The following is a 288,358-nucleotide window of genomic DNA, read 5'->3' as shown; positions in this document are numbered from 1 at the left end:
CGCTTACTCCTTGGAAGGAAAGTTATGACCAACCTAGATAGCATTTTCAAAAACAGAGACATTACTTTGCCAACAAAGGTCCGTCTAGTCAAGGCTATAGTTTTTCCTGTGGTCATGTATGGATGTGAGAGTTGGACTGTGAAGAAAGCTGAGCGCTGAAGAACTGATGCTTTTGAACTGTGGTGTTGGAGAAGACTCTTGAGAGTCCCTTGGACTGCAAGGAGATCCAACCAGTCCATTCTGAAGGAGATCAGCCCTGGGATTTCTTTGGAAGGAATGATGCTAAAGCTGAAACTCCAGTACTTTGGCCACCTCATGCGAAGAGTTGACTCATTGGAAAAGACTCTGATGCTGGGAGGCATTGGGGGCAAGAGGAGAAGGGGATGACAGAGGATGAGATGGCTGGATGGCATCACTGACTCGATGGACATGAGTCTGAGTGAACTCCGGGTGTTGGTGATGGACAGGGAGGCCTGGCATGCTGCGATTCATGGGGTCGCAAAGAGTCGGACACGACTGAGCGACTGATCTGATCTGATCTGATCTGATGGATCAAACTTCACTTTACTTCTCTTTTCTTTTCATTTTAAACTACTGGAAAATAAGTAACAAAAATCCGATCATGATTTAACTTATTGATATGAAATGCTAGGAGAAAAAAATAATGTCTTTATTATAGATAACTATAAATTATATAATTGAATAAATGAAACTATTCCACTGCACATCATTTTAAAATAAGAACTCTAGAAATTAATATCAGAAAGAACATTAAAATTCCTATGGAAACAAATCTACATAATCTACTTTGTTGAATGACAGAAATTTTAAAAGATAAAGTCTACAAATTAATCTCTTTTAAAGTATGGGAGTCTTTAACAACTAATATTTATTTGTATTGGAATGCTTGCTATTTTTTGACTGAAAAACTATTTATATGCAGGTAACAGGAAGAAAAAGAAACACTATGAGACATGGGAAATATACCAAACTCTTAATCAGACCTTTTTGGATACACCCAGAATTGACTGTGTGTTTGTAGTGATATAGCTAAAAAAGTACTCTGAATATTGTCAAGGAGAAACAAATGGAACATTATAACAATCAATAGGCTATGATTATCCCTGAAAATATAGAATTTTCCTCTTTAGTAAAACTCAGACCTCTCAGTCACTCTTGCTGTTCCATTAGAGTGTTTCTCAGTTACCAATTTAGCATTATAAAACTCAGAATGAGACTGATTGTAACAATATTCAAATTCCCAGAAATGGTATAAATTCATGTCTGTAATTATAGCAAAATTTCTAAAGCTATTGATACACATTGAGAGCTTATATTCTTTCACAGATACTATAACATATTCTGAGCAAATAAGTTCATCTGTTTCCATTTCTGTAATGTTCATCATCTAGTCCAGGAAGAGCCTCTTTGATTGCCATGATTTTAGTGGAAGTTTCTGTGTTAAAGGATTATCCAGATTAATCCTTTTTTTTTTTTTTCCCATTCCTGTTCCTCAGAACAGGATGAACTAAAGATGCTATTTTAGCCTTTCCAGGCCATTACATATGGTCAAAGGGTTTATTCTCCTCCCTAATCTCCTAGTCTTATCCTATTTGAAGATCTAATCTACTCCCCAAGGTTTTTCCCAGCTTCTTCTCATAAATTCTATCACCACAACATAACCAGTTGTCTGTAATGAGATATTCTTTTATTTAGGGCAGCAAGAATGAAAGGGTTGGGGAAAGGGGAGTTAGAAAAGGAACATCTATACTTGTCTGTACATGACTTTATTAACGAGTTGATTCCACATTTTGGATATTTTGTCAACAGACTATGACTCATAGCCTCAGCATTATTTCAAAACATGCCTGGTTTCCCAAGGAGCATATCCCTGCCAAATTAATTTACAAAAAACAAGTTCCAACCTACTTACTTCTTCAACATAATCCTAATATAATTCCCAATTACAGCTTTATTTATTCATAACTTTTTCTAATAAGTACAAGCTACCTTTGCATAGTTTAGCTAACTGCCACATTTTTTTTTTTTTTTTTTTTTTGAGGATTAAAATACATTAGACAGAGCCTGGCAATCAATTTTCCCTTACATACCTGGAAAAACACATACAAACTCATACACCTATGCCACTAGATTTTTTACTCCATGATATTTGTGCTCACGTGAGACTGAGTATCAAGAAGTTGTGGTTTTAGTCTGGGTCTGTGCACTAATTGTGTGACTGTGGACAAACACAGACCAGATTACTATGAAACCAATGGATGTCAAGCTTCCACACCCAACACGTGTATAGGCTTCTTTCACGTGACTACCAGAGACCTCAGCAATGTGGTCACATGATTGTATGTCTTTGTAAAATTTGCAGAAGTAGGTATTTTAACCATAAATGGTTAAGATTCCTTTCTTCACCATAAATGGTTAAGATTTCTTTCCACTCTAAATTTCCTTCTGTGAGACATTGCCACCTTCCACAACCAGGTGGCATTCTGATTGTCTTTGACAGCTTTTATTTTTGACTGCACAGAGTCTTGCTATGTGCAGGATTTCTCAAGCTTCAGTGGGCAGGCTTCTCATTGCAGTGACTTTCCTTGTTGCGGAGCACAAGGTCTAGGGCAGAGGGGCTCAGCACTGGTGGGCTTATGGGCTTAGTTGCCCCGTGGCCTGTGAATTTTCCCAGACCAGGGATTGAACCCATGTTCCCTGAATTGGCAGGTAGATTCTTAACCAATGGACCACCAAGGAAGTCCTGGATTTTTAAGAATGGAAAAAAACACTTTAGGCAAAAAAAAAAAAAAGGATTTCAATTGATTTATATTTTTAACTGCTTTGCAAAACAATTGCTTATTGTAAGAAAGGAGTGAAGCACAGTTCATTTCAGTTCAGTCGCTCAGTCATGTCTGACTCTTTGCGACCCCATGAACCGCAGCATGCCAGCCCTCCCTGTCAATCACCAACTCCCGGAGTCCACCGAAACCCACGTCCATTGAGTCGGTGATGCCATCCAGCCATCCTATCCTCTGTTCTCCCCTTCTCCTCCTGCCCTCAATCTTTCCCAGCATCAGAGTCTTTTCCAAAGAGTCAGCTCTTAGCATCTGATGGCCAAAGTATTGGAGTTTCAGTTTCAACATCAGTCCTTCCAATGAACACCCACGACTGATCTCCTTTAAGATGGACTGGTTGGATCTCCTTGCAGCCCAAGGGACTCTCAGGAGTCTTCTCCAACATCACAGTTCAAAAGCATCAATTCTTCGGCTCTCAGCTTTCTTTATAGTCCAACTCTCACATCTATACATGACCACTGGAAAAACCAGAGCCTTGACCAGATGGACCTTTGTTGACAAAGTAATGTCTCTGCTTTTCAATATGCTGTCTAGGTTGGTCATAACTTTGTTTCCAAGGAGTAAGCATCTTTTAATATCATGGCTGCAATCACCATCTGCAGTGATTTTGAAGCCCAGAAAAATAAAGTCAGCCACTGTTTCCAGTGTTTCCCCATCTATTTGCCATGAAGTGATGGGACCAGGTACCATGATCTTAGTTTTCTGAATTTTGAGCTTTAAGCCAACTTTTTCACTCTCCTCTTTCACTTTCATCAAGAGGCTCTTTAGTTCTTCTTCACTTTCTGCCATAAGGGTGGTGTCATCTGCATATCTGAGGTTATTGATACTTCTCCCAGCAATCTTGATTCCAGTTTGTGCTTCGTCCAGCCCAGTGTTTCTCATGATGCACTCTGCATATAAGTTAAATAAGCAGGGGGACAATATACAGCCTTGACGTACTCCTTTTCCTATTTGGAACCAGTCTGTTGTTCCATGTCCAGTTCTAACTGTTGCTTCCTGACCTGTGTACAGGTTTAGTGCTTAGTGGGACTGAAAGAAAGAGATTTCATGGAGAGATCTGTTAAGTTCTAGCTTAAGCAGCTCAGTAGATTGTGGTACCATTTACTAATAAAGTAGAAATAAGAATCAGAGAAAGAGTACGGATTAAGAGACTGATTTTTATAGATTCCCACAAAACCTCCCAACAAAAATGCCAAGTAGACAGTGAATACATGAGTCTGGAAATAAAAACAGAGCCTGGGTTGGAGAAACGCAGTGAGAAAGCCATTGGAGATACTGTTGGAAAAACTTGGTTTCAGATTCCAACAAATACATTTACCAGTGATGTAACTTTAGATTAGTATCTTAATATTGCTCTGTTTTCATTCCACCTTTTAATAAGTGGGACTAGTAGTTGATATTAATAATTAATTTTCTGGAAAATAGCATATAGAAAAATGCATCCAGTAAATGGTGCCTTAGTATGAATGACTGCATCTTGTGTTTAATGACTTCCTTAGAATTCTAATAAGTGTAAGTGGTAAAAGAGCATAGCAAAATTAGCCATCTAAAAGAGAGAAAAGGTGCCAAATCCCCAGATGCAGAGTTTTATAAATGGGAACCTTAAGACTAACTCATTTTGTGTGTCCAGTCACTCAGTTGTGTCTTTAAGGGTCACTCTTGGCGACCCTTTGGATTGTAGCCTGCTGGGCTCCTCTGTCCATGGGATTTTTCAGACAAGAATGCCAGAGTGGGTTGCCATTTCCTTCTCCAGGGGATCTTCCCAACCCATCTGAATCAGCAACTGGTGTTGCTGCCTGTCCTGCCAGGAAAGACCTGTCTGAGTTCATTTCAATATGAATCAAACTTGAGGGTATAATTTGGGCATTGTTTCCTAATGGAACTAGACTGAGCTTGTAAGGCAGTTGAGGAGAGTGTGTGGTTTGATTTTCATTTATTCACAGCAATTTCATGTTATAGCTTCCTGGAGCCAAAGTAAACACTGAAGAGGGAATTTCCAGTTTTCTACTTATTAGCAAAGGCTGTCTGGGGTTAATTGTAGAACAATTGTGTCAGCCACTTCAAATCCTTTGCCAAAATTGAAAAAAGAGAGAAGAGTAGATGAAAGGTAAATTTTAAGAATCAGTGGTGTTCGGTAAGAATCTGGAGAAAGGATGGAGACAGGGATTGAGCAATAGGCCAATGTATATTAAACTATGAACAAGGCTTTTCTATTTTAGAAAGTTTAATTCCAATCAAGATTTAACAACTTTTGCTTCTTTTTCTTTTCTTAAAGTTTCTCCACATTTTCAAACTTCCCTTTAATAAAAACATACATCCTTTTCAATGGCACATTTGGAAAAGTATACAAAATAAAACCTGGGGACTTTATTTTTATAAGCTACATATCAGAGACCTCCTTTCTTTTCTTAGCTCTGTCATCTTTTTCTTGGTTATAGCTACCTTTCTGAATAATGAGCAGGTGGGACTGGTATGTAAGGAAATTCCCAGCTCTGATATTTTGTGATTTGATTCATCTCTTATGTTAATAAAGCAGGAAGCACCTGGTAACAGCATATGCCTTCACCATCAATTGTTTGATCTCTTTGCTTCAAAATGAGGTGAGAAGGGAAGAGTGAGGAAGGAAAAATAGACTGCACATGGTAGGGCATCTTAATCTTTTCACTGCAGTGTCTTTTTTTTTTTTTTCAGCTGTGGGTGTATTCATGGATGTATTTTGCATATTTTCAGTCTGATAATTTTGGGGAGGGGAAATTTGAGTGATTTTAATGTATCTGAAGATTAAGAAACAGAGAAAATTTGTTTTATTATTTAACATAGTTTCCTAGTGGGAGGGTGGAGGCAACCCTCAATCTACAACTCAAAGATATATTAAAAAACCAGTAAAAATTTAGTTTCAAAGATTAAATGTTATCACCATAGTGATAGTGTAAATAAAATTTATATCAGTTTTTGTACAATTTATTCTCAGTGTTTTTAGACAACAGTGTACAAGAAGGGTTTGTTAAAAATTCAGGAGTATTTGAATGAAGTATATGAAAATATGACATAATTTACTCTTTATTATTCATTAAACAGTTCTTTGTTTCCATTTTGTTTTCTTTTTTTCTCTTTTCTTAATTATTGAAGAGGAAAGTAATCAATTCTATAATAATTTGGAGCAGGGAACATTTAAAGAAGAAGCATCTCTCTGTTGTCACCTCATCATTTAATTTCTGACTGAGGGATCTGGACAAGTCTATATATATACACATACATATACATCTGTATATATATATATATATATACACACACACACATCTAGAGACAGAAAGGTGGCCCAAAAGTGATACATGAAAGTTCTGGAGAAAAAGTTTTCTTACTTCTTTAGAGGATACTGCAATTTTCCATAAACTTTACAGTGGAAAGAATGAGGAAGTAAGATATCAGACTCATAGAATTTTGATGCAGGTGATTCTAAGATTTTGTTAAAGTGGAAAAACATTGATTGATTTTTACCTTGATCTTCACCTCAGCAAAAATCAATGTTTGTTTATTATAATCTCTGTAAGCTCCATTCATCTCCAGTTAATAATATTTTTTATGTTAACGTTATTTTGAGTTCTGAAAAGAAGCTAACAAATTATCATTTAAGGTTATATGCATATTATAATTAACTCAGCTAAGTGTTATTTCAAACATTTAGTACAATGTGAAATCATTACTAATCCAAATAAGTTATAAGCTTCTTTATAAGAAACCCATGTTCTGTCCTTTTGCCCTTCTTCCTCTTAGTACTGTTTCTCTCCTTTGTCTGAATATATTTCCAATGTGGCATCAAGTTCTGGATCTATAAAATAGAGGTCATGTTTTTCCCAAAAGAGAACTGTGAAACTGTGACTAACCACAAAAATCACTTGTAGCCTTTTTAACACCATGATTTTGTCAACTCACTGATTTTAGTGATTTTAGTTCTCTTTCATATGATCAGGAAATTCAGGAAGATTCTACATACAAATGCAATAACATTGTTTTAGAAAATGGCCCAGTATAATATAAAAGGTAATAAAGGCAAGATCTTGACCAGTAGGCTCTCTAAAATTGTGGTCACAGGTTTATGGTAGCCCATCAGCCTGATATCCATATTCATCTTAGCTTCTGACCTGAATGTATAATAAGAAGAGGAACAAGAAGAAGAGAAAACTCATTAGGCATTTTAAAAATTATTTTTTATCGGAGTATAGTTGATTTACAGTGTCACGTTAGTTTCTGCTGTACAGCAAAGTGAATCAGTTATTCTTATATGTATATCTACTCTTCTGGATTCTATTCCCATATAGGTCATTACAGAGCATATTTTAAAATGTATGCTGCTTGTGTGTTTTAAAGGGTTAGAGGGTTAAGGGGGAGTGATAGTAGGTATCAAATCCTTACAAGGCAGGCATTTCTAGTCTAAGGTCAGGCTGAAACTCATCAAACGGTACCAAATGATTGTTCACTGCTCATGGGACAGAGAAGTAGATGGGCCAATGCTAACATGAACCAAATCACAGACAAGGTGACTTATTTGGAGGAGAAATATCAGAAATTTGAAGGTAAAGAAGCTCAACAGTAAGCAAGGTGGGGTCTGAAAGGAAAATTATTGTCACATGATCAAGAACATGAATGATGTATGTTAAGATCTGTCCCCAAGTATAGTTTCTCTTTAAAATGAGGACAGCAATTTGGTATTCTTCATTGACTTAAAATTTCTAACTGCTGTCATTATTCAGTCACTAAATCGTGCCCAGTTCTTTGTGACCCCATGGACTGCCACACACCAGGCTTCCCTGTCCTTCACTATTTCCCAGGGTTTGTCCAAAGTCATGTCCATTGAATCAGTGGTGCTATCTAACCATCTCATCCTTTGCTGCCCTTGTCTCAATGTTTTGCTTTATCCTGAGCTATCATGCTTAGCACTTTTTCTCCTGTCATCGTGTTTCTAAGTAGCCTGCACAATGGTGGCAAAAAAGGCCCATTTCCTTAAACACAGGTTGACTTGTCCCTTTTTCAGCTCTAAGATTTTTCTTTCTCTTATCAATTGTCAATTCTTGATGGATCCATTTGACTGCAAAATTGTTGCCTATATCTGCTTTCACAACATTCTACATTTTCCCTTTATTTCTCAAAATGTTACCTCACTGCAATGGGCAAGTAACACTTTTTAGAATGTGTTTCAACTTCTACGCTGGATTTTTAATTTCCCTATTCTATTCCAAATGCACTCTTTAGTCTTATCATGACTTCTATCATATATAAGTTGCTTACTTCTCATGTACAATCTCACATGCAGCATCAAACTAACCATATTACTCCATTTATGGAACCTATCATCAATGGTCAATCTAGAATGCCCTTTTGTTTTATTTAATTTATAACTTTCTTCATCCTTTTCCTATTTTCAGTCTCCTTCCTCTCCCCTATGGCCAGCTAAATTAAATGTGATACATACCTTCATATGTGTGTGTATCCTTGTGTTGGAGGAGTATGTAATTTCCTCAGCTCTGTGTTGTTATGACAAAAATTTGAAGTGACAGACCAGCGTTACAGCCCTCAGGCGGGTCAGCATTGCAGCCCTCAGACAGACCAGTGTCATAGCTCTTGGATGGATCAGTGTTACAGCTCCGTGTTACAGCTCAGTTTTATTTAGAAAATAAAGGAAAATACATCCTTGAGGCATGAGGGCATGATGACCCAAAAAATGCAGAGAAGAGAGACAGAGACCTCTGGCCCTTTGGCTCCTCTTTTTATATGTTTTTTTCTCCTCCCCCTGGGCCTGCCGTATGTGAATTGGGCTAGCCAGGTATGCTATTTGTTCTACCTGAGGTCCTCACTCTGGTCCTCGGACCTTCCTTTGCTCTATTTTCATGGGCTTTTCCCTTCCTTGTCTTTTAGCCACCGCCATTCTGGACTCCTTTTTCCTATTCTAACTACCTTACATCCCCGCCTCAAGAGATGGGAGGCCCAATTATTTGGGAATAGGGGCATCGAGATCTCTCTGGCTACTTCCTGCTGAACTGGGACAGTGAGGGGCATTGGGCCTCCCCCTCTTGCTAGTCTCAGGCCTCAGAGTCCTTATAGTGGTGTCCATCTAAGGGTGAGTGATATTTTCTGTGGTCAGCTGTAGTTTTGTATATCCTTGTTGAATTGGCACTGCATGTTGTAGCTTGTTGACCTGGGCAGAGACAGAATGGGTTAAACAATTGATAACACATGGAGCAACCATAAGCAGCATCAATATCGTATAACAAGGACTAGTAGGGGCATTAGCCAACTCCAAATTTCCATTACCAGGATGGCTATAGTCCCTCCTTGTTTGGGGATCAGAAGATCTATCTCGTGTCTGTTTCAGAGTACAACCCCTGCCAAGCTGTGTTGGCTCTCTAGAGCTGTCCTGAGAAAGGGAAAGGCTACCCACTCTGTTATTGCAAGTAGCGGGGGTGGGGTTTGGAGGTTCCCACAGCATAATCTAAGCTCTCCTGATTGCTACCACCATTGTAGAAGCCCCTTTGTAGACACATGTGAGAAAATTTGGGGGCTATGTATCCAGAGATAGGAATATTGGGACATAGGGTGTATGCAGTTTAAATCCAAGTATTGCTGGAGTGCTCTAGAGTAAGATTAAGCTCATCTGGTTTCTCCACATCCCCACTAATAATTATCACTATTCAACTTTCTACTTTCTGCCAATCAGATGGTTGTAAAGTGGTAAATTATTTTACTTTAATTTGCATTTCTCTGATTACAAATAAGCTTGAGCATCTCTTCATATACTTGATAGCTATTTGTGTTTAACTGTTTATCATCTGTTCATATCATTTTTTCCATATTAGCTTCTTCTCACAGAATGTATATTTAATATGGTATAGTATATTTACTCATGCAATGCATATAGCTTATTTTAATATATATTCTCTTTTCCTAAAAAGAGAAAGGTCTATTTCCAGAAGCTTTTCTTTGCAAGGTCTCTCATAATTATTTCTTGTCAAATTCAAAGGACTTTCCTCACACACACTCATACCGGGTAGCACTGTAAAATCTGGGTTTGCTGACCCCCCAGTATTGCTTAGAATGTTTTTTTTCAAGTCCTTTGTGCATTCTGCATTCTTTATTCTGTTCTTATTATGAATTCTCTGGTCTTTTCATGACTCTGTTCAAAGTTCTCTGTTCAATCTATCCCTTTCCTACAAGAACTCATGGATCCAACTATTTCCTACATACCCATAATAATGAATCAATCAAATCTTCCACCTTATGTCTTGCTGTTAAGCCTGCAAATCTAACTACATAGACAATATCTCCATCTGATTATCTTATCATCACCCCAAACTTAGCCTGTTAAGATGGCAATAAAAATGTCACCAAGAAAAATATGTCACCTTCATATATAAGCTATTTATTTTGGCTGTGAATCATCACAGCTGTCAAGATGGAAACCTTGAAGTTACCTTTGATATTTAATTCTCTTTTATCTGCTAGGCTAGGTGACTTATTTGGATTTTCTCTATTCCAAATGTGTTTTGGTTTTTCCCCCTTTTCTCTGTTATCCTGGTCCCTTATCTATTGCTGCCTCCCTACCTGGAGGTTTACCACTTCAGACCCAGAGCAGTTGAAAACCCACTGACTAGTCTCTGTGATTAGGCTTTTATCATATAGATTTTATTTTATCATATAGATGCCACATTTTTTTAATTATATTTTTGTTCCTTTATATTTTTTCAAACATTGTTTTACTTTTTTCTAATAGCATACATAATAAGCAGTGATATCTCTGCTCTTAGAATAAATCATATAGAATTATGTGGCATAAAAGACAGCATTCTACTTTCACATTTACTTACTCAAATTAGCTTATCTTTTTTCCCCAAAGATAACTACTGTTAAATATTTGATGTTTCCAAATACTTATAAGGTTCTTTTACCCATTTGTAGGTGCTGGTGACTCAGATAGAAAAAGAGTTTGTTTGCAATGCGGGAGACCTGGGTTTGATCCCTGGGTTGGGAAGATCCCCTGGAGAAAAGAATGGCAACTCACTCCAGTATTCTTGCCTGGAGAATCCCATGAACAGAGGAGCCTGGTGGGTAACAGTCCATGGGGTCTCAAAGAGTTGGACACGACTGAGCAACCAACTTTGTTTTTATGCATACATATAGGGCTTCCCTGGTGGCTCAGTGGTAATGAATCCACCTATTAATGCAGAAGTCGCAAGTTCAATCCCTGGGTCAGGAAGATCACCTAGACAAGGAAATGGCAACCCACTCCAGTATTCTTCCTGGGAAATCCCACGGACAGGGGAAACTGGCAGGCTACAGTCCACAGGATCACAAAACAGTTAGACTTAGCGAATAAACAACAATGCATACATATAGATCATTCCCTTTTTTATTACTTATGAGTGGGCTGATACTTTTTCTTTGTATATAAATGCTTAATCTTCTATGTCAACAGATACGATTGAAACTCGGTTAGTTTCTGTCTAGAGTGGATGGTGAGTGGAGGAGAGGGTGCCTGGTGGCCAGAGACCTGTAAGACACTTTTACAATAATCCACTTGAAAAGTCATGTTTGCTCTTGGCAAATGTGAACTAAAATAGAAGAACTAAACATCTGTAAGGATGATTTAGGAAACAGAATTACCAGGACTTGGCCGTCATGTATTTGTGAGACGTGTGGTAGATGATGGATACTGCTTTTAGGTTTCCAGTGTGACAGCCCAGAGTGTAAGTGGCAGCAGTAACTGAGACATGGAATCCAGGAAGCATTCCATTCCACCCTGACAGTGGAAGGGATATTGATTTGGGGAATGTGAACAACAAGTGATTTGATTTCTTTAGACTTTACCTTGTGAGGAATGATAAGTTCAGAATTCAGGATCTCCCTAAAATTCTGGGAATTTGATAACAGGAGAAACTTTGCACTCAAGATTGGCATACTTTTTTATTACTCACCATAGAGGCCCTGGTGTGCTGCGATTTATGGGGCCACAAAGAGTCAGACATGACTGAGCGACTGAACTGAACTGAACTGAACTGAATACACTAGTGAAATTCTGGTATTCATTGTATTATGGCAATATTATACTAGTGTCCTATAATTTTACTGTTTATAGAAACTCAGATAGGCTATACCCGATAACTTTGTACTGAGTGTACATCTTTGGTTGTAGAGTAGATTTGGAGTTTGTTTCGTTTATATACAATTCTTAGATATTTTAGGGCCTTCCAGGTACAAAATCTGTGGGCTATACCGATGATGCCAAGTGGAACCACAAACGACGAGTAGCTTGCATTCCAGGAAGTGTGAGCAAGACTGTCCATGTGCTAATGCTTTCCCTGAAGAGGATCATCATAGTGCTGGTTAACTTCTTGTTTAAGACCAGAAGTTGAAGAGAACAATAATCCTAGGCAGTAGCTGGGATAAAGCATCCATCTCCTAGTCCTTTAATATTCATAAGAAGAAAACACAAGTGGCTTCTCTCTACCTCTATAATGACTTCTTTTTTTCTTGTTCTGACCTTTGTCATATCATAGAAGAAGCCTGTCCCCCACCCCCTCCCCCCAAACAGGACTCCAGAAATAATTTTGACATAACAGATGAATTCTCTGAAATGAGAATCACTATTAGAAGGTCCTGAGCCCACTGATATAAAATCTGTTCTCCAGAATGAGCTTCATTAATTAGTAGAACTATACTTTTATGTCACTTAATTTACACTTTCACTTGCCTAGAACTTGGCCCTACTTATTACTAAACACCTCAAACCCAACCACAACTACTTACCTATTCAAGTCTACCATTACAGCATGAACACAGCCACGGACAATATAATCAATTAATCATGGCTATGTTCCCAAAACTCCTCTTTTTATGAAAACTAATCTTTGAATTTCATATAATTTTATATCACTAGATACATATTTTTCTTTTTAAAAGCTATTTTAGAAGAAATAAAAATGTTTTGCTTGAGAGGGCCAGTTTAGGCCTATAAAGGATAGTTTGAGGAATTCACTTATAATGTCCAATATAATACTTTTCTTATTATCTTTCTCAAGAATTCTTAAAAGCTTCATTCTGACTCTTTATTTAAGCCCTTAATTTTATTAGTTTCTAAGTACTCTTTTGGAGAAGGCAATGGCACCCCACTCCAGTACTCTTGCCTGGAAAATCCCATGGACTGAGGAGTCTGGTAGGCTGCAGTCCATGGGGTCACTAAGAGTCAGACACAACTGAGCGACTTCACTTTCCCGTTTCACTTTCATGCATTGGAGAAGGAAATGGCAACCCACTCCAGTGTTCTTGCCTGGAGAATCCCAGGGATGGGGCAGCCTGGTGGGCTGCCATCTATGGGGTCACACAGAGTTGGACACGACTGAAGCGACTTAGCAGCAAAGTACTCTTTAACTTCTCTTTCCAAACCTACTCAATAACTAAAGGCATATTTTCCCATTATAGTTTCTAGCAGCTGATTGTTAATAAATATTTGATTTTAGAAAACCAATAATTAAATTAAAAAATAAGATTGGCTCCCACTTTAGAAACTTGTTTCTTCAGAGTGTTTCCTTACTTTTCTTTCTCTTAATTTAAATATTACCTGTTCCAAAACTTCTTTATCAACTACTTTTATCCCATAAAGTTCCTAATTTATGCTGAGAAATATATTTTGGAGGAATAGAAATTGAGAAAGTTTTCCAGTTTCTATATGATATTGTGGTTTTGATAGAGGAGAGAGGAGGAATAAATGCAAAATGAGTTCCAAAAGTAGCCTTGACATTTAGGAATTTATTCTTTTTCAGGTCTTATCTTGTCCTGTTTGTTTATTCAGGAAGATAGCTGCAAAGGCAGTGGTTTAACACTTTTCTGTGGACAGAGCAGGAAAAGCATGGGAGATACCATTTATCTGGACTATTGACTAAGCATATATTTCTACCACAGAAATTCAACCCAGTTTAGATTTTGGCCAGCCAGTTCAGAGGAGGCCAGGGGATACTATAGTTAAAAAGAAAACAGACTTTAGAAGAGAAAAGGGAGACATGCCTGTTAATTCATTCTTCCTGATAGCCTCTGGCAAACTAGTCCTTCACTTAAGCTCTCTTTTGTCTGTGAAAGACAAAGTATGTTCTGTATGGTAATGGTTTTCTATAGTTGTTAAAAGGAAAAATGCATTGTAGTGAAAGGGGGAAATTTTAACAGAATGCTTATTTTTCTCTGCATCCCTCTTGGGCAACTAGGAAGCTTAGTGATATTTTTAATACTGTAGATGAATCATGACTGCAGTCATACTTGTCATCTCAAAGATGAAAATATTGTTCTGAGGAGAAGATTACTTTGTGAAAATATTTTTGATGGCTTTGTTTTTTGTAAAGTAAGAAATTTTGTTTTACATCTCTAGATAATTATTGCACAATTACCCTCCAAAATTGTACATCTTTTTTCCATCACCTGTATACCAAAATAACACAAAACTTTCTTTAAGGAGCATTTAAAAACACCACTATCATTTTTGCTCATCTCAGCTTGCTCTCCCTCACTCCTCCACCTCAATTTTAAGTTGAACTGCTATGTTCAATATTGTATCATTTCCATCACCATTTTTATTTCAGCTATAAGTTGAATGTTTCTTTTTTCAATTTTATGGTCTTTAATTTTTTTTCTTAAATTTAGGAAAATTAACACTAATCCTTTGGTGAAACATATATTAGTCTCATATATTGCACAAACATACAAACATATATTGTACCTTTATTTCCTTACATGTATCTGGTGTAATTAATTACCTGAAATGTTTAAGGTAGTTTACAAACATATATTTGGTAAATGTAATTACCATATATAGTAAATGCCTCTATATAGTGTATACACATTTACTGTTTATAGTAAATATCTCAGATAATTATGCATGCTTATAGATGTATATGTATAATCTGTCTTTTTTTACAAATATTGGCATAATTATTTTCAATAGACCAATAATTTATTTAATATCAAGCCAAATTTTGTTTTATTCCTTATATTTGCTTTCGGAATTCAATTCTTGCTCTGATCCTTGTTCAATGCCTTTCAGTCAATGTTGACTTTTATTTTTCAGCAACATTATCCAAATAAAAAACATATATATAGTTAGATACATACATACATTTGAAAAGTACTTTCTAAATAAATTAACTTTAGTATAGTAAGGCTTCTTCTTTTTTAATATCTAAAAACAAACAAACAAACAATATTACAAACCTGAAGTAGAAAATGGTTACATGAAATTTCTTCGTAGTAAAATTCATCACATATCCTAGTCTCTGTATGTAATAACTCTGTTTCGATACTGGTGCATGGATGCATTTTCTTTTGTCAACAACACCTATAAACACAGCTGTGTGCTGCTTCTCTGGGCCAAGATACCCTTGATTTAGTCAAGGAACCAAAATAATGTAAAAGGACAGATGCTCCATAAGGAAATAAGCTGGTGCACATTTATTGGCAAAAATAGAGTATTTAATGAAAAAATTTTTTTCAAACAAATACCTTAGGCTCACTTAACAGTTGTACTAGAGTCTTTATATTGCTTATGAGGCTAGTGTACAGCAGTTTACTTAAGACATAAAAACAGTGATACCAGTTTAATTCAAAACATGTATCCTACTTTTTTAGATGGAGGTATATTTGTAGAGGAACTACATCTACTCCCACGATAGTACCTTGTTTACTATGCAGAAGGAAAAAAATAATAAGACTAGAAAAAATTTAACTACACTACTATGAATAACTTCCTGATGTAAACATAAGCCTGCCTAAATGTCTGTGTTTGGAAATTAGAGGTATATGATGTTCATGCAATTATCTTGTGTATCTAATAGTTTTTAAACAGTCATATTTAAGTAATTTCTTCATGTGCTTTTATACTTTCATATACATATATATTTTCATCATGAAATCAGAATTTATTTTTTTCTAAATTCTTGACTTCATGGAGGCAAAAGATAATAGTCTAGAGATTCAGAAACATTGGCAAAAAAGAACTATAAATAAAACACAGTATTTGATTTAAAACAAACTCATTTAAATAATTTTTTCAATTTTTTTTCTGAACTTCTAGCTGCTTTTTTCCTTAAGTCATCCCTTCAGTTGGCTTCCAGCTTTATTCTTTTTATTTGCTACATTAGTGAAAATAAGGGTAACACTTGAAAATGACTGGGAAGCAAATCATATTTTTCTCACAAGTTTTAAATGACAGGATAAATTCTTGTGATGGTTTTATATTATACTTAATGAAAAATACTTCCATGCAGGGATGAACAGTTAGTTACTAAAGGTCAAGCGAAAAGATGGAGGAACAGTGTGGAAGAATGAGTTAGTAGCATAGATAAGGGCCAATAATTGTGCAAAATCTAAGGGTTGAGACAGATCACATCACTGAATGTCTGAAAAGCAGTTAAGTATTAAGAAATATGCACCTAAGAAAGAATCCAAACTACATATACACTGAGAAAATTCAGTGAGAAAGACTGAAGTCTTTGTTCTCTTGGAACTAACACTCAAGAGTAGAGTCAGATCAAATATGAGGAAATAAATGAAAGAGATCATTTTAATGAAAGGAATAGATTAGAAACCCATTTATGTGATAGCACCATTAATATGGTGCTATATTAATATGGGGCTATATTACAAATCTTCAGGAAGGATCTATGTGAGGAATTGACATTTCAGTAGAGTGGAATAATGTTAAGAAGGAAGATGGAAAATCATTCCCTGCAGAGGGACCAGCAGGTACAGAGGCCCTGGGAATACTTGGTGTCTCAGATGAACCAAGGGGAGTGGCAGTGGAGGGGGAGAGGGGAGATAAATGTGTGGATAGAAAATAGTAAGCAGAGAAAGAGATGGGACTGAAAGGTAAGATAATTTTATGAAGGACTAGAAAAGTCAGTGGAAGCAACAAACTGCAGATAATTCTTAAAGAGATGAGAATACCAGACCACCTCACCTGCCCCCTGAGAAATCTGTATGCAGGTCAGGAAGCAACAGTTAGAACCAGACATAGAAAAACAGTCTGGTTCCAAATAGGGAAAGGAGTACGTCAAGGCTATATGTCATCACCCTTCTTATTAAACTTATATGTAGAGTACATCATGCGAAATGCCAGGCTGAATGAAGCACAAGCTGGAATTAAGATTGCCAGGAGAAATATCAATAACCTCAGATATGCAGATGACACCACCCTTATGGAAGAAAGCTAAGAGGAACTGAAGAGCCTCTTGATGAAAGTGAAAGAGGAAATTGAAAAAAACTGGCTTAAAACTGAATGTTCAAAAACTGAAGATCATGGCATCTGGTCCCATCACTACATGGAAAATAGAGAGGGAAACAATGGAAACAGTGACAGACTTTATTTTCTTGGGGTCCAAAATCACTGCAGATGGTGACTGCAGCAATGAAATTAAAAGACACTTGCTCCTTAGAAGAAAAGCTATGGCAAACCTTAACAGCATATTAAAAAGCAGAAACATTACTTTTCAAATATCCATCTAGTCAAAGCTATGATTTTTCCATTAGTCATGTATGAATGTGAGAGTTGTAACATAAAGAAAGCTGAGCTCCATAGAATTGATATTTTTAAACTGTGGTGTTGGAGAAGACTCTTGAGAGTCCCTTGGTCTACCAGGAGATCAAATCAGTCAATCCTAAAGGAAATCAATCCTGAATATTCATTGGAAGGACTGATGCTGAGGCTGAAGCTCCAATACTTTGGCCACCTGATGGGAAGAACTGACTCCTTGGAAAAGACCTTGATGCTGGGAAAGATTGAAAGCATGAAGAGAAGTGGATGGCATCACCAACTCAATGGACATGAGTTTGAGCAAGCTCCAGGAGTTGGTGATGGACAGGGAAGCCTCAGGTGCTGCAGTCCACGAGGTAGCAAAAGTCAGACACGACTGAGCTACTGAACTGAACTGAATTGAGAAAGTCAGAGTAGTGCATTTAGACATGACACTAATGTAATAGAAGCCAATGAAGAGAAAAATTAGGTTCAGTTACAAGACTACCACAAAGGACCAGAGGGGGAAAAAAAGTGATGGTGGCCTGGTTTAGGATAGTAGTGGTAGAAAGGAGAAGAGGTTTATGATGCATAGTCAGTTGATGGGTCTTGCTGACGAATGCATGTACAGAATGAGTAAAAGCAAGGGCTCAAGTAAACTCAACTTCTGCTCAGATCACTCTCTGGATAGTAGTACTGTTTACCAAGCTGGGAAAGTTAAGGAAGAGCAGACTTGGTTGGGAAAGAAAATAAAATTTGGTTTATCAACCAAAAGTTTCAAATAGTAGTTAGAAATACACATAAAGAAATTAAGTAGTTAGTAGAATATATCAGTCTGAAGATGGTGGGAAGGATCTGGGTTAGAGGGAGGTGATATTTGAGGGGACCAGAGAAAGAATAAAGATTTTCATAGAATGCAAGATTAAGCATAAAAAGGAAGAAGGGTATATTTTTCAGGGATTGAAATTGTAATCCTATTGAAATTTGTAGTCTTGAATTTTAAAGTTAGATCAGTCAGCAAAGTTTTCCCCACCCCCTGATATTAAGTGTTTAGGTAGAGACATGGAGTAGGCAGATAGATGTAATAGCCTAATACAGATTGTACTTAATAGAAACATTCAATAAAAGAAGAAATAACCAAAGTAAACTTTTCCAATCAGAAAGAGGAAGAAAGGGAGACACACTACAGACGATAGCAGCAGCAATTCTGGTATCCTGACTATGAGACATAATGAGGGACCCTATCCTCTGTGCGGAGAATGTCTCGAGTGGACTCTGAGTCCGCTCCTGGTCATTCTCCCTTTGTCCAGGGACTCTACAGTGCTTTGCTTTGCCGACAAGACACTGCCTTTTCCATTATCCTCCTTGCTTTAACTGAACTAAATACTGATGCGTGTACTCATCCTGGCCCTGAGCTCTTTATCAGCCCACTCGCTTCTGGTAGTTGGATGGGGCCCCACAGGTTATTCTAATTGGTGAACAATCACAGTCACTTTTTGTACAGGCTGCTGGTTCTTTTGTCAAGACAACTTTCAAAAACTTTCTAATATTCTTATCTAGTTGATTCCAGTGACCTAAGTGTATCAGAGTCCACGCTTACAGCTCCATGTTCTTTTTCTCTACAGCAATTTTTTTTTCTAACTATCATTCATGATTTTTCTTTGCTTTCTTAATTCAAGTCTATGCCCAAACCTTACCTGCTTCCTGAGAAATCGGAATGCAGGTCAAGAAGCAATGATTAGAACTGGACATGGAACAAACTGATTCAAAATTGGAAAAGGAGTATAGGAAGGCTATATATTATCACCCTGCTTATTTAATTTATATGCAGAGTGCACCATGCAAAATGCAGCGCTGGATGAAGGATAAGCTAGAATCAAGATTGTATGGAGAAATATCAACACTCTCAGATACGCAGATTATACTACTCTAATGGCAGAAAGTGAAGAGGAACTAAAGAGCCTCACCATGAGAGTGAAAGACGAAAGTAAAAGAGCTGACTTAAAACTCAGCATTCAAAAAACTAAGATCATAGCATCTGGTCCCATCACTTCATGGCAAATAGATGGGGAAAAAGCAGAAGCAGTGACAGATTTTGGTTTTTTGGACCTAAAATCACTGCTGATGGTGACTGCAGCAATGAAATTAAAAGACACTTGCTCCTTGGAAGAAAATTTATGATCAACCTAGTTCAGTTCAGTTCAGTTCAGCAGCTCAGTCGTGTCCGACTTTTTGCGACCCCATGAATCACAGCATGCCAGGCCTCCCTATCCATCACCAACTCCTGGAGTTCACCCAAACTCATGTCCATTGAGTCCATCCAGCCATGTCATCCTCTGTCATCCCCTTCTCCTCCTGCCCCCAATCCCTCCCAGCATCAGAGTCTTTTCCAATGAGTCAATTCTTCACATGAGGTGGCCAAAGTATTAGAGTTTCAGCTTTAACATCGGTCCTTCCAAAGAACACCCAGGACTGATCTCCTTTAGAATGGACTGATTGGGTCTCCTTGCAGTCCAAGGGACAGCAAATTAAAAAGCAGAGGCATTACTTTGCTAACAAAAGTCCATTTAATCAAAGCTGTGGTTTTTCTGGTAGTCATGTACAAATGACCTTTATGAATGATGTTATATATTTTAGATTTTTGTTACATTGGAACCATACCTTGAAGTGAAAAATTCAGTATTTTTAATAATAAATTGCTCCAGAGTCTCAGGGATATTGATATTTAGCTCACAAACCCAGGTCAGTTTTCCTTTAATCTAAGCAGAGTTAGGTACTATCTCTGCATGGACTTCTGTGGTTGGTGTGGCAAAAAGGAGAATGGGGCAGGGGGTAGATTTGCTACTTGACTCAGAGTGTCTTCCTGGATCAAGATGAATCACTTTTGCTAATATTTAATTAGCCAAAGAAGATCACACGGTTTCACATAACTTCAAAATGGTCAGGAGAGTGCAATTCTACCACACCTAGTAGGAGAAGAATATTAGAATAATTTTTAAAAGTAGTAGCAATTATCACATAGGGCATTAAAATGTGTTAATTGAAAGAATGAGAAGATGTTGCAAGGAAGTAAATAAGAATAACAAAACAAAAGACATGGACACATTTTTTTTCCCCCAGCAATAACAAGAAATAGCATGTTATCTAAGGCTTTGGTTAACAGAAGAGCCACAAGACAAGAAGAAAATTATTTACTTTGGGGATAATAAATGATAATCTGCTCATGACCTGCTCAAGACAGAACTGTGAATTCAGAAGCAGGTATCTATCAGTGGTCAAGTAGACCAACTTATGATTAACTGAAAGCCTCTAACTGAGAGTGAAAACGCCATCTCAGATAGCATTCTTCCGTGTATCCTCTGATCACAGAAGTATTTGGTTGTAAAAGAAACCATTACATGATTCACCTTCATTTCTCCTTCAAAGAGCACATTTTCCTTGTATAGGCAGAAGCCAAGACAAGTAATGCAATGAAAAGTTCTCTGGACTGGAAACGTGAGATCTCTGCCAACTTTCAACTATATGAGCATTGATGTACTACAAAGGGGTGTCTTTCAAACTTGAGTTGCTTCCAGTCTTTCTTGTGCTTTAGTTGTTTTACAAACTGTTAACTTCTCAATCCTTATAGCAATCTGGCTTCTACCTCCATTACTTGATCAAAAACATCCACTATAAGTTCTTCTGTTCACATTGCCTCTTTCTTATATCATACTCGTCACATCTCACCTAGATTATTGCCTACTGATCAATCTCGTTATTGCTGCCTTTCCCACCCCACCCCCGGCCACCCCCACCACCATAAATTGACTCTCCGCCTGGCTTGAAGAGTAATCTAAAATGTAGTAGCCACTCATTCATTGTTTAATTAAAATTGAGGTTCTTAAATGATCTTCTTTACAAATTTGGGTGGAGAGGGGAGGGAAGGTTGAGGAAGGAAACAAATCTAGTCTTTGTTTGGTAAAGTCACACTATTTCCTCAAAAGATAAGAACTTTTCTGGTATATTCCTTTTCTTTCCCTTCAGGATGAAGTTCAGAGTGTTTTCATACACATAATATCCAATGTTGTTCTTCCAGGTTCCATGCCCCAGCAAAATTATTTTCTCCATCCCTGTCAATGAGGCTCACCAGAAGCAGTTTGCTTTCAACTGGCAAGGCCAGAAATCCACCTTTGTTGTCGTACCTCATGGATATATGAGGTATGTCATGATGTAGTTCATAAGGATCTTGATTGACTTTCCCTTCTACAAGATATCACACTAGCTTATTACATTGATAGTATTATGCTTCCTGAGAAGAAATAGTGTTTAGCCAGACGGCTAATTTTCCCTTACCTCTACTGGAAGCACAGGGGGAATTTGCTCCAGTATCTATTGTAAGGGCATTGTAGAGCTCCTGGAAGTAAAATTCTTCAAATCATGTGACTGAGTCCTTCTGGAATTTCCAGCTCTTAGACATCCCCACACTGAGCCGTCAACATCTGTCAATTACAGTTCAGGTTTTACTACTGTGGTTCAGTTCAGTTCAGTTCAGTTGCTCAGTCGTGTCTGACTCTTTGCGACCCCATGAATCACAGCATGCTAGGCCTCCCTGTCCACCACCAACTCCCAGAGTTCACTCAGACTCACATCCATCGAGTCAGTGATGCCATCCAGCCATCTCATCCTCTGTCGTCCGCTTCTCCTCCTGCCCCCAATCCCTCCCAGCATTAGGGTCTTTTCCAATGAGTCAACTCTTCACATGAGGCGGCCAAAGTACTGTGGTGTGAGTTCCTAAAAAACTGGCTTGTGAGTGTTTACTTTGGTAAGTTCTAATTCTCTTTATCTTCCCTTCTCTTCAACTTTTGACCTCACTTTTGGAAGGAAATGGGGATCCATTAAAGTGGCTCAGACAGTAAAGAATCTGCCTGCAATGTGAAAGACCTGGGTTCAATCCTTGGGTCAGGAAGATACCCTGAAGAAGGGAACAGCAACCCACTCCAGTATTTTTGCCTGGAGAATTCCACTGACAGAGAAGCCTGGTGGGCTACAGTCCATGGAGTTGCAAAGAGTCAGAATGACTGAGCAACTGCACTTTTTTGAAGGAAACAGGAAGAACTATTGAACTTTTTCAGTTGTTTTTAGCTTTACATTTGTTAAGAAGATGTGAAACTTCTAAGCTCTTTACATGCTGGACCAGAAACTGAAAGGTGTACGTTTTTCTTAAAGAAATGCATATATACTTAAGATGTCGAGAATCAGACTTGCTTGCTTTTTAATGATACAGTTAGCTACACAGTTATTTTTTTAATGTCATTATAATTAAAAAAAACTATATTGTGTATTTCCTATCCGGTAGCTCCATGAAAGACAGTAATGTTAAAGCTCACATTGCTTTAGAGTTTCATGCTGTAATTTAACCTTATATATGCTTTAGGCTATTTCTTAAAGAAATGAGAAGCTTAATTTGATGTATATACATTTAAGTATTAGCATGGATGTTCATATTGAAGCTAAAGACTTTTTTCCTCTCAATGATTCTCATAATAACTATTACCCTGAATAGGCAATCAGAAATTTTTTGGCAGACCTCAATTTCCTTTAAAATATTTCACTTTGACATGAAATATTAGAGCATAGGAGATTAAAATCATGAGCCTAATACAAAAGATCCTCAGTCCTGACTTCAGATTTGCAAAAGTATTAAGATTGAAAAGGAAGAAAATACTTAGAACAAAACTTCTTGCTCAATTTCACTTTCATCGTACGAGGCAAACTTGTCTTTGATTTTGGTTCACCTATTTCTCATTCAAATATACAGCAGTATTCTAATCCATAATAGAAAAAAAGACAAAGTATTTTCAATAGCAGAATCATAATCTCTTCCATTTAATTATTATATAATGACTAAAATAGATAAGATTTCATAACCAGTTTGCCTCTTATTTAGGAATAGTATCATAATTCTATCCACCTCAAAATTAAAATATGTATTCTCAATAGACAGTTAAATTGAAAAATGTAGTAGTAGAAACTCAGTGAGTATGACAAAGTTTGGTGTTCAAAGTTGCACAGTTTTGATGGAAGGTTGGCCTCTTACATAGAATCAACATGCCAGAGAGAGATATATCCATTTGTATGCTTATCACAGAAAATTAATTAACAATGTAATATCAGATCTTGATCAAACACCTTTGTATAGTTTTATAGAGCTGAGATTGTCATTAATATGATATAATTAAAAGTTTGTCTATAGACAAAGCTAATATTTAGTTTGAAATGACTTGGCAAAAATGTATTACTTTTCTTAAAAAAAGAGAAAAGAATACATTTACATTTCTGTATAGAATGTGAGTCTGAAGACAGAACACTGTCTTCACCTCCTTCTTAAAAATTGTATTACAAGGCACACAAAAGCAGTACTGTTGAAAATAAGACCCCTCATTCTGAACTGCCAAGACTTGGATGTTTGTTAGCTAGTTCTGAAAGCTTAAGTGAAAGAAAACTCAATTTGTGAATTGAATTTTCTCTAATTTAACTTCTGTTAAACCATATTCTGCTTAGAAAATTTCTTTAGCTTAAATTATAGAGTTTCAAATAACCTTGGCAAACATCATAAATCAGTTAACATCTAATAATTTATCTTTATTTTATTTTTTTGAGGATTTTTTAAAAATATAAATTTATTTATTTTAATTGAAGGCTAATTACTTTACAATATTGTACTGGTTTTGCCATACATTGACATGGATCCACCACTGCTGTACATGTGTTCCCCATCCTGAACCCCCCTCCAACCTCCTTCTCCATCCCATCCCTCTGGGTCATCCCAGTGCACCAGCCCCGAGCACCCTGTCTCATGCATCGAACCTGGACGGGTGATCATTTTCACATCTGATAATATACATGTTCCAATGCCATTCTCCCACCCTCGCCCTCTCCCAGAGTCCAAAAGGCTATTCTATACATCTGTGTTTCTTTTGCTGTCTCGTATACAGGGTTATCGTTACCACCTTTCTAAATTCCATATATATGCATTAGTATACCGTATTGGTTTTTTCTTTCTGGCTTACTTCACTCTGTATAATAGGCTCCAGCTTCATCCACCTCATTAGAACTGATTCAAATGTATTCTTTTTAATGGCTGAGTAATATTCCATTTTATATATGTACCACAGCTTTCTTATCCATTCATCTGCTGATGGACATCTAAGTTGCTTCCATGTCTTGGCTATTACAAGCAGTGCTGCGATGAACACTGAGGTACATGTGTCTCTTTCAATTCTGGTTTCCTCGGTGTGTATGCCCAGCAGTGGGACCGCTGGGTCATAAGGCAGTTTTATTTCCAGTTTTTTAAGGAATCTCCACACTGTTCTCCATAGTGGCTGTACTAGTTTGCATTCCCACCAACAGTGTAAGAGGGTTCCCTTTTCTCCACACCCTCTCCAGCATTTATTGCTTGTAGACTTTTGGATCACAGCCATGCTGACTAGAGTGAAATGGTACTTCATTGTAGTTTTGATTTGCACTTCTCTGATAATGAGTGATGTTGAGCATCTTTTCATGTGTTTGTTAGCCATCTGTATGTCTTCTTTGGAGAAATGTCTGTTTAGTTCTCTGGCCCATTTTTTGACTGGGTCATTTATTTTTCTGGAATTGAGCTGCAGGACTTGTTTGTATATTTTTGAGATTAATTCTTTGTCAGTTGCTTCGTTTGCTACTATTTTCTCCCATTCTGAAGGCTGTCTTTTCACCTCGCTTATAGTTTCCTTTGTTGTGCAGAAGCTTTTAAGTTTAATTAGGTCCCATTTGTTTATTTTTGCTTTTATTTCCAAAATTCTGGGAGGTGGGTCATAGAGGATCCTGCCGTGATGTATGTCAGAGAGTGTTTTGCCTGTGTTTTTCTCTAGGAGTTTTATAGTTTCTGGTCTTACATTGAGATCTTTAATCCATTTTGAGTTTAATTTTGTGTATGGTGTTAGAAAGTGTTCTAGTTTCATTCTTTTACACGTGGTTGTCTTTAAAGAAAGAAACAACTCTAGGAAACTTGAATGTATTCATTTTCTTGAGAGGGACAAATATGTATTTGTAGCCTCATGTCTTTAATTATAAAAAAAATCATGATTTTATAAGCTAAGAACTGTGGTAAAGATTTTTACTATTTAATATAATATAACCCTCACAAGATGGCATTTTCAGTTTTTAGTTTTTGACAGGGCATTTAGGCAATAAGTATCAAGAAAACTCAAGGAAAAACTAGAATTTGTAATATCTATTTAAAAAATCATTTTTTTCTTTTTTTATAAAGTTGAGATAATTTGGAAAATGTTGCAATGATATTTTTACAGTTAATCCAGAAGCACTAGTATTGAGTAAAAATATGCTCCTGGAGGAACTTGTTGTTTTACTTAGACTTTAATTCATACTGCAGCCATAAGAATAATCTATTTGCCAAGATTAAAGAATTATTCCTAGATATATGTACCCTGAAACAAATATTTAAGAGCAGTGATTTGTTACATTGTTTGCTCAAATAAAAATTTGACATTCTGAAAATCAGGGTCCACTAGAGAGCCCAAGTTAGATTAGAAATGGTAACAAAAAGTTTTCCTTAATTAATGTTTCCACAAATTGTCAAAATCAGACTTTAGAAAGCTTCCATGCATAAAAGGACAAATTTGGTCATTTCTGTAACCAAGGCAATGAAAATATTCCATTCTAAATGTGTGTTTCAGAGCTTGAACCCCCAAAGATCTTTAATTCTCTCTTAAATTTTTGTCTCAAGGCTGTTCAACTAGAGTTTAAAATAAAATATTAAATTTTGCTTTTGGTTATAGAAATCTGTGGAATAATAGAAAAGATATGAGAAGGTATGGATGATGATAATGATAGAGGAGAAGGAGAAGTGGTCTAGGGTTGTAGAAGAAGGAAAGTATTATAGCAGTGAGAGAAAAATGAGAAGAGATACTATGAGCTGGAAAACAATTTTGAGAATTGCCTATAGACTTCTTGTTAAATATATTATTATCAAGTGCCCCTTTGCAATCTAGATTTAATTCATTAAAGAAAAGGGTTTCATGCTTAGTCACTCAAGTCATGTCTGACTCTTTGCAACCCTTTGTACTGTAGCCTGATGGGCTGTTCTGTCCATGGTATTTTTCAGGCAAAAATACTAAAATGTGTTGCCGTTTCATACTCCAGGAGATCTTCCCAACCTAAGGATGTAACCTGTGTCTCCTGCATTGCAGGTGGATTCTTTACCTGCTGAGCCAAAAGAAAAGGGTTATGAGCAGTTTAAGCTTATCTTCCTCAACTGGCATTTGTCCAGCTGCTACAGAAGTTCTAACTGAAGATAAACAATAGTACTTAACTGGGAGTTCTGTTAGAAGACCATCCATTTAATCACTTATTATTCACTCTGAAAATACATATTGAACTACTCTAAATGCTAAGCACTGTTCTAGATGATGTTGATAAAGTGGAAATAGGATAGATAAGGAACTCTGCCTTATAAATAGGGTGAGATGAACAGTAAACAAATAAACCAATACATGAACTAGTGACAGATCAGATAAATATAAAAAAAAAAATCCAAAGGTTGCTATAATATAGAGTAATTCTAGAGTGAACTAGTCTACAAATGTTGATCCAGAAAAACTTTTCTGAGCAGCTAATTTGAGGTATTTGAGATGAAACACCAATAAGATGAGGAGGATCTCATCATGTAAAGTACTAAAAAGAGAAAAAAAAAAAGAAAAGAGAGAAAAATAAATTCAAAGAAAAGTGTCCTATATCCTTGAGGAACAGAACAACAACAAAAAACCTCCATGGCTGAAGTCTGGCCAATAAGAAGGACAATGATACACAAGATTAGGTGAGAAAGTAAGCAGATCAGAAAACTCAGATCAGAGGTTGTTGATATTATTCTGCCTTCAATGAATTTTTCAATGGCAGAATGATATGATCTCCATATTGAAAAGGTCACTTTGCTATCTCTAAGGAGAATGGATGCTAAGTAGACGAATGTGTTGGTAATGAGATCAAATAGAAGAGAATTACAGAAAACCAAGAAGAGATGACCAATCTAGACAGCGTACTAAAAAGCAGAACCATCACTTTGCTGACAAAGGTCCATATAGTTAAAGCTATGGTTTTTCCAGTAGTCATGTACAGATGTGAGTGTTGGGCCATAAAGAAGGCTGAGCACTGAAGAATTGATGGTTTTGAACGGTGGTATTGGAGAAGACCCTTGAGAGTCCTTTGAACAGCAGAGATTGAGGACAGGAGGAGGAGGGAGTGACAGAGAATGAGATGGTGGATGGCATCACTGACTCAATCGACATGAGTTTGTGCAAACTCATGGGGTCACAAAGAGTCAGTCACGACTTAGTGACTGAACAACACCACCACCAAAAAAGTGATAACATTGGCTTGGAGTGAGAAGGCAGCTGTGGAGAGGAAATGATATAGACATAGAAACACATCAAATATGAGTAAGACTTCATGACATATTGAGAAAGGTGAGAAGAAATAATCAAGGATGAATAACTGCTTTGAATAACAATGCAAATTCTGATATGGGAAAGATTGGGATAGGAAAATTTTCTTATTTTGAATTGTGTGGAGAAGGAACATTAAGGTTTTCCATTTAAAACACTTTAACATTTTTATTGCTAGTTGTCTTGAATTTTCATTCTCCCTCTTTTTTCCTAAATTAATAGAATCTCAATTTTTAGCTACGCATGTGCCCATATGAAACAAAAGCTACATTTCCCAAACTCTCTGATAAATGTGACTATGTGACTTGCAATGTAGTTATAAGTTTTGAGAGTTCAAGTTTGGGAACTATGTTAAATAGAAGGAATGTGCTCTTCTGATTCCTTTACTTCTCTCCTTCTAATTTAGATATGGGTGGGTTCAGTTCAGTTCAGTTCAGTCACTCAGTCGTGTCCAACTCTGCGCCCCGTGAGCACCCCATGAATCACAGCACGCCAGGCCTCTCTGTCCATCACCAATTCCCGGAGTTCTCTCCGACTCACGTCCATCGAGTCAGAGAAACCATCCAGCCATCTCATCCTCTGTCGTCCCTTTCTCCTCCTGCCCCCAGTCCCTCCCAGCATGAGAGTCTTTTCCAATGAGTCAGCTCTTCACATGAGGTGGCCAAAGGACTGGAGTTTCAGCTTTAGCATCATTCCTTCCAAAGAAATCGCAGGGCTGATCTCCTTCAGAATGGACTGGTTGGATCTCCTTGCAGTCCAAGGGACTCTCAAGAGTCTTCTCCAACACCACAGTTCAAAAGCATCAAGTATTCAGCGCTCAGCTTTCTTCACAGTCCAACTCTCACATCCATACATGACCACAGGAAAAACCATAGCCTTGACTAGACGGACCTTTGTTGGCAAAGTAATGTCTCTGTTTTTGAAAATGCTATCTAGGTTGGTCATAACCTTCCTTCCAAGGAGTAAGTATCTTTTAATTTCATGGCTGCTGTCACTATCTGCAGTGAATTTGGAGCCCCCCAAAAATAAAGTCTGAAACTGTTTCCACTGTTTCCCCATTTATTTCCCATGAAGTGATGGGACCAGAGGCCATGATCTTCATTTTCTGAATGTTGAGTTTTAAGCCAACTTTTTCACTCTCCTCTTTCACCTTCATCAAGAGGCTTTTGAGTTCCTCTTCACTTTCTGCAATAAGGGTGGTGACATCTGCATATCTGAGGTTATTGATATTTCTCCCAGAAATCTTGATTCCAGCTTGTGCTTCTTCCAGCCCAGCATTTCTCATGATGTACTCTGCATATAAGTTAAATAAGCAGGGTGACAATATACAGCCTTGATGGACTCCTTTTCCTATTTGGAACCAGTCTGATGTTCCATGTCCATTTCTAACTGTTGCTTCCTGACCTGCATACAAATTTCTCAAGAGGCAGATCAGGTGGTATGATATTTCCATCTCTTTCAGAATTTTCCACAGTTTATTGTGATCCACACAGTCAAAGGCTTTGGCATAGTCAATAAAGCAGAAATAGATGTTTTTCTGGAACTCTCTTGCTTTTTCCATGATCCAGCAGATGTTGACAATTTGATATCTGGTTCCTTTGGCTTTTCTAAAACCAGCTTGAACATCTGGAATTTCATGATTCATGTATTGCTGAAGCCTGGCTTGGAGAATTTTGAGCATTACTTTACTAGCGTGTGAGATGAGTGCAATTGTGTGGTAGTTTGAGCATTTTTTGGCATTGCCTTTCTTTGGGATTGGAATGAAAACTGACCTTTGCCAGTCCTGTGGCCACTGCTGAGTTTTCCAAATTTGCTGGCATATTGAGTGCAGCACTTTCACAGCATCATCCTTCAGGATTTGAAATCCATCATGGGTGGGTTAAAGACAGCCAAATACATTGACATTTCTTCTACCAAGGCCTATTTATTCTTTCCTTGTATCTGTGCTACATTTCTAATAAATTCCTAAGTAATGCTGATTATTTGGTGTTTAGACAACATTTTTTGGTAGCAAAGATGCAGTAATGGTCATCATTATTACCATCAGTGACTTCAGTTCATTTCAGTCACCCAGTCATGTCTGACTCTTTGTGTCCCCATGAACGGCAGCACTCCAGGTTTCCCTGTCCATCATCAATTCCCAGAGTACACTCAAACTCATGTCCATCAAGTAGATGATGGCATCCAAATATCTCATCCTCTGTCGTCCCCTTCTCCTCCTGCCTTCAATTTTTCCCAGCATCTGTGGCTTTTCCAATGAGTCAGTTCTTCCCATCGGGTGGCCAAATTATTGGAGTATCAGTTTCAGCATCAGTCCTTCCAATGAATATTCAGGACTGATTTCCTTTAGGATGAACTGGTTGGATCTCCTCCTTGTAGTCCAAGGGACTCTCAAGAGTCTTCTCCAACACTACAGTCCCAAAGCATCAATTCTTCAGTGCTCAGCTTTCTTTACAGTCCAACTCTCACATCCATATATGACTATTGGAAAAACCATAGCCTTGATTAGACCGACCTTTGTTGGCAAAGTAATATCTTTGCTTTCTAATATACTGTTTACGTTGGTCTTAGCTTTTCTTCCAAGGAGCAAGTGTCTTTTAATTTTATGGCTGTACTCAACATCTGCAGTGATTTTGGAGCCCCCCAAAATAGTCTGCCACTGTTTCCATTGTTTCCCCATCTATTTACCATAAAGTGATGGGACCAGATGCCATGATCTTAGTTTTCTGAATGTTGAGTTTTAAGCCAACTTTTTCAATCTCTTCTTTCAATTTCATCAAGAGGCTCTTTAGTTCTTCGCTTTCTGCTATAAGTGTAGTGTCATCTGCATATCTGAGGTTATTGACATTCTCCCAGCAATCTTGATTCCAGCTTGTGCTTGTGCTTCATCCAGCTTGTACTTCATCCAGCCCAGCATTTTGCATGATGTGCTCTGCATATAAGTTATACAAGCATGGTGACAATATACAGCCTTGATGTACTCCTTTCCTGATTTGGAACCCGTCTATTGTTCCATGTCCAGTTCTAACTGTTGCTTCTTGACCTGAATACAGATTTCTCAGGAGGCAGGTCAGGTGGCCTTGTATTTCCATCACTTGAAGAATTTTCCACAGTTTGTTGTGATCCACATAGTCAAAGGCTTTTGCATAGTCAATAAAGCAAAAATACATATTTTTGTGGAACTCTCTTGCCTTTTTGATGATCCAATGGATGTTGGCAATTTTATCTCTTGTTCCTCTGACTTTTCTAAATCCAGCTTGAATATCTGGAAGTTCACAGTTGACGTATTGCTGAGGCCTGGCTTGGAGAATTTTGAACATTACTTTGCTACTGTGTGAGATGAGTGCAATTGTGTGGAATTTTGAGCATTCTTTGGCATTGCCTTTCGTTTGGAATGGAATGAAAACTCAACTTTTGTAGTCCTGTGGCCACTGCTAAGTTTTCAAATTTCTGGCATACTAAGTGCAACACTTTTACAGCATCATCTTTTAGGATTTGAAATACATCAACTGGAATTCCACCACCTCCACTATATTTGGTCATAGTGATGCTTACTAAGGCCCACTTGACTTCACGTTCGAGGATGTCTGGCTCTAGGTGAGTGATCACAACATCGTGTTTATCTGGATCATGAAGATCTATTTTGTACAGTTCTTCTGTGTATTTCTGCCACGTCTTCTTAATATCTTCTGCTCCTGTTGGGTCCATATCATTTGTGTCCTTTATTGTGCCCATCTTTGTATAAAATATTCCCTTGGTATCTCAAATTTTCTTGGAAAGATCTTTAGTTAACCCTTCTACTAATAGCTTTCCACTATTTCTTTGCATTGACCCCTGAGGAAGGCTTTCGTATCTCTCCTTGCTATTTTTTGGAATTCTGCATTCAAATGGGTATATCTTTCTTTTTCTCCTTTGTCTTTAGTGTCTCTTTCCTTCTCAGCTATTTCTAAGGCCTCCTCAGACAACCATTTTTCCTTTTTGCATTTCTTTTTCTTGGGGATGGTCTTGATACCTGCCTCCTGTACAATGTCATGAACCTCCATCCATAGTTCTTCAGGCACTCTGTCTATCAGATCTAATCCCTTGAATCTATTTGTCATTTCCACTCTATAATGTAAGGGATTTGATTTAGCACATGCTTGAATGGTCTAGTGGTTTTCCCTACTTTCTTCAATTTAAGTCTGAATTTATCAGTAAGAAGTTCATAATCTGAGCCACAGTCAGCTCCTGGTCCTATTTTTGCTGACTGTATAGAGCTTCTACATCTTTGGCTGCAAAGAATATAATCAGTCTCATTTTGGTATTGACCATCTGGTGATATCCAGGTGTAGAGTTGTCTCTTGCCTTGTTGGAGGAGAGTGTTTGCTATGATGAGTGCATTCTCTTGGCAAAACTCTGTTAGCCTTTGCCCTGCTTCATTTTGTACTCCAAGGCCAAATTTGCCTGTTACTCCAGGTATCTCTTGATTTTCTACTTTTGCATTCCAGTCTCCTATAATGAAAAGGACATCTGATTTGGGGGTATTAGGTCTAGAAGGTCTTGTAGGTCTTCATAGAACCATTCAACTTCAGCTTCTTCAGCGTTATTGGTTGGGGTATAGACTTGGAATACGGTGATATTGAATGGTTTGCCTTGGAAATGAACAGAGATCATCCTGTTGTTTTTGAGATTGCATCCAAGTACTGCATTTTGGACTCTTCTGTTGACTATGAGGGCTGCTCCATTTCTTCTAAGGGATTCTTGACCACAGTAGTAGATATAATGGTCATCTGAGTTAAATTTGCCCATTCCAGTCCCTTTCAGTTCACTGATTTCTAAAATGTCAATGTTCACTCTTGCCATCTCTTGTTTGACCACTTCCAATTTACCTTGATTCATGGACTTAACATTCCAGGTTCCTATGCAATATTTTTCTTTACAGCATCGGACTTGACTTCTATCACCAGTCACATCCACAACTGTGCTCTGTTTTTGCTTTGGCTCCATCTCTTCATTCTTTCTGGAGTTATTTCTCTACCATTCTCCAGTAGCATATTGGGCACCTACTGACCTAGGGAGTTCATCTTTCAGTGTCCTATCTTTTTGTCTTTTCATACTGTTCATGGGGTTATCAAAGTAAGAACACTGAAGTGGTTTGCCATTCCCTTCTCCAGTGGACCACATTTTGTCAGAACTCTCCACCATGACCCCTCAGTCTTGGGTGGCCCTACACAGCACGGCTCATAGTTTCATTGAGTTAGACAAGGCTGTGGTCCTTGTGATCAGTTGGCTTTCATTCTCTCTGCCCTCTGAGACATAAGGATAAGCGGCTTATGGAACCATCCTGATGGGAGAGAATGACCTTGTGGGAAACTGGGTCTTGTCCTGATGGGTGGGGCCATGCTCAATAAATCTTTAATCCAATTTTCTGTTGATGGGTGAGGTTGTGTTCCCTCCCTTTTGTTTGAACTGAGAGCAAACTATGGTGGAGGTAATGAAGATAATGACAACCTCCTTCAAAATGTCCTGTACATGCACTGCTACACTCAGTGCCCCCAACCCTGCAGCAGGCCACTGCCGACCCATGCTTCTGCTGGAGACTCCTGGACACTCAAAGGCAAATCTGGGTCAGTCTCTTGTGGGGTCATTGCTCCTTTCTCCTGGGTCCTGTTACACCCAAGGTTTTGTTTTTTTTTCCCCACTCTCCGAGTGCCTGTTTCCCCAGTCTTATGTAAGTTCCGGCAACTCTATGGTGCAGTTAATGGCAACTTCCTCCAAGAAGGCATATGCTACACCTAGTCTGCTGCACCCAGAGCCCCTGGGTCAGGCCACTGCTGAGCCATACCTCAGCAGAAGACACTCAACTGAAGGTCTGGCTTGGTCTCTGTGGAGTTTCCTTGTGTGCACAAGGTTTATAATGAGCTCAGAGGGTAAAGCATCTGACTGCAATGCAGGAGACTGGGATTTGATCCCTGGGTTGGAAAGATACCCCTGGAGAAAGAAATGGCAACCCACTGTGGTACCCTTGCCTGGAAAATCCCATGGATGGAGAAGCCTGTAGTCTACAGTCCATAGTAGGCTACAGTCTATGGGGTTTTAAAGAGTTGGACAGGACTGAGCCACTTCACTTTCACTTTCGCTTTCCAAGTGTCTCTGACTGGTATGGGGTTTGATCCTAAATGTGATTTTGCACCTCATAGCATCTTGCTGGGGCTTCTCCTTTACCCTTGGAGGTGGGGTATCATTTTTTGGTCAGATCCAACAGTCTCCTGTTGATGGTTGTTCAGTAGCAAGTTGTAATTTTGGAGGTCTCGCAGGAGAAAATAAGCATGCATCCTTCTACTCTGCTATCTTGTGTTAGAAAGGAAAATTTGATTGGAAAGCTGGGGAAGAATTAATACTGAAATGGATTACAGAATGAATGAAAGACAAGTGTCTAAGAACTATAAAACCCTTTGAGAAGTTCTACAATAATGAATGAGAGTGAAATGCCAAGAAAGAGATAAAGGATAATGGAGGTAATTAAGACATGGAATAAGGTGGGAAATGTTTATATTATGAGGCAAATAATTCAAAGAAGAAAACCATATTGACAAAATAGAAAATGTAGAATGATATGGAAGAAACAGCATCTTAAAAGTAAGTAAAGACTAGCTTTTGAGAGAAGGGACAGTTCTTCCACAGAGAATAGGAGACAAAAATGAAAAGATGGATTTTTAGTTTCGTAGTGAGAAGTTGAGAGAGGCATATAGTTCAGTGTGGACTGGCACAGGCTGTATGTGAGGGAATGATAAGTTACCTTACTATCCTCAGCATGAGAGTGCAATGTTTGTCCTCTGTGGATTCATTCTCCTTTTTGTATACTCTTCTGTATTATTACTTTCACATTCCATGTAGCTGATGTTGTTATCCCTAAAAAAGATCACTTTTCCCCCTAAGGATATATTGTAAAAAAAAAAAAATTTAAAGCAGAGAGCATAAAAAGAAATATACATGTGTGTAAAGAAAGCATGCATATATCTGCTTTTTGAAGAAAAAATATAAAAAAGGCAAGCCAGAAAACAATGAACTTATTACAGACAAGGTATGAGTGAAAGGAGAAAAGAGAAAAAAGAGAGTTGCCCTCTTCTGAGAATACCTTTTTCATAGGAATATGCTTAGAAGCATGTTAATGTTTTACATATTCAAAATTCAAAATAAGTCAGGAACAGTGAGAATTTGGGGGGAAAAAAATCAAAGCTGAAACAAATGAACTCAGCTGTGTTTGAATAGTGTATTAAAGGGATAAAAACAAACCAAAAGTAAATAAAATAAAATATTTAATCGAAGTGACTTTATAACACAAGGTCTCCAGCATTGCAGGCAGATATTTACCATCTGAGCCACGAGGGAAGCCCCTGTTTGTGACTGTATACCACCAGTTGAAGAGCAGGATACTGGGATTTGGGGTTAAAGGCAAAGAGGTCCTGAACTCTTTTAGTAGAACTTCTTTCTGTAGTAGTATGGATGAAACAATGCTCAGACTATTACAGAGGATGTGTAGCTCTGAGCAAGTGAATAAGAGTAGTGACATTGCCAGAAGCCAGGGTCTTTAAACTCTAGTTGAAGGAAAATATAAATATGGTTGGAGGGTAAGGAGGGATGGAAGAATTATGTTGAGATAAACTACAGCTGGAAGTGTCAGTATGGATTTATATTGTAAATACTACTTCTGTCTGTTGCAAAGGCCAGTAAGTAAAGAAACTCCAGTGTCAATGAACATGTGTAGAGCCCACATGTGTCTATAACTCTCCCCATGAAATATCAAACCAGAATCTTCAGATAATTTACCAACTCACAGTATAAAACAGGGTGAGATGAGTCCAGAATAAATTATTTATGACAGAAAGTAAAAAAGTGCAAAAAAAAAAATCCATCACCAGTTTGAAGGTGATCCCACTAACCAAGCCTAGAACAAGATAATTAAGCAGGGAAAGTAATGAATTATAAACCATTGGAGAAAAGTAGAAACACATGTACCCATACTGATAATCAACAAGTAAACAAGGAAACAGAAGGAAGGGCTTCTCTTTAAAAATAGAATGCTAATCAATAAAGGTTAGAAAGGACAGGAGTTAGAAAATCAATATTTTGCATTCATCATAAAGAATATTTTTTCCAGTTAAGTACGGAGGCGGATTTTTTGATGTGCAGCAGAATTTTCATGGTCTTAGGGGTCTCTCTGCAGATTGATTTTAAGATACAAAGGGATATATAGTAATTCTACAGTGGAGGAACAAGACAGTTTTTGATATGTTCTAAATTGCATCACCATTAAGGGATATACAGACATATGTTGAACTTCCTAACTTGACACTTCAAATAGTGCACAGTGTGTTTTACATAGAATTGAGAGCCAGGATACATATAAAAATGTAAGACTAAATGTCAGACTTTATTTTTTGGGGCTCCAAAATCACTGCAGATGGTGACTGCAGCCATGAAATTAAAAGACGCTTACTCCTTGGAAGGAAAGTTATGGCCAACCTAGATAGCATATTCAAAAGCAGAGATATTACTTTGCCAACAAAGGTCTGTCTAGTCAAGGCTATGGTTTTTCCTGTGGTCATGTATGGATGTGAGAGTTGGACTGTGAAGAAAGCTGAGCACCGAAGAATTGATGCTTTTGAACTGTGGTGTTGGAGAAGACTCTTGAGAGTCCCTTGGACTGCAAGGAGATCCAACCAGTCCATCCTAAAGGAGACCAGTCATGGGTGTTCATTGGAAGGACTGAGCTGAGGCTGAAACTCTAGTACTTTGGCCAACTCATGTGAAGAGTTGACTCACTGGAAAAGACCCTGATGCTGGGAGGGATTGGGGGCAGGAGGAGAAGGGGATGACAGAAGATGAGATGGCTGGATGACATCACCGACTCGATGGACGTGAGTTTGAGTGAACTCCGGGAGTTGGTGATGGACAGGGAGGCCTGGTGTGCTGCAATTCATGGGGTCGCAACAAGTTGGACATGACTGAGTGACCGAACTAAACTGAACTGAAATGTGAAGAAAGTTCTAACAAACATAATAAGGTACATAACTAAAAAGAAAAGAGAGGATCTGTTGTCTTCCAAAATGTTACTGTCATGATGACAACAGTTGAGTTCCTAGACTAAAGGAAACTACATGCTATATGTAATTTTGAACTAGATCTTAGACTGGAGGCATAAAATTGTCATAAAGAATGCCATTGACAAAACTGGAATATGTATAGCAGAAAACATAGAGAGTGAATCAATGTTAAATCCTTTAAAAATTTAAACTATATAGTGGTTATCAACGAATATTATTTTTCTTTGGAAATCTACCATGAAGCATGTAAGAGTCAAGGGTAAAAAAATATGTGTAGATACACAGACCTCATGTACTCAAAATATAGCACACTTACATAAAAGAACAAGAAATTTAACTGATGTTTATTTGGATAAAACATAAGACAGAAAATAGAAATAATGCCAATTACCTATAAGTAAGGAAAATATTTTTGAAGATGTTCAGTTCAGTTCAGTTCAGTCACTCAGTCGTGTCTGACTCTTTGCGACCCCATGAATTGCAGCACTCCGGGCCTCCCTGTCCATCACCAACTCCCGGAGTTCACTCAAACTCACGTCCATCGAGTCGGTGATGCCATCCAGCCATCTCATCCTCTGTCATCCCCTTCTCCTCCTGCCCCGAATCCTTCCCAGCATCAGAGTCTTTTCCAGTGAGTCAGCTCTCCACATCAGGTGGCCAGAGTACTGGAGTTTCGGCTTTAGCATCAGTCCTTCCAAAGAACACCCAGGACTGATTTCCTTTAGAATGGACTGACTGGATCTCCTTGCAGTCCAAGGGACTCTCAAGAGTCTTCTCCAACACCACAGTTCAAAAGCATCAATTCTTCGGCGCTCAGCTTTCTTCACAGTCCAACTCTCACATCCATACATGACCACTGGAAAAACCATAGCCTTGACTAGACAGACCTTTGTTGGCAAAGTATGTCTCTGCTTTTGAATATGCTATCTAGGTTGGTCATAACTTTCCTTCCAAGGAGTAAGCGTCTTTTAATTTCATGGCTGCAGTCACCATCTGCAGTGAATTTGGAGCCCCCCAAAAATAAAGTCTGACACTGTTTCCACTGTTTCCACATCTATTTCCCATGAAGTGGTGGGACTGGATGCCATGATCTTCATTTTCTGAATGTTGTGTTTTAAGCCAACGTTTTCACTCTCCTCTTTCACCTTCATCAAGAGGCTTTTGAGTTCCTCTTCACTTTCTGCCATAAGGGTGGTGACATCTGCATATCTGAGGTTATTGATATTTCTCCCAGCAATCTTGATTCCAGCTTGTGTTTCTTCCAGCCCAGCGTTTCTCATGATGTACTCTGCATAGAAGTTAAATAAACAGGGTGACAATATATAGCCTTGACGTACTCCTTCTCCTATTTGAAATCAATCTGTTATTCCATGTCCAGTTCTAACTGTTGCTTCCTGACCTGCATATAGGTTTCTGAAGAGGCAGGTCAGGTGGTCTGGTATTCCCATCTCTTTCAGAATTTTCCACAGTTTATTGTGATCCACACAGTCAAAGGCTTTGGCATAGTCAATAAAGCAGAAATAGATGTTTTTTTTGGAACTCTCTTGCTTTTTCGATGATCCATCAGATGTTACTAAAATATAATAATTCCACATTCAATTCAGTTCAGTTGCTCAGTCATGTCCAACTTTTTGCAACCCCATGAATCACAGCACTCCAGGCCTCCCTGTCCATCACCAACTCCCGGAGTTCACTCAGACTCACGTCCATCGAGTCAGTGATGCCATCCAGCCATCTCATCCTCTGTCATCCCCTTCTCCTCTTGCCCCCAATTCCACATTAAGGAAGTATGTATTGATATTATTATGATATTTTCCAAGTACATCTGCCTAGGTTAGTTATTTTAAAATATATATAATATATATTTTAACTCTTCAAAAGCTGTCATTCTGAGTCTCCACTACCCTTGACCCTAATATCTCAAATTTACCAGTGAAAGCAGATTTTATCCTGATTTCACAAAGCACAAAATATTATGAACTTCAAGATACAGAAAGTCTGTGATCACACTTGTGTTAATGATAACATAACATTAAAAGAGTTATAGAATTCTTATTGGATACTATATTTAGCTTATGGTAGCTGAAGATTGATATCCATTAGGAAGGGGGAATTATGAGGAAATAAATATGGTATGACATTTTCCTTCTACTGTCAAATTTTATCCAAACAATGCAGTGATGTTTAAATGGTCCTTATATTGAAGAGTTTTCTTTCTTCGTCCCACCTCCCTCCCCCAACCCTAAAATGAAATCTGTTAGATTATCTCCTTTCAAATGTGAATGAATAGACTTTTAGTATTTTTAAGAATTTAAAACAAACAAAAGTCAAACTACTTTATTATAATTATGTTATTTTTATAAATTAAAACAAATTACTGACATTTCACTTTTTTTGAAATTATATGTATTCTGTGAATTCCTTAGTTGACCACTGATATTGGCTGGAGAAACAGTGTTTCTTTAATTAAAGTTCTCAGATGAACTTTTCTTGCATTTAGCTATGGTCTTGTTGCTTTAGTCCTTTGTCTTAAAATGAGATATGTTCAACAATTGGAGAGATTCTGCATATTTTAAATAATGATGTTCTGCTTGCAGTTCACACTAGATGTTCATGTAGACTTTGGAGACCTCAACATTTAAAAGGAGGGAAAATGCCAACTATAATTCTATGCACCATCTCAATCTGTTAACTTGAAAAATTTGGGGTTAGCTAGGTGGGAAAAGGTTAATCTCAGAGATCTGGCTTGCAAAAGCTGTGCAAACATAGGTGAATAATTTGGGGTAGTGGAGAAAAAAATAAGTGTAAACAAATATCTATTGCAAAAGAAGTTAAAGTAAATTACTAGGAGTATCATGGGCATAAGTATTTAACAAAATAAATTGAAATATGTCCTGAAAACCTGTCCCAAAGTAGAACATAATAGAATGATACTGATAATATCATGATCTCTATTGATATGTATATGGAATGTGTGAGAACTAACATTTATTAAGCATCTATTATGTGACAGAGCAGTAACAAGAATTTAAATATTGTTTATTTCTCACAACCAAACTATAAGCTATTTTTTCTTCATGTTAACATAAAGAAATCTTATTTTAGGGGTTGAATTAATTTGTGAGCTCACATACCTCAGAACTGGCAAAACCAACAAGTACATTGTGCTCAATTACTCTAGAGTTTTATGTAAACAAGATTTGTCTTTCTTGATGAACCATCATGTTTTCTATGAGAGTTGTGGAGCTCACTCTTAATGCACTTTAAGCTTTGGAGTGTCAGGAAAACTGGGCACAGTTTTATGCATGGTTGTGTCTCTCCAAGCTCAAATAGAACAGTCTGGCTCAGTGTTTGCAAAATTGCAATTTGAACTCATCTCAATCTGGCTTCAAATGTCATGAGGGTTAAGTTGATAAATGTTTCATACTGGAACAGGGGTCAGTGAAGACTCCTTGCTTTCCTTAAGAACAGGTGGCTTGTCTGAGATCCTCTGTCTATAGGAGCTTGAGATATGAGGAAATGTGTTATCACTTGTTCACTGGAGTCCAGGGTGGGTCATCTGGAAGGAGGAAGCTTTTTAGTAGCTGAAATAAACATATGGTTGTTTCAGTCCATGAATTATTCATCTGAAGGGGCTTCCCAGGTGGTGATAGTGGTGAAGAACCTGTTTGCCAATGCAAGAGACATAAGAGACAGGGTTTGATCCCCAGGTCAGGAAGATCCCCTGGAGGAGGGCATGGTAAACCAGTCCAGTATTCTTGCCTGGAGAATCTCATGGACAGAGGAGCCTGGCAGGCTATAGTCCATGGGGTCACAAAGAGTCAGACATGACTGAAACAACTTAGCATAAGCATACAGTGAGGGAGAATTCAGGTACAAATATAGAGACAGAGCTGAGATCACTGAAAGTGAAAGACTGGGAGATGAGTGTAGAAATACAAACTTGTACAACTACTTGAGCTGAGTAGTAAAGAGTTGTAACAAAACATACTGGGGAGGGAAGCCAACACTTGGCTTGTAGTATAATTTTTGCTGTATCATTACTATTGATACTACTTGCTGTGAGTTGAATTAAATGTGGCCTTATTTGGAAATAGAGTCTTTGTAGATATAATCAAGTTAAGATGAGATAATTGTGAATCATAGTGGGCTGAGCGGTGGGTGCGGGGAGATAGGGAAGATTTTAGCATAGTGATAAACAAAATTCTGAATTCAGATGCTGTTTGTAAAATTCTGTAATCAACTTTTAAAACATTAAGTTTTGCTTATTTCTAGAGAGATACTATCCTCATGGTAGCAGATCTGGAAACCAGAGGAATATTTGGACACATACATAGGAAGAATGCCATGTGAAGAAGGAGACAGATATTTGAGTGATATGTTTACAAACTAAGGAATGACAACCACCAGAGCCTGAGAAGAGGCAGGGAAGGCTCCACCTTAGAGTCTTCAATGTATGCATGATTCTACAGAGACAACTTGATTTCATATCTCTAGACTCCAGAACTGAGAGCAGATGCATCTGTTTTCTTAAGTTACCCAACTTGTGAGACTGTTACAGAAGCTCCAGGAAACTAGTACATACTCCCATTGTCTTGGTTCTCTTACTACAACCTGAGACACTAAAATAGCTTTTCTAATGCTGAATGCCTTTTCATACTGTTCATACTGTTCATGGGGTTCTCAAGGCAAGAATACTGAAGAGGTTTGCCATTCCCTTCTCCAGTGGACCACATTCTGTCAAATCTCTCCACCATGACCCGCCCGTCTTGGGTTGCCCCATGGGCATGGCTTAGTTTCATTGAGTTAGACAAGGCTGTGGTCCTAGTGTGATTAGATTGACTAGTTTTCTGTGAGTATGGTTTCAGTGTGTTTGCCCTCTGATGCCCTCTTGCAACACCTACAGTCTTACTTGGGTTCCTCTTACCTTGGGCATGGGGTATCTCTTCACGGCTGCTCCAGCAAAGTGCAGCCATTGCTCCTTACCTTGGATGATGGGTATCTCCTCACCGCCACCCTTCCTGACCTTCAATGTGGGATAGCTCCTCTAGGCCCTCCTGTGCCTGCGCAGCCACAGCTCCTTGGACGTGGGGTGAAAAGGCAAAATGATAGGATACTGAAAGAGAAACTCCCCAGGTCAGTAGGTCCCCAATATGCTACTGGAGATCAGTGGAGAAATAACTCCAGAAAGAATGAAGGGATGGAGCCAAAGCAAAAACAGTACCCAGATGTGGATGTGACTGGTGATAGAAGCAAGGTCTGATGCTGTAAAGAGCAATATTGCATAGGAACCTGGAATGTCAGGTCCATGAATCAAGGCAAATGGAAGTGGTCAAACAAGAGATGGCAAGAGTGAATGTCGACATTCTAGGAATCAGCGAACTGAAATGGACTGGAATGGGTGAATTTAACTCAGATGACCATTATATCTACTACTGTGAGTAGGAATCCCTCAGAAGAAATGGAGTGGCCATCATGGTCAACAAAAGAGTCCGAAATGCAGTACTTGGATGCAATCTCAAAAACAACAGAATGACCTCTGTTTGTTTCCAAGGCAAACCATTCAATATCACAGTAATCCAAGTCTATGCCCCAACCAGTAACGCTGAAGAAGCTGAAGTTGAACAGTTCTATGAAGACCTACAAGACCTTTTAGAACTAACACCCAAAAAAGATGTCCTTTTCATTATAGGGGACTGGAATGCAAAAGTAGGAAGTCAAGAAACACCTGGAGTAACAGGCAAATTTGGCCTTGGAATACGGAATGAAGCAGGGCAAAGACTAATAGAGTTTTGCCAAGAAAATGCACTGGTCATAACAAACACCCACTTCCAACAACACAAGAGAAGACTCTGCACATGGACATCACCAGATGGTCAACATCGAAATCAGATTGATTATATTCTTTGCAGCCAAAGATGGAGAAGCTCTATACAGTCAACAAAAACAAGACCAGGAGCTGACTGTGGCTCAGACCATGACTCCTTATTGCCAAATTCACACTTAAATTGAAGAAAGTAGGGAAAGCCACTAGACCATTCAGGTATGACCTAAATCAAATCCCTTATGATTATACAGTGGAAGTGAGAAATAGATTTAAGGGCCTAGATCTGATAGACAGAGTGCCTGATGAACTATGGAATGAGATTCGTGGCATTGTACAGGAGACAGGGATCAAGACCATCCCCATGGAAAAGAAATGCAAAAAAGCAAAATGGCTGTCTGGGGAGGCCTTACAAATAGCTGTGAAAAGAAAAGAAGCAAAAAGCAAAGGAGAAAAGGAAAGATATAAACATCTGAATGCAGAGTTCCAAAGAATAGCAAGAAGAGATAAAAGAGCCTTCCTCAGTGATCAATGCAAAGAAATAGAGGAAAACAACAGAATGGGAAAGACTAGGGATCACTTCAAGAAAATCAGAGATACCAAAGGAATATTTCATGCAAAGATGAGCTTGATAAAGGACAGAAATGGTATGGACCTAACAGAAGCAGAAGATGTTAAGAAGACATGGCAAGAATACACAGAAGAATTGTACAAAAAAGATCTTCACGACCCAGATAATCACAATGGTGTGATCACTGACCTAGAGTCAGACATCCTGGAATGTGAAGTCAAGTGGGCCTTAGAAAGCATCATTATGAACAAAGCTAGTGGAGGTGATGGAATTCCAGTTGAGCTATTCCAAATCCTGAAAGATGATGCTGTGAAAGTGCTACACTCAATATGCCAGCAAATTTGGAAAACTCAGCAGTGGCCACAGGACTGGAAAAGGTCAGTTTTCATTCCAATCCCAAAGAAAGGCAATGCCAAAGAATGCTCAAACTACCACACAATTGCACTCATCTCACACGCTAGTAAAGTAATGCTCAAAATTCTCCAAGCCAGGCTTCAGCAATATGTGAACCATGAACTTCCTGATGTTCAAGCTGGTTTTAGAAAAGGCAGAGGAACCAGAGATCAAATTGCAAACATCCACTGGATCATAGAAAAAGCAAGAGAGTTCCAGAAAAACATCTATTTCTGCTTTATTGACTATGCCAAAGCCTTTGACTGTGTGGATCACAATAAACTGTGGAAAATTCTGAAAGAGATGGGAATACCAGACCACCTGATCTGCCTCTTGAGAAATTTGTATGCAAGTCAGGAAGCAACAGTTAGAACTGGACATGGAACAACAACAACAACAAATTTCCTTTCCAAATAGGAAAAGGAGTTCGTCAAGGCTGTATATTGTCACCCTGTTTATTTAACTTATATGCAGAGTACATCATGAGAAACGCTGGACTGGAAGAAGCACAAGCTGGAACAAGATTGCCGGGAGAAATATCAATAACCTCAGATATGCAGATAACACCACCCTTATGGCAGAAAGTGAAGAGGAACTCAAAAGCCTGTTGATGAAAGTGAAAGAGGAGAGTGAAAACGTTGGCTTAAAACACAACATTCAGAAAATGAAGATCATGGCATCCGGTCCCACCACTTCATGGGAAATAGATGGGGAAACAGTGGAAATAGTGTCAGACTTTATTTTTTGGGGCTCCAAAATCACGGCAGATGGTGACTGCAGCCATGAAATTAAAAGACGCTTACTCCTTGGAAGGAAAGTTATGACCAACCTAGACAGCATTTTCAAAAACAGAGACATTACTTTGCCAACAAAGGTTCGTCTAGTCAAGGCTATGGTTTTTCCAATGGTCATGTATGGATGTGAGAGTTGGACTGTGAAGAAGGCTGAGAGCTGAATAATTGATGCTTTTGAACTGTGGTGTTGGAGAAGACTCTTGAGAGTCCCTTGGACTGCAAGGAGATCCAACCAGTCCATTCTGAAGGAGATCAACCCTGGGATTTCTTTGGAAGGAATGATGCTAAAGCTGAAACTCCAGTACTTTGGCCACCTCATGTGAAGAGTTGACTCATTGGAAAAGACTCTGATGCTGGGAGGGATTGGGGGCAGGAGGAGAAGGCGACGACAGAGGATGAGATGGCTGGATGGCATCACTGACTCGATGGACATGAGTCTGAAAGAACTCCGGGAGTTGGTGATGGACAGGGAGGCCTGGCGTGCTGCGATTCATGGGGTCGCAAAGAGGTGGACACGACTGAGCGACTGATCTGATCTGAATGCTGAAGGCACTGTGTTGAAAACCAGAAGTGATTCAACATTTCTTTGGGATACTACTGAACCTGCTGCTGCTAAGTTGTTTCAGTCGTGTCCGACTCTTCGCGACCCCATGGACTGCAGCCCACCAGGCTCTTCCTTCCATGGGATTTTCCAGGCAAGAGTGCCGGAATGGGGTGCCATTGCCTTCTCTGACTACTGATCCTACTTCATCTAAAAAAGGATTAAAGGCAAGACATGAAATGCAATAAGCAGATTGAAGAATGGGACAAAAGAATGAAGGAGAACAAGAACAAAACTATCAAATGAAGACAGAACTATGACTGAGCCACATATTTCCTTTTTAACAAACTGGGTTAAAATTCAAACATGGTACATATACAATTTAGAGAATCCATACAACAAAACCAATTATCAAGTAGAAATATCTCTGGAACTTAGACTACACAGAAGTTTCTCTTCAGATCCTATATGATAAAGAATAAAAATCATTGGCCACACTCTATAATAAATTCAGTATTGTATTTCATAGGGTTATTTTTATAGTTGTCCTTCATTTAATTTGAGAGTTTTACTCAAATCTCAATACAGTAAAAGTAATTAATGCCATGGGTTCATGTGCCTCAACTCAGAAGCCTAGTAGATAAAGTTGACCACCCTTTCAGTAGCCTGCTTAAAGATTACCATTTCCATGTTTATTGTGGGGGCCTCCCTGGTGGCTTAAATGGTAAAATATCTGCCTGCAATGCAGGAGACCCATGTTTGATCCCTGGGTTGGGAAGATCCCCTGGAGAAGGAAATGGCAAGCTACCCCAGTATTCTTGCCTGGAGAATTCCATGGACAGAGAATTCCTGGCAGGCTACAGTCCCTTCAATCTACATATATATTTTCCTGTTTTGGTTCTCTATTCCTTTTCTTTGATACTTAATAGGGTCTAAGCACCTATGCAATTCAAACTAGGGCTCTGTAACAACCTAGAGAGGTAGGATGGGGAGGGAGATGGGAAGGAGGATCAAGAGGGAGGGGACATATGTATACCTATGGCTGATTCATGTTGATATTTGGCAGAAACCAAGGCAATTCTGTAAAGCAATTATCCTTAATTAATAAATAAATTTAATATTAAAGGTAAGTATGACAGCTTGAAAGCTAAAAAAAATAAATAAATTCAAGGAACTTGCTTTATCCCTACTTACATGCCCCAAAAGCTTGGTAGTGCCTTGCACAGAATTAAACACCAAATTCCCATGTAAGAAAATCTCAGGCCACACCAAAATAGATATAGTGTGTGAAATCACTTACTCCCACAACTGATCTTTGCTCTAAAACCTAAAATTCTCACTCTCAGAACCTTGAATAGGCATTTTTTCAAAGACGTATAGATGGCCAACATGTATGTGAAAGGATGCTCAACATTATTAATTATCAGTTTAGTTCAGTTCAGTCTCTCAGTCGTGTCAGATTCTTTGCAACCCCATGAATCGCAGCACGCCAGGCCTCCCTGTCCATCACCAACTCCCGGAGTTCACTCAGACTCACGTCCATTGAGTCAGTGATGCCATCCAGCCATCTCATCCTCTGTCATCCCCTTCTCCTCCTGCCCCCAATCCCTCCCAGCATCAGAGTCTTTTCCAATGAGTCAACTCTTCCCATGAGGTGGCCAAAGTACTGGAGTTTCAGCTTTAGCATCATTCCTTCCAAAGAAATCCCAGGGCTGATCTCCTTCAGAATGGACTGGTTGGATCTCCTTGCAGTCCAAGGGACTCTCAAGAGTCTTCTCCAACACCACAGTTCAAAAGCATCAATTCTTCGGTGCTCAGCCTTCTTCACAGTCCAACTCTCACATCCATACATGACCACTGCAAAAACCATAGCCTTGACTAGACGGACCTTTGTTGGCAAAGTAATGTCTCTGTTTTTGAAAATGCTATCTAGGTTGGTCATAACTTTTCTTCCAAGGAGTAAGCGTCTTTTAATTTCATGGCTGCAGTCACCATCTGCAGTGATTTTGGAGCCCAAAAAGATAAAGTCTGACACTGTTTCCACTGTTTCCCCATCTATTTCCCATGAAGTGGTGGGACCGGATGCCATGATCTTCGTTTTCTGAATGTTGAGCTTTAAGCCAACTGTTTCACTCTCCTCTTTCACTTTCATCAAGAGGCTTTTGAGTTCCTCTTCACTTTCTGCCATAAGGGTGGTGTTATCTGCATATCTGAGGTTATTGATATTTCTCCCGGCAATCTTGATTCCAGCTTATGCTTCTTCCAGTCCAGCGTTTCTCATGATGTACTCTGCATAGAAGTTAAATAAGCAGGGTGATGCAAATCAAAGCCAACGTGAGATAATATTTCACACATGTTAGAGGGGTTACCATCAAAAAGACAAAAAATTACAAGTGTTGACAAGGATGTGGAAAAAAGGAAACCCTAGAACACGGTTGGTTGGAATGTAAATTGGTACAGCCACTCTGAAAAACTGGCAGTTCCTCAAAAAGTTAAAATAGAATTACCATATGATCCACCAATTCCTCTCCTTATCATTTATTTGAAGAAAACAAAAACACTAGTTCAAAAAGATACATCACTCAATGCCCACAGTAGCATTATTTACAATAGGCAAGATATGGAAGCAACCTAAGTGCTCATCAGCAAGTTAATGGATAAAGAAGATGTAGTATATATGTGTGTTCATATCTCTATATATATATGTATGTATGCACAAAATGGAATATTACTAAGTCATAAAAAGAAGAAAATGTTGCTATTTGCAACAACATGGATGGACCTGGATGTCATTATACTTAATGAAATTGAGTGAGAGAAAGTCAAATACTGTTATGTTTTCACCTATATGGGGAATCTAAAAACCAAAATGAATGAACAAGTAAAGCAGAAACATACTCACGGACATGGAGAATAAGTAGTGATTACCACAGGGAGAGGGGCAGTGCTGGGGGCAAAAGAGATGAAGAGGATAAAGAGCTACAAACTACCAACTATAAAATAAGTAACTATGTAACATATAGCACACAGAATATAGTCAATATTTTACATTCACTTTGTATGATGGGCAATCTATAAAAATATTGAACCACTATGTTGCACTCCTCAAAGTAATATAATGTTCTAAGTCAACTATACTTCAATAATTTTTCAAAAGTTCCCTCTCTGATGAGACCGCAGTGTTTCATTTACTCTCAAGATGGTTTACTTTTATCCTATAACCATCACTTAGAGGGTAAATTCACTACACAAAATATTTTTCTCAAGAACTGCTGACAAGATATGTTATTGACTTTTGTGCCTTATCTATCCCCATTTGCTTTTACTTTCTGAAATCCTCATGCTGAACTTGATAATGAGAAATAGCTTTCTCTCATGGAATTACACCCTGTTGCCTGGACGCAAAGCTTGTAATCTTAATCTTAAACAGGAACCCTACTGATGAAACATTTTATTTGACTCAAATTTATTATGGTCTCTACCACCAAGACTCTTGCATTGTTCTAAAAGAAATAGACCAGAAGACAACATGAAGATAATCAAGTATCACAATGAGCAGGATTTGATTCACTGGATTGGAATTCATGTCCAGCCATTGTTCCAAGGAGTTAGGAAGCCTATGGTTTTGAATTAATGTAGCAATACATTAATTAATGTATTAATGGCTTCCCAATATACGCTCTTTCTTTTCTGCTTTTGTCCCTTGCTGTCTACCTGCTTCCTATAAGCTCAGCCCATTCATGGCTAGTTTGGGTTTCCAGTGGCTGTTCAGCTTAGGATCTACTGCTGGAACTTTTGCTGTACTAAATAAATGGATGTGTAAGAAGATAAGTGATTGTATATAACTTGGAAGAGAAAAGTTACTCGTACTGTAATACTCATTTGGAGCACTAAAATAATGACGCAAATATGGTGGGCGTGGAACAAGAATCCCGGAACTAAAGTCCCATATTAGCCAATAAAACAAAGATGAAGCAGAAAGACCTAACAATGGCCAAAAATGATGATTTTTAAATTCTGCTCTGATTTTTAAGTCACTGATGATGATTATTGATATAAATATGTTTAGGAATCTATGATATAACATAAAACTTTGAAAACTAGAATTTTATGTTTTAGTCCTGACTCATTTTATCATTTTACTTGTGAAATTTTCAGCAAATCTGTATGAAGCTTAATTTACGCATCTGAAAAATAGGAAATAATTGCCTATTAGTATCTTTATGAAATACAGAAACAGAAAAATAAGATAAGTGTGAAAGTGCTGCAAACAGCATAAAATGTTTAATAGATATTCTTCATATTTCAGCAAGAATTTTACAGAAATGTAATACTAGGGAAAGTTGGATAAAGACAAAGTTTTCTCTGAAAAAGTAAATAATATATCTGTGATTCTATATTATATAATGACAATCTAGGCCATAATAAGATAACAGAATCTCTGTCTCTGTAGCATCTTTGTGAAACATGTTAGTAGAAGGGTTTTCATATTCTGTGTTGAATATCATTATTCTACTAAATAATGTCTAACTAAATAACTATCTCGGAGAAGGCAATGGCACCCCACTCCGGTACTCTTGCCTGGAAAATCCCATGGACGGAGGAACCTGGTAGGCTGCAGTCCATGTGGTCACTAAGAGTCGGACATGACTGAGCGACTTCCCTTTCACTTTTCACTTTCATGCATCGGAGAAGGAAATGGCAACCCACTCCAGTGTTCTTGCCTGGAGAATCCCAGGGATGGGGGACCCTGGTGAGCTGCCATCTATGGGGTCGCACAGAGTCGGACACGACTGAAGCGACTTAGCAGCAGCAGCAGCAAATGACTATCTAACTAACTAAATGTCTAAAAGAGTTGTGGCTTTCATAGGACCATTTTTATTATGTATAAATATGTAAATTTGGAAAGAAGAAAAAAACACTTTATTTTGGGGGGTAGAATAGATGGTTTTGTTACATTTGTAAGTGGAATAGCAATCATCAAATATCACCTAAAAATTGTTCTCACTGGAAAGAATGCCAGCATGTTAAGCTAATGATGGATAATACTATTTATGTAAAAATTTGCTTTTGGCACCATTCTGAAATGAAAACTTTTCATTTTAATCCCTCAATTAGCATGAATAATACTTCACTTTTAATTAATCATCATCATAACTCATCATCAAATTATCAAATTGAGCTCTCCTTGTGAAAGACACTACACAAAATAAAATAATGAAGATGAGCCCTGCCACTTTTCTATTCTATGAAACAATTGTAGAGGAGGTATCTACCTGCAGACTTTTACTATTCATTTGTATTTACTTCTAAAAAGAAGGGTCTTTCTTACCTTTCATTTTGAAAATGCTATAATGCAGGAGAGATTTCAGAGATGGCAAGCCAGGGAGCAACATCCAAATTAACTGTCTAAAACTGGGAGCCATCTCCCTATCCCCACAGATGTGGGTGTGAAAGTTGTTGCTGTTTAATCTCTAAATTGTGTCCCATTCTTTTGCTACTGCATGAGCTATAGCCTGCCAGTCTCCTCTGCCCATGGGGTTTCCCAGGCAAAAATAGTGGAGTGGGTTGCCATTTCCTTCTCCAGGGAATCTTCACAACCTAGGGATTAGACCCATGTCTCCTGCATTAACAGGTGGATTCTTTACTATTGAGCCAGAAAGGAAGCCCATATCTCCCTTTAAATATAGGAAACATTCTATTCAGGCAAAATTAGCAGTAAACATCTATGGCAAAAAAGAATCTGCAATCATTTTTCCAAGTTCTTGCCTTCTTCTTCATTTATCTTTCCCTCACTGCCTCCACTGGAAATGATATTTAAGGATACCATTTAACAATATAACAGATTAAATACAGAGGAATAGCAAGTATCATTTCTCTCCAAAGAAGGAATCATCTTTACTAATTGCAGAGTCAAGGAATACGCTGACTGTCCTCTACATGCTTCCATTCCAAACAATTCCCTGTGATGCTTTGTTTTTGAGGAAACCACCCCCCACCACTGGGGCTTCCCCAGTGGCTCAGCGGGTGAAGAAGCCACCTGCAACGCAGGAGACACAGGAGATGCAGATTTGATCCGTGGGTTGAGAAGATTTTCTGGAAAAGAAACTAGTTCCTTTTTCTCGCCTGAAATATTCTTGCACTTCAGTATTCTTGCCTGAAAAATTCCATGGACAGAGGAGCCTGGTGGGCTACAGTTCAAAGGTTCACAAAGGGTCGGGCACCACTGAATGACTAAGCAAGCATACACCCCCCACCATTAAGACTGTCACAGAATAAAGACCCTTAAGCAGCTATATAAGCATGAGTATTTCTGAAGTATGTGTGGCTGGTGTGTTAAAACAATAAAGTATAAAATAGAGCTCTTTACAGATAGGCCACTCTGCATGAAAACATAAATATATATATATATATATATATATATATATATATATATGTAGAATGAAATGGCAACCCATTCCAGTATTCTTGCCTAGAGAATCCTGTGGACAGAGAAGCCTGGTGGGATGCTGTCCATAGGATCGCACAGAGTCAGACATGACTGAAGCGACTTAGCATGCATGCATGCATGCATTGGAGAAGGAAATGGCAACCCACTCCAGTGTTCTTGCCTGGAGAACCCCAGGGACGGAGGAGCCTGGAGGGCTGCCGTCTGTGGGGTCGCACAGAGTTGGACATGACTGAAGCAACTTAGCAGCAGCAGCATATGTATGTATATAATTACATGTAATTTTGAAATAATATGAAGCTTCTGGAAGAGACATGTTATTAAAAGGTTTTCAGAGTTTTTTTTCTTTCTTCAGCAAATTAATTTTATAGGAAATAGAAGTCATTGTGAAATATATATCTCAAGATATATTTTCTCCAGCCTTCACATTTATCTATTTAGCTAAATATCATTTCCATATCTATATATATATGCATACATACACATAAATTTATAAATATATATCTTACTCAAAAATTATTCTGCACCTGTAACTCTATTTCTGTTTTGCAGATAATTTCATTTGTACCCTTTTTTTAGATTCCATTTGTAAGCGATATCATAAGCTATTTATCTTTCTCTGTCTGACTTATGTACAAAACATACATAGAGTTACAGATGTAGAAAACAAAGTCATGGTTACCAGGGAGCAAGGGAGGGATAAATTGGGAGATTGGGGTTGAGATATAGATATATCTATATCTATATCTATATCTATATCTATATATATATATATATACACTACTATATATAAAATAGAAAATTAATAAGGACCTGCAATATAACACAAGGAACTCCATTCAATACTCTTCAGTGGCCTTTATGGGAAAAGAATCTAAAAAAAAAGGGACTATACATATATGAATAACTGATTTACTTTGCAGTGTACTTGAAAATAATACAACATTGTAAACCAATCTTATGCCAATGATTTTTTAGAAAATTATTCTGAAAAGAGCATTTCCTAAGTATTTTTTTCATCTTAAACTACATACGAACCTAGATTTTTAAGGGAAATCAGAGTTTAGATATACCAATTATAAGTGGCTTTAGCATTGTGCTGTATTAGAAAGTATGAATAAAATATCACTAAATCATCATATCAATCCACACTCTATTCAGAGGTTTCTGTGATGGTGTTCACTTTTTTGTTATTTATTTTTTTATGGAAGTAGGAAAGAGGTAGTTATCTCTTTGGAGCTACAATCAAAGATATTTTCAAATTCATAATATGTCCTACATATCTGTATTTCTTTCCACATACACTTGGTTCATCACAACATTTCCTATTTCATTTTTTCCTATCCATATTAGTCAAGATTCTTCAGGGAAGCATAATCAGCAGAATGTGTATATACATACATACAGGTAGAGGTGGAGAAAGGTTTATTTATGCCCGCACCTGACTGAATGAGGCTACGATGTTAGGGGGAGTAATATATGCGTAACTCAACATCCACTGGTGTAAATGTTAACTTAATCCAAAAATATCTTCACAGAAATATCCAGAAGTATATTTTACTAAATATCTGGGGACCATGATCCAGCTCAGATGACTCATAAGATCATCCATCATACCAGCTACTGAAAATAGTTGCCTTACTATTGACATCTGTGTGTCTCTAGAAAGTGTTTAAAAACAACACACTAGTGAATGTTTCTCTGTGATAAAACCAAGTGGAACAAGGGAGAAAAATAGGCCTTGAGAGTAATTTAAATCCTAGTTTTGCTGTTCTATAGGTGATTTACCTCAATTAAATTAGTTACTTGAGTCATGCTTTTTCATCTGTAAAATGAGGATAGATCTTTCCACTAATTCACATTTCATTGATTTGCACCTATTTGAGAAATAGAGATTGAATCACTAGTTTTCTGCTATATTTAGGGCTTGAAAAAGCATTTAACCCAAGTTGTTTTCTGCTTGTTAATTTCTAAAAAATTTACATCTGTATGGTACCTAATGTTTTCAGTTATATTGGATCGAGCAAATTTTGTAGGGAAAATATCTGAAATCTTCCATAGCTGTATCCCATTCCCTTTTATTTTCTCACTATTTGTTTTAAATATATGAGAATATAAAAGATAAAAACTAAACAGCAATTACCTGTAATAGTCTTAAAAGTACAAATTTAAAACTTTAATAGATATTATAAATGATCTTTCTCCATAAGTTAAACTTAAACAGCGACTGACTGACGTCTGTCACAGAAACAAATTCATTTACATGGAAGTAAAGGGAAAACAGAATTTCTTGAGTTTTGCTCAATTCCAGTTTGACCGTTTGGTGTCTCCTTGTTTCTAATCTCTTTCTGAGGGCAACCACTTGCCCTTAAGGAAGCTTAAAGAGAAGATTCAATTATAGTTCTTTGATTAGGAGTGGTCTTTGAACTTTAAGGCAGAGTGTAGGTTGTTTTGCTATTTAATTTTCCCCCATCTTAAATCTCTTCCCTGGTTCAAACTATAAAGAGTCTGCCTGCAGTGCAGGAGATGGGGGTTTGATCCCTGGATGGGGAAGATCCCCTGGAGAAGTAAATGGCAACCTACTCCAGTATTCTTGCTTGGAGAATCCCATGGACATATGAGTCTGGCAGGCTACAGTTCACAGGGTCACAAAGAGTCAGACACGACTGAGCTATGGAAACCAGCCAGTCTTAAATCTCACATTGTGGCTACTCTTTCGGTAAGAACTTAGTGATAGGCATACCGGGTATTAGAGAGAGAGAGAGAAGTTGCTCAGTCGTGTCCAGCTCTTTGCGACTGCATGGACTGTAGCCTACCAGGCTCCTCCGTCCATGGGATTTTCTAGACAAGAGTACTGGAGTGGGTTGCCGTTTCCTTCTCCAGAGAATCTTCCTGACCCAGGAATCGAACCCAGGTATCCCGCATTGCGGGCAGACGCTTTACTGTCTGAGCCACCAGGGAAGTGGGTATTAAAGACAATAAAATAAGACATTTTGAGTGTAATAATTACAGTTTCATCATTGTCATTATTTTAAGGAAATTATAATGAGGAAAACAAAAGTGCATTTTTCATTTGTTACTGAACACAATTAATTTTCAAAGAAGTTTTTGTTCACGCTAATTCTCTATGTGCTATAAAGAAGGAACAGATGTATACTAAAAAAAAAAAAAATTGCCCAGTATTTGTTTTGCAAAGTGAAGAATGTAACTATAATTAGGAATGGCAATCTTTAAAATTTTCAACTGATATGTAATATATTCACAAATTATCAAAAATAAAAAGCAAACTTTCACATGTTATGTATGTTTATACAGCCCAAGGACAAAAAATAAAGATCCAAGGATTGCTCATGTGTGCACATTAAATGTTTAGACAAATATACACATGCACATGATATCATATTACATATATGTCAAATATATATCATATTCCTCTCCACTGAGCAGCAATTTATTTTTCTCTCTTGGTCAAACTTCATCACTCTTAGTTTTCTGAATCAGAAAACTTTACAGGCAGAAAATCATCAACAGTTTTACTCCAGAGTGTGTGCAAATGTTTTCATACAGCTCTGTTATTAACAATAATGACCTCAGCACAATGCATTTCCAGGGGAATTAATGACTGGGGTTAATGGCCCAAAGCAAAGCCATCCAGTCATGAATCCCTAAGAAATACCCTGTGCTTTGATCATTATTGCTTCATTACAACATAAAAATAATCAGCAGCAATTACAGTGGCAACTATGGGAACAGTTCAGCCTTGAAAATTAACTGTTTCTGGTGTAACAGTGCTGAAGATGTCATGGCTTCCAGCGAATTAAGTATAAGCAATCCTGTAACAAAAAGGAATTGATACAAATGACACTGAAATGTAATGTGATCCTGAGTGGCCAATATTCCCATTGAAATTAGAGATATGCATGGCTAACCAAAGGAAGTGAAATGAGCCTATGCAAATAAAATACCAAGCAAGTGAACCTAAACTAAATTTTTTTGAAAAAGCTATTTATCGCATGCTCAGAAAAAATTTTTAAAATGGATAGTGTACTTGTGCCCATATTTTGATGAATTCCAGGAAAATAGTAACAGAGCAGATAAGATAATCTGAAAAAAATCTTGAAATGCTTGCAAAAAAGCAAAAGTAAAATGTTTTTTGTTTTCTTTTATTATTTAAGATCTAGTTCTTTTTATTTTATTTTTATTGAAGTATAATTAGTTTACAATGTGTTAGTTTCAGGTATACAGCAAAGTGATTCAGTTATACACACACACACATATGTATGTATGTTCTTTTTCAGATTCTTTTCCCTTATAGGTTATTACAGGTTATTACAAAATACTGAATATAGTTCTCTATGCTATATAATAGGCATTTGTTGGTTATCACATAGTGGTATGTATATGTTAATCCTAAACTCCTAATTTATAACTCCCCATTTCCTTGGTGACTCATAAGGCAAAGAATCTGCCTGCAATGCAGGAGACCTGGGTTCAATCACGGGTCGAAAGATCCCCTGGAGAAGGGAGTGACAACCCACTCCAGTACTCTTGCCTGTAAAATTCTATGGACAGAGGAGCATGGCAGGCTACAGCTCATGAGGCTGTAAAGAGTCGGACACGACTGAGCAGCTAACACGTACTTACCTCCCCCTTTGGTAATCATAAGTTTGTTTTCTATGTCTGTGGATCTAAATAATAAATTTTAATGTTTTAAACTTTCATATCAATTTTCAGTTATTCTGCATTTTCACGTAATGTAAACCTTTTCCAAAGCAGTGCATATGTTGTTGAATTAAAGGATGCTTGGGTAAAGTATAAATTGAACATAATATTAGTCACTCACTTGTGTCTGACTCTTTGTGACCCCACGGACTGTAACCATCAGTCCCCTCTGTCCATGGAATTTTCCAGGCAAGAATATTGGAGTGGGTTGCCATTTCCTTCTCCAGGGGATCTTCCTGACCCAGGGATTGAACCCAGGTCTTCCGCATTACAGGCAGACTCTTTACCAACTGAGCCACCAGGGAAGCCATAAATTGAACATATGTATTTAATAAAAATCAAAACGAGAATATATTTCCCTGTATTATAGCTTCTGCCCCAAAGACTATTCGAATGATTGCTCACTAACAATGTCTTCAACCAGAAGTTCAATAGCCTTTTCATGTATTCCTTTCCTCCACTCTGTTCAAGGTGAACATTTGTCATGGTTATACTTGCTTTATTATTATTTCTGTAATCTCTCTCTCTTTCCTTGACTTCTATGACAAATTCTTGTTCTTTCTGTCTAATCACTTACACATTGAATCTTTAACTATCTTCTTTGGATTCCATTTCTCTTCCCATTCTCTGTATACAGGTATCCATTAAGACTGGTTTTTGACATAATTTCCTTCCCTATAAGTATCCTAATACTTCTAGAATATCATTGGCTCCCATAAGTTTAATGGTTTTCCTTCATATATGGATACCAAGTCTATTTCTCCATTTCAATCCTCTCCCAAATTAGTATTTCCTAAATCTGTACAAGACATGAGGCCCTGTACATGTTTTTGGCAATGTTTAAATCTACCTCATCACTTTCCTCATTGGCTTCTTTATTAATCCTCCCCTTGCTCAAAACCTCTACCTTTTGACATCAGCATTTATCATCACTGATTGAGTTCTATTTAACTCCATATCCAAGTTTTCTAGTCTTGATCTCCATATCGCTCTGAGGCTCATTTGTTGCTCTTAATTCCATAGCCATATGCATAGTTAATCTTTAATCTGAATTATTTCAGTAGACGTTCACTTCAGTTCAGTCACTCAGTCGTGTCCGACTCTTTGCGACCCCATGAATCGCAGCACACCAGGCGTCCCTGTCCATCAGCAACTCCTGGAGTTCACTCAAACTCATGTCCATCGAGTCAGTGATGCCATCCACCCACCTCATCCTCTGTTGTCCCCTTGTCCTCCTGGGCCCAATCCCTCCAAGCATCAGAGTCTTTTCCAATGAGTCAACTCTTCCCATGAGGTGGCCAAAGTATTGGACTTCCAGCTTTAGCATCAGTCCTTCCAAAGAGCACCCAGGGCTGATCTCCTTTAGAATGGACTGACTGGATCTCCTTGCAGTCCTAGGGACTCTCAAGAGTCTTCTCCAATACCACAGTTCAAAACATCAATTCTTTGGCACTCAGCTTTCTTAACAGTCCAATTCTCACATCCATACATGACTACTGATAAAACCATAGTCTTGACTAGATGGACCTTTGTTGGCAAAGTAATGTCTCTGCTTTTGAATATGCTATCTAGGTTGGTCATAACTTTCATTCCAAGGAGTAAGTGTCTTTTAATTTCATGGCTGCAATCACCATCTGCAGTGATTTGGAGCCCCCCAAAAATAAAGTCTGACACTGTTTCCACTGTTTCCCCATTTTTTCCCATGAAGAGATGGGACCAGATGCCATGATCTTAGTTTTCTGAATGTTGAGCTTTAAGCCAACTTTTTCACTCTCTCCTTTCACTTTCATCAAGAGACTTTTTAGTTCCTCTTCACTTTCTGCCATAAGGGTGGTGTCATCTGCATATCTGAGGTTCTTGATATTTCTCCTGGCAATCTTGATTCCAGCTTGTGATTCTTCCAGCCCAGCGTTTCTCATGATGTACTCTGCATATAAGTTAAATAAGCAGGGTGACAATATACAGCCTTGATGTACTCCTTTTCCTATTTGGACCCAATCTGTTGTTCCATGTCCTGTCTAACTGTTGCTTCCTGACCTGCATACAAATTTCTCAAGAGGCAGGTCAGGTGGTCTGGTATTCCCATCTCTTTCAGAATTTTCCACAGTTTATTGTGATCCACACAGTCAAAGGCTTTGGCATAGTCAATAAAGCAGAAATAGATGTTTTTCTGGAACTCTCTTGCTTTTTCCATGATCCAGCAGATGTTGGCAATTTGATCTCTGGTTCCTCTGCCTTTTCTAAAACCAGCTTGAACATCAGGAAGTTCATGGTTCACATATTGCTGAAGCCCGGCTTGGAGAATTTTGAGCATTACTTTACTAGTGTGTGAGATGAGTGCAACTGTGCAGTAGTTTGAGCATTCTTTGGCATTGCCTTTCTTTGGGATTGGAATGAAAACTGACCTTTTCCAGTCCTGTGGCCACTGCTGAGTTTTCCAGATTGCTGGCATATTGAGTGCAGCACTTTCACAGCATCATCTTTCAGGATTTGGAATAGCTCAACTGGAATTTCATCACTTCCACTAGCTTTGTTCATAGTGATGCTTTCTAAGGCCCACTTGACTTCACATTCCAGGATGTCTGACTCTAGGTCAGTGATCACACCACTGTGATTATCTGGGTCATGAAGATCGTTTTTGTACAGTTCTTCTGTGTATTCTTGCCACCTCTTCTTAATATCTTCTGCTTCTGTTAGGTCCATATCATTTCTGTCCTTTATCGAGCCCATCTTTGCATGAAATGTTTCCTTGGTATCTCTAATTTTCTTGAAGAGATCTCTAGTCTTTCCCATTCTGTTGTTTTCCTCTATTTCTTTGCATTGATCGCTGAGGAAGGCTTTCTTATCTCTCCTTGCTATTCTTTGGAACTCTGCATTCAGATGCTTATATCTTTCCTTTTCTGCTTTGCTTTTCGCTTCTCTTCTTTTCACAGCTATTTGTAAGGCCTCCCCAGACAGCCATTTTGCCTTTTTTTTTTTTTTATTCTTACATTTTATTTATTTATTTATTTATTTAATTTTATTTTTAAACTTTACATAATTGTATTAGTTTTGCCAAATATCAAAATGAATCCGCCACAGGTATACATGTGTTCCCCATCCGGAACCCTCCTCCCTCCTCCCTCCCCATACCATCCCTCTGGGCCGTCCTAGTGCACCAGCCCCAAGCATCCAGCATTGTGCTTTTTGCATTTCTTTTCCATGGGGATGGTCTTGATCCCTGTCTCCTGTACAATGTCATGAACCTCCGCCCATAGTTCATCAGTCACTCTATCTATCAGATCTAGGCCCTTAAATCTATTTCTCACTTCCACTGTATAATCATAAGGGATTTGATTTAGGTCATACCTGAATGGTCTAGTGGTTTTCCCTACTTTCTTCAGTTTAAGTCTGAATTTGGTAATAAGGAATTCATGATCTGAGCCACAGTCAGCTCCTGGTCTTGTTTTTGTTGACTGTATAGAGCTTCTCCATCTTTGGCTGCAAAGAATATAATCAATCTGATTTCAGTGTTGACCATCTGGTGATGTCCATGTGTAGAGGCTTCTCTTGTGTTGTTGGAAGAGGGTGTTTGCTATGACTAGTGCATTTTCTTGGCAAAACTCTATTAGTCTTTGCCCTGCTTCATTCCGTATTCCAAGGCCAAATTTGCCTGTTACTCCAGGTGTTTCTTGACTTCCTACTTTTGCATTCCAGTCCCCTATAATGAAAAGGACATCTTTTTTGGGTGTTAGTTCTAAAAGGTCTTGTAGGCCTTCATAGAACCATTTCCCAAGAAGAAATAATCTGAAGGTTCCTGCTGCTGCTGCTGCTGCTGCTAAGTCACTTCAGTCATGTCCAACTCTGTATGACCCCATAGACTGAAGTTTCCTATAATGATCAAATACTTGGATTAATATAAATTTTCTAATAACAGATAATTCCAGATACAGATAATTTCACTGGTGACATCTATCAAACATTCAAGGAAGAAAGAAATCAAATTCTGTGAAATCCTTTTAGAAAATAGAAAAAGAGTAAAGCTTCTCAAGTTATTTTATGAAGCCATAGCAGTAGTAGTAGTAGTGAAATCACTCAGTTGTGTCAGACTTTTTGCGACCCCATGGACTATAGAGTCCATGGATTTCTCTAGCCCAGAATACTGGAGTGGGCAGCCTGTCCCTTTTCCAGGGGATCTTCCCAACTCAGGGATAAAACTTAGGTCTCCCGCATTGTAGGCAGATTCTTTACCAGCTGAGTCACAAGCGAAGTGCTTATGAAGCCATAATTAACTTGATATCAAAACTAAAGAATTAGAAGAAACATATTACAGACCAATAACTTTCATTGTAAGAGATAACAAAATCTTCAAAATTATGATGAAAGCAATTCCACAAATGTATAACACATCACAAGCAAGCAAAAGCTTATTCTGTAAATGCAAGGTTGCTCTGTAAATGCAAGGTTGCCATATTGAATATCAACTCATGTACATCATCATATTGGTAGATTAAATAAGAAAAAAACAATTATTTTTCTAAATGCATAAAAATCATTAACAAAATTCCATATTCTGATGATAAAACTCTCAGCCAAGTAGGAATAGAAAGAACTTCCTCAACCTGATACAGCACTTCTAGAGAAGACCTGCAGAGTATCATACTTATAATTTATTTATCTCACCAATACAGGGAACAAGACAAGGGCATTTGCTCTCACATTTCCTAATCAACATCTTCCCAAAAGTCACAGATAATGCAATAAAACAATGTAAAGAAATAAAGGCATCCTGATTGGAAAATAATAATGAAAACATTCTCTAGTCAGAGACAATACATATGTATAGTCATAACAATTCTACAAAATATTCTAAAGTTGAGTGAATTTAATCCCATTCAGAGTTGCAGTATGCAAGATCAATATATTGTTGAAAATCAATTTTATTTCTCTATACTAGCAGTGAACAATTGAAATTCAAAATGCAAAAGAAAAAAATGCAATCTACAATCAGTTCAGTTCAGTTCAGTTGCTCAGTCATGTCTGACTCTTTACGACCCAATTGACTGCAGCACTCCAGGCTTCTCTCCCTGTCCATCACCAACACCCAGACCTTGCTTAAACTCATGTCCATTGAGTCGGTGATTTCATCCAACCACCATCCTCTGTTGTCCCCTTCTCCTCCACCCTTCAATCTTTGCCAGCATCAGGGTATTTCCCAGTGAGACAGTTCTTCCCATCAGGTGGCCAAATTATTGGAGTTTCAGCTTCAACATCAATCCTACCAATGAATATTCAGGACTGATTTCCTTTAGGAAGGAGTGGTTGGCTCTCCTTGCAGTCCAAGGGACTCTCAAGAGTCCTCCAACACCACAGTTCAAAGTATTAATTCTTCAGGGCTCAGCTTTCTTTATAGTCCAATTCTCACATCCATACATGACTACTGGAAAAACCATAGCTTTGACTAGATGGACCTTTGTTGGCAAAGTAATGTCTCTGCTTTTGAATATGCTGTCTAGGTTGGTCATAACTTTTCTTCCAAGGTGCAAGTGTCTTTCAATTTCATGGCTGCAATCACCATGTGCAGTGATTTTGGAGTCCAAGAAAATAGTCTCTCACTGTATCCAATGTTTCCTTATCTATTTGCCATGAAATGATGGGACTAGATGCTATGATCTTTGTTTTTTGAATGTTGTGTTTTAAGCCAACTTTTTCACTCTCCTCTTGACTTTCATCAAGAAGCTCTTTAGTTCTTCTTCACTTTCTGCCATAAGTGTGGTGTCATCTGTGTATCTGTGGTTATTGATATTTCTCCCGGCTATCTTGATTCCAGTTTATGCTTCATCCAGCCCAGCATTTTGCATGATGTACTCTGCATATAAGTTAAATAAGCAGGGTGACAACATACAGCCTTGAGGTATTCCTTTCCTGATTTGGAACAAGTCTGTTGCTCCATGTCCAGTTCTAACTGTTGCTTCTTGACCTGCACATAGATTTCTCAGGAGGCAGATCAGGTTGTATGGTATTCCCATCTCTTTCAGAATTTTCCACAGTTTATTGTGATCCACTAGTCAAAGGCTTTGGCATTGTCAAAAAATCAGAAGTAGACATTTTTTGGAACTCTCTTGCTGTTTTCATGATCCAGCGGATGTTGGCAATTTGGTCTCTGATTCCTCTGCCTTTTCTACACCCAGCTTGAACATCTGGGAGTTCACAGTTCACATGCTATTGAAGCCTGGCTAGAAGAATTTTGAGCATTACTTTGCTAGCATGTGAGATGAGTGCAATTGTGTGGTAGTTTGAACATTCTTTGGCATTGCCTTTCTTTGGATTGGAATAAACCACTTTTCCAGTTCTGTGACCATTGCTGAGTTTTCCAAATTTGCTGGCATATTAAGTGCAGCACCTTCACAGCATCATCTTTTAAGATTTGAAATAGCTAAACTGGAATTCCGTCACCTCCACCAGCTTTGTTCGTAGTGATGCTTCCTAAACCCACTTGACTTTACATGCCAGAATTTCTGGCTCTAGGTGAGTAATCACACCATCATGATTATCTGGGTTGTAAAGATCTTTTTTGTATAGTTCTTCTGCGTATTCTTGCTACCTCTTCTTAATATCTTTTGCTTCTGTTAGGTACATATCATTTCTATCCTTTACTGTGCCCATATGCAGGTCAGGAAGCAACAGTTAGAACTGGACATGGAACAACAGACTGGTTCCAAATAGGAAAAGGAGTATGTCAAGGCTGTATATTGTCACCCTGTTTATTTAACTTATATGCAGAGTACATCATGAGAAATGCTGGGCTGGAAGAAGCACAAGCTGGAATCAAGATTGCCAGGAGAAATATCAGTAACCTCAGACATGCAGATGACACCACCCTTATGGCAGAAAGTGAAGAGGAACTAAAAAGCCTCTTGATGAAAGTGAAAGAAGAGAGTGAAAAAGTTGGCTTAAAGCTCAACATTCAGAAAACTAGGATCATGGCATCTGGTCCCATCACTTCATGGGAAATAGATTGGGAAACAGTGGAAACAGTTTCAGGCTTTATTTTGGGGGGCTCCAAAATCACTGAAGATGATGATTGCAGCCATAAAATTAAAAGACGCTTACTCCTTGGAAGGAAAGTTATAACCAACTTAGGCAGCTTATTAAAAAGCAGAGACATTACTTTGCCGACAAAAGTCCATCTAGTCAAGGCTATGGTTTTTCCAGTAGTCATGTGTGGATGTGAAAGTTGGACTATAAAGAAAGCTGAGCGCTGAAAAATTGATGCTTTTGAACTGTGGTGTTGGAGAAGACTCTTGAGAGTCCCTTGGACTGCAAGGAGATCCAACCAGTCCATCCTAAGGGAAATCAGTCCTGGGTTTTCATTGGAAGGACTGATGCTGAAGCTGAAACTCCAGTTCTTTGGCCACCTGATGTGAAGAGCTGACTCATTTGAAAAGACTCCGATGCTTGGAAAGATTGAGGGCAGGAGGAGAAGGGTACAACAGAGGATGAGATGGTTGGATGGCATCACCCACTCAATGGACATGGGTTTGGTGAATATCCGGGAGTTGTTGATGGACAGGGAAGCCTGGCGTGCTGCAGTTCATGGGGTTGCAAAGAGTCAGACATGACTGAGGGACTGAACTGAACTGAACTGAACAATAAAAAAAAGTGTGAGACTGAGAAACAGAAACATTTTAACAGAATAGAACAGAAAGTCAATATATAAACCCACTCAAATATAGTAAATAGGCTTTTGATAAAGTTGCAAAGGTAATTGAAGGGAAAAAGTATTTTTATCAAATGATACTGGAACAGAGGACAAATTTGCAAACATGCAAATTTGCAAAAATCCAAGCAAATCAAAATATGTACATCTCATGCCTTATGCAAAAATTGCTTCAAGATACATTGTAGACCTAATATTAAAAGTTAAAACTAGAAAACTCCCTGAACATCTGTAAAAACATATTTGGAGCGTTTGGTTAGGAAAGGAGTTCTTAAACATGATCCCCAAAAGGCATAATTCTTAAACCAAAAAGAGGGATTATCAACATTTGCTCTGTGAAAGACACTATTAGAGAATGAGAACACAACCATAGACTGTGAAAAATTTTTGCAGATGATTTATCTGAGAGTAATTATATCCAGAATATATAACACAACAGCACAACAGTAGGGAAATAAAAACTCAATTTAAAAATGGGCAAAAGATGTGAAGAGATATTTTACCATGGAAGGTAAGTAGCTTGCAAATAATGTGAAAAGCTGCTTAACATGATATTTAGAGAAATTGAAATTGTCAACATTGCCATACCTATTTGAATACCTTTTTTAAAAAATAAAGTGAAAATCAATTGTTTTTTAAATAATAGCAGATGCTGGCATGTCATAGAGCAAATGAAACTGCCATATATAACTGGCAGTAAAGCAAAACTGGTACAGCCACTTTAGAAAAGACAATCGACCCTTTATTATAAAATTAGACATATGACTGATCATTCCCATTCTTACAAAGAAATGAAAACCTGCACGTAAATATTTATAGCAGCTTTATTTGTGATAAAAATTTAGAAGCCACCCTAAACTCTCTTAACTAGGAATGGATAAACAAACTCTGGTATATTCATGCAATGGAAAGCTATTCAATAAAAATGAATGAACTATTGATATACTTCACTACATGTTTAAACCTCAGCTGCATTTTACAAAGTAAAAGAACTCATATCCAACTGGGGATTATACAAATTATTGTATAATTCTACTTATATGGCATTATGGAAAACATACAACTCTAGGAAGAAAACAGGTGCTTGCCAAAGCCTGGGACTGGAGAGGATGTTTGACTGAAAAAGGATAGCATGAGAGAATTTGGGAGCTCTTGGAACATTCTGTATCTTGATTCTGATGGTGAACACACAGATATATGTATTTCTCAAAACTCACAGAATCAAAAAGAGTAGCTTTTGTACCAGGTAAGTTTAAAAGTAAAACTTACAGTCAGTAGTGCTTTGGAACATACATGACCAAATATTCCGTCCATCTGTCCTAAGTCACTTCACTCTTGCCCAACTCTTTGTGACCCCATGGACCATAGCCCACCAGTTTCCTCTATCCATGGAATTCTCCAAGCAGGAGTACTAGAGTGGGTTGCCTTTTCCTTCTCCAGGGGATATTCCCAACCCAGGGATCAAACCTTCGTCTCACATCACTTGCATTATCAGACAGGTTCTTTACTACTAGTGCCAATACTGGTGAGCATTAAATTTAATTGAGTGCCAAGGAGATGATGAATGATTCCAAGTATGAAACATAGATGACTTCTGCTGATCAGTATTGGGAAGTATTCCAACCTAAGGTTTTGACATAGATCTAAATCTTTAAGGATCATCCAGGCCAGGATATCATATATTCAAGTTGGCTTTGAAAAATTTTTTGGAACTTCTAAAAGGTAAAAACAAAAGTTCTAGGAAAGTTTTATGATGCTGTAATGTTTGTTTCTACAAGGCCTTAGACCTTTGTGAAGATTAATAAGATTTTTAAATATAAAATATTGTAATAAATGTAAAGTTAGCTTATCCTCAATTCTTCCTTCATTTATAAACAGGTTATCAGTATGTTATTTTTTTATTGCTCCTGTAGCAAATTACCACAAACAGTGGCTTAAAATAATCCACATTTATTATCTTAAACTATTGGAGATCAATAGTCTGAAATGGGTTCTTCTTGGGTGGAGACCAAAATATTATCAGGGCTGTGCTCCCTCTAGAGGCTCTATGAGAGAATGTGTGCCCTTGAATTTACTAGCTTCCAGAGTCCACCTGCATTCTTTGGCTGGTGGTCTGTTCCTTCATCTTCAAAGTCAGCATAGCATCTTCAAGTCACTCTCTGACTCTGACCTTCTGCTTCCATTATTGCATCTCCTTTCAATTCTGACCATTCTCCCTCCTTCTTACAAGAACACTTGTGAACACAACAGGGGCCACAGGACTTGAAAAGGTCAGTTTTCATTCCAATCCCAAAGAAAGACAATGCCAAAGAGTGCTCGAACTACCGCACAATTGCACTCATCTCACACACTAGTAAAGTAATGCTCAAAATTCTCCAAGCCAGGCTTCAACAGAACATGAGCCATGAACTTCCACATGTTCAAACTGGATTTAGAAAAGGCAGAGGAACCAGAGTTCAAATTGCCAACATCCACTAGATCATCGAAAAAGCAAGAGAGTTCCAGAAAAACATCTACTTCTGCTTTATTGACTATGCCAAAGCCTTTGACTGTGTGGATCACAACAAACTGCGGAAAATTCTTAAAGAGATGGGAATACTAGACCACTTGATCTGTGTCCTAAGAAATCTGTGTGCAGGTCAGGAAGCAACAGTTAGAACTGGACATGGAGCAACAGATTGGTTCCAAATCAGGAAAGGAGTACATCAAGGCTGTGTATTGTCACCCTGTTTATTTAACTTATATGCAAAGTACATCATGAGAAATGCTGGACTTGATGAAGCACAAGCTGGAATCAAGATTGCCGGGAGAAATATCAATAACCTCAGATATGCAGATGACACCACCCTTGTGGAAGAAAGCAAAAGACTAAAGAGCCCCTTGATGAAAGTGAAAGAAGAGAGTGAAAAAGATGGCTTAAAACGGCATTCAGAAAATGAAGATCATGGCATCTGGTCCCATCACTTCATGGCAAATAGATGGGTAAACAATGGAAACAGTGCCAGACTTTATTTTTTGGGGCTCCAAAATCACTGCAGATGGTGACTGCAGCCCTGAAATTAAAATATGCTTTCTTCTTGGAAGAAAAGTATGACCAACCTAGACAGCATATTACAAAGCAGAGATGTTACTTTGCCAACAAAGGTCGGTCTAGTCAAGGCTATGGTTTTTCCAGTAGTCGTGTATGGATGTGAGAATTGGATTATAAAGAAAGCTGAGTGCCACAGAATTGATGCTTTTGAACTTGATGTTGGAGAAGACTCTTGAAAGTCCCTTGGGCTGCAAGGAGATCCAACCAGTCCTGAATATTCCTAAAGGAAATCAGTCCTGAATATTCATTGGTATGACTGATGCTAAAGCTGAAACTCAATAGTTTGGCCATCAGATGCAAAGAACTGACTCATTAGAAAAGACTCTAATGCTGGCAAAGAATGCAGACAGGAAAAGAAGGGGATAACAGAGGATGAGATGATTGGATGGCATCACCGACTCAATGGACATGAGTTTAATTAAACTCCAGGAGTCGGTGTTGGACAGGGAGGCCTGGCATGCTGCAGTCCATAGGACACAAAGAGTTGGACACGACTTAGCCACTGAACTGAACTGAGCTGGGTCTACCCAGTTAATTAATCTTCCATCTCAATCCTCAATTTAATCATATCTCCAAATTCCCTTTTGCATGTAAGAGCATATTAACTCTCTTCCTGGAATTATGGTATGAGCATCGTTGGGTGGGAGTGGAGAGAGGGGAGGAGGTTATCAGCCCATACCCATTATTCTAAGCCCTGTGACACACAAAGAAAAAAATCTACCCATTGCTTCACCTACTTGTATATTATTTTGCTCAGTTTATGCCCAATTACTAATAAATCATGAATTTTGTGTTCTCTTCCTCAATAGGACAGCCTAAAACTAAGTTACTCTTGCCAGAAGATAACACACTAGAGATCCCTTTATTACATATGAGAAAGGCATGAGGGCACAAGACACCTGAGTTTCTTCTGGAGAAGTACCTGTTGGAATTCAACAACCAACCACTTTCTGTATGTCTTACCAGTAGGCAACTCAGACTTTCGTTGGTTATAGTATCCCTGAGTAAACAGACAAAAACAATGAAGGAAGGCAAAACACAATTTTAACTCTTCCCAAAAATAAAAGAACGTCACCAAGAAAAAAGTATATATAATATATAACATGCTATATCTTCTTATACTATGTAATGAACATATGTATAACATTAATATAAATATATATCATAATATGTAAATTTTCTATGTATAATGTATATTATACAAATCATATCATATATATATACATTTTTATAGTGTTTCTGTCTCTCACTAGGTATTCCACAAATATCAGAAAAATTCAGTAAAACACAGTTGAAAAGGGAATAAATTTTTTTAAATTTTATAATAGAAACTTTAGAAAAATTATTTATAATGTTATAAAGGTAGTCAAGAGCAAATTGTCCTTAAAACACATCCAGCTTATTATTTTAAGACGGATTAACTGTGATTATTCTTGTTCTTGTGTATGTGCTAAATTGCACGTGCTAAGTTGCTTCAATATGTGTTGATTTCTTATACTGATCAAGAAGTAGAGACATCAAGCTTCAACACAGAGTAACTTCATGTAGATTATGTTCATGGCTTCTGGCTTCTCTCTGACCCCAGAGGAAGGGGAGAGGCTCATTTGTTTGAGGAATTTAGGTGAAGGAGTTCAGCCTCCTCCTCCTCCTTGTCTTGTCCTGTCCAATCTGTCTGCCTACAGGGAGCATGGGGCCCAGGCAGCCATCTGCCAGACTGTAGGGTGTGATTGTTCAACTTTGGGCTGATGTAATAGATGTCAAACTCCCTTCAGCCTTAGCTCACAACTTCCGATTCAGCCTTTTCTTATCATAAAGATCATATTTCAACCTTCATTTTTCTCATCTGTTTTCAAACTTGGTTGGGAAGGAGAAGCACTGATATGTGTCTCCTGAAAATGCCACTTTGACCATTAACACAAAGAAAAGAGAAACTAGGGAGCTTGATGAGATCCTGGGAGAAGGCAGCCTGAAGGATTTTAAACTGGGCTTTGAAGGATAAGCAGAACCCATTTAAATCAAGTACAGAAGAAAAGAGATTCCAGTCATGCAAATGACATGGTGGAGGGGAAAGACCACTGAGAATAAAGGTGGTGTAGCTCAGTCAGTAAGGGAACTGACCTGGCTCTGGTGGATTATTCTGGAACATTTATAAAATTTAATCATAAAATAGGAAAGTCTTAAACGCTAGACCAAATAATTTAGACTTGATTTTACAGGTAACAGAGAAGTATTTCATACTCTGGAAAAGAGGAATGAAACAATGCAGTAGTTTTTTAAAGATTATTCCGGCTGCAATGTAAATGAGTTGGGTGGTGGAGGGCAGGGAGCAAGGGCAAATTGACTAAAGACCAAATATACCAACCAGAAAATGTGTAGAGTCCCAGACTTGAATAATCAGAGTGGAATGACATAAAGAAGTGAGCTTATTATGCAAAATTGCCCATTTTTCTTGGAAAAATTTCCTCTGTGCATGTACAACCTTTAGAAGAGCAGAGAAAATTAGGCATATGGACTTTGTCTTCGAAAAGTATTCATAATCATTTGGAAAAATAATTAGATTGCAATTGTGCTGATTTGCAGCTTTTACACAGTAAAAGTAATGCTGACTTGCTAAGCATTAATTTGGAGAAAATGGCATTCAAAAACTTAAATGAGGTTTTAGGATATCTTAGTTCTCACATTGTAGATAAGGAAACTAAGTGAATTTTTCAAGTAACATCATTTGTGTACAGCTGAAACAAGCCCAGGCATGTGAATTTCTACATCAATTCTCTGTCTGCTAAACCTTGCTGCCCTAAACTAACTAATGCCAACTACATTTGATGGGACAAACATGGTAAATAAAATAACAAATTGCTGGCAAATTACCAATAGGTTGTCACTAGTAATAAGTAACTATATATGATACAGGAAGTGTTCCGTTTCCTCAAAGAGGATGCCGATAGGATATTGTGATTGACAGTTCCCTAATAAGAGATTGATTTTATCTCCTGTAGAATAGTTCCTGTCACCTTTGCCTCTTCATATTTGTTCCCTGATTTATAAAGGTTACAATGTTGGTGTACAGAGAAATTTGATCAAGTCACTTTGGCAGTGGCTTGAGGCTCACCAAACGACGTGCAGGCTCTGTTGTAGCTAACGTGTGTTATGTGAATCGCCGCGATGGAAATGCCCCATATGTAGCTGGGACTGAAAGAGTGTAAACATATCTGTGTGATGTTCCTGGACCCCCACACAGCAGTATACTTGACTGCAAACATCATCCAGAAATCTGCAGCTCCTTTTAGTCACTCCACAAAGAGCTGCCGTGTCTTCGGTTTCAGTGAACAAACAGTTTGCTATGTGAACAGCTGAAGCAAGCTGTGTCAACAAGACGGGGTTTGAATTATGACATGCTGCTGTGTCTATGAAAGCAGAAGAAGGGAGTACATGATTACGGCCGAGAGCATGTGGTTAGGAAAGGAGGAATGGTAGCTCTCCAGCATCAGTTGTTGATGGAAAACATCTGCTTTCTTCCCCAGCCCCTTGAAAGATTCTCTTGGGAAACAGGCACCCGATGCTATCACTCCAAACCAGGTTGTTCCCTCAGCAGAGTTCTGAGGCAATATTTTGAATCTGTTGAGAAATCATTAAAAAAAATAGTACGAATAACATGTTGGATGAAATAAAAGGGGATGTGATAAGAAATGTGAACGCTTACTGCATTCTCAGCCTTAAAATATCATCTATGCTTTAGCTCCTAATTTTCACACTTCACAGCTGCTAATGGATCTCAGTGGAACTAAAGTAAGACTGTTGACAGAAAAAGATGTCTTTTTGTCATTTCTGTCAGGTTTCTTTCCTTATCCTTATAGAGAAGGTTCTTATTTGCCTCAAAGGCCCTTAATAGCAGCAAAGTTGCTTTTCTTTTACTTTTCTAACTTGAGATCATCTCTCCTTGTTTTTTTTTTTTGGAGTGTCTTCTGTAGCCAACAAAATGATGTAGATGATAAAGGATGATGGATATAAACAGCTTTTCCTGTCTAGATTGCCACAAAAGTCATAGGAAACAAAAAACACAGTAGGGGAGCTGGTGATGTACCCTGATGCCACCAGCTAGAGGCAAATGTGTCAGGTGTTGGGAGACCTCATAGGCCCTCAAATCTGAGATATTTCCAAACCAAGAAAACAATTTTAAGATCCTTCACCCAGGCTAGGAAAAGAAAATTCAATAATAATTGTTTATTATTTATAAACAATAACACAAGTGATAAGCACTTAAGGAAAAGAGTTTATTCCATGTAAAAGCTCTGATGGCCTTGCATAATGACATCAAATTTTCTTAGAAAATGACAGACTCCTGGGGTTCCTCAGCTGAACACAGACTCTACAAAGTTCTAAATTCCTTTGCTTATCCATTGCACTTTCCTTTAACATTCTGGAGTTAAAATGTTGTTCAGATATACTGACATAATCTGATTAACTTTGAAGGTTTTCAACCTAATAACTTCATGATCAAACTATTTTGATTCTACATGGTTTTTCCTTCATATATATTTCTCAGGAATGGTTATAGCTGATGCAGTAAAATAAATACTACCTCATTGACCCAGTTTTTCTACTTACATGATATTTCTTTTATCTTGTAAAGTTCTCTCATTTTTTTTCTCCACCCTAAGGGTGAAAACATATTTTATTTGCACGAAGTACAATTGGAAGCTTTTATATGACTTCTTTTAACCGTTTTTCCATTTGCTATTTTTCACGACATTTTCTGTGAGATAAATATTGTAATGTTCCCTTTAAAAAGAGCTTATTTCTAAAACACCAGTAATTTATCAGGTCATCTAAACAATACTAGCAGGTTTTCAAGATGTTCTAGTTTTATTACTCTGTTGCTTCTCATTATGAGATAAAATTTTTCCAGTACTTTCTGATAGTTCTTTAATCTCAATCATTTGAGCTTCCTTTTTTTTTATATTGTTGTTACTGAATACAGAATTTCACAGGTTGAAATAGCACTTTTGGACACATCTAGAGCAGGCCAGAAAAGACATTCACTGCCAACAACAAGAACAACAACAAAAATATCAAAAGAGAGTTCTTTTCAGAGTACAGGTTCAAAGTTAGGCAGATTATTTATAAACAAATACTGGATGTCATATTAAACCAATTCAGTCTTTTCTTTTAAAATAATCATCTCACAAGTATTTGAATCTTCCAGGTATAATGGAAGGATTATGAGGCTTTGCAATACAACATAGCTGGTTTTGATTAGCTCTCTGACCTTGGAGATTTAACCTCTCTGAACCTCAGTTCTCATTTATTTAATGGATTTAATAACAACAACTGCAGAGTGTGGTGGTGAGAATTAAATAAATTTAGGGTAGCATCTGGCACCCAGCAAACTCTCTGAATATATAATATTCAGGCACTGTAAATGGGCAATTGAAATATAAATCTACTTCCCTTCTGGCAATAAATATTTTTATTTAATAAAACACCTGACAGCAGGAATTTCACAATGTAGTTTCAAAATAACAATAGCTGTGACAAAATACTCAGCAATGGTACAGAGTAAATGTTACTAGAGACAGAGAAGACAAGAAAGGTATAATCACTGGAGAATGATTCTCTGATGAATTGTGGCTTGAGTTTGGCCATGAATAGATGTAGAATTAAAAATGGTGCAAGCAAGAGGGAAGAGTCACCAAGGTGGGGTGAAACAAACCCCATTTACGATGTTCTGATAAGGATCACCATGCTGTGTCAGGCACTATGGATCTGTGTGAAGAAAGGAGAACTGTGTGTTGAAATAAAAATAAGATTGATATGTAAACTTGGTCAAATGTATGGAAGATTGTTTTGAAAGCTTTAACAAAGAGTTTAGAGTTGGTGTGGTATAATGATGAGAGCAAATTCACTGAGCAGAAAGTAACTTGATTATGGTTTAATCTTCATATTGTTGGCAAATAGCAAGTGAGGAAGCATTTATTGAAAGTAGATCGCTTTACTGGAGAAGAAAATGGCAATCCATTCCAGTATTCTTGCCTGGAAAATCCCATGGACAGAGGAGCCTGGCAGGCTATAGTCCATGGAGTTGCAAAGAGTTGGACATGACTGAGTGACTAACACACACACTGCTGGGGAAGATTTGGAAACAAAGGAGGAGAACCGTAGTGAAGAAATTCCTTGGACTTGTGCAATAGCAATTATAAACAGAAATGGTTGTGCTACCAGAAGTATAGTTGCTGGGTTCTGTGAGGCAGCAGAGGAAAAGTCTCTTTGTTTTATGGACTGAATTTCTAGAAATTTCACATAGTGCTCCAAATGAATTAGACCATATGTACCCCAGAAGTGAACAAAGTGGAACTGACATAGGATAATTGAAGATGGAGATACAGAAGAATTGGGCCACAGATACTAGTTATGAAGGACCTCACCGGCACGAATGTGGAACATATATATTGTTAATTGAAGTACTTGGTTGTCAGGGCCACACGCAATGTAGTCTGTTTGTATTGTCACATGAGTGTGTGTGTGTGTGTGTGTATGTGTGTGTGTAGAGACAGAGGGTGTCTAGAAAGAAAGAAACAGAGGTATTAACTGTCAGTAAACAGATGTAACTTATTTTAAATCATGAATTGATATCTCCTTGCACTTTAAATAAGTTTATTAAAAGAAGGATTTCAGGACTTCTGTGGTGGTCCAGTGGTTAAGAATCTGCCTACCAATGACAGGCACACAGATTTGATCCCTGATCAGAAAGATCCCACATGCCTCGGGGCAACTAAGCCCATGCACTTCAACTACTGAAGCCTGCCTGACTAGCGTTTGTGATCCACAAGAGAAGCCACGGCAGTGAGAAGCCCTTGCTCTGCAACTAAAGAGCAGCCCTCACTCACTGCAACCAGAGAGAGCCTGCATACAGCAACAAAGACCCAGGGCAGCAAAAAAATAAATAAATACACAGAAAACATTTTTAAAGAAAATTCTTATTAGTAAAAAAAGAAGCATTTTATTTATTTTGAGAGTGATGTTTTTGAACCAGGTGAGCCCATTTGCTATGGCTTGCCATTAACCCTTTCAAAAAAAAAAAAAAAAGAGCAAGGTGAAACAGAATTTTGAAAGGAAAGTGGAGAAGGAAATAAATCAGTGAAGAAGATCTTCAATAAAATACAAGATAAAATGGAGTTCAAGTATAGAATACAAGTCAAAGGCAAAATTTTGAACTACAGAATAAGAACATCATATGACTTGATAGTACAAAGATAAGAAAAGAGGCAAAAAAAAACCCCATTAATTTTGGTGAAAAGTCAGAGGTGGCCTTCCTGAAAGCAGCTTCCACAAATGGTGGCACTTAAGTGGTTAAGGGGCTAAGAATTTACAGTTGAAGAAATAGAAATAATGAGTGCAAGCTTGTCTTCAACTTATTAGAGTTGATAGTGTTGCGGGGGGTAGGTACCATGGAAAAAACTTTTGAGTGGCAAAGGTGTATTTATTTTTTGAGAAAGGAGAGCTGAGTAACTTTATACAAAGTGGGAAAGGAGAGTAATGCAAATAATATAAAAAATGTAATCTGCAGAGGAGGGTGGCAGATCCTGCTAAAACTCTCTTTTGTGGTGAAAGTGAAAGTTGCTCAGTCATGTCCGACTCTTTGTGACCCCAAAGACTATACAGTCCATGGACGTCTCCAGGCAAGAATACTGGAGTGGGTAGCCTTTCCCTTCTCCAGGGGATCTTTCCAACCCAGGGATTGAACCCAGGTCTTCTGCATTGCGGGAGGCTTCTTTACCAGCTGAGCCACAAGGTAAGCCCAAGAATACTGAAGTGGGTAGCCTATCCCTTCTCCAGAGGATCTTCCCAACCCAGGAATTGAACTGGGGTCTCCTGCATTGCAGGCAGATTCTTTACCAACCGAGAGAAAGTGAGGATAAAAAGGGATCAAGCATTGAATTCTTAATGCTTGAAAGCAGGAGAGTCATTACTTTCCTCAGAAAAGAAAAAAGGTTAGGAATAAAAGATTTGAAGAAAGTTAAAAATATTAGAATAGCTACTGTAGAGGGTAGGAAAGGAATAGGGCACAAAATGAATATAAGGGCTATTGAGGTACAACTAGATAGAGCTCTCTGTGATAACTACAGCAATTATTAAATGTAATCAGTCACTTTTATAGACTTTTTACATCGACTTTCAACAAGGTGGAAGAGAAAACAGAAGAAACCACAGTAAGAGTGATTAAGAGTTTAGAAATGCAGTACAGGCCAAGGGGATGAGTGATTCTGGGGTGCCCTAAAGGAGATATTGAGATGACAGATTACAGTATGCAGTCAAACCAGAGAAATGAGTGGATTCATTTCAGTTTAACATTTATGGGAGGTCTCCAGTTTCAAGGCCAGTGCTAGGTCCCAATAGTGAAGACAGAGGAAAAAAAAAAAAAAAAAAAAACAGGAAAATGAACAGGTGGTGAAGGATCAGAGGTCACAATGGGAGCCAAGAGTCAAAAAGCTTCAAAACAGATGTAAAAGTGGAAAATGGAAAGAATTTAAAACTATAAGTCAAAGAAAAATCATTCAAGTTCTAACTACAGGCAAACTCTGAGATGGAGATTTGCCAGATGGCAACTCTCTAATTGTAAGTCATTGCAGCTGAGGTCAAAGAACTCTCTTGCCATATAGATTATCAAAGCAATCAATAAAAGCACTAAGTAGAAAGGTATAAAACAATCTAAGAAAGAAAACTTGTCACTAAAATAATCAAGATACATCTGTACAGCAGTAAACATTAGCCACAGGATTTTGGAATGAAGGAATATGGAGGCTACCATGGACTTCAAAAGAGGAAGTAACAGCAGTAACGAAAGAGTATTCCCAACCAGCAATGAAAAATAAGGGTTTTATTGTGTGTTTAGTTTTATAGAAGTTGCCAAAGGTAGTTGTATCATTTTAAACTACCAAGGGCAGTTGTATCATTTTGTAGTACTACAAATAATATATTAAAATTCTTGTTGCTCATCAGCTTTATCCTTAGTGTTTTCATTCCTTTGAATTTTAATTATTTCAGTGGCTGTGTAATATACTGTTGTGGTTTTAATTTGAACTTCCCCAATGATTTGATCTTGAGCAGTTTTCCATGTGTCTATGGACATTTATGTAGCTTTCTCTATGTAATGTCTGTCCAAATAGTCTGCCCAATTAAAATGAGCTGCTTGATATTTTATTATTGACTTGTAAGATTTCATTATGAATTCTGGATACTGTCAGAGAGGAAGAAAACATTCCTATACTCTTCTAGGTCCTTCTGGCTGGTCTAAAGAATTTAATTGACATGAGACAGATCAACAGGAGAAACTCAAATTTATGCATACAGGAACCTCATGTATGTGAATTGTCCCAAAAGAGAAAGGTGAAATGAGTTATATATACTATCATGAAGTTAAGAATGAGATAGAGGCCTCATTCACAGGATGATAAAAAGAAAAGTCAGTGTTTGATAATTAGATGTTTGCTCTGCCACACAGATGGGGCAATTTAGATACAATTTATCTCCAGTTATAACTCACTGTCTTGGGAAAAATCCCCAATTTAAATTCTTCTAGTTAGGAGAAGGCAATGGCACCCCACTCCAGTACTCTTGCCTGGAAAATCCTATGGGCAGAGGAGCCTGGTAGGTTGCAGTCCATGGGGCCGCGAAGAGTCGGACACCACTGAGCGACTTCACTTTCACTTTTCACTTTCATGCATTGGAGAAGGAAATGGCAACCCACTCCAGTGTTCTTGCCCGGAGAATCCCAGGGACGGGGGGCCTGGTGGGCTGCCGTCTATGGGGTCGCACAGAGTCAGACATGACTGAAGCGACTTAGCAGCAGCAGCAGCAGCAGTAGTTTCTCTTGAATCCACAGGTTCTTGATTATCTTTGACTAACATGCAAAAGTGACATTTTGGGAGGAATCGTTCTAGGCCCTTACAATATTGATCCTTTGATAGATAATACACTTGTGAATAGTTGTTCCCAGTTTGTAGTTTATCCTTTTTCTTAAGAGAATCTTTTAATGGCCCGAAGTTTTTACATTTTGATAAAGTTTATCATTTGTCTTTTATAATTATTAATTTCTGTGCCTTCTATAATACACTTTGCTGTACACTTAGTCACAAAAATTTTCTCCTATAGAATTTGGATTCAGCATTATAGTCTTCACTTTTACAAGCAAGTCTATGATTCATCCTAAATTAATTCCCATGTATGGTATGACTTTGAGTTTGAATTGTTTTGTTCTTATGTTTTCTTTATGGATATTCGTTCCCCCATTAGAATGTTTAACGCTGTCAAACACTGATGGAATTAAATAAAAATTAATTTAAAATAGGTCTACTTCTGAGTTATTTAGTCAATGAAACAAGTTGATCTCATTTAGCTTTAGATCAGTCTCAGATGGTGCTAGTGGTAAAGAACCCACCTACCAATGCAGGAGACATTAAGAGACTTGGGTTCAACCCCCAGATTAGGAAGATTCCCTGGAGGAGGGCCTAGCAACCCACCCTAGTATTCTTGCCCGGAGAATCCCATGGACAGAGGAGCTCCATGGGCTATAGTCCATGGGTTGCAAAGAGTCAAATATGACTGTAGTGACAGCATGCACACTTTATTTGCTATGTTTATAGCAAATCTTAAAGTCAGCTAGTATAAGTCATCCAACTTAGCTCTTCTTTTAAAAGAATGTTTAGGATATTCTAGGTCTTTTCATTTCTACCTAAATTTTGGAATCAACTTGCAAATTTCTCCCCAAAAAGTCTAGAGTAATCAGAATTGGAATTGCATTGAACCTATAGTTTAATTTGGGGATCAAATTAAAGTAACAATATTAAGTCTTTTGGTCCATGAATATTGTACATCCCTTATTTAGAGGTCCTTTAATTTTTGTAAGCAATATTTTGGAGTATTCAGTGTAAAAAGGTTGTACTTTTATTATTTTATTCTTAACATTTTGTTTCTTGATCTATTCTTTTTTTTTTAATTCTAAATGCAATTTTTAACTGTCAGTGTTATTTTCCGATTGTTTATTGTTCTTTATATAAAAAATTATTATTGTATATACTGATCCCATATCCAGTTAATTTGCTAAATTCATTTAGTAATTGTAGTATTTCCTTTATAGATACCTTAACATATCTTATATTTAAAAATGAAAATTGTCATATGTGAATAACGAATGTTTTACTACCTCCTTTAAGGTTTATTTATCTCATAGTGTATTTTCTTACTTATTGCATTGGGTTCTCAAGGCAAGAATACTGAAGTGGTTTGCCATTCCCTTCTCCAGCAGACCACATTCTGTCAGACCTCTTCACCATGACCCGTCTGTCTTATGCGGCATCACACGGCATGGCTCAGTTTCATTAAGTTAGACAAGGCTGTGGTCCATGTGATCAGATTGGCTAGTTTTCTGTGATTGTGGTTTCAGTCTGTCTGCCATCTGATGCCCTCTCTTAGTGCCTACCGTCTTACGTGGGTTTCTCTTACCTTGGAAATCCCGGGTCAGTACGTGCCCAATATGCTTCTGGAGATCAGTGGAGAAATAACTCAAGAAAGAATGAAGGGATGAAGCCAAAGCAAAAACAACACCCAGTTGTGGGTTTGACTGGTGATAGAAGCAAGGTCCGATGCTGTAAAAAACAATATTGCATAAGAAACTGGAATGTTAGGTCCATGAATCAGGCAAATTAGAAGTGCCATCTCCAAACAGGAGACGGCAAGAGTGAACGTTGACATTATAGGAATCAATGAACTAAAATGGACTGGAATGGGTGAATTTAACTCAGATGAACATTATATCTACTACTGTGGGTAGGAATTCCTTAGAAGAAATGGAGTAGCCATTACAGTCAACAAAAGAGTCAGTACATACAGTACATGGATGCAATCTCCAAAACAACAGAATGATCTTTGTTTCAAAGGCAAGCCATTTAATACCATGGTAACCCAAGTTCATGCCCCAACCAGTAATGCTGAAGAAGCTGAAGTTGAATGGTTCTATGAAGACCTACAAGACCTTTTAGAACTAACACCCAAAAAAGATGTCCTTTTCATTATAGGGGATTGGAATGCAAAAGTAGGAAGTCAAGAAACACCTGAAGTAGCAGGCAAATTTGGCCTTGGAGTACAGAATGAAGCAGGGCAAAGGCTAATAGAGTTTTGCAAAGAGACTGCACTGGTCATAGCAAACACCTTCTTCCAACAAGACAAGAGAAGACTCTATACATGGACATCACCAGATGGTCAACACCGAAATCATATTGATTATATTATTTGCAGCCAAATATGGAGAAGCTCTATACAGTCAGCAAAATCAAGACCGGGAGCTGACTGTGGCTTGGATCATGAACTCCTTTTTGCCAAATTCAGACTTAAATTGAAGAAAGTAGGAAAAACTAGTAGACCATTCAGTGAGTGAGTGAGTGAGTGAAGTCGCTCAGTCGTGTTCGACTCTTTGAGACCCTGTGGACTGTAGCCCACCAGGCTCCTCCATCCATGGGATTCTCCAGGCAAGAATACTGGAGTGGGTTGCCATTTCCTTCTCCAAGGGATCTTCCTGACCCAGGGATTGAACCCAGGTCTCCCACATTGCAGGCAGACGTTTTAACCTCTGAGCCACCAGGGAAGCCCCAGACCATTCAGGTATGACCTAAATCAAATCCCTTATGATTATACAGTGGAAGTGAGAAATAGATTTAAGGGACTAGATCTGATAGACAGAGTGCCTGATGAACTATGGGTGGAGGTTCACGACATTACACAGGAGACAGGGATCAAGACAATCCCCAAGAAACAGAACTGCAAAAAAGAAAATGGCTGTCCGAGGAGGCCTTACAAAGAGCTGTGAAAAGAAGAGAAATGAAAAGCAAAGGAGAAAAGGAACAATATACCCATTTGAATGCAGAGTTACAAAGAATAGCCAGGAGAGATAAGAAAGCCTTCCTAAGGAATCAATGCAGAGAAATAGAGGAAAACAACAGAATGGGAAAGACTAGAGATCACTTCAAGAAAATTAGAGATACCAAGGGAACATTTCATGCAAAGATGGGCTTGATAAAGGACAGAAATGGTATGGACCTGACAGAAGCAGAAGATATTAAGAAGAGGTGTCAAGAATACACAGAAGAACTGTACAAAAAAGATGATAATAACCAAGATAATCACGACGGTGTGATGACTCACTTAGAGCCAGACATCCTGGAATGTGAAGTCAAGTGGACCTTAGAAAGCATCACTATGAACAAAGCTAGTGGAGGTAAGTTATTTTCCAGTTGAGTTATTTCAAATCCTAAAAGATGATGGTGTGAAAGTGCTGCACTCAGTATGCCAGCAAATTTGGAAAACTCAGCAGTGGCCACAGGACTGGAAAAGGTCAGTTTTCATTCCAATCCCAAAGAAAGGCAATGCCAAAGAATGCTCAAACTACTGCACAATCGCACTCATCTCAGAAGCTAACAATGTAATGCTCAAAATTCTCCAAGCCAGGCTTCAGCAATACATAAACTGTGAACTTCCAGATGTTCAAGCTGGATTCAGAAAAGGCAGAGGAACAAGAGATCAAATTGCCAACATCTGCTGGATCATCAATAAAGCAAGAGAGTTCCAGAAAAACATCTACTTCTGCTTTATTGACTATGCCAAAGCCTTTGAGTGTGTGGATCACAATAAACTGTGAAAAATTCTGAAAGAGATGGGAATACCAGACCACCTGACCTGCCTCTTGAGAAACCTGTATGCAGGTCAGGAAGCAACAGTTAGAACTGGACATGGAACAACAGACTGGTTCCAAATAGGAAAAGGAGTATGTCAAGGCTGTAAATTGTCACCCTGTTTATTTAACTTATATGAAGAGTACATCACGTGGGCTGGAAGAAGCTAAATTGCCTGGAATCAAGATTGCCAGCAGAAATGTCAAAAACCTCAGAGATGCAGATGACACCACCCTTATGGCAGAAAATGAAGAAGAACTAAAGAGCCTCTTGATGAAAGTGAAAGTGAAAAGAGGAGAGTGAAAAAGTTGGCTTTAAGCTCAACATTCATAAAATTAAGATCATGGCATCTGGTCCCATCACTTCATGGCAAATAGATGGAGAAACAGTGGAAACAGTGGCAGACTTTATTTTTGGGGTCTCCAAAATCACTGCAGATGGTGATGCAGTCATGAAAGTAAAAGATGCATAGTCCTTGGAAGAAAAATTATGACCAAACTAGATATCACAGATGTCTCTTTCCAACCAAAGAGACATCACTTTGCCAACAAAGGTCCATCTAGTCAAGGCTATGGTTTTTCCAGTAGTCATGTGTGGATGTGAGACTGTAAAGAAAACTGAGTGCCGAAGAATTGATGCTTTTGAACTGTAGTGTTGGAGAAGACTCGTGAGAGTCCTTTGACTGCAAGAAGATCCAACCAGTCCATCCTAAAGGAGATCTGTCCTGGGTGTTGACTGGAAAGACTGATGTTGAAGCTGAAACTCCAATACTTTGGCCACCTGATGCGAAATGCTGACTCATTTGAAAAGGCCCTGATGCTTGGAAAGATTGAGGGCAGAAGGAGAAGGGGACAACAGAGGATGAGATGGTTGCACAGCATCATGGACTCAACTGACATGAGTTTGGATAAACTCCGGAGTTGGTGATGGACAGGGAGGCCTGGTGTGCTGGGATTTATGTGGTTGCAAAGAGTCGGACATGATTGAGAGACTAAACTGAGCTGAATTGATTGCATTGGGAAAGATTTCCAATAACATATTGAATATAAGTTGTGCGGGCAGAAACATTCGTCTCATTTCTGATCTTATGGGAAAAGTGGTTCATCTTTGATCTTTATGTGTCATGTTAGCTGAAGGAATTTGTATATTCTTTTCATCAAATTGAAGATGTTCTTTCTATTCATCTTTGCTGAGAGCTTTTATAATGAGTGGACATTGAATAGTTTAAAGGTTTTCTTAACTTATTGAAATTATTATATGAGTTTTATCCTGATAATGGGGTGAGCTGCATTAATTTTTTTTTAATTTACTAGTGCCTTACTTTGTGAGTTTGTGGTAGCAATGGCAACTGTAGCTTCTCTAGTTCTCCAACGATCTCCAATTCAGCTTTTCTGAATCTTGAGCCAAGTGCATATGCAACCATGGGTGACTGATAACTGTTTCTTTCACAGGTTACCCATGGCATGAATGTTGGAGGTGGTAAGAGGGTTCTAGCTCTACTTTGAATTTTTTTAAGTGTTTAACTTAGCATTCCTATTATCATTACCCTCTTGGTCAGTATAAAATTGCAGAATTTTATTAGCTGATATTTTGTAGAGAACATATGCATCTTTTTTTCATTAAATATAGCTGTCTGTAGTTTTCTTTTTTTTTCTTGTAATGACTTTGTTTAATTTTGTTATCAGGGAAATTAATGTTTTATTAAACAAATGGAAAGTATTTTCTACTTAATTTTCTGAAACAGTTTGTGTAGGATTTGTCTTATGTATCCCTCAAATATTTGCTAGAATTCACCTGTGAGCCTACCTAGGGCTGCAGCTTTCTTTGTGAATAAGTTTTGATAATAAATTTAGTTTATTTAATATATGTAGAAATATTAAAGTTTTCTACTAATTTTATATAAAAGTTTGATATGTTGATTCTTCATGGAATTTGTTCATTCTAAAATTTTCCTCTGCAATTTTGTGTTATTTTCATTGTTTAGAATTCCATTTTTATTTAACTATTTGATTTTGGCTAACCCAGGTGGCTCAATGGTAAAGAATCTGCCTGCCAATGCAGGAGACACAGGTTCAATTCCTGGGTTGCGAAGAACCCCTGAAGAAGGAAATGATAACTCCTCCAGTATTCTTGACTGTGAAATCCATGGACACAGGAGACTGGCAAGCTATAGTCCATGGGGTCACAAAAAAGTCAGACATGACTTAGCCACTAAACAACAACAAACTTTTTTTGCAATATATTCAGTGCCTAGGGATTTCAATATATATCTTTAACATTTCACTGTTTAGTCAGTATTAAAATTGTACCATTTCATATAAAATTTAAGAAACTTAAGAAACTCATAGCCATACAGGCTCACTTACCTCATCTTCTCCATTCAGAGTTTACAGGTGTTATTATGTTTCAAAATATAAGTAAGTGAGAGTATGCATGTATTCTGTATGGAATACATTTTATTTTTAACTAAAGTTTGAACTATGAATGCAAAGACTCTTCACCACCACCCCTGCCTGCCAATGATTAAGTGATTTAAAAGTGTTTACTAATTGACTCAACAATGTGATTTCAAAAATTTCAGGGAGACTTCTCTAAGGATGCAAATATGCAAAACAGGAATAATATTACCCACCTCAAAGAATTGTCATTAAATAAAAGAGAATGTTTTGTCAAACTAATGGGGTGAGTCTTGCCCTTGCATTTCTTAATATAAACTATACATTATAATCACCATGTTTTTAGCATTTTTGAAGAACAATGTTAATTTATACTGAACTTAGCATGAAGATTTATATTAATAATTGTAGTGGTATTTATTTTAAAATTTAAAAACCCTGTCATTTAGCAATATTTGATGAAGGCATCATTTACATCTCAGTATGAGTGAATTCATCAAAGTAAAGTGAAAGTCACTCAGTCATGTTTGATTCTTTGCAAACTCATGGACTATACAGTCCATGGAATTCTGTAGGCCAGAATACTGGAGTGGGTTGCCATTTCCTTCTCCAGGGGATCTTCCCAACCCAGGATTGAATCCAGATCTCCCACATTGCAGGTGGATTCTTTACCAGCTGAGCCACAAGGAAAGTCAGACAGAGGACGTATCAGATATCAAACTGATAAAAACAGATACTTATACTTGATCTTAACCAAAAGGCTGAGAAGCAATTCATCAAGCCAAATCCCTTTCTAAAAGCAAGTTCTTATATGTTGTATCAGGCAAGAAGAATTAGGTAAGTTCTTGGTCCAAAAGACAAAGTTAAAAACCAGGGAATGGGGGAGGGGAATCCATTTTATTTTTCTTTCACTAATGTTTATACTCTTTCATCTTGTCATATGAGTCCTTGAGACTGTTTTTCATGTGACAACTTCTATGCCCTAAATAGATACACACACACAAATCCACATTCACTCAAATAAAATGCACACCACAGGAAGTAACTATTACAAGTTAGAAAGTTTGATTAGAATGATGAATTGGAAGGAAGGTCATCAAACTTCAAGATAGATTGCAAAGCAAGGACAAAGCGAAAAGAATGTGCTTTACATAAAACTTTATCTTATTCAAGTAATCTGCCATAAAGAGCCACAGTAGACAGAGCCATTAATTTCTTAGTTTAATAGTTTGAGGTGAATTGCTTTAATGAGTGTTCTGTTCAGAATTGAAGGTACTGTAAGCCTTTGTAGGCAGCATAATTAAAGTAGAGTGATTATCTCAATGCCAATAACTGAATTTTGGTCATAACAATGAACAAACGATTTTGCAGATTTTTATCATCACATGAAAACACTATTTAAACAATAAACTTTTTTAGACTAATGAGTTTATTAATGGTAAATGAAACAAATGATCTGAAACAGGGTGAGGAGATATAAAAGAGCTAGTATTAAATGATCTAGCAAAGAAATAAATTAATTTCAGATCCAGGTAAGTTTGAGATGTAGTAACTTTTCACTATGTTAGAAATTATAGATTAGAATAAGTGTAACTGTTCAGTTAATGAAATAACTGATGGACAAAAGTAAGAGTTATTTAAAATTATTCTTGACATTAAAGTCAAATATATATTTATATAGATGTCATAAACATATAGAATCTTCTCAAAAATTGGAATCCTTTGTATTTTTTAACAACACACATGAATGCATGTATAACATTATAATACACATGATTTGTAAGCTCAGTGGGGATTATGATCATTTTATTTTAGAAAACCTCCTTTTGGTGCACAAATCTAAAGTGTCTCTTGATGAAACTATCAGGGGAGTGTATAATGTCCTCAGTTCTGTCTTGCTGCAGCAAAAATTTGAAACAGTGGACGAGTGTTACAGCTTGGTTACAGCTCAGCTTTATTTGGCAAGCAAAGGATAGTATACCCTGGATGCCTGAGGGCAGACAGACCCCAGAGGAAAGGCCTCCATCTGTCTTGGCTTCCTCCTTTTATTCATTTGTCTCCTCCCTGCTGAGCCTTCCCTATGCATATTGGGCTAGCCAAGAAAGGGGTATGTTTTTTTCACCTGAAGTTTTCACTCCAGTCTGTGGATTTTCTTTTGTTTCATTTTCACAGGCTTTTCCCGTTTAGCCACCAGCATTTTGGACCCCTTTTTGCTATTCTAACTACCTAAAAAAAGTGAAAGAGAAGAGTGAAAAAAAGAGAAAAAACTGGTTTAAAATTCAGCATTCATAAAGTAAGATCATGGCATCCAGTCCCATCACGTCATGGAAAATAGATGGGAGAACAATCTTGGCCTCCAAAATCACTGCAGATGGTGACTGCAGCCATGAAATTAAAAGACGCTTGCTCCTTGGAAGAAAAGCTATGACAAACCTGGACAGCATATTAAAAAGCAGAGACATTACTTTGCCGACAAAGGTCTGTCTAGTCGAAACTATGGTTTTTCCAGTAGTCATGTATGGATGTGAGAGTTGGATCATAAAGAAAGTTGAGCACTGAAGAATTGATGCTTTTGAACTGTGGTGTTAGAGAAGACTCTTAAGAGTCCGTTGGACTGCAAGGAGATCAAGCCAGTCAATCCTCAAGGAAATCAGTCCTGAATATTCACTGGAAGGAATGATGCTGAAGCTGAAATTCCAATACTTTGGTTACCTGAAGCAAAGAACTGACTCATTGGAAAAGACCCTGATACTGGGAAAGATTGCAGGCAGGAGGAGAAGGGGATGACAGAGGATGAGATGGTTGGATGACATCACTGACTCAACAGACATGAGTTTGAGCAAGCTCTGGGAGTTGGTGATGGACAGGGAAGCTTGGCGTGCTGCACACCATGGGGTCGGAAAAAGTTGGACATGACTGAGTGACTGAACTGAACTGGTGCACAAATAAATTTTGAAGTGTTCCTAAACCTGAAAAGCAGAATAAATGTCTCTTACTAATTGTAGGAAAACACATATGCTAAGAGAAGACTATGAAAATATTAGTCAGCAGTGTTTAGGATCCCAGTAAGTAGATAAAAAAATATGATTCAGCACTTTATTTGCAGCTACATCTTGTCAGTTAGCTTCGTATATTTATGCTGAAACTGTTCTCATGTTTACATAGAATATTTTTCAAAAAACTGGCAACTAAGAAATCAGTTTCAAAAAGTAATAAATGTTAACTTAAAAAAAAAAAAAAAGCCTTCTAGATTTCCCTGGTGGCACAGTAGATAAGAATCTGTCTCCCAATGCAGGGAACAGGAGCTCAGTTCCTGGTCCAGAAAGGTTCCACATGCTGTGGAGGACCTATATCCATGCATCACAACTACCGAGTCTGTGTGTCATCAACGACTGAAGCCTGCAAGCCCTAGAGCCACATACTGCAACTATTGAGACCATGTGCTAAACTATTAAGACCTACTTGTCTATACCCTGTACTCTGCAACAGCTGAGGCCACCACAGTGAAAAGCCCAAGTACCACAACAAGAGCAGCCCCCATCACCACAACCAGAGAAAGCTCATGCTGTAGTGAAGATCCAGTACAACCAAAAATATAAATAGATAAATAAAGTTTAAAAATAAAAAAATCCTTCTGTTAGCAATTGATTAAAAATGGCTAGCCTATAATAATAAGTAGTAAATACCAAAAGGACATGAATTGAACTATTCCTGATAAGAAAAACACTAGCATATACTTTGCCCCATGGATATTTTAATGGTTCAGGACAGACATTTTGGTAGCAATTCACTCAACCATAAATATTTTCAGTTGATATAGTCATATAACAATAATAATATCCTGATTTTGAACTTTGATAATAACACAAAATGCTCAATAGTCAGTACTCACAGGAAAAGGTGATTAAATCAAAATCAAGGAATAAAATTATTCTTTTAAAATTTTTATTGGAGTATAGTTGCTTTAAAATGTTGTATCAACCTCTACTATACAGCAAAGTGAATCAACAATACAAATACTTTTATCCCCTCTTATATTTCCTTCCCATAGAGGTCACCACAGAGCATTGAGTAGAGTTCCTTGTGAATATATAGTCACTTATCATTAGTTATTTATTTTATATATAGGAATATATGTGTGTGTGTGTGTGCACGCACGTGTGTGTGTGCATGCGTGTGCGCATGTGTGTGTCAATCTCAGTCTCTCAACCCATCCCACTCCTCTGTTCTCCCTTGGTAGCCACTTGTTTGAACAAAATTATTTTTAACATTAAGTATAACTTAAATGTCCCAAGAAAGAAGCCCTCACTAACCCAGAGAAGAAAATAATTACAAGTAAATTTTGTTGTTATGAACTTTGTTAATTAAGACTAATAAAAATGTGATATTATTCCTAAAAGTCTCCATTTTTGCTGCTTCTCCTTAAATATTGCCATTACAGGATACTAAACACTTTCCTAAGGAGTCCTAACCCAGAATGTTAGGTCCAAAATCAAGGCAAATTGGAAATGGTCAAACAGGAGATGGCAAGAATGAACATCGACATTTTAGGAATCAGCAAACTAAAATGAACTGGAATGGGTGAATTTAATTCAGATGACCATTATATCTACTACTGCGGGAAAGAACCCCTTAGAAGAAATGGAGTAGCCCTCATAGTCAACAAAAGAGTCCCAAATACAGTATGTGAATGCAATCTCAAAAACGACAGAATGATCTCTGTTTATTTCCATGGAAAACCATTGAGTACCACAGTTAATTCAAGTCTATGCCCTGACTTCAGTAATGCTGAAGAAGCTGAAGTTAAATGGTTCTATGAGGACCTAGAAGACCTTCTAGGGCTAACACATAAAAAAGATGTCCTTTTCATTATAGGGGACTGGAATGCAAAAGTAGGAAGTCAAGAAACACCTGGAGTAGCAGGCAAACTTGGCCTTGGAGTACAGAATAAAGCAGGGCAAAGGCTAATAGAGTTTTGCCAAGAGAATGCACTGGTCACAGCAAACACTCTCTTCCAACAACACAAGAGAAGACTCTACACATGGACATCACCAGATGGTCAACACCAAAATCAGATTGATTATATTATTTGCAGCCAAAGATGGAGAAACTCTATACAGTCAACAAAAACAAGACTGGGAGCTGACTGTGGCTCAGATCACAAACTCTTAATTGGCAAATTCAGACTTAAATTGAAGAAAGTAGGGAAAACCACTAGACCATTCAGGTATGACCTAAATCAAATCCCTTATAATTATACAGTGGAAGTGACAAATAGATTCAATGGATTATATCTGATAGACAGAGTGCCTGAAAAAATATGGACAGAGCTTCATGACATTGTACAGGAGGCAGGGATCAAGACCATCCCCAAGAAAAATAGATGCAAACAAGCAAATGGCTGTCTGAGGAGGCCTTACAAATAGCTATGAAACAAAGAGAAGTGAAAGGCAAAGGAGAAAAGGAAAGATGTACCCATTTGAATGCAGTGTTCCAAAGAATAACAAGGAAGATTAAAAAAGCCTTTCTCAGTAATCAGCGCAAAGAAATAGAGGAAAACAATAGAACGGGAAAGACTAGAGATCTCTTCAAGAAAATTAGAGATACCAAGGGAATTTTCATGCATAAATGGGCACAATAAGAGACAGAAATGGTATGGACCTAACAGAAGCAGAAGATATTAAGAAGTGTCAAGAATACACAGAAGAACTATGCAAAAAATATCTTCATGACTCAGATAATCACAATGGTGTGATCTTTCACCTAGAGCCAGACATCCTGGAATGTGAAGTCAAGTGAGCCTTAGGAAGCATCACTATGAACAAAGTTGGTGGAGGTGATGGAATTCCATTTGAGCTATTTCAAATCCTAAAAGGTGATGATGAGAACATGCTGAACTCAATATACCAGCAAATTTGGAAAACTCAGCAGTGGCCATAGGACTGGAAAAGTTCAGTTTTCATTCAATGCCAAAGAAAGACAATGCCAAAGAATGCTCAAACTACCGCACAATTGCACTCATCTCACAAGCTAACAAAGTAATGCTCAATATTCTCCAAGCCAGGCTTCAACAGTATGTGAACTGTGAACTTTCAGATGTTCAAGCTGGTTTTTCAAAAGGCAGAAGAACCAGAGATCAAATTGCCAAAATCCGCTGCATCATCAATAAAGCAAGAGAGTTCCAGAAAAACATCTACTTCTGCTTTATTGACTATGCCACAGCCTTTGACTGTGTGGATCACAACAAACTGTGGAAAATTCTTAAAGAGATGGGAATACCAGATCACCTGACCTGCCTCCTAAGATCTGTATGCAAGTCAAGAATCAACCATTAGAACTGGATATGGAACAACAGATTGGTTCCAAATCGGGAAAGGAGTACATCACGGCTGTAAATTGTCACCCTGCTTATTTAACTTATATGCAGAGTACATCATGAGAAACGCTGGTCTGGATGAAGCACAAGCTGGAATCAAGTTTGCTGGGAGAAATATCAATAACCTCAAATATGCAGATATACCACACTTATGGCAGAAATAGAATTGAAGAGCCTCCTGATGAAAGTGAAAGAGGAGAGTGAAAATCTTGGCTTAAATCTCAACATTCAGAAAACTAAGATCATGGCATCTGGTCCTATCACTTCATGCCAAATAAATGGAGAAACCATGAAGGACTTTATTTTTTGGGGAGCTCCAAAATCACTGCAGATGGTGACTGCAACCATGAAATTAAAAGGTGCTTGCTCCTTGGAAGAAAAGTTATGACCAACCTAGACAGCATTTTAAAAAGCAGAGATATTACTTTGCCAAAAAATGTCCGTCTAGTCAAAGCTATGGTTTTTCCAGTAGTCACGTATGGATGTGAGAGTTGGACTATAAAGAAAGCTGAGTGGTGAAGAATTGATGTTTTTGGACTGTGGTGTTGCAGAAGAAATTCAGAGTTCCTTAGACTGCAAGGAGATCCAACCAGTCCATCCTGAAGGAGATCAGTCCTGGGTGTTCATTGGTAAGACTGATGGTGAAGCTGAAACTCCAATACTTTGGCCACCTGATGCAAAGAACTGACTCATTTGAAAAGACCCTGATGCTGGGAAAGATTGAAGGCAGGAGGAGAATGGAATGACAGAGGATCAGATGGTTGGATGGCATTACCGACTCAATGGACATGAGTTTGAGTAAACTCAGGGAGTTGGTGATAGACAGGGAGGCCTGTGCAATCCATTGGATCAGAAAGAATCGGACATGACTGAGCAACTGAACTGAACTGAATTGACTAAGGAGTCCAAACTGTTGATATGAGCACACATATTGAAGGCAGTAAGATGAGGGGAAGACTCCTTTCTTCAAATATCAAGACAAGGAAAATCTGCTTTAATACCCTAGAGAAGTCAGAGGATGTTACTAGAGAGCACAAGGTGCTGAATGGCCAGGAAGGATAATCTGGAAATACGTGTTCACTTTAGAAGTGTATTTATTTTAAGCTCTGAAGACCCCAGTTCCTTTACATAAGCTTTTGAAAAACAATTATCCAGCATACACTAATAATTACCATATGAAAATCTTTTTTTCCCAATGGTATCTAGATATTCTACTGATAATTTAAGTGTATGTTGATAGGATTATCAAAATTTAGGCTCATGACTTTAAAAATTATGTATGAATTTACATCTCTAATAGTTATGCCAGAGAAAACAGCATATTTCATGTGTTTATCATCAGTTTGTTTTTCTCTTTTAGGCTATGTAAATGAGATGTAGGATAATTCCATCAACATGAGAATATTGATGTGAGATGATTCAGGATCAAGTTAGCTGGGTTATTTTTTTGTTTGCTTGCTTTTTTTTCTCATTAGAATGGCTTGAGACTGATCATCTCAATAAAGGACTCTAATTTTGCTTGTATAGACATAGACTTCTGTCATTATATCTTAGAAAGTTTCTTTTAATACTTTCTTAAAAGTTGTACCAGAAAGTATTTTTAATAATTTGTATGAAAGTACTGCATGGGAACATTATAATGTAGAATCAGATGACAGGTACTCAGTAATAATTTATAAAATTAGAGATTTTGTTCTGCCTGAGTTCATCCTCGTTTGCCCTTTACGTCTAGCTCAGGGCACAAATACAGGAATGAACAACAGCAACAAAAACCCAGGAGTCTTCATATTCTCATTTCCCCCAATATCTGATCATAGTGTAGGTTAACAGATAGGTGAGAACACAAAGGTACTTATGGAGGTTAATTGGTGATTAAGTAAAACTATTAGAGTGTTTCTTAGTGAATTTCTGTCATTTTCAAAGTATTTTAGGCTGGATGGAAACTTGCCAAGCCTTCAAGCTTATGAAAAAACGATTCATGGTTATTAAGAGCAAATGCCCTAGAGAGATTAATCTGTGCTATCCCAACAAGCTGACCTTTTCCCAAAGACATAGCAATTTAATTATCTACTTTGAAAAGCACAATTATAGTAAAATTCAAAACCTGATTTATAGACAGATTTTACATTCTCATCTATAATGCATGTAAATAAGAGCTTTGGAGTTCCCTTTTTCTAGGTCTGTCATGTGTGTGTTTTGTAGCTAATAAGTGCTAAATAGTTCTAGCTTTAAAAACCACGGACAAGTTCTTTGATTAAATGTCTGCTATTAGTAAAAATAATATTTCAAATTATGGATGTTTTACAGTCTGTGTTCTAAATTTCTCATAACATTTGCATTGTTTTAAATAAACAGGTGTTTCTATAATCTGTGGACCTAGGAAACATGACCTTGGTAGAATTTCCATTTAAGCCCAGCCTGATGAAAATGATATCATCTTTTATTTTCTACTTAATTACTCTATATTTTATCTGACAGAGCATAATGCAGAAATTCATCATAAGATGAACTTAAAATATGGGCGTAAAGTAACAGAAATTATGCTTTTAGTCAGCTAATCAGTTTCAACTGTTTACCTAAGATCCATCTACCTACCATCATCATCATCATCAGTGTTACTCCCACAGTCGTGTCCAACTCTTTGTGACCCCATGCACTGTAACCTACCAGGTCCTCTGTCCATAGAATTTCCCAGGCAAGAATCCCAGCCAATCAGAGAAGGCAGATATTTGAAAGCCCAAACATCACCCCCACAACATACACACACCCCAGAGGACAAGCCTGAGATACCAGTGCTTTTCTGTTTCTCTGAAGGTGTCTTGCTTACACCACAAAACTGACTACTACTTGTTAGCCATGTGCAGCATCAATGCCAACAGGATTCTTGGGGAATCCTCTTTTGCTCCTATAAGCTGCTGCTGCTGCTGCTAAGTCGCTTCAGTTGTGTCAGACTCTGTGTGACCCCATAGACGACAGCCCACCAGGCTCCCCCATCCCTGGGATTCTCCAGGCAAGAACACTGGAGTGGGTTGCCATTTCTTTCTCCAATGCATGAAAGTGAAAGTGAAGTCGCTCAGTCGTGTCCGACTCTTAACAACCTCATGGACTGCAGCCCACCAGGCTCCTCCATTCATGGGATTTTCCAGGCAAGAGTACTGGAGTGGGCCACCATGGCCTTCTCTGTTGCTCCTATAAGGGAGTAGCCTTATTGTCCAATGAGGAATGAGTGATTATTTTGTATAAATGTAGCTATTTATGTTAAAATGTAAATGTAAATTTTAAGACTCTTTGCTTTAATGAAAGCTACTGGAGAAATACAAAGGTGGTAACACAGGTTTTAAAAGGTTAGAGATTGTCAGTGTTAAAGAGGAAACAAGCCAAGAAACTGACTCACTAAGTCCAGATGGCACAGGTGCTCTCAAGACCCAAAGAGATATTGCAGGGAGAAAGAAAGAACAGAGAGAAATCAATTAAAAAGACATAGCTGTTTGCGTATTATAGAGTCCATGGCACACAGTAAGCCTGAAACTACATTGTATAACTAAAAACTTAATATAGTATACCCAACCAACTTACTAGAGTATACCCAACAGTTCCTTTACCACACATTAACACTGAAGACCATCAGAGTTCCTCCTCCTAGAGTCACCCAAAAATTTTTAGACAAAATTTTCCCCATTTTATAGAATCAATGGGGAAATCCAGGAGGAAAATAGGATGTAAGCATCGATTTTCTTTCAGATGTTTATCATAGGATTCATCTAGTAATGTCGCCTGAGGGAGTTGTTGCAGTTTCAGAAAGTTTTATGATCCAGTGAAGTGAGAACCTTATCCACAGTTGTAAATGTATTTACACATTTTCCCCATAATGTGAAGTTTGAGTATTAAAGGGAAAGATTAAAATGTAGTTAAAATAGATTATAAAGATAAAACCTAAAATCAATTTACTTTGACCTTTTCAAAAAGTTATTTATGAAGTATTTTAAATATATATTAAATAGCCATAAAGATAGGAATTTTATATATTTTAAAGCATACTTTAAAAGATAGCATAAGATCTCAAAGATTCTGATTTATTTAGAGATGTGAAAGCAAGAATATACAATGTCCATACTCATTTTTTCAAATATAAATAAAAAAACCTTAGGAGGAAGTATTATATCCTAGTTCATAGCATGCATTTACAGAAAAAGAAAATGAGAAATGAAGCATCAAACTATATTAAGCATATATCTAGAAGGTGTTCTGGAAAGTGGTGGGCTATGAGGGGGACTGAAAAATGGAGAAAAGAAAATGACCCATGAAAAATGAAAGAGAATTTTCCAGAGATGAAGAAAAGAAGTTTTGACCAAAAGAACTGACCAAAGTCAAGCAGAATAAACTTTTAATTACCCAATACTAGACACATCATTGTGAAATTACAGAATACTAATGTTAAAGAGAGGGTCTGAAAATCTTCTAGAGCACAAAAACAATTTACCTTCAAAAGAAGAAAGAAATAGAATATAATAAACTGACTAGCAACAGTAGATTCTAGAAGTCAGTAGAACAGTGTTGCCAAAGAGGGAAATGATTTTAAACCTAAAATTCTACACATTTGTCAGTCCTTCACAATTTGTGAAGGGAAATTTTAGCAATACAGAAGTCAAAAGGTTTATATCCTTTGAATATTTTTTAATTACTAAAGAATATTATCTGGAGAAATGCAAAAGAAATACCAAAGTAAGAAAGCATAGTATATAGCAATAGTATGGATCTAAGCCTCTTGAAAGTGAAAGAGGAGAGTGAAAAAGTTGGCTTAAAGCTCAACATTCAGGAAACTAAGATCATGGCATCTGGTCCCATCACTTCATGGGAAATAGATGGGGAAACAGTGTCAGACTTTATTTTGGGGGGCTCCAAAATCACTGCAGATGGTGACTGCAGCCATGAAATTAAAAGACACTTACTCCTTGGAAGGAAAGTTATGACCAACCTAGATAGCATATTCAAAAGCAGAGACATTACTTTGCCAACAAAGGTCTGTCTAGTCAAGGCTATGGTTTTTCCAGTGGTCATGTATGGATGTGAGTTGGACTGTGAAGAAAGCTGAGTGCTGAAGAATTGATGCTTTTGAACTGTGGTGTTGGAGAAGACTCTTGAGAGTCCCTTGGACTGCAAGGAGATCCAACCAGTCCATTCTAAAGGAAATCAGTCCTGGGTGTTCATTGGAAGGACTGATACTAAAGCTGAAAATCCAATACTTTGGCTACCTCATGCAAAGAGTTGACTCATTGGAAAAGACTCTGATTTTGGAAGGGATTGGGGGCAGGAGCAGAAGGGGACAACAGAGGATGAGATGGCTGGATGGCATCACCGACTCGATGGATGTGAGTTTGGGTGAACTCTGGGAGTTGGTGATGGACAGGGTGGCCTGGCGTGCTGCAATTCATGGGGTCGCAAAGAGTCGGACACGACTGAGTGACTGGACTGAACTGAACTGAATCCTTTCAAAGAAAACTTAAAATGACAGCTCTGCAGCAAATATGGAAGAATTAGATTTGGCTTAGGGTGAAATGCTACAAATTATAACCAAAGACTCAGAGAAGTAGATCTTCAGAAAATAAACTTTGTTTAATAAACTTTGTGATTAAGATGGATTATCTTAGCAACATGATGATACCATAATATATTTTTGTCAACAGAAAAGAAAAAAATTTACAAACTCTAGAAAACCATTGTCATAAAGTCTTGTTCTAAATATGAAGTAGATTAAATTGGTGTTAAAATTGTGTATAACTAACTTTCTGAACTATGCTTTTTTTTTTTTAAATAAATGAGACAGAAATTCCAAGGCACTAATAAACAGAGATCCATAAAATATACCGTAATTTTGTCATAAAGCATGATGATATAAAGCATAAAACATCATAAAGCAATGATATAAAGTCGGAATAAGCCAGCTTATGCCACTGAAATGAACTCTTAGATCTCATGACTTTTAACAAAATGAAAACTTATTTCTTGGCTTATCAGTTTTAATCAAGTTACCATCTGTGTGTTTTCCTGCAAAGATTGACCATGCTCCTTCCATTATGTGGTTCTCAAGTCTCATAATTCTTGATTACCAGATCACTAACAGGGGAAATAGACTGGGCAGGATATTTTAGGGGCCTACAGGTGACACCCATCTACTTCTATCCACATGCCACTCAATCCCATGGTTCACAAAAGTGGAGGAGGACTTGGATAAAAATGAACATGATAGTTTCAGCCACAAATGCCAAACAGCATTATGATATTATCTGTGTTGTTTGACACCTTGTCACCTAAAGAGAAAATACCAAATGGCACAGTTCACTTGGTCTCAAAGGGACACCAAGGATCTTGTATTCAACTTGTCACAGAGCTTTCTACAATCAACAGGGAACTCTCTTAGAATGGAGAGATTATTCAAATTTTGGTTAATCCCCAGAGCATATATTATGAGCCATGATGATATCCAATTACATCTCTATGACTTTATTTGAGATTGTGCAGATCCTTTTCTATTCTTTAGTAGAAAATTAAAAGAGAACACAAGAATAATATTTGGATAGAACAAAATATTATACATAAATTCCACATACATTTCTTGCCCCTCATTACAAAATGTATGTTTCTTCTGGAAGGGAAATGTTACTGGGACATGTTAAAAATAGATATGATTTTTCAGTTCCAATCCAATTTCCCTCCTGTAAGAAAGAAAAATATTATTAATTATAATTAATGTTTTGTAACTTGAATCTCCTAAATCAGGCATTCTTTTAAGCAACTATAAAGATAAATATATCTGACCTTGAAATTTGTAACATTCTACTTTAAATGGTACATAGGATAGCATAATCTTCTCTTCAGGTCCAATCACTCTGCTTAGTTGCTGTGTATGTTATGTAAATAAACATCAAATTGAAATCAGTTTATTGAATTTCATTTTTAGACTACAGGCAAAATACAGAGGAATTAATCACAGTAATAGAATATAAATACTTTAACTTTGATGGAGTACAAGTAAAAGAGGGAAGTTAAGATGTTTATCCAAGTGTAGAAGTGGAGAACAAACTGTTTAAAATCAATGGAACATTATCTAGAAGTTAGAACTAGAACAGAAGGTAGTCAATACAAGAATTAAATTATAACTTACATGGACAATTGGGAGCAAGAGACAGGTAATAATGATGAATTCCTTATTTTTATTGGCGGGAAAACAGTAGTTAGTATCTAAATTTAATAAAGAAAAACTTTAGACATAAACATATTATTCTGCTTTTGGTAACTAAAAATATTAAATAGTGATGGTTAAATCTGACTACATCTAGGAGATGGGAATAAAGATGAGACAACATTTTATTTTTGCTTACTATTCTCTGTAATGCTTAATTTTTTAACCATGTGAATGTCTTACTTTACATGTACTATTTTTATAGAAAAAAGTAACAACTTTACTATTATAAAAATTTTGATAAAGTGTGTTGCACTGTCCTAGACACACTGTTTTGATATGGATCCAAACTTGACTGTGAAAGGACAGCATTTCAGGTTCATATGTAGTATTAAAGGCAAGTTTTCCACTATATAAATAAAGGAATCATTTCCACATAAGTATTTGTTAACACTGATTTATTGACTCTGCTCACAGGACGCTCACCCTATTTTTAACGACAGGATTCCATCTCGGTAAGCTTGAATCATTAGTAGTTTCTTCCCAGTTATGCATCAAAATCGACTTCATTTCAACCTTGCCCATTTGTTCTTAAGTTAATTACTGACAAAATACTAATATTTGAATTAGAGAAGATTAAAATATTAGAAATTCAATTTACAGAAGTTTTCTTATCTCAAAAGTGGCAATAAAATGCATTTATACAATTATATCAGTTTGCTAACAATTCACTAAATCCCATTTACCCTCTATAAATGAGCACCAAGGGATGCATTGGGTTTGTCATCTGGTGAAATCACTTTCCCCCTGTTCACAATAATCGTCCTTATTATTAAAGTGTACTATGATCCGTGAAGAAGTGCCAATAGCTTATTTCAATTCAATAGTAAATTACCTCTGCTATACTTTAAGGACAAACAAAATTAAGAAAGGGCTTATCTAAATCTCAACATTGTTGATTATGCATGATTGTTGGGGGAGATTTATGCTACTAGATACCTGTTTTATAAGCTTTTCCAATAGAGGTATCAATCTTGAATTTTCTCTGATATCACAAATTCATAATCTTTCTTACTACCTTGTAATTGAAATTTTTTGTTGTTGCCTTCTATTTGTCTGCTTTTATCCCAATGATGGCTTCCCCAGTGGTTCAGCTGGTAAAAAAACTTGCTTGCCAATGCAGGAGATGCAAGAGATGCAGGTTGGATCCTTGGGTTGGAAAGATCCCCTGGAGAAGGTAATAGCAACCTGCTCCAGTATTCTTGCCTGGAAAATTCCATGGACAGAGCTACCTAGTGGGTTATAGTCCATGGGTTCATGAAGATTTGGATATGACTAAGTAAGCATGTACACACATCCCGATGACAAGGGACCATGTCTGGGACATTTTCATCCTATTAATACTACAGATTAGAGTAAATCTATTGTAATATATTCATTATAATATACTTGTAAACAGAAATCTAAACTTAGAATAAGCTATAAAATGGTGGCTCAATAAAACTCATTTGTATTCAAACATTTTAAATTCCAGGTTGCTCAGACAGTAAAGAATCTGCCTGCAATGTAGGAGACCTGTGTTTGATCCCTAGGTTAGGAAGACTGGGAAGATCCCCTGGAAGAGGGTATGGCAACCCACTCCAGTATTCTTGCCTGGAGAATCCCCATGAACAGAGGAGCCTGGCAGAATACGGTCTACAGGGTCGTGAAGAGTCAGACATGACTGAGTGACTAAGCACAGCACAAGTTGAAAGAGCATAAATTAATTCAAATGTTTATGAGACACCCTCTTAGCTCCAAATTAGGAGAGAATGTTCCATGTCATGTGTGTTTAAATCTGAGACAAGGTACCATGTGGCTGAGTCTGCTTCCCAAAGTTAACCTCCCCCACAAATTTTCCTTAAAATAATCAACATGTTGTTTTAGGCAAGAAAGAACATGTATAATACAGATAATTTCTCTTTTCCAAAGAGCATTCTGAAAAGATGGTAGCTGTGGAGAGGTCATTTTTTGAATCTCTCCCACATCCCTATAAAAATAAACAGATAGATGAGCATCTACCATCAAACTAGATGTAAGCTATCCTCACTAATGAAAAGCACAAGAACACACAATGCAAGGATTCCAATCTAGGAGTCTCATTTCAAAGCCCAGGCTCTCACGGAGCACACACACTACGTGTATGTGAAGCTGCCATCCAGTGTTTCCATCTTCCCGGACTTGCTTGGCTGCTGTTGTGTAAAGATGACTTTTTGTTGAGAGCAGAAAAGCAGGATCACTCTCTCTTCAGTGTATTCTAGACACAAAGAAAATGAAGCTTTTTGAAAAGCAGCTTTCCCTGAGGAGGGTCATTTGTTTGTTCATTTATGCTGTTCTCCCCCTTTCTCAATCATGAGCCCTGGAATCTGCACTGTGATCCCCCAGGAGGGATCACTGAGGCTGACACCACTACCTAATATCACAAGAAATTATTTTCGAACTACAACTCCACGGTGATGAGAAAAGGATTGGTGGGAAATGGCTGAATCCAAACCAGAGTGTGGATTCTATATTTTTTTGCTACACAGAAAAATTGAACATAATTATATACAAAGCACAATGATGTGCTGTGAAAATCTGGTTTAAAACTGTGGTGATATTTTATTAGAGAAATGATGGCAAACATGAACCAATGTGGATAAAAGAATCTGCATCCAAATTTTCCTTCTTCTGGGAACTGCATAGCCTTCTTTGTGGCTTCAAACCTTCCAAGCTTTGATTGGCAATTCTTTGTTTTCAATCCTCTCATTACTAGTCCTTAGTCTGCATTTTAGAACCTTCAATCTCACTAATTATGTCCTTCTTTTGGGTGTGCAAAAATACTGTTGTCTGCCTGCCTTGTTAGTGCAGGAAAGGCTTTCTTCTTTTCAAAATCTACGGCTTCTTTGCGCACAGGTGTCCTGACAACAATCTGCCTCCTCTTGGCTGCTAGGAATAATGGTGTTTTATTCTGATGTCTTTGGCAGAAAGAGCCACTTACACTTTGGGGCCCAACCTGAACATAGAATCTCTCCTGAGATATTTTCTGTGTTACACCATTAAACATGCTCCTAGCAACAGTGCTTTAGGAACATTATTTTCCAATTCACTCACTCGTAAAGTCATTAAGGCAAATGAAAACATCGACATGAGTTTTCAGTACACGGGTTTCTTCTCACCAAGCATGATCTGGATATTTGAGTGCCCTCAGGGGTTTGGGCAGTGCATGGGATATTCAAACTTGGAGTGAGTAACATGAAATGGGAGAGCCAAATGTCATGCACCACACTAAATGGTGCCAGATTGGAAGCAGGTAGACAATCAGATTTCAAATCACCAACCCAAACCAGACTAGGCAAAATGATGGTTCCTGAATTGAAAACAAACAAGAGGGCTTAATGATGGAGGATTTTCAAGCAGACCGTAGTGATGAAGTGGTGATTTCCAAGCAGAATGTGAAAAAAAAAAAAAAAAAGAGCACATAGCTCTGGGACTTTGATATCTGATTCAAAATATTTGGACTGGGAAGTACCCATAAGAAGTACTTATGGGTGAGCAGCAGAATGGACATTGGTTTCGTTTTTTCTTTTTGACTCCTAAAGAAAGGAAACCATGTCAGTAGGAAAATATCAGGGTGAGACCTTTGCTTTGAGAGATTGAATTCTGATTTGCCAAGTCAGTTGGAAAGTACATTTATGTAATATTGGTAAAGTCAATGTTAAAATACAATTTAGCTGTTCCTCTCTAACAAATTAATCTTGGTAACTGTAAGCTATGTGAGTATTCTATAGCCTTAGAGATGTTTGTTCTTCATTTGCAAAAATGTATTTGAGCAGGGGTGACTGGAAGAATGTGTATGTCTTCAATGTATCTTGATATTCTTCAAATACAGCTAAAATCTTGTGAAAAGAAGGACTTGGGTATTATCACACCTATATAAACATCATGGGACATAAAAATTACTTTTGTTCTTACAAGACACAGAGAGTTGGTCTTATTTCTTGGATTCTACATTAACAAAAAGTGGCAGCCCTTCCCTCAGGCTCACAGAAAGATTTTTAAAATTTCATTTGTATTTTTAAATATATCCCATTCATGAAACATTTACCTTTGAATAATAAATTTTAGCCTTCTAGATTCGTAAAAAGAGAAACTTTGGATCAAATATATTGAGAAAATAATTTAGAAAATGTGTTTCTTTTGGCCTAAAGAGGATAGAAAAAATGTAGATGCCACAAACATATTCCTTAAACCTACCTATTCAAGTAGAAGAATTTTATTATAAATTTTAATTCATTCTAAAATTTTATTTTATATCTGAAACAGAAGAGAGTATTTCTAGTTACTTCTGAATGGTCATTGAAAGACTTGTTCTCTTCACTACATTCTCATTAATTTTGCAACCACTCTTATGTCTTCTCATCCTGCTTTATACAGAAACATAGAAAGCTATGGAGTCCACCAGATGGGACTCCTCCTTTAACAGTATGTTGAAGAGTAGGACTCAGCCCTTCCCTTCTAGGATCTGAGCAATCTGCTGCTCTAGGGGGGCCCATGTTCTGACAGCTAAAGAAGTGGGAGGCTAAGATCCAAATTACAAATCCACTGAAAATCACATACCTGGCAAGATGGCACTAAAAATGCCTGCTGAGCAATTGAGTCAGCTGTCAGAAAATAGTGATGCTGTTGGAAACATGAGTGCCTGACTTTTAATCATCTCTATCCGCCCTGCTTTCAGAAGAAGTAAAGACTGCACTAGTATCGCTCTCAGCTGGTCCCTCACCCCGTCCCCAGCAAGTAGGCAAAAAAATGTAAGGGAAAATACAGAGTATTATCACAGGTTGTAAAGCGAGGTTTGCAGGTTGACCAGGTAATAGCCTACCAGAAGATAAAAGACTAGGAAACACTGCTTGGGGCTTCCCAGGTAGCTCTGGTGGTAAAGAATCCACCTATCAATGCAGGAGATAGAAGAGATGAGGGTTCGGTCCCTGGGTTAGAAAGAGCCCCTGGAGGAGGCAATGGAAACCTATTCCAGTATTCTTGCCTGGAGAATCCTATGGACAGAGGAGCCTAGTGGGCTACAGTCCACAAGGTCACAAAGAGTCAGACACAACTGAAGTGACTTAGCTTGCATGCACACAGTTCCTGAGTTTAGTTCTCATCCAGTAATGTTTCAGATATTAGAGTGAATCAACTAAAGCAAGAGACATATGTTAGAGACATTGCATATAGTAGAAAGTGTTCAGACCTTCAAATAAGTAGAAAAGTTCAAATCTTTGCTCAACCATTAACTTAATGACAGGTTGTTTTGTGTATGGCTTAATTTCTTCATTGATATATTTAAGGGTTTTTTTTTTTTTTTTTTTTTTGCAGATATTTGTAAGAAATAAAATAATACATTTTAAGTTCCTAGCATGTAGCCTGCACTCAATGGATACTACATAGGAGTCATGATTATTTTGTGGTGCAGTTATTTTGCTGTTGCAGTGTGGAAGTAGGAATGATGGCAAGAGAGTGTATTAGTTCCATCTTGTTGCTGTGACAATATCACAAGCTTAGTAGTTTAAGCAACCCAAGTTTTTATCTTCTAATTCTGAATATCAGAAGTTCAACCCAGATATCACAGGACTACAGTCAAAGAGTATTAGCTATTTCTTTCTGAAAGCTCTAGGGGAGAATCTGTCTTCTTGTCTTTTTCAATTTTTAATGACTGTGTATATTCTTTGGCTTATGGCCCTCTTCCTTGGTCTTCAAAGCCAGCATTGTTGGCAGAGTTTCTTTTCTTGCCACTGTGTCTCTGCTTCTCACTTCTACTTCCTACTCCCATTCTAAGGATCCTTGTGATTATATTGTGCCCACCCAGATAATCCAGGATAATCTCCCTACTTAAAATCAATTTATTAGCAATCTTCATTCCAACTACAACTCTCATTGTCCTTTGCCATATAACCTAAAATATTCACAGCTCCCAAGGATTAGAACATGGACATCTCTGGGGGCCATTATTCTGTCTACAATAGTGGCTTCAGATATAAGCAATGCCTAGATTCTGCAGATACAAAGTCAGATACGTGATTCCAATATTCTAACTGATTGTTTAAGCTGTCTGAATTATTGCTGAGAAAAACAATTTGGTCTAGTCATGGCCTGAAGCCTTAGAAAATTGAAATCTCTCTTGCTTCTTTCGTGACTGAATCATCATTCCACTTTCTAGTGATGCCCTTGTACTCACTGTCTATCAATAATAGGCCCATTATAAACGTACATACCCACCTAAAACATCTGTCCTTTCTTAGGGTAAATCAATATTAATTTCATTTGGAACTTTCATCAGATCAAAAAGAGGAGAGGAATAAAGCTTCTTTCTTTCTCTCTTTTTGACCTTAACTTAAGCAAGCCTCAGGGGGGAAAAAAGAAATCTATTTGATTTATGTATTTATGACACATTAAAAAGGATAAAGTGAAACTCAGTCATTCCTCTTACCGAATGAGATAGTTAAATTTTAGTTGTGCTCTAGGACAAGAGAGAGTATCCTTTTAATGTTCAAAATAATATTCAATAACATTGATGGACTTCACAAATATAACTGATAACAAAAAATAAGATCTGTCACAAATTTTGAAGTTGCTTAAAGGACATTGAGGCATTCAGTTACAGCTGGGAAATTTCCCTCCAAGCAACTTCTATCTTCAGGCAAAAAGCAGCAGCCACAATTGTTATGCTGCTGCTGCTGCTGCTGCTAAGTCACTTCAGTCGTGTCCGATTCTGTGCGACCCCATAGACGGCCTCCTACCAGGCTCCTCTGTCCCTGGGATCCTCCAGGCAAGAACACTGGAGTGGGTTGCCATTTCCTTCTCCAATGCATGAAAGTCAAAAGTGAAAGTGATGTCACTCAGTCATGTCCGACTTTTAGTGACCTCATGGTCTGCAGTCTACCAGGCTCCTCCGTCCATGAAATTTTCTAGGCAAGGGTACTGGAGTCGGGTGCCATTGCCTTTTCCAAATTGTTATGCTATGCCCGTTGCAAATAACACCTTTAAACCTGTCCACAGCTCTTTTTTGCAGCTGACTGGTCGTGATAAAGAAAGGTCTTTTAGATTGCTTCACCAGATGCCTAAACTGACCAGTGCTAACACAGAAATTGATCAAAATCCAGCAACCAAATCATTGTAGTCTGAAAAACTCTGTAGTCTAAGACGTTTCCCATTTGGGGAAACTGTTACTGAGAAATTAAAGAAAATAAAAGTTCTTCAAATTTGTTTGAATTTCTCATTAACCATTAAACCTATAACTCTGAGTGAATTAGATTTGGAAATTTTGTCATTCTTCTCTCTGGATTAATGTGATTGAGTAAAAAAAAAAATAATGTAGGATTGTACGTTTGCTTCCTCATTTGAAACTATGAGACAGCTCTGGGATAAAGGGCTTGATGTCCTTAGTTCAGTGATTAACAGAAGTAAATGTGCATGAATCACTCTGGGGTCTTGCTGAATGAAAGATTCTCATTCAGTAGGTCGGTCTGAAGTGGTGCCTGGGTTTCTGCATTTCTGACAAGCTCCAGGAGAGGTGATGGCAGGTGCACCAGTAGCAACACAGTCTGGGCAATCCATTTCTCCACGGATTTCTCTACTTCTCTTTCTGTTACATGTCCTTCATTCATTTTGGTTTCTTTCCAGCTCTTTCCATAGTTTTGACTGTATTACAAGACATACTCAATTTTGCTGACAGGGTTCATAACGGAGTATAGTTTATAACTCAAATATTTATCAAATATTTGTTATATTTAACAGGTGGGAAATATGGCTGGAATCTACCCTTTTAAAAAGAGGGGTTTTGTTCTTGTTGTTGATATCATTGTCAATCTGCTTTTCAAGAATTCCTGGCTTCGATTTGTGAGCTATTTTATTATTTCATTTCTTACTATGTTAATCATTTTAAGCCTGATATATTGGGAGATCTTATTTTTTCTAGATTTTATTGAAATATAATTGAAATATGATTTCATATAAACTTAAGATATACAACACGATGATTGATATATGTGTATATTACTAAATGATTACCACAATAAGATTATATTCTGTCACCTCTCACAATTACCACTTTGTGTGTATATATGTGTATGTTTGTGTGTGTGTGTGTAGTGAGAACACTTAAGATCTACTCTCTTAGCAGTTTTCAACTATATAATATAGTGTTAACTATAATCACTGTGCTGTACTTATAACTTGAGGTGTGCACCCTTTGATCAACATCTTCCAGTTTTCCTCACCATCCCCACAACCCATGGCAGTCATCATCCTATTCTCTATTTCTATGAGTTTATAAGCTAGATATAAATGGATATGTCCTATGCACTGTACTTGGTCCTGGGAATAAAAGATGAATAACACCATTTTATTGTTCTTAATGAGCTTGCTATGTGGTGCTAGTGGTAAAGAATCCCATTTGTCAATGCAGGAGATGTAAGAGACACAGGTTCGATATTTGGGTCGGGAAGATTCCCTGGAGGAGGTCACGGCAACCCACTCCAACATTCTTGCCTGGAGAATCTCACAGACAGAAGAGCCTGGCAGGCTACAGTTCATAGGGTCGCAAAGAGTTGGACACAACTGAAGCGACATCACACATGCACACCAAGCAAAAGACAGAGTCATGTTTATGGAGCTATGTCTGCTGGGAAGGGATGATGAATGTCACAAAACAAGTGACAGTTTAACTGTGGCTTCATGAAGGATAAGATTTTTCCAGGTAACATTTAAAGTAATACAACAGTAAGAAACTTAGTGAAATTTAACATTTAATGAGGACCTAACACAGACAAGATGCAATGTTGTTCCAGAACAATGTTAGAAGTTAAATTTCCAAAGATAGGTTGTCATAGTCAACATGATACCTCTCCATTTATATTTAGAATCATCATAAAATAGAAAAGGATTTCCCCACTAAAATTTTTGGAATTCCCTGTATTTGAGATTTCCTTGTGGCTTGGCTGGTAAAGAATCCACCTGCAATGCGGGAGACCTGGGTTTGACCCCTAGGTTGGGACGATCCCCTGGAGAAGGGAAAGGTTACCCACTCCAGTATTCCAGCCTGGAGAATTCCATGGATTCTGTAGTCCATGGGGTCACAAAGAGTCGGACATGACGGAAGGACTTTCCCTTTCCATATATTTACAACAAGTTCTGAGATATTTCTAGATCACAAGATTGAGGTCAGAGGAGATGGGTATAGTCTGCTGCTGCTGCTCGCTTCAGTCGTGTTCGACTCTGTGCGACCCCATAGACGGCAGCCGACTAGGCTCCCCCGTCCCTGGGATTCTCCAGGCAAGAACACAGGAGTGGGTTGCCATTTCCTTCTCCAATGCATGAAAGTGAAAAGTCAAAGTGAAGTTGCTCAGTCGTGTCTGACTCTTAGCGACCTCATGGATGGCAGCCCACCAGGCTCCTCCATCCATGGCATTTTCCAGGCAAGAGTACTAGAGTGGGGTGCCATCGCCTTCTCCAGGGTATAGTCTAGAAAACACTTAATGTTGTTAAGCATCTACATTTGGGATTTAATTGAATTGAATAGAAGGTCATGGTTTTATTTGCTTGAACACTCTTTGTTTGACCTCTTAACCACAAAGAATGAAGTCTGACAACCCTGAAGCTTTCATGCTGTGAAGGAAGGGCTTGTGTAGGCACTGCAGTTGGCAGTTCTAACTGTGCCCAGCCGTGGCGTGTGTGAAAATACTTTCAGTGGGCTGCAGTCCACAGTCGTCTGTGCCCCCAGGCTGAGGCCCCAGACATATTGGAGCAGAGATAAGCCAATCTCACTGCACCCTGTCCAAAATTTAGACTGGCCAAATGCATGAGCATGAAACAAAAAATATTTGTGTTTTATTCCACTAAATTTGAAGTTGCTTGTTATTCAATAGATAACTGGAAAAGTAATAAGGAGATAATGTTTATAAATTATTTGGGAAAATTCTTGGCTCAAATAAGTGTCCAGCTAATGCTATTTTCTTGTTATTTTCAGGAATAAATATTCCATCTATTCCCTCCATCATCTCACTTTAACATCACCAATATTTTCTCTTACACCTTAAATCTTAGAAAAGATATAGGATTATCTCTATCTGACCTGTTATAATTCTCGACCTTATATCTTAATAGATCTAGGTTTTTAAACAGCACATTTTTAAGTCAATATATTCTAGTTATAGTCTAACTGAAGTAAGCTAATATCCAAGAGAAAATATTCTTCAATAGGTCTAAGGAGATGCGTTTTCTTTCCTGGTCATTAATCATATTTTTTATAAACCATTACACAGAAATCAGTTTTTATAACATTAGAAATTCCTTCTAGGTTTCAAAGATGTTATTTTATTGCTTGTCTTCAAAATCCCTATAGATAAAATCTTGACCTTTTCTACCATTGTTCCTGTTTCCATTATGAATCGGTATGAATGGTTAGTAGAGGATGAGTGAAGTCTAAGTAAGGATTGTGGCCTTCCATTTCAGATAATGTGTTCTCCTTAGACTGTACCTTCCTCCTTGATCATGTTAGTTTAGAACTATAACCCTATATACTGTTTTCACAGCAAATCACTGTGAATTTTAATGTATATTTTTTCTGCTGGCTGTGGTAACAGCTTGACTTACACTTCCCAGCAGGACCCTGATGCCCAGAAGAGTTATGCCCATCATTTGTCAGAAGCGCCTTGTCGATCCCTTCACTGGAACAGAATTTTCTCTCCCATCCTCTCATCTCTGATGCTGACTCTGTCCATGGTCTCAATCCCCTGCTGTTTGTTCAGAGTGCGCTGTCACTCTAGGAGGCCCTTGAAAGGACCCGTTATCCATTGTGCAGGAAGATAAGAGTAGAAAGATATAAGAAAAGACAGCCTAGTGGTCCCGCTATGGTTTTTGGAGCCATACTACTGAGATTCATATCCGTTTCACAACTTACAAATTATGTGACCTTGGGCAAATGACTTTGTTTTCTGTGCAAATGACTTCATTTTCTGTGCAATGGAAATGATAACACACAGCGTACTTGGGGTGATTGTTAAGTTACACAAAATGCATGAATAACTGGCATATAGTCTGTGTTCTAAAGCAGTGGACCCCAAACTTTTTGGCACCAGGAACTGGTTTAATAGAAGACAATTTTTCCGTAAACTAGAGTGGGGGGCATGGTTTCAGGATGATTCAAGTCTATTACACTTATTGTGCTCTTTATTTCTATTATTATTACATCAGCTTCACCTCAGATCCTCAGGCATTAGATCCCAAAGGTTGGAGACGCCTACTTTAAAGCAGTGTCTGCCCTCGTCATGAATGTGATTCTTGTATTCCATCTATCAAAAAAAAAAAGAAAACAAACATGGAAGTCACTCAGTCGTGTCCAACTCTTTGCAACCCCACGGACTATACATATACATCCCTTATATTATCTCTTCATTCCTCTAAACTTTCCTTCTTATGTTTGATTTCCTATTTTTTCCATTATTTATAAGAACTCTGTTGTATTTGATAAGACAGAAGCAAAACTTTCTTTTTCAAAAGCATAGTGACCAATCTGCATTTAATGCAGACACATCTGTCATAAGTATAAAAGCCCAGAATTCAAATTAACCCTTCTGTTTCTAAGTCCACTGTTAAGGTTAGCTTTAGCTTGAAAGCTATCCTGTTTGTTTTCACTACTTAATTTCTTAAAGCAATTACTTTTCTAACCTAGCACAACCAATTATCTTTTGGCCACATTGATTTGCTCCAAGGTTCAAAGACATTTTAAAAGTCATAGCCTTTTTCCACTCTTCCAAAGTTAACAGTGCTTCAGAACAAAGCTAAGGCTGTGAACAGATTTATATTGTGTGACAGGTCTACTTTCATTTCCAGGAAATTACCATGATTTCATAAGGTTGCTCAATTCCTTGCATATTGCAAACAAAGCCAAAACCATAGATGGACTTAGATATAATGCCTTTTCTCACCTGTTTTAGCAAGGGCAACTTCACCCCTGCCGGTGCAAGATTCATTTTTCAGGTGATAGGATATATTTTTCATAAGACAGTGATCTCTGTAATTCCTATTCATATACTAAACTCATATCCTAGAAATCCATTGAAAAATTACCGAAGAAAAACCTTCTGAAAATTAATGGCCACAGGTTTATGTTCAGCCCTGTGATTATAATACATATCAAAAACAAATTGTTTATGGATATCCTTGAATAAAGTTACAAACTACAAACAGTCAAATATCTTTTGAGATACAATAGAGCATAAATATAATAATATTTAAATATAGCAAGTTAAGAAATAAATACTCCATTTGTCTTACATATTAAAGATAATTTTATTTCTAATTCATTGAAAATATCTTTTAAATTTTTTCTTATGTAATTTCAAATCAATTTTATTAAGGTATAATTTACCTATAATAAAGTGAACCAATTTTGAAAGTACAGTTCTATGAGTTTTGACAATGTATACAGCTAGGTAATCACCAACACAAAGTACAAAATTTTTATCTATCTAAAAAGTTCCCTCAAGCTTCATTTTAGTCAGTTTCTGACCTTCTTTCAGCCCAGCTATTACCTGACTTACTTGGTCACTATAGATTAGATTTCTTCTTTCTAGGGAAATTAAATGTACTATTTTATGTCTGACTTCTTTTGGTCAGAATAATGCTTTTCAGAATCACTCACATTGTGTGTTATCATTTGTTCATTCCTTTTCATTGCTGAATGCTATTCCTCATATGAATATAATAAGTGTGTTTATCCACCTGTTGGCAGGCATGTATGTTGTTACAACGTTTGCTACTAAGAATACTTAGTGCAAGCTTCTGTATAATCATAGGTCATTACTTTCCTGAGTAACTAACTTAGTGGTGAAATTATTCACTGCTGTGGTTTAGTCACTATGTTGTGTCCTGCTGCTGCTGTTGCTGCTGCTGCTGCTAAGTTGTTTTAGTCGTGTCCGACTCTGTGCGACCCCATGGACTGCAACCCACCAGGCTCCCCCGTCCCTGGCATTCTCCAGGCAAGAACACTGGAGTGGGTTGCCATTTCCTTCTCCAATGCATGAAAGTGGAAAGTGAAAGTGAAGTCGCTCAGTCGTGTCTGACTCTTATCAACCCCAGGGAGTGCAGTCTACCAGGCTCCTCCGTCCAGGGGATTTCCCAGGCAAGAGTACTGGAGTCAGGTGCCATTGCCTTCTCCCATGTTGTGTCCTACTCTTCTGCAATCCCATGGGCCCACCAGCTTCCTCTGTCCATGGGATATCCCAGACAAGAATATGGGATTGCATTGGCATTTCTTTCTCTAGGGGACCTTCCCGACCTAGGGATCAAGCACACGTCTCTGCATTGGCAGGTGGGTGCTTTACCACTGAGTCACCAGGGAGGCCCAATGAAATTATTGGGCCTTATTATATGCTTAATTTTATCAGAAAATGTAAAAGTACTTTCCAGAGCAGTGGAAACAATGGAAATTACTGACAGCCAAGTCTAATACTTTAATTTACTTCCTGTCTTAATCAACACTTTTAATTTTTTAAGACATTCAAGTTAATATTTAGTGACATCATGAAAAAGTTGGCTTAAAACTCAACATTCAGAAAACTAAGATCATGGCATTTGGTCCTATAACTTCATGGAAAATAGATGGGAAAACAATGGAAACAGTGACAGACTTTATTTTCTTGGGCTCCAAAATCACTGCAGATGGTGACTACAGCCATGAAATGAAAAGACGCTTGCTCCTTGGAAGAAAAGTTATAACCAACCTAGACAGCATACTAAAAAGAAGAGACATTACTTTGCGGAAAAGGTCAGTATAATCAAAGCTATATTTTTTCAAGTAATCACATATGGATGTAAAAGTTGGACTATAAAGAGAACTGAGCACTGAAGAATTGATGCCTTTGAATGGTGGTGTTGGAAAAGATTCTTGAGAGTCCCTTGGACTTCACAGAGATCCAACCAGTCAATCCTAAAGGAAATCCATCCTGAATATTCATTGGAAGGACCGATGCTGAAGCTGAAACTCCAAAACTTTGGCAACCTGATACAAAGAACTGACTCATTGGAAAAGACCCTGATGCTGGGAAAGATTGAAGGCAGAAGGAGAAGGGGATGACAGAGGATGAGATGGTTGGATGGCATCACCAACTCAACGGACATGAGTTTGAGCAACCTCCAGGAGTTGGTGATGGACAGGGAAGCCTGGCTGCTGCAGTCCATGTCCATGGGGTCAGAAAGAGTTGGCCATGACTGAGTGACTGAACTGACTGGACATGTTAAGTTCCATCTTTTTATTTATACAGAAGTTATCTTGCTTTTTTTTTTTTCAATTCTTGAAGTGAAATCTTACAATATTGATATTTGAATATTGAAAATGCCAAATCATTTTCCCCTTCCTTAGAAAGTACTTCTATATTTATCCTAATCATTACTTTATCTGTATTCCAGGAATTTGCTATGCTCTGAAATTCCATGATCAGAAGACCCTGGTGGGCTACAGTCCCTGGGGTCACAAAGAATCAGACACAACTGACTGGTTACCCCACCAAACCATTCTCAATATTATTCAGTGTAAAACTTTTTAAAATTTCATTTGAGCTATCTTCTTACACATGAATTTAATAGAGCTGCAATATTTAATTTCCAAATATTTGGAGAATTTTTGTATGTCTTTTGCATTATTTATATCAATTTAGTATTTTGATGTTATAAGCAGCATTATTTTAAGCTTATTTTCTAGCTCTTCATTGTTGGAATATAAACATCCAGCTGAATTTTATGTATTGAACTTTCTTCCACTGTTTTTGCTAAACTCAGGTATTTGTTCTCATGGCCTTTTTTTCTAGATTTCTTAATATCTTCTGTGTTCATATAATGTTTTCTGCAAATAAAGACAGTTTTACTTAATCCTTTCCAATTTGTATTCCTCTTATGTAAGTATCATAACAGCACATGGGATATAATTTCCACTTTCCCTCCTTTTAAATGTGGTGTATTTTATGGCCTCATATATATCTATTATGGTGAAGATTCCATGTACATTTGAAAAGGACACGCATTTTGTCATTGTTGGATGGGGTGTTCTCTAAATGTCAATTAGGTCATGATAGGTAACAATGTTGGTCACATCTTCTAGATTGTTTCTGTTTTTTTTTTTTTTTCTACTGCTTTCTCTGTCAATTACAGAAATCAGAGTGCCGTAGTCTGCAATTCTAATTGTGGCTATATCCGTTTCTTCTTTCAGATCTGTCAAATTTTGCTTCAAGTATTTTGAAGCTGTTTTGCCTTGCCTATTCTTTAGGATTGTTATGTCTTCTTGAAAAATTCATCTATTTTATTTTTATAAAATATCTCTCTTTATCCCTGTCTACATTCTTTTACCAAATTTTATTTTGTCTGACATTCACACAGTCAATTCAGTTCTCTTGTGTGTAGAGTTTGCATGATTTCTATTTTTCCATTCTTTTACTGTTAACGTGTGTTTGAATTTAAAGTGTCTTATTTTCTTAATTAATACAGTTTTATGCTACATTTTAATGTCTGAATAGAGCTGTTTTTTAGCCCAGTTTTTTGTTTGTTTACATTGGGGTGATATGTCTGGTACTGTTATTTATTCATGGCTGAATTTTTTCTATATATTTTTATCTCTGATTTGCTGCATACATGGTATTTAGTCTATACATATTGTCACCTTAATGTTAATGACTACAAGACGTAATACTTTTCTTATTTCTTGGTAATACCCCTTTCCACATTGAATAACCATTTGCATTAAGTTTTATGATTCAAAGTGAAATGAGTATTGCCTGTGTAGAAATGGCATTTATCATCAAGATGCATTTGTAAAAATCTCTAGGGACAAAAACATATCTATCTACATACTTCAAATATGAGCCACACTGTGGATGAAAATCTCAACTCCTCCATCCATGAAATACAAGCAAAGGAAGCATAGCATTTCTTAAATAAAATGACACATACCTGCAACATTACTTATACGATATTTAGATAAACAGAACAAAGTCTGTTATGTTAATAATCTGGTAGAATTTATATTAAAAATCTTGTAAAAATTTTATTAAGAGGAGTACTATAATCACATGTAATTAATGAGTTTATCCTATAAAGACTTTTTCAAATTTGTGTCTTAAACATTATTTTTCTCAATTTTAACACAAGTTCTTCATGAATAATTATCTCAATGTTATAAAAGTCTATTGATTTGTCATTCCTTTCATCTTCTTTATATATTGATATAATATTCCCTTAATTTTCATCTTTGTATACTATCTGTAGCATTTTTAAATGGTAGAAGTTGATTTCTTTCCACCCTGAAACTGATTTCTAAGATAAAATTATAGATAGATATAGACCATTATTTTAAATTCAACATATTAAATCCCACCAAAATTTTACTGAATTTAGTTATTATTAGAAGTTATCCATTGTTTTGGATTATCTACTATTTGCCATGAAGAAAGAGAACCTGATATACAATAGTACCTGATATCACACCTTTTAATTTCAGCCATGAAGAATGGTTTTTATATAGAACTTAATGTGGTCTTCAAAGAAATTTAACTGCTGAAATAATATAGTCCTATGAAAACTGAAATTTCTTACATAAATATGTCTGCATTTTGCCTAGTGCCTATGATTTTATGAAGAAATAAACTGAATGTGTGGGAAAACACCAAAATTTTTGGGTGAAGGGAATTTTTAAACAATATTTTTTCTTTTGAAATATTTTAAACTAAAGGAAGTTTTAAACATTACTGTTCTTATAATAAAAGCCACCTACTAATTCTTTCAAATTTTCAAATTTAATACTCATATTAAAATTTTTAGTGAATAAAATTCTGGAGATAAAAATCTTTTATGTACCCCTGATGAATTCCATTCCCATTTTTCTCTTCCTCATTCACTGTCACTCAGTCATGTTCAACTCTGTCCATGGAATTTTCCAGGCAAGAATATTGGAGCAAGATGTCATTTCCTTCTCCAAGGTATATTCCTGACCCAGGGATTGAACCCACATCTCTTGAACCTCCTGCATTGGCATGCAGATTCTTTCCCACTGTGCCACTTGGGAAGGCCTGAGTCATATTTGGAATATTTTAAAAGTATATTGAAAGTATATTTGGGATACTTTAAAAGTATATTTGAAAGTGAAACTGTTAATCCATATTATGTTCATTTTCAATATTTATAAAACTAACCGAACTGATTATACAAATTTACAAGATTATCAACAGTAGAGTCAATAGAATATTTTTATAGGTTGATTTTAATGGAAATAAAAAATCATATCAACATTTTCCTAGTCATATTTTATAAGATATAGGGACTCAAATGACATATTTTTATTTAACTATTTCAGGGTATTTCAAGAAAACTGAAATTATCTTTACTGTCCATGTTACTAGAGTACATGAGTCTTAGTTTTTAGCAGTTAATAATTGGTTATACATTTAGAACTCTCCTTGCTTCAGATCATTGTGTAACACTCAAGTAAAACATTATTGCCCCTTTTTCCCTGGTTATACAGTTTCTATATCTTCTATAGCAGTTGCAATAATAAACATTTTTCTAGAGGCTACTATCCACGCTAAAAGTACGCTCAGATCACTTTAATTTTTCATGATAAGTTCTGAAAGCACCAAGTGGAATGTTTCATGCACTGAACACAGCCTGCTGACTTCCCAGTTTCATGCTACATTTCCTGCACACCAGGCTTCTCACTTGATTTGTGTTTCTTTTAATCCCAGGTTGTTCCTGTGCCATCTCTGGTCTCCTGAGATGGATGCTGTCTTCTCTTTCCATATTGCCGTCCCTTCAGTGCATTTCTGAAGCTGCAAAAGTAACGTGATTAGAGGTACTTGAGGACTTTATTCCTGATTATGATCCAATCACTTACTGCAGTGACAGATCATGTATCTATATTATATAGACCCTGTCCGGGTTTGATAAATCAATCCTTTCCAAGTTTAAACATTTTAACAACAAAAGAGATAAATGTTGAAAAGACTTGATCTTGCATCAGACATCTTCGAGTGCATTTTCCTGGGTCTATCATTGTCTTACATTGTAGCGGCTAAGAGATCAAATACTACATTTTTTATACTAACATAATTTCAATTCAACACTTTGAAAGAGATTTTAGCTTCCTAAATATTTAAGAGAACAATGGAAGAGTGGAAGCAGGCATGTCCTCTGTGTTGAGTGCTGTCTGCTCCTGCATGCCAGGCACTATAAGGTACTGTCTACAACAAACCATGCTGATTTTCATGAACATACACCTTCTTCACTGAGAGCAACCAACCACATGCCACTCCTAAACACTCAAGAAAGAAACAACGCTTTAGGCCATACTGCACTTCCTCTCACATAGTTATCTCTGGCTATCAGTTCAACAGGCAGTAGAAATGGGAGAAATTTTCTAGACCCTTGAGATCTCAGGCACTGACTAGATGGTCATTATGGATAGAAAGAAAAGTAATACCAGAAAATGACCCAAAACCCCCGTTCAGAAGATAGATCAAAGTCGCCATCAGGTATTTTTGAGCACTGAGGCTCCTTATGATGGACCCGTGGGTGTTACCTCCATATCCTCAGAGCGTGATGCCACACCAAAGGCTACAGAGCCACCTGGTCACCTGCCCCTTAAAATCAAACGATTAGCAGTCATTTCCATCTATTTTTTGTATTCAAAATCCTTCTAGGTGATATTTTTTCCAAGGAGCAAAATGAACAGTTAATTGCATCAGTTCAAAGTGACACTCTCTTATAATCAATTCATTTAATAAGACGTAAACATTGAATGCTTGTGATATATAATTTACATCATAATTTCAAGCAACTTGTATTACAGTCCCCAGGCCTAACAGAATGACCTTCTAAAGAGCATTACAAGGGCTTTTTTGTTATTTAACCAAGGACAAATTTGGTGAAAGATCGTTTCCAGTACATATTATCAGTTCAATTCATACACTCAGTTGTGTCCAACTCTTTCTGACCCCATGGACAGCAGCATGCCAGGCTTCCCTGTCCATCACCAACTCCTGGAGTTTACTCAAACTCATGTCCATTGAGTCAGTGATGCCATTCAACCATCCCATCCTCTGTCATCCCCTTCTCTTCCCACCTTCAGTCTTTCCCAGCATCAGGGTCTTTTCCAATGAGTCATTCTTTGCATCACATAGCCAAAGTATTAAAGCTTCAACATCAGTCCTTCCAATGAATATTCAGGATTGATTTCCTTTAGGATTGACTGATTTGATCTCCTTGCAGTCCAAGGGGCACTCTCAAGAGTCTTCTCCAACACCACAGTTCAAAAGCATCAATTGTTCAACACTCAGCTTCCTTTGCGGTCCAACTTTTATATCCTTACATGACTGCTGAAAAAACCAAAGCTTTGACTAGATGAACCTTTGTCTGCAAAGTAATGTCCCTGTTTTTTTATATGTTACCTAGGTTGGTCATAGCTTTTCTTCCAAGGCGCAAGTGTCTTTTAATTTCATGGCTGCAGTCAGACTCTATGATAATTTTGGAGGTCAAGAAAAGAAAGTCTGTCACTGTTTCCACTGTTTACCCATCTATTTGCCATGAAGTGATGGGACCAGATGCCATGGTCTTAGTTTTCTGAATGTTGAGTTTTAAACCAACTTTTTCACTCTCCTCTTTCACATTCATCAAGAGGCTTTTTAGTTGCTCTTCACTTTCTGCCATAAGGGTGGTGTAATCTGCATATCTGAGGTTATTGATATTTCTCTGGTCAATCTTGATTCTAGCTTACGCTTCATACAGCCCGGCATTTTGCATGATGTATTCTGCATATAACTTAAATAAGCAGGGTGACAATATATTGCCTTGACATACTCCTTTCCCAATTTGGAACCAGTCCATTGTTTCATGTCTGGTTCTAACTGTTGTTTCTTGACCTGCATACAGATTCCTCAGGAGGCGGGTCAGGTGGCCTGGCATTTCCACGTAAAGAATTTTCCACAGTTTATTGTGATCCATACAGTCAAAGGCTTTAGCATAATGACTGAAGCAGAAGTAGATACTTTTCTGGAATTATCTTGCTTTTTCTATGATCCAACAGACATTGTCAATTTGATCTCTGGTTCCTCTGCATTTCCTAAATTTGGCCTGAACATCTGGAAGTTCTTGGTTCACATACTGTTAAAGCCTAGCTTGGAGAATTTTGAGCATTACTTTGCTAGCATGTGAGATGAGTGCAATTGTGCAGAAGTTTGAGCATTCTTTGGCATTGCCTTTCTTTGGGATTGGAATGAAAATAGACTTTTTCAAGTCCTGTGGCCATTGTTGAGTTTTCCAAATTTGCTGGCATATTGACTTCAGCACTTTCACAGCATCATCTTTTAGGACTTGAAATAGCTCAGTAGGAATTCCATCACCTCCACTGGCTTTCCTCCTAGTGCTGCTTCCTAAGATGCATTTGACCTCGTATTCCAGGATGTCTGGCTCTAGGTGAGTGATCACACCATCATGGTTATCTGGGTCATGAAGATCTTTTTTGTACAGTTCTTCTGTGTATTCTTGCCACCTCTTCTTAATATCTTCTGCTTCTCTTAGGTCCATACCATTTCTGTACTTTATTATGCTCATCTTTGCAAGAAATGTTCCCTTGGTATCTCTAATTTTCTTGAAGAGATTTCTAGTCTTTCCCATTCTATTGTTTTCTTATGTTTCTTTGCATTTATATGTTAAGAAGGCTTCATTATTTCTCCTTGTTATTCTTTGGAACTCTGCTTTCAGATAGATATATCTTTCCTTTTCTCCTTTGCTTTTAGCTTCTCTTCTTTTCTCAGCTATTTGTAAGGCCTCCTCAGACAACCATTTTGCCTTTTGGCGTTTCTTTTTCTTGGGGATGATTTTGATCACAGCCTCCTGTACAATGTTACAAACCTCTGTCCACAGTTCTTCAGGCACTCTGTCTATCAGATTTAATCCCTTGAATCTATTTGTCACTTCCACTGTAGAATCATAAAGGATTTGATTTGGGTCATACCTGAATGGTCTAGTGGTTTCCCTACTTTCTTCAATTTAAGTCTGAATTTGGCAATAAGAACTTCATGATCTAAGCCACAGTCAGCTCCCTGTTTTGTTTTTGCTGACTGTATACAGCTTCTCCATCTTTGGCTGCAAAGAATATAATCAATTTGATTTTGGTGTTGACCATCTGGTGCTGCCCATGTGTCCATCTTAGTACATATTTTGCTGCTGCTGCTGCTAAGTTGCTTCAGTTGTGTCCAACTCTGTGCGACCCCATAGACGGCAGCCCACCAGGCCCCGCCATCCCTGGGATTCTCCAGGCAAGAACACTGGAGTGGGTTGCCATTTCGTTCTCCAATGCATGAAAGTGAAAAGTCAAAGTGAAGCCGCCCAGTCGTGTTTAACTCTTAATGACCCCATGGACGGCAGCCTACCAGGCTCCTCCGTCCATGGCAGAAGGAGCATTTTCATTTCCTCCATCCATCTTCTAGGCAAGAGTACTGGAGTGGGTTTCCATTGCCTTCTCCGAGTACATATTTTAGTAATACACTAAGATCATACCCTGGGCTTCCCTGGTGGCTCAGTGGTAAAGAATCCTCCTGCCAATTTAGGAGATGGTGGTTCGATCCCTGGGCCAGAAAGATGCTGTGCAGAAGGAAATGTCAACCCTCTCCAGTATTCTTGCTTGGGAAGTCTCATGGACAGAGAAGCCTATTGTCTGTTGGTTCCAAGTGAGTTGGACACAACTGTTTTTCTTTCTTGTGTGCTGTCGTGTCTGAAACTTTGCAACCCCATGGACTATACCCATCAGAGTCCTCTGTCCATGGAAGTTTCCAAGCATACTCCAATACTGGAGCAGATTGCCATTTCCTTCTGCAGGGCACCTTCCCAACCCAGGGATGAATCCCTGGCTCTTGAGTCTCCAGCATCTGCAGGTAGATTCTTTACCACTCTGCTACCTAGGAATCCCGGAATCCCGGGACATGACTTAACAACTGTCAACCACAAATTGGCGCTGGGCAAGGACATTTGCCATCTTCCTCTACAGAGATTGAATCCTGTGCTGCTGTAACTGTTGACCTCTGACATGCCCTGAAGGAGTTCAGGGTGGAGAGTGAAGTGCTCCGTGCTCCAGGGAAACTGGTGGAACAGGTCTTTAGATAGCCATTTTCAGGAACTGATTTCATGATCCCAATCCTTGCATCTCCTCAGATGTAAAGTGAAAGTGAAGTTGCTCAGTCCTGTCTGACTCTTTGGACCCCATGACCTGTAGCCTACCAGGCTCCTCCATACAGAAAAGCATTTAATCCCTTCTTGGTGACATCAGCTCCTTGTGACTAGCAGAAAACCTGTTGTAAAGTAAGTGCTTGGTTGCACTGAACTCCCCCTTCACCAAAATCTTAAATATTGACCTTCCCCCACTGCCTTTTTGGAACAGTCTCTCAGGGCTATCTGAGGTGCTGTCTCCTGGGTTGCAGTCCTCATTATGCCCCAAGTAAAACTTAACTCACACCTCTCACCTTGGGCATCTTCTTAGACAACATAAGGACAGGCTCATACCGTAGGCAATGTCTACAACAGTGTAATATGAAATCGGTTTATTGGAACTTGTTTATAACTTTTACAATTAAGTATCTACCTGAACTGGTCCGCTGGGTGCTAGGTACCTTACGTGCATTGTCATGTTTAATCCTCAGTGATGCTGAACCGACCTTCCAGAGATTAAGGATTTATTTAAGGTCAAACAGCTAGTAAAGAGGCAGAACCAGGTCTTTCGCTACAGAAATCTCTTCTCTTTCCCATGCCCTCTCTCTTCCATTGTAATCTAAGCTGCACTCACTGTGTGTGTGCATGTGTGTGTGTATGTTTAAGTAGAAAAATGCTAACAAACGAAAACAGTATGAGATTACATCCATGAAATATCAATAGCATCTAGTTCCTTCTTTGAAGAGGAAAAAACTAGGCTAAATGCTGCCCAATTTTAGAGTGTTAGTCAAGGTTGGAAGTTCCCTAAATCTCTATCATAATCAGGCCTTCCAGAGTCCAGAAGATGGGGTGAAAAGAGTTTCTATTGAAATCTGGTGACCTTGCCAATACATGCAAGATACTTACAGGCAAGCAGAGTAAACTCATTTCTGAAAGGAATACAAATTGGTCTAACACTTCATAGTTAATAGGAGGTACAAGCAAGAAACAAAGATCCAGGCTAACTTCACCAAGGCATGAATTCCTTTGCTTTCAATGTGTAGTGGCATTTTCCAAAAACTATAGAAGGGAAGGATTATCAAAAGTTCAACAGTTTAGTCATGATCAGATGCACATGACTCTACCTAAGTTTAGTGATATTCAATGATTTTTTTGGGGGGGAGGGGTAAAGGCCACTTGTGGGTAACTGCTTCTACCTTGTGTTGTTTGGGTACATTTCCTTTAAGTGCAGGGTTTTATTCTAATAAATATGCAGGTGGTACAATAAAATGCCTTATGTTGTGGTAAGTAAATACTTCCTGGGGAGCAAGCTGTCCCCATCTTTGCAATGAATCATGCTCGAACAGAAAACTTCCCTCAGTGGGTTTGTAGCATCTGGGATATGTTAGTTCATGTGATATGGACAGGCAGTTTATCATCATGGAGGAGTTTATGTACCATATAGCCAAACCATCCCCAAGAGTTATATGACCCCTAAAATGAAATGTTTCCAAGAAGATCTTTCTGGGGCATATATAAATTCTCCATAATGTTAGTCATTTCAAAGTATGGGAGAAGAAGCAAGAATTGTACTTGTAAGAGTAGAAACACTTACAATCAGAATATGTGGGAGCTGAGCTGATGATTTAAAATTTATTGGAATGTGATAGGAGTCCTCATTAACCACTCTGAGCTATTTGTAATAAATAAACTCCAGTAATTTTTATCTGTGTTATGATTCATCATGTTGCTCTAATTCCTGGCAAATCCTTCTTGATTATTTTGCTCTGCAAAGCATATTATTAATGTCTTTTTTAACAGTCTCCATATTCCTGGTAGCAACCTAGACTTTATTTTAAAAGATTCCATTTCCACTTTAAGCTTTTTACAGAAATTTAATATTTGGATTCTAAGAAAATGTCTCTGTCAAAATGTGCAATATTGATACCTTTATCTAATCTATTCCATGGAAACAATCAATCAACTGAATTATATTCCTCTTTACAGGAAAAATATATTATTAAATTCATGAGACTCCATTGTGTTATAAGAAATCATGTATCATATCCATATCTCTCTGTATAGACATACGATTTACAAGCAAACAAGTAGATCATAGACTGTATACTCAGAAAATACTTAAAGTCTTAGCCTTACATCTTGAATAGCACAGTGTAAAGAGGATGGTATTAACCTTAGCATCAGAGGTTTTGATTTAAATTTAACTTTGCTGTGCTGTGCTATGCTTAGTCGCTTAGTCTGGTCTGACCTTTTGCAACCCCATGGACTGTAGCCCACCATGCTCCTCTGTCCATGGAAATTCTCCAGGCAAGAGTTTCCATGCCCTCCTCCAGGGGATATTCCCAACCCAGGGATTGAACCCAAGTCTCTCACATTGCAGGTGGATTCTTTACCATCTGAGCCACTAGGGAAGCCCAAATCTAACTTTACCACAAACAAAATTTGTAATCTTGGCTTTTGCAGATCTTGTTTGTTTATTTATTTATTGAACCAATTTAAGCATCAGATTATTTATTTATAAAAACCATTAATAATGCATATTTCTGCAGATTTGTTTGTAGATCTTTAAAGGGCAGAAATAGTGTCTAAAACAGTGATTAGATCATAAAAGAGATTATATAAGCCTTATTTACTCTTGTCTTCCCTTTTTCTGGAGTGTATAACCTATCAGTTTTCCATTGTGAATACACATGCATTGGCCAATTGACTTCAATTAGATTATAAAGGTATTTTTGCAAAATAATTTTAGAATAATGTGATTTTATTTTTCAAATCAACTCTTAATATTCAGTTAATAATTACTGTGTATTGTCAGGAATTAAATGAAGTAAAATGACTGTAATGATACGTGTATATATGCACATATATCATATATGTATATATTTAATGATAGTTTTTTAAAAGAACAACTGTGCTTGTGTATATGTATATATATATAATTATTCAGCATAAACAATATTATTTTTGATATAGAATCATGTTTTTTAAATTAGACAAAAATGTATGTACCTGAGTGAAAAATGTACATAAGATTTCTTTTTTAAGAATTTTTCCTGTAGTGTTTTTGTTAACAGTAAAAAATAAAAAAATGAAAATTTCTCCAACCATGCAGGCACAAACAGACACAGAGTATTTGCAGGCTGGGAATAGGGACACAGATATAGAGAACAGACTGTTGAACACGGTGGTGGGGAGAGGAGCTGGGATGAATTGGGGGATTGGGATTGACATATGTGCACTGACATGTGTAAAACAGATCGCTACTGGGAACCTACTGAATAGCGTGGGGAGCTCAGCTCCATGCTCTCTGGTGACCTAGAGGAGTAAGATGGAGGGGAGGGAAGTCCATGACAGAGGGAATATATGTATACCTATGGCTGTTTCACTTCATTATATAGCAGAAACTAAACAACCTTGTAAAGCAGCTATACCCCAATTTTTTTTAATGAATTATTGGAAAAGAGAAGTAAAAATCTTTTCTTATAATATGTTGTGGATAAAATCAATTTATTGCTCCTTTTTTGTTAATAGTGAAAAAAAATGGAAAATGTGTAGAGTATATATGTCGCAACTATTAGATGAACATGAATAGAAAACAGTTCTTGAGGTGGGGAGGTGGATTGTGAAGTTCTTTCTCTTCTATATTGCATATCTTTCTAATGTTTAGACTTTGTATTACTTTGCATATTTCAGTGTATAACAACTTATGTTAAAAAAAATATGATTTTCTAACTAAAAATAACTTGAAAGCTTGTCCATTAAGGCCAATAACCAAAGTAATTTCACTCTTTATCTCTCAGTTAATCTACTTTATAGATTTGTGGAAATAATTGGAAATAATGCATGGGAGACCAGTCTGCAATGCATAGTTCTATCTCATAATTTGAAATCTGAAGATGGATTTGCTTTGAACTATTGATAAGATTATCTTGCCCACCACTAATTCCAGGTGGAAGACAATGCAGTAAATGGCTCTTACAGAGATAAGACACTGCCTTCTTTAGCACCCAGGTTTAACTCCTTCAGACCAGGCTATCCTCATCAGTCAGTAGAGCAAAGTAAATCTCACACTTCAAAAAGAAAAGCTCCAATACAAAAAAAAAAAAAAGTTCCTGCGTATTATTATATTAGCCCCATGCAAAACGGCCATCTGATTCTTTCTTTGTTTATTCAAATGCATTATTCCCCATATGTAAATTACTTCCAGATATTCATATTGATGGTCTAGAGTACTGAAGCAAGACAGTCTGGGCCATAAAATTATCTAATCATCATAAAGTTATCTGGAAAAGCATAGCTAAACTGAAAGGCCTGTGTTAAAGTAGGCTGGCTCATTTGCAGTGGATGCTGTTCCTTTCTAGTTTTTCAGCAATGAGAATGAAAAACCAGGAGAGTAGAAGGCAGCTCCCAAAACAGCATTTGGCAGATTGAAGCAGTTAGGACCTAATAAGTATCATATTAGTTGTACTAATATTTGCTGCCCTTCACCCAAGGAAATTTCCATAATTATTATCATGTATTTACATCACCAAATGAAATTCTGTATTTGCATTGTGGTTTAAAAGGCATACTGATTGTGATTTGATTAGTCATTAGCATATCAAATATGGAATATCAAGCTTTGGAAAGGTTGGAGGCTAGATTTCACTATCCTCAAACTGGGTGATTAATTGTATCTCTTTGAAAAAATGTGTTCATGATGACCTCCAATGTGTACATGTATCAGATTTGCCTCCCTGTAATGACCTTATTAGGCTTTCCTGGTAGCTCAGACAGTAAAGTATCTGCATGCAACGTGGGAGACCTGGGTTCAATCCCTGGGTTGGGAAAATTTCCCTGGAAGAGGGCATGGCAACCCACTCCAGTATTCTTGCCTAGAGAATCCCTATGGACAGAGGAGCCTGGCAGGCTACAATCCATGGGGTAACAGTCGGACATGACTGAGCAACTAAGCACAATGATCCTATATAGGTCTAGACAATAAGATGTCTTATGCCCCATTTCAGTGAGCAGTGCTGAAATTTTTGTATGTATTATTAGATGTCTATATTTGGGATAAATCTCAGTTATGATCAGAAAACCAATTTCAACATTCCTAATAGGAAAGTGAAATTTGAAATTCCTTTCTAAACCAAGCAACATTTAGATCTATACTATCTTAAAATTTGTTCACCAGGTTTGTTTTAGGGAACTGTATTAAAAACAGGTTATTTTGGAAAATTTTGAGAACTGAGAAAAACCTGGACATTATTAAGATGAAATTGTAGCTTTTAATTCAATATAATAAAAAAAATTTTTTTTGAATGCTTATGTGCCACCCACAAAGAAGTTCACCGAGAGAGAAAGGGAAGGTGGGTTGGGGGGTTGGATAGCAATGAGGGGAGAAAGAGAATCTTTGGCTTTAGAGAGCTTACCATTGAGAAGGAGTTATCATGAAAAAATACTGATAATAGCTATAATTTATTGCCTACTTATAAGAATAATACTATTAATATTATTACCACTGTATCAATACTATGTCTCTTATGTCTCCTGCTTTCGCAGGTGAGTTCTTTACCACTAGCGCCACTTGGAAAGCCCTATATCAGTGCTAATATTAATCAATACTAATAAATAGTCTACATAATATCAATGCTAGTAAATATTTTCAGAATGTTTACTATTCTCTGGGCACCATCCAAAATATTCTCAACATTATCTTGGCTAACCTGTCCACAAGTCTATGAGTTTACATGCACCTGTCATGGAAGAGGACACTGTAACTTAGAGATATTACTTAAGCTAGAAAATGGTAGGATTTATCTGGTTCCAAGAGTCTGTTGAAAAGCAACTTACAGAATTCTAAACAATATATATAGGATGAGACAAAATACATCTTGTGAGAGTACTCAAGCCAGGATTGTTAATGCCGACATGGCAGGTGGCTTTACCTGTTTTGCTCACTGATATACACCATTTCTAGAAATGTATCTAGTAAATAAATAAAAGATGCTCAGGAAAGATGTGTGGCATTGAATTACATCTCAGGGAGATAAATTTGCATTCTTTAGGTATGGGAGTTAGAGTGGGAGAAAAGATTCAGAAGGATTATCTGAAGAAAGTTTTGAAGGCCTAGTGTGTGCATGCTCAGTCACTTCATCACATTTGGTTCTTTGCAACCCTATGGACTGTAGCCCACCAGGCTCCTCTGTCCATGGGATTCTCTAGGCAAGAATGCTGGAGTGAGTTGCCATGCCTCCTCCAGGGATTTTCCCAACCCAGGGATCTAACCCATGTCTCCTGTGTCTCCTGCATTGGAGGCAAATTCTTTACCACTGAGCCATCAGGGAAGCCCTTTTAAAGGTCTCACTGGCATCCAACTGTTAAGTTCTCACTTGCTAACTCTTCCACCCACTACAGTCCTCCTGATAGCAAGGACAACTGAAGCCCTCTTGGAACACTCTTCAGGTTAAGGGGATCTCCAGAGTCACTTTCTGAATGTTAAGGAAAGAAGGTCTGGGTAGCTCAGTACCCAGACCCATTTTTTTTTCCCCATTTTTTAGATATAAGGCTGATGTCAGATAAGTGTTTATTTAGGAAAAAAAAATAGTAACTGAAAATAAGTCAGTCACTCAAAAGGAATGAGAGTTTTAAGCATCCTAAATTCTTTAATGGCGGCTCTTGGATTATCACTGCTCAAGCAAGTTCTAACCCAACCAAGATGCTGGAAGGAAGAGTACACAGGCCAGCAAGGGTGATGAAGCCCATCAAGCCAGATGAAGGCCCCTCAGGCCAGGAAGGGTGATGAAACTCATGGCTGCCTGTTTCCACATTCTGGGTTCACCTGTGTAGTAACCATAAGCATAATTAACTCATCCAACAATAATCCAGGCCAACCCCAACAAAGACAATAAGGAGCTTTGCCAATATGAACTGACAAAAAGAAGAGGGTGGAATGACTGCTTTCTGGCCACATATAGGGATAAAGGAATGCCTTGTTCTATCGATACGGATGCCTGGAGATCACAGTAAAGAGCCGATGCAATGTGTTCTGTGGGAAAGACAAAGAAATGGAAGCAACATTTAAAGAAAAGTCTGAGAATAAATTTCTCAGGCATGCAAATACTGATTAAGTGTCAATACTGTGCCAGTCCTCTTACCAGGCACAGTGGATGCAGAAAAATTTCTGTTCTCAAAATAATAGGCCTTTAAAGGAACAGATACACACCCAATGAGTTCAATGAGAGTAGGTCTGTGCTCATTATGATCAAGTAGGAAGACAATATTGGGGAAGGGGGATCATCTGAAGCAGGAAGAGGAAACCAGTGGTTTGGAAAGTATAATGAGATGGGATGGACATGTTGCAATAGACATTAAAAGCACAGAATTGAAGAAATATAAGAAAAACTTATCATAAGTAGAGTTTAGTCAGACTAATTTTGATACTAATATTTATACTTACTAGATACAACCACTAACTAGCAAATATCTAGAAAAGGACAGGTATTTGACCATAACTTCTGATTTTATTGAACTAGTCACTCTGGAACAATTTAATTTCTCCATGACAGTGATGCCTAGGAAAGAATAAGAGATGTAATATATCTAGGTTTTCATTAAGTCCTCTGACACTGATTTATATGCCATTCTTCATCAAGAAATTTGGAATGTTTTGTGAGGTCAGTGGATAACTGCAGGAAAGCTCATGCCGATAGGTGATGATCAATGATTGTGTGACAACCTGGGGTCATGAAGAGTGGTCCCACTGTGGTCAGTTCTGAGGTCCAGTGTTTTTGTACATTTTATTAATGATTGGGAAGATAGCCTCACCCTCAGCTTAATGAGTACACTATCTCTTCCCATCTGGGAAGACTGCCAGCACTACAAGGCACAAAAATGGAATTCAAATGTCCCTGGTTAATTGGAAATTGGTCTATCAAAAGTGTGAATTAAGCCATAGGGACACACCCTCTATATTTAGGGAATAATCAGTAGCTACTTGAGTATAAGCATTAACGCTCTAGCATAACCCCTAGAGAACTCTTTATTGACCACATTCAGTTTACAACAGAAATCCAGTTTGTTAACAGTATTCACAGTGCCTAGTATGTCCTAGGTGGAGAACTCTTCTTCTCTTTACTTTTCTCATTTTAAAAAAAGGATTTCAGGGAAAGAGATAGCCAGCAAATGTCATTTGATGAAATATAATGTGTCAGATTTCTTTTATTCTAAATAATTCTTCATATCCCTTTTTACAAATAGTAAGGTTTCAAGCAATATTTATTAAACGAATAAATGACATGAGGAAATAACAGACATTAGATTATGACTGAAGTAGAAGTCACTCATTTCTATTAGCTTTAGTCGCTAAGTCATGTTTGACTTTCTGCAACCCCATAGACTGTAGTCCGCCAGGCTCCTCCATCCATGGGATTCTCCAGGCAAGAGAACTGAAGTGGGTTGCCATTGCCTTCTCCAGGAGATCTTCCCAATGCAGGGATTGAACCCAGGCATTGCAAGTGGATTCTTTACCATCTGAGCCTTAGTCATTTAAATGGCACTTATTGTTCTTTTGCTATTTTCCAGATATGTGTTCGTCATTGGAAATACAGTAATAAGGAGTCATTGAGCCAGCTCAAAAGGAGAAAGCAGGCAGTTAAAAAAAAGAAAGAAAAGAAATACAATGGTATGTGGCAAATCAAATCATGTAAGAGATAAAAATCAGAACATAAGACAATAGAGAATAAGAAGCTATCTATACTTGAAGCAGGAACCATGATCTGGCCAAGGTAAAATTTGATTAATTAATGGCTTGAACTGAAGTTTCAAGGATGAGTTATTTTTAATGATGGGGCATATGTGTATGTTTGTATGAATAACTGCGTGTGTATATGAGTATGAGTGTGGGAGGGGCAGCAGGAGGAGAGGAGATTTTTCTTTCTCGAAGAGGAAACAGAATTGGCAAAGACACATGATAGATTTTGCTAGGGGATTTACCAACAATCCCTTCCCTCCCTTTAGAAACGATAACACTAGAGACAAGATGGCTTAAATAAAATCAAATGAAATTTAACTTAGGCATAAGATTGTCTGTTAGTGCTTTAACATTGGGAAGGAATGTTCACACAATATTGATATTTGTTCCTAGAAGTCATTTAAAATGGAATTTTAAAAACTCTATTGAATAAAAGATACTTTAAATTCTATATTGCTTTACAATTTTCAAAACTTTTATATACATGGTTTCATATAATCACATAATGACCCTTTTTCCCATACCCTTTTTTTCTATATTGCTGCTTCTACTTTTGTTCTCCCTAATTTATTTTTGGGATGCCAGCAAGATGACAAAGTAAGAGATATCAGCCTTTTCTCACGCTCCAACAAATGACAATAGAGAGCTATCTACAACAAAAGTAGCCTTGGGAGAGTTCAAGGGTCCAATTCAGAACCTGTAGCAAAACCTTAGAGTGAAAAACTGGAGAACTGCCACACATAAAGGATCACTGGGGAAAGCAGCTGAGAGGAAATGTCTGGTGATATAGAGGAATGAAGGAGAATGGGTAAGGCTAACATTATCAGCACACCCTGGGTGTCATTTGGGGCCACAGTGGTCTCCACAATGTGGAGGACTCAGCAGCCTTTGCCTTTGAGAGTTTCTACAGAGCTTATGGTAGCTGTGGACTCCCCACAATTTTCATAGCAGAAGACCCCATAGTATTTGTCAGCAGGGCCTCCAGAGGCCTATTCCACAGAAGATACTGGAAGCTGTTGCAACTGAAGTAACCAACAGCCACAGTCACTGTAGAGTAACCAGAGAGGCAGATGCTGTTGTCCTGTGGCCCAGAAAGAGCTGCTACTGTGTTGCCCGAGGACCTGGGATACAGCACCCACCAACCTTGGACACACCCTTCACCCCAGAGCTGCAGGGGCTCCATGTGGGCTCACATCTTAGGTCCACACTCCAAGACCACTCTATGGGCACCTGTTTTTCAGGTCTTAGCTCTGAGGTTGCTGTGCACACACCCACACTCTGGACTCAGCACTCTGGCTGCTCCATATACACCACAGGCACCAGAACCAACATCACTGTGGTAGTGTGAGCATCCTGGGCCCCTGAGCTCTTGTCCCCGCCTTGCACGCCTGTGTTCCATTGCGGCAGCTTGGCGTGTGCTTGTGTCTCTTTCATCAGTGCTGCTATGGATTGGCCAGTGCCCCAGATCCTAGAGCCACTGCGACTCTGCGAACACTTGGATTTCAAACCTGGTTTCACAGCTGCTCCACAGGCATCTGCATATCAGATACCAGTGCCATCAGCACCACAAGAGTGCCCACAAGCTCCCAGCCAGGAACTCCTTGGCCACACCCTTCATGGGAGAAAAAGAGATGAAGTGATTCCCTACCTTCTGCATTTGTCCTGGAGGGTCCGTGAAACATTCACCAACACAGACCTCAGCTGATGAAGCTAAGTAAGACTTGCTACTGGACTTCCCCAGGAGCCACAACTAATACATCCCCTAGCTGGCACCCTCACCTCCACCCACAGGTGAAGTCTTCCCCCACAAAAACAAATCCATAGTCTGGAAAAGGCGACTTTTTCATCAAATGCGCAAACATCAACACAAAGCTACAAGAAACATAAAAAATGAACAAAACATGACACCATCAGAGAAACTCAGTAAGTTTCCAGTGGCAAACTCTAAGGAAATGGAGACCTAAACATCACTGGACAGAGATGCAAAATAATCATTCTGAGGAAGGCGATACAACAAAATCAGGGGAAAAAATATGGACAAAATGAGAAGTTGAAAAGAGAGATTTGTTATAAAAAGAGAACCAAACAGAAATTCTGGAGCTGAAGAATAAAATGAATAATTAAAGAAAGAAAGAAACAAACAAACAAACACAGTGTTGCTCAGCCATTAAGTCATGTCTGACTCTTTGCAACCCCATGAACTGCAGCACGCCAGGCTTCCCTGTCCTTCACCATCTCCCTGAATGTGCTCAAACTCAGTACACTGAGTCAGTGATGCCATCCAATCATCTCATTCTCTGTTGCTCCCTTTTCCTCTTGCCCTCAATCTTTCCCAGCATCAGGATTTTTCGAGTGAGTCAACTCTTCATATTGGGTGGCCAAAAAACACAGTAGAGAGCATCAAAAGCAGATCCGATTAAGCAAAAGAAAGAATCAGAGAATTCAAGATGAAATTAGGTAGTCGGCAGAGAAAAAGAAAAAAATTTTGAAAAAGGTGAAGAAAGCTTGTCTAAATTATGGAACACCATTGGATGAAACAATATTCACATTTTGCAAGTCACAGAAGAAGAGAGATAAAGGGAAGAAAGAAAACGTATATAATGAATATGGCTGAATATGTTCCAACTCTGAGAAGAGAGATGGACATCCAAGTACATGAAACTCATAGGTTCCATTCAGATTCAACCTGAAGAAAACTTCAGGAAGACACATGATAATAGCAGTGTCAAAATAAAGAAGACCAAAAAGATGAAAGCAGAAAGGAAACAAACAAAAAACAAAGGAGACCCTTAAGGCTATCAGAGTATTTCTCAACAGAAATTATGCAGTCCAGGGGAGAGTCTGATGTCGACATTCAATCTTGCCATTTCCTGCTTGACCATATTTAGTTTACCTTGATTCAGAGATCCAACATTACAGGTTCCTATGCAATAATGTTCTTTACATCATCGGACTTTATTTTCACTGTCCAATAGTATGAAAAGACAAAAAGACCTATAACTAATAAGAAGACTAAGTCAGTAACCAAAAATCTCCCAACAAAGAAAAGAACAGGATCATGTTGCTACCTTGGTGAATTCTAAAAAACATTTACAGGAATATTAATGCCACTAATTGTGAAACTCTTCCAAAAAGTTAAAAAGGAAGGAATACTTCCAAACTTATTTTCTAAAGCCAAGACTACAGTGATACCAAAGCCAAACAAAGTAGAAACGGCGACAGATTTTATCTTCTTGGGCTCCAAAATCACTGCCAACAGTGTCTGCAGCCATGAAATTAAAAGATGCTTGCTCCTTGGAAGAAAAGCTACAACAAACCTAGACAGCATATTAAAAAGCAGAGACATCACTTTGCTGACAAAAGTCCGTATAGTCAAAGCCATAGTTTTAGAGCTGGTCTGTAAAGAAGGCTGAGCACTGAAGAATTGATGCTTTTGAATTGTGGTGCTGGAGAAGACTCTTGAGAGCTCCTTGTACTGCAAAGAGATCAAATAAGTCAATCCTGAAGGAAAGTAATCTTGAATATTCATTGGAAGGACTGATGCTGAAGCTCCAATACTACAGCCAAATGATGTGAAGAGCTGACTCACTGGAAAAGACCCCACTGCTGGAAAAGTTTGAGGGCAAGAGGAGAAGAGGGTGATATAGGATGAGATAGTCACATGGCATCACTGACTCAATGGACATGAATTTGAGCAAACTCTGGGAGATGGTGAAGGACAGGGAAGGCTGAAGTGCTGCAGTCCAAGGGGTTGCAGTCAGCACAACTTAGCAACTGAACAACAAACAACAAATGACAACTAAAATAAGATTCTGTGTGTAAGTATATACATATATCTTCAAATATGCAAATGTACAGAAATATCTATACTGTTAATCACATTTATTCATACTTATCTATGTATAGATTGTTTTTAGAAAATTATATACATATGTAAATTTTAGAACATGAATATTTTAAAAATTTCATTATCAGTAATATATGAAAGACAATGTCGCTAAACTGGTTTTCAAATTCAGGACCGAACCACTTTGGATAACATATTGCAGTTGAATATCTTTTTCTTGGAATGTATGGGGCCCATTATTTCTACCATCATATTTTAAGAGGCAGCAGATGCTAAATAAAATTATCACACAATGTCTTGCAAAAGAATCACAGAGGCAATTCTTTCTTATTACCACCCATATCCTCTTTAAATTGCCTTTCATGTGGCTATATTTTCTCTCTGAAGCTGTCCTGATTTTACTCAAAGCACTTAAAATATATTTGGGAGTTTAAAAAATACAATATATAATTTCCCTGACTTCAGCCCTCTCCATGGATAATAAACTTACAATTTAGCCATCAATTCAGTTTAGTCCCTCAGTCGTGTCCGACTCTTTGCGACCCCATGAGTTGCAGCACATCAGGCCTCCCTGTCCATCACTAACTCACAGAGTTTACTGAGACTCACGTCCATCGAGTCAGTGATGCCAACCAGCCATCTCATCCTCTGTCGTCCCCTTCTCCTCCTGCCCCCAATCCCTCCCAGCATCAGAGTCTTTTCCAATGAGTCAACTCTTCAGATCAGGTGGCCAAAGTATTGGAGTTTCAGCTTTAGCATCATTCCTTCCAAAGAAATCCCAGAGCTGATCTCCTTTAGGATGGACTGGTTGGATCTCCTTGCAGTCCAAGGGACTCTCAAGAGTCTTCTCCAACACCACAGTTCAAAAGCATCAATTCTTCAGTGCTCAGCTTTCTTCACAGTCCAACTCTCACATCCATACATGACCACAGGAAAAACCATAGCCTTGACTAGACCTCTGTTGGCAAAGTAATGTCTCTGCTTTTCAATGTGCTATCTAGGTTGGTCATAACTTTCCTTCCAAGGAGTAACTGTCTTTTAATTTCATGGCTGCAGTCACCATCTACAGTGATTTTGGAGCCCCCCAAAATAAAGTCTGACACTGTTTCCACTGTTTCCCATTCTGTTTCCCATGAAGTATGGGACCAGATGCCATGATCTTAGTTTTCTGAATGTTGAGCTTTAAGCCAACTTTTTCACTCTCCTCTTTCACTTTCATCAAGAAGCTTTCTAGTTCCTCTTCACTTTATGCCATAAGGGTGGTGTCATCTGCATATCTGAGGTTATTGATATTTCTCCCAGCAATCTTGATTCCAGCTTGTGCTTCTTTCAGCCCAGCGTTTCTCATGATGTACTCTGCATACAAGTTAAATAAGCAGGGTGACAATATACAGCCTTGACATACTCCTTTCCCTATTTGGAACCAGTCTGTTGTTCCATGCCATAATGACTGTCAAATACATTTTCAATATTTATGCATTTATGTAAATGGAATATCTCATAAAGGCATTTACATGTTAATAAATCACGTTTATATATGGGATAAACAATATTTTTAAAAGAGTATAACTATTTTAAATTAAGATTGGTCTAGACAATTCAGAACATACAGTGGTTATATTTATGGCTAGTTAGATATTCCAGTTTCATGGAGGGCCACTGACAAGGTCATAATGACTACATATCCACACAAAGAAGTTTATCCCCTAGGTTTACAGGTAAGCTTTCTTTTTCACACACTTAGCTTCCTTTAGCTTTGAAAAATGCACATGCAATATTTGTGTACATACCCATATGTCCCCGGGCCCTCAAGGTGCTATTCTTGACACCGAAGTTAGTTTCTCAGAGCTGCAATTCTTTGAGGAAATGGGAAAAATCATCCTGACAGACTATCCCTTAGCCTATGTACATCTGCAACTATATCCATGGTGACATGACACAAGAAATAAAATTTCAGGAGATTAAAGACTCGATAGTCTTGAACCCTGCTTCCAGCCGCTAAGTCATCATTTGATATCTGACACAGATTTTCCTTCTGACCTACACCAGATAGGTTAATCATTTTATGCCTCAGTTTCCTTATTCATGAAATGTAGTAGGAAAATAAATCTTGTCCCAGGGGAAAAAGCTGTTGTTGGGTTTGGGTGATGGAGTGTGATACACATGCTGAGTGAGTCCTCACTATGCACATTATGGCCCGATATGCTCACACCATGTAAAAACTAGCCAATTTACAGATCCGTGTAAGCATTGTGCTTGACATATAAAAGTGAAGGTTAGAAATATCTTTCAATTGTTATTTTTGAGCCTGATTAAGCACCAAAATAATGTAAAATATAGCTCATAATTTTCTGCATTTTCCTGGGCATGCTGTTCTTAGTAAGACAGGATATTAGTTTGACTTCATAATAAAATTGTACTAAATTCACCTAGTTCTTCATCTGTATTATTAATTGCAGTGCCTGTCTCATGAATGTATTGATTTTTGTGCCAATCTCTGTTCTTGTCACAAGTTTTTTCGTACAAATTAGCTTCTCCAAATGCAGTACCCTCGTATACTATACAAAATATATTGGCATGACTTTATAATTTGACCTTTACATCTTCTGAGGAACCAGGCCATTTCAGGACTAAAAGTCATATTTTTCAGTTCATTTTATTCCATTCATTTTTAACTTCTATTGAGTTCTCCACAAAGTGAAGTATGCATTCTGCACAAAACTTTCTTTGAATGTTATAGTTGAACACAGGTAATTCAAATACAGGTTTTACATTTTTGAAGCATGGATAACTCATTTTTAGAGCATGGTTAAACTAAGCACCCTTATTTAAAAGAAAGAATAAGTAAAAAGATGAAAACTGTATCATGAGTGGAATGAACATTTAGAAGGACACTTGAAAGATAACATGGTTATTTGTTACCAGTTCAGAGAAGCAATGACATGGTTTTACTTAATTTTTTTTTCAGAGAGTCAATGTCCACAGTCTGTGGAGCAATGTTAAAAAGTGAGTGTGCTTTTCTGAAGTTTAATAAGCTATATTCTGGTTGCCCACATTCGCCCAGAATTAATAACTATCTTGGAAGAACTTCCCAATAACATAGGCGAGTTATAGCCAGTCTGAGAGGTATAATGTCTCAACCACCTGCTATTCCATTTATCTAAAAATTTTCACTGAGAAGCTTTTATTTTCTAATCTCTCCTTATTTAGTTTTTTTTAAAAAACATTATTGTTAGTTTATATATTTGGGATCTTTCCATTTTTAGATGCAGAAAATTTTTATTGTTAAAGATTTTAGGTGCAGTAATGAAATATTTCTTAGATTTAGAGATAATAATCTTTCTATGGCATGGCAGTAGAGCTTCAAAATAGAAGATAATTAATTGTCTTCTAACTAATTTATGGATAACATTCAATTAATAGGTAAAATAAGATTGCTGTTTTCACTTCCATCATTTTCTGGAAATTTTGTTGTCCCTTCTCTAAAATCAGACTTTATGCTCAACAAAACACATTTGGACTAAAGAAAATTAGACAAGATGATCAAAATCAGAAGAGCAATTCAGAAAGAAAAACTCTACAAATATTTAAAATACATATTTAAGAGTAGAAGTTAATATATTTATATTGATGCATGTTATGAACTGATGTTACTGGATATGACAACCCATTTTATTTATTATCTATTTATTGTGTTTACTTATAAACTTCTTTTTGAAAAATTATTTAAAATAGCTTGCAACCTCTGAATGGACCCTATCAACATTGCTCACCAAGGAAATTTAAATCCATAAATCCATTTTTTTCTGAGCTATTTCCAATGTCATTTGAGCTCATATTCAAAATGATCCTCTTACAGAGTAGAGTCTAAGGGAAAAGGAGCTGGATATGGACAATTCATTGGAGACTGAATTTTATAGTTGCCTTAAAATTCAATGATATTAATGAGAAAATGACACAGACAAATCATCACTGTAGTCATCAAACTCCCCTAAGTAAAGCAGAACCTAAGAATTTGCGGTATGTAATGAAGAAGGAGAGAGAGAAAGAGAATGGATTATAATGACTGAGCATTCAGGATCATATAAACATCATGATTTTTATCCTCTTTTACATGAAGTCATCACTAGCCAGCCTTAGTTCTTAAAGCAAATTTGAAAATGTGAGCTTTTCACAATTTCTCATAGAGTAACTCCTGATCTTTGTTCTATCCTCTTACAACTCAAAGCAAGTAGTCATGATTCCTAAAAGATTGTACTGATAGAATGCTTTCTAGAAAATTCAAATGTGTCATTAATTTGTAACTCAGTGATAACTATCAATAAATAAAACCTCATTTAAAGAATATTTTGCACTAATAATTTTTAAGTGAAGGAAATAAAGTACCATGAGCATTCATTTTAGTGTCAGTTATTTGGATTCAGTCGATGAGTATTAACAATAACTTTCATGTATATGGTAGATTTCTCTCTCTCTTTCCTCTCTCAGATAACACACACATGCACACACAAAGAAGTGAAGAGCTAAGAAGGCTAGGGTTGGATTCATGGATCCACAAAGACATCAAGTTAGCCCTAGGTTCTACTCCCCAAATCACAAGATGGCTGTTAGTGTACCAGCCATCTGCACAGGAAAGAGTTAACTCAGCAGGCCTGAGTTGCTCAAGCTTTGTGTATTCCCAGTAGTGGGTCTGTCTTTGTGACCAGATTAGCCCTTGACCAGTCCTAGGAATTGAAGTCTTTGAATACTCTGATAAGAGTGTTTTGTAGGCTTGGGGTCTTTCACCACACTATATCAGTTTTTGTTAGATAAGTTGTACAAAAGAGAATATGGTGAATACCTGCCTTCCTTTGGGGCTCTGGAGGGACTGTGGTAAATCCTGCAGGCATTGCATGTTTTTTGTGACTGATCCCCATGAAAACATGGACACTTAGGTTGAGGCACAAGTAAGCTTCCCTGATAGAAAACATGCTGCTTGTGTTTTCACACACAGTTGCTAGAGTACTTTGTACATCATTTTCAGCTCCACTGGGAGCAGAATTTTGGAAGCTTGAGACTGGTTTCCTCCAGATTTTGCCCCATGCATCTTTTCCCTTTGTGATTTTATGTTGTATAATTTTGCTTTAATAAACCACAAAAACAAGAATTTCTGGGTTCTGTAAATCCTTTTAGCAAATCAACAAATCTGAAAGTGGTTTGGGAAGTCCTGACACACTATCGTATTCTCATTTGAGACATCAGAAAGGAAGATGCACAGAGGGAGGAAAGAAAAGCTACCTTGAATCTTCACACAACATCTGTTTAAATCTCAACTTGTTCCTTTATCTCTATCTTCATCTGGGCACAATGCCCAGGATTCTGTTGGCAAGAAAAAGAGAATGAATACTGGGCAGGCAACCAGCTGAGTTGTTGCCCACCCAAACATCACTGTGCACCTTTTCCCCCCATATATGGAAGAAGCAGAACCCTCCCTCATAGGAAACAATCCCAGTGTCTCGGAGAGTTTCTACATAGAGCTCAAGTCCAGGATCTTTGAGTTAAATCAAGATCTGCATATATCATTTTTCAGTGTGACTCCTGTGACCTGTAGACTAAAATACAATAAGAGGAGAATGAGAAATGCATGACAATCTTATGCTATCTAATAGGAATAGCTTTGAGGTCTAGCCCTGGAAGTGAAATAAATTCTATGATTAGCCAATGGGATAGGCCCTGATGCACTTATTGCAGGTGCTACCCTCTATTCTGGAGAAGGCAATGGCACCCCACTCCAGCACTCTTGCCTGGAAAATCCCATGGATGGAGGAGCCTGGTAGGCTGCAGTCCATGGGGTCGCTAAGAGTCAGACACGACTTAGCGACTTCACTTTCACTTTTCACTTTCATGCACTGGGGAAGGAAATGGCAACCCACTCCAGTGTTCTTGCCTGGAGAATCCCAGGGACAGGGAAGCCTGGTGGGCTGCCGTCTATGGGGTCGCACAGCGTCGGACATGACTGAAGCGACTTAGCAGCAGCAGCAACCCTCTATTCATTTTCCTCTGAGGCCCTGGCTTTGCTTCCTGGAAGAATCTTCTTTGTCTGATATCTCCTGGCCATATCTGAGGTGGGCATTGAACCTTCTTGGGGGTTGTATAGCACACTCACCTATACAGCATGCCCTCTCATCCCACCTCCTACCCTTGCAATTTTAAATGCCTAGAGATTGCTTTGTGAATCAACTCTTATACCTCATTGAGAAAAAGGTTTGAGATTTCTTTAGCAATACAGTTGTCAAAAATGTAGCATGCTTCTGGCCTATGAAAGCCATAGGCATGCTTCTGGCCTATAGCAGTCATGATGAGTTCCATGTACATGGGCTGCTTTGTCATTGATATTGCATTTCATTTATTATTTATGAAGCTGTTGCATCAAAGAAAGTCAAAATATTGTTTATGCCTGCTCTTCAAGAGCTTAAGATCTAACTGATGAGGTGATATATCAAAAAATGAAACAGTAAAAAAGAAAAAAAGAAAAAGCAACCTATGTTTATAAATTAAGAAAAAAGTGAATCAGATAGTAGGTGCTACACTGCAGGTCAATAATTATAGAAATTTCCTGCTGGAGTAATCCTGAAATACTTCCTGGAGAATATGAAGAGGTAGTTCTGTGAAGGAAAGACATTCAAAATTGCTGGAGGGGAAGGAGAAAGTCCTGCTAAAGAGACAGAATGATACTGGTATAGGATGGCATGCATAATGAAGGCAGACTATTCCTCTAACATGATGAGATATGAATCTATAGATTAATCTCAAAGATATCTGTTTGAGAATAATTATCAAATGGGTAAAACTTAAGGGATACAGTATTTAGGATGAAGATTTGACTACACTTGAACTGCTGTTGTTCAAACAAGACTAAGCACCCTTGCAGAGTCCTGGGTCACTGAGACAGCATAGTAGTGAGCTAGGTGAGGTACTTGGACTTTTGACACCACAGGAGGTAATGCAGAATAGAAGTGATCCGGTTGGTATCTGGATGCTGCATCTAAACTCAAATAGTTTGTGGCCTCAAATTTAAGGACAGCCTGCTTTTATCATCAGCGTAAGTTAATACTAAGTATCTGGAAAGTTTTCATTGATATTTCTGTTACAACACATACATGCTCCATCACTGCTTTCGGCCTTTTCTTTCTCTTCTTTCACATCCTCTTTCTTCTAGACTTTGGCATTCCTCTGCTCCATCCCCATGGCCCTAGGGACCAATATGGGATTCTCCTTTTACCCAAATGTAGTTTTTAGCTTAAATATGTTCCATTTTCATTATTAGCATCTGTGTTTTACTTCTCTTCCTCCAGCTTACTTTAGGTAGAAAGAGACTTATTAGTGAATTGGAAGAATCTCCTTTTGGAGTCTAGCAACAATGGAAGCTAAGAAAAACTAATCTAATGAAAGCTCCAACACTACTCAGTATAGCACTAGGCCCTCAGGCACTAGGAACCGTGCACTAGGATTTCCACTAGGGCTAAACACGAAGCATCAACCCCTTAAGCCACTGCCCATATGCTTTCAAAAAAGCCCAGCATCCCTGAATACACTTGTTGCTATTTCACTGCTACTTAGCAACTGAACAACAACAACAAAATTAACAAAACTTATTAGCTCAATTTGGCCACAGAAAGGCTTATGCCCCAGTTGAATTTAATGCAAAAGCTGTTGAACCAAAAATAAATGAGTAATTTATATAGAAAAATAACATTTTCAGATCCCTTTTCAAGTGAATTTCTGTGCAGCTCTGGTTCTTCTAAGCAGGTACGACCACATGAACTCAGAAGGAGGAAGACAGCAATGAAATGGAAGCATTAGAATGGTATCATCTGTATATCTGTGGTTGTTTCAGTCCATGGATTCTCCTTTTATTCAAAAAGAATAGCCAAAGAAGAAAAAGGAGGAGGAAAAAGAGTAGAAGAGGGAAAAGAATAGGAAGAAGGGGAAGGGGAGACCAAGAAGAATAGGAACAAGATAATGGAGGAGAAAGGGGAGAAAGAGAGGAGGAGGAGTGTTGGTATCAGTACTAGTGGTGCTGGTGATAGTAGTCGGAGTGGTGGTCACGGTGGCGGTGGCGGTGGTGGAAGTGGTTTATCAGAAGAAAGGTCTTTGCTCCACTCTCCTTCTGTCTCAGCCTATGCACTTGTCTGTGTTTGCATCAAGCATTACATTCTACCCTCTTTCATTTGCAGGGATGTCACATCATTCTCCGGAGAAGGCAATGGCACCCCACTCCAGTACTCTTGCCTGGAAAATCCCATGGATGGAGGAGCCTGGTAGGTTGCAGTCCATGGGGTTGCCAAGAGTCAGACATGACTGAGCAACTTCACTTTCACTTCTCACTTTCATGCATTGGGGAAGGAAATGGCAACCCACTCCAGTGTTCTTGCCTGGAGAATCCCAGGGACAGGGGAGCCTGGTGGGCTGCCGTCTATGGGGTTGCACAGAGTTGGACACAGCTGAAGTGACTTAGCACATCATTCTCAAATCTAGTACTTGGCTTTTTGGGTGAGGAGATCCTTTCCCATCTCCTCTATTATCATGGCTGTTGATTCATAAGTGAAAGTGAAAGTTGCTCAGTCCTGTCCAACTCTTTGCAACCCCATGGACTATACACTCCATGGAATTCTCGGCCAGAATACTGGAGTGGGTAGCCTTTCCCTTCTCCAGGGGGTCTTCCCAACCCAGGGATCAAACAGGGGTCTCCTGCATTGCAGGCAGATTCTGTACCAACTGAGCTATCAGGGAAGCCCTGATAGCTTCATAGTTGATTCATAGGGCATTCTCTAATTCATCTGTGGCTCCAAATTTATGACTCTACTACTGCTTTCCTCTCAAAAAGTAAACATTTCCACCTTTCATCATCTCCAATAAACAAACACACAAGGTGTTTTTACCTGATCTTTGTATACCTGTAATCTGCTCTAGCTACATCTTTTCCCTTCATAGCCAAGGTTTTAAACACTGGATTTTCCTCTTTCTATTTCATATTTCCATTCTCATTTTTTTTTTTTTTGTCTTTTGACTCACCGTGGTGTATACAGCTTCCAATTCAACTAGTCAAGTGGAAAATATTCTCAGAAAATTTCAAGAGTCCCCAAGTTGCCAAATCTCAGGCACACATTCAAGTTGGGATCTTCTTTCAACGACATATGGGGCTGTTAGACTGCTTTACATTCCAGCTCTTAAATGCCTTCATTTAAGAAGGCATTTGAACTACCCTGAACTAGTGTCTCATGAAACAGTATCTCAAGAGTTTTCTTCTAAACAGATTCTGAACAGTCTTTCTCAATTAGCTTTCTGGGCTCTTCCTTCATATATTATTTTTAGTTGGTATTGCATTGTATTTCTTTCTTGGTCCAATTTTCTTCATAGTCTCAAGTTCTCCTTAAGTGATAATATGCATATCCGGGAACTGATAAACAATAAGATTATATGTATTTATCATAATTGAAAGAGCTTTAGACTGGTGTGTCTGTGTGTATGTATATGTATATACATACATATATACATACATATATATATATATATATACATATAGATGTGTATATGTACACTAGTCATACACACACACACACATTGAACAGTTCTAACTGAATGTCTAACAGAAAGGTCACCCTTACAATGTCCAGAACTGAATTCAGTACCCCCTTTCACTGTCACCCTCATGTCACTCTCATAATGTCTATTCTCAGTATTAAGGGGTTGTCAAACAATTTATTCAGTATTTCAATCACTGGAAATAATCCCTTTTATTTATTTTCTCCTTGTCCTACACATGCAATCAGTCTTAAAGTCATATCAGAACCATTTCCAAAAGACCATTCTATTTATGCTTACCACCATTTCTTAGTGCAGACCCTCCTTCATCCTATTCCTGAATAACCATGGCAGCCATCTATCAGTCAGTCTTGCCCCAAGACTCAAAATATCATTCCACTACTCTTCTTAAATTGTATCAACTTCTAGTCATTGTCTATATTATTAACCACAAGTTATTGTATCTGGAAAGTGGGAGGAATACAGAATTGGAGTATGGTTGAGAGGACAGGGCTGAAATAAACAGCCATGTTAATTGAGTAAATACTTACAACGTGCCATGTATTTATTATCTCATATTATCTCATTTTAATCTTCTCAGTACCCCACTGGGAGGGGGTTATGACTTTCCAAATCTTACAGATAAAAAACTGAGAAGATATTAGATTTCCCACCTGAGGTTACCATCTAGTAACTGGAGAGAGATGTGAATCTAGGAACCATGAGTCTAGGACACAGACTCCTTGGAACCACATGCAATATTTGAAACCATGGTAAGCAACACATTGTTTTCCTGGATGAATATAAAATATCAAAAACTATAGTGAAGCACACTGTGTTTTGAAAGACAGTTACGTTAAGGTAGAGTGAGTTAGAGGAGCAGTCAGAGGTGGGCATGTCAGAATAAAACATCAAATATGTCAAAAAGAGAAATTTTCATTTAGAAAAAAGGAAGCAATCCACAGGGTTAAGATTCCTAAAATGGTGACCAAAGACAAGCTATTCTTTAAAAAACTCTTCAACTTCTCTTAATAACTGTTACACTTGAAAGTACAGTTTTATTAGAGTGGGAGTTGTTATTTTTAATAAAATCTGGGCAACAACATTTTAATATTTTATCATAGCTGATAATTTGCAAAAACAAAATAAGAGGATAAGATTCCCCAAGTTTTCAATATGACTCTTTATGCTAACAATTAAACATTTTATTTGCTCCTAAAATAGTACAAATAAAGAGAACAGAGAAACTGTGTCATGTTATTTCAATAACTATTTCAATATGAATAGAATAAAACATAATGAAGAACACATGTTTGCTGGGTGCTAATGACATAACGTTTTGCAGTTTTATAGATAAAGCAAAATGCATAATTTGAGCCAGATGTCGAAATACTTTGGGATTAGTATCTAAGGACAAATATTTCAAAAACTATGTGGAAAGGTAACCACATATTTGCTACTGGGAGTCCTCTATGTGAATGTCTTTATGTTATACTTTACTTGGTTTCTCAAAAAGAAATTACAATCTGTTCTCAATACTATATATATATATATTTCTTAAATCCCACAGGAGAAGTAGTTCAGCCAAGTGGTTAAGAACCCAGATTCCATAGTCACATTTTTGGCTTTATCATTTTCTGGCTATGGGATCTTGGAAAACTTAACCTCTCTCTGTCTCAGATTCATCATTTGTAAATGAGAAGAGCAGTTAAACCTACCTCATAGGACCATTGTGCTGTTTAGTTTAAGATAATAACTGTGAAGTGCTTTCCATGGGAACATAGCACTCAATAAAAAGTAGCTAGTATTATTGCCTTTGTTATTACTACCACTTTTTTTCATTATTGCTACTAATAAAACCCCCTTCAAAGTTATTTCCTGTTAATCTCCACGTTGTTCCTGTTTCACTCACTGTGGGTATTTCTATGTCTTGAGAAGTGTGTCACTTAGGCTCTTTTAAGTTCCAAGGCACAGAATCACATTTGGTTATGCTCAGATGATCAGGGTTTATTTTTAAAATATATAGGAAAGCTTGGGAAAATAGAAAGTGGTCTTAGAAGCCATTTCAGACCTAAAATATCACTTCTAACTGTTCCTCATAACCTGTGGTTCTGCTGGTCCAGCTGTACCAGCTGGTACTGATCATTTCTGCAGAAACAGGTGTTGTCTGGGCTTTGACAGAAAATGCTTCTGCCTTTTCAGTACACAGAGGCTTCCACAGAGCCGGCTACACCTGAACTGACTCTGATGTCAGGACCAGTGATTTCATTCAAATTCACTGAGAAAGAAATGCCTTGATGTCTTGGCCACCACAATCCACCATGGTATGTCCCTCATCCTTGGGGCTCTCCCCTTGGTCACCACATAGGCTGCTTGGCAGTGATCCTTTGTTAATCAACCGTGGAGTCAGCAGAAAGGGAACAGAACATAATGAGATCAATACAGAGGTGGCTGTTATTCTGAGGCTTCTCAAAGGAATCAGTGTAAATGGTTGATGCATTGTGCAGCATTCCAGTACTGAATGTATGTAAGGGGCACAGCAAGACTCTTTTTTAACTCATTGGTCTCTCTAAGTAAATCACTTTAGAGCTTCAAATACACTATTTATACTTCAGGGAAAGTCACTTGGCCCTGTCTCTCCATCACCCTCATTTGGAGGCTGCTTTTGAGTCCCTGATGGCTCAGATGGTAAAGAATCTGCCTGCAATGTGGGAAATCTGGGCTTGATCCCTGGATCGGGAAGATCCCCTGAAGGAGGAAATAGCAACCCACTCCAGTATTTGTGCCTGAAAAATCCCACGGACAGAGGAGCTTAGTGGGCTACAGTCCACGGGGTCGCAAAGAGTCAGACACGACTGAGCAACTAACATTTCACTTTCACTTTCTTTCCCTTTTTTACCACAGGATGGCAGGAGTTAGTCTGGGCAGCTGTTTTGGAAAATGTACCTTGTTTTTCTCATGAAACCAGGCGGGACCATCTGATTCCATTCTCCCAAGATGATCTCTTAGCCCAAGCTCTTCTCAGCTGAAGTGTTGGAATTTAAAACTGGGGCCTAGAAAGAAAAGTCCTCTGTGGGGTGCAACAAGTCAGCTCAGTATTCATCAGAAGCCATGGATGCTTTGTTTTTTGTTGGTTTGTTTTTAAATTGCATGTGCTGTTCGTCAGTGTTTTGTTTGTTTTTCTATATTATGTGGTCAAGAAAATAAAAGTAAGCTAATCTCTGGGAGAGAGAAAATTGAAGAAGACACAAAGAAAGGCGTAATACCTTCCCTTCCTATTCCCAAATGTTTCCTGAGAACTAGATTTATACCTAGTCTTCCAGTTCTACGAGATAGTTTTGAATCATTAAAACAAATACCACACATTGTTAAACCAGCCCCTGTATCTGTTTTGAAACTAGAAAAGCCTAGTAAACAGTAGAAAGATAAATTGTTCCCCCCAAGGATACAAATTAGGCACTAAAATGGCATTGTGAGTCCGTGCTCGGTTGTGTCAGACTCTTTGCAATCCTTTGGACTGTAGCCCACCAGGTTCCTCTGTCCATGGGTTTTTCAGGCAAGAGTACTGAAGTCAGTGGCCATTTCTTCCTCCAGGAGATCTTCCTGATTCTGGAATCAAACCCTACCAAAGTTTCGTCTAGCAACACATGCTCATCTTCAGATACATAAACATGTATCCTGGATTTGATGCAAAACTTGTATGATCTCTTACGTTGTCAACATTTATATCTGTATTCCTAAACAATGAAAATGTGAATTGAAGTTACTGAGAAAATTAAAAAAACATTTTATTAACTATGCATCAGCAGGTAAATATGTTAAGACCTAAAAAATTTAGTCAAAAAGAATGAAATGAAAAAGCATGATCTAAGTAACTGAGGTCAGTTCAGTTCACTTTGGTTGCTCCATTGTGTCCAACTCTTTCAGAAAGCATGGACTGCAGCACACCAGGCCTCCCTGTCCATCACCAACTCCCAGGGCTTGCTGAATCCAACGATCTCATCCTCTGTAGTCCCCTTCTCTTCCTGCCTTCAATCTTTCCATATTCAGGATCTTTACAAATGAGTCAGTTCTTCCCATCAGGTGACCAAAGATTTGCCGTTTCAGCTTCAGCATCTGTCCTTCCAATGAATATTCAGGGTTGCCTTCCTTTAGGATTGACTTGTTTGATCTTCTTACAGTCCTAGACACTCTCAGGAGTCTTCTCTTCTCCAACACCACAGTTTAAAAGCATCAATTCTTCAGTGCTCAGCTTTCTTTATAGTCCAACTCCGACATCCATACATGACTACTGGGAAAACCATAGTTTTGACTAGATGGACCTTTTTCAGCAAAGTAATGTCTCTGCTTTTTAATATGCTGTCTATTTTGGTCTTGGCTTTTCTTCCAGGAGCAAGCATCTTTTAATTTCAAGGCTGCAGTCAGCATCTGCAGTGATTTTGGAGCCCAAGAAAATAAAGTCTGTCACTGTTTCCTTTGTTTCCCCACCTATTTGTCATGAAGTGATGGGACCAGATGCCATGGTCTTAGTTTTCCCAATGTTGAGTTTTAAGCCTACTTTTTAACTCTCCTCTTTCACTTTCATCGAGACTCTTTAGCTCCTCTTCACTTTCTGCCATAAGGGTGGTGTCATCTGCATATCTGAGGTTATTGATATTTCTCCCGGCAATCTTGATTCCAGTTTGTGCTTTCTCCAACCCAGCGTTTCTCATGACGTACTCTGCATATAAGTTAAATAAGCAGGGTGACAATATACAGCCTTGACGTACTCCTTTTCCTATTTGGAACCTGCGCTTCACTGGAGCAGCCGGGAAGAGATACCCCACGTCCAAGGTTAGAAAAACCCCAGTAAGACAGTAGGCACTGGAGCAACTGTGAGAAGATACCTCACATCCAAGGGCAAAGGAGAAGCCTCAGCAAGATGCTAGGAGGGGCGAATTCACATTTAGAATCAAACCTTGTTCCTGCCAGGGATGCTCAGAAGGCTCAAACAAACCTTGTGCACACCAGGACCCAGAGACCCCACAGAGACTGAGACAGAACTGTGTTTGAGCGTCTCCTGTGGAGGTACGGGTCGGCAGTGGTCTGCCGCAGGGACAGGGGCTCTGGATGTGGGTAAGGCATAAGTCCTCTTGGAGGAGGTCAACATTTACCCCACTATAGACCTGCCAGAACTTACATAGGACTGGGAAATAGACTCTTGGAGGGCACAACAGAACCTTGTGCACCAGGACCCAGGAGAAAGGAACGGTGACCCCACAGGAGACTTGCCTGTGGGTGTCCGGGAGTCTCTGGCGAAGGCATGGGTCAGTGGTGGCCTGCTGCAGGGTTGGGGGCATGGACTGTGGCAGCACAAGCCTGGGATCTTTTGAGGGATGTTACCATTATCTTCATTACCTCCTCCATAGTTTGGCCCCAGGTAAAAGGCAGGGAGGGAACACAGCTCCACCTGTCAACAGAAAATTGGATTAAAGATTTACTGAGCATGGCCCTGTCCATCAGAACAAGACCCAGTTTCCCCCTCAGTCAGTCTCTCCCATCAGGAAGCTTTCCTAAGCCTCTTGTCCTTCTCCTTCAGGGGGCAGAGACACTGAAAACCACCATCAGAGAAAACTAACCAATCTAATCACAAGGACCACAGCCTTGTCTAACTCAATGAAACTATGAGACATGCCATGTAGGGCCACCCAAGACATAAGGCATAAAATAACTTTTAAAAGGAAATTATTAAAGTGATGAGTCAGCTTCCAGAAGTTCAGTGTTTTGGTTCAACTGAGTGCAATTACTCACATTTGATAATTCATTATAAATGCCAGGCTCCATATCTCATTTTCCTTCCAAGTATTCAAATTTTATGTTCATCCAACAGCTGGATTCAAGGTAAATTTGCCAAATGTGAATCATTTTCTATGCTGCCGGGTACTAGTTGCTAGGAATGATGCTTCATTGTTTTTCTCTTCAATGGCATCATTAAAACTCCAGTCAGTTAATCATCAAAGAAATTATACAAACAACTTTTTCAATTGCACCAAACTAACAAAGCTTGTCAAATTTATTTTTATACAAAATTTCCATGACAATAATGAAGCAAACACCAACGTCTGTCAGGCATCACAGTTTCTGCGTCAGTTTTATATTTATCCATCCTAAACTTGTCAAAATATCACGACCATCTCTAGGCAAATATATTTGCTTGAGATTTTCTACATACTTCTGCCAAAATAAGATATTTAAATAATACCCATGAATACGCAAATCCAAATGACAACTACATGTAAAAGGGTATAAGTTAGCATTTGGGGCTTTATGTCAAATATTTAAAAAAAAATACTTTTCACAGACATCAATCCCTTAATATGGTTCCATCAATCATCCATTGCTAATTAGATTATGAGATATTTCTCTGATTCTGAATTTTAAATGGATTCCTAGAAGCATCCCCATGATATTAAAAGAGAAAAGCAAGGTTGAGTGAATTGCTTGTATCTTTTCTTCCTTCTTGCCAGGACCCTATTTTATATTACTGTCTATGGGCAACATCTAGATAGGTCCCGAATGAAGGTTAAAAAGTACATAGAGTAAGGATCTGAAGCAGTAACAGGGAGTCCTAAATTTAGACATCTCCCAAGCCTATCTTTCAATTTTCTGTCTCTGAGTTGAGGACACAGGAGAGTAGTTGAATATAACAATGATCTGTCAATTAAGTGGATACCAGACCAGGCAACATTAATTTTGGTAAATTGTTGCTATTTCTCCATATTTGCATTTCCAAAGATTATTTCTAGCATTTTCATTCCAATATGAATTGACTCTCCAGTGCATAGGTAAGCTGTTTTTAACAACAGCCTGTTTTAACCTTCTGAAGAGGTTTTTTATTTTCCTTTAATATTCCTTATCTAATGAAGTATATTATACTAATGGAGTTTAATATAAAACATATTTCTGTATTTTCTTCTCACTTGCTCTTGGAACCCATGAAAAATTTAAAACACTGAAAAAAAAACTCTTCCTTGAAATAGTAAAACTACACTTTCAAATGCATAATAGAGTGGAAAACAATTTCCTCCAAGTTATTCAAAATAGAGTACTAACAAATCTCAATATTAAAACTAATGTGTTGCAATCAAAATAAATCACAAAATAGCAGTAATTAAAGCAAAAATGAAATATAACACCAGAAATTCACAGCAGTATAATTAGCTGCTTTGTCCTACCTTAAGGCTTCTAAAGTAAGTCACAATGCAAGTCCTAAAGCTTTAACAATCTGATTAAATTAGCAGGGCTTCCCTGGTGGCTCAGAGAGTGAATAATCTGCCTGCAATTCAGGATACCTGGGTTTGATCCCTGGGTCAAGAAGGTCTCCTGGAGAAGGAAATGGCAACCCACGCCAGTATTCTTCCCGGGAGAATTTCATGGACAGAGGAGCCTGCCGGGCTACGGTCCATGGGCTTGCAAAGGGTGCGACAGGACTGAGCGATTTAACACTTTCACTTCACTTTTCAGTGCTAAACAAATAGATAATTCTCGATAATAAACAATTGTTAATGTGATTTTTCTATTTTGATCTTTTTGATCTTTAACCTTTTACATTGTAATGCATTATTTAACACATGAATGACGTGTAAGTTATAAAGAATAAGAATTTCACCACCCAACCCTCCAAGGGAAATTTCCTATGGCATTTCTTGTAACTGCCATCTACTATTTTGCCATTTTTCTATCACACCTTCCTTTGCAATAACCACTATTCTACATTTTTGTGTTCACCACTTTCTAGATATTCTACTTTTATGGTGTAGATTCAGTGCTGGATTTCTTTAATTTCTCTTAGTTGTATATCACTTCCAGGACTTGCTATTTTGCTCTGATATAGTCCCAGAGATGTAGTCCTGTTCTCATGTTTACTGTAGATCATTTCCTTTTACTGCTTCATTGGGTCTAGTTGTATGAATATATCCCAGTTTATTTTTTGTCAACATGATTTTGAATTTTTTTCAGGTTTTGGGAGGAGTGTGTCTTTCTCATTTATCTTCACAAATGTTATTTCTATATTCTCTAGGGTCTATGTACAAACTGTTCATTAAGTTTATGTTTTCTCTCTAAACTGGGCACACAGCTAGACAGCATTTCTCAGCTTTCCTTGACATACATATGTTCCAGTCAGTGAAATGTGAGACAAAGTATTTAGCATCTGGGATACAGCTTTCAAGAAGAGTACTTTTCTCTTTCCAAGTTCTCGTTCCCCTTCTACAACTGATCACAGAAAACAAGAGGCTTTAAAAGATGAAGAGGCTTGGGTCCTCCATCTTGGTTCACGGAAGGAACTTGGGTCCCTCTCGTTTCATAACTTCAGAAGTTCCCGGAGTGACATTGGAAATCGGCCCCTGTAAACAGAGCAAGGAGAGATCAAAAAAAGAGGCAGACCACACCATACTGGTAGGCAGCAGATTTAATAAGCCAGGAAACTGACATAGGAGTCTTGTCGTGGGTGGACACAAGATGATTAGATTTCCCCACCATGCCCAACCTTCTACCAGAATCTTAAAAGTTTATATAAAAGCCTTAATGGGGTTCAGTCACATATTCAGTCCAGGTAATCTAAACACACGTTACTCTCTCCAGTGTGTGTCCTTGAAATGCCTCCTATTGTGGGAATAGTGGGTAAAATGTACATTCCAAGGCAAAGGAATGGGTGGGCAGCCTCTTCAATTGGCCTTTTTTTTTTTTTTTGGTATTTACTATGTTCCAGGTATTCTTCTAAGTGTTTCACATATATTATCTCTGCTTGCCCCTCACATTACCCTAGTATCATCATGTCACATACAGGAAAATAAATCACAAGAGGGTTTCATCTTGTCCAAGATCTTGATTTCACAGTGGAGTCCAGGGTTTGTGCTCTTCAACACTTCGCTCTACTGCCTCCCTTTGGATTCCCTGGGATAATAAATAAGAAATGGGATCTGGCAAATCAAGCACCACAGTGGATGCACAAATTAGGAAGAGAACTTGATTTGAAGCCAAACATTTAGACCAGCCAGGAAAATTAATAAATCGGATTACTGTTTGGGCAGACACCAACCCTGAAGCTTAGCTGACCCAGGCCATGTTGAGTTAGAGTGGCATGTTGGAAGCACATGGCAGGACATGGGCAGACCAGGATAGGAAGTTGTTTACATCTTTTTTGTCATGCCTCATTTATTCTAATTTCCTAGTCAAATAATTCAATGTATTTTTAACATTAAACAATTTTACAAATTACCAAAGCTTAGTATTTATATTTTAATACTCGATCTAGTGATTGTGAATTAAGTAAATAAATAAGTAAACATTCCTAAAAATAGAGTAATATTTTTGATGTATTTGCTGTTTAAACTTTAAAAGTGTATGCATGCCTGCTCAGTCGCTTCTGTTGTGACCAGCTCTTTGTGACCCCATGAACCGTAGCACACCAGGCTTCTCAGTTTCCTCTGTCTATGGGACTTTCCCAGCAAGAACACTGGCGTGGGTTGCCATGCCCTCCTCCAGGGGATCTTCCTGACTCAGGGATTGAAACTGCATCTTCTATATCTCCTACATTGCAGGTAGATTCTTTATTGTTGAGCCACTGGGAATCTGTATAATTTGAAAAATGGCAATTTCTTTATTGCCTTCTTTACTCTCATAATTTGGAATTTTCATACACCTGTTTGTATCCCTGCTTAATTTATATTCCACTGATTAGCTTGCTTTCTATCAGTAGCTCCTGCCTTCTTTTACTTCTTCCTCTTTATTACTACCTGCTCTGTTTTTTGTTTGCTCTTGGGTGGTACACATTGATTCATCAACTATTTTCTTACCAGAATTCTTTGTGTATTCTTTGGCTTCCATCACTGTACCTTCTAACCTTCTCTGCTGCAAGCAAATGAGAACAGCTGACCAAAATCTTGATATTGGTTGCAGCTCCATGAGTTGCAAAAATTACTGCACAAAATTGAAAACTAAAGCAGTGCTGAATAGCCATTTCCTTATACATGAGGCAAATTTACTCTGTGTCTCACCAGAGTTGGTGCAGCTAAAAAGTACTAGAGGTAGAAGACCACATGAAAAGACCGAGACACATCCAGAGAAAGTTTTAGCTTGAATTTCTAAGCATGTGAGTTACCAGGTACTCTTATGTATGCTGTTGGACATAGGGTATTTGGAAATGGTTTCATCATCCATAGATGTATGAAAGCTGTTTCTGAGCTTCTGACATTATTTCCCTGCAATACTTTTGTCTGGGATCCCCATACACATGCCATGCTTAGTTCCAGTTGTTGATGGTTCTATCAAATGCAAAAATAGGCTGGATAGAGGGTGTGTCTCATAAAATGCACAAATGAGCGTCATTTCAACTTAATGGAAGGTGGAATTCTTTTATTACCGTGCAGCTATATGAGTTGATTTTATTTCCTAGTTTACATTTTATATAATGTTTTAATTTTGAAAAAATCCCAGAAAAATTTTGCAATGGCTTTTAAGAATGAATAATCAAGCATTTTGTACATCATAAATATAGGGCCTTAAAGTTATCTTTGAAGCAAACAGAAGATCTTTAAGTCACCACTGACTAATGCCATGTGCCTTTTCAGTACACAAGGGAAGGACTAACAATGTGTAGAAACATGGAAACAGAGAAAATCAGTCCCCAATATTAAAGATGCCATCATGAATGCCTTCCTATGAAATAATAACGCTGATGTACCTCTGATAGAAAATGAGGTTACTGTTGGGAATATAAAACCAAGTTTTGCAACATTTAAAGGTTACTCTTGCGAAGATATTTTCAAATGGGTTGATGATGGAAGACATGTGTATGTGTGTGTGCTTCTGTGATTTATATCAAAGTAATTGTGTTGCATTATAGAGATATTGAGCACAGAAACCTACTAAGTGAAACTCCTGAATTTTGATGGTAAATAGAACGTAAAATAATGTCAAATAATTCTGAGGAATAGCAGGTTTTTATTTGTTTGATTCTTATATGAATGTAAATATATATTTTCTGTCATATATCTATAAACATATTTCAAATTAGCTATTTTAGTTTACATGTGGGAATTACTTTCTAAGTGAATGACAGGCCTCAAAACTAGTAATATTTAATATTATATTATCTGATCTACATGCAATAATTTGTAATCCCATATATTTGAAATTTATGTATGCCAAGGATTAAATTTATTAAATTATGACCAACATAGATAGCATATTGAAAAGCAGAGACATTACTTTGCCAACAAAGGTCCGTCTAGTCAAGCCTATGGTTTTTCCTGTGGTCATGTATGGATGTGAGAGTTGGACTGTGAAGAAGGCTGAGCACTGAAGAACTGATGCTTTTGAACTGTGGTGTTGGAGAAGACTCTTGAGAGTCCCTTGGACTGCAAGGAAATCCAACCAGTCCATTCTGAAGGAGATCAGCCCTGGGATTTCTTTGGAAGGAATGATGCTAAAGCTGAAACTCCAGTACTTTGGCCACCTCATGCGAAGAGTTGACTCATTGGAAAAGACTCTGATGCTGGGAGGGATTGGGGGCAGGAGGAGAAGGGGACGACAGAGGATGAGATGGCTGGTTGGCATCACTGACTCGATGGACATGAGTCTGGGTGAACTCCGGGAGTTGGTGATGGACAGGGAGGCCTGGCGTGCTGCGATTCATGGGGTCGCAAAGAGTCGGACACTACTGAGCGACTGAACTGAACTAAACTGAAGGATTAAATTTACTTCCTTTCCTCTAACTAGTTCAACAGTGACTTTTATTAATATTTATGCAGTGAATTAATGCACCACTAGAAAGAGTTTAGTCATATTAGAGTACTTACCAGCCGAATGATTTTCTAAGGTATGACATGAGAATGTCTTGCTTTGTCAATGACATAAATTGTTTTTCAGTTATACTATAGACTGGAACTCTGGGAGTTGGTGATGGACAGGGAGGCCTGGCACGCTGCGATTCATGGGGTCGCAATGAGTCAGACACGACTGAGCGACTGATCTGATCTGATAGACTGGAAATGGGCTTAGAAAGAGCAGTAAAGACACTTCCTAAGCATCAGAGGCCACTAACTATGGATTATGTGATTTAGCTTTTGGTGAATTCAGACACAGGAAGGTAGTGCAACCAAAGCTGTTTTTCATCTCATACAGAAAACCATATGAATGTAATCTGGTTTTGGATATTCATGTGAAATTTGAGCAAGCTAGGTTACATACAAGCCTATAAATTTATCCTTGAAATAAGAGTTTGAATATTTTATTACAGAGAGGAGTGAAATTCTAGAACCGTGTTCATCTAAGGCCTTAAGTTGGCTCATTGTAGAACCTGTAAAAGCACCCCATCTAAAGTACCCTTAGATGAACAGCCTCCTCCACCAACTGAAAATTATGAGTGCAACATTTAAAAGTGCTTCCAAACAATCTGTGTTTACTTAGTGTTCATAGGATTCCTATAAAGCACTCAAAGTTTCCCGTTCTTAAGCTAAATATATATATATAAATATATATATATAAAAACATATATATACATTTTTTAACATGTCTTTTTCATTATTTTACTAACTTAGCAAGAAAAGGTGATGGAAAAGTTCTTCATGTTAGTGAAACTTCTCTTCTGAAGTGGAAGATTGAGCATAGGGATATTGTCAATTGAGTATGAGAGACTGGCATCATTCAAAGATAGCAGCTGAAGCCAATAAAGTAGTTTAAAATAGAAACAAACTACTATGCCTGCCTTTCATTGCCTTTGATTTGTCTCAATAAAATTTGCATTTAAACATGGTAAGATTAGCTTGCTTTGCTATGTTTCCTATAAAAAACACTTTTTTCCTGAACAAAGGAAGTTCAATGTCTTTTTTGACTTTAATTTCCATTGGACTTTATTATGTCTATGTCTGTTGGTATTTTGCATAAACATTCAGTAGCTATAGTACAGAAAAGTACGTGTGTGGTCATCCTAAATAAAAAGTAAATATTTGTTTCAAAAATAGTAGTTTAATTTGTGTTAAATATTTATCTCTCACACACAGCAACCAGATGTAACCTAGGATTAATTTTTAGCCTGCATTTAATTTGTAATTAGAATGCTTCCTTTGATGTACTTTTGTCCATAAAAGACACTGCAGCTTCCAAATTTAAAATACCATGTTATATTACATTTATCATGTGGTAGATTTATATGCAAAGAGTTTTATTATCAAGCCCTTTCAAAACAATTACACTGAAGTATCGTCACAATGTTTACATGAAAGAAAATGTCTTCCAAGAGGTTATTTAGCTCTCTTTAAGTTGGGAAGATCTCCTGGAGAAAGAAATGGCAACCCACTCTATTATTCTTGCCCAGAAAACCCCATTGACAGAGGAATCTGGCAGGCTACAGTCTATGGGGTTACAAAGAGCCCGATACAACTGAGCTACTGAGCACACAATGCATGCACACACACACACACACACACACACATACACACACACATACACACACACACATACACATAATAAAGAAAATAATCACTTTTTAGATTTAAAAGTTTTCTTACAGAATTAATGTGTCCATGATAGCAATATAGACTCTTCTCTTAGAAAGTTGTCAATATGTGTATAGTAAAGATAAACCAATAAAGATAAACTAAAGCAGATCAGTACTGGTAGATTTTATAAGGTCAAACTGTATAACTACAGAAGGAAGAACAAAAGTCAAATTGGTCATGTATTAGAACTTTATATTTCAAATTTAAAGTTTAATAATCTTCTATTTCAATTTTCCTTAATAATATTTGGAAAGCAAGTCCACCTTTTTTTGAAATTACCCAACAGTATTCTTCCCAGATTTTGAATGTTAAACAAAGTCTAAATTCACTAGATTCACTAAAATAGAAACATGTAAATTACATGAAGCAAAATGGCAAGTGTTCAGCCATTAATTGACGCTTCCACTTGCAGGAGAGAAGGGATGAGAGGCTGGAAAAGCAATAGCTTATCCAGTTTGACTTTACATGGCTGAAATTCACTAAGATAATTGACAACTTTCTTTTTGTAGTGCCCAAACTGGGTCTCAAATCATTTCGTTTAAATCATCCCACATGGTGAAGTTTATCCATTTATAACACACTTACATCTGGGGAAACCGCGGCGGCATGACATTAACAGCAGTTCAACTGAAAATCACATCTGAAACTCAAAATAAACAAGAAAAAGACCAGTCAATCTTAGGCTTGTTAAGTGCATTTTTATTGATTGTATTTACTTCCTTCAGCGTGAATCCAAAGGACAAAAACTGGTCCTGTGGCTTTTTCTCTTTCATTATCCCAAGCAAGAAAGGAAGGATGGTATAGAGAGCAGGAACATAAAATAGCTGTTGCTGCAAAAAATGATCTCCTTCCTCATAGCTTCATAATTTACTCCCAGTCCATAAGGTCCTCGGTTCCAGTGATTGGGCTGATGGATGACTTCACTTCAGCTACCACCGGCAAGGCGCTGCAATGTATCACTCCGCAGGCCGTACAATAGAACAAACGAACCCGCAGGATGGAATGGCAAGCGTGGGTGCCAAGGGAATTTTCTCCACTGGAAGAGTAGACAGGCATTCCCGGGAATTATGTAAAATACAGCTTGTAAATATTGCTCCCTTTGTGGACACGTGAGTGTGTAACTTGATAGGAAAGGGCAACACTGGCATAAAAGAATGCAAAAATGTTTTCCACTTCAGTGCCCGAGTTTTTCACATGGCCAGATTTTGCATTAAACAAAGCTCCAGCTCTATGCTCAGAGTTGTTAAAAAAAAAAAAAAAATATATATATATATATATATATATATGTGTGTGTGTGTGTGTGTGTGTGTGTGTGTGGACAGGGGGAACCTAGGTTTTTATCATTGAAACTTGGTTTACTATGAAGGTTGTATGTAATTCAATGCTAAAGTAATGCTAACTGCTTGGTAATTCTTAATTCACATTTTTGGTACCACTCCTCAATCTCTTCATAAGTAAATACTAATTTTTTATTGAAGTATTGTTGATTTAAAATGCTGTGTTTCTAGTATACTGCAAAATGACTGCTTTATTGCATATATATTTTTCAGTTTATTTTTCATTATAGTTTATTTCAAGACATTGAATATAGTTCCCTGTACTAAACCATAGGATTTTGTTGTTTATTTCATATACAGTAGTTTTTATCTGCTAATTCCAAACTCATAATTTATCCACACAGCCCCCCAACACGCCCCCATTCACCCTTGGTGAACATGTTTGTTTTCTCTGTCCATGAGTCTGTTTTGTAAATAAGTTCATTTGTATCACTTTTTATGATTCCACACATGAGTGATCTCATATGATATTTGTATTTCTCTGTATGTGTGCTAAGTCACTTCAGTTGTGTCCTACTCTTTGCGACCCTAAGGACTGTAGCCTGCCAGGCTGCTCTGTCCATGGAATTCTCCAGGCAAGAATACAGAAGTAGATTGCCATGCCCCCCTCCAGGGGATCTTCCCAACTCAGGGAATCTACATTTCCCAACTCAAAGAATCTACATTTCTTACCACCAGTGCCACCTGACCCACTCCAGTGTTCTTGCCTGGAGAATCCCAGGGACGGGGGAGCCTGGTGGGCTGCCGTCTATGGGTCACACAGAGTCGGACACAACTGACGGACTTGGCAGCAGCAGCAGCAGCCGCATCAGCAGTGCCACCTGGGAAGCTCATATTTCTCTGTATGAGCCAATACTAAATTTTAACTGAAAAAATTAGGGTGTGAAACAATACCTAGCAAATTAACAAAAGGAGCCTTGAATTTCTAGACCATAACAGGCCGATGTGTTCACTTCCATCCTTATCAGTGCAGTTTGCATAGGAAAGACAAATTCTAACTAACCATACTGTACACATAATCTAATAGAAATCTGCTCTGAACAGAATAAGGTTAAATGTTTATATCCTGATAGGCCTTTAGGAAGAGTTCTTATCAGCAAGGAATAAGAGTGATTGTTAGCAATTCCTCCAAGTTAGTAGCAATTAGCAAGAAAAATTTATTGGCCAGTTCTTATAGTCAATTTATGGATCTATTTTGCCAAGTTCTTTGTCTGATTTCATTTGAAAACTTTCATTCCCTAGGACACTCTGTTGGAGGTTGTTCTGTCTGTTTTCAAGCTTTATGCACAGTAACCTGCTCTCCTGGGCTTCCCAGGTAGCTCAGTGGGTAAAGAATCCACCTGCCAATACAGGAGATGTGGGTTTGGTCCCTAGGTGGGGTAGATACCCTGGAGGAGGTAATGGCAACCCACTCCAGCATTCTTATCTGGGAAATCCCTTGGACAGAAAACAGTGGAGGGTGTTTCGGGGCCGGGGCGGTGAGTGTGTATGTATGTGTGTTACAGATGGGAAATAATCCTTAATCTTACATAAAATGATTGGCCCTTGTGATGCAGTGACCTTTATAAGCGAATGAAACCAGGATGTGGACTTCAACTTTTCCCTATTGAGATCACCACATTTCATGTTCTTTTTTTTAACTTTTGTGGATTTTTAACTTTTTTTGCTCAGAAAAAAATGAAACTAAAGGAGAGATATTAATTATTAAATGATATTGTATATATCTTTTATTCTCAAGAAAGATTTGAAACACTACTTCTGCTTGAGAATGAATAAAACTCTTTGCTTCAGTTTCTCAGAGCAGAAATGACTCACTCTTTCCTGTCATGTGCTATAAAATGATATTATTTGTAAAAGGGGATTCTGTCATCAAATACATTTGGGAACTACTTGATAAAACCAAGTTAAATAGGTGTCTTTACTGTATACCTTCGTAGAGCCTTTCATATGCTCATATGCATTGAAACTATCCAAAAAGGGATATTGTATGCAATTTTTCTCAAGTATTTTGCAAGCTTTATTCTCATTTAAAACTTATTAATAGCTTGATAAACTTACATTATGCCCAGCATATTTTGAAAAATGCTACTTTAATGTTGCATTCATAAGTACAACCAGTAATCTTTGATCTTATATTTCAATCATGATTGTGTATTCTAATACAATGCAATGCTATGACCTGTGCAAACTTCTCATTTATGTGTTATATTTTCTTTTCCTTCTGCAATTTTATAGAGTCAGAACCTTGTGGATACAGTCTATTTCTGATTCTGAAAAACTTCTACATAGGTTGATGACCATTAGTAACTAAAGTGACATAACCTTAAAGGAACTGCTGCTGCTGCTGCTAAGTCGCTTCAGTTGTGTCCGACTCTGTGCGACCCCATAGACGACAGGCCACCAGGCTCCCCCGTCCCTGGGATTCTCCAGGCAAGAACACTGGAGTGGGTTACCATTTCCTTCTCCAATGCATGAAAGTGAAAGTGAAAGTGAAGTCGTGTCCAACTCTTAGCGACCCCATGGACTGCAGCCCACCAGGCTCCTCGGTCCATGGGATTTTCCAAGCAAGAGTACTGGAGTGGGGTACCATTGCCTTCTCCACTAAAGGAACTAACTCCTTATAACTACAGCTGAGAGGATCATGCTTTGTATAATAATCTAAAACTCTGGGTCATTTCCTGCCCGCTTTCTAAGAAAATTTCAGCCCAAAACAAATTGTAAAGTATATGCAGTTTTGAGCTTTAATTTAAACTGATAGCTATTAAAATTTACCCCTCCTTTCATTTGACATTCAGAGATTCAAAGTCAGTGAAGAAAAGTGGCATAATCTAGTGGAAATAGCACTAAACTGAGACTCAAAGAACCAAAGTTTAATCACTAACAACAGTACAACCCTGGGCAAGTCATTTCCAGGATCTCAGTTTTTCATATGTAAGACGAAGAGTGTATAATTCACATATTTGAATCTTTCATTCTGAAGATGGAATGGGAAATCAAAACTTAGTAAGTATTAAATTATAATGACTTCTTCTAACACATATTAAGCATTGCAACTGTAAGTCATTGAAAACTAAAACTGTACTTCTTTTTTTAACTTTTACTTAAAATATGTAAACAGAAATAGACTCTGATGTTCTGTTTAGTAAAACCTTGTACAATTAGGATGACTTTCCTGCCCTACTTTTGTAGTCAAATTTTTATAGATATAAGTATGTTTTTATTATAAATTGGGTAAGATCAGAGACTTTTGTTTTTAGCATGAGTATTAATCTATAGGCCTTTTTCTCAAAAAGCAGTCTTTAGTCTAATAGATTCAGAATTTAATTGAATATCTTTCAACTCATCAATCTACCAACACAAAGCTTTTTTAGTGCCTTTCTGTTTCAAGAAGAATGTGTACCTACTTGTTAGAAATCTTGGCACCATTTCTCTTCTGTATGTAGAAGATATAATAGCTTGACATTAAAAGAACTTAGCTTCAACGAAATATACGCATTAAGTGTCACAGACAATTCTTCTTGGCAGAGGAAAAAAGGTATGAAAAGAGAAAACTGTAGTTTCGTGAGAAGAACACAAATTAAGCCTTTTAGAATGCCTTTGGTTTAACAACCTATGTTTCAATCATTGTTTGGTAAAAGACATTCATTACATTTTTTATGATTCATTGTTATAAATTTTTTGTTTTAAATGTCTTAAGTGTGTCAATTTTACCCTTCTAACATATATGTAAAATGCTTTATATCATTAAAATATTTTAAGGGAAAATATGACCTTGAATGTTTTTGAAGCTGTACTTCAAAATTTGTGCTTGAAAACATATTTTGATAAAATAAAAATGTAAATATTTGCAACTTCTAGGGCTTATGAAGGAAAACTTAGAACAAATCTAAATGTAAAAACAATCACATTTTTTTTCTTGAAAAGGGCATAAACGATCTTACTCAGTTTTGGGGTAAAAGCATGTATGCTTCATTTTGAAAACGAGGACAAATGTTTTACTTCATTTGTTGGAGCACTAGAGTGTGGATGCGTGGGTCTGTTCAGGATCTTGTTTATCATTTTACTTCTACCTCATTGAGGCACAATTACCAAGGTTAGAGGCTGCAGCAAGCTTGCTAAAGATGATAGGTATTTAGTTACTGCTTTAGGGCACACAGATGGACTGCCCAGAGTCCTGAGACACTGAGGCTTAGTCTACCTGCAGGCACCGGAGCAGGTGTGTGCGTTCACGGGGCTGTTCGGAATGGAACGTACCACAGGTGATGCTAATTAAGCAGCCCAGGGACTCAGAAGGAGCACAGTGTATCGCCGATGGTAGAGTGCCAGAGGTTAGTGAAAAGCCGGATTGTCTGCTGGCCCGGGGAAGATAAGAACACAAAGGGCACAGAAACGGATTTGAATACAGGCACTTATCAGTGTGCCTTTTAAACTACAGAATGCTGCATATAATGGTGTGCTTTTAGCAGTAAAATTAGGAGTCCTTGTATGAATGTACTAATTTATTAACATCAATTTGTGTCACTGTTTAAGTAGTCTCTCTCTCTTTTTTTTTATCATGAAGAGGGAGCATCAAGAAAACATTAGACCAACCTCAAATAAGCTATGATTAAAATGAAAATCAGATGTACCATGCTATTTTAATGAATAGTTTTATATAATGTGACTTTACCCCCACATTAAGAAAAATTATTTTAATTTCAATAGCATATGAATTGAATAAATCTCCATCTTTCCCTGATTTAACAGTTATTTTTAAAATATATTTATTTAGGGAATGAACATGACATTCCACAGAACAATGTAATTGCATTTTTACTGGCATTATGACTAAATAACTAATTCTAATAAGGATAAATCAGAATTAATTCATGTTAAATGTATTGCAGGTAATTTTAAATTTTATATATGCTACTGCATTATTAGATATATTTCATTTTTAACTTATGGACTCTGTGGGAGAGGGAGAGGGTGGGAAGATTTGGGAGAATGGCACTGAAGCATGTATAATATCCTGTATGAAACGAGTCGCCAGTCCAGGTTCGATGCACGATACTGGATGCTTGGGGCTGGTGCACTGGGACGACCCAGAGGGATGGTATGGGGAGGGAGGAGGGAGGAGGGTTCAGGATGGGGAACACATGTATACCTGTGGCAGATTCATTTCAATATTTGGCAAAACTAACACAATATTGTAAAGTTTAAAAATAAAATAAAATTAATTCAAATAAATAAATACTAACCAGTAAGAAATGTTGCCGGAAGAACAATGACTGTTTGCAGTAAGGAAGACATATAGCATGACTATTACAGATTTCAGCATGTTTTACTATAGAGCAGCTGCTGCTGCTGCTGCTGCTGCTGTTGCTGCTAAGTCACTTCAGTCGTGTCCGACTCTGTGCAACCCCATAGACGGCAGCCCACTAGGCTCCGCTGTCCCTGGGATTCTCCAGGCAAAAACACTGGAGTGGGTTGCCATTTCCTTCTCCAATGCATGAAAGTGAAAAGTGAAAGTTAAGTCGCTCAGTCGTGTCCAACTCCTAGTGACCCCATGGACTGCAGCCCACCAGGCTCCTCCGTCCATGGTAGTTTCCAGGCAAGAGTACTGGCGTGGGGTGCCAGGGCCTTGTCCGATAGAGCAGCTAGTTGATGATAAACCATGTCTAGTCCCCTAAAGTGTAGGTGGCAGTATAATTGATCATTATGAAATTCAGAGTTAAGTAAGTTTTGTTATCTTCTGTTGCTCAACAAACTACCCTGATGTTTAGTGGTTTAACATCAGTACTGTTTTTATTTGCTCAAGATTCTGCAGGTCAGGAATTTAGGAAGTGGGTATTGTAGACTAGACATTTTTTATTTTTCCTCTCCTTTTATGCCATTTTCTGGGATTACTCATATGCTTTCATTCAGCTGGGTTATTAGCTAGAAATTGGCTCAGTGGTAGCTGGTGGGAGCTGGAATGCCCAACGTGGATTCATTCACCTGTAATGGTGTCTCAGTTTGAAAAGCTAGAAGAGTTGGAGGCTGCCTGGGTATATATCTCTTTCTCTCTTCATGCCATCTATAGAGTAGCTGGACATTTTTGTCTGGCAGTCAAGGATTCCACAAGAGGAAAAGGAAGCTGCAGATCATGTGTGAGTTCAAAGGTTACAATGTCATTTCCACCAAATTCTGTTGATCCAACCAGTTTACTAATCATCCAGACTCAAAGGGAAGGGAAAATAGATTCTAAAGCTTGATGTGGGAGTAGAATGGGAGCTACTTCCATGCCCCTCGTTAGAAACACAGTCTAAATCAGGTGAATATCTTTTCATTTGATATCCAAAAAGGTCATATGTTTTAGAGAATTAGATTTAAAAGTATGTCAGACCTCACAGACATTGTCTCCAAAAGAGAGGTGAGGTAGATCTTGAAATAATTGCTTGGCACACATATAAATTTGAAATCACTATGAAAAATAGTTAAATAGGAATTCAAAATCTGCACCCTCATTGCCCTGAAGCAGTGTGGCGAGAGCTGTTTCAACAAGAAGCACATGTTCACCATTATGAAACCAAACCTCAATGCACCTGGCCACTCAAAGAAATCTAAACTGCAAAGAATGAGATAAATTGTTATGGGTGAGAATTTTTACCCCACTTAAGAATAGCTTTTATTTAGAAACAAACTACTAACATCTTTCAGGGCCACATGTGGCCTTGTTCACAGCATTTGAGAATGGTTACATTAAGGATGGGCTTCTCCAAGTGGCACTAGTGGTAAAGAACATGCCTGTGAGTGCAGGAGACTTGGGTTTGATCCCTAGGTTGGGAAGATCCCCTGGAGGAGAGCATGGCGACCCACTACAATATTCTTGCTTGGAGAATCCCTTGGACAGAGGAGCCTGGTGGGCTATGGTCCCTAGGGTTGCACAGGGTAAGACAAAAGTGAAACAACTTAGCATGCACGCATATTAAGGATATTCTAGCCAGATATCATTGAAATCATGGCAACACCAATTTTCTAGAGGACCTTAAAGACTAACTTCTACACCCAAGGAGTGAAAACATTTTTGTCTTAAGAAGAATTCTTTGAAAAGAATAGAACTGAAAAAATGAAGTTTAATTGAAATCAAATGCTCTTTCTTTTATGGATATCTATTCTTAGTTCTCGGAGAAGGCAATGGCACCCCACTCCAGTACTCTTGCCTGGAAAATCCCATGGACGGAGGAGCCTGGTAGGCTGCAGTCCATGGGGTCGCTAAGAGTTGGACATGACTGAGCGACTTCACCTTCACTTTTCACTTTCCTGCATTGGAGAAGGAAATGGCAACCCACTCCAGTGTTCTTGCCTGGAGAATCCCAGGGACAGGAGAGCCTGGTGGGCTGCCGTCTGAGGGGTCACACAGAGTCGGACACGACTAAAGTGACAACAGCAGCATTTTTAGTTCTGATCAGTAATAAAACAAAATTCATTGCAAGAAGATAATTTGATTTTCATATATTTAAACACTATCACTCCATTCGTTAAAACAGTAATGTATTGAGAGGCAGAACCTTGTTAGAATCAAAGAGTTAGCAAAATGTCAAGCCTGGATAAGAACTCAGGAATTTGATCCAATTTTTCTTCACTGCCCAATGCACCATCTTGATTCACAAAACTAATCTCATGGCTGTAAGTCAGGGATCAGCAACCATGGCCAGGGGAACAAGCCCTGCCCTCTGTTTTTGTAGAGTTCATAATGAGAAAGTTTCTTTTCATTTTTCAAAGGTTGAAAAAAAAAAGAAAAAGAAAAATGTTTTGTGACATGTCTTGAAACATACGAAATTTAAATATTAATGTTTATAAATAAAGTTTTATAAGAACATAGCCACACTCTTTCTTTTAAGCATTTTCTGAGGCTGCTTTCACACTGTAAAGGCAGAATTGAGTGGTTGTGAAAGAGCTCCCTTTTGGCCCATAAAGTCTGAAATATTTACCGTCTGGCTCCTTAGAGGAAAGCCTTTCTACCCTAGCCTAGGTTTTCTTCCCTTTGATTTATTATCTATTGTCCTTCCCTTCCTTGCCCTTTCTACCTCTTCTTCCCCCACCACCACCCTCTCTCTCTCTCTTTCTTCATTTCTTCCTTTTCTTCCTCTCACACATTTTCTTGTTTATTGTACCTACTCCGTCAGCTTTCCCTTTGACTTTTATATATGTTTATGTCCAGTGCATGGTTCTTTACATACATTATACTCAAGTCAAGACTCTGGCCAAGTATTTGTTTTGTTTCTTTTCTAAAATGGCACTCATTCCCATAAGCAGAGGTTTGTTTGCTTATTATACATATGGAGAAATTCAAACAGCTGTCTCTTGTCAACATTTCAACATTGGCCTAAACCTGAAACATGTTAAACCACACCACATTAGCTAAAACAGAACATTCTGTTAACTAAAATAGAACATTCTTTACACTTGCACTTGTGCCCGAGCACTTGTGGCATACTGCTTCCCCTTCTTCAGCTCTTTGCTTCAGTGCTTTCTCTTCAGCAAGGTCCTCCCAGACCACTTCATTCACAGTGGCACACAGAACCCCACAATTCCTTCTCTCCCTCCCTAATTCCTTCACTGCACAAATATCTTAAACATATAACATAATTTATTTGTTTGTTATCTGCCCCACTAGAACATGAGCTTCAGAAAGTCAGAGATTCATATCAGTTTTGTTTACTGCTATATCCTGAGCCTGAAACAAAATCGCTGTTGTTCAGTTGCTCAGTTGTGTCTAAATCTTTGTGACCCTAGGGACTGCAGCACACCAGGCTTCCTGTCCTTCACCAACTCCCAGGACTTGCTCAAACTCATGTCCATTGAGTCGGTGATGCCATCCAACCACCTCATCCTCTGGCATCTCCTTCTCCTCCTGCCTTCAATCTTTCCCAGCATCAGGGTATTTTCTAATGAGTCAGCTCTTCACATTGGGTGGCCGAAATATTGGAGCTTCAGCTTCAGCATCAGTCCTTCCAATGAATATTCAGGACTGATTTCCTTGAGGATAGACTGGCTTGATCTCCTTGCAGTCTAAGGGACTCTCAAGAGTCTTCTCCAATACTCTCCTTGCGACCCCGTGGACTGTAGCCCACCAGGCTCCTCCGTCCATGGGATTCTCCAGGCAAGAATACTGGAGTGAGTTGCCATTTCCTTCTCCAGGGGATCTTCCCGACCCAGGGATCGAACCCAGGTCTCCCGCATTGCAGGCAGACGCTTTAACCTCTGAGCCACCAGGGAAGAAAGCTTCTCAAGAGTCTTCTCCAATACCATAGTTCAAAAGCATCAATTCCTTGGCACTCAGTCTTCTGCATGGTCCAGCTCTCACACCATACATAACTTTGGAAAAACCATAGCTTTGGCTATACCATTTGGCTATAATCATTTGGCTATAAATGTCTGTTGGCAAAGTAATGCTTCTGCTTTTTATTATGCTGTATAGGTTTGTCATAGTTTTTCTTCCAAAGAGCAAGTGTCTTTTAATTTCATGGCTGCAGTGATTTTGGAGCCCAAGAAAATAAAGTCTGCCACTGTTTCCATTGTTGCCCCATCTATTTGCCATGAAGTGATAGGACCGGATTCCATGATCTTAGTTTTTTGAAGCAAAATAGTCAATCAATATTTCTTGAATGAATGAAAGAATTAATCTTGGGCACTGAGACACAAAAAACAAAGTCTTAATTAAACTATTTGACCAAAATTGAAATGAATAATTTTTAAATTTTCAAGTAAAGTCATCCCCAAAGCTAAAAACCTAAATTCTGAGGATTTTTCCCAAAAGAATGATACATCTTTTGAAATTATAATTTCATTTTCCCGAATAAAATAGGACAGAGTAAAACCATTTAGTTGTTTCACTATATCTTAAAATATTTAAAGCTTTTTAGGTAACAATATAATACCTTCAAATCCATTGACCCATTTTAGATGCCAAGAAGTAATGAAAGAAATGACAAATATTGAGTGAGGTGAGAAACTCATATAAACTCAAATTTTTAGAAGGTTTAAAAGTATGGTAGACTGAACACTGTTTTTCTTAATCTATGACCCTAAAATGTCTTTAGAAAATGAAGATCCCTTTTAGAATCAGGAATTTAATTTGCTTGCCATGCCTAGTTTCTTTAATTTGGAACAACTCCTCCATTTTTCACTGGCTTTTTTTGACCTTGATACATTCAAGGAGTACAGGCCAAGTATTTCACAGAATGTCTCCCTTTTGAGTTTGTCAAATGTTTCTTTGTGATTAAAACACGTTGTGAATCTTCAGCAGGAATAACATAGAAATGAAAAAGCTATTTTCTTTCATTGCATTCCATCAAGTATAACATGATATGATTAATCCCATTCTTGTTAATGACAGATTTGAGCACTTGGTTAAGAGGATATCTGCCAGCTTCTCCATCGTCAAGTCAGACATTTTCTTTTTCTTACTGGTAATTTGAGTTTGGAGTAGGGTATGTGCCGTGAAACTATATGAACATCTTAATCAGGTTTCTCATCAAAGTTCCAACTCATTCATTTATTTAATCTATTAATATGGATTATGGTTTCTGAATATATTCATTTGGCATAATCTGTTACTGCCATTGTTTATTTGATACTCAGTGTGTTCTTGATTCGTCCAGTGGGAGCTCTTGAGTTGGTTTTTGTGTTACTTGGATGTTTACATCATTTTTTGAGTGTGTCATTGCTTTCTGGCATAGCAGCCATTTCAGGTTCATTTTGTACTTTCCCTGCCCTGGTATCATTTCCACATTTCTGTCATTTCTTTTGGATTATTACTGTTTCTAATTCCTCTCAGTGTACAGACCTAGGGAATATACACACACACACACATACACATAAATATATATATATTAAAAATATTTTATATAATTAATTATAAATAAATTTATATATAATAATATATAAATTAATATTTATATATAATTAATTACAAATATATATAATATATAAATATATATATATCTCTCAATGGCTTCTTTCCTACATGAGCCTCTGCATGCTCCCCAAACCCCACATTACTCCATAATTAGTTAACAATTTGTTCTCCTAGAGCATTCACAAATGCAATTAGTCATTTGAGCTTTCAATAAAAGAGGTGAGTGGCCAATTTCACCTGCAATTAACCAATTACCTCATGGTTTCATTTGCTATGCTTGAGTCCATGTGTTTTAAAACATTGTTTGTACTGTATCCAAAACATCCAGAGCAGAGTCAGGGACAATTTTTTAAATCCTAGATTAATGCACTTGAAGCAGCACACACTTTTTCTAAATAGGGACTTAAAAATTGGAAATAATACAGATTTTCCTTGCTATTATGAAACAAATAATCCTCACATAATAAAGTACAGAACTGTAGGACAGACTATCAACATCAGAGTCTGTAAAGCTCACAGTGCAAAGATCATTTGTTGCAGTATCTCTATTAAATCAGCAAATTTTAAGAAATAAATTGCAGTGCTCTTTTCTTTTTTATGTTTAAGGTAAAAATGCACGTGGATAGATAAATGTTTGATAAATAGGTACAGAGATAGGTAGATGATACATAAGTGTGATTGAAATTGATGGCTGCTAATTTTCAATAATTTTTTTTGATGCATTTCATCTGCAACTAAGATATTTCATTTTCAGTGAGAATCCAATCTCAGCTCTATTAGTTAGTAAAACACCTTATTTCAAATTTAAGATAGGAAGAGAATAATTATTTCTGTGTGTTCCTTTGGTTCCCATCCCTGTGTTCACCAAGATCTAACCTAATCCCCACCTGGTACCCCAATCCCTTTCAATTACAAGATTTAGAGTCTTTTCTTCCAGTAACTGATATAATAAAAGTGAGGGAATACTGCCTATAAATGGTTGATTACGCCAGATAGCTCTTGAAAATTGCTGCCTCACAGGTGAAAGAGTCACCTTGGCTATTTACCATGTGACAGATCTTCCTTCACCTGAGAAAGATGGGGTTAGATCAGCTTTCCTAGGAAAGCATGTGAGTACATGGATTGGGACAGTCTATTTCCAGAGTTAATTTTTTAAACATTACAGCAATGGAGAAAAAGAAAACATGAAATATACTTCAGTCTCCTTACTTAGCTCTGTTTCATGAGAATTATAAAACATTAAGATTTTGGTTGAAAGTATTCAAGACCATTTAATATCTTTTAAAATGCTTATTCCTACCTCACATTTCATATTTATCAGCAATTCACTTTTTAGTCATAAAGGATAGAAGAACCTTCAGAATTTGCCTGGCCAGTTTACCTCTTTTAAATGGATAGGAGAAGTCCAAACATGTTATGTACAGACTCAATCTATTCCTCTATACTCAGTCTGGAGAAGTCCAATCTTTCCATTGATTTAAGCATAGTTATTAACCTCATGAAGTCTACAGTTTAATGGGAGAGGCAGGCACATACTCAGTAATTCAGCAAAGCAGATTGTGACTATTGTTTATAAAGTAATTAAACATGAAGAAACAATAAGAAAATAAAGGAAAGGGAATATTGCACATTCCACAGGGATATTACATAAAGCATTGGCATATAAAGTTGGTATAAAGGCATTTCTTGAAAAATTAAGAGTGATGGATAGGGAGGCCTGGCATGCTGCAATTCATGGAAATTCATGCAAAGAGTTGGACACGACTGAGTGACTGAACTGAACTGTTGAACAGCTAGAGGAGCAGAAGCACAACAGTGTGGGAAATGTTAGAAGTATCAATATTCAGAGACACTAAATAATCATTCAAGCAATGCTTTTCAATCACTTCCATCACAGAATAAAGATAGGCACAAAAATCTTTGATATGCCTTCCCTTGAATCTAGGAGGGCTCTGTTTTCATGTTATACTTTATATAGTATAAATGTAAAATAATTTATATTGTGCTAGTTTCAGGATCTAGGCCTTAAAAGACTGGTAGTTTCTACATCTATCTCTTTGGAATATTTGAGACCTAGCTCCCATGCTGTAAGGAAGCCCAAGCAGTAATGTGAAGCAAGCCATGAGGAGAGGAATCAAGGCACAACAACTTCTTCAGTTGAGTTCCAAGCTGATGGCCAGTACTCACATGCAAGACATATGAGAAAGCCACTCCAGCTCCAGGCAAATAGAACCATCTTGATCAGAGATGGCCAACTCCATCAATTCTTAATATGCTCATAATGCAGATTTATTAGTAAAATAGTGTACTGGTTTTGTTTTAAGCCACTAAAATTTGGGGTAATATTAATATGTTATAAGATCAATAGGTAACAGAACAACTACCAACATACCAGGACTGTACCAAGCCCATCATACCTAGGGAAGAAACTGACAAGGTTAGTCTTGTGTTCAGGAAGTTTACAGATGTGTGCAGTGCAGCAGGAACTGGGGTTTGGGTGTGGAAGAAAGCAGGATGCTGGAGAATATGAGCTGAGAAAAGTAAGTTTATCAGTGATTATATTGAGAATGCAGGGGGGCCTAAAATGTAAGTATGTAAGTATTTATAAGTAAGTAATATAAGTATTTATAAGCATGTTTAGATGTGAAGGTAAACTATTGACATTTTCTTAAGTGGAGAGTCACGCTTTCAGATTGTAAAGGTGATGTTTGTATTTGGGTTCAACTGGAGAAGCAACCCTAAAAATAAAATTGCAATTTAGGAGACCCAAGAAACCCAGAAAAAAGATCATAAGGCAGAGCCAGGAGAATGAAAAATTTTAGATTTGAGTGATACTGTCACATCTACATGAAGCAGATTTGATCTGTTTGTTAATTCATACACCCAATTTCTTAGAATACTATCTAGTACATAACAGGTGGTCAATAACTGTTTATAGAATAAATAGATTTTTAAAGAATAAATAGATGTGACAGAAGCCAAGATATCTTTTAGGAAAGTTATACATCCATTTGATTCAATTCACCTTCTCCACAGTCCAACAGAAATCAAAGGTAGTCAATCTACTTCACTCCAACCCTTTCTTTCAAAGATACAGATCCATGCATTGCTTAAATGAGGATAAAGGAAATACATCATTTGACCATCTTTCTATCCAAAGTGAATATATCTAAAATACTACTTTGGTCTATTTGTATAGTATAAACTGCATTACATTAATTTCTCACCTTTTAGCTTTCTGTATTTTGTACTTCTTAGAGAATTCTCATTCGTAGACTAAAATCTGCCCTTGTTCATAAAGTTTACCTGACAGTATATTTGTTATTTGATGAGTTAAAGGCAATAATCCTGTGTTTCCCAAATATGCAAATGAGTATTGCAATAGGATCTATATTCACTGACCTCTAAAAATTCTACATAATTAAAAGGACAAAAGGGGAAATTTGCTGAAAAGAATTGGGAACTTAAAAAATGTATTTATTCATACTTATCTAGTTAATTTTAGATAACTGGCTACCACTCTAATGGCAGAAAGCAAAAAAAAAAAAAAACTAAAAGCATCTTGATAAGGGTGAAAGAGGAGGGTGAAAAAACTGGCTTAAAACTCAACATCAAAAAACTAAGAACCTGGCATCTCATCCCATCACTTCATGGCAAATAGATGGGAAAACAACAGAAACAGAGGCAGACTTTATTTTCTTGGGCTCCAAAATCACTGCAGATAGTGACTGTAGCCGTGAAATTAAAAGATGCTTGCTCCTTGGAAGGAAAGCTATGACAAACCTAGACAGCATATTAAAAAGCAGAGATATCACTTTGCTGACAAAGGTTTGTATAGCCGGTATGGTTTTGTAGTCATGTATGGATGTGAGAATTGGACCCTAAAGAAGGCTGAGCCCTGAAGAATTGATGTTTTCGAATTGTGGTGCTAGAGAAGACTCTTGAGAGTCCCTTGGACTGCAAGAAGGTCAAACCAGTCAATCCTAAAGGAAGTCAACCCTGAATATTCATTGGAAGGACTGATGCTGAAGCTAAAGCTCCAACACTTTGGCCACCTGATGTGAAGAGCTGACCCATTGCAAAAGATTCTGATGCTGGGAAAGACTGAAGGCAGGAGGAGAAGACAGAGACGGAGGATGAGATGGTTGGATGGCATCACCGACTCAATGGACACGAGTTTGAGCAAACTTCAGGAGATAGTTAAGGACAAAGAAGCCTGGTATACTGCAGTCCACAGAGTCACAAGACGTTGGACACAACCTAGTGACCAAACAACAAGAACAATCTAGTTACTTAGTGTCGGTAGGGAAAGCAAAAGAAACTAACAAAGACTAAAACTTGTGTGTTCAGTTCTTAGTCTTACAGTGGCCCACCAAAAGCATGTGTAGAAGTTCACTGCATATCAGTCAATGTTAGGAATGATCGACACAGCTCATATTCTGTTGGCAGCACTGCTTGATTTGCTTTGCATCAATATATTCAAATTCATCTAGAACAAAAATGTAAACAAAATGTATTTTACTTGTCATTTGGAGAAACTATTGGTCCATCACTATTTGCCTAAATGCAGCTTCTTATTTTAAAATTTTTAGTGAGAGTGAAACTTTATTTTTAAATCATTTCAAACTAACTGAAAAAACAATATCTTTATATATTTTTTAAAAAGTGTGCATACGCATATATTTAGTTTTTAGATGTTACAAGGGAAACTTTACCATATCTGGAAGCCATATGCCAAAAATGTTGAGTTATTATCAACTGATCTTTGCATAAAGCATTGAAAATGATAGTTCATGCCATAATTCATTTAAATATTCCTTCTCTTGGAACATTGCTTCCCACAGATAGCAACAGGACTTGGAACAAAATAAAATAGTGATATTATACACATTTTCTATTTCTGCACTTTTCCATTTCTGGAAATGGTCATGGGATCATTTTATGACAGAGTAATATCATCCATGATCCTAAATCGCTAAGAAGAAAAGTGTTAGATTCTTTTGGTAAAGTTGCCATAAGGACCAAATTTATTTTTTAACCAATTCCTTGGAGTATCAACTGATTTTTAGTTTTACAGCATATGTATCACATCTTCAACCATTTTGCCCCAATTCTAGTTCTTTTCATCCTTCAATAGTGAGGATGAGAAAACCTGGATTCATATGGATATGGTTGATTTGAAAACTACTTTTTAAACATTTGGAAGCTTTTCAAAACCAAAAGCATATTTACCAAGTGATCTTTTCCCCTACGTTTTAAATCCATGTGCAACTTAAAAGAAACTTAGTCCATATGCTAGTTCAGATTCACTTATATTAAAATCATGAAAATTATGTTTAATAGCTATCTGACACACAAGAAACTTTTAAATGAAGTTTCTCTAAATTTTATAGCTTTCAAAACATACTTTGTTCCCTATCCACCCTCAGTACTCCTCGCTACTCTCCAAGAAAAAATCAGATTTAATTCAGGACCTGTGAATTAGATGCTTTGAATCTATCAATGATGATTAAGTAATAAAGAAAAACACATTTAATTTTTTTCCCTTTATCTATAGTTTTTTGTTTCAGTATCTCCACTCAAGTTCAGAATGGTCTGACTTTCAGGATCAATGATCTGAGAGATAAAGTCAATTTTTGCATTTGTGATTTCATACTTCCTTTACCATACATAAGATGCATGAGCTTTTTAGTACTTTTTGGTGTTTCATTACAAATAATACATGAGTCTTGGAACACCACAAACAATGCAAAATAATATAAAGATAAAAGTAATCATTTTTCCTCATCCTTTTCCTTCTCCAATCCCAACTTCACCTAGGTAATCAACATGAAGGGTTCTGTGTCTATCTGTCCACACCTTTAATAGCTGAATTTACGTGGTATAATTCTCTTTTCTTGGCACAAGTACACATGAATAAAACTGTGTGTGATTTAAAACCCAGGACTGAGATTTTTAAGTAGTGAGGGGAGAGGGAAGGAAAATGAGAAGTTATGTACACATAAACTAAGGGTGGAATGGAGCATAGAAAGCACATCCTTTCTATGTGACATCTGAGGTCCTGGCCACCTAATTAACCATATACTCACCTGAAATAATAAGTGGATAAGTGCTCTGCAATTATAAAAATGAATGAAAAGTGCTCATGAGCATATTACTATTGTATCATTTTAATATTTTGTTTTCCCAGTTCAGTTCAGTAGCTCAGTCGTGTCCAATTCTTTGCGACCCCATGGACTGAAGCATCCCAGGCTTCCTTGTCCATCACCAACTCCCGGAGCTTACCAAAACTCATGTCCATTGAGCGGGTGATGCCATCCAACCATCTCATCCTCTGTTGTCCCCTTCTCCTCCTGCCTTCAATCTTTCCCAGCATCAGGGTCTTTTCAAATAAGTCAGTTCTTTGCATCAGGTGGCCAAAGTATTGGTGTTTCAGCTTCAGCATCAGTCCTTCCAATGAATATTCAGGACTGATTTCCTTTAGGATGGATCAGGGTGATAAGTTGTTCATATCTATTAACAAAATATTCATGAATTCATAAATTAGACAAATATCTGACAATTTGTACTACCTTTACAAATAATCATTTGGCCCAAGTGGTGCTCCTGAATTTCTTTCTAACACTGAATAACTCATACGGGTTTTCAATGATAGTCATTTCAACATTCTCTATCTGAGGTTTGTGGACATTGACTGAATATACAGTATTCTGAGAAGTTGGTAGAAGAGATTTATATCAATTCATGAAAGACACTATTATTCCGAGGAAGAACATAAAAAGTATATACATACAAAAAAACGATGGGTTTCACACTATAGTTTAATCTGAGCACCCTTATTTCTGTTTACAAAAAAAAAAAAATCTGCTTTGTGTTGTCAAAAAAATTAACTTGTATGAAGTCAATTTACAATCTAGAGAAATTCAGACATGCATTAACAAGTGTTTTTTAACTGCAAAAATGTTAATAATTTCTTTTACAGCCATGCTGCTGCTGCTAAGTCACGTCAGTCGTGTCCAACTCTGTGTGACCCCATAGACGGCAGCCCACCAAGGCTCCCTTGTCCCTGGGATTCTCCAGGCAAAAACACTGGAGTGGGTTGCCATATCTTTTTCCAATGCATGAAAGTGAAAAGTGAAAGTGTATAAAATATAAACATGAATAAGCCCATTCTATGTTTGACTAACATTACATCAGATTTTACTTAAAAGCAATGGCCTTCTTTTGCTTTTACCCCAGGAACATATTATCATTAGCACAGTGCCTCACACAAACTCTCATTTTTGCTATAACCTATTGTTTTCACTGACAAAGCACAAGACACATTCAAACAGCCATCTATGTGCACAGAGCTGCATTTACCTACAGCGGACTGCATTTTGGTTTCTTAATTTATAAATCTTTGTTTCCAATGCAAAATGTGTAAAGTCTTCCTGTTGGAAAAAATGTCTAAATGGATATCAAATCACTGTCAGATTCCTTCTCCCCAGTGTGCTCACCAATTCTGTGGTTGATTGTTGCAACTCTAGCTGTTCTTTAATTTTTGACTGACACTAATCCACATTTGCAGCCTTCAGTCTGTTACCATCCTATTGTGAAAACTCTACCCTCCAAAAGTTTTCTTTTGGTTTGTTTTTATTTCCATTTTCTTCTTATATTTCCTCAAAGAAGTGTAGTTTTTTCAAGAATGAATCTTTTGAACCTATACGGTACAAATACAAGGACAGTAGGAAGTTTAAAGCCTTGTTCAGTTTACATTAAATTTGGGGGGAAGGCCTGGAACACATATTCCTCCATGCATAATCAAAGTATTTAATGGCAAAAAAAAATTATTTCTATATTTTATCAGTATTTTAAGTTTTTATTCTGCAATAATCCCCAGATGTTTTGGAAATAGTAAAACAAAACTTCAAAAATCAGAAAATCACTATTATCTTACTAAAAATGAAGAATTCAGCCACAATTATAGTCAAACCAAATAGAATAGAATTTTCCCTTTCTGACTTAGTTTTTAATGCTGGATACCTGATGTGCTTTTTGGCAGATCAAGTGTATTCTTTGGAGAGCTATACCTGAAGGTGTGGTGAATATTGGTTGCATGAACATCCAGATCAGCCTGAAGCAATAGTAACATTCTGTCATTCTGAGCATGCCCAGGCTACTTTCTCCCTAGGCTTCAAATTTTGTAGGAAGATCCCCTGGAGGAGGGTTTATCAACCCACTCAAGTATTCTTGCCTAGAGAATACAATGCACAGAGGAAACTGGCATGCTATATGTTTCAGATGCTGCATTAAAAACTTTATCTGCAGCCTTTAATTGAATGCTCACCACCATTGTCCAAGAGGTATCACTGTTACATTCATATTTACATAAAGGGATTAAGACTTAGAGAGGCAAAGTAACTTGAATTAAGTTCACATAGCTAATGAATTTAGGAAACACAATGTTTTAAAACTGTGAACTTCAAAGTTACAGCTGAGACAGAAGGGTTCTTTCTCCCCTGTACTCTCCTTACTCACCTCATACTATCCCACCCATTTTTTTAATTTATAAGTGGTCATCCTGGAGATGGTTCAGCGGGTAAAGAACATGCCTGCCAATGTAGGAGACACAGGAGATCCCTGGGTTGGGAAGGTCCCCTGGAGAAGGGAATGGCAACCCACTCCAGTATGCTTGCCTGGATAATTCCATGAACAGAGGAGCCTGGCGGGCTACAGTCCATGGGGTCACAAAGAATCATACATGACTGAGTGACTAAGCACACACAACCTGGAGATACATACCACAATATTTTTTTTTTTCGTATCAGAATGGTTTCATGACATTTGGTAAAAACTAAGAAAATTTGTTTGATTAAAGTATGAACTGTAGTCAATCTATCAATACCGATTTCTTAGTTGTGACTAAGGTATGCTATGAATGTCAGAAGCTAACAGCAGAGGAAATTGAGTGTGGGGTATATGAGAATTACTGTGCCATACTCGAAACAGTTCTAAAATAAAAACGTATTAGCTATAACAACTCCATATGCATACCTAATCAGTGTTTAAAACCATCCATCCTACAACGAACAGCCATCTTCCATTACAATATTATTATGTTTTTGCTGAACAGGGACGTAATAATCTCCGCAGCAACAAGCAAACAAAAAAAGCTGGTCTCATTAAATCCATTCTTCTTAATGTCAGAAGCCCTTATTTCCTCTTTCAAAACCATGATATTGCTTGGATCATGAAAAAATATGAAAGCAAATTAAAGTCGTCAAAGGAAAGGTGTTTACAAAATGTTATTAATGAAACAATCCATCTACACAGATGTGAACATATTTTAATAACCTTGGATATGGCAGGAAGAGTCATAATGTAAAAAAGAGATTTATATGTATAAAAGCTAAGGGAAAAAAATTTCAACTTCCAGCATTAAGGTCTTAGTTCATAAATCTGAAGGGAAATAGGAAAAAAATAAAGGCATTAGAAGAAGATATGAAAAAATATAAAACAGTAAATGTATCTTTCATGAATCTTTGTGAGTATACAGTGACACACAAGCTATAGAAAACCAGTTTACTGTTTGAAGGATGAATGTGAGTTCAGAAGTATCAACATGAAATTTCAAGTCAATAAAAAATAAACTCATAATTTATAGTGTCCTGGTTGAATTAAAAATGATTCTGGAACATAACTTTCCCTACTGAAACATATTTTGCTGTTTTAAAAGTGCAAGGTGTTTTGAGAATGGATTAGAAAGATTATAAAATACATACTAATAAATCACAAACACTTATCCTAAAATCAAATTAAAACCTATCTTTGCAGAGTTCATTCAAAAGCATTTGTTCTTTTGCACTAAATGGCTTGTGGTTGATGGAAATGTAAATTATATTAATCTTAAAGTGTGCTTTGGATATAAACTAAGTCTAATACATACAAAGTTCTTATTTTCCTATTTAATAGAAATTCCAAAAGACCACTTTCTTTTCAGAGAGAAACTTGTTGAAGTAATTACCTATTGAGGACTAGAAATCCCAAGGGATTAGCTATGGATACAGAGCTTTCAAATTTCTAGGTCACTGCTTGGAATCTGAAACCAAACCCACAGGGACTAAAAGGCATTATCAGGAAAGGCTGTTAAATGACCTTTGTCATATGGTCTCAGTGAGAGACAGGTGTCCACTGTTTTTGACCATCTGGGTTAAAAAGCAAGAACATAAAAGGGTATGATTGCCCCTAAAAATGATCTCCAGGGATTTGGTTTAGGCAAAACATTGAGGGTGGACAACTCCATGCACAATGACTTAATACCTCTCTCTCTCTTTCATGCTCTCTTTCTCCACTGCTCCCCCAACACATGCTCTGCATGAACTTCACTGAAAAGTATTTATTGAGAAGATGCTTCAAGGAAATGGGGAATTATCACTTTGATTTGGAAAGGAAGAGATTAAGTTTTCTCAAATGGTATAAAGATTTGGGTCAATAGAAAAGGATGATATACCAGACTTGCAAATGAAAAAAGAAAAAAGTGTGCATTAACTGCACAGGTTTAAAATTATGAAGACAAGTGCAAAACTTATTACAAAATAGTTTCAAATTGCACAATTTCATAAGCTAATTTTCCTCCAGTTCAAGAAATTTTGAATCAAGTTCTGTCTTTCAAAGCTTTGGTGGGTAGAGATGGTTATATAATATGGAATTGGAGAAAGTGGGTAAACAGTAATCCAAGTACAAAATGAAAGATGAAATTGAATCCAAAGCATTTCATGTATTACTGTTAAGAACTGTTTTCATCACCTGAAATGACATTGAACTTTTATGTTTGAGTACCAATATTGATGAAGTTCCTATAGTAATATTGGGCAGTAGAATAATGGTCACAACTCTCCCCATCGACAAAAGAAAGAGCAAACTCCATGCACAACCTCTGTTACTTATTTTGGCCACAACCAGTATCGAGACTTGTGTCTGGTATTCAAATAATCTTTCTACGTAGCATACTAATTTTAGCTAAGCTCCTTCTTTGAAAAATGTGCTTTAAAAAAAATTAGAGCTGCTATACAAAGACTTGAGAGTGAGATGGGGAAAGAGAGCCTGTGGTTGATGAAATGCAAATGAGGCTTGGCTCAGACAGCTGGCTGCTTTGGATGACATGGGTGATAAATGGTTCTTAAAACATGAGCAGGCATCAGGCTCCCGATTCGGTGTCGGACTGGCAAAAACAGCAGTAGTACTAGATGCTTCCTTTAATTAATGCAACACTGCTGCATTAGTCAGAACACTGCCGATAAATGGGAAAGAAGTGATATCGAAGGTAATATCAGAAATCTTTCAACCTTGAAGCTGGGATGTGTTGGCCAAAAGCCGCAGTATTGTAAGAGGTTTAATTGTATTTGTAATGTACCAGTGCACCATGACAAAAATGGGGAGATAGTGTAGTCAGGACCAGGAAAGGCTGTGATAAATGAGAGAATGAGTGATTACACAGTCAGGAGGACTGTGAAAACAGACAAAAGACAGGCAAATGGAAAGGGGGAATTTAGCCACCACTGTAATTTGCAAGAACTCAGAGGAACTTTGAAGTGGACAAAAGAGTAGAATCTGCTCCTCCAGGATTTGTCAGGGCTAAAGAATGCACATAATATATGAATAATTCAGTGTGCCCCCAAATATGGTCAGACTGCATGTACCTTGCAATAGTGTATATACTTTAACCTACATCAAAATAGAGATGCGTAGATTATCGGGGCAGTATCTGAGAAATACCTTTAAAACATTTGCACTCACACACAGGCACAAGATATTTTAAAGAAAATATATTTGGAGCTGGCTACCTTTTAAGAGTGTCCTCTTGCTCTTGGGCCAAATTTCCACCTAGAAAACAAATAAAGTCTTTCTAAAAACACCAATATTGAAAATATGCTGCATCAAAGTAAGATTTTTTTAAAGAAGATAAGCCAGTAAATAATTTTCTGCAACAAGCAAATGACACAGAATTGGCCTCCAGTCTCACAGTGGATGCCAGTGAGAATTCCCTGAAATCATATCTCCTTTCCCATGTTGTTAACTACAATGACTACAGCCTCAACCACAATGAGAACCACACCTAAAACTGTCCTTTCTTGACACTCTTAGCTTTACTTTCCTCCTCATATCTTGATCTTCCAGCCATGACCTTCTATAGCACTTTAGAGCAAGGGTTCCCTGGTGGCTCAGTGGTAAAGAAGCGGTCATTCAATGCAAGAGACACAAGAAACACGGGTTCGATCTCTGAGTCGTGTAAGATCCCTGGAGGAGGAAATGGCAGCTCGCTTCAGTATTCTTGCCTGGGAAATCCCATGGACAGAGGAGCCTGGTGGACAGACACAGCTTAGTTACTAAATAACAACTTTTTTGTAAAAGGAAAGAGACAGTATTTTCAGTTTTGCAGGCTCTAATATCTGTCTCAAAATAGCTTCCCTGACAGCTTAGTGGTAAAGAATCTCTTGCAGTGCAGGAGACACACCCAGGTTCGATTCCTGGGTTGGAAAGATCCCCTGGAGAAGGAAATGGCAACCCACTCCAGTATTCTTGCCTGAAGAATTCCATAGACAGAGGAGCTTGGCAGACTACAGTCCATGGAGTTGCAAAGAGTCGAACACAATGGAGCAACTAACACACACGCATATCTGTCTCAGCTACTCAACTCTGACTTTGTAGAGCAAAAATAACAACAGAGAATTTGTAATGAATAAAGTCTATGTTCTATTAATAATAAAACTTTATTCATAAAAACAAGCAGTGAGCTAGTTTGGATCATGGGCTATAATTTGCCAATCTCTAGTGGAGCATCCAAATTCTCCATAGTTTAAGTACAATGGGAGTCAGGCCAATAATCGCACCTCTCCCAGCATTGCTTACAAACAGAGTGAAAGAGCCAGTCAGGAATACCTTCTCTTGATAGGTGTCCACTCAGGAGTATACGGGAAAGTCATTACATTATATTTGGGCCAATGCACTTCCTTCCTCCTCTTCTCCTCTTCTAAGATGAGTAACTCCAGTCACACAAGTTATGTTCAGCCTAAATCAACTGGGTCTGAGGATATGTCTCAGCCTTTTGTATTCATTTCAATGTGGCTATTTTCTCATTTCCCTGATATGTAGGAGCCACTCAGCTAGTGTGGGGATTTCGTTCCGAGTGATTGTTCCATGTGTAACTGTACATTCAGTGTATTCATGGAAAAGAAAAGTTTAGGAGATTCCTATGTCACAATCTTGATGCTTTTGAACTGGGATATTGGAGAAAACTCTTAAGAGTCCCTTAGATTGCAAGGAAATCAAACCAGTCAGTCCTAAAGGATATCAACCCTGAATTATTTATCAGAAGGACTGGGGTTGAAGCCGAAGCTCTAACACTTTGGCCACCTGATGCAGAGAGTCAACTCATTGGAAAAGACCCTGATGCCAGGAAAGATTGAAGGCAAAAGGAGAGGGGGTGGCAGAGGATGAGATGGTTAGATAGCATCAGTGACTCAATAGACACGAATTTGAGCAAACTCCAGGAGATAGTGGAAGACTGAGGAGCCTGGCATGCTGCAGTCCATGGGGCTGCAGAGAGTCAGACGTGACCCAACTTAGCGACTGAACAACAACAAATGTCGCTAGCTTGGTCTCTCTCCTGCTTCTTAACATTAGTGCTAAACTTTTCTTACACAAGGATAGCAAAACTACATCAACACTTCTGTAAATTTCTGTCATGTATTGTGTTTTATTTTGTTATCTGCATACAGCTTTGTAAAAGTTGTCAATTGCAGCATAATACACCACCCCTTCACTAGAAACAAATATTGTCCTTTCAGCTCACGCATCTGTAAAGCCCTCAGCCTTGGTCTAGGCTGAACTTAGCTGGTTCGATTGGATTTGCCAATCTGCAGTTTTCTTCTCTGGGAGCGTTCTCTGTTCTTTACTGCATTCTTAGGGCAGCTTAACTAGGGAGGTTGTGCTCTTCATGCCTATCATCTTCTTTCTGGAACCAGGAACTAGCTGAAAATTTTCTTCTCATGGCAATGATAGAGGCATAGAAGATCTTTCCCTGGGATTTCAAATTTAAACATTTGAATTCTCATATAAATTTCATGTAATTATTAAGTGTTCATAAAGCCCAGAATAATGGTGCTAGCGGCTATCCACCTGCCAGTGCAGGAGACGTAAGGGACGCAGATTTGATCCCTGGGTTGGGAAGACCCCCGGAGAAGGGCATGGCAACCCACTCCAGTATTCTGGAGAATTCCATGGACAGAGGAGCCTGGCAGGCTACAGTCCATGAGGTTGCAGAGTCAGACACGACTGAGCGTCTGAGCACACAATGATGCATTATATTTAATTCTTCATCCTGTAATGACCATGATTAATTAAATATATGGAAAAATGTATTAACTCTCTTCCCACCACCTTAAGACTCATATCTATCTCTTGGATTTCAATCAATAGTGCTCATTTTAGAATTGAATGCATTATTCCTAATGTAAAGTCATTAGTCTCTAACTGAGAGGGGTTTTTTTAAACATGGCTCCAGCTGAGATCAAGCAGACTATGTTATTCCTTGAAAACTTTCTTGTGTAACTTAAAAACTTATTTCAAGAAGTTGGAGTAACTGAAAAACTAAGGATTAAAGATTTTTCTTTCTTTCTTTTTTTTTTTTTTGCTTTAAATGGCTCCTCAGGGAAGATGAATTGGACTGGGGTAGGTAATAATTCTTTTTTCTACAATGTTCATGACATGCACTAATGAAAATGTTCACCTTTATGTTCCTCTTGATTATAACCAAGGAATTTTTGATGCTACATAGGCATAAATTTTTGTTTCTTGATTAGGAAAGGGCAGGCTGGTTGTAGAGTCTAATTGCTGAAAGATGAAATTTGAGAACTGAAGGTCATGCTGAAGTTATAATTCTTTCCCACATCCTTACAAATAACTAAAATTTCATTTTGTAAAAATTTGAGGTTAAACTTTATTTTCTGAGGTTACCTCTTGTATTAGCACTTTCAAAAACAGCTATCTACATGCATAGTGAACCTTAATAGAAAACTCATCTTCCACCATAATATAAACATATATGTATAAGGTGGCTGAAGAACACCTTACTGGGTTATTTAGCAATAGAAAGTCAACTGGGCAAAATAGACACCAAGTTTCTTTTGACTCTTCCACTGTTGAAAATAATGCATTCCTTAACAAAGGACATTAAAGATTGGCTAGAGACCCAGAAAGGTGACTAATGTCTGGTTTGCTTCCCTTGTCTACACTGTGCAGTATGACATTTCTGCGCAGGTGGGGGTCATGAATAATTGCCATCAAGGTCAATCAACTATATATGAAAAAGTTTTATCATAACTATAATTTATGCTTCTACTGTAATAGGAAAAAATGTTCCCTGTGATACTATAAAGTTTCCAAATTTTCAATTCTCTAAACTTCAAATCATTAAATGCACCAATCCATTTACCTATCAATTTAGCTATGTATCCATCTATCTGTGTACTTAGTCGCTCAGTCTTGTCTGACTCTTTGTGACCCCAAGGACTGTAGCCCGCCAGGCTCCTCTGTCCATGGAATTCTCCAGGCAAGAATACTGAAGTGGGTAGTCATTCCCTTCTCCGGGGGATCTTCCAAACCCAGGGATCGAACCTAGGTCTCCTGCATTGCAGCCAGATTCTTTACTATCTGAGACATCAAGGAAGCCCAAGAATACTGGAGTGGGTAGCCTATCTCTTCTCCAGAGGATTTTTCCAAACCAGGAATCAAACCTAGGTCTCCTGAATTGCAGGTGGATTCTTTACCAGCTGAGCTACCAAGTAAGCCCATCCATCTATCTAATGTATATGGAATAAAATTTTTGTTTATCCTATACTTTATCAAATTATAATAATGGTTATCAAACATTCAATTTGTTAAAGTGTATGACTTAGAAGGTAGTACTTCTCCAATCTATAAAAAAAAGAAGGGTAATACTCCACTATTCTCATTTGCAGGCTTATTCTGAGGATCAACTGAGATAATGAACATCAACAACGTTTTGCAAGCTGAAATCTGAGATGCTTTAATATAAAGGAATTTGTGTGTGTGTGTGTGTGTGTGATACAGTGGAAAGACTGTAGGCTCTGCTGCTGCTGCGGCTGCTGCTGAGTCGCTCAGTCGTGTCTGACTGTTTGTGACCCCACAGACTGTAGTCCACCAGGCTCCTCTCTCCATAGGGATTCTCCAGGCCTGTAGGCTCTGCAGTTAAATAAATAAATTTCATTGGTTCCTCAACTACAAAATAGGAAAAAACAAAAACAACATATTTTGACTTAAAATATTGTTTGGAAAGCATCTAGTTCCTTCCCCAAATATATATAACACCTGTTCAATATTATTAATATATCAAAATGGATGAAGATGTGATCTAAATGAGGAGGGAGAATAGCAGGCAATTTCTGGTATATGGACTATTCAAAATTAGACCAAACTGTCTATTGAGAAGACCACTGGCAGTAGCTAGTAAGATATGAAGACAAGTATAGCCCCTCAGTAGGGAAGGAAGCATCAAGAGGTAGGAGACTCAGGAAAAGCTTCTTTTCATAATAAGGGAATTAACACAAGACTGAAGACTATCACAGTGACTGCACAAATATGACCAAATTTAGAGGGAAGGAAATGTTGCTATCTCTGTAGGCACGTATATTATGTTTCTATAGTTTACTGTAGATCCATCATCATCTGGCAAAGACAGATTTGCTCAATGACATCCAATATTTTACATAATTATATAAATGTGTTATGAACATTCAATGCATGTATATCCACATGTAATATATTTAAGCTTTAATTTTTAAAGCCCTTTATATTTCAAAGTCCTGTAATCACCACCTTTTATTATTTATTTTTTGCAAGAATCAAACTATCTGCTGTTATCTACCTTAATCCAGGCCTTTACTCTTGCCATTCATCTGCATTAAATACTTTTTCTTTTTCTATGTTTGTTCAATTCCTACCGTCCTTAAAGCCAAGTTCTTCCATGAAGTTTCATTCTCAGAATTCTCCACTGCACTCTAATCCCCTTGCTCTCAGATCTTCTATTGCACTTAAGCTGTAACACTCCATTTAGCACATTCCCCATCTCTAATCTTGTCACATTATGTTAATCTTGTCATTGTAAACCCCTTGTGAGCACAGACTATGGGGAAGAATAAGAATTGGTTCTCTCAAGGTCTGTTCCACCTCCTTTCAAGGTGAAGAAATTAGAAGCCTAAAAACATTCCTAGACTTCCTAGCCAAAATAAGATTCCAGAAGAGAATCAGGTTCCACCAATTAGATTTCCTTTGAGATGAACTGGAGGATAGGAAGTGAGGCAGAAGCATTCTCTTGCACCTCTTTGTTTATGCTGATGAGCAGCATTATAGCCATGGGCTGTTTTTCTGCAGTAATGTTCTTGGGTCCTTACTCCACCTTATGAGACACGTGCATAGTAGGTGCAGCTATTACCCAAGTGGCTTTTTCACCCCTTCTGCCTTGTTCAGCTACAGGGATGTGTTTTTGAACTCCTGACAATAGTGATGACCAGTGGCTCCAGTACAAATTAATGAACAGAAACTTCAATTAAAATATAGCTGGGAGGCAATAGAGAAGGAGCTCTCGTGCCCTAATCTGATAGTAGAGCTCTACAGGAGTAGAAAGATCCCTCTTCTTGCCTGGTAAGAGCTCAGCTAAGGAGACTATCACATTTCAGCCAATAGAAAGCCTTTATACTTTGAATTTTCAGTTCTTCCAGTGAATTCTGTTTGTTTTATCTCTCCCAGCTTCCTTTTCTCCCCTTTAAAAGATTTCTCCTGTCCTCCTGTATGGAATTGTGCACGTAGCTTACCACATGCAAATACTAAATTATGATTCTTTACTGATCCTTAATAAACCCATTTTTGCTGGAGAAATAACTGGCAATTTATTTGTTTTAGATCAACATTCCTAAAGGTCCTGCCTTGACCATGCCCTTGAAATTTTTCAATATTTCTAAGCATCTATTTCCCTTTTTTAAAACTTTTCCAGTTAATAATTCTTACAGTGATTTCTATGTTCAACATTGAGTCCTGACTGGTGCAGAGATTGGATATTATGTTTCATTAGTATTTCTGACAGCTCATACAAAGTAGGAGACCTTGTAAGACATCAATAGATACATGAATGGTTGTATGAGTGATTTGTTGCTGTATAACAAATTGAAAGTTAGTTTCTCAGTCCTATCTAATTCTTTGTGACCCCATGGACTATAGCCTACTAGGCTCCTCTGCCCATGGAATTCTCCAGGCAAGAATACTGGAGGGGGTTGCCATTTCCTTCTCTAGGGGATCTTCCTGACCCCGGGATCAGACCCACGTCTCCCACACTGCAGGCAGACTCTTTACCAACTGAGCCACAAAGGAAGCCAAACGAAAGGGATAACCAATTATCCTCAAACCTGGCAGCTTAAAACAAGTATTCTTTATTTTATCATGCAGTTCCTGAGGGTCAGAAATCAGGGAGTGGTTTAACTGGATGGTTCTGATTCAGGTTCTCCTGGGAGTTTATAGTTGGGGCCTAGGCTGACATCTGCAGAAAACTTGCCTGAGACTGGGGAATCCATTTCCAAGTGAATTCATGTGGCTGTTGATGGTAGCCCTCAATTTTTACTAGCCTTTGTTCCTTAACACCTGGGTCTTTCTGTTATGCTGCTCATAATGTGACAGTTGATTTCCCCAGAAAAGTGATCCAAGGTAAGGATTGAAGATGGGGAGGGGAGCACCAACATGAAAGTCATAGTATCATTTGTAATCTCTGTTAGACAGGAAGTATCACTCATGTTTGAGCTCAGTCACTAAGTTGTGTCCAACTCTTTGTAAGCCCATGGGCTATAGACCATCAGGCTCCTCTGTCCATGGGATTCTCCAGGCACGAATACTGAAGTGGGTTGCCTTTTCCTTCTCCAGGGAATCTTCCCACACCAGGGATCAAATCCACATCTCCTGCATTAGCAAGATTCTTTACCAGTGAGCCACCAGCGAAGCCTTGAAATATCATTATCTAATAAATTAGTCACAGAGCCTAACTCTGTTACAATGTGGGAAGGGACTACAATAGAGTCTGCATTCCAGGACATGGGGACTGTTTTGGAGGCTGTCTGCCCTCTCTACCAATAATTCTTGTCTGTCCTACATGCATAAATATTCTTGACCCTTCCCGAGGACCACAAGTCTGACCTCATTCCATCTTCAGTGTGATACCTGAATCTTATTGTTCAATCAGGTCCACATGCAGGTGAGTCTATTTGTTTGTAATTCCTAAAGGGAAGCTCCTTGAGTCCAGATCCTTTCAACCTGGTGTCTCTGAACTAGAGTCAAGTGGTCTGTCCCCCATCCCCTCACCCCCACCCCCACACACAGCCAACATACATTGTGGGGACAGGCAAGGAGACCTGCTACAGGAATTCCTATTCCAAAAAGAAAGACAGGAGACACACACCCTCAGCAGTTCTGAAGTCCATCCAGGCACCTGGTGAAAATTCCTCCATCAAGGCTCAGTTCAGTTCCTATGTGCAAATGACTTACCATGGTTCTGGCCTCCACACTCCGGTATCTTGGTTCTGCACTGTTATCTTTTTTTTTTTTTTTTCACAAAAGAAAATGTGTGTGTGCAGCTGCTTCCTGCTTGCAGAAGTTTGGAAATCCAAAGACTTTGATTTTCTACTCTCTGTCCCTTGAGTCAAGCTTTCTGCAATTCTTCAAATATAATTTTCTTTAAAAATATTTTGGTTTCCTTAAATCATATTAAGGTTTATTCCATTAAACAAAAGCCAGAGTCACACACTGCTTTGAGATAATTCTGTCTGTCTTTGGATCCTGTTAAAATAGCTGAGGGGACAACTCCCTTAACTTCTTAAAGGGCCTATTTTTGACAGAAGGGATTTGTGAGTCTTATTTTTAACACCCTCCGAGAATCTTTCATCTGACACAACAGCACAGCTGGCCCTCCATGGATTCAATCAACCACAGAAAAAAAAAAACAACAGAAAGTTCCAAAAAGCAAAATTTGAATTTTGCACACAATGACATTTACTTAGCGTTTACGTTTTATTAGATATTATAAGCAATCTGACAATGGTTTGAAGTATGTGGGATGATGTGAATGGGTTATATACAAGTATTGCACCATCTTACATAAGGAACTTAAGCATCCCCAGATTCTGGTATCTGAAGGCATCCTGAAACCTGTCCCCCTCACATGATGAAGATATGACTGTACTCTGGAATTTGAACTGATGTCTTTCCATGATCTTAGCAATGGACTTAACAAGCATATCCTCAACTTCATCTTAATTTTTTTCTGACAGTGACTGAATTTGCTCCTTGCCAGGAAGTCATTTCTTAATTTTAGCATCATCTGGAAAGGCTGTGAGCATTCATACCCAATAACTCTCATTCCCTTCATGTTTAGAACTCTTTTCTTTAGCTTATACTTTTCTTCTTGCATTTTTATAAGCTCAAGAACATACAGCAGGCAGCATCTTTACTCTGTGTGCAGTTCTCCTGATCTAAATTACCCAGTTCCTCAGATACATTTCTACTTTCTACTCTATTGGGAAGCAACAGTGTTGCTTAAACTTTCTGTCGCTAGATAATAAAAGTTCCCTTTTCACTGGTTTCTCATAAGAAACTCATCCCTTCACACTGGCAGCCTCTTCAAAGGCCTCGAGACATTTAAATCTCTGCTAACAGTCTCCAAGGTCCTCTTAGCTTCTATTTCTCAGTTTCCAAGCCACTCCCACAGTTTTAGGTGATCCTTACATAGCAACACACACCTGGTAGAAAAATCTATATTAGTTATCTATTGTTGTATAACAACTTGCCCCAAAACTCAGCAGCTTAACACCCAAATATTTATCATCACATACATTTTCAGAGAGTCAGGAATTCATGTACCCAGTTATTCAGATTCCTTGATGGAATCTTCTCAAGGTGAAGTCGCTCAGTCGTATCTGACTCTTTGAGACCCCACGGACTGTAGCTTACCAGGTTCCTCCATCCATGGGATTTTCCAGGCAAGAGTACTGGAGTGAGTTTCCATTGCCTTCTCCAGAGGATCTTCCCAACCCAGGGATTGAACCCAGGTCTCCCACATTGTAGGCAGACACTTTACTGTCTGAGCCACCAGGGAAGTCCTCTCAAGGTGTATAGTTTTGAAAGTGAAAATGTTAGTTGCTCAGTCATGTCTGACTCTGTGACCCCATGGACTGTAGCCCGCCAGGCTCCTCTGTCCATGGAGTTCTCCAGACAAGAATACTGGAGTGGTTAGCCATTGCCTTCTCCAGGGGATCTTCCTGACTCGGGGGTCAAACCTGGGTCACCTGCATTGCAGGCAGATTCTATACCACTGAGCCATCAGGAAAGCCCATAGTTTTACATAGGTTATTAGAAATTCTCATTCAGATAATTTGAATTCTCACACTAGATTTAAACTGTTTCATTGGTTATTAGAAATTTTATAAAAGGCAATTTTAAAGTTATCATTAAAACATATACAACAAAATACTTACCATTGTCAAGTAAGATGTCTTTAAGGAATCTACCTTTCCTTGGCCTTAAGTCCCAGAGCCTGGGAACTAAGACTAGACTTGCAGAAACAGCCAGAATAGCATTTTGCCTGGCCGGATTTTCTATTTCAATTCCAATATTTATGTATTACTACTATTATGTAATCCAGTAATGTTCCACAGTGGATTTACCCCGGTTTCTACTTTATTTTTCAGCATATGCCTCCTTAGGTGTATTTTGCCTCCCTTGCATGAATGTGAAAAATCACCAGAACTGATATCAGCATGGATTTCAGTTGGAATACCTTTGTTTTCTTGCAGAAATGCAAGCCTATTATTACTCGAAAACTGGATTTGAAACATTTTGTGTCATTGTGATTGTTGCCGTTGTTGCTTTTTAATTGAAATCAGGCAAAGGACCGAGTCAAATGCAAACTCTAGCCCTTGCCAGCTGCTAGATAGAGACTGGCCTCAACTCTCTCTCACGTGAAATGCTACACAACTTTGTGGATTGGATCATGTAAATATAATTCCTGAATCTAGTGCAAGGTTTTATATATTAAACCAGTGGGAGGCAGAGGCTATAGGGAGCTTTCTATATTTAATGAAGTTCTTCATTATCTGGGGATATGATCCAGGAAATACCTAACACACTAGCTTCAAAGTCCAAATTTTGTAGTGGCAGATGGGATTAGTCTAAGAATACCCAGAAGCCAATTCTCCTCTGAAGAAATAATAGTGATGATGAATCTTATTATTACCATGATTTCTTTCATCAAGTTTCTTAAGTAGTTTATTAACTAGAGTACAGCCTAGTATAATCTCAAGTAAAAATGGAGCTCTTTTTCTCTCTTCCTGCTGACAGATAAACATTTTAGGCTAAAATTAAAGCACATTTTAATCATGACCTTCTTTCATAGGTTAGACAAAAGGGAGAGGTAAACTAGAATTTAGATAGAAACCAGCACATCATTCATTTATCTGAGATTGTTTAACATTTTCAGACCAGCCAGGTAAATACCAGTAGTGAATAACAATTACATGATGAGTTAGTGGATGAATTGAGGAACATTTAGTTGAGTTTTCATTGGTGTAGTCTACTGAAATTTACTCCAAGATACTCTAAGGGAAAAAGAAATAGATGCATTTGAAAACTGGTCCATATATATAGTATATAGAGTATGGGCATATAAATATATAAATATTCATATACATATATTCATAGTACAAATTGACAGTTTAAAGGTTATGAGAAATACTATCATAAAGACATGTGTCTGACTTGTTTAAACCAGTTTTTCCCAAATATATTTGATCACAGATCTTCGGTCTTAAATAATACCTATTGATATATTTTAAAATGATATTTCCAGAAAACACATATTGTGAAATTCTGATTTACTCATTTTTTACAAACTGAGAGATCAAGGTCCTAAATATTCAAATTCTTGCTTTGGAAGTTTTTAAAATATATTTTCTTTTTTATTTATTGTCTTTTTAATTTATTTTTTTATTGAAGGATAATTTCTTTACAGAATTTTGTTGTTTTCTGTCAAACCTCAACATCAATCAACCATAGGTATACATATATCCACTCCCTTTTGAACCTCCCTCCTGTCTCCCACCCCATCCCACCCCTGTTTGAGTTTCCTGAGCCATATAGCAAATTCCCATTGGCTATCTATTTTACATATGGTAATGTAAGTTTTCATGTTACTCTCTCCATACATCTCACCCTCTTCTCCCCTCTCCCCATGTCCATAAGTCTATTCTCTATGTCTGTTTCTCCATTGCTGCTATGTAAATAAATTCTTCAGTACCATTTTTCTAGTATATATGCATTAGAATATGATATTTATCTTTCTCTTTCTGACTCACTTCACTCTGTATAATAGTTCTAGGTTCATCCGCTTCATCAGAACTGACTCAAATGTGTTCCTTTTTTGTGGCTGAGTAATATTCCATTGTGTATATGTACCACAACTTCTTTATCCAGTCATCTGTCAATGGACAACTAGGTTGCTTCCATGTTCTAGCTATTGTAAATAGTGCTTCAACGAAAAATGGGGATACATGCATCTCTTTCAATTTTGGTTTCCTCAGGGTATATGTCTAGGAGTAGGATTGCTGGGTCATATGGTGGTTTTATTTCTAGTTTTGTAAGGTATCTCCATACCATCTTCTTTAGTGGCTGTATCAATTCACATTACCACCAACAGTGCAAGAGTGTTCCCTTTCTCCATACCCTCTCCAGCATTTATTGTTTGTAGACTTTTTGATGATGGCCACTCTGACTGGTGTGTGGTGATATCTCATTGTAGTTTTGATTTGCATTTCTCTAATAATGAGCAATGTTGAGCATCTTTTCATGTGCTTGTTAGCCATCTGTATGTCTTCTTTGGAGAAATGTCTGTTTAGGTCTTTATCCCACTTTTTGATTGGGTTGTTTGTTTTTCTGGCATTGAGTTGTATGAGCTGCTTGTATATTTTGGAAATTAATCCTTTGTCAGATGTTTCATTTACTATTATTTTCTCTGTTTTTGAGGGTTGTCTTTTTACCTTGCTAATAGTTTCCTTTGCTGTGCAAAAGCTTTTAAGTTTAATCAGGTCCCACTTGTCTACTTTTGTTTTTATTTCCATTACTCTAGGAGGTGGATCATAGAGGATCTCGTTTTGATTTATGTCATCGAGGGTTCTGCTTATGTTTTCTTCTAAGAGCTTTAATGTTTCTGGTCTTACACTTAGGTCTTTAATCCATTTTTAGTTTAGCTTTGTGTATGGTGTTAGGAAGTATTCTAATTTCATTCTTTTACATGTAGCTGTCCAGTTTTCCCAGATTGAAGAAACTGTCTTTGCCCCATTGTATATTCTTGTCTCCTTTGTCAAAAATAAGGTGCCCATACATGTATGGGTTTATTTCTGGGCTTTCTATCTTCTTCCAATGGTCTATATTCCTGTTTTTTTTTTTTTTATAGATTTTATTTTTAATTCTGGCCAAGATCTATACAGAAGGAGAATAACGTAAGTCTAATATTTTTTCTTTATCCCTTTGCATTCCGAAAAGCATCATTCCAAAAGATGAAATCAGTCACACCTGTTATAGTGGTATCAACTGCTATAAGTTAGACAAGAAAATGAGCTTTTCCTTCTTTAAAAAGAAAACAAACAAAGAAAAGAAGTACGTAATATTTTTCCTTATCTGTTTACCAATTAAACATAATGGTGAGCCATTTTTTTCCCTATGAACAATAAAATTACAAATGCATAAATACAAAATATGTCTGTTTTTAATCAAGTGTCTGCACTCTGTCTGAATATTCTCAGATATCTTTTTGATAGTACTATGACTAGGTTAAGGAGGTCAGACTGTATACATAGCTATCTAGCTATATGGCATGTTTTCTTCCATCAGATTTGAAAATCTATTTGGGGAAGTCCAAACATTAAAAGAGATTTAGTATATGCATGAAGAAGTGAAGTGAAAGTCACTCAGCTACGTCCGACTCCTTGCAACTCCATGGATTACAGCTCTCCAGGCTCATCTGTCCATGGAATTTTTCAGGCCAGAACACTGGAGTGGGTAGCTGTTCCCTTCTCCAGGGGATCTTTCCAACCCAAGGATCAAAGCTATGTCTCCCACACTGCAAGCAGATTCTTTACTGTCTGAGCCACCAGGGAAACACAAGAACATGAGTTAGTAGCCTATCCCTTCTCCAGGGGATCTTTCCCACCCAGGAATTGAACCAGGATCTCCTGCATTGCAGGCAGATTCTTTAGCAACTGAGCTACTAGGGAAGCCACAAGTATATGCATAGCAATCATAACCTTATTCAGAAACTTACCTGTCTGCAAATTACAAATAGGATGAGCCCAATCAGGGAAGAAATTATGATGTCTAACTTTTTCAGTGAATGAAGTCACTTTTTTAAAGCATTCAGAAACATTACACATTAAAAAAAAAGATAATTATAAAGAAATAATAAAGAAACTAAATAAAATTATCTTTTCATTCATTCAAAAAATTATTTATTAAATCATAGGATAAGAATAAGACAGAATGTTAAATATCAGCTGAATGTCTAATTAATAGAGACAAAGAAAGATTAAATTCCATATTCTGGAAATCATCATTAAACTGTAAAGATGGAGGTAGTTCCCAATGGGTATCACCATGTGGAAAGCACTTTAGGGAACATTTGATTATTGACCAGGGTTTGGCCTCAACTCTCTTTGTGCTCTCCTACTCCAATAAATTCTGCTTAACTATTTGTGAGCCTAGATTTGAGCCAGAAAGCGACTAACATTCTCATCCCTCAACATAATTTTGATCCTCAAAATTTTGCTGTTTTAATGAGTATGCTGCTAAGTCACTTCAGTTGTGTCCGACTCTGTGTGACCCAATGGACGGCAGCCCACCAGGCTCCCCCATCCCTCGGATTCTCCAGGCAAGAACACTAGAGTGGGTTGCCATTTCCTTCTCCAATGCATGAAAGTGAAAAGTGAAAGTGAAGTCGCTCAGTCATATCCGACTGTTCGCTACCCCACGGACTGCAGCCTACCAGGCTCCTCTGTCCATGGGATTTTCCAGGCAAGAGTACTGGAGTGGGGTGCCATTGCCTTCTCCATTACTGAGTATAGTCAATCACAAATAAAGGGAAGAAAATAGCATTTTTCCCTCAAAATTCAAAGACCTAATTTATCTGCTTCTTGCTTTCTTCCATCTTGACCTACTATAATTCTGCCAAATCTTCCTTCCAGTAACCTGTGTTAACTGTGGTTTGAAGATCCCTTTTAAAATGAGAGAAAATCCCAACTACATTTCCAAGAGTTACAAGAGAGAAGGACAAGCAAAGTGTTCCAAACCAGAAAATGGCCAGTTGATGTGGAAGGCATCCTAATTTCTTAGTCTGAAAACTCTGTAACTTACCACTATGGCCTATATATGTCTTTGAGACTGGAGGTATGAATGGGGAAGTAGATGGTCATTGAGTTCTACCAAGAGGTAACATGAATATGTATATGTAAAACTTCTGATGTTATTGTTGTTGTTGTTTAGTCCCTAGGTCATGTAGCCACCCCATGGACTGTAGCCCTCCAGGTTCCTCTGACTGTGAGATTTCCCAGGCAAGAATACTGGACTGGGTTGACAATTTCCTTCTCCAGGGGATCTTCCCAAGCCAGGGTCTCCCGTGTTGCAGGCAGATTCTTTACAACCTGAGCCACCAGAGAAGCCCGGATGAGTTTATTAGCACAAATCAAACAAAGAAACTAAACTTTAGATATAGAGTTAAGATTCACAACAAGAACTTACTACTGAACAGAACTTTTTTATAATTTCTCAAGTAGGTGAATGCATGTGTGCTAAGTTACTTCAGCCATGTTCAACTCTATGCAATCTTATGGACTGTTGCCTGCCAGGCTCCTCTGTCTATGGGGATTCCCCAGGCAAAAATACTGGAGTGGGTTACCATGCCCTCCTCCAGGGGATCTTTCTGACCCAGGGTTTGAACCCATGACACTTATGTCTCCTGTAATGCAGGCAGGTTCTTTACCACGAGGGCCACCTGGGAAGCCCCAAGTTGGTATATAAGGAGGTAAAAAAGAATTAAATTCACTGAATTATAAAACTACAGTGAGCATAATTTAAGTTTTCATTCCTAATGAATGATCTCTGAATCATCAGTATAAGAATCAGTTTTGGGGATTTCCCTGACAATCTAGTGATTAGGATTCAGCACTTTCACAGATATGTCCCAGGTTCAATCCCTGATCAGGGAACTAAGATTCTGCAAGCTTCATGACATGGCCAAAAAATAAAGAGTTGTCAATTCTACTGGCTTGGCAAAGTAGTAGCAAATACATCAAGATTGTGAAACAAAGGCACTTTTCCATTTGCCAGTCTGCCTCTTCCCGTAATATGCACATGTATATATGTCAATATATAACAGAAAGTCCAAAGCTCTGCATGTCTGTGGATGGGAACACATGAGGATAATATGAAAGAATGTACAACTGACTCAAATTTTAATACATTTTTACTATCTAATTTTGAAAGGAACTTTAAAAACACATATTTAAGCTTTAAAATATGTACGCATGTGTGCATACATGCTCAGTTGCTCAGCCTTGTCTGATTTTTTGTGATCCCATGGACTATAGCCCACCAAGCAACTCTGTCCATGGAATTTCCCAGCAAGAATACTGGAGTGGGTTTCCATTTCCTCCTCCAGGGGATCTTCCTGATCCAGGAATCAAACCTGCCCCTCCTGCATCTCCAGCACTGGCTGGCAGATTCTTTACCACTGAGACACTGGGAAACCCCTTTAATATGTATATGTAACATATATATTACATATATACACAATTTATGTATACAGTACTTTTGAAGCACCAGAGTAAAGGTTGTAAGTTTTCTGGGATATAGTGACATGTCAAGGAAGAAAATACATCTTAGGGGTCACTTCTGAAACATCGATGTTACTATAAGTAAATCTTTGGCATGCCTAAGTGGAAACAGTGTCAGACTTTATTTTTGGGGGCTCCAAAATCACTGCAGATGGTGATTGCAGCCATGAAATTAAAAGATACTTACTCCTTGGAAGGAAAGTTATGACCAACCTAGATAGCATATTCAAAAGCAGAGACATTACTTTGCCAACAAAGGTCCGTCTAGTCAAGGCTATGGTTTTTCCTGTGGTCATGTATGGATGTGAGAGTTGGACTGTGAAGAAGGCTGAGCGCTGAAGAACTGATGCTTTTGAACTTGGTGTTGGAGAAGACTCTTGAGAGTCCCTTGGACTGCAAGGAGATCCAACCAGTCCATTCTGAAGGAGATCAGCCCTGGGATTTCTTTGGAAGGAATGATGCTAAGGCTGAAACTCCAGTACTTTGGCCACCTCATGCGAAGAGTTGACTAATTGGAAAAGACTCTGATGCTGGGAGGGATTGGGGGCAGGAGGAGAAGGGGACGACAGAGGATGAGATGGCTGGATGGCATCACTGACTCGATGGACGTGAGTCTGGGTGAACTCTGGGAGTTGGTGATAGACAGGGAGGCCTGGCATGCTGCGGTTCATGGGGTCGCAAAGAGTTGGACACGACTGAGAGACTGAACTGAACTGAACTGAAATGAGAAACCTATTATCTTTTGACTCAAATTTTTATGACAAAATTCTAGGAACATAATGTGCCTGTGTATATAATATGTGTGACAGGTTTTAATAGGAAAAATAATAGTTCACATATTTCACCCAGAAAGAAACTCAACAAGGAGCTACCATGGGAAAGTGCTCAAACGCTGATTTAAAACTGAAGCAAATTCACAGATGTTTGGTTTCTGATAAGAATGAAGTGCCAGTTATAATTTGCCTATGGAGACCTTTTAAAATAATGTCAAGTCCCAAAGAACTACCACCATCTGGATGGTTGCTGGCTCCAAGACATGGATCTAAATTAGGCACAGAAAGTAAACCAGGATTATTTTAAACAATGACAAACTGATCTTAATTTGAAATAAGCCTTTGTTGGCTCCCTGGTTTAGACCTTTTACCCTCTCTATGTGGTTCCTAATTTTCTGGGTAATAAAAAACAATGGACTTTACAGTAATTCTTACCACAAGCCCACTTACAGGAAGTATAAAGAGAATGAGCCCCTACCCATTTTCTACTCCCAAATTCCTTCTGGACAGAGGTGCTTACCAGGAGAATAAGACACAAGATATATGATAGGTAGCTACATGATTAATCATTTACTCAGAATTCTAGCCAAGTTATTAGGGAAAACAATGGGCCTCTTAGGTACCTGGGAATACTTTCAAGCATGCAAGATCAAAAGAGCCCTTTTGCATATAACAAACTCTTGCCTACAGCACAAAGGTCTTCTTAAATCCTCTTAGGCATTCAACAAAAGTAAAACTAGCTAGACAATATATGGCTCAACTGGTGGCACTAGTGATAAAGAATCTGCCTGCCAATTCAAAAGATACAAGAGACTCCAGTTCAATCCCTGGGTCAGAAAGATCCTCTGGAGAAGGAGATGGCAACCCATTCCAATATTCTTGCCTGGAAAATCCCATGAACAGAGGATCCTGATAGGCTATAGTCCACTGGGTTGCAAAGAGTCGGAAAACGATTTAGCAACTAAACTACAAAAAAATCAATTAATATTTACTTCATTTCTTTGAGTTGTTCTCTTCATAATAAAGAGTAATTATAATTTTTCCTAAATCATTGGTCAGCTATGATAAGTATCAAAACACAAAGCCAGGAGAAAAGCATTTAATTCTCCCAGAGGATGTTCAGAAGAGGAGGATCTACAAAGAGCTGACTCATAAAGATAGGAAAGAGCCAGACCCTGAAATCCCCAAATACTGAATTAAGAAGTTTGGACTTAAACCCGAAGTTATTGCCCAAGATTCTGAGGACGGAAAGTGACATGATCAACTTAACATTTAAGGAAAAACTTGTTCAGGTCACTAAATAGAACATGGATTGGAGCAGAGCAAGATCGTGAGACTAATTGGGATGCTATTGAATAAATCCAGGGAGCAGTTTTATCGAATGGAACTAGCTTAGTGGCAATGGATATGGATAAAACAGGTATTGGTGGTCAATTGAGTATGATAGGTCATCAGAATTTGAGGATGCTGGGTAGAAAGCTGACTGTATTGTGTTACTATTCAGTCATCAATGGAACTAAAGAATTAGCTTTAAATTAGCTCCAATACTAAGTGTCTAGGTTGAAGAAACTGCTATTCTTTTATAGTCTGTGTAACCAGACTTGTAACTTTGCGGTTGTGCTGCAAATGTGAGAAAACTGGCTTGTTGTGAGGGTAGTGCCAACAGTTCATCTCTTTATTGAAACTCACTTTAGCTCGTCTATACATCTTCAAATGTCTCCTTTGTAGATGGATAGTATTGATTTTTTTCAACATAGACATATATGCAGAATAAATAAATATATAATCCATGTATTTATAAAAAATAAAGCTTCTATACACAATGGTCTTATCTTTCTCAGTTAAAATTAATGATAAACAAGAGCAAGCAACTTATCTCCAAGAAAACGATCCTTGGCCACATCTTCTTTCTTCTCTCTTATCTAACAAAATATGATGTATTTGCCAGGTCACACTTGGAAAAGCAACACAACAAATCATCTTTAATATGATGATTTCATATCTTGACTATCACAGAAACATTTCTGCATAATTTTAAAATCATCACTTTTAAACTCCAAATCATCTGTGTTGTATAATACCATATTAAATGCATATGTATTATACATGCAATTATATTACTAAAGAATAACAGAAAGTTAGGATAAATTACCAGTAATAAACATTTAATTTAAACTTTTGAAAAACTAAAACATGATTACATTTCAGAGTTGTCTAAAACCAGAAAACAGAAATCAATAAGGAAAACATCAAGCTGTGGCAGACTGAATATTGTTCCTAAAGATGTCAACATTTGAATCCATGGAATTTGCAAATGTATTATTTTATGGTAAAAGACAGATGAGGAGATTATCCTGGGATATCAGAATCTGCCCAAAGAAATTACAGGTGTCCTTATAAGTGAGAGGCAGAGACAGACTGGATGAAGTAGAGGAGGTGGTGTGACAACAGAGGCAGAGATGGGGCCAGGTGTCCCAGCAGCCTCTAGAAGTTGGAAGAGTCAAGGAACAGACCTCTTCAGGAGCCTCAGGAAGGAACCATCCATGCTGACTCCCTGATTTTAGCCAGGAAAATCTCATTTTGGACTTCTGACCTTCAGGACCATAGTAAAATAAATTTGTGTTGTTTTAAGCAACTTGATGCTTTTGAATTGTGGTGTTGGGGAAGACTCTTGAGAGTCCTTTGGACTGTAAGGAGATCAAACCAGTCAACCCTGAATGTTCATTGGAAGGACTGATGAAGCTGAAGCTCCAACACTTTGGCCACATGATGCGAAGAACTGACTCACTGAAAAAGATCCTGATGCTGGGAAAGATTGAAAGCAGGAGGAGAAGGGGATCATAGAGGATGAGATGGTTGGATGGCATTACTGACTCAATGGACATGAGTTTGAGCAAACTCTGGGAGATGGTGAAGGACAGGGAAGCCTAGTGTGCTGAAGTCCATGGGGTCACAGAGTCAGACATGACTGAGCAACTGAACAACAACAAAACAACTTGTGTGTGTGTCTGACTCTTTGCGACCCTATGGACTCTAGCCTGCCAGGCCCCTCTGTCCATGGGATTCTCCAGGCAAGAATACTGGAGTGGGTTGCCACGCCCTTCTCCAGTTTAAGCAACTCAGTCTGTGTAATTTATTAGAGCAGCAATAAGAAACTATATGGATTTTTATTCTGAAAGTTGGATGTGGCTATAACAAATACTCCAAAGTGTAGAAATGGCTTTAAAATTGGGTAATGGGAAAAGACTGGAAAAATTATGAGGAACACGCCCTCCCCCAGGGAATCCTCCACACCCAGGAATCTAACTCCTGTCTCATGATCCTGCATTGGCAGGCTGGTTCTTTACTACTAGTGCCACCTGGAGAAGTCACTTGTCTTACATACACGATTTTTTAAGAACACTTTTTAAGTATTTCCTACCCAGGGACGGGGGAGCCTGGTGGGCTGCCGTCTATGGGGTCGCACAGAGTCGGACACGACTGAAGTGACTTAGCATAGTATAGCATAGCATGCCTTGAATTAGGAAAAATGCACTATAAGATGAAACGATTTAATATCAGTATGATTTCAATTAAAACAAGTATACTAAATAGAATGACAAATGGAAAATACCTAAAAAGTCCTTGATACAAGAGGTGTTCAAGAAGTTGAAATAGCTGTAGTAATATAAAATATTATAACTGTACTATATTATTATATCATTATTAATGTTATCAATTTAGAAAGGACCAAAGTGTCATATATGTGAAGTCAAGAGGACCTTAAGAAGCATCACTACGAAAAAAGCTAGTGGAGGTGATGGAATTCCAGTTGAGCTATTCCAAATCCTGAAAGATGATGCTGTGAAAGTGCTGCACTCAATATGCTAGCAAATTTGGAAAACTCAGCAGTAGCCACAGGACTGGAAAAGGTCAGTTTTCATTCTAATTCCAAAGAAAGGCAATGCCAGAGAATGTTCAAACTACTGCACAATTGCACTCATCTCACACGCTAGTAAAGTAATGCTCAAAATTCTCCAAGCCAGGCTTCAGCAATAAGTGAACCGTGAACTTCCTGATGTTCAAGCTGGTTTTAGAAAAGGCAGAGGAACCAGAGATCAAATTGCCAACATCTGCTGGATCATGGAAAAAGCAAGAGAGTTCCAGAAAAACATCTATTGCTGCTTTATTGACTATACCAAAGCCTTTGACTATGTGGACCATAATAAACTGTAGAAAATTCTGAAAGAGATGGGAATACCAGACCACTTGACCTGCCTCTTGAGAAATATGTATGCAGGTCAGGAAGCAACAGTTAAAACTGGACATGGAACAACAGACTGGTTCCAAATAGGAAAAGGAGTACGTCAAGGCTGCATATTGTCACCCTGCTTATTTAACTTGTATGCAGAGTACATCACGAGAAACGCTGGGCTGGATAAAGCACGACTTGGAATCATGATTACTGGGAAAAATATCAATAACCTCAGATATGCAGATGACACCACCCTTATGGCAGAAAGTGAAGAGGAACTAAAAAGCCTCTTGATGAAAGTGAAAGAGGAGAGTGAAAAGTTGGCTTAAAGCTCAACATTCAGAAAACGAAGATCATGGCATCTGGTCCCACCACTTCATGGGAAATAGATGGGGAAACAGTGCAAATAGTGTCACATTTTATTTTTTGGGGATCCAAAATCACTGCAGATGGTGACTGCAGCCATGAAATTAAAAGACGCTTACTCCTTGGAAGGAAAGTTATGACCAACCTAGATAGCATATTCAAAAGCAGAGACATTACTTTGCCAACAAAGGTGCGTCTAGTCAAGGCTATGGTTTTTCCTGTGGTCATGTATGTATGTGAGAGTTGGACTGTGAAGAAGGCTGAGCACCGAAGAATTGATGCTTTTGAACTGTGGTGTTGGAGAAGACTCTTGAGAGTCCCTTGGGCTGCAAGGAGATGCAACCGGTCCATTCTGAAGGAGATCAGCCCTGGGATTTCTTTGGAGGGAATGATGCTAAAGCTGAAACTCCAGTACTTTGGCCACCTCATGCGAAGAGTTGACTCATTGGAAAAGACTCTGATGCTGGGAGGGATTGAGGGCAGGAGGAGAAGGGGACGACAGAGGATGAGATGGCTGGATGGCATCACTGACTCAATGGACGTGAGTCTGGGTGAACTCCGGGAGTTGGTGATGGACAGGGAGGCCTGGTGTGCTGCGATTCATGGGGTCGCAAAGAGTCAGACACGACTGAGCGACTGAACTGAACTGAACTGAAACTGGAATATTGTCTCTAGTTCAGTATTCAGGTGGATGTTCTACAATAATAATATATGCATAACAATTACTTCATAAAAAAGACATGAAGGAGAATGACCCATGATATCAAAGAAAAGAAAACATAAATGCCATTTTTTTCAATATTGTATGCATCATAGCACCTAAATATTTGAATGTAAAAAATTGTAATTATTTCAAAAAATATACCTAATATATTCGATTCAATTAAAAATGTTATAAAAAATTACTGTGTTCTTTAAACATTTAAAAACTGTTACAAAGTACATTTACATAGACTCAGTCATTTATATGAAAATGTGCATATAACACTTTCAGTCAGTCAGTCAATTCAATCGCTCTGTTGTGTTCGATTCTTTGTGAACCCATGAACTGAAGCACGCCAGGCATCCCTGTCCATCACCAGCTCACGGAGTTTACCCAAACTCACATCCATTAAGTTGGTGATGCCATCCAACCATCTCATCCTCTGTCGTCCCCTTCTCTTCCTGCCCTCTATCTTTTCCAGCATCAGGGTCTTTTCAAATGAACCAGCTCTTTGCATCAGGTGGCCAAAGTACTGGAGTTTCAGCTTCAACATCAGTCCTTCCAATGAACACCCAGGACTGATCTCCTTTACGATGGACTGGTTGGATCTCCTTGCAGTCCAAGGGACTCTCAAGATTCTTCTCCAACACCACAGTTCAAAAGCATCAACTCTTCGGTGCTCAGCTTTATTTATTGTCCAACTCTAATATCCATACATGACTACTGGAAAAACAATAGCCTTGACTAGATGGACCTTTGTTGGCAAAGTAATGTCTCTGCTTTTTAATATGCTGTCTAAGTTGGTCATAACTTTGTTTCCAGGGAGTAAGTGTCTTTTAATTTCATGGCTGCAGTCACCATCTGCAGTGATTTTGGAGCCCCCCAAAAATAAAGTCAGCCACTCCAGTGTTTCCCCATCTATATGCCATGAAATGATGGGACCAGATGCCATGATCTTCGTTTTCTGAATGTTGAGCTTTAAACCAACTTTTTCACTTTCCTCTTTCAGTTTCATCAAGAGGAGATGAAGGCTTTCTTATCTCTTCTTGCTATTCTTTGGAACTCTGCATTCAGATGCTTATATCTTTCCTTTCTCCTTTTCTTTTCTTTTCTTTTTTTTTTTTTTTTTAAATTTCAGGTATACACGTGCTCCCTATCCTGAACCCTCCTCCCTCCCCCCTCCCCATACCATCCCCCTGGGCCATCCCAGCGCACCAGCCCCAAGCATCCAGCATCGTGCACTGAACCTGGACTGGCATCTCGTTTCATACATGACATTTCACATGTTTCAATGCCATTCTCCTAAATCTTCCCACCCTCTCCCTCTCCCATAGAGTCCATAAGACTGTCTCCTTTGCTTTTCACTTCTCTTCTTTTCACAGCTATTTGTGAGGCCTCCCCAGACAGCCATTTTGCTTTTTTGCATTTCTTTTCCATGGGGATGGTCTTCATCCGTGTCTCCTGTACAATGTCATGAACCTTAGTCCATAGTTTATCAGGCACTCTATCTATCAGATCTAGGCCCTTAAATCTATTTCTCACTTCCACTGTATAATCATAAGGGATTTGATTTAGGTCATACCTAAATCATATTCCAGTTTAGCACTATTAAAATCAGAATCAGAAATAAAATCAGTATCAAAATCAGAAAAGTAATTCAAAATAGTACTAGAAATAATACCTAACTTTATTCCCATAATCCTGCTTTTAAAAAATTATTAAGTCACTTCTTAACCTTGTAAAATTACTAAAAGCACAGCATTGTTTTAAAGAATTATAAGCTTGGGAGTTTTTCTTGTCATCTTCATTAATTACATAAATTTCATCACTACTGAATCTTGAGTAGTATTAATATTAACATTGTATAATATCCTGTATTTAGTCTCACTATGCCCTCATTTTTATTCATGTTTATAGGAGAACATCTGTTTGGTTGACATTTGAAAGGTGTCTGTACTGAAATAAGGCTAACAAATGTTATTTGACACCTCATGTAACTAAAGGTCATAAATCTAAAACTGTTCAACAAGATGAGGTGATATTTACATCATTTAACAAAACTGTAGAAGTGCTACAAACACAATTTACTTGTAAACACCTTTATGAGATGAGGAAATACTTTCAGCCAATCACAGTGCTTAGATTTTAAAATGAAACATTCTTAACGTACATAGAAAAAATTAACTCTGTGAGGAAGCAGAGATTATGATATGCAGTAAGATTCAGACTCAAGGAATAAAGGTTAATAGTATACAGAGAAAAATAAATGCTTTAATTTCCAACTTTCTATAAACAGAAGCAATTTAAATACAATAAAAAGCAATGTACTATATATTTTCAATGTATGCTTGCCTATATATACATATAGAAACTTCTTACAATAACACACATTTGTTATGAGCTTTATTCTTGTCAATACATTTTCACATGTATCAGTTCTAATCTCGCAGACACACTCTAAAATGGACAGCAGACTTTCTGATCCCCATTTTATCAAATAGGTAGCTGAGATTTGAAGAGATTACATTCCAAAGCTTATTCAATTGTAGTAAAGTGGAAGTTGGAGCTTGAATTCAAATTTTCTCATGTTAAACTCCCAAAGTCTTGATTATGAGATGGTTATTCTTTGGAGAAGACTCTTGAGAGTCCCTTGGACTGCAAGGAGATCCAACCAGTCCATCCTAAAAGAAGTCAGTCCTGAGTGTTCATTGGAAGGACTGATGCTGAAGCTGAAACTCCAATACTTTGGCCACCTGATGCGAAGAGCTGACTCATTTGAAAAGACCCTGATGCTGGGAAAAATTGAAGTCAGGAGAAGGGGACAACAGAGGATGAGATAGTTGGATGGCATCACCGACTCAATGGACATGAGTTTGGATAAACTCTGGGAGTTGGTGATGGACAGGAAGGCCTGGCATGCTGCCATCCATGGGGTCGCAAAGAGTTGGACACAACTGAGCCGATTCTGAACTGAGCAAGTCACAACTTATGAACTGATTCATAAGTATTAGAATCCACAAACACTTATCATAAAAAAGAAATAACACATTTCCTGTTATAACATGCTTTCTGGAGTTTTGTGAAGGAATGATGATAAAGAATGTTTGGGTCCAAAAGTATACCAAGTAAATATTACCTCTCCTCTCTGCCAAAATCTGAACTAACTGAGAAGTAAAACAAAAGAGTATACCGCTATGGACAAAAATATTATCATTTTCACTACTAACGCTGGAATTGGAGAATGTAGCTTGGACAAATGTCAATAATAGACTTCCAACTATTGATCCCAGAAAACTAGAAAGATAGAATATTCCAGTTCCCCATTGTGCTTTCCTGGTGGCTCAGAGGGTAAAGAATCAGCTTGCAATGCAGGAGACCCAGGTTCATCTGTGGGTCAGGAAGATCCCCTGGAGAAGGGAATGGCTACCCACTCCAGTATACTTGCCTGGAGATTTCTGTGGATAGAGGAGCCTGGCGGGCTACAGTCAACGGGGTCACAAAGAGTCAGACACTACTGAGCAACTAACACACCATACACAGCCCTGTAGCACCACAAGCCTTTCCAAGTAAAGTAAAGCCTTTGCTTGTAAAGTAACCTCATAACCAAAGGTATCTGATTTCCATAGGCAAGCAGAATCCACAAGGAAAGAAGACAAGGTCAGGTTTCCCAGGCCCAACTTCTTCCAATAGTGACATTCAGGTGAGTGAGGAGGTAAAGAGGAGCAGGGGTGTGAAAGAGCGGAGCACCTCCTACAGGGGTGGAGAAGAAATGTATCTTCTCTCTAAATTAGATGTTAAAGTAGATGTTAAATAATCATAGAAACAAGAAATATGAATGAATGCTATTTAAATTTTCAAAAAGATTTTCAAGCATTCATAAGGTATCGAGACGTCCCTGGTGGTCCAGTGGATAGAAATCCACCTGACCATACAAGGGACACAGGTTTGATTCCCAGTCACAGAAGATCTCACATGCCCCAACGGCAACTAAGCCCAGGTACAACATCGACTGAGTCTGCACTCTAGAGCCTGTGAGATGCAACAAGAGAACCACGGTAAAGAGAAGTCCATGTACCCCAACAAGGAGTAGCCCTGACTCACCACAACTAGGGAAAGCCCAAGAGCAGCAATGAAGATCCAACACAGCCAACATTAAAAAAAAAAAAAAGAGTCCTTAAAAAAAACTTTATAAAATGTCAGTATTTTCCACAAAAACTTAATGAAAATACAGAAGTCCTACTACCTAAGTAAATGATTATTTCATTCCAATGACACATAGTGGCATTCCTGCAGTCACCATCAGCCTATTTTTAAGAATAATCTCTAAAGGTGAGTTGTACCTGATTTGTCTTATACTGTCTTAAACTGATGGAAGGAAAGAATGTGCAGCTATGAAAACAACTTAGATAAGGCTTAGTATTATCTCCCAACTAGAGCTAGCTTTAGGTGAGTTGTGCTCCTTCCTCCTGCCGCCCCTGGGAGAGGGGGTTTATTTACCTTAGTCCCTAGTTTTGAATTTCTAATATAGTAACAGGTCTTATACCCCAGTCTCTTCACTCCTTGGGACTGGGTTTGTTAACTGTAAATCAAATTCTTCATCTTTTTATTGATTTATAATAGGATAGCACAGAATTTGGGCTCCTGATACCAATATTTACTGAAGCTATGACTTTCTTATCACTAGAGACAGTCAAACTTCTTAGTCACAATTCATGACATTTTGGATGAACTGTAGTATCAGATAATCTTGTTTTTAGCTTGTGTCACTCCGTATTGGGGATCATCCCAGTTCTTCTTTGCCATCTGCTCCACTTTGTATATGTCCGTGCCTTGATGACAATTTCCATGGTGTCAGGAGAAGCATATAATTAAATTGAAATATACTTGGCAAACGTTAAACTCTTCCAAATTTTATCATGTTAAACTTACATAAATAAATTACAGTGAGAGCCTATGTCTTTGTTTTCATAGGAAATTTAATCATTGTATGCCAATTTGGAAAGAAACAGAAAGTCATGATTTGTAGGGAGAGGTGGGAGGCAGAATGGAGAGAATAATCCACATTCAACTCAAAACTCTTTCTTCTGCCACAAAGAAAGCTTCCCTCACTACTCAGAGTGCGGTCCACACACTATCAGCAGCATCATCTGGAAGGGAACTTCCTAGAAATGCAAAATTGCAGACCCCAACTTAGACCTACTTCATCAGCATCTGCATTTTAAGAAGAATCCAGGTGATGCCTATGCACATGAATATTAAGAAGTACAGAAACCAACTCAACATTGTAAATCAACTATACTTCAATATAAAATAAAATAATTTTCAAAAGTACAGTGTGTACTTAGTCATTCAGTTGTGTCCAACTCTTTGCAACCCCAAGGACTATATAGCTCACCAGGCTCCTCTGTCCACAGGATTTTTCAGGCAAGAATACTGGAGTGGGTTGCCATTTCCTCCTCCAGGAAAATATACAGGATTATCCCATGAATACAACTGTTCAAAGAGCATTTGGAGCCCAAGACGTGTTGGCATATGGGGAAAAAATGCTTAGGAATAAAACTGAAATTATTGCCCTGACCTTATTCAAACCAATGGAGAATCCACATCTGAAAAAATCTCCTTGATCTCCCTCAAGAAATAATGGAATTGAAGAAAGTCTGGAGAATGATAAATTTGAGGGGAAAGAGGGGCTACCTATCACATATGGAAAGGCTAAAGGCTCGATCAGACTGCAAAGGTGAAAGATGAAGCAAGTGTGATCAAAGTTTGTAAAATCAGAAAGGTCCAGAGAGCGAGTTCACTGATACTGGTGTCAAGGAACTGCTAAAGCCAGAGAAATATGTCTGTCCTCCACCCCAGCAGATGTAGATGAAGTGTCTGCTGCTCAAACAGCGAGGCAGCTGCTTGTAGTTATCAGCACTTTACTTCCAAGCCAGGTTCAGTCAGGACTGAGTCTCAACCAAGTGTGAGGAATATACAGACAGTGGAGGCCAAGACCGTGCGCTGGCTCTGTGTCAGCTTCTTTGCTCCATTCCCTGTTCCCAATGGCCTTTCCTTCCAGAGGAGGCTCTCTGCAGTTACTTTTGCTGCCTGACGATAGTTTCAGATGATTTACCAAATGACTCCACTCTCTTTTCTTCTTTTGCTCACTGGTGTGGATGTTCTTATGATGTGTATATGCACTAAGTCACTTCAGTCATGTCTGAAGCGACCCTATGGATTGTAGCTAACCCATCAGGCTCTTCTGTCCATAGGATTCTCCAGCCAAGAATACTGGAGTGAGTTGCCATGCTCTCCTCCAGAGGATCCTCTTCAGAGGATCTTCCCAACCCAGAGAACAAACCCAAGTCTTCTGCAGCTCCTGAATTGCAGGCGGATTCTTACCACTGAGCCACCTGGGAAGCCCATTCTCTTGACACCTCCTGCTTATCTGATGTCTGACTAACAGCCATTCAGGCACCCCAGTTTATCAGCTCCTGACATTTCTTCAGGCTGCCTTAGCTCTTGCTGCCTGGTGATTTAGGGTTCTTAGATGGAGGAAACACCTTGGACATCATTCAAACAATGGTATTTCTCTTTACAATAGTAAATGTTAGTTGCTCAGTCCTGTCCTACTCTTTGTGATACCATGGGCTGTAGCCCTCCAGGGTCCTCTCTCCATGGAATTCTCCAGGCAAGAATACTAGAGTTGGTTGCCTCTCCCTTCTACAGGGGATCTTCCTGACCCAAGGATCAAACCCGGGTCTCCAGCATTGCAGGCAGATTCTTTACCATCTGAGCCAAAAGAGAAGCCCATATAATAGTACGCAAACCCTGTAAATGGTGGACTCTAGAACCACAAGTAGGTTTAAGAAAGTTTTATGTATCCTTAAGTCCCTGGGAAGCCATAAATCCATAGAATTATTAAAATCCATATAGATATTCAAAGGAGGAAAGAAGGCTTAAATATTCCTTGTTAATATGTTGGAAGACCTTTCATAAAATACTCCTGAGTGGAAACAAATCACTGGGGAGATGGAATATATTTCCACCCTGTGTGATATCTTTTCATTCTAAATTATAAATTAACAACATCGTCTATGTTAAGTGGTCAAGGTGGTTAAGGAAAGTCTCATGGTTGTTAAGGAAACTGAGGGACAAAGAGATACGTCTGACAATATTTAGTACAGTTGTTATTTTACTCTCAATTTACTATGAGAACAAAATAACATATCCAGTTGCTATGCATGCATGGTATAATTTTTAAATTTTCATATATTCAATATTTTAGCATTCATCAGTGATGTTTACTTGTTAATCCGATTCTCTTTTCTTTGCCATGATATGGGAAGCAGATGGATTGATAAAAATATATAGAATTCTGTAATGTTATGTATTTACACAAGAGAATAGTTATAGAAATAAAACTGTGGACTGGGAGGGAATTTAGATCACGGAAGGATTTTAGAGAGAAAGAGAAATGGGAAATAAAGGAAATTAACTGGGTACCTATTAATATTATGTGCCAGATACAAACTCATGCTTCAAAATATAACCAAATTAGATCTAAGAGTTTTTAACCAATATCTCTGAGGCCAGAAAAATGATCACAGGTCCTGTTTTACATTAATTCCTGTATCACTGTACAGGACCTGCACAGGGCTTGTTTCATCCAGCAGTAACCCCTCACCTACCTCCAGCCTCTACATATGGGAGGCAAGGGTATCAAGGACGGGAGGGCACGGGTGGCTAGGACTCACTTGCAGTAGTGGTCTCCGTGCTCCGCACCGTCACCACCTTGCTGCAGCGTCAGGAGGGGAGCCCTTTTCTCAGGCTGCATGAGAATGGCTTCCTGGGAACAGCTGGAGAGTATGGTGTGTGTTGTCCAGATTTTGGTAGCAAAGGGTTTGGCCCCTGATTCACCCAAGACAAATTTAAAGAAGGGCAGTTTCTGACTCTTCCCATAGCAAGTTGCTCAGCCCAAGGCAGGCCCAGCAAGTTAAGAGAAGAAATATTAATTGCTGATGTTTAGAGTTTTAAGATTGGAGAAGGAAATGGCAACCCACTCCAGTATTCTTGCCTGGAGAATCCCAGGGACAGGGGAGCCTGGTGGGCTGCTGTCTATGGGGTCGCACAGAGTCGGACATGACTAAGGTGACTTAGCAGCAGAGTTTTAAGATGGTACTGGAGTTGATTTTGAATACTAGGAAAAAAGGATGGTCTATTTACCTGAAATGCTCTAGAAAAACTTTGGCCTTGAATGCCTTTTATGCGGGAGAAGGAAACACTAAACAAAAGAATGGGGCTGCAATTGTTTTCTGTTATTCTACTGAGACCAACTCATTTTACACCCTGGGTTACACACACGGTAGCTCGAAACCAGGTCATGTTAGAATTCTGTCCATAGTCACACCACCAGGAACTATGTTTTTTAAATTTTTATTTCACAAGTCTTGTGTTCTTTTCAATAAATCACATTGTAAGTGAATTTACTGCAAATCCATACACATACATTTATGCCTAATTCATCCTAATTCTCCCAAATAAACTTCTAGTCAAATAATAAAGATAATCCTTTCCAAACTTGCTTTATTTTTTTAAAAACTCTATCTTTACTTAAATTTGACATCCTGTATTTTCTGCCTGTTTTAATTCTACATTTATTAGATATACAAGTCATCTCAGCTGAATTTAATCTCTGCTTTAATATAATTCAATTTTTTGAGTGCTTTGTGTGTCAGCTATTGTGGGAGGACTGTAAGGTAAACGTTATAGTACCTGTGAGCTTAAGAAGTTAATGCACCTGGTAGAAAAGACACACACGCACACGCACACATTGTTTTTAAGTTAAAATGCACAGAGTCAGACACGACTGAAGCGACTTAGCAGCAGCAGCAGCAAAGCAATACTTGGCAATTGTGTGTTAGATGTAAGGAGTTATGGAAGGTCAGAGGAGAGTGTCAATATTTCTGACTGGAGCAGGCATTCTTAAAGGGAACAAAAAAAATGGTTCTTGTGGGTAGAAAGCAAGAAAACATACTCTTTTTTATATAAAACAGAGATATTCATGTAGTACATAAACATGTACAGTCTATCTGGTGCTCAAAATTCAAAGGGAGGACAATTAGGAAAATATATTTTTTCCAAAGGTTCTTGGCTGATTGAGGGAAGTACAGTGACAAAGGAAAAAAAAAAAAAAAAAACTCTGAGAATCATTGGTCTAGAGGAATTAGTGAGACCAGCTAGGAGAATTTTTTTCTTTTAATTTCTATTTTGAAATAACTTCAGACTTTAAAACTGCTGTAGAGACAGTACAGAGAGTGTTTGCATATACCTCACCCAATGTTTCCTCTGACTCTTTTTCTCCTTGTTTTTGATTTTCAGTAGTTTGAAAATAATATGCCTCAATATAATTAACAGGCATTTATCCTGTTAATTGTTCTTCAAGTGTCTTGGGTTGTCTGACATTAATTTGGGAAAATTTTCAGTTGTTATTATTTCAAATCATTCTTCTGCTTCTTTCTTTCTTCTCCTTCTGGTTTTCCCTCTTATGCGTGTGTTATCCCTTTCCCCAGGTGGCTCTAGTGGTAAAAAACGTGCCTGTCAATGCAGGAGACATAAGAGACACGGGTTTGATCCCTGCGTTGGGAAGATCCCCTGGAGGAGGGCTTGGCAACCCACTCTAGCACTCTTGCCTGAAGAACTCCATGGACAGAGGAGCCTGGCGGGCTACAAAGTGTCAAAGTGTCCCAGAGAGCTGGACGTGACTGAAGTGACTTAGCATGCACGCCCTACACTTTTTGTAGTTGTCCCACCGTCACTGGATATTGGTTTTCTCCATCTGTGCTTTTTATTTTCCAGTTTCTGAAGTGTCTATTCATATGTCCTCAAGCTCAGAGATTCTTTCCCCAGCCATGTCCAGTCTACTAGCAAGCTCATCAAAGGCATTACAGTGCCTTTGACACTACAGTCTTTTTCAGTTCTTCTTGATTCATTCTTAGGATTGCCTCTCTCTCTGCTTACATTGCCTATCTGTTCTTGCATGCTGTGTACTTATCCATTAGAGGTTTTAGCTTATTAATCGTAATGGTTTAAACACCCAGTCTGATCATTCAAATACCTTACCATGTCGAGTTCTGATGCTTGCTCTGTCTACTTAAATTGCATTTTTGGCCTCTTAGTATGACTTGTAATTTTTTTCTTGACAGCTGGACATACTATAATGAATGAAAGCAAATCCTGAAAATAGGCCTTTACTAATGTAGAGGTGAGATGTGGTGGGCAAAGAGAGTGTCCTGTGGCCCTTTGATTAGATTTCAGTCTTTTAGGAAGCATATGCCTGCCTCTGGGCTGTGACCTTCCATGTCCTTCTGTTCTTTCCTTGAGTGGGACAGGATGGCTAGAGTGGGCCATGAAAAGCTCCCACATGAAAAGCTAGAGCTAACCGAAGTTGGGTATTTCCCTTTCCCCAGGTCAGTTTGACTTTGCAAATATCCAGCAATTAGACCCCAGTTAACTAGTTTCTCTTGAGGGCAATCCTTGATAAGAACAGAATGCTCTGGTCCCTTTCAAAATGGTCCCTTTCCCCCTCTTCCTGCTGGAAGGGTGAGGGAATTTTTCTCCAATATTTACTGCAGGAATGTGGCCAAACTCCTAGAGGTACACTTAACAATATTGGGCTGGAGGGGGTGGGTCTGGAGTTTTTAATTCTAGCCTCCTCCACAGAGAAGCTACAGGAATTAGTCAATTGGAGTTCAGTTTTCCTAGCCAGCAGTTGTTGCAATTGAGTTTCTGATATCAAGTCTCTGCTGTAGTGAACTGTGACTTCTTGTGGTTGCCTATCTGTCTCTAATCTGGGGGGCAGTGAAACCACTGCAATTAGGGGTTCAACATATAAATTAGGGAGGGGATACACAAATATTCAGTTCATAATGGAAAGACGCTTTGCATACTTCCCTCTGTATGAATCAAGAGCTTAATTTTTCAGTCCGTCCATTTTTTTACTTGTTGTTAGGACAAAGTGGCAACTTTCAGGCTTCTTACATAGAGAACTGGAAACCAGAAATTCCCACTTATTTCCTAAAGCAAAATTTTACATGAACATAATATAATGATCAGAACCAAGAAATTAAATTGATGCTACACTATTAATTAAAGACCTTATTTGAATTTCACAAATTTCTTTTTCTAGGATCCAAACATATTTAATCATTTCTTCTCATTTTTTTTTCTTTACCTGGGGTAAATTTACTCCCTAGAGAAGATTGGGCAGTGTCTGGAGATATTTTTAGGTTTTACAACTGGAGAGGTACTAGGGCGTCTGGTGGGTAGAGGCCAGGGATGCTAATAAACTTCTTACAAGGCAAAGGACACCCCTCTAAGAGAATTATCCAGCCCATAATATCAAGAGTGTCACAGTTGGGAAAGCCAGTCTTAAGGGAATGGCATGTACACAAACAACTGTGAAAGGTGTGCAGCAATCTGAAAGAATAATCAGTTGTCCAGGATGACTAATGCATAACTGACATTTTGGCAGATATCTTGGTCAGCATAGGCTGCTATAGCAAAATGCCATAGAGTGGGTGGCTTAAACAACAGACTTTTATTTCTCACAGTTCTAGAAGCTGGGAACTCCAAGTTCAAGGTGCTGCCAGACTCTGTTCCTGGCGAGAACCAACTTGCTGGTCAGAAATCAGCTAGCTGCCATCTTGTTGTGTGTTCCATGACCTTGGCTTTGTGTGCATGGAGAGAGAGAGCTTTAGTCTCTCTTGCTCTTCTTATGAGGACACTAATCTCCTTAGGGGTGCTCCACCCTCAAGACCTCATCTAAATCTAATTATCTCCCAAAGTCCCCTTCTCTTAATACCATGACAATGGCAACTAGGGTTCAACATATAAGTTAGGGAGGGGGTACACAAATAATCAGTTCATAATGGAAGTGGTATCTCAGCAAATTATTTTTAAATGTGGTTTAAACTCAGCTTGAGAAGTTTTAGTGTAATGATAAAAAGTTTAGGTCTTATTCAAGTAATTACTTGACATTTGTCATTCATTTTTGTTTGGCATGGAGATCTTGTTTGGAGTGCCTGCCAGCGCCCTACTTCCCTCCTCGTTTGAGGCACCCCCACCACATGCGGTGTCGATGCAACAGGATACCTCTTCTTACACTGTGGAAGCCAAGGAGTCCTCTCTTGTCTCCTAGTGACAGTGCCTATAGCAGAAACAGCAGCATCCTGCCCAAGTATTTCCTGCTAAACTCCAGTTATTATATTTCCAGGAAAGCCCTCCCAACTGGCCTTTCCCCACACACATTTTTCAAATTTGGTGTTCCAACCTCCTATTAAGTCTGTCATTATATTCCATGTTCATTGCTAGAAAAATAAGATTGTTTTCTGAGCCTGTAGTCACAAACCCTGACTGATACAATGGGTCCCTTGCTAACATTTTTATGTAAGGAAAGTGATGCCATCGTATGTCTCCACTGAGATGTTCACTCTGAACAAGTTTGCAGTGTGGATGAAAAAGGTGGGGACTAGAGATTGTAAGAAATGTGTGATGGTTGATCACAAGAAAATACACAACGAGCTAGAATTAGAACTCAAAAGGAAAAGGAAGATAATGCAATGTGAATGTGGAGATATAATTAGTAAATTGATATGACTTGATGATTGTGAGGGTGCAGAGTACAGTGAAAAAGCAGAGGAGGTGATTTGTGACTCTTGAGAGAGTAACCTGAGCAGAAATTGATTCTACTCCCAGAGAACAATATTGTGAGCCAGAGGATAAGACACATGGTAGTGTTTCAATATCAAAAGTGAAAATTTGAGGAAGAATAATTAGATCCCTTCTGGAAATGCTGTGTTTCAAGTACCAGTAAAACACATCTTTGTATGGTTGCTATTTATTTTGTGCTTACTCCTTGTGTAATATTAATCAATAGTCCACAAATATTACTAACCTATAGCATGATGCTGAATATATAGTGAAGAAAAAGAATATTGGCTTTCACTTAGCATTAAAGCACTTAAGTAATTTTAGCAAAAATTTGTGAATATGTGTGGAGACAGTTGGCTAAGTAACACAATCCTAAGCAGAGTTTCCATTAAGTTTACACTATTGTTGATGTTGTTCATCACTAAGTCATGTCCAACTCTCTGGGACCCCATGGATTGCAGCATGCCAGGCTTCCTGTTCTTCCCCATCTCCCAGAGTTTGCCCAAAGTCAAGTCTATTGAGTCCATAATCTTACCCAGCCATCTTACCCTCTGCCACACCCTTCTCCTCCTGCCCTCAATATTTCCCAGCATCAGGATCTTTTCCAATGAGTTGGCTCTTCATATCAGTTGGCCAAAATATTGGAGCTGCAGCTTCAGTTTCATACCTTCCAATAGGCACCCCACTCCAGTACTCCTGCCTGGAAAATCCCATGGATGGAGGAGCCTGGTAGGCTGCAGTCCATGGGGTCGCTAGGAGTTGGACACAACTGAATGACTTCACTTTCACTTTTCACTTTCATGCATTGGAGAAGGAAATGGCAACCCACTCCAGTGTTCTTGCCTGGAGAATCCCAGGGATGGGGGAGCCTGGTGGGCTGCCATCTATGGGGTCGCACAGAGTCTGACACGACTGAAGTGACTTAGCAGCAGTAGCAGCAGCAATGAATATTCAGGGTTGATTTCCTTTCTGATTGACTGATTTGACCTCCTTGCTGTTCAAGGGACTCTTCAGCACCATAGTTTCAAAGTCTTCTTCAGCACCATAGCTCTTCAGCACCACAGTTCGAAAGCATCAATTCTTCAGGGCTCAGCCTTCTTCATGATCCAACTCTCACATCTGTACACGACTACTGGAAAAACTGCAACTTTAACTATATGGACGATTGCTAGCAAAGTGATGCCTCTACTTTTTAATAGACTGTCTAAGTTTGTCATGCTTCCCAGTGGCTCAGGGGTAAAGAATCCTCTTGCCAATGCAGGAAATGCCAGAGACACGGGTCTGACCCCTGGATCAGGAAGACCTCCTGGAGGAGGAAATGGCAACCCACTCCAGCAATCTTGTGGGGAAAATCCCATGGACAAAGGAACCTGGCAGGCTATAGTATATGGGGTCACAAAGAGTCTGACATAAATGAGTGACTGAGTGTATACACATGTGTGCACACACACACACATACACACAAGATTTGTCATAATTTTCCTTCCAAGGAACAAGTGCCTTTTAATTTTATGGGTGAAGTTGCCATCTGCAGTGATTTTGGAGACCAAGAAAATAAGATCTGTCACAGCTTTTAATTTTTTTCCTCTTCTATTTACCATGAAGTGATAGGACTGGATGCCATGATCTTAGTTTTTCTAATGTTCAGTTTTAATCCAGCTTTTTCACTTTCTTCCTTCACCCTCATCAAGAGGTTCTTTAGTTCTTCCTTGATTTCTCCCATTAGAGTGGTATTGTCTGCATATCTCAGGTTGTTGAGACGTCCCCCAGTGATCTTGATTCCAGCTTATGATTCATCCAGCCCAGCATTTCACTTGATATACTCTGCATACAAAATTAAATAAGTGGGGTGACAATATACAGCCTTCACATACTCCTTTCCCAATTTGGAACCAGTCAGTTGTTCCATGCCCAGTTCTAACTATTGCTTCTTGACCTGCATACAGGATTCTTAGGAGACAGGTAAAGTGGTCTGGTACTCCCATCTCTTTAAGAATTTTCCATAGTTTGTTGTGATACACACAAAGGCTTTAGCATCATCAGTGAAGCAGAAGTAGATATTTTCGTGGAACTCCCTTGGTTTCTCCAAGATGCAATGAATGTTGGCAATTTGATCTATGGTTCCTCTGCCTCTTTGAAAACCAGCTTGTGCATCTAGAAGTTCTCAGTGCACACCAATAATACCTAATTTGAAAGATTTTGAGCATAACCTTGTTAGCATGTAAAATGAGTGCAATTGTACAGTAGTTTGAACATTGTTTGGTATTGCCCTTCTTTGGGATTGGAATGAAACTTGACCTTTTACAGTTCTATGGCCACTGCTGAGTTTTCCAAATTTGCTGAAATATTGAATGCATCTGTTTTTACAATTTACAACTTTAACAGCACCATCTTTTACAGTTTTAAAAACTCAGCTGGAATTCTGTCACCTCCACTAGTTCTTCTCATAGTAATGATTCCTAAGACCCATTTGAATTCACACTCCAGGATGTCTGATCCTAGAAGAGTGACCACACCATCATGGTTATCCAAGTTAATTATATGGGTCAGTCAGTCAGTTCAGTCACTCAGTCGTGTCCAACTCTTTGTGACCCCATGGACTGCAGCACACCAGGCCTCCCTGTCCATCACCAACTCCCAGTCTTTACCCAAACTCATGTCCATTGAGTTGGTGATGCCATCCAACCATCTCATCCTCTGTCATCCCCTTCTCCTGCCTTCAATCTTTCCCAGCATCAGGGAATTTTCAAATGAGTCAGCTCTTCGCATCAGGTGGCCAAAGTATTGGAGTTTCAGCTTCAACATCAGTCCTTCAAATGAACACTCAGGCATCTGGTTCCATCACTTCATGGCAAATAGATGGGGAAACAGTGGAAACAGTGGCTGAATTTATTTTGGGGGGCCCCAAAATCACTGCAGATGGTGATTGCAGCCATGAAATTAAAATACGCTTACTCCTTGGAAGGAAAGTTATGACCAACCTAGACAGCATATTAAAAAGCAGAGACATTAGTTTGCCAACAAAGGTCCATCTAGTCAAGGCTATGGTTTTTCCAATAGTCGTGTATGGATGAGAGAGTTGGACTATAAAGAAAGCTGAGCACAGAAGAATTGATGTTTTTGAACTGTGGTGAAGGAGAAGACTCTTGAGAGTCCCTTGGACTTCAAGGAAATCCAACCAGTCCATCCTAAAGGAGATCAGTCCTGAGTGTTCATTGGAAGGACTGATGTTGAAGCTGAATTATATAGGTAGGTACCATTAAAATTGAGCTCCACAGGTGGCTCAGTGGTAAAGAAACCACCTGCCAAGGAGGAGATGTGGGTTCGATCCCTGGGTCAAGAAGATCCCCTGGAGAAGGAAATGGAAACCTGCTGTAGTATTATTGCCTGGAAAATCCCATGGACTATCCCATGAACCTCTTGGGCTATAGTCCATGGGGTCACAAAGAGGCAGACACAATTTAGTGACTGAAAACAACAAAAATGACCATTAAAATTATTTAGAAATGTTTGTTTGAATGTACATTATTGTTTTGATTTTTAATGTAGAGGTTCTCTCTTCCTTGCCTGACATCATGGATTTCTAGAAGGTATAATTATCTTTGAAGCCAAACTTCCTCTACTTTGCAAAAGACTCCAGAAAGGGACTTTCAGTTGCAGATATATACGACAAATACCACCCTATCATAAAGTTTAAGTCTTCTTAATTGGAATGGAGATATTAATGGATTCTATAGGGTTATATAAATTGAATTCATCTATAACCAGACAGCAATCTTACAAATGATGAAAATTTTTTCTTGAAGGAAATGAATAATTGGAATGTTGATGGCCTGTATAATAGATTATTGGAAAGAAATAGCAGAGGTTTGGGGGGAAATTTGATGTGCACTATTGGTTTATCCAGTTCATTGGATGAATTTCTCTGTTAAAGGCTGGAACCCACACTAAAAATTGAAAAAAGCAGCAAAATATGTAGCAGATTTTAAATTCCATGTGACCTTGAAATCTGAGGAATTATGATGGGATACAGAGACAGATCAGTAAACATTGATCCAAACTACTTAGTTCATCACATCTCGACAGCAGGATAATGTGGCAATGGTCTCTACTTCAGACTAGCAATACTTTCCAATGACCCTAACAGACTGTTTTATCCTTGCTCAAAACTAACTCTAGTGGGCTTTGGAGACTACCTTAAGAAGAGAAGCTGAGGAACAGATAAGATTTCATCAATTTATGGTGTGCAGTCTCAAAGCCATAGTGATGTGACTATGAAAAGTCATACAACCTTGCAATGAACCTGAAGTTGGTGAAGCCAGACATATTGGTTATTTGGGCTCCTTTCTCCAACCTCTTTCTTAAATTGCAACAATGTATGGTCATGAACCCTTTCCCTGGTGCTGATTATAGGTTTTCCTTATCCTGAACTTCATCTTGTCCTGCCTGCAGGAGGGAAAGAAAAGTGAAGCTTGAGTGTTATTTTTCAGGCTTACTCGAACAAACGTGGTATTTTCTTCCTCAAAATGGCATCCTAAAGTACATTCTAAACTGGGTCTGACACTTAGATAATCTCTTAGAAGTTCACCAGGGCTATTATAAAGGAATTCTGCTTTATCACAAGGAGATATTTTGCCAGAGGGAGGCAGTCCGGCTACTTAGCTTCAAAGCCAACTTACTTCCACTCTACTAGCTCTAATTCTCAGTCTATTGTAGCCTTTAGCAAAACAGCTTCAGCAAGAAATAAGGAAATGCCATGAAGAACAAAATCATCAAGGGCAATGAAAATAGCCTTTTGAGCTATCATTTACTTTTCCTTCAGACTAAAAATACAAACTTTTATCAGTTGTTCTCAAATCAGCTTGCGCTCAGATAGTTAGTGGCATGAAAAAGATGTGCTGAAGTTTATCTGTACAAAACGTTGTGGTTTCTTATTTCATGGATAAGCATTTTTCAGCTTCATAGTTGAATACATAAACTGAGCAAGTGAACAACCCAAGGCTCATTTGTTGTCATAAACCAAATTGGAGTACATATTCTCCAGTATCTTGTCACATCATTAACTCAGAATACAACATGGGAAAGTTAGTTTACTGTTCAAAATAATGTTATTACAGTATTGATTGTTAGAGCAATCATGATGGAAAGAAGTAACACTGTTTCCCACCTTTCATTAAGCAGAAGGGATGGAAGGCTTGGGAATGTGGTTAAGGAACTGGAGGAAATAAAGCATGGACATATGTCTGTCTTTCTATTCTGTGCAACACTAAGCATCATCCCTGATTTATATATGTTAGTTTTTTACTCTTTTCTTTTAAACACTTAAACATTCTCTAAATGCAGGTCTAATAGTTCAATTGTGGAGTGGACTGGCATAGAAGACATTTCTCAAGTCTGTTCAGTCACATGACACTGAGTTCCTTCTATTTAAATAGCTTCACAATATCTCTCAAGTCTGGCTAAACTGTCAGACCCAAAAAAATTTTTTTTGAAAAGGTGAACATTGTTATTCAGTTGCACTTTTAAGAGAAACAAATATGCAGGGAAGAAGAAGAATTACTGAGGAGAAGTGCAGAAATAAAATTTCCTATTTTAGGCAGTTAGATAATAAATTGCTCGAGCACTGAAATGCAGAATACTTTACATCAACTGGAGAATTGGGGTTATTAAAATGATCTGTCAATAGAAACAAAGCAAAGTTTAGGTGATGAATAGCTAGCAGCTGTACCTTTAGTGCACAGTCAGGAATTTATAATGAGGTTTAGGTTCTGTTTTTCTTTTCTTTTCCCTTTTTCTGGTAAATACACAGGGAGGCCTGGAAACATTCTTAAGACTATACAGTAGATTACACTCTGTGTTTAAAATGGTGTAGAATATTTATGTTTCATAATGAATTTTTCTGGAGATAAAGCAATGCATCTCTTCCTTCAAGAGAGCCTTGCTAAGTAAATTTATATTAAACACAAATGCCCATGTGTCAAGGGTAGGATCTTTCAGATAATGATTACAAGCTCTGATTTTTTTTAAATAGAAGAAAACAGACAAATTCCAAAACATAATAATATAGTCTTAGATCTTTTAAAATATAGTTATCACAAAATTGACATTAAGACTGAATATTCAAATAAATGAGCAAGTGTCTGACTCCCTTACTACACTACCTAAAAGACCACTTTAATCTCAAATCTCTATAATTCTAGGGTTAAAAATAAATTAGGGAACTATGCTATAATTCATCTCCAGCTGTCGTTATGTTCTTGACTCCCTAGCCCTCAGTCTTCCTGAACACTGTAGGTAGGGCCACTTAACTTCATGAATTAGCTCCCCTTAAGGTTCTGGCACTCCCATGGCTCTAGTGGTGAAGAACCCATCTGCCAATGCAGGAGATGTAAGGGACACGGGTCTGATCCCTGGGTTGAGAAGATCCCCTGCAGAAGGAAATGGCAATCCACTCCAGTATTCTTTGCCTAGAGAATCCCGTGGACAGAGGAACCCAGTGGGCTATAGTCCGTGGGGTTGCGAAGAGTCAGACATGACTGAAACAATTTAGCATGCTCCCAAGGTTCTGGAGTGAAGTCTGAATCTAGTCGGGTGTTTAACATATGCTCATTTCATTGAAACAACAAACCTTATTTGTCCAATTATGTTCATTCCTAAAAACTGGTCTACTTTATTTGCTGCTGGGAGGGATTGGGGGCAAGAGGAGAAGGGGACAACAGAGGATGAGATGGCTGGCATCACTGACTCGATGGACGTGAGTCTGAATGAACTCCGGGAGTTGGTGATGGACAGGGAGGCCTGGTGTGCTGCGATTCATGGGGTCGCAAAGAGTCGGACACGACTGAGCGACTGATCTGATCTGATCTGACTGACTAAAGATGACCAAGAACACAAATGTGTGAAACAAAGTGAGAGCTATTAGTTTCCCGAAGCAAAAGAAAACACTTAACAGAGCTGTTGTGGGGGAATCGGGGAACATGGAAAGAGGGGTGGGGAAGAAGAGGGTCTCTGTCTTGCACTGGTTGGTAAGTAGGGACTTGAAGTAGGGGCCACTTCGGAGCTGGATGCATTCAAGAAGTAAAACAGTTCAGTAATACTTAGTTACTTTAAAGCTATTAGTTATTTCAGTAATCTTTGTTCAAGAAGTGGGAGAAATGAAAATGGCTGGGGATGTCATTGGTAAGAAAGTAGGAATCTCTCTGAACTGTGGTGTGGCCCTGGGTATGATTCCTGTTCTTTGCCAGCACTGTCCCTAATTCATTGGAAAACGGTCTCTGTTCTTTGAGGAACAGCAGAGTCAGGTATGGTTTTTAATTGCAAATCCTGTTTCTGTTACAAAAGGGTCCGTGCTTCAAACTTCAGCTTCTTATTTTATGCACTCGTTCCACTATCCTACTTGTTTTTATTTTCCACTCATTTGCATTGATCTTCTGTTTCATTTCTCAATACCAGGCACATGCTGCTGAGCACCATTTGGCTGGGATCACACTAGTTCTGAATGTATCTTCCTCATGCTAATGGCTTTACGGGACTCTGCTGCCAAACTGTGTCACCAGACAGGTCATCAGCCTGTTTTAATGGCAGGATATCTCTCCGTTGCCTAAATTTCTTCCACTGCCTGCTTCAGGAACTTCTCCAGATTTTCTGCCTCATCATTTTTGTTCTGTTCAGGCTCTCTTGCCCAACCACCAAATGGAGTCTAGCAGAAAAAAATAACCACAGAAACAAAAAGTTAAAAAATTGATCCAAAATACAAATGTTTCCAAATATTTACGTTTTTGGCAATTGATAATTCACATACCCTGGGTAGCACCAATGAATATTTTATACTTATTATTATTTGCTTTAAAAAAAATCAGAGCAAAACATATTAAATTAACCTGAAATAATCAGTGATAAAAGGGGAATTGTTTCTCCTTTGTTTCAAAACTGAGCCAAGAGTGTTTGGGTTTGAGCCTTGCTACACTAGTAGTAATGGGATACTGGAAAAAAGTATTTAACTTTTTTGTGCCTTTCTTTGTAAAAACAGATACAGTAATAGTCTTACACCATAAGATGTCAATGTGTAAAGTGCATATGTAGCGCATAGTATCTTGCAATTATTATTATTTTTTAATAGGGGCAATATCTGAAGATGGGGCATTGGGAGAAAGATAATTGAGAATAGCTACAAAATTACTATTAGGAATCAATCTAGAAAACATGACTTAAAAGTTTCATTTTTAACACTGAATTTTTTTTTTTTTGGTTAATGCTATTGAACAGAAATATATATGGTGACAAGAGGGGGAATAATTCAATAACGTCATTTCTGAGATAATATACCTAAAAAGGTCTGCTGCTGTGCATAACAGGGGTGTTGCAGTCCTAATACAATTCTTAAGTGCCATTGTTACTTATGCCATTGTTTAAATCATGTAGGATTTTGCAATTTACATGTACTTGGAGGTCTTAAAACTAAGTGCACATTATAAATCAAAGGAATAATAATAATGGCTTTAGATATCAGCAAATAAAATACGACTACTAAATTATCTCAGTGACTTTTAGGGTAATATTCAAATATAATGTGTTATTATTTTGCTTTCCCACTAAACATTTGCTTTAACTCAATATTTCAAATTATTTCTTTTGCTTAATGCAGTCAGTAAAAATATTATAATATTGTGTCATCCTATGGAGTAGTGATTTAGATCATCTCTATCAACCTTATATTTTTTACCTCCAACTTTTACACTGGGTACAGACATGGGAAGTAGCACTTTCTCAGATGAATATGGTGACAGTTTTCTGAGCTCTGCTTAGCAAGTACTCAGCATGATTGAACTGATTCATTGTCACCTTAAATTTGTTTACATAATTTCATTTTCTTATCAGCCATTCAACACAGTCCCTCAGCATCCAAACAGAAGCCTTCCATTGTACTCCTTACTCCAGCCAGCATCCTCCACCTAAACATTCTTGAAAATTAACTTTAAATCTTTGCCTGAGGGGATTTTTATTCCTGCCTTCCAATTTTCCACTTCTGTGGTCTTCTCTTTGCTTCAACATATTCAGAAATGTGTGCAGTTGATAGGAACACATTTTGAAAGGCAGTGCTGAAGAGTACCCTTCTCCTCTTTTTTCCAGGGGGCTGCTCTGGTTTCATGGGGTGTGCGGTCTGTGGTGGTGGTATCTACCTAATGAGGCAGTGGTAGTTACCTGATGTTTTATGTATTTTACTGAAGTCCACAATCTAGTCTGTCCTGTGTTTTTTAACTCCAAGACAGATTACCAGGAAAATGAAATTTAAATAACAGTCACAAAAACTCTCTAACATAGATGACATAAAAGGCACTTACTAAAGTAAATCATATCTTGGCAACTTAATGTCTTGCAGTAATGAGAAAATTTGAAGTCATTCCTAGGAACAATAGATCATACAGCTCCATCTTTAACAGGAGCTTAAGAAAAAATGGAGGGAAAAAATGCAATAGCCATTAATATAGGAAACAGCTATGAAAATAAAACTTGCAAGAGAATATACTAAATCAAAGATTTAAATATCTTAAAAATGGAACTGCTTAAAAATGGGAAGCAATTTTAAGCACAGCAAAGAGCCTTTGAAAAAATTACAGTTCAGCAGTCTTCAGACTCAACTTCATCCCAGGCGAAGCCTTATGGCACCTGGTGAGTATGGATGTGGTTGCTAAGATATGTGCAACAGGCCTTAGAAATAGAATTTGCAAAATGCTTCTTGTGGCTGGCATTTCCCTCTATGAGTTGTAGGTGGTTCAGTTTATTCATCACCAGCAGATGTTTTAGAAAATATTTGATCACATCTAGAGAATTGATTTTATCAATTCACAGGCAGTGATTAAATTCAAAAACAATGTTTATACTTTGCAAATTCAAAAGGGACTAAATATTAGAGTTCACTGTCAGTGTACTAGTTACATCCAGACATATTCAAGAGGGCAATGATTTTCCATTTATTTTGTTTCCTATAATTACCAATATAGAAGTTGTTCGTGTAGAAAATGTAGAGAATTGTGGCTCAGCTTGTAAAGAACCCACCTGTAATATGGGAGACCTGGGTTTGATCCCTGGGTTGGGAAGATCCCCCAGAGAAAGGAAAGGCTACCCACTCTAGTATTCTGGCCTGGAGAATTTCATGGACTGAGAACTCCATGGGATTGTTTAAGAGTTGGACACAACTGAGCTACCTTTACTTTCACTTTCGTGTAGAAAATCTAGAGAATTCAGATAACCTGAAAATGGAAAATAAAATTCAACTACATGTGCATCACCCAGAGATAACCAAGCTAACTTTCTGTAGTTTGCCTTTCCAGCCTTTTTGTGCATCTTTTATTATAGCTTTAATTATAGAAAAAAAATGATACCCAATTATATATCCATTTTACAACTTGCAAGGTTTTTTAACTTAACAATTTATAACAACCATTTTTGATGTCATGAAACATATCTAGAACAAAGTTTTGTATGGCTTCAGTCCTCCCTGTTAATGTGATATTTGAAATTTAAGTCAGTAACACACTTCCATGGGCTTCCCTGGTAGCTCAGCTGGCAAAGAATCTGTCTGCAATGCAGGAGACCCCAGTTCGATTCCTGGGTCAGGGAGCTCTCTTGGAGAAAGGATAGGCTACCCACTCCAGTATTCATGGGCTCTCTGGTGGTTCAGATGGTAAAGAATATGCCTGTAATGTGGGAGACATGGGTTTTATCCCTTGGTTGGGAAGATCCCCTGGAGAAGGGTATGGCAACCCACTCTAGTATTCTTGCCTGGATGATCCCCATGGACAGAGGAGCCTGGTGGGCTACAGTCCGTGGGGGTCACAAAGAGTCAGACACGACTGAGCGACTAAGCACTACATACCTCCGCAACTAACCTCAGCTTTCAGTGATTCATGCAAAATCTTAATGTTACAGTGAAAGGAAACTGAATTTCCTTTGGACGAAAGTTTCGTCACATTCAAGATTCCTTTTCCTTTCTAAGTGAGGTCTGTTGTCTTGGGAGGAAGATATGCATGGTGGATATAGGGTACATGCATACTGGTGAGGGCAGGAGGTTTTTCACAGCTGATTCCTGTTACCTGTATCCTTTTCCAATCTGGTCCCTGGTGCTGGTGAAGTCCATTCATGAATGGAAGATAGATACTGGAGTTCTAAATATGATCTGATGTCATGATTTCTGCTGTTAACGTTGGTTTTGACAAAGATCTTGTCCACTTGCCCAGCTTTTGGAAGATCCTCAGCTTCTCTCTTTTTGACTTCTGTCAGCATCAAGTGCTGAAGCCCCAGGAGGTCTTAAAGCCCGTCACTTCACTGAGAGACTTCGGGCTCTTCCCACAGGTCCCCTGGAGTCTGGTGGGTTGTATTTTTCATGCGCTAATATCCAAGGACTACTTGTGGGGAAAAGAGAGGAGGAAAGGAATGTGCCTTCCAGATTCTCTTATTCAAACAGAGCACACTAAACTTCCCCCAGTACGCCTGAAGTGGCTTCTCTCTGATGATTAAGAACACTGACTGGCTCTATCCCAATACAAAATAAAAAGTTTAAGGTTAAAAAAAAAAAAAGGAACAGTGACCAACACATCAGATAAATTTGGCAGAGTCAGGGCTACTTCCCAGGTGGCTCAGCAGTAAAGAACCTACTTATCAATGCAGGAGACACAAGGAAACATGGGTTCAGTCCCTGGGTTGAGTAGATGCCCTGGAGAAGGAAATGGCAACCCCCTCCAATATTCTTGCCAGGAAAACTCCATGGACAGAGGAGCTTGATGGGCTACAGTCCATGGGGTTGCAAAGAGTCAGACACAAGTTAACGACCGAGTATGCACACACAACTCAGGGCTAATTTTATTACGCTTTTTTTTTTTTTTTTTAACTAAAGACAACTTTAGTGTATTTAAATGTGCATTATAAACCTCCAACGATATAATGTAGGCAGTTTTTTTTTTTTTTTTTAATGTATTTAACTGCAGTATACTTACTCTGAGGAATATCACATATAAGTCCTATTCCATGCAAGACTGAGAAATGTTTCAGGTTTCTCTGGTCTGCCTGACACAAGAAAGACCAAGTAACCTTGCTGTTAGGTAGTTATAATAGAAAAAGGAGTCCAAAATGGCAGTGACTAAAAGACAGACAAAGAAAGGGGAAAGCCTGCTAAAAGGAAACAAAGAAAAAATCCATGGACCAGAGTGAGAACCTCAGGTGAAACAAACATGCCCCCTTCCTGGCTAGCCCTAATTTGCATAGGGCAGGCTCAAGGAGGAAGGAACTAAACATATGAAAAGAGGGACCCAAGAGGCGTTGAGCCCTCTCCTTTGAGGCTGGCCCACCCTCACATCCTGATGGTGTACTATCCTTTGTTCACTGAATAAAACTCTGAGCTGTAACAGAGAGCTATAGCACTGGTCCATCATTTCAAATCTTTGTTGCGGCAAGACAGAACTGAGGAAATTACACACTCTCCTGACATTGCCAATACTCAAATCTCACCATGGTCCTTCCCTTCTCAAAATTTTTCACTGTTTTCCCGTAGGCCTACAAAATAAAAGTCTAAACTCCTTGGCAGTAAATAAAATAGTTTTTCAACATTTAACTTCTGGCTCTGGTCCGACTACTTAGCCCTTCATGACTTTTTCCTGGCTATCAGTATTACTGAGCCAAACTTGGGTCTGCTTGCCCACATGTAGTAAGCCAGTCTACTGACACTGGGTTTTGGTGAAGAAAAGTGCAGCATTTATGGCAGGGTACCAAACAAGCAGTCTGGGGTTGTGCGGTATGTGATCACATGGGCATTCTTCTGACTGGCTGATGGTGAAGTAACTGGGAGTCAACATCATCAACCTTCTGGTTCCAACTGGTCTGGGACCTATGTGCTGTGAGCAGCATACTTCTTCCACTTGGTAGGGGCTTCAGTATCTACAAAACAGTTCAAAGGACATGGCCCAGAATATTACTTATAGCCCTTGCTGCTGCTGCTGCTGCTAAGTCGCTTCAGTCATGTCCTACTCTGTGCAACCCCATAGACGGCAGCCCACCAGGCTCCCCCGTCCCTGGGAGTCTCCAGGCAAGAACACTGGAGTGGGTTGCCATCGCCTTCTCCAATGCCCTTGAGGGGGAAGTAAAAGTCTTTGACTTCTTTGAATGGCTAAACTATTATTAGTATTTTATCTTGCTTGACTGTATTCCTTTGTTTCTGCATTTTCTAACTTCTCTGATGAAAGTTACTATTTGGAATTCAGGGAAGGGCTAGGAGACTAAAGTTTTTCTACAAACAAAAGGCAAAGATGGGACATGGGGAGTCTGTGTCAAAAAGAGCATATAGGGTCCTTCTTGGCTATATTATTACCTACTTTTAAATACCACAATATTGAATTGCCTATAGATTCCAGAACAATCCTTTCTCCTCTGTACCTTTGTACACACTCTTCCCTCTGCCTGGTATCCTTTCTCTTGGGAGTCTAATCAACTTTTTACATCTTAAAGTTCTCAGCTCAAATGCTGTATTCTCTGTGACATTGAACTTGACACCCCTAGGCTGATTTAGGTGCTTCTTCTCCCTCTAGTGCACTTGGCCCACGCATCTTTAAGAAATTGTCTTATTTAGTTACAACTGTTTGCTTGAATTGTCCCTCTGCAGTAGGCTATAGGTCCTTGAGGGAGTAAGCAGTATCTTATTTCTTATATAATGTCATTAACACCAGAAGGAGACATGAGCACAGTTCTTTATAGAGTCAAGTCCCCTGGCTCTGTTGGCCTATGAATTAAGCACCCAGAATCAGAGCAATATATCAAGAAGTTCTTTACTTATGGTTCAAGTTTTCTCCACACAGGATATCATAGTGAGTAGGGGATGAGAAGAGGCTTATAACAGCTACTCAGTGAACATACCAGTAACTTCCTGAATGTGACAGAACTTCATTCTTTCTTACTCTTAATTCCCAAGTACACTTGGGAGTCTCTCCCCTACAGTAAATTCCTTTTTTATTCACCCTTCTCCCATTCATCCCAGAGTCCCTTAAAGAATTTTTTTCCCTCATTCCTGCCTGATTGTCTTGCTTCTTTTCTTCAGATTTTATCTATGATTGACAAGCTTTCTCTTTGGTCTAGTTTTGACTTAAATGAATGGAGAAATTTTGGATCTCTGAGAATAGAGAAAATATTAAAGGAAAGAACAACTGTTTCAGTCTCAGGCTCAAGCACCAACAGGACATTTACATCCTTCTGAGTAATCTCGTCTTAGCATAACTACTGTGTTTTTATACAGAGAGAGACATTTCCTTTCTTTCTCTAAGTTGCGTTTTATAAGTTTTGTTTACTTATTTTTGGTCACACTGCACAGCCTATGGGATTTTACTTCCTTGACCAGGGATCAAACCTGCATCCCCGACAGTGACAGCACAGAGTCCTAACCCCTGGCGATCCAGGGAATTCCCTAAGTTGCATTTTATTTATTTTTTAATAATTGAATGAATTTACTTACTTTATTTTTGGCCATGCTGGATCTTCACTGCTACACGGGCTTTTCTCTAGTTTCAGTGACCAGGGCTACTCTCTAGCTGTGGTTCATGGGCTTCTCATTGAGGTGGCTTCTCTTGCTGCGGCTTCTCTTGTTGTGAAGCATGAATTCTAGGGTACACAGGCTTCAGTAGTAACAGTACATGAGCTCAGTAGTTGCAGCTGCCCAGCTCTAGACCACAGGCCCGATAGTTGTGGTGCATGGGCTTAGCTGCTCTGCAGCATGTGGGATCTTCCTGGGTCAGGGATACATGCAAATATGTATTTTTATTTTGCTGCTAAGAGTTGAGTAATCTTATTTAACATTTCATGGCACACCATCAAAATAGATCCATATAAGTTGTTTTTTTTTATATTATTTATTCGTACATTTTATCCCTTTTTCCACTTTCACTCATCTACTCTGTCCCTACTCTGTCCCCCAAAACAATAAATTTTTTGGGGGGGGTTATGTCTCTTTAGACTCATAAACCTATTAATGAATAGGTTTTCAACATTTCAAAATAGTCTTTCAACATTTAACTTCTGGTTCTGGTCCAACTATGAACCTTTCGTGACTTTTCCCTGGCTATTAGTATTACTGAGCCAAACTTGGGGGGGATTTGAGGTAGGAGATAGATATTCCCCCGAACTGTTGTTGTTGTTCCGTCCCTAAATTGCAACTCTTTGTGGACTGCAGCACACCCGGCTCCTCTGTCTTTCTCAGAGTTTGCTCAAACTCATGCCAATTGCATCCTTTGTCACCCGCTTCTCCTACTGCCTTCAATCTTTCCCAGCACCAGGGTCTTTCCTAATGAGTCACCTCTCGGAATCAGGTGGCTGAGCTTCAGCTTCAGCATCAGTGCTTCCAATGAATATTCAGGGTTGATTTTCTTTAGGATTGACTGACTTGATCTCCTTGCTGGCCAAGGGACTCTCAAGAATCTTCTCCAGCACCATAGTTCGAAAGTGTCAATTCTTCGGTACTGTTTTCTTCACTGTCGAACTCTCGCATTCGTACGTGGCTACTGGCAAAACCATAGCTTTAACTTTATGGACTTTTGTCAGCAAAGTGATGTCTCTGCTTTTTAATAGACTGTCTAGGTTTGTCATAGCTTTTCTTCCAAGGAGCAAGCGTCTTTTAATTTCATGGTTGCAGTCTCTATCCGCAGTGATTTTGGAAACCAAGAAAATGAAAAAAGAGAGTCTATTTCACCCAAGTTTTCTCAAATTCTCACCCCCCACCACCAAATACATGTGCACATATACAAAATAAAATTAAAATACTGTTTTGCTAGGTTGACTATTGGATCAAGTGAAAAATATGTACCAAGATATTATCCCAATAACTATATTAAATGGCCCATCATTCTCTTTCCCCTTTATGGAACAAATAATAAATTATTCTGCTTCTGACATTTTAGAATTTTAATTTTTAAAAATATTTCTAGTTGGTTCTTTGACAACATTTAAAGTGGCTAACTTTTTCTTTTTACCTTTATAGTACTTGATACACACACAAACCATTAACAGGTCTGAATTTTAAATAAACACATAGAATGCATTTTCTCAGCTCAATTTTTGCACATCATTCTAAAAAAAATATGAAAAACTGGAGCAGTTTATATTTTGGGGAATCACAGTGTGTTTAAAATTTAAGTGATAAGGTTTTTTTTTTTTAATTTTATTTTATTTTTAAACTTTACATAATTGTATTAGTTTTGCCAAATATCAAAATGAATCCATCACAGGTATACATGTGCTCCCCATCCTGAACCCTCCTCCCTCCTCCTTCCCCATACCATCCCTCTGGGTTGTCCCAGTGCACTAGCCCCAAGCATCCAGTATCGTGCATTGAACCTGGACTGGCATCTCGTTTCATACATGATATTTTACATGTTTCAATGCCATTCTCCCAAATCTTCCCACCCTCTCCCTCTCCCACAGAGTCCATAAGACTGTTCCATACATCAGCGTCACTTTTGCTGTCTCGTACATAGGGTTATTGTTATCATCTTTCTAAATTCCATATATATGCGTTAGTATACTGTATTGGTGTTTTTCCTTCTGGCTTACTTCACTCTGTATAATAGGCTCCAGTTTCATCCACCTCATTAGAACTGATTCAAATGTATTCTTTTTAATGGCTGAGTAATACTCCATTGTGTATATGTACCACTGCTTTCTTATCCATTCATCTGCTGATGGACATCTAGGTTGCTCCCATGTCCTGGCTATTATAAACAGTGCTGCGATGAACATTGGGGTACACGTGTCTCTTTCCCTTCTGGTTTCCTCAGTGTGTATGCCCAGCAGTGGGATTGCTGGATCATAAGGCAGTTCTAGTTCCAGTTTTTTAAGGAATCTCCACACTGTTCTCCATAGTGGCTGTACTAGTTTGCATTCCCACCAACAGTGTAAGAGGGTTCCCTTTTCTCCACACCCTCTCCAGCATTTATTATTTGTAGACTTTTGGATCGCAGCCATTCTGACTGGTGTGAAATGGTACCTCATAGTGGTCTTGATTTGCATTTCTCTGATAATGAGTGATGTTGAGCATCTTTTCATGTGTTTGTTAGCCATCTAAGGTTTGTTTTTAAAAGTTAAAGAAACATCCATACTTATTACTTGACTTTTAAACATGTCAACTCTTTAGTAGCCCTGAGCACACACATTAAATGCAGAAGCCATGGAAGCTCTTATCTCTGACCATTGTGACTTTCCTTGTCTCTGCTGACATCCCTCAATGTTCACTTTCATTTTAAAGTGAAATTGGGGTCAATTTTGTTTCTTTGGAAGATATAAATCTCCTACCAAGCCTGATAATGACTGGATTGTGTCCTAAGAGGTTGCAGTCCACAGATAAATATTCTAATCTCTATTTTTTTTTATATTTGTGTGTGTGTGCTTGTAGCTTGGGGGGTCTTCATTTTTAAAAAGCCTTTCATTACATAATGGAGTATAGCCAATTAACAATGTTGTGATAGTTTCAGGCTCACAGCAAAGGGGCTCAGCCATATATGTGTATGCATCCATTCTCTCCCAAACTCTCCTTCCATCCAGGCTGCTACAGAACATTGAGCAGAGTTCCATGTGCTATACAGTAGGTTCTTGTTGGTTATCCATTTTAAATATAGCTATGTGTACCTGTTGATCCCAAACTCCTTAACTATCCCTACCCCACATCCTTACGCCCTGGTAACAATAGGTTCATTCTCTAAGTCGGTGAGTCTGTTTCTGTTTTGTAAATATATTCATTTGTATTATTTCTTTTTAGATTTTGTGTATATGGAATGTCACATCATTTTTCTCCTTCTCTGTCTGTCCAGTGAGAGAATTCTTGGTAAAGAACATGGTCATGGATAACTTCTTGTAAGGTGTGAAATCACTCCATAGCCAGAGAGCTGCTACGTAGAATTGTTTATTAACAAGAGTTCCATAGCTTAGAGACACAAGTCAAACAGCTAAGCACAAGTATAAAATCTCTCCTTTGCTCTCTTTCTTTTTTCTTTTGTGGTATAATTGATTTACAATGTTGTGTTAGTTTCAGGGTTTACAGCAAAGTGATTCAGATACATAAATATATATGTGTGTGTGTATATATATATATATATATATGAAAGTGAGGTGAAAGTGAAAGTCACTCAGTCATATCTGACTCTTTGCGACCCCATGGACTATACAATCTATGGAATTCTCCAGGCCAGAATACTGGAGTGGGTATCCTTTCCCTTCTCCAAGGGATCATCTCAACCCAGGGATCGAATCCAGGACTCCTGCACTGCAGGCGGATTCTTTATCAGCTGAGCCAAAAGGGAAGCCCAAGATTTCCCCATACTATACCATGAAGTTCCCTTATATAAAATTATTCCACCATTAATGGCAAAGTCTGGTAACATGAAAAAAAAAAAATGATCAAGTTCATGGATTCTGGAACCAGACTGCCTGGGTTTGAAACACTGCTCTGGTATTATTTAACGTTTTTCCTTTCCTCATAACATTGGTTGAGGATTAAATTAATTGATAATTCATGTTAAGAGTAAGGACAAAATGAAAAGCAGAGAGTGTGAGGGGGAATTGCCAACCTCATCCTCCCAAAGAAAGGCAAATCAGCAAGTCTACAAAGCCAGGGGAGTCAAGCACACTGGGCTTTGTGCTCATCCTGTGTCCAGATGCCACTGCTCCCACATCCCCTTTTGTCTGGGAGAAGTTCCTGCTCTTACGGTCTCCAAAAGATGCCCCCCACCCCCACTCCAGGACTGCCATACCTGTGGCTATCCACGTGCAATTTTGCCCTGGAGTTTGATGCAACCTTCTCTGATCATGTCAAGGAGAACTGGCTCACTCTCTCCCTCCAGACCTGTTTTCCTTGGCATGTTTGTGGTTGTTTTCCTATGTTGAAGCTTGATGGGTTCCAGGAGTGTCCAGCCTCTGATGGATCATCTCTGCATTGTGTTAGAATGGCTTATTGTTTTCAAATCTGATACTCATAGATTGAGATTTTCCTTGACTATTTAGCCACCTGGAGTTGAACCAAGCAGCTTCTATACCAGTTCTGTGGACCTCAAGGAGTAGTCCATGTGTGTGGTGGTTTCCTCATCCAGGGATATTTAACTGGCCCTCGAACTCTTGGCTGCAAGAATCTAAAGGACACCACCATTGCTAGCATAGTGCCAATGTGTTTATTCAGTTAATGGGAGCACATTTCCATCTCCAAGAAAGAAAAATGGAGTGGGTAGCCATTCCCTTCTCCAGAGGATCTTTCTGATCCAGGGATCATACCTGGGTCTCTTGCAATGCAGGTGGATTCTTTACCATCAGAGCCACCAGAGAATTGCTAATAAAAGGCAGGTGTTTGGAAAGAGGAAACTGGGTTGTCTGTCTTTCCTTCTTTGGTGGGTAAATGTTTCTTAAATTAGGATCCCATCCTCATTCTTCTAAAAGCTCTTATTTTTTTAATCTTTCTTAAGTTTTGGAGTTTTCACTTGAATATTGCCTCCATTGGGCTTCCCAACTGGGCACTAGTGGTAAAAATCTTGCCTGCTAATGCAGGAGATGTAAGAGATGCTGGTCCGATCCGATCCCTGGGTCCAGAAGATCCCTGGAGGAGGAATTGACAACCCACTCCAGTATTCTTGCCTGGAGACTCCCATGAACAGAGGAGCCTGACGGGCTATAGTCCATAGGGTCACAACTGTAGCGACTGAGCACACACACACGAATTGTCTCTGTATGGTGGGATGTTCACAATACAGACTTCAGCTAAGCACATCCTCGGAGAAGGCAATGGCACCCACTCCAGTACTTTTGCCTAGAACATCCCATGGACGGATGAGCCTGGTAAGCTGCAGTCCATGGGGTCACTAGAGTCGGACACGACCGAGCAACTTCACTTTCACTTTTCATTTTCATGCATTGGAGAAGGAAATGGCAACCCCACTCCAGTGTTCTTGCCTGGAGAATCCCAGGGACGGGGGAGCCTGGTGGGCTGCCAGAGTCTATGGGGTCACACAGAGTAGGACACGACTGAAGCGATTTAGCAGCAGCAGCAGCAGCAAGCACATCCTACAAAAAACTGTGTGGGTGGGCACTTTTTTTCAAATTACAAGCATAAGAAAGTATCACAGAGAAAGTTATGTCTATAGAGTAGCATACTATGTACAAGACTATAAGGAGAGCAGTGGAAATTTTTCTACTTCAAGAAGAGAATACTGCTTCTTTTCTGGAGTACTAAAATTAAGTACTTTCTACTGCCCTTTGTTTTATTCAAGAAGTCATTGGTCAGTCTTTAGAAATCAAAATTTTAAGTAAATCAATTTCTAATGACTTCTTGAATAAAACAAAGGGCAGTAGAAAGTACTTAATCCTAAATTAGTAGAAAATGGATTAAAATCTGTCATTCCCATTTACTAGCTTCTGGTCTGAATCATGTAGCATCTCTGAGCCTTTATTTTCTCTTCTATAAAATGCATATGCTAATCTTTACTCCACATGATTTTTTTGATATAGTAAAATGAGAAAACATGTAAAACAACAAGAACATGGTTATTATCATCATAATAAACAACAGAACCCCACTTATTCATCTCTACGTTGAATTCAGCTGTATGTAACTTCCAAGAGTCAGTGTGGAATTTCCTTCAAGCTAAAAAAAAAATCAACTTAATTTGCCTCTTTGGAATTAATAACTCCTCTAAAGGAATCCAATGATTTCTTAAAGAACAATATCTGAAGGAATTAGATGATTTCTTTAGCATCTTAGGGCTTCTCAGGTGGCCCAGTCAGTAAAAAAAAAATCTGCCTGCAATGCAGGAGACACAGGAGACGAGGCTTCAATCCCTGGGGCAGGAAGGACTAACCACTGGAGGAGGAAATGGCAACCCACTCCAGTATTTTTGCCTGGAGAATCCCATGGACAGAGAAGCATGGCGGGCTACAGTCCATGGGGTCACAAAGAGTTGGACAGGAATGACACAACTGAGCATACACGCATGCATTTAGCATCTTAGCCTAGATTTCTATTCCCCAAAATAAAGAATGACAAAAGATTACATTATTCCTGTAGCTACAACGTTAGTACCCACTGAAAATTGTTTGCACCATACTCTATAATAAATGTATTTTTCACTTAGTTGCAAAAGACTCTATCTCCAAGAAGCTGTATGTTTTTCCAAATCATGAAAGTGTTGAAGTCAGTAATTGATATTATTAAATATGTTTACTGCTGATACAGTGACATGGCTGAAATGTGCTTGCTTTGCTATGCTGAAATTTGATGGAATATTGAGTCTGATTTCAATTCTACAGTGCATGTCAGCAAAACTTCAACATGTGAACCAAAGAAAGTGGGAACAGTTGATAAATGTTCTTCCTGAATCGGTCTCAGAAATAGGAGCAAATCGATTGCTTGTGGTAACATATGCTGTGGTTTCAGGCAGAGTCTGTGCAAAGAAGCCTAGGTTCAGAGCAGCTGAGCTTTCTCCACAGAATGAGGCAAGTCCTGTAAGGCTGGAGGAATTGGCTCTAAGCTCTATCTTCAGACCAGGCTTTGCTTGGGGGCTATGCTTATGCTGTATTCCTGGGAGGCCACATTTTGTTTGTTCTGGAAAGGCGACATGTTTTTTTCACTATGTTGCAAAAATAGTAAAGAATGACAGAAAACAATATTCAGGCATATTGACTGGAGAAACATCTTTTGTAAGAGCATGGCCAGAAAAATGAAATATTTTTGGAAATAATATAAAATGGACTTTTAAAAAGTTACATGATGTGTTGCATCTAAGTAGGCCTTAACTAGGGGTTTCCCAGGTGGTACTAGTGGTAAAGAACCTGCAGGAGACAGAAGAGGCATGGGTTCAATCCCTGGATCAGGAAGATCCCCTAGAGGAGGGAATGGCAACCCACTCCTGTATTCTTGCCTAGAGAATTCCATGGACAGAGGAGTCTGGCAGGCTCCAGTCTATAGGGCCCCAAAGAGTCAGACGTGACTGAAGCAACTTAGCATGCACACATGCATTATCCAGGCAAAGATTTATAAATTGCTATCAAAATGTGAATTTTACCATGGACAAGTCCAGAGCTTATTTTCTTCTCAAAGAATTAAGCATGTCTGATGTTTTCCAGTGTTTTCAGTTTCAGAATTTTAGGTTGCAACACTTTATGCATATAAGGCTATTTTTATAGAGAACAGACATTTATATCCATATTTATAATGTCACTAATGCTGCAGAAAAATAATGCACTTGCATATGCCTCATCTTTTTTAATCTTTGTAACGACCATGTGACCCATTTAGCATGGCATTTGAATCCCTATTTTACAAATTAGGGCACTAAGACTCACTGTAGGGAGTGACTTGCTCAGCATCACGTGGTTAATAAGTAAGTATCTCATTAATGGCTCTATCTCACCGATCTTGGTTCTAAGCTGAATGGGCTGAATTTCAGTAGATCAGAACGTTTCCTGTTTGCTTTGTATCATTTACTGACATAACTGAAAATAGAAAAAAAGCTGTTAAAATTTTCCCCTTTATTATTTCATTCATTAGATAAGATTAACATTAATTATTAAATATCATTATGAAAGATATTAATTAACAAAGATTAGTCTCAAGTATTAATATTACTAACATTAATTAAGAATTGTGTTATGGGACTTTCTTGGTGGTCCAGTGGTTAAGACTTCACCTTCTAATCCAGGCAGTACGAGTTCATTCCCTGGTCAGGGATCCCACATTCCTCGCAGCAACCATAAAACCAAAACATAAAACAGAAACAATATTGTAACAAATTCAAAAAAGACTTTAAAAATGGTCTACATCAAAAAGAAATCTTTATAGAAAAAAAAAAGAAAGAACTGTGTTGCTCCCTGAGCAAGGATCACAGAATGTTAGATCTGAAAGATGTTAGTGATAATGTAGTTCAAACTCCATACCATGTTTGCCAAGTTCTTTTTTCACCTATAACATCTATAAACTTCACAGACCTTCTCCATTATTCACATCCAAGTACTAATCAGGCCTGACTTTGCTTAGCTTCTGAGATCAGACAAAATCAGGCATGTTCAAAGTGGTATATTGTTCATCTTCTAAGATTATCAACATTGTCAGTTTCCAACTTTACTCATGGGGTTTATTCTCTGCATCTGTTGCAGACTTTTCAAAAAAAGATGTTGACCAAATCAGAAGGATAATTGAAGATATGTTCTAAATGGGCTAATTAAAAAGGTGTGGGTAGGGTTAGGAGAAAGCAGTAAGAGATGGTGAAACCTTGAAGTCACTGTCTCTCGTGGGCCTGAAGCAGCCAATAGAGGGAGCAGATGCTGGAACTCACAATCCCTGGAGGAGAGGGCTGAACTGGAACTGACAAGAATGAAGACAGGAAAACAAAAATGCTAAACTCACTTTCTTCTGAACAACCTACCTCATGCCATGATTCCCATTGTCCCAAACCTGAATCCAGATGGTGTACCAACCCAAGTGTATTTCAAACAGATCCTAAGGTAACATTAAAAGACACTTACTCCTTGGAAGGAAAGTTATGGCCAACCTAGATAGCATATTCAAAAGCAGAGACATTACTTTGCCAACAAAGATCCATCTAGTCAAGGCTATGGTTTTTCCTGTGGTCATATATGGATGTGAGAGTTGGACTGTGAAGAAGGCTGCGTGCCAAAGAATTGATGCTTTTGAACTGTGGTATTGGAGAAGACTCTTGAGAGTCCCTTGGACTGCAGGGAGATCCAACCAGTCCATTCTGAAGGAGATCAGCCCTGGGATTTCTTTGGAAGGAATGAGGCTAAAGCTGAAACTCCAGTACTTTGGCCACCTCATGCGAAGAGTTGACTCATTGGAAAAGACTCTGATGCTGGGAGGGATTGGGGGCAGGAGGAGAAGGGGACAACAGAGGATGAGATGGCTGGATGGCATCACTGACTCGATGGACATGAGTTTGAGTGAACTCCAGGAGTTGGTGATGGACAGGGAGGCCTGGCGTGCTGCGATTCATGGGGTCGCAAAGAGTCAGACACGAGTGAGCGACTGAACTGAACTGAACTGAAGGTAACATATTCCTTGGGAGTACAATTCTGGGGAAGGAAAATTGAGGGAAAGGGGAGTGAAGGAACAAAAAGAAAGCAAATATAAAAAGCACTTTACCAAACTGGCTCCATCTTCATAACAAGCAAATGTGCTGGTTTCAGAAAACATCTCCAGAAAACATGGTATGAAGCTATGATGTACATCAAAAATTTGAGGATTTTGCTTGCTATTACTGACCCTGCGTGCATGTGTGCATGCTAAGTTGTGTCCTGTTTGAGACCCTATGGACTGAAGACCACAAGGCTCCTCTGTCCATGGGATTCTTCAGGCAAGAATACTGGAGTGGGTTGCCGTGCCCTCCTCCAGGGAATCTTCCTGACCCAGAGATCAAACCAGCATTTCTGGAATCGCTTATATCTCTTGCATTGGCAGAGGGTTCTTTACCTCTAGCATCACCTGGGAAGCCCAATATGGACCCTAAAAAGTGTCAGCTCCTCTGATCTGGATTGTGGCATGCATGGGCACTGAGTGGTCTTGTGGTGTTTCCCACTCATGAGCAATGAAGAAGCTTCAAGGTGCAAGGTAAAAACTGTGAAGCCTGAGTCAGCCTTCTGCAAGATCACACCTGTGAGCCATCTGAAGAAACCGCCAAGAAGAGGTACTCTCGGCTGGAAGTGGCAGGAAAGACCTGGCTCCATGATCTTCCAAATAATATTAGCTCTCGCTGAAGCTGCATCAGTCAGAGAGCCAGCAGTGCAGTGGTGTCAATCTGGGGACATATAAACTCATCTTGGCACAAAGGGTCAGAGTGTTTATAAACAGAGACCAGCCTCACAGGGCACCAAAGGGAGGCAGGAGTTGGGGGAGAAGAGAAATGGGTCTGGAGGGGCACATGAAAAATAGGCATCATGCATGAACGAAATGGGAACACGTTTCTGCAAACTGACCCTGCTCTATTTGGTAACACCTTATCTTCAAAGTTTGTTTTTTTAAGATGTCTGAAATTAAAGTGGCAAGACAGAGTGTTCTAGTGGTATAGTCTGAAGGCTTTGTGTGTGCTCGCGTGCTCACTCAGTCATGTCTGACTTTTTTGCAACCCCATAGACTGTAGCCGGCCAGGTTCCTCTGTCCATGGGATTCTCCAGGCAAGAATACTGGAGTAAGTTACCATTTCCTACTCCAGGGGATCTTCCCAACCCAGGGATTAAACCCAAGTCTCCTGCATTGGCAGGGGATTCTTTACTACTGAGCCACCAAGGAAGCATGGCTTTGTGTGTAGCCTTGGAAAACTGTACTCTGTCCATTATAGTGGTTTATTTTCATCCGACCTCCTGTAAAACTGCATTTTTACTCAGGGCTCACCCTTACCGTGGAAACAAATGCCATGTTTCCAGTCCTCTTTCCTGCAGAATTTGCTTTTTGTTTCCTCACCTCAGTCTCATTCCCAATTTGACAGTCTTAGCAGTGTTAGAGATTTATATGTGCATTTTAGTATTTAATTCTTTTTATACACTGTTTCATTATTATGTTTAACCCAGTAATTTTTTTCTCTTTGATAATTACAATAAATTTTAATTTTAATCACTAGTTAAACAGAATATCATTTCCCCTCTTCAATATTGTAAAAACTAACCTAACCTAGAAGTAAATTTGCATTTATTAATGTCAAACATCATCTAGTTACCTGTAATTGTGATTGGAACCACATAAAAAAAAGAAAAAAGCATTTGCCTATCTCAGCTGTCTAAATTTGACTAACAATTAATATTTGCAGGTGCTAGGAAATTTACTTAGATGGTTGATTCCAGGGCACACCTTGATCTACCCTTGAGGCATGGCATTAGGCCTCGAAGTACATAACTCAGAAAAGGATTATGCAGGTGCAAAAAGGATTCACAGATGAATTGCCAAATGCCTCATTTTGTACTCCTCCAATTCTGAAGACAATGTCATCAGTCTGGTTTGTATTAACTTTTGATAAGATCTAATTAGAAATAAAGACTAGAGCAGTTTTATAGAACCAAAAACTTTTTTCATCTATAAGCTCTTGGAAAATCATAAATTATTCTGTCTTCCCCTCCTTCCTAGTTCCACTCTTGCCAAGTTGCATGTATAAAGCCACCTTTGCAAGATTAGTTCATAAAATTACATCCAGAAGATTAAATCTCCTGCTATAGATAGAGGTAGAAATAGTACACAAGTGTTTTTCACCAGAATGTTCTTTTTGTGTAACTAATGGGGGAGTGAGGAATGTCTGCAAATGGGGAGCTTTCAAGAAGCTTAGTTCTTCCTTGAAATGCAGTGTGCATGACAATCACCCTAGAAACAACCCTAGTAGCTAAATACATAATAATAATTTCTTCACAGTAAGGAAATAAAATAAGCTATTAACTGCAGAGCTAATATTATTTTAGGATAGTTTAAAGACTGTAATTTAGGAAGGGAAGGGCACATTTTTGTAAATTTCTTTCCCTTTTGACATTTAACTTAGAGATTGGGGTAGATGGTATAAATTACCAAGATCTGCATCCTGGAACAGGACCTACACCCCAAATGTGTAGTGTGCAGTTACTAAGTCTTCAGTTTTGTTTTCTTCCTTTGGCCACATCATGCTTTCTGAGGTCTGAGTTGGTTTGTTTTCTTTTGTGGCTAATGTTAATGGCTAATGGCTAATGTTAATCAACTTCAAATCCCTGTAAAAAAAAATGGAGCTACTTTAGAATGGCACAGTTTCAAAAAGTATTTTATGGTGAATATTATTATTTCAATGAAAATTTTCTCAATATTATCCTAGTCTAGATTTCTTTTTTTCTAAAGCTAGTGAATAAATAAGCTAAAATCCCTTTAAAACACAACATTAGCAATGAGTTGGACTGTGCTGATGGAAGAATAGACACTTTCTATCTTAGCCCCTCCTTGTTTTTATTGATTAAAAAATTAAGGCTTAGAGATACTAATTTAATAGGACAAAAACAGTTAATAAACCTAGAAACTAAGAATGAAATTAAGGTAATTTGCTTCTAAGTCCAGTATCTTTTTTTACTGTTTTAAGAGATTCTATCTAGATTATAAACCAGTGTTTTCAAAATACAGATCCCAGATTCACTTACATTATCTATGATGCTTTCTTACAGTATAGCTTCAGACGCACATCCTGAGATTGATTCTGTAGGTATGGAATTGCATGTGTGCTCAGTCACTCAGTTGTGCCTGACTCTGTGTAACCCCACAGACTGTAACCCGCCAGGCTCCTCGGTCCATGGGATTTCCCAGGCACGAATATTTGAGTGGGCTGCCATTTCCTCCTCCAGGGGATCTTCCAGACCCAGGGATCAAACACTCATCTCCTACATTGGCAGGCAGATTCTTTACCACTGCGCCACCTGGGAAACCCAGATATGGAATTAGCATCTGCATTTTTAACAGACAACCACCCAGGGGACCTAATGCACGCTGAAGTCTGAGAACACTGCCAACAGCATGGTGCCTTGGATCACTGTGCAGGTACTCCATCAGTGCTAGTTGCCTGCTTCCCGTACATATCCGTGAAAGCACCCACAGTATCTCTAGTTCATATATTAACACTGAGACTTTGCCAGAAAAATAAATAAATAAATAACATAGAAAACTTCCTTACATTAATCTATTTAGTCAATGAAGCAATAGATGGAATACTGGATCTGATAACACAAATTAGCTCTCATCCTATAAACGTTGTGCACTAAGTCAAAATCAACTGCTGCATCTTATTTCTTCAGGGATGCTGGTATCTAACATTATACAGGATGGAGTATATTTATTTCCTTCTAGTCAAAATTAGATGGGGATGGTCAGATCTTCAAAGACTCTTCAGCTAGTAGCACTTAATTATATGGGCTTCCCTAGTGGCTCAGACATTAAATAATCCACCTGCAATGCGGGAGACCTGGGTTGGGAAGATCCCCTGGATAAGGACATGGCAAGCCACTTCAGTATTCTTGAAGAATTCCCTTGGACAGAGGAGCTTGGTGGGCTACAGTCCATGGGGTCACAAGGATTCGGACATGACTGAGTGATTAATCACACACATTGTGTCCCCTGTAACTTGAACAGTGCTTTGAAGTTATTGGCTTTCAAGAAATATGATATTTATTTCCTTCTAGTCAAAATCAGATGGGAATGGTCAGATCTTCAAGGAATGTTCAGCTAGCAGCTCTTAATTATATAGAATCCCAAATTCAGAATTGATGACATTCTGGAAAAGGATGGTAAGTTCCATTGACTAGCTTAGAAATGACACTATCAAGGTTCAATATGATATGATTATGATCATCCAGGAACAGACTAATGCCTGTTTATTTATTGTTACCAAATCTAAGCTCTGTTCACTGTAGGATGGGCCAATTAACCTGGGGTGCAATGGCTCGGAATATGACTTGATTCAGAAAGTCGGCTGACCTAGAAGATGGATGAGTAATGTCTCAAAATAACCATCTTGTCAGGGGTCTGAATGCCATGTTCTGTTATAGAATAGAGGAGGGGAGGACTTGAAGAAGTAAAGATCATAATCTTGCAAATATCTCCTGGAATAGCCAATATCAGGGGTGTGTGTGTGTGTGTGTGTGTGTGTGTGTATGCAGGCACTCAGTCATCTCTGGCACTGGCAGGGAGATTCTCTACCACTGCACCACCTGGAGGAGATGTATTAATCTCATCAAGCAGAGGAGGAGGGTTCCCTGAGGCAGGCCACCATTAGGGAGGGGATGTGTTAATCTCTTCAGGCAGAGGGGTAGGGCTCCCCAAGGCAGGTCATTATATATGATTACAATAACAAAAGCAAATGAAAAACAAAGGTTAAAGTCAAAGAAACAGATCCATCATGGAGTCAGAATTGGCTCTTCCCTACAGCATTATGAAGGTTATGATGCAGTTTTCAACTGACAACATTCAATAGACATCAAGATGACATTTTTCATGTCAGGTTTTGATTTTGTTTTTGTTTCAAGAGAGTAGGGGGAGAAGAGATGGAGGGGTACTTCATATCGAAATTTGACTGAAACCAACCAAGTGCATGTGTCTACATAGAAGACGAGGCCTCAAGTTTTCTCATTTCAAGCCTGAGTAATTTAGATCATCTGGAAGGCACGTGGGCTGCAAGGGCACAGATTCTAGTCAGTGTCAGTTGCCTTTGTACAGGAGACAATCAAGCAGCAGAGCACACTGTAATTTTTCTTTTATGTTGCAAAGGGTTCTTTAAAAAGATTGTATTCTTCCCTCACATTTCCCTTGCCACAGCTGGTGGCTCCCTCCTAAATGGTATAGTAGGGCCCTGGAGCACTTGATGTCTATCTTCTCTTACTTGACTGACACGATGTGTGTCAAAATGTAAATAGTCTAACACAGAAGGCGCAAGAGCTCAAGGAGAAAATTATAAAACTGTTTTTGAAATGTCTCTGATGGGCTGTGCTCTGAGAAATTTCAGCCTACGACCTTCTCTAATTCCAAGCAGGTGGATTTATAAATTTGTGCTAATGACCACACTAATCTAAAGCCACTGAAAAGACTGAAATGTCCTCTCTCCCCTCCTTGAATACATAGCACTTTCTGCAGTGATCTGAGGCAGATTATTCACAACTCGCTATAGAGCCCTACTGTTCCTTAGAGCGAAATTAAATTAAGCCCATTTCAGATTCTTTTACTGGTTATTAAGGAATAGTGCATTTCATTTTTAGCACCTTGCTCTCATGAGAGTTCTGTTGTTAATGGAATCATTAGGCATCAATAATGCTATCTGCCTCTGACCAATATGCAATTGGATGTAGTCGTGGAATGTTAATGATGGCAGGAGGTTAGAGACATAGGACCATTCAGTTAGGCAGACATGCCCTCAGCTTAGCTTCCAGATGTTGTGTTTCTGTGAATCAACATTAAACAGCCACACACAACATCAACTAATCCTATATCTGCTCCTGTGATGTATCTTCAGATGCCTCCCGCTTTGACCACAGAACCACCTGCCTTAATGGTGAAGATAGAGAAGAATCTCCTGGATCCTGGTAGAGGGAGTCAGACTTCCTTGGCTGGTCAAATACTAATCTCATAGTCTGTGATTCTTCCCCTTCTCACTTTCCATATTTCCATATTCTCACCCCTCTCACTTTCCATATTTCCTGAGTGGCAGATTTTTTTAGGTACCCAGCTAAGGATAGAGGTTTGGAGATGAGTAAGAAAATGTCTGCCTTCATTAAATGAACAACTAGACAGTTGTAATTGTGCATCAATAACATAAGGTAAATACTAAAGGAGATACTGTGAGGATGGAAAGGCAAGATTGCTTGCAGGGTGATGAGATGCCCCGACTTGCCTCTCCAGCCCAGGGACAGAGGAGCCTAGTGGGCTGCCGTCTGTGGGGTCACACAGAGTCGGACACGACTGAAGCGACTTAGCAGCAGTAGCAGTAGCAGCCTCTCCAGCCAGAAAAAGGATTATTCCTTTCTCCTTGCTTGCATTGTTAGAATACCTCACAGCTAAGGGTCTGGCCCAATCAGAATGCTTCTACTCTCCCAAACATACCAGGGCATTTCGCACCTCTCATTCTTTGCATGTTTTATTTTTACAGAAAATATTAGACAATGCAATGGACAAAATGACTCCTATCAAGCATTCCCCTCCACCATTTTCCCACTTCTAAAAACACAAACATACCTCTCTCTCACTAACTCTCTTCTCTGAGGGCTCATGACGTGCACTTGGTGAGGACCACATAGGCTAGTCCTTTCTGCAGAAAGTTAAATCACATTATTCTGGGTTTTGTTTTGTTTTGTTTTTTGAGTAAGTAATGTGATCATTCAGCCCAATTCAAATTATATGGCTGGTTAGATTTACCAGATCAAGGGACCATCTCTGTGTGTCATTGTGCGTGTTACCAAGTCACGTTCTTACTATCTAAACTCCTGATTTCTAAATTTGATGCCTCAATATTTCTTCCATCATATGGGGCCCACAAAATGGAGGCCACCTCAGTGGTCCAACCAAATCCAACCAAAACATAAGTCAGCTACACTTAGGCAAAATACCTCACTGGCAAGGAACATTGACATTTATCAATTACAATCCTCCAACTCAGCCTTAGCTAGCTTATCTTAGCCTAGAAAATAGGACCTGCTCATCTTACACAGAAATCCCTGACCCCCTGGCCAATCATGCCCTAACTGAGTATTGGTGCTTCTAATGCACTGTGAAACTCCTGCCCTAAATACCTTGGGAACAGAGCTCCACTGCTTATAAAGCAGTTGACTCCCCCAATGCATGGAGAGCTTTACCTTGAATACAGGACCTCAAACGCATTACAAAATTGTTCTGATTTTGTCATTTGAAACTTGTCTCCTGTTGAAATGTATTTCTGAGTTTATTCTTATTTATACATTTGCATATGATTTTATATTTGTGATTGAATAGGATGAGTTACATTAGAACTTCAGCTAGTAAAAAAAAAATTAATACATAACTTCAAATAGAATATTGGAATCATGTCCCTGGATCACCTAAGTCACTATTTACTATTTCTTTTAAGTTGGGGCAATGCAAATAATTTTGACTATCACATATTAACTCTTCTTAATGTCACTCTATAAAATACTATAATCGAGGCTATGGTTTTTTTTCCAGTAGTCATGTACAAAGAAGGCTGTGTGCCAAAAAATTGATGCTTTTGAGTTATGGTGTTGGAGAAAACTCTTGAGAGTCCCTTGGACAGCAAGGAGATCAAACCAGTCAACCCTAAAGGAAATCAACCCTGAATATTCATTAGGACTGTTGCTGAGGCTGAAGCTCCCCATACATTGGCCATCTGATGCAAAGAGCCGACTCATTGGAAAAGACCCTGATGCTGGGAAAGATCAAAGGCAAAAGGAGAAAGGAGTGGCACCAGATAGTGATGGTGAGAGAGCATGACCAGCTCAATGGACATGAATCTGAGCAAACTCCAGGAGACAGTGGAGGACAGAGGAGCCTGGCGTGCTACAGTCAATGAGGTTGCAAAGAGTCAGATATGACAGTGACTGAACAACAACAAATGTCACTCTAAAAATGATCATCTCATTTCATAGTTATGTCAACAAGAATAAAATTCTGGAGGATAGTGGTAGGATCCAATATTAAGCAGTTGCCTTATCATTTCATAGTAGGTTTTTAACCAACTGCTTCATGCCTGAATTTCAATGTTAACAGGAGGATAACAAGAAAAATTCACATTTTCACAGGATTTTAAATATTAAAACAAATATTAATTTATTTGATTCTCACAACTCTTGGAGAAGAGAAACATAAGAGTGGATAAAAAAATGTTAATAGATGAATCATTCATTGTTGTTTTTCCCACCAGCGGAAGTGAAAAGATTCTCATATCAGAGATGTCATTTTGCCTATTATTGAGAATTCCTGGAGTGTGAATTAGGTCTGCTTCTTTAGAGCTTTGAAGAAACAACAAAGCTGGGCTGTATTATATAGAAGCACCAACACTCCTAGACCGGATAGTCAAGGATATTTTCCTGAATATATGCAACACCTAATTCTTGCTGGTCAGGAGTCGGGGGTGTGTAGGAGTGATGGAAATCCACAGATAATCAACAAGCTTCTTTTGCTCAAAAGGTTTGTGCTTTATCCCCAAGGAGGTTTTTGCCGTGATCTCTACCTAGAAGGAAAAATTGGCTGCTCTTTCTTCTTCTTCAAGCTTCCTTCCCAGCGTGTGGTCAGAGGCTCCCCTCCAGGAGTTTGTGTAGCCTCACCACTGGTGGTCATCTTTTTTTCATCACCATCTGGAGGTCTTTTCCCAGGCACTTTGGTTGCCCTTCCACCTGATTACAATATCCCACTGATCCTGTTTTTCACTCTCTGCTTCTTAACAGGGTCTCTCTTTGGTGTCCCAACACCATAACGAAGTTAATAATGCATAATGAGCTTGGACATCAATAGTTTAAGCTGCAGTGGATTAAAATGATCCTTCTCTTTCATGGCGCCGTGAGGGTAGAATCTGATCATCAGTGAATTCCCATGTTGTCAAGACAAACAGACACAGGTGAATATTTCGTGAATAACAGTAAGCACAGGAGCATACACCACCACAAATGCACCTCTCTTTCTCATGCTATTCATCTGGAAAAATGACGGCTTTGCATTTGTCCTTGAAAAATCAGCAACTAATAGTCTGGAAAAACTACCTTTGTCTTGTAAAATGCACGATATCATCTTTGCCATTTCCACATAAATCCAAGTTGTCTTTCATTACCTTTGGTTCCGTTTCTTAATAAATTATGATTAGCATGCCTAGACACAGTTTTAAACATGCCTGTTTTCCTCAGGCTTGTAAGAGAGTCATGGCTTAGGTATGTCAGGAGCTTCCTAGATGTATTCCTTTTTTTTTTCCTTTCCCTTTTAGTACATTAATAGAAAGGGAAAGAGTATCTGCACTATGAATTGATTGCTTGGAAAAATAAAACACACACACAAAAGCTAGTATTTGTGAGATGAATACATGAATAAGCTAATCCTCTAAAACAACTCTGTACATGGACAAAACATTCCATTTGGGGAGAGGGGGAGAAGTTGGAGGCAATTTGGGATCAGTGTTTGCTCCAATGAGTGTAATTATTGTGTAAATTGTGGCTCTTGACAAAAATCTCTGAGTCCTGTTGAGATGTTGTTAATGCCCCAGGAAGAAGCCTGCCTTCTCTAGTGCGATTTCTTACAAAGATGCTACCGCCTCCTTCCTCCGTTTCCCACAGGAGATGGGCAATTTGCCAGTGTTTCATTTTCAAGTGCCATTGTTCACCTAGAGCCTCAGGAAAGCCTCTTGCTTTTTATTGTTAATCCAAGCCTAAGTGATGACCATCTTTTAAAAAAAATCCTGGAACATTTTCTAACAAATATATTGGGCACTGACTTTAGCCACAATGACACAAAATCTCTGTCACTTATTTTTTAACTTAACAAGTAATTTAGTCATTTATGCAGCCTTGGAATTACTTTATTGCTTCATGAAATCTCCTTCTATGAGGAATTTATGGGCAAAATTATAAATCTACAGCTGTTTCTGCAGTACCTTTCCGACATCATTCCTTTAGTGATGATTCTGACAACAAAGCAACATGTTTTTTACTTGATTTAATCCCTCTAATGTCATATTTTACATTGTGTGGGTATACAACACTGAAGAAGACCCATCTGATTGTCCTACATTCTAAGGAAATAAGATGCATTTGTTCATTAAAGAAATTGAAGAATAGGTTAAAGATGTTAATGATTATTGAATGTGAGCTCATGCTGGGACCTTCTGTGAATTAGATTTGGCAGTCTTGGATTAATTCTTCATATTTAACACACACTACGCATTTGGGCGGTAATTTCCTGTGTTTCATCATAAAGATTGAAACAGGATCAAAATGGATGCCAGAATTTGAATGGTTCTATGCAAAAACGGAAAGCCGGCAGTCTAGCCTTTTATCATGCCTTCTATAGCCCTTTGAGCCCGGTCTCGGTCCTAGTCCTCCCCTCACTCATCGTGGGCTGCCCACCCCCCAGCACTCGAAGCCTGTCACTTGTCCAAGGTCCCCACCGTGACAGCATCCTTCTGCTCCCAACCTTACCTATTCCCTTCCCTCTCAGTTTCAAATTTTCCTACAAACCTTACATTCTTTAAGAGTCCTGTCTACTCTAGAGAACAAGAACATTGATTTGTGTTTAGGAGTTAATAGCTGGTAGTAGCTATTAATGTGACACCCTTACAGATATAATTTGCATTTAAACAGCTGCCTTGAACTGAAAGAATTGGAGAATGCTGAGGATTTCAGACTCTGAGGCAGGGCCAATGAGAATTATGTTTTTGTCACCAAGCCCTTTCCAGTACCCCTCAGGTATTTACTCAGCCTGAGACATTAGGAAGGAGAAAAACAAATAAACAAGGCTCTGATTTGATTCCCAGCTCTGACAATTACTAGCTATGTGACCTTGAGCTAGTTCTTCAGTGTCCTCAACCATAAAATAGAACTAATAAGGTTTTATGAAGACTAAATGAGTAGCTAAAACTCCTAAAAGATTTAATATTCTAAAAATGCCAGTGAAAAATCTTTTGGTTGCAAATAACAGAAATCCAACTCAAACCAGGAATTCTGATAGAGTAAAAATGTGTTGTTGTCTAGAAATGTGTATCTTTTTTAGCAAGCAAAAGATTTCTGATGTGGGTGATAGTTGGAGCATACATCAGAAAACACTATTCTAGGGGTTCAAAGAAAACTCCACAGACCTTATAAAGTAAGAGGCAGGAGATGATAGAGAATGTAACAGTCCAGATCTAAAAGCATCTAAAACATGGGGATGGAAACTTAAGTAAGCCATAGAAATTACAGACAAGATTGAAATGCAATGCCTAAAGTAAACCGAATTAAACACTAAATCTTTAAGTAGTTGAGGATAGTCTTTGACTATAGAGAAAACTACATTTAAAAACAAAGGTAGAAATTAACGGAAATCAGGGAAGATAATTCAACCACTAGTGGTAAATTGATAAAGAGAGCTTCCCTGATGTCTCAGACAGTAAAGCGTCTGCCCGCAATGCGGGAGACCCGGGTTCAATTCCTGGGTCGGGAAGATCCCCTGGAGAAGGAAATGGCAATCCACTCCAGCACTCTTGCCTGGAAAATCCCATGGATGGAGGAGCCTGATAGGCTACAGTCCATGGCGTCGCAAAAAGTCGGACACGACTGAGCGACTTCAATTGATAAAAGAAGCAGAAAATGAAAGTGCCAAAAGACTGGAGATGAAAAAATACAGTTCTTCTTCAGGGGCCGGCAAGGGGCTCATAGACTCTGCCTTGCTGTGGTCACGGAAATCTTGCCCTATCTCATTGAAGGGCCCCAAGGTGGCTTCTTTTGTTGTTTCAACATGATCTGCTGTAAGGAGTGGCTGGAATCCCCACATTAGCACTGTACCATGATAACCTAGAGAAAACAAACTAAATAATTAGGTTAGAGAAGTAAGGACTAAATATCAAAGAAAGACCATTGTAATTATCGGCTCAAGTAACCATACAAGATTAGCATATCTTTGTTAACCTCAGGTTTAAAAATTAGTATCTTTCTTTATTTCTAAAATGGAAGATCCAAACCTGTTGGTCAAAGGCCTCCTTCTTGGACTGAAAGGTCTTAGTTGTAGATTTGCAACAGTATGGAAAACACCAAAGCTCTAGGTGAAATATAACATAAATCACTATTGCTAAGAAGAAGAACATTATAAGAAAATGGAAACCTCCCATCACTATTGCCCATGGTGGATTTAGCTTGGAGTAAATAAACTCAGCATTTCCTCAACTAAGTGGAAGAAGCAAGAGTTTGCACAATCCTAACCAGAGAGTTGTTGATCATCCTGTAGATATAGGCATAGAGAAGCTAAGGCAATTAGTAGCTTCATGGTAGCTTCAGTCATGATCATATTTAAATCACCCAGCATGGGCAAAAAAGTTCAGGGAATCTAAGAGCAAGGGTGAGAGCAAAAAAGACAATAGTTATCTGAATTTTCCAAAACATAAGGCTTCCCTGGTGGCTCATATGTTAAGGAATCTGCCTGCAATGCAGGAGACCAGGGTTCAATCCCTTGGTCCAGAAGATCCCCTGGAAAAGGGAATAGCTACCCACTCCAGTATTTTTGCCTGGAGAATTCCATGGACAGAGGAGCCTGGTGAGCTACAGTCCATGTGGCCACAGAGTCAGACAAGGCCCAGCTGCTAACACACATATCAGATCAGATCAGATCAGTTGGTCAGTCGTGTCTGATTCTTTGCGACCCCATGAATCATAGCACGCCAGGCCTCCCTGTCCATCACCAACTCCCGGAGTTCACTCAGACTCACGTCTATCGAGTCAGTGATGCCATCCAGCCATCTCATCTTCTGTCGTCCCCTTCTCCTCCTGCCCCCAATCCCTCCCAGCATCAGAGTCTTTTCCAATGAGTCAACTCTTCGCATGAGGTAGCCAAAGTACTGGAGTTTCAGCTTTAGCCTCATTCCTTCCAAAGAAATCCCAGGGCTGATCTCCTTTAGAATGGACTGGTTGGATCTCCTTGCAGTCCAAGGGACTCTCAAGAATCTTCTCCAACACCACAGTTCAAAAGCATCAATTCTTCAACGCTCAGCCTTCTTCACAGTCCAACTCTCACATCCATACATGACCACAGGAAAAACTATAGCCTTGACTAGACGAACCTTTGTTGGCAAAGTAATGTCTCTGCTTTTGAATATGCTATCTAGGTTGGTCATAACTTTCCTTCCAAGGAGTAAGCGTCTTTTAATTTCATGGCTGCAGTCACCATCTGCAGTGATTTTGGAGCCCAGAAAAATAAAGTCGGACACTGTGTCCACTGTTTCCCCTTCTATTTCCCATGAAGTGATGGGATCAGATGCCATGATCTTCGTTTTCTGAATGTTGAGCTTTAAGCCAACTTTTTCACTCTCCACTTTCACTTTCATCAAGAGGCTTTTTAGTTCCTCTTCACTTTCTGCCATAAGGGTGGTGTCATCTGCATATCTGAGGTTACTGATATTTCTCGCGGCAATCTTGATTCCAGCTTGTGTTTCTTCCAGTCCAGCGTTTCTCATGATATACTCTGCATATAAGTTAAATAAACAGGGTGACAATATACAGCCTTGATGTACTCCTTTTCCTATTTGGAACCAGTCTGTTGTTCCATGTCCAGTTCTAACTGTTGCTTCCTGACCTGCATACAAATTTCTCAAGAGGCAGATCAGGTGGTCTGGTATTCTCATCTCTTTCAGAATTTTCCACAGTTTATTGTGATCCACACAGTCAAAGGCTTTGGCATAGTCAATAAAGCAGAAATAGATGCTTTTCTGGAACTCTCTTGCTTTTTTGATGATCCAGCAGATGTTGGTGATTTGATTTCTGGTTCCTCTGCCTTTTCTAAAACCAGCTTGAACATCAGGAAGTTCACGGTTCACATATTGCTGAAGCCTGGCTTGGAGAATTTTGAGCATTACTTTACTAGCGTGTGAGATGAGTGCAATTGTGTGGTAGTTTGAGCATTCTTTGGCATTGCCTTTCTTTGGGATTGGAATGAAAACTGACCTTTTCCAGTCCTGTGGCCACTGCTGAGTTTTCCAAATTTGCTGGCATATTGACTGCAGCACTTTCACAGCATCATCTTTCAGGATTTGGAATAGCTCAACTGGAATTCCATCACCTCCACTAGCTTTGTTCATAGTGATGCTTTCTAAGGCCCACTTGACTTCACATTCCAGGATGTCTGGCTCTAGGTCAGTGATCACACCATCGTGATTATCTGGGTTGTCAAGATCTTTTTTGTACAGTTCTTGTGTGTATTCTTGCCATCTCTTCTTAATATCTTCTGCTTCTGTTAGGTCCATATCATTTCTGTCCTTTATCGAGCCCATCTTTGCACAAAATGTTCCTTTGGTATCTCTGATTTTCTTGAAGAGATCTCTAGTCTTTCCCATTCTGTTGTTTTCCTCTATTTCTTTGCATTGATCGCTGAAGAAGGCTTTCTTATCTCTTCTTGCTATTCTTTGGAACTCTGTATTCAGATGTTTATATCTTTCCTTTTCTCCTTTGCTTTTCGCTTCTCTTCTTTTCACAGCTATTTGTAAGGCCTCCCCAGACAGCCATTTTGCTTTTTTGCATTTCTTTTCCATGGGAATGGTCTTGATCCCTGTCTCCTGTACAATGTCATGAACCTCATTCCATTGTTCATCAGGTACTCTAACTATCAGATCTAGGCCCTTAAATCTATTTCTCACTTCCACTGTATAATCATAAGGGATTTGATTTAGGTCATACCTGAATGGTCTACTGGTTTTCCCTACTTTCTTCAATTTCAGTCTGAATTTGGCAATAAGGAGTTCATGGTCTGAGCCACAGTCAGCTCCTGGTCTTGTTTTTGCTGACTGTATAGAGCTTCTCCATCTTTGGCTGCAAAGAATATAATCAATCTGATTTCGGTGTTGACCATCTGGTGATGTCCATGTATACAGTCTTCTCTTGTGTTGTTGGAAGAAGGTGTTTGTTATGATCAGTGCATTTTCTTGGCAAAACTCTATTAGTCTTTGCCGTGCTTCATTCCGTACTCCAAGGCCAAATTTGCCTGTTACTCCAGGTGTTTCTTGACTTCCTACTTTTGCATTCCAGTCCCCTATAATGGAAAGAACATCTTTTTTGGGTGTTAGTTCTAAAAGGTCTTGTAGGTCTTCATAGAACCGTTCAAGTTCAGCTTCTTCAGTGTTACTGGTTGGGGCATAGACTTGGATTACTGTGATATTGAATGGTTTGCCTTGGAAACAGAGATCATTCTGTCGTTTTTGAGATTGCATCCAAGTACTGCATTTCAGACTCTTTTGTTGACCATGATGTCCACTCCATTTCTTCTGAGGGATCCCTGCCCGCAGTAGTAGATATAATGGTCATCTGAGTTAAATTCACCCATTCCAGTCCATTTCAGTTCGCTGATTCCTAGAATATCGACATTCACTCTTGCCATCTCTTGTTTGACCACTTCCAATTTGCCTTGATTCATGGACCTGACATTCCAGGTTCCTATGCAATATTGCTCTTTACAGCATCGGACCTTGGTTCTATCACCAGTCACATCCACAGCTGGGTATTCTTTTTACTTTGGCTCTAACACATATCAGAGCATATCAATTACTCTGTAAGTGGATTGGAGTACTGGGAGGCAGAAAGAAGATAGTAGCTATGGGTACTTAGCCTAGACTCAAAGAAATTTTTTTATCCTTTTGAATAGTAGCTTCAGGTCTTATACTGGCTCACTCTTCTACCTGGGATTTTCAGGCTGTCCTGGATCCTCTGGATCCTGTGGAGATTTGGAGAAAGGGATGCATTCACGGAGATGACTGAAATGTGGGTCTTCAGGTTCCTGTCACATATCAGTGTGTGTGTGTGTGTGTGTGTGTGTGTGTTAGTCGCTCAGTCGTGTCCATTTCATTTATGGGCATCAGAGCTGCTTTCTTTGCTTCCTGATCCTCCCTGTTATTTCCTCTGGAAATTTGAGACGTTCCCTTTTGGAGCCTGTGGCAGGGGTGACTGCTACCTGTTTTGGTTTATGAACTGCTTCTATGAGATGTAAAATCTCAGCCCCATACTTTGTAGGGGAGTTTCTTGCATTTAGAAGTCTTCTGTCTTTCCAGCTAGCTGTGTGGGCATGTAAAACAAGGAAGGCATATTTTGAGTTTGTGTTTATATTTACAATCTTTCCTTCTCCCTGGTGACTCAGACAGTAAAGAATCGCCTGTAATGTAGGAGACCCAGGTTTGATCCCTGAGTCAGGAAGATCCCCTGGAGAGGGAAAAGGCAGCCCACTCCAGTATTCTTGCCTGGAGAATTTTGTGGATAGAGGCTATAGCCCACAGGGTCATAGAGTCGGATATGACTGAGTGACTGACACACTCGAGTTATCAGTTCAGCCTTTTGGGCCAAGGTGTTAGGAAGCAAAGATTTTGCTTGCCTGATACTGTGAGTGCTGACGATAGCATACCCTGCCCTCCTGACTCCATCTTTAACAAAACTATTGCCACCAGTCAACCATTCTTCCTCATGATTTTCTACTGCCTGGTCTGTTCGGACAGACCTGCAGGCATAGACCTGGTCAAGGGTTTCGAGGGAAGAATGTGCTAGCTCTGGGCTTTCAGCAGGCATGAAGGTGGCATGAAAGTTAAGAGTGTGGCAGGTTTTGAGGGTTGGCTCTGAGGAGTCAAGGAGCAAAGGCTGGTACTGGATAAGGTGGCCTCTTGTTAGCCAATGGTGGCCTTTTATCTCTAGAATCCCTTGTACTTGATGAGGGATCTGGACTTCCAAAGGCTGTCCCAAGGTAAGCTTGTTAGCTTCTTCCACCAATAAAATAGTTACTGCCTGGAGACAGCCAGGCCAACTTCAGGCCATGGAGTCTAGTTGCTTGGAAAAGTATCTGGTAGGATGAGTAACTTTTCCTAGCTTCTGTATAAGGACTCATTGCTTTTCAGCCACATAGAAGATGAATGGCTTTTTCAAACTAGGGGGACCCACAGCATGGGCTCTGGTGAGAGTTTGCTTTGTATCATTAAAGCCTTTTCCTGTTCCCCATTCCAAAGTAGCAGTTCTGTGGCTTCATCTAGGGGCTTCATGGCTTCCCTTGTGCCTCAGCTGGTAAAGAATCCCCCTGCAATGCAGGAGACCTGGGTTCGATCCCTGGGTTGGGAAGATCCCCTGGAGAAGAGAAAGGTTACCCTCTCCAGTATTCTGGCCTGGAGAATTCCATGGACTATATAGTCCATGAGTTGCAAAGAGTTGGACACAACTGAACAACTTTCACTTCACTTCACACAGGGGCTTAGCCATTAGCCTGAATCCTGGAATCCAATTTCTACAAAATCCTGCCATGCCCAAAAAGGTGTGAAGCTTTTTTTTAGTCTTTTGGGGTGCTTAGGCCTAATATAGTTTGTTTCCTATATGGAGATAACTATCTACTTCCAGGGTTTGCAATATATCCCAGATACTTAACCTGCTGCTTTGAGATTTGTGGCTTTTTCTGAGAGGCAATGTAACCCCAGGTCCCAAGGAAATGAAGGACTTCAATGGTATTTTGATCTGAGGCCTCCCTGGGGGGACTGCATATTAATATTATCTTCTACATTCTTTAGAATAGCACCTTCTTTTAGGTGGATTTCCCTTAGCTCCTTTTCTAGGGCCTGGGCTAACAGGTGTGGGCTGTCCCAAAGCCCCTAAGGGCAATACTGTCCAGGTGTATGGCTGCATTTGGCTTGAGTCAAGATTATCCCACTCAAAGACAAATGGATATTTTGACAAGGAATGAACTGGGATGCAGAGGGAGGCATCCTTGAGATGGAGTGTAGAAAACTATTTTGCATCCTCAGGGATTCGGGTTAATAAACGGATTGGCCACAAGGGGATGTATAGGGACCACTGCATTGTATATTGCTCTAAGGTCTTGACCATCCTATATTCCCCATGTGACTTAACAAATGGCAGGATAGGAGTGGTGCATGGGGACTGGCAGAGCACCAAGAGGCCGTGCTTTAGTAATTTATCCACCAGGGGTTGTAAACCTTTCTTTGCTTCCAACTTTATATGATCTTGTCTCTTGGTAGAACAGCAGTTTCTGGCCTGGGGCTAATTCTTACAGGTTGGCCATGTATAGTCTTTCCAGGGATTCCTTTGTCCTATGCTGAAGAGTCCACTGCTTGTAGAATAAGGCCAGGAAGAGAATATTGCTTTTCTGGCTGGTCTGTGTTAGTCAGAGTCAAGATAAAGGGCTGCTCAAGGCCTCCTAATCAGAGTATGGCCCCGAGCGGAGCTCAGAAGTTCCCTCCCAAGGAGAGAGGTAGGACTCTGAGGCACAAGTAGAAAGACATGTGAAATCAACCACTGCTTGAGTTGGCAAGTGAGAGAAGGCCTGTGAAATTATAGATGTGACACATTCCATCAACACCAGTCACAGCACAGCTTTTAGAGGAGAGAGGTCCAGAGTGAGAAATTAAAACAGAGTAAGTGTTTTCCAGTAGTCATGTATAGATGTGAGAGTTGAACTATAAAGAAAGCTGAGCACCAAAGAATTGATGCTTTTGAACTGTGGTGTTGGAGAAGACTCTTGAGAGTCCCTTGGACCACAAGGAGGTCCAATCAGTCCATCCTAAGGAGATCAGTCCTGGGTGTTCATTGGAAGGACTAATGTTGAAGCTGAAACTCCAATACTTTGGTCACCTGATGCGAAGAGCTGACTCCTTGGAAAAGACCCTGATGCTGGGAAAGATTGAGGGCAGGAGGAGAAGGGGACAACAGAGGATGAGACGGTTGGATGGCATCACTGATTCGATGGACATGAGTCTGGGTAAACTCCCAGAGTTGGTGATGGACAGGGAGGTCTGGCGTGCTGCAGTTCATGGGGTCACAAAGAGTCAGACACGACTGAGCGACTGAACTGAACTGAAGTGTTTCCTTTATCAATCTAAAAATCCATTTTTTACCTACCACGTCAAGGGCTAGCCGCTGGGGATCCTCAATGGAGATAGATGTCTCATTGAGGATAAGCCGCCAGAATCCCCAGGCTGTCTCCATCATCCAGCATGGCCATCTGGGGCATGGGAGCCCTCTTCCCCTTAAGAAGTGACAACAGTCCCTCTTTCAATGACTTGTTTATTTATAGGCTGGGCATGATCTGGGGCTCTTTTTGGCAATCTCAGACCCAGTAGCCAGTTGACTTGCTTTTGAAGCTTTCCCCCGTGTTGATCTTATCCCCAGATGGATAGATGGACTTCCGAGGCCAACTTGGGTTGTCCTGGGGCCACAAGGCATGGCTGACAGCATCAGCCATGCTCATTGTGCATGAGCCCTGGACCGTCTTTTCTCATGTTGGATTCTCTCTTCCTCCTGAGCTTGGTCTCAATTATTAAATACCCCCAAGAACCATATCTAGGAGCCAATGTCAGGAGAGACTTCTGGTTCCCAGATTTTAAGTTACAACAGCTGTATAGGGCAGGATTTTGGTAAAGAACCAGGAAAGCCTGAAAACAGGGACTCTCACTGAACTTTCCCATCCTGAGGCAATAAAGATCTAATTGCAGAACGGTATTATAATTTAGGGCCTTCGCTGGTGGCTCAGATGGCAAAGAATCTGCCTGCAATGCACGAGAACCATTACAATTTAGAAACCTGTTTTCAGGCCATTTTTCTCCATGCTCTAACTTATACAAAGGTCAGGCATGCTAGAGTAGAAACTTAAGTTTCTCCTCTTTTTTTAAACCCTTTAATTTGAAGAATTTCCCATGTTTAAGGATACACTGCAAAAGTGTTTACTCTGGTTTGGTTGAGTAACCTGCAGCCTAGAAGAAGAGCGTGCTCCTAGAATGGAATCCAGCATCCCAGAAGCATTTACCAGGAGGTTTTAATCTAAAGGGATTCAGGACAACCCCCAAATTCCCTTTGAACCTGATGGGATTTTAAGCATTCTCTACTCTCCTATCAATTATTAATCAGACATCTTTGGGCCCTGTGATACTCTGCGCATGACGCCCACCCCAGCATAGCTGGAGAAGGTCTTTCAAACCAAAGTAGGCTGGTTGCCAGGACTTTCCTTAGGAGGGATCCCTCGTCTACAAAGCTTATGTCCTACCCTGGGGTGTATTCCTCACGACTGAGCATTTACAAAGTTTATAATTCAGACTTCTGGGTAGCGGCCAGCCTGATACACTGTCCATAGCAGTGTGGAGGCTGCCAAGATCTGGAGTGAAGGGGGCCCAAGTGATGCAAAGCAGAAATTTCAGAGAAATTGGAGTTGGGCGCTGTGGGAGAAACAGCATGGAGTTTAAGGTTTGAGGGTGGGCAGGCAGAGGAATTCTCATGGTAGATTTCTAGGCATAGAATGATGTGACTAGACAGCAGAAGAACCCAAAATGCTTTGCTTTAGCTTCCTGGCAGCTAAGAGAAAATTGGAATTCATCTGACAATTTTGTCTGACATAGACAGCACTGAGTTTGACAGAGCAGGGACATGGTTTAGGAATAATGTCTAGGAAATCTTTCCCTACAAGGGCATAGAGATAAGAAGTGAGAAAGAGACCTTGTTGTATGAGTAACAGTGAGACATGGAGAGCAAAAGACACAGAGACAATCAGAGTCAGAGAATGCTTTTGGGCTTCTGTGTGGTCAAAATGACCAGAAATCGCATTTTCACCATGTCCCAAAGGATGATGTCATCTGTAATCCAAGCAATATTTAAATCTGCATGGCCTAGGGAATTCCCCTGCCACCCCTGGGCATAATGCTGTGAGCAAACAGAGGTTAGGCCCTGTGGGTCTTGAAAGCCAAGAGGAAAGCGAGAGAAAGAAGGTAAGAGCTAAAGTCAGGGCCCTCAAGCCTCAGTGGAGGCAAGGCCAGAGGTTTACTTTGACTTTCCAGATTCCTGGAGTTTCAGGACCAGAAATGATCTTGAGGCCGAGATTGAGTCCAGGTCACGGTGGTCAGAGCACCAGATCATAGCCACTACACCAATGGTTAGTAACAAGGTTCTTCCACTTTGCAGAAAAGAATGGCTTTACCCTGGGCAAAGTAATTGGATGCAATCTCAAAAATGACAGAATGATCTCTGTTTGTTTCCAAGGCAAACCATTTAATATCACAGTAATCCAAGTCTATGCCCCAACCAATTATACTGAAGAAGTTGAAGTTGAATGGTCTTACAAAGACCTACAAGACCTTCTAGAACTAACCACCAAAAAAGATGTCCTTTTCATTACAGAGGACTGGAATGCAAAAGTAGGGAGTCAAGATGTACCTGGAGTAACAGGCAAATTTGGACTTGGAATACAGAATGAAGCAAGGCAAAGGCTAACAGAGTATTGCAAGAGAACACACTGATCATAGCAAACACCGTCTTCCAACAACACAAGGGACGACTCTACAAATGGACATCACCAGATGGTCAATACCAAAATCAGACTGATTATATTCTTTGCAGCCAAAGATGGGGAAGTTCTACATAGTCAGCAAAAAGAAGACTGGCAGCTGATTGTGGCTCAGATAATGAACTCCTTATTGCCAAATTCAGGCTTAAATTGAAGGAAATAGGGAAAACCGCTAGACCATTCAGGAATGACCTAAATAAAATCCCTTATGACTATACAGTGGAAATGACAAATAGATTCAAAGGATTAGATCTGATAGAGTGCCTGAACTACGGATGGAGGTTTGTGACATTGTACAAGAGGCAGGGATCAAGACCATCCCCAAGAAAAAGAAAAACAAAAAGGCAAAATGGTTGTCTGAGGAGGCCTTACAAACAGCTATGAAAAGAAGAAAAGTGAAATGCAAAGAAGAAAAGAAAAAATACCCATTTGAATGCAGAGTTCCCAAGAATAAGAAGGAGAGATAAAAAAGCCTTCCTCAGTGATCAATGCAAAGAAATAGAGGAAAACAATAGAAGGAGAAAGACTAGAGATCTCTTCAAGAAAACTAGAGATACCAAGAGAACATTTCATGCAAAGATGGGCTCAATAAAGGACAGAAATGGTCTGGACCTAACAGAACAGAAGATATTAAGAGGTGGCAAGACTACACAGAAGAACTATACAAAAAATCTTCATGACCCAGATAATCATGATGGTGTGATCACTCACCTAGAGCCAGACATTCTGGGATGCTAAGTCAAGTGGACCTTAGGAAGCATCACTACAAACAAAGCTGGTGGAGGTGACGGAATTCCAGTTTAGCTATTTCAAATCCTAAAAGATGATGCTGTGAAAATGCTGCACTCAATATGCCAGCAAATGTGGAAAACTCAGCAGTGGCCACAGAACCGGAAATACGTCAGTTTCAATTCCAATCCCAAAGAAAGGCAATGCCAAAGAATGCTCAAACTACTGCACAATTGCACTCATCTCACACACTAGCAGAGTAATGGTCAAAATTCTCCAAGCCAGGCTTCAACAGTAAGTGAATCATGAACTTCCAGATATTTTAGCTGGATTTAGAAAAGGCAAAGAAGCCAGAGATCAAATTGCCAACATCTGCTGGATCATCAAAAAAGCAAGAGAGTTCTAGAAAAACATCTATTTCTGCTTTATTGACTATGCCAAAGCCTTTGACTGTGTGGATCACAACAAACTGTGGAAAATTCTGAAAGAGATGGGAATACCAGACCACCTGACCTGCCTCCTGAAAAATCTGTATGCAGGTCAGGAAGCAACAGTTAGAACTGGATATGGAACAACAGACTGTTTCCAGATGGGGAAAGGAGTACGTCAAGGCGGTATATTGTCACCCTGCTGATTTAACTTATATGCAGAGTGCATCATGAGAAATGCTGGACTGGATGAAGCACAAGCTGGAATCCAGATTGCCAGGATTAATATCAATAACCTCAGATATGCAGATGACACCACCTTTATGGCAGAAAGCAAAGAAAAACTAAGGAGTCTCTTGATGAGTGAAAGAGGAGAATGAAAAGCTGGCTTAAAACTCAACATTCAGAAATCTAAGATCATGGCGTCTGGTCCCATCACTGCATGGCAAATAGATGGGGGAACAGTGGAAACAGTGACAGACTTTATTTTGGGGGGCTCATTGCAGATGGTGACTGCAGCCACGAAATTAAAAGATGCTTACTCCTTTGAATAAAAGCTATGACAAACCCAGACAGCATATTAAAAAGCAGAGACATTATTTTGCCAACAAAGTTCAGTCTACTCAAAGCTATGGTTTTTCCAGTAGTCATGTATGGATGTGAGAGATGGACTATAAAGAAAGCTGAGCTCCAAAAAATTGATGCTTTTGAACTGTGGTGTTGGAAAAGACTATTTAGACTGCAAGGAGATCAAATGAGTCAATCCTAAAGGAAAGCAACCCTGAGTATTCATTGGAAGGACTGATGCTGAAGCTGAAACGCCAATATTTTGGCCATCTGATGTGAAGAACTGACTCATCTGAAAAGACCCTGATCCTGGGAAAGATTGAAAGCATGAAGAGAAGAGGATGACCTAAGATGGGATGGTTGGATGGCATAATCGACTCAATAGACATGAGTTTGAGTAAACTCTGGGAGTTTGTGATGGACAAGGAGGCCTGGTGTGCTGCAGTTCATGGGGTGGCAAAGAGCAGGACACGACTGAGTGACTGAGCTGAACTGAACCCTGGGTGGGGATTGGGGTGTGGGGGCATCTACCAGGATTTTACATAAAAGAAGTAAAATTCAAAGAAGTGGCTAGATTTGGGAAATCAATATACTAGTCTAACAAAGTAAAGGGGATTTGTGCTTCAAGGAAAAATAAATTCTGGGAAAATGACTGGGAAAAAGTAGATAAGGGTTTTTTCAATAAGGTCTAATATGTAAACTTCTCTTGGTGTTGATTATCCTCTTCTGGCTTTGTGGTTAAAAAGTGAGGGGTTGGGGTAGAGAAACATTCACAGAGGAAAGTATGCCCTGCTCTGCTTTTAGGCAAATATAGGAGGGCCAGGAACTCTTCCTGAATCTGTTGATCCCCAAAATCTTGCAGCTCAAAATAATCCTTATACTACAGTGACGTATTTTGGGATGGCATATCCTGATGCCCTCCACAATCGACTGTCTACTTTTAACACCCATTTAAAGCACGGATTCTCTGCTTTTTGGTCCCAGGGTCCTTTATATTGTTAATATTTATTGAGGATTAATAAACTTTTTTTATGTGGATTATATTTGTCAATATTTACAGTATATTTATAGTATTAGAAATTAAAACAGAAAGATAGATGTTAAGTAATTCACTAAAAATAACAATAAATCTATTATTACTTACATAATATATTTTATGAAAATAACTATATTTTGGGGGGGAAAAAAGGTGGTGAGAAGAGGTGCTTTCTTTTACATTTTTAAAAAATTCTTTGATGTTTGGCTTCATGGACAGTAACCAGATTCTAACATTTACTTTTGCATTCAAACTGTTATGACATAGGAAAAAAAATACATTGTTTATAATAAACTTGTCCACCTTCTCAAATTCTAATTCTGTGAGCGCTAGTTACCATTCTGTGGTGGTGGTTTAGTCATTAAGTCGTGTCCGACTCTTGTGACCCCATGGACTGTAGCCTTCCAAGCTCCTCTGCCCATGGGATTTCCCAGGCAAGAATCCTGGAGTGGGTTGCCATTTTCTTCTCCACGGGATCTTCCCAGACTAGGAATCAAACCCATGTCTCCTGTATTGCAGGCAGATTCTTTACTGACTGAGATATGAGGAAAGTCCATTCTGTAGGTAACTGAAAAATGTACAAATGCTCTGTTTTCTGGTAGAGGTTCAAACGTCTTCCCTTGAACTCTGTGCGAAAAAAGGTTTGCCTACATCAGCAATTTATTGCAACATTTCTTTACTCCTACATAAATTTGGGATTTCAAAATTTTTTTTCTTTAAGCCACTTCCCTTATATACCTTGTTCTCTCAGTTTATGAGTAAAATAAAGCTTAAATGCATGATTATTTTATATACAAAGTGAAAGTGTTAGTCGCTCAGTCATGTCTGATTCAGATGTGACCCTATGGACTGTAGCCAGCCAAACTCCTCTGTCTTTGGAATTCTCCAAGTAGAATACTGGAGTGGGTAGCCATTCCTTTCTCCAGGGGATCTTCCCGACCCAGGGATCAAAGCTGGGTTTCTCCCATTGCAGGCAGATGAGCCACCAGGGAAGCCAAAGGAGGGTAATAGTTTTACCTGTTCTTTTAAAAAGTATCTTTCAACAACACTTGTGTAAGATTAGAAAACTCCATTGCATATTCTTGAGAAAAATGAGTGATAAAGAAAAAATAATGACTTGGTATTGTTAAGAAAGTAGTTTTAAACTTTACAGAGCCCCAGTAATCTGAGAAACTCCCAGAAAATTTCAGAATCATATTTTGAGAAGTACTATTTCATGCATTGGAGAAGGAAATGGCAACCCACTCCAGTGTTCTTGCCTGGAGAATCCCAAGGACAGGGGAGCCTGGTGGGCTGCTGTCTATGGAGTCGCACAGAGTCGGACAAGACTGAAGTGACTTAGCAGCAGCAGCAGCAGCTTCACACGTTTAAGAAGAGTAGTCTCATTCTACACAGTCAATGAAAAGGATTTTTTTTTTAATCAAGTAACAAAGATGGTCTTGGGAACATAACATAATCTGATAGAAAAATGTAAAGAAACTGAATAATACATTTAGCAAAGAAATGAGAAATTATAAGAGAAAAGGATATTAATATTCAAATATTTTAAGGGCTTAGCATAGAAGACTGACATCTCTCAAGCAAAGGTGGGTTTTCATTCCCTTTCCCTTGAAGTGGAAATTTAATGACTTGCTTCTCATGAATAGATTGACAAAGATGTGAATGACCTTCCACATCTAGGACTTAAGTCACATAAGATGATAGAATTTACCCGATTGTCTCTCTGGACAATCATTCTTAGGACCTAGCCAGCATTTTGCTAGGAAGACAGCTCAGGTCACATGGAGAGGCCACAAGTAATCTTGGTCACTGGCACAAGTTAAGGTCCAAGTCAAGAGCCAGCATCAACTACCAGACATCTCAGTGAACAATACTTCAGCCATCAGCCTTTGGAAACCCAAACTAAAGCTGAGTAGAGCAGAGACAAGTGGATGATTGCCAAATTTTGACCAACTTGCAAATGCATGATCAAAATATATGTTGTTGTAGCCACTAAGATTTGTGGTGGTTGTTATGAAGCAAGAAATATCCAGAACAAAGAGCAATTATTTCTTGAAGGGTTATCTCTAAATTTTTGCACCAGTTCCATGGAGACCAAATTCGGTTGACTATATAAAGATTTTGATCAGTTCAGTCACTCAATCATGTCCAACTCTTTGCGACCCCTGGACTGCAGCATGCCAGGCCTCCCTGTCAATCACCAACTTATGGAGTTTACTCAAACTCACGTCCATTGAGTCAGTGATGCCATCCAACCATCTTATCCTGTGTCGTCCCCTTCTCTTGCCTTCAATCTTTCCCAGCATCAGAGGCTTTTCAAATGAGTCAGCTCTTCTCAGGTGGCCAAAGTACTGGAGTTTCAGCTTCAGCATAGGTCCTTCCAATGAATATTTAGGACTCATTTCCTTTAGGATGGAGTGGTTGGATCTCCTTGCAGTCCAAGGGACTCTCAAGAGTCTTCTCCAACACCACAGTTCAAAAGCAAAGATTTTTCAGCACTCAGCTTTCTTTATAGTCCAACTCTCACATCCATACATGAGTACTGGAAAAACCATAGCTTTGACTAGACAGATCTTTTTTGGCAAAGTGACATCTCTGCTTTTTAATATGCTGTATAGGTGGGTCATAACTTTTCTTCCAAGGAGCAAGCATCTTTTAATTTCATGGCTGCAGTCACCATCTGCAGTGAGCCACCAAAAATAAAGTCTATCAACTGTTTCCACTGTTTCCCCATCTATTTGCCATGAAGTGATGGGACCAGATGCCATGATCATAGATTTCTGAATGTTGAGTTTTAAACCAGCTTTTTCACTCTCCTCTTTCACTTTCATCAAGAGACTCCTTAGTTCTTCTTTGCTTTCTGCCATAAGGGTGGTGTTATTTGCATATCTGAGGTTATTGATGTTAATCCTGGTGATCTGGATTCCAGCTTGTGCTTCATCCAGTCCAGCATTTCTCATGATGCACTCTGCATATAAGTTAAATAAGCAGGGTGACAATATACAGCCTTGATGTACTCCTTTCCCCATCTGGAAACAGTCTGTTGTTCCATATCCAGTTCTAACTGTTGCTTCCTGACCTGCATACAGATTTTTCAGGAGGCAGGTCAGATGGTCTGGTATTCTCATCTCTTTCAGAATTTTCCACAGTTTGTTGTGATCCACACAGTCAAAGGCTTTGGCATAGTTGATAAAGCAGAAGTAGATGTTTTTCTAGAACTCTCTTGCTTTTTTGATGATCCAGCGGATGTTGGCAATTTGATTTCTGGCTTCTTTGCCTTTTCTAAATCCAGCTTGAACATCTGGGAGTTCATGGTTCACCTACTGTTGAAGCCTGGCTTGGAGAATTTTGACCATTACTCTGCTAGTGTGTGAGATGAGTGCAATTGTGTGATAGTTTGAGCATTATTTACCATTGTCTTTCTTTGGGACTGGAATTGAGACTGACCTTTTCCAGTCCTGTGGCTGCTGCAGAGTTTTCCTTTGCTGGCATATTGAGTGCAGTACTTTCACAGCATCATCTTTTAGGATTTGAAATAGCTAAACTGGAATTCCATCACCTCCACCAGCTTTGTTTGTGGTGATGCTTCCTAAGGCCCACTTGACTTCACATTCCAGGATATCTGGCTCTAGGTGAGTGATCACACCATCGTGATTATCTCAGTTGTGAAAATCTTTTTTATACAGTTCCATGTATTCTTGCATGGACTTCCCTCACAGCTCAGTTGGTAAAGATTCTGCCTGCAGTGCAGGAGACCTGGGTTCGATTCCTGGGTTGGGAAGATCCCCTGGAGAAGGAAATGGCAATCCACTCCAGTATTCTTTCCTGGAAAATCCCATGGACAGAGGAGCCTGGTGGGCTACAGTCCATGGGATCACAAAGAGTTGGACACGACTTAGCAACTAAACCACCAAACCACTATGTATCCTTGCCACCTCTTCTTAATATCTTCTGCTTCTGTTAGGTCCATACTATTTCTGTCCTTTATTGTGTCCATCTTTTTATGAAATGTTCCCTTGGTATCTCTAATTTTCTTGAAGAGATCTCTAGTCTTTCCCATTCTATTGTATTCTTCTATTTCTTTGCATTGATCACTGAGGAAGGCTTTCTTATCTCTTCTTGCTAGTCTTTGATGGTGGAAATCTTTGATAGACTTTGATAGTGAAAATCTATCCAAAAAATACAATCACAGAATGAGCACATTTACTGTTCTTCTTCTTTTTTTTTTTTTTTTTAATTTTCCATATGAGTAAATATAGGGGCTTCCCTTGTAGCTCAGACAGTAAAGCGTCCACCTATAATGTAGGAGACCTGGGTTCAATTCCTGAATCAGGAAGATCCCCTGGAGAAAGAAATGGCAACCCACTCCAGTATTCTTGCCTGGAGAATTTCACAGACAGAGGAGCCTGGTGGGCTATAGTCCATATGGTAGTGAAGAATTGGACACGACTGAGTGACTAACACTAGACATAGCAAGATAAAATGATTTGCTTTTCTTCTCCTTAATGGCTCAGTCAGAACTAGAACCAAGGAAGCCTGAATCTTAATCAGTTTTGTTTTCCACTGCTCCTCTAGGAAAGCCTTGATTTCCCTACTTCCAGAGATCTTCAAAGAGCTTGTCTTTCTACTTGTCAGGAGAGTGATATGAAAGTGGGATGGATCTTTTGAGCAGATGATATAGAAGCACCTTTCAAACACCAAGATATTAAAATTATATGATTTAAAAAGGGCAGGTGGCATTTCCCTGGTGGTTCAGTGGCTAAGAATCTGCCTACCAATGCAGGGGACGTGCGTTCAGTTCCTGGTCTCGAGGATTCCATAGGCCGCATGGCAATTAAACCCATGCACCACATCTAATGGAACCTGTGCTCTAGAGCCTACCTGCCACAAATACTGAAGCCCATGCACTGACAGAAGAGAAACCAGCACATGGAGAAGCCCACGCAGCACAACTAGAGAGTAGCTCCACTCACTGAAACTAGACAAAGTCCACGTGCAGCAACACAGACAAATATAATAAGATAAATACAAGAAAATACAAGAAAAAAAATTTTTAAAGGGCATGAGTTTGGCCTATGAGAAATAAGTCTTTTCTTTAGCATATCTCAACGCATTTCTGGGGCTCTCTGTCTCTCAAACTAATAATTCATAATATATTTAAAATCTGAAATACTATAGTATTTTAGTTAATTACCCCTCAAAGAGACTGAGGGCTGCAGCATGCATTTATGTCTTCACAGATTCATGTTTTATACATTTAAGGAACTAAGGCTATTTAATTTCATTTCATCCAACCCAAATTCTTTCAAGTATAGTGTCATCTGATTCAACTTTTATCCTTTTTCTATTTTTCTTGTGCTAATATTTACATGTCAGAGAAAGATAAGAATATTTTGCTATTTTGTTCAATTATACATTAGTAGGAAACATTAAAAACAAAAATATAATCATATGAAGAGGAAGAATTTTTATTACAGGGCTACATAGGTGAGCTGGGAATATGTTAATTGTCACTACATGGAATATTTGCCTTCTTTCCCCATGATTATAGCTAAAATATATAAGATTTTTTAAAAAAAATCAAAGCAAAAGGCAAATATTTTTCAAAAGGAAGAACAGTCTAATGTTAATTGCCATTTCTATAAAAAAAATTTGAGGAAAGCAATAGAGAGTAGTGGTTGACAGGTCAGATTTGTAGCCAAAATGCGTAAGTTCCTATCTCAATCTGTGTGTTTCTTCACTATCTTACCTAAGCTGAATCACAAAACATTAATTTCTTCATTTGTAAAGTGGGGACGATCATAATAGTACCAAATTCATTTGATGGTTATAATAGTGAAAGAATTAAAATTCATAACAATACTTAGAACAATGCTTTGTGCCTAATAAGCTTTGTTAATCAATAATATTTTGTGCTCCTCTTTCTTGTGATGATTAATTACAAAGCTCAGTTTTGTAGATTTATATACCTGACATTTCTTTGAAAATTGATGAATAAATGGCTTTAGACTTAACTGAGGCATAACAATAATCTGCCCATTTATTTTTCTTTCTATTTTTAAATCCTCTAAAATTTTGGAACTCAGATGGTTTACCATCACCATAGAACTAGTTAAATTTACTCTAACCTGTCACTTCATTTTGCTCTCATTAAATTTAATTTTTACCTTAGGTTCTTTGCTTTGGAGATCTTGTGAAAGCTTGCCTCATTCTAGGGGTGGAGTGGGGATGGTTCATACAATTCCAAAAGATTTACAATATTACCTTTCACTCCTTTTAAATCCAGCTATATTTAAACCTTTGTGTCATATAAAATAGGCATCAAGATTTATTACTATCCATATAATTAGCCAATTTTCCCAATGCCAGAGATTAAGCCATCCATGTACAAGATGGTCAGCATCTTTATCATACACCAAGTGCTCATACATTAACTGTTCTATATTAGGACTCTTGAATATAATCCATTGTATATTTCTTTTTCTTTTCCTGTGCCTTACCATACTGTTAACTTTTATAAATAAATAACAATAGTCATTCTTTGCTGAGAAAGAATGGATGGTAATGCTGAGAAACTTTGGATGGTAATTACAAACTGTAGAGTATAATGAAAAACCTGTTTTAAAACAAAGAAACACAAGTGGAAGAAATCCAGTCACTGAGGAATGAGTAAGTCAGGAAGAATGTGGATGACATTAGTACTCAAATGAAAAGCTTATTAATTCTCAAAATGAAACTATTGTTTGAAGTACATGTCTAATCTTCACGAGGCTGACCGTACGTGACATTCAGACAGCTGTTTCAGCCCATTTATCACCCATTAAAGGTAGTACCTTACATTACCAATGCAAAACTTGATCATTAGCAATACACCCTGAAGCATTAGACATCATAACACAGAAATTGTCAATAGGTCCCAGATGCCTTGGTGTCACCCTGACAGGTGGCATACTTAGAGCGTGCCACCCTCACCTTTCTCAGACTTGGTTGTGGATATGAGATAAGAAAGGGAGTGAATGAAAACTTCGACAAAAAGCACTAAATCACTTAAAAAATGTAAATAACCAAAAGCTGCTTCCCATGTGACACATTTTTGTCCGTGCACTGTTATCTCCAGACAACATTTTGAAAATGTATCCTTTTCTATCTGTTGCTAATATTGTAATCATTCTTTATCCTGGGATTTTCATAAGGATTCTAGAGGATTTGAGGAAGACCAATTAATCAATGCCAGAGTGGATAATGATTTATGACCAGGGTAAAAATAGGAGTGCATGTGTTTCAATGTGGTCCCTTCTCTCTGTTGATCAGAATTTTTTTTCTTTCTATTGGAATGCCTCCAAACATCTTGCTGGCAAAGAGGGTGTATTTTTTGAGATAGCAAAGTTGTTTATTGAGCCACTGAGTTCAATAAGCATCAGTAACTCCTGTGGTACAAGGAAAATTGGAAAGAAAAGGCTTAGTGTAAATTCTTCAAATATGGAGCAATCCATTAGCTGGTTCAGCAAGTCACAGAATGGACTTTATAATGTGAAACATGGAATCTGGAGTGTGTGTGTCTCTGTGTTTTAAAATATATGGGACAGTCTCTTATGCAAGCATTTTTATTATGCTGCCACATTTATATCCAGGTATTTGGATAGCACTGCTGGCATAGCACTCCCAGCCAAAATAAAAAACAGATATAATTTTTCCTTGAGTTCTACTTTTATCCTTCAAGATGTCTGGTGCAAATATTCAATTAGATTTTATCACCTTTGTTTCCAAATCATAAATTGTTTGACAAATACCATATCATTGATGTGTATCATAGAATAAGACAATATCTTATTTCGTTGATGAGTGATTATAGTATACTACCTTTATACTGCTGAGATTTATGGTACTCCATTCAGCAAGAGCTACTATAGGATGGTGAAATGAACAGTAATAAAGTTGGCAGGCTGAATGCTGCAAAGTGTGTCTAATGTCTGAAAAAGGAGTCTGCTTTTATGCAAATATAAATTGGCTGTGACGCTTGTAATTCTGGAATCCAAACATCGAGTTTGTGTCCTCTGTGTGACCCACTGTGATTGGAAAGGCAGAATGGAGATAACGGGTGGAGAGGGCGAGGATCGAGAAGGAAAATATTAATGCTCTTTGTAGATAGTTGTTAAAGGTCAGTGCTTATTAAAGAAAAAGACAGGAATAGACTCCCAACAAATTACAATCTTAGTAATAAAAGAGTAAAGGACTGTTGTTACTTTTCTATAGCAACAAGGGTTATCTAATATCCAACACTGCCTTTGGTGTTAAGTAAATAGGAGATTTCATTTTATTAAGTGTTGTGCATCCTGTGGTGGTTTAGTGGCTACGTTGTGTCCTACTGTTGTGACCCCATGGATTGTAGCCCACCAAGCTCCTCTGTCCATGGGATTCTCCAAGCAAAGATACTGGAGTGAGTTAACATTTCCTTCTCCAGTGGATCTTCCCAACCCAGGAATCAAACCTGGGTCTTCTACATTGCAGGCAGATTCTTTACTGACTGAGCTATGAAGGAATCCCTAACAGTATTCCTTTTGTGAAGGAATAACAAACAACAGGCAGGGAGTGGTGCCTGGTAGATCAGACCTACTGAAATCCAATGGTTGGTACCCAAAGTCTGTTTTAAACCATAATAAAGAGTCCCCCATATAGCAGTTAATGTAAGAACTGAGAACTCTCTCTTTATACCACTGCACTGATTACTGACTGCTCTGTCTGATATTCTCCTTCTTCTAAAAGTCTTGCTATCTGTTAATGGTTCTTGCAGTAGTAGCTATGTTTTCATGATTCCATCTCCTAAGCACCATCGTTGGTTCAAGGGTGAGAACCTGACCAAAGCTGGTAAAAATAGAATTCCCTGATGTTGAAGTCACTGGTCCAGGATTGGGAATTCCATCCTATCAGACGAATCAGGATAAGTCTATCTCTCTGAGATTTGAAAACTTAAGATGGAAAATACAGACTCTATTAAAAACCCTGTTCTTCTGCTCTACAAAGGAAGGCCTTATAGCTCTTCTGTATTGAGAAAAATGATTTGAGTAGACAAATGGCCTCTAAGTTGGTCCTTTAAGTCCCGTTTCTAGGGGTTCTTAAGCCTCATCTGCACTCATAACTTCTTATACATCAGACATTCATCTCTACCTTCTATTCCTTGAGCTAAAACATTTCTTGTTTTACCTAACTAATTCGATTTGGGATTTTGTAATTACAACCAGAAGTACTGATATAATTTCCAAGGAAGATCAGTAGTTTTCAGATTGTGAAGAGAAGAAGTGTTACATAATAACTATGGTGTATATAAAAAAAAGTTCTTGTGCAAGATTTGTGTCTAGAACTGACCCCAACTTTTTCTTCATAAAATTATTTATGTAAACTATATTTCAGGGGTTAAATAATGCTGCAGAGCTTTTAATGGTTAAGTGTGACACATATCAGTGGAGACAATTTTATTCATTTTATAATGTGATTACATCAAACAGAGGATATTAAACCATTACTCTTTATTCCAGCTGACCGAAAACTTTGTAAATTTTCTATATGCAAATTAGTACAAACTTAGTTGGATGACCACTGAGTAAAAATATAAATGCAAAATTAAAAATGGAGGGATTTGAGTTGCTTGTTTCCCTTTTTAAATTTTTTTAAAAAATGTTTGGCCAATTCTCCAACTAGGGATCGAACCACAGCCCCTGCAGTAGAAGTGCAGAGTCCTAACCACAGGACAAGCAGGGAAGTCCCTCGAGCTGCTTATCTCTTTTGCAGAGCAAGTCCTGTGCTGTCTCCCCCTGCTTTTTGTTGTTGTTGTTATTTAGAATCATTTGCAGCTAACATGCAACAAACACTGAAGATGGAACTCACAAGCAAGTGGAAGAAAGTAACAGTGAAATTCAAACACCACAGAGAGAGAGAGAGATGAGAGAAGAATACCCACTTATCAGGGTTATGTTGTTAATATAAAAGAATTCATATCCAAGAATGTATCTTTTTGGAATGAGAAGGTCATCACAGTACACTAGATGTAGGTAATGCCTTTCTCCATCCCAGTTCCATTCTTCATATTTGTGCTGATTTGGAATCCTTTATATTTATTCTTGTCTTTTGCTTCCTCTTCTCTATCTTCCTCAGCTTTCTACAGATCCACTGATTTCCCATATGAAGATTCAGCATCCCAACTTTCCTGAATTAATCCCAGTTGAACTAGACTATATTTCAATAGCAGCCATAACACCCTCTCCTTAACTCCCACTGAATCCAATGGGGCTATGAAGAATTGTTATGGTCCTAGACGTATTATTAAGGGTCCAGGCATTACTCTCTCCCAGGCATTGCTTGCTGCTAATTTCTGTAAAATAGAAATAGCGCTATATATTCCATGGGGTCACTGTGATGATTAATTTTTAAAATGGAGAGAAAATACTTAGGCAAATGATTCTCATAATATTAATATATCTACAGTTTTTATATTTGTTAGTGATATCCATACTTAGTATTATTTCTTTGCCACATTAATATTAACTATTTGCAGGCATTATCTTCAAAGGCTAAGTGATGGGTACCTCTGTCTCACCCAAATTAAAGGCCAGTTTTCAGAATTATTGTTCTTTCAATATTCCCCCATCTGAGTTCATTAGTTCAACAATTCATTTATCCAAGCTAATATTTTTCAAAAAGAAGCAGGACAAAGAAGGCTTACGTTCAAGATAAGAAGTGAGGCAAGGAGATAGCAGAGATGACTCAGCTAGTTCAGCCTCAAGAGAGATGGAGGTAACAGAGTGGTCATATACAAATGTAGTAATAAGGACATAAGTCTTTATTCCTGAAATGGGATGAGAAAGACTGGAGGAAAGAGGTCAGAGTATCTTGCTAGTTTTTCCAAACTATAATCATAACCCCTGCTCTTAAGAAGTATGTATATAAAAGAAGAGACTGGCACATAAATACACAATGAAAGATAGGGTCCTAAGCGTTATGTAGGTGAATGTTTATGACCAGACACTATACGTAAAACACATCGACACATCAGTGTGCTAGAACCGACTCTTGTCATGTGTGATCAGTTGTGTTTGACTCTTTGGGACCCCAGGGACTATAGCCAGCCACACTCCTCTGTCCCTGGGATTTTCTGGCAAAAATACTGGAGTGAGTTGCCATTCCTGAGCCATGACTTGAACTCACGCCTCCTGCAGCTCCTTGCACTGCAGGCAGATTCTTTACCTGCTGAGCCATTGGGAAAGCAGATTCTAACCTGTGCACAAAATCTAATCTGGCACATATTCATTCATCTCAGCTTTCAGTGACATCATAATGCTACAAATCAGGTCCTTTTCCCTTTTTTTCTAACCTAGAGATCTGTTTGTTTGCTTTTTTTTAAACACTTACCAGAAAAACACAACTTAAATCATTTAAACCTGATTTAATGTTCAAATCAAATCCTTAATCAAAATCTAAAATCAAAATCTTATTTTTTTATATCATACTTAACCCCATGATGTAGGTACTATTACTATCTCTTTTTCACAGATACATTGTTTAAAAGTTTTTGTGACTTTTCCAAGGAAGTTAGTGTTCATATCAAATTTTGAATTCAATCTAATTCCAGAATCTGCAACTCTGAACATGACTCAGCCCACAAAGGGCTATGTATGGATGGAGATGGTACCTTTTATCAAAAGGCTTCACAAAACTGCTGTTCAGTTTTTCTCTGAACAGAAGGAATGGGCTGCAAAGATATGGGGAAGCATAGAAGCTGGATGTTCTAGCTCCGATTTTGCCCTAAATGAGAGAGAGAAAGGAGCCAAGAAAGATTTTGATCCTTTCACACTGCTAAGATTGACCTGCTTTTAGCTTATCTCCAGTTACATTTTTATGAATTAAAAAAAAAAAAAAAAAAAAAACTCCTCACTAACTGCAAACTTCTTTCTTCCAAATATCCAGGCCAGTATCTTAAGTTATTTTTAACACCTTTCTTTCCTTTAGAAATGTGACTCAATTGATCGGTGTGATTCAATTAATCAATAAATATGAGCTCTACTTTAAAAAAACATCCAGAGTCTGACCACTATTAATCAACCTTCAATGCTATCATCCTCCCCCAGACTATCTTTATTTCTGCCTACAGTAGATTTGTGTTGTTGTTGGTTTCTTTGATTCCATTCTTGTCCTGTGGAAACTTCACAAAACATCCAATGAAGTAAAATCATCATTTCTCTGCTTAAAACTCAGCAATGGCATTCTGTCTCACTCAGAATAAAGTCCTAAGTACTGATCATACTTGTGTTTCAGCAGAACCACACTGGCTGAGCTATTTGACACTGAACATCATGAGAAGAGAGAATTACTTCTACAGAACTGGGGCTGGAGTCAGAAGAAGTCCAGGACTCTGGGAAGGTATCCTGGGAATGGACAGAGCCAAGTAGGTATGCATGGTAGGCAAAACTCCACCAAAACCTCAAAGGCTGATCTATAGAGTACATCACACCATAGAGTTGTCTAGATCAAGGTGTAAGAGCGCTGAATATTCATATCTACTATTACATACCATTAATTATTATTTAAGAGCTCTGCCTAGAGGGACAGAAGTTCCAAGCTAATCCCCACCCTATTTGTGTAAGTTGAATAAACTCAACATCACGAAGACATTCACGTAGAGATGTAGGTTCTGGGTGTTGGAATCAGAATAAACATGGAATTTGTAAAGTGATCCCAGAAAATATATATGAAGTACAGTGTCTACTATAGTCCCCCATTTCAAGATAAGATCCATTCAATCCTCACACTAAATTCAATGTACTGATTCTTCAGATGGTGCCTGGTAAAGGCACCCAACTCCAGTACTCTTGCCTGGAAAGTCCCATGGATGGAGGAGTCTGGTAGGCTGCAGTCCATGGGATCACGAAGAGTCTGACATGACTGAGTGACTTCCCTTTCACTTTCACTTTCATGCACTGGAGAAGGAAATGGCAACCCACTCCAGTGTTCTTGCCTGGAGAATCCCAGGGACGGGGAAGCCTGGTGGGCTGCCATCTATGGAGTCACACAGAGTCAGACACGACTGAGGCGACTTGGCAGCAGGCAGCAACAGCAACATTAAAAAAAAAAAAATAATACTTGAAAGATTCGAAGTTAAGCTACAACCAGCCAACACTGCTAAAGTTAGCCCTGAGGCTTAGGTGATATGCAACATTTATCTCCTTTCACTCACCCTTGGCCAACACTTCCAAAGCCCTGGATTAATTAAGTGGTGGGGAGATGCAGATCTTTATACCTCAAATGACTGAGCCTTTGGTACTGTGCCCCTGTTTGACTCTGATCTTTTCATGGTTAAAACAGACTTGAGATCTCTAAGGACACTGTAATATATCTCCAGAGGTTCAGCTGAACTGCTTTCTGCCTCTTTGTATAAAAATAGTTCTACTTCCTCATAATGATCAGAGTCAATTACCACTGCCAATATGGTAACTTTCTTGTCTGCTGGTCTACTGGAATGAGAAGCCCAACATGGCCAGGTAGATATCATAATTTTTGAACTGTAGACCTGCCAAGTTTAAAAGGGCTTCCCTCATAGCTCAGTTGGTAAAGAATCTGCCTGCAATGCAGGAGACCCCGGTTCCATTCCTGGATCAGGAAGATCCACTGGAGAAGGGATAGGCTGCCCACTCTAGTATTCTTAGGCTTCCCTTGTGGCTCAGCTGATAAAGAATTCACCTGCAATGTGGGAGACCTGGGTTTGATCCCTGGGTTGGGAAGATCCCCTGGAGAGGGGAAAGGCTACGCACTCCAGTATTCTGGCCTGGAGAATTCCATGGGCTATACAGATATCATAATTTTATAACTGTAGACCTGACAAGTTTAAAACTGAAAGGACAGAAGGCACACATTCTCTAAATGAGTCACTAGGAGTGATGACAAGAGCAGGGGTGGGGTCCCTTCTACTTTCATCCTATCGTTTCTGGTTTAGGTATTCTTATTATCAGAGACTCAGGACAAAATTGGATAAAGGTATATACCATATCTGAAAGGGATCCTGCAACAAAGCCAGATAGTATTTATAAATTGGAACTTTTTTTATGCCTTTGAGTGATCGTTGCAGCATTGTATCAGACTAGCAGGCTCTGAGTACTACAGAAAATGGTAGAGCTAGCGATCCTTTGAGACATGCTCAATATTACAATCATTTTAGGACTTCCCTGGCAGTCCAGTGGTTAAGACTCTGTGCTTCCAATGCATGGGGTGTGGGTTCCATTCCTGGTTGGGGAACTAAGACCCCACATGCAGCACAGTGTGGCCAAAATATATATAAAATAGCTTTTATGCAAACTGTATCCTCTGGTGTGAAGAAATATTATATAAGATAAAGTGAAAGTCACTCAGACATGTCCAACTCTTTGTGACCCCATGGACTGTACAGTCCATGGAATTCTCCAGGCCAGAATACTGGAGTGGGTAGCCGTTCCCTTCTCCAGGGGATCTTCCCAAACCAAGGATTAAATCCAGGTCTCCCGTATTGCAGGCAGATTGTTTACCAGCTGAGCCACCAGGGAAGCCTGATATTATATAAGATAAAATGCCAGTAAGTCAGACACACTGTACATCTTTAAAACTAACCAAGACATTAATGGCAGGAAATGAAAACACACATCAGCATATCAATTACTATCCATTCTAGAGTGGATCGGGCCTGCAATGCAGGTATAATCAACCTGCTACCAAGTGGCTGATGGATCTTGAGTACCGATAACATACCAAGAGCCCAGCATCACAGTTTGTTGACAAGTTGGATATTTAGCAGTGATAGTAGCTATATCTGGAATTCCCTGGTAGCTCAGTTGGTAATGAATCTCCCTACAGTGCAGGAGACCTGGGTTCAGTTCCCATATCAGGAAGATCCCTTGGAGAAGGAAATGGCAACCCACTCCAGTATTCTTGCCTGGAGAATCCTCATGGACTGAGGAGTCTGGTGGCCTACAGTCCATGGGGTCACAAGAGTCAGACACAACTTAGCGACAAACCACCACCACCACCTCCAGTAGCTGTATCAAGTTTGTCAGAATAAGTCCATGTTATTGGATTCATCTATCAACTCTTTCCTGGCTAGTCCATTTTTGGGTCTGTTACGTGAACAATGTCAAAAATGAGTACAGAGGGTATCTGTCATACCCAAATAAGTCATTCTGTCCATCTGCTGGTTTAGTACCCCCAATGTAATGCATTCTATCTGGTTTGCATTAATGTAGTCTACAAAAATCTGCACACAGTCTGATGACTCCCATGGATCCAACCATATGCCTTTGATCTAGAATTTCTGTTTCAAGTCTTGCTCTTTCCAAGCCACTGATCAGCCAGCCAAGCCTTTTACTACCAGTCAGGGATCTGAGTATGTCTCTTATCACAGGCCACTTCTTTCTCCTTGTGAGATAGAAGACAAGATGGAATACAGAAGTTCTGTCTTTGGGGAGGATTTTTTCTTGCCACTGTCTTTCAGTACCCATTATGCACAGGGCTGTGATATGGCAGGAATGCCCAGACCATCAGGATCTCCTTGGACTATATCATGACATAGAAGGAGAGTTCAAATTATAGTGATCAAGACTGGATTTGATATTAGTTATTGTATGCCATCATTATAGGGCTTCCCAGATGGCTCAGTGGTAAAGAATCTGCCTGCCAATGCAGCAGACATGGGTTTGATTCCTAGGTTGGGAAGATCCCCTGAAGAAGGGAATGGCTATCCACTGCACTATTTTTACCTGGAGAATTCCATGGACAGAGGAGCCTGGTTAGCTACAGTCCATAGGATCACAAAGAGTCTGGACACAACTGAGCATATGCCCTCACGACTGAGGGCATACATACATTCCCTCAATACAAGCATATTTATCCCAATTAAAAACTCAAGGCTAAGCACCTGCATGATTGCAGCAGCCTCTCAGTTCCCTAGGGCTGGGCTCAGACCAGCAGAGGCTGCATTCAGATACCAGGAATTCACTGACACCCCTTCCTGGAAGCCAGCTCTGGGTACTAGACCCTGAGAGCAGCTCCTGGCCCCTTAGGATCTCTGGCCTCCACCCTGCTGGGCCATCCCCAGCCTCGGGGAGGACCTGAGAAAGGGCATATGGACAAGGCCCAGGTCCTCCCAGGCAGGGCTGCAGAGAGCAGCCGGGCTGGGGACCCACTTATCCCTGGGTGCAAGGTGTAGGTGGGTCCCCCGCTCACCATCATCAGGCGTGACATTGACTGGCCTTACGACATGGAGTTCCAGGCCGTGTTGCAGCGCCTGCAGTCAATAGCAAAGAACACCTATGAGTATTTCACCAAGATCACCTCGAGTCTGAGACCGGCATCAACTGGGGCAGAGTGGTGGCTCTGCCAGGTTTTGGCTACTGCCTGGCCCTGCATGTCTACCAACGTGCCTGACCGGCTTCCTCGGCCAGGTGACCCGCTTTGTGGCCAACTTCCTGTTGCATCACTGCATTGCCGGGGTGGCTGGGAAACGACCCCATCAAGAACATAGCGATAGTTCTCGCTGTATTTTGTTTGGGCCAGTTTGTGGTAGGAAGATTCTTCAAGTCATGACTCCTGGAGGAGCCCTTTGGAATCCTGAGACCCCTGTGTGGACTTTGGCCCAGACTTCTCCCCTCACCTCCTCTCCTGCAGGCCACCCCATACCCACCCACCTGGCCGTAAAAGTGCTGGAAGCTTCAGTAACTGGGCACTCCAGTTTTGGAGGGCCCCTCCCCAGAGGTCCACCAGACTGCCAGGGTGTGCCACCATTGCTTGGTGCTAATGGGCCCCCTCTCAGAGAGGGACTGTGGCCTCCTCCCTTAGCTCTCTGGGACCCCCTCAGCCCTGCCTGCTGGCTGTGGGGGACATTGATAACTTGGGAAAGCAAGATACTGGGAACCACTTCTCTCCAAGGAGTTGTTAAGGGTCATAGCTTTTTATAATTATCCTTGGGAAGGCACCCGCCATTCCCTCCACTCTGCCTAAAGCCTGAAGATCTGGGGTGTGGGGGTTAGTAGCTCTATTCTTCTCCCAAATTCAGCAGTTCTGGAAGGCAGAACTTGAAAGCTGGGCCTAGAGCCCAGTTCCTGGCCCTTCCTAAGCATCATGTGCCCCAGGAACAGGACTGGTGGGGGTGGGGATGAGGTACTGCTCAGCTCTCCCCCCGAGCCCCTGTTCCCACTCCCTGCCCCCTGCTTACCCCACCACCATGGCCCGTATTGCCTTTGCAGTTGGACTCAGAGATTCAGTGGGGGTGGGGCGGGTGCAGTGAGGGTGGAGGGGGGTACAGACCGGAGCTCATCACCTGCCAAGCCTGCCTCCTACGGTCCTCATGCCCTCCCTTCCTCTCACCTGCTATCACTGTATCCCACCCCAGTGAAGTGCAAGTGACGCTCACCACACTCCCATCACTCCCGATAAGGAAGGCAGGAGTCTTGGATGAGTGGAGTGCTGAGGCCCTCACGTCATCTGGACTACAGGGTTTGGGACTGTGGTTTGTTGCTGTCAGGGAAAGCGGGGTGGGGAGCGCATCTTGAAGTTTCTGAGTGAGAGAAGGGCTGACACCGCTAGTACCCCAGGTTTGGGAATATCCCCTGTGGCCTGGGCACAGTGTAATCTGGGGTTATGCATAGGGGAACTGTGAATACTTGAACTCTGCCCCCAACCTCTACCCTCTGCACCCCACACCTGCCTGAGCCCCTCCTGATGGTGGGGTACAAGTGCCTCATCTATCTTGCACAGCTGCGGGATTCAGAGGTCAGGGGAGAGGAGTTCTTGATTAAATTCAGGGAGGGGATGCAGATGGAGACAATTGGCCACCTCCCACACCCTGAGTGTGTCTGAAAATAAACTGCAATCCCTCCCAAAATAAACCAGTCTCAGGGCTGGAGAGGAGGAGTGACCACAAGATAAGACTGTGTTTTCTCTAGAATTGGACAAGGATCTCATTTACCACCTGACATTCTACTACCATGGGTGGGCACAAGGGGATTTGGGGTTCTTGGTAACCAACAACTTTGAAAAATTCTGCATATTCACCCTGTCCTAATGGACACAGATCCCTTTGGGTAAGGTTGGGTGAATTCCTGTTGCATTTCAGGATTCTTCCTCAAATGGACCTGTATCTTTTTCAGTCAAGTTAAAGTCTGGAAACTGAGTGGAGAATAATGATTTTCCACTGGGGTGGTTAATATCAGTTTATCTGCCTTCAATCTTTCTTGATTATATATGTTAAGTTACACTTACTTGGTTCTCCATATATCTGGTTCTTAGGAAGGATGTGGTGTATTAGCCATCACGATAGATCCTGGTGGGTCAGAGTCAACTGGTTTTCATTTCAACCTCACTACCTGTAATGTTAGATATACTCACCCTGTGTCTGATGGTTAAATACTTCCACCTGGCTTCTGCTGTTCTGTAAACCTATCATTCCTATAACAAGAGTTCAGGTTCACAACATTTCCTATCATTAATGGCATCTTTTAGTGGATAGCTATCATTCTACCACTGAGTTTCCATATATCTGGTCCCTCTCTAATTGCTTTTCTTAGTAAAAGAAGTGTCTCCTGGGCCCTTTCAAGAAATGTAGCCACTTAGTCAGTTGTTTTAGCTTATACAATAGATATATTCTTGCATATCTACCTCTGTGAGTACTTTTGATCCTTCCTCAACATTCTGTCAAATGTCAGTTCTACGATCTCTGGGTACTTTAATGTGGATCATTATTATTTCCAGCTTTCCAAGAGCCAACTCAACAACGTATCAAGACCAAACCCTTGCTAAGATGTTGAATCTGAATCACAAGAAAGTGTTCTAGTTCCATTCTTTTACAAGTGGTTGACCAGTTTTCCCAGCACCACTTGTTAAAGAGATTGTCTTTAATCCATTGTATATTCTTGCCTCCTTTGTCAAAGATAAGGTGTCCATATGTGCATGGATTTATCTCTGGGCTTTCTATTTTGTTCCATTGATCTATACTTCTGTCTTTGTGCCAGTACCATACTGTCTTGATAACTGTGGCTTTGTAATAGAGCCTGAAGTCAAGTAGGTTGATTCCTCCAGTTCCATTCTTCTTTCTCAAGATAGCTTTGGCTATTTGAGGTTTTTTGTATTTCCATACAAATTGTGAAATTATTTGTTCTAGCTCTGTGAAGAATACCATTGGTAGCTTGATAGGGATTGCATTGAATCTATAAATTGCTTTGGGTAGTATACTCATTGTCACGCTGGGCATACACACTGAGGAAACCAGAAGGGAAAGAGACACGTGTACCCCAATGTTCATCGCAGCACTGTTTATAATAGCCAGGACATGGAAGCAACCTAGATGCCCATCAGCAGATGAATGGATAAGAAAGCTGTGGTACATATACACAATGAAGTATTACTCAGCCATTAAAAAGAATACATTTGAATCAGTTCTAATGAGATGGATGAAACTGGAACCTATTATACAGAGTGAAGTAAGCCAGAAAGAAAAACACCAATACAGTATACTAACGCATATATATGGAATTTAGAAAGATGGTAACAATAACCCTGTGTACGAGACAGCGAAAGAGACACTGATGTATAGATCAGTCTTATGGACTCTGTGGGAGAGGGAGAGGGTGGGGAGATTTGGGAGAATGGCATTGAAACATGTATAATATCCTGTATGAAACGAGTCGCCAGTCCAGGTTCAATGCATGATACTGGATGCTTGGGGCTGGTGCACTGGGACGACCCAGAGGGAGGATATGGGGAGGGAGGATGGAGGAGGGTTCAGGATGGGGAACACAGGTATACCTGTGGTGGATTCATTTCGATATTTGGCAAAACTAATACAACATTGTAAAGTTTAAAAATAAAATAAAATTTAAAAAAAAATTAAAAAAGAAAAGAATCACAAGAAAGAAACCCCATTATCATCCAGTTCTCCCATGCCAGCTTTATATATGACTCATTTTGTCTATTAACTTCAAGTCCTAGTCAAGTTTTCTTGATTCTAGTTGCTACATACTTTTTAGGTCTTATTGTTCTGTTGGTGAATAACTCCTATCCTCCTGTAGTAGAGTCAGTACTTCCCAGTTGGACCATCCTAGGACTTGACCTTAGTTATTGGTGTTCCAGTGAGGAGGCGTACTTCTAGGGGAGATTTCAGCATGGCTCAGTGGTAAAGAAACCACCTGCAATGCAGGAGATGCAGGAGACATGAGAGGCTGATCCCTGGGTTGGGAAGATCCCCTGGAGGAGGGCATGGCAACCAACTCCAGTATCCTTGCTGGGAAAATCCCATGGACAGAGGAGCCTGGTGGGCTATGGTCTATGGGGTTGCAAAGAGTGGGACATGACTGAAGCAACAGCACTCATGAAGCATGATCACAGGCAAAGAGATGCTCTGCACTGTCTTTAGGAAAGGAAATGTTGCTATCCTCAAGCAATAGTAAGTAAGCCACTTCTGAAGACACAGAAGATTCAAGGTTATCTTGGGTTCAACATATTCAAGTACATTCACTCAAATATTTCCATAACATTTCATAGGATCCCACTCTCTCTCTAACTTTAGAGACTTGCCAAGGCTGCAACTTCATTACTCTTTGTAGCTCTATTATATTTACTCTCGAGTTCTGGGCCTAATCTTCAGCATGGTCTACTCTGGCTACAGGTGATGAGAGTCACTATTAGTGATGCCATGGAAGCCTTTTCACTTTCATATCATGTCCTTGGTTGTCATTGACTGACCTGAGCTTGTCATTTGCTTTCCTTTTCATAACTGACACCCAGCAACAAAGCAACCAATCCCACATTTCTAAAAATAACAGTTTCCCCTATATTACTTAAATGATAGAGATATTGCCTAAGCCAATACACCCTCTTCCTCCTTCTTCCCATCCCAGTTTGCCAGATGGAAAAATTTGGTAATTGTAAGGCAGTGTTGGGAAACAATACAAGGGGAAACAATGGAAACAGGGAGAGGATTTATTTTTGGAGGCTCCAAAATCACTGCAGATGGTGAGTGCAGCCATGAGGTTAAAAGATGCTTGCTCCTTGGAAGAAAAGCTATGACCAACCTAAACAGCATATTCAAAACCAGAAACATTACTTTGCTGACAAAGGTCTGTCTAGTCAAAGCTATGACTTTGACTACATGAGTAGTCAAAGCTACATGACTTTTTCCAGTAGTCATGTATGGATGTGAGAATCGGACTGTGAAGAAAGCTGAGCACAGAAGAATTGATGCTTTTGAACTGTGCTGTTGGAGAAGACTCTTGAGAGTCCCTTAGACTGCAAGGAGATCCAACAAGTCCATCCTAAAGGAAATCAGTCCTGAATATTCATTGGAAGGACTGATGCTGAAGCTGAAACTCCAATAGTTTGGCCACCCGATGCGAAGAGCTGACTCCTTGGAAAAGACCCTGATGCTGGGAAAGATTGATGGCAGGGGGAGAAGGGGACAACAGAGGATGAGATAGTTGGATGGCATCACCAGCTTGATGGACATGAGTTTGAGCAAGCTCCGGGAGTTGGTGATGAACAGGGAAGCCTGGCGTGCTGCAGTCCACGGGGTCTCCAAGAGTTGGACACTGCTGAGCAACTGAACTGAACTGAACTGAAGGCAATGTTGTGCCAGGAGTTACCATCCATCTAATTTTCACCCATAATTTCTATCTGGCTGGTAAGTGACCTCACTCCAGAATTCTGTTCTGGCCATCTATTTTCTAAACCACCTTTGTTAACAACTACATCATATCGAACTTGCCAGAATCATGTTCTGAGACAAGGTTTGTGTGAAATGGAGTTACTAGAAACAATTCACTGAAAAAAAAAACTTGATGCAAAGTAGTAGAATAAGACTTGGAAAGAATGGACATTGAGCAAGAGTGTGATATCAAGAAAATTCTCACAGGTACCAAATTAGTTACCTAATTGTTACAAAATTGCTACCTAAAAAACTACCAGAACTCTGTGACTTGAAACAATGCCCAAGGTCTGTAGGTTCAAAACCAGGCAGGTTTAGCTGAGTTCTCTGCATAATGGATCACAAGACTAAAATCTACATGTCTGTCAGGCTGAACTCTCATGTAAAGACTCTTGGGAAGAACCAGCTTCAAAGTGCATACATATACTGGGGCTTCTCTGGTGGTTCAGTCATTAAAAATCCACCTTGCAGTGCAGGGGACATGGGTTTGATACTTGGTTGGGGAACTAAGATCCCACATGCTGCAGAGCAACTAAATGCCGTAACTACTGAGCCCATGCACTACCTCTAGAAAATTCACGTGCCTCAGTGAAAGATCCTGCATGACACAACTCAGATCCTGCATGTTATAACGAAGACTTGATGCAGCCAAATAAATTTTTTTTAATTCATGCAGGTACTTAGCAGAATGTAGTTCCCTGAAAATGTAGAACTGAAATCCCTGTTTCCTTTATTGACTGTTGACCAACAGTCTCCCAGCTCTTAAAGTCTGCTCAACAGTCTTTTCACACTGCCTCCTCTATCTTCAAGGTCAACAATGACCCTTGGAATCTTTCATAGGTTTCTCATCTCTGACTTTCCCTTCTGCTTCCAGTGTGGTTATGTAAGGGTCCCCTGTTATACAAAACTTAGTTCCTAAGTGACTGTTGAGGCTAGTTGATAAAAGGTTCTCTGTAACATAGGGTATTTGTCTTTCATTTGGTTTATGGAGACTGATTATTCACTCGAACACATTTCAAGTTCTTGACCATCAGAGATGAATGCCTATGTCTATGAACTGTCATAACTCAGATTAAATCTGACATGCCCAAACAGTAGTTGGAGTTTATATCTCCTTATAATAAGGTCAACTGATTAGGAAATTTAATGAAATCTGAAAAGTCCCCTTGCCAAGTAACAGGACAAGTCACAAGAGTAACACTATAGAGCAGAGATCATGACACCACCTCAGAATTCTACTATGGTTTGCTACAGAATTTCCTTTAGTAAATCAATTACTTTGTCTGTAAAATTAAGAAAATAATACTATCAAACTCATTGGATTTTTGAAAGGTTAAAAGAAAACCTTATTTTATAGTACTTAGTAAAGTGCTTGGCACATGGTGTGTTCATGCTCAGACATGTCCAACTCTTTGCGAACTCATGGACTGTAGCCCACCAAGTCCTCTGTCCATGGGGTTTTTGAGGCAAGAATACTAGAATAAGTGGCCATTTTCCTCCTCCAGGGAGTCTTCCTGACCCAGGGATCGAACCTGTATCTCATGCAATTGCAGGCAGATTCTTTAAGATGTAACAATTCATTTAGTTAATGAACTAAAGGTTCTGGTAGCTTGTCTCTTGCATCTGTATAGTCAAAGCTATGGTTTATCCAGTAGTCATGTACAGATGTAAGAGCTGGACCATGAGGAAGGCTGAGCACCAAAAAATTGATGCTTTCAAACTGTGGTGCTGAAGAAGACTTGAGAATCCCTTGGACTGAAAGGAGATCAACCAGTCAACCCTAAAGGAAATCAATCTTGAATAATCACTGGAAGGATTCATGCTAAAGCTGAGACTCCAATACTTTGGCTGCCTGATGTGAAGAGCCAACTCATTGGAAAAGACATGATCCTGGAAAGGATTGAGGACAGGTGAAGAAGGGGGAGACAGAGGATGAGATAGTTGGATGGCGTCACTGACTCAATAGATATGAGTTTGAACAAACTCTGGGAGATGGTGAAGGACAGGGAAGCCTGGCGTGCTGCAGTCTATAGAGTCACAAAGAGTCGGACACAGCTTAGTGACTAAACAAAAACAGCTGGTCTCTAAAGATGGACCTCAAAGAACCAAACCTCCTAAAACTCATGCCCCCGGATAGTTTCCTTCACTTGAATCTGGGCTGACTCTTGTGATTCCCTTGTAATACATAGCATGTGACAGAAAGAATACTGTCTGATTTCTGATGCTAGGTCATGAAAACTCTCAGTTTCTATCTTGGTCTCTCAGAACACGTGCTCCAGGAAGGGCCAGCTTCCTGAGGATGCCATGTTCTGTGGCTACCCAAGTTAGCCAAGTGAGGAGGTGTCATGGAAGGAAAGATAGCTAGGTGGCCCTAAGTCAGCCCATTTCAGAAAGATGATATGCATGGGACTGAAGAAGAGTTCTTGTATTTCCCATTGAGCCTTCAAAAGAATCCAGACCCTGCCAACATCTGACTGAAGCCTCATGGGAAACTTAGAGAAACAATATAGTTGATAGTAAGGTCTGCACTCATGGCTCAGTGATAAAGAATCCACCTGTCAATGCAGGAGACGGGTTCAACCCTGATCCAGGAAGATTCCACATGCCACAGAGCAACTAAGCCTATACACCACAACTATTAAGCCTGTGTCCTAGAGCCTGTGCTCTGCCACAAGAGAAGCCAAGGCAGTGAGAACTTGCAACCACAGAAAAGCCCAAGCAGCAACAAAGACCCAGCACAGGCAAAAACAAATGAGTAAATAAATAAAATTATATTTAAAAACCAGATAAAATATTAGTATATAAAAAGGGTGACAGGCATGTCATGAAGCAGAATTGTTGCTTCAATAGGTTTCTTACAGTTAGTTACACAAACAAGAATGGAATTCTAAGCAAGATACTAAATTAAATTTTCATTGAGGATTTCCTTACTATCCTTTCCCTAGATCCTACAAGTTTTTGAGGCTAGTTGATATAAAGGTTTTCTGTGATGTATCCTATGGGTCTCCCAATTGGTTTATGAAGCCTTACTTTTCACTGGAACCTACTCCAATTCCTTGATTGTCTATGATAAATGCCTATGTCTATGCACAGTCAAAACCCAAATGAAATCTGACATACACCCAGGGTAGTTGGAGTTAATTTCTCCTCCCTTGGCTCCTACTTGTTACAGAAAGACCTTCTCATTTAAGTGTTTTCAAGCTACACGTTCCTGTAGTTGGAAGTTATTACATGTTGATAGTTATCTTTGCTGACATTCACTAGCCTTGATATGCCAGGGAATTTTAAATGGAACTGAGAAACAAAGGCAATACAGTTACGCAGACACTAGAATGTGAAATAACACTCCAGTGACTTAAAGAAATGAAATCAATGCAGCCCTGCCCTAATAAAATATGAAGGCTTTCCAGCCTCAGATTCTATTATCTTCGGTGATACTCCTGTTGTCTGTCTTTTAAAAGTGCAGCTGCAATCCAGTTAGAAAAATGTCACAGCTCTCCTATAAAAACAGCATGCTCCACACTCACAGCAATAAAGATTGCCTCCATCATTGAACATTGTTGTCTGTGGTCCCTGGCACTGAGCAAATGCCCCGAAAATCTCACAATCCGTTTGTTTGACAAGTGGGCTGATCTCGGCCACAACAGCAGCAAGTATCTTCTTTAACTTTGGTAACTTGCCAAAATTAAATAAAGGAAGTGATCCAAGAAGAGCAATAAACAACAGAGCTGCTAGGATGCTAGTCGAGGAGCCTAGCTTGGCATCTGTGTCTAGCAGAGCGCCTGTATGTGCTATTGTCAAGGGTATATTGATGATAAATGACAGAGAGGTCATTATTTCCCTGAACTCAATTGCCAACCTCCTCATTCTTATAAGCACAGTCATGCCTGACAGACACTTAAAGATATTTGTGACTGTCTAGGAACACGAAGGCGGCAGCTCTAAGCTTCCTGGGCAGAAATGTGCTCTGAAGGAAACAAGAGAATTACTCAGAAGCCCAAGACTTCAAAACTTCTGACAGAGCAATAAGAGGGACGGCTTTCATATAAATGCATGACCCTCAAACTAAGGGGGGTATTGTTTAATAAGCTTCTTTACAGTAAAATCATTAGCAGCAGAGGGACTGTAAATCTAGCTAAGTTAGAAATCCATACATCTCCTAATAAAGGAAATGTTTTGCCTTGATTTTTTTCCCCCATTATATGTAATTAGATCAGTCCTTTAAAAAAAAAAAAAAAGAAAACAGTCATAATGGATGTGAATACTTGGAGGAATTTAATGAAATGAGTTGAGAAATAACCATAGAACTAGAAGGGACTCTAGGATTTCACCGTTCTCATTCTCTTATTTTAGAATTCTCTGTGTGACACCAGCACAGACACCAAGAGTTACACAAAGCAGCCCAGCTCATCTGTGATGGGATTTGACCAGAATTTCCTGCCTCTGGGTACTTTACTTGGCCCACTGTTCCTCCAGGATGCTGGATCCATCACAGATACTGTTCTCTTAAACACAGGCTGCTTTTAGTTAAGGTCATTTTTATGTGGCCAAAGACCTGGGGACTGGCTGTGATAGGAGAGGAGGAGGAAGAAGAGCTCAGTGTCCTACATTTGTTGAGCTTTAAGGAAAGCAGAGCAAGCAGGAGAAAATTGCTCATGTTCGAATAAGGATCTTAAATATTAAGGATTATTGACAAGGGGTCTTATAGAATCGTAAAGTTAAAAGATTAGACTATTGCGTATTTCACAGA

General features: G+C 38.7%; 2 pseudogenes; one reads left to right on the top strand and one right to left on the bottom strand.

The window, feature by feature from the left end:
* Positions 1 to 83,820: 83,820 nt before the first annotated feature.
* On the bottom strand, positions 83,821 to 83,934 carry LOC113899770 (annotated as a pseudogene).
* Positions 83,935 to 139,556: 55,622 nt separating this feature from the next.
* LOC113897539 lies at positions 139,557 to 278,498 on the top strand (annotated as a pseudogene).
* The last annotated feature ends 9,860 nt before the right edge of the window (positions 278,499 to 288,358 follow it).

Source organism: Bos indicus x Bos taurus, chromosome 1 (assembly GCF_003369695.1).
Source record: "Bos indicus x Bos taurus breed Angus x Brahman F1 hybrid chromosome 1, Bos_hybrid_MaternalHap_v2.0, whole genome shotgun sequence".
NCBI lineage: Eukaryota > Metazoa > Chordata > Mammalia > Artiodactyla > Bovidae > Bos > Bos indicus x Bos taurus.
Note: the sequence above shows the minus strand (reverse complement) of the source record. Positions and strands in the feature narration are given on the sequence as shown.